We start from the raw sequence: 237799 nt of genomic DNA on the forward strand, positions 1-237799 counted from the left end.
GACCTCTCTCCCACGTTTTGCTAGCTTTGGCTTTATGTTCCTTAATATATGCAGAGATGAGAAGAGATTGCCTATGCATTTAGCAGGCCACTTGCTTCATTGTACCTTCCTTTGGAATGGAGGAAAAGATTCTGCCCTTCTGTTCAGAAGCCAGAGGCCCCATGCCTCCTTCAGGGCACAAATGTCAACACGATGTGGTTTTATACCCTGCTTTCAGAAACAACCTATTTGTGCATAATGAGTTGTATCTTGGTTGTGGACAAATAAGAACGTTTCTGATCAGGAACTCCAGAACATAACTTCCATTTCTGGCCACCGAGTTCAAATCTATTAGAGCCAAAGGAAAACCAGGTGCAGAATCCCCTTCTTTCACACCCGTCTGCTTTAACAAGGCAGGAAAGTCTTAGAAAGCAGGAAGAAAGCTGAGAACCTGTGGTCACTGTAGATGTTTGTGCACTGTGGCAGCCACTGTTCCTGCAGTAACAGTACACCACTCTTGGAGTGCTTCCTTACTGCACCTCACATTTGTGCCAGCTCTGTTCTGTGACAGAACTCGCGATGGCACTTCCATGTTCAGCTGACAAACTCCAGACTGAGATTCTCTAGAAACATACAGTTACAGCATAGTTTTTGTAAGCGCTGTTTCCAATGAATCTACCAGAATCCAAGCCCCTGACTACTTTTATTTAGCAAAACCATATGGTAACGAGGAATTCTAGTGCTATTTCTGCAACAGGAATTTTACATTTCAATTGCACACCCTTCAGCAAGTGGCTGCTGGGACACCACCCTAAACCATAAGCATTAGCAGTCAGATAGCCTGTTTTGGTAACAGGGAAGTGTTTGATCATACTGCTTTCCTGATCATAGAACAACAAGGGACACGATCAAAGTGCCTTGGGGAACACACGTGAAGAAATTTGCACTAAACATGTTCAAAGTAAGAAAACTCATTCTAATTTCCTTCTTGAAAGACACAAACCAACACAACTGCATTTTTCTTTTCCTAAAAGGGTGTTATTTCAAAGCTTCTATCTTATACTTAAACCTTAAAAAAGGAATATTTAACTGAAACTCACCTGCACAGCCAGTGATTGTATGAACTGCCACTTTCACATCATCTACATGGATTTAGTTGATCTTTTAGAAGAATCCTGAATGGAGTGAGATAGTCTAAAATCAACCCAATGGGAGCACTGCAGACCTGCAAGCAAACCTCTGCTCTGTTGGCTTCACTTGTATGAATCAGACTGAAAACTGCAAGAGGATGCTCAGTATTATCAAAACAGAAGTGTGTAAATACTACATAGAAGACCAGACCTTGCTGGGATAACATCTGGATTTATGGAGCCTTTTACATTGAAAGAATACTCATCTTTGCCAAAGTGATCCTCCCCCCACACTGAATCAACCCCTGTTGCTAAGGGAGGAGTTACTTTTCCCTGTCTGCAGTGTCTTCAACTACTGATGCTACAGTATTTATCACTTTAAATATTTGAGACTGGCCCTTTGCAGCTTCTGTCTCAAAGGGGAAGGCTCTCAAAGGAAAGTGCCTATAAAGATTAAGGAGAAGTATGTGCTGCTGTGACTGTATCTCAGAAGATGGGATTGATCTTTTCTGAATCTAAATCTGGATATCCCACATCCCACTGGCTTCAGCAGAGCACAGCTGCAAGAAGCAGACTGTCACACCAGAAGAGATACAAGATTCATGAACCACTCAATGCATCCTTAATGATACACAGAGCTGAAATTCAGATGAATGAAGCTGATTTTTTAAGTGCTTGAAAGGACATTAAAACCATTGCAAGGTTTTTTCCTTTATAAAGTCTTTTCTTGTACAAGTTCTAAAATGCAATGTTCTGATTCATACCTTCTTGATGTTTTTCAATGTTGACTTATTGAATACTGTTCTCCCTGTTTCTGATTGTTTTATCAAGAGATGCCCATTGTCTCAACAGCACATTAAGTACAAAAGGAAACCATAAGTTGCAGGAAAATAACTGATTTGGAACAAATAAGCTGAAAATAGTCAGATAACTCTTGGGCTATGAGTGCGATTTATGCCACACAGCCTGGTAGTGTTGCATGCTTTGCTGTTAGCTGTGTTAAATACTGTTTTGGTTGTTGTAATCCATGTCATGCAAAGTTTCACATTGTTCTTTGAATAAACTGAAAACACAATAAACAGACAAAATGCTACAAAAAAAAGGCTTAAATCTCCTTAGACACTGCAGAAGTTGCATAACCAGCCTTATGGGAGGATGTTGGTGCAGGGACAGCAAGAATAGTGAACCACAGCATTCTGTCACCTTCCTTTTATTGTCTTAGTATCTCCATCCAGCCCCCTTGAGTACAGGGGAGGAATAGAAAGCATCTGCTTGCAAAGCCACATATTCCAAAGAAAATACTCCATTTCAGAAAACTAGTGGCAGGAGACTTCATACAAGTGTAGGATAATAAGGCAGAGCTCCAATCTTTTTCCTGCACAGCACCATTTAGTTAAGAAAATCCATGGAATCACTAAGGAATTTCTACTGTATCAAGTATTGCAAAGGTTTCTGGAAAGGTACAGCAAAAGTAGGCAGAAGATGCAGATTACAAACAACTCACAGAGAACAGAGGAGAGTTTATTACAGTGTCTTACAAGAGCTCTTCTTCCTCTCCCTTACTCGTAACTGTGGGAAGCTTGGGTTTGAAGGGAACATGAAGTGGAACAGCTTTGTACACTACACCGCTCTCCATGAAGAGATGGAACCTCTTCCCTACACTCTAGTTCTCAATAGTTGCTTCCACAGCAGTCTGTTACCAGCTTAAGAGGAGCTAGGGAAGCACCAGCCACTCTTGAAACAATCCACTTTTCCAGCCTTGTGCTTAGGGAAGAGTGTTGTCATCTCCCTTCTAGTTTTGTGAGTTGACTTCCAAAAGATAGGAAGAGCAAGTAAATGGGTTTGCAAGATCTAAGTGATTAGTACCAGCTTTCCAATCTGCTGGCCTGTCACCTTTCAACAGAGCTGCTCTAAGTCAGATCCAATGTCCTTGTGAAAGCTGCAAGATGCATCTTTATTCTGATACACCTTCAAGCAGATCCAGTGCCCAGGTCCTTCACATGTGAACAGGATTGATCATGGTGTGCAAATACTAAACAGGACCTTAAATAATAATTAGCTGTAACCACTGAAAACAGTCAGTTTACTACCCATAGCTACTGAAACAGCGATTTAAACAGCCTCCATTCCTATCTCCTAGATCTCTCCACAGCTAACAGTCTGCTTGTCCAACAGTTTCTCCAGCAGCTCCCACTCCACACGAACACACAAACTCCTATGGCAACAGGCACAGATGAAAACTTAAAAATAATCAAGATGAACAGAAACACATCTCACTTGAAGCAGCTTTATAATGCAGGAGTCTGATAAAAGTGGAGATAGTAAAACAGGCAGCAAGACCAAGATGTGACAGTTTACCTCTGCTCACATGACTGCATCGAAGGCACACCGATGACCATTGAGCCAGTTCAGAAGCTGTCCTTTATCTGTGAAAGTTCAAGTCAGTTGTGCTTTGAATAAATACTTCTCTGTAGTTACACTTGAACTGCTGCATTATATACTAGAAATACAGAAAGTGTCCATGCACAGCCCTGAAGCACTGTGAGTATAGCCCTTGCCAGGTTAACTCATGGTTCACAGAGGTTGTAGGCATCACCAGCACACACAGATGGCAGAGACATCCCCACAGAGAAACAGCATCCCGAGAGCAAACTGGCCAGACACAGATTCCCAACAGAAGAAGGATGGAAAGCAAAACTTGCTTGTAGGAGTTCAGCATTCGAGGTTACTGCTGCAGAACCCCAACCAAGCCAATGTAGTAAGTGGCAGGAGTCTCTGCTAGGACAAGCTCATGGGTGGATGCTAACAGGACTCAAAGGAATACTTCAGCCAGCAGCTGAGCTAGTGATTAGTCACCTGCCTTGATATTCATTTATGGTTGTCCCTTTGTTCATGCTTAAAACTCCCTCCCTTAAGCTTTAACAGAAAAAGGAAAAATCCAGTGCTCAAGACAGAGACAAGCAACTGAATTTTGTAAGGCTTTGGGCTGACTCTCACTGGAGCACAGCACTGCTTCTCACCAATGGGCTTCCTAGTGCCATTGGCAGCACGCTCAGTACAACAGAAGCTGTACAGATCACAGCAACCCTGAGGTAATAAAAGGATAAAGGAAGAGATGGAATAAACATGAGATACGTGTAATAATCTTGCCACCTAGAAGAGATTCTGAGAAAGACACTCTTGCTAATTACACACCAGGAGCAGCAGTGGAAAAAAATAATAGTCAGTATATTTCAGTTTATCCTTTGTTTTACACACACACACACACACACACACACACACACACTCCCCTTCATGGTATCCGTGCAGGCTTCCCTGCAGAACCATCACTAGTGTTAAAAATCAGACCTTTACGCTTTCTTCCTATCTGTACAAAGTGCAGTTGGAATGGATTTTGATCTCCCCAACTGGTTGCAGAAAGGACAAAGTCTTCCTCTCCCTTCTGCCTCGGTCACCCCATCCTCGTATCCCTCCCTCCTAAGGAGCTTAGAGAAATTAAAGCCCTAATGAAGCGTGATCAGCTTGAGATTAAGTTTTGTCCTCTTCTTCCAAAAAGAAAAACCCAACTGAAAAAGGCAAAACCAGAACACGCAGTCAAGGCCTCACCCGCCCCAGAAACAAAAGTTCCATTTAAAAAAATAAATAAATAGTGTGTATATTTCATGCTGGAAAAAAAAAAAAAGAAAAAAAAGGAAAAAGCTAAAAAAAAAAAAAAAAGGTCACAGAAAGGATTCATTTTTGGTTTTCCCTCCCCAAACATGACACCAGGCGTTTTCTCCCCCCTTTGCCCCTGACGTAGACATGATGTTACATTCCAACCGGCAATGTGCATCTGTGTTGAAAATGAGTTTCTACTCCTGCACGGTCCCACATGCATCAGGGAGCATCCAGCTAGCTGCTAAAGCAGAGCAAAGGCTTTCAGGTTTCGGGTATGGTCCCTGCCTGTTCCTTTGGTCCGTCTGTTAAAAGGCTCCTTGCTGCTCCCAGGTCTCTGCTCTTGTCTGTCTCCGTTAAAATGCGCTCTCTGGTCCCCACGCTTTGAGTCACTGCAGCTTCGTACCCAGCTTGCGCTGTCTGTTTCTGCAACAGCAACACAGAGGGAAGGGTGAGAGGTGGCCCAAGCCCCATTGCTGGGTGCCGGGGCAGTGGGCAAAAGAGGGGAGAATTCAAGTAAGGCTCTGCTTAACCCCACGCAAAAATAAAGCTGCCCCAATCTCCACAAGGAGCTGAGTCCTTCCTGTTCTTTACAGACCTAGAACATTCACCAGGTCTTAAGTGCCCACAAGCTCACATGTGGGTGCATGGTTATAAACAACTGCTTCCAAAAACCACAAGTTAGGAAGCTGAAATACTACTGAAATGAAGCACTCTTTCATCTCACACACCCCAACAGACTCCCAGGTGCAGTAGCTAACCCACAACTTGCTAGTCCTTTACTCTGCACTATTCTACCCACAGCAGCTACCTACATATAGGAGAATAAATTACTAACTCCAGCTGACAAGTCAAACCAGCTACAGCTCCTCCACCCCCCAGTAAAACTTACCTTGCTTCTGCTCTCGTGACTGTGTATTCAAACCACAGGATGTTAGGAATGAGGCTGGTATCTCGGATTAAAAAGAACTCTGAAATTGGCCTGAAAATGGACAAGGTGGGGGGAAATAGAGAAATAATGAGTCTTTTCCTCCATCACTCTTTTAACAAGAAACAAAGGGGAAAAAAACCCTGCTCCAGACTTAACACCACTATTCCATTACTCTTTAGGCTGGGAAGAGCACTCCTTGTTCAATTTAATCACAAAGCTCCCCTCCTTTTTAATTCCTTACACAACGTTTCCAGACTACATCACATTTAAAGGGCTTTTGCAATTTTATGAGGTCATTAGACATTCATTAAGAACTGTCTGTCCTGTTTGAAAGGCTTCTCCAGCTCTCTGCCACACCTCAGCACTTGAGTAGGGCTTTACACATGGAACAGTTGCTTGAACTTCCTCTCCTCCACCCATATCAGGTACAGATACAGGATCGTTTGTGTATGCATGCACAAGAAGACATGGAGGAACGAGTAGGTTACACAACACTCAGTATGGAAAACTGGAACAGAACCCAGGAATTCTCTCTTCTAACATCTTAGGTGGTTCACAGAAGTCTGAGCAGCCCATTTCTAGTCAGGGCTTGCACAGCTGCAACTAAAGGCTTGGAGCCTGAAGTATCTTTATGTTTGTTCTGCATCACATGCAAGGTACATCTTTGTCACTGGTTGATTAGGAAACATCTCTTTTGCCAGGTAATTCTCCTACACCTGTGTTACAACTCGTTGCAAGAGACTCATTCAATGAGCAAACCAGCAGTGCACAGAATGCAGCCTTGCAGGAATAGAACCTCCACAGAATAAAGAGACTTACCAGGCAGCTATCCTTGGGAAGAGAGGAGTTAATATCTCTTGTGTGAAGGCAAACCAGGCTACAGCCATAATGCTTCCTGCCACACCTCCATACAAGACTTGGCTCCAGGTGTGGTAAAGCAAATAAACCCTGCAGTAGAAGAGAAGAGTCAAAGATAAAGCTTTAAAACAAGAGGAGGCAGGACTCAAGGGCTGATGTTTCACTGGACCCTCAGACCAAGTTATGCTCCTGATGTTAAAAGTGGAGATCTTCTTTTTCTCATTAAAAAGCTGACAAAAAAAGGGGGGGAAACAATGGGAAAAACTGTCTGCCCTGTTACAGCACTTTCAGCTCAGAGGGCTTTAGTTTGAGCTTAACTTACTAACCCTCCACATTCTTCTTCATGCACCTCTGGATTAGTTGCAGAACTATTACCACTGGCTCCTATAAGAGACTTCTTCAAAGCCAGCAACAGGACAAGTCCCATCCAGGCCACCAAAGCTGCACCTTAAAGGTATTCTTCAGAACACAGACAGCATTTTTGTTATGATTTTGCTGCTTTCAAATGTGACAGCACAAAGGCTGCAGCCAAACAGAAACCTGTATTAATAGCAGCCTGTGTGCATGGACATGAATCACATTCAGAACTCTTTTCACCCATATATCAAAGCCATTAAGCTCATTCTCTCTGACCCTCTGCCTAGCACAGGCCACTGTATTTCCTCTGATTAATTTCTATTTGAATTAGACCATATATCTCTTATGAAACTGTCCTGTCAGAACTTTAAAGATAACCAGGAATAAGGAATCAGCTGTAATGTAGAGTCAAGAACACCAAAAGGTAATTACTTTTCTGTGGAAAACATGGCCTGAATGTGTCTGGTCTTTAGTCACTGGAGTTCATTTTATATATGTGTGTGTGTATATATATTTTTAATCTACCACAGGGAAAAATAAGTATCAAATGTTCATTTTCTGTATTCTTCATACAACTAAACCCTGCAAGTCAAACAGCTACACGTTTTCATTAACTACCACTCAAGCAAAACAATCACACTGATCAACTGTAGCAACACACATGCTGCAGATGCTGGTGTGCCAAGGCATGGTGCAATGCTCTCATGATTAGTGCTGGCAAGAGGGCAAGTCAGTGAGGCCGCAGCATGGCCATGGAGCCCATGAAGACTTGGTACAAGCTCAGCTGATCTGGGCTTTTATAAACGCTTCTGAAGCATCACACATGTAGCACCTTTGCTCATCCAAAGGGTCTCACAGCAACACAGCAACCTCACAAAGCTCTGATTTGTACAATGCAGTCAAGAATCACATCAGAAAGGCAGGACAAGGGATGACAGGGCTGCTGGCTGTTAAAGGCCACAGGACTGTATGAGAGCATAAGACAAACAGTTGCTCCATACCTACTATATGAGACTAGCAAAGCCACTGTGACGAGGCAGATGGACAGCACATGTCGCCATAGTAAATCCAGAAACCTCGCATTGTTTGTTTGGTGCATTCTGAAAGAGATGGAGAGCCATTAGCACAGTGGCAGGGAGCTCAGCACCCCTTAGCTCCTCACTACCTCTGAAACCCTAGGAAAGCTCTACTCCAGTGGGGTCACGGGCAGCTCGACACCATCCCAGCAGCAATCTGTCCCACTGGCAGCAGTCACAGCGAAGCCAGAAAGCCACACTTCTCCCTCTCCAGCTGTTAACAGGGATCGCTGTGATGGAAGGCAGAATGCTCACAAGTACTGCAGCTGATGGGAAAGGCACATGCTGAGCATATGCAACAGGGAGCCAAGATGTCAAGAGTCCCTCCATCATCCACAAAGCTAGGAGGCACTGAGAGTTTTGTCTTCCTCCACATTGTAGCCACAAGACAGAGCCATGCCCCAGCAGGAATTTCAGAGCAACACAGCGCAGCATGTACAACTGGTATTTGGGAAACGAGCTGAACTAAAGTCATGCAAGTGGGCAACAGATACTACCTAAAAGAGTACAGATAACCCCACTGACAAAACTGAGTAGACACATGAGAAAGCAGCTCTTCTTTCCTCCTCCCTATTTCCCCCCCTCTTCCCTCACACTGGTGGATCATCGCAGTTTAGAAAAGGCAGATCAGGAGACCTGTACCCAGACAGGCGTGGGAAGCCCACCCATACCCTTCAATCCTGACTTCAGATGGAGATAGACATGCTTCATCCACCCTAGCCACAGTAAATTGTGCAGTTCCTTAGATTTCATCCCATATGCCACTGAAGTGGCAAACAGCAAGGGAGCCATCTGGTTCAGGTGTTTCAACATAGTAACAGCCAAAACCTGACACTGAATTTTTACCTTAAATAAAGGAACAGAAAGGAATAGACAGAGAAAAACCACATGAATTGGGAGTGGCTGGACGGCATCCCATATTTTGTGGTCACTGTTGAATGGGCTTCTGGGAAGAGAAGAAGAAAGAATATGGTCAAGGTCTACTCTGTCCGTAGCAGCTGGAACGCTCTGGATGCGAAGCCAGCCCATCCTGCTGCAGTACACACACATGAGCTCACAGGACACGGCTCTGCTTAGATGGCTCTGCCAGCCCTCTTGCACCCAAACATCCAAAGCCAACATGAGGCAAATGGAAAACACCCCCTAACCCCAACCCCCCCCCCAGTTAGCATTCCAAAACTCAACACCAGGACACCACTGGGTCATTCCATACCTTCGCAGGGCCGAGGCTCCCGGATTACATGTTTTATTAACCAGTTCACTCCCTCGTTGAATGCCAGCCCTCCCAAGAAAGAGATCTGTGAAGGCAAGACAACCGTGTTATCCTATCTAGAAGATCCACCCACTTACCAGGCTCTCTCTGTTGAGAAAAGCCCAAACCATATGTTTCTTTTTTGACTACGAGAGTTAAAACCAATGGCTTCAAAGTTCTCTACCTGAGGAAGAAAAGCTTTTCTTTTTCAGCCCACTCTGTATATTTGGCAACACATTGTGTATATGCAGCTGTTCAGATGATACACAGAAAGAGATTGTTATCACTGTGTATATGCAGCTTTTCAGATGATACACAGAAAGAGGTGGTTATGAGGCTGGGTAACAATTTTGTTAGCACCCTTTCACCAGCAAGTGAAACAGGGCAGGTTTTAAGGGACTGCCTTTCCCAATCAACCAACAGGGGGAGTGCACGCACTGTTATTTGGGTAAATAGCCTCAAAAAGGTGACTTTGAGGCTTTCTGGCTTTTCCCTCTCTGAGTACGTTCATCTGGAAGTTGCCGTCTTCAGCCTACAATGCAGTCCCATTCTGAACTCCATCAGACTGACAGCAGTTATTTTTACTCTTTAATTCCACACTCCACACACCTCCCCTGAGTCAGTCCTGCTGCTGTGATCAAATTCCCAGCTGCTGATGATACTCTGCCTCCTTAACACTCGGTCCCATTCCAGATGATGAAGCAGCTTCTCACTCTGTGTCCTGAGCTACGGCTCAGGCTGCTGCAGGCCAGCTCGCATCCCTCTCCAGCTCAATGGTGATTTCCCACATACAGAACTGGAAACCAACCTCAATGCTTCTCTCCCTACCAACACCTTACAAGCCCTTGTATTCAAACCCCCATGGGTTCATGCACCAGTTGCTCTAGCTTAGTCTCTCTTTTGGGTCAACAAGAAACCTCTGAGCTGCCAAAACTTAACAGCTGCCTCTCCTAGCTAGAATCGGCTTAACCTCCTTGTCCCATTCCAAGTCCCTGGAGCCACTGGTTCCCATGACACCATGGCCCTATATTAGAAATCTGCTGCCAAAACTCTTTCACTGGCCCCTATTTATCTGTTTACTTCAGGGCAAATTTCACAAGAGGTTTATACCTCCTAAAGGGAATCTACCCATGACGCTGGTTCCCAGCTACCTGTCAGAGCAGGGAGAAAGCATCATGTCTTATGTATGACAAGAGTCCCTTGTTGGTCATTTGGGCAGAAGCAAGCCTCTTCTTCTCAGCTCTGAGTCAAACACCAGGGACAGCTGACCTCACAGACAGATCCATTCCCTCGGGAATCTAAGTTTTATTTGGTAACCCCTTTTCTGCCTCAGTAGTTGAAATAAAGCACATCCTACTGAGTTACAGACATCATCTCCTGCATATGCTGCCCATCTTGCAGGAACCTACTAGTGCTATCTACGATCCTACTGGATCTACGCTGCAACAGCACTCAAGCTCCTTGGACATCTCCCTTGATGATTTTGGACAAATAATACCCAAAACATACCACACAGTAACACACCTTAGCAAAGGCTAAGCAGTCTTTTGAGCTGGTACAAGTGATAAGTGTCTCCTGCTGTTCTTTGGCAGGAAGATCACCCTACCTAAGCTTGCTCTTTACAGAGGGGAAAAGAAGTGTGAATACAGGAACACCAGGTGACAAAGGAAAAAACTTTTGCCATAAGGAGAAGTTGGGAAGGGCGAGAAGGACTCACCGTGTGAAGCTCTCTCTTGAATATGATGAGTGTTACAAAGCCAACAATAATGAATATTGGACCAAGACTCAAATAAGCTAAAAGCTGACCAGAGAAATCACCTAGGGAAACAAACAAGAGAAACAAATCAGTGTGAACTTCACAGGTACTTGCCTGCCACCAGAGCATGGGTCGCTTTGTGTCCTGAATCACTAAGAGCAGAGGGGCAAGCTCAGCACTGCAGCAAGTCTGTGCTCTGCAGACTGCCTACTGCTGCTCCAGCCCAAGAGGAGCCCAGGCAAGGACAGCAGTGCTTGCATGTGTCTTCAAAAGCAGGGATGAGAGGAGCTTGGCATCACTCAGCAGAGATTCCTGCCAGCCAGTTTACAACAATGGCCATGGGTGTGGAACCAGAGTCACTTGAATTCAAGGTAAGGAGGCAGCATCTTTCCCTCCCCATCATTGATTGTTGCCTCTAACCAGCGAACACTCCCCAAACAAATCCTTTCCCACTCCCTTTCTAAAATGGGTTAGTTTTCAGCTGGATCAGCTCCCTAATCTGTCTCACCATGTGTCTGCATGAACACTAGCATTAGCAAAATGGGGAGGAAATAAAGAGCTAAACATAGCAGGAGATACAGGGAGAAAACTCACTGCTTTTTAACAAGTAGCCCACAGGTATCACATTGAAATGACTTCAGGCTTCCACCCCTATAGCTAAGAGTGTAGTTACCCTCAGAGAGAACTGGGGAGCCCCAACAGGACCTCACAAGAGGTCATAAGGTACCTCAAAACCTTTATCCTGAGCTATCACAGACACAGAAGTAAGCAAGCAGCAGTAAAGAGCAGCTAAGCTTCTCTTGCCTATGTTCTATGGAAAAGGACACATACAACAGTATTTGGAGAGAAGATGTCAGCATAAATTCCAAGGAAACAAAAAATTATCACAAGTAATTTTGCTAAAAGACCAGCCATTCCCATCAGGAGAATGGGAACTCCCTGCCAGAGAGAAAAGACAGTAGTTGCTACAAAATGCAGAATGAACCTACTGAGCACCATAAGAGAGATGGTACTTTCTGTATTGATTCTTAGATCTTCTCCATCCCATCACCGAACACAAAAGGCTCAGCCCCCACATACATTTACCCTTCCTCCCTCCTCCCAGAAGGAAACAGGATGCCTTTGCAAGGCTGAGCATTGGACTCATTCCTAGATCAATTCCACTGCAAGAGCCTGAGTCTCCCCAGCCCACGCACCCACATTTTAAACAGCACTTGGCAAAATGGACTTTAACCTCAACCTCCAAATACTGGAGCTGATTAAAAAAGTTATTGCACTGCTACAAAGTTCACGCTGCTGATGTGATTGCAGCATAACTGTGGTTTCACCAGGTACAGCACTCAGATCCCTCCTCAATTCCAGGCTCTGGGTTAAGTCTGGGCACCAGCAACATCAGCAGCAGGAGGTTTAGTTTGCAACACCAGTGAAATTAGGGAGACTTGGAGGACAAAACCCCCAAGAACACTGGGGTTTCACTCAAGAGAGAGGATCTGGTTTGGTTTTAACCTGAAAAGCATTAGAAGACACTGAAATGGGTTTTTTTTTCTTGCATGATAAGGCAGGTTTTCCTTGCATCAGGTGGGTTCCAAGTGTTCCCAAAGCAAAACAGCAATGTATTATGGTAATGCAAAGTGGATGTGACAGTACCAGTTACCTGACAACAGAGAATCAAGCCCCTTATGGTTTCACACAAATCACAAACTCTCAACAAAATTAATTCTTCAATTAAGTCTCAACTGATGAGGGAATTCACAAGACAAACCACCAGACAATCAAAGCTACCCCAAAAGCCTTAGGAATGCTTTCCAAGGGTCCCAGCTCTAGTGTTACCAGCTGAAGATGGCTCATCACTGAGAAATCACCACGCTCCAGATCCTTCACTGTTAATCCCTGGTATATAAAGGCTTAGCACTTCAAGACTGTAAGCCATAATTTTGTCACATAGAAACCAAACCAGATTATTTATCTTCTCAGAGGGGTTCTATTTCTTGTGCAGATGGTGGAAGAATACTTCAGGAGGTAGTCTTTCACTTTAAATAGCATCAGCAGTACCAAATTCAATATGTATAATAATATACCCAATAAATCAAGCCACTTGGACTTCACTGGCACACAACCCACACTTGAAACTGAAGAGAACCAGAAACTATCACTCCCAGATACTGCCTTCAGGCAGAGAACCAAATCCTTCCCTCAGACAATCTTAACACAATAGTTCCCCAAACGTATCAACTGTCCATTTAAAATAGAACAGAGATAGCATTAGTAATACTTCATATTACTGTGACTAATAGCAATCAAACAGAAATCACATTGTGAAGCCACTCTTCTAGGGGAGGAGGCAAATAAATAGCTGTGCACTAACAGAAGGCAGCACTTGTGCTATGCCCTGGGAGATGAACTCAGTAACACCATCCCAAACATACTCACTGGATTAGCAGTTCAAGGCAGAGCTGCACTAACCCAGCTCCAAAATGACTGGAAATCCCCCCATGAAGAAGGCAAAGCAAGCTTGGAGAGAAAGGTCAGTGCTGGTCTCAGGGCCCTGGAGTGTGATTGCTGTGTTGCTCCTACCCACACTCACACTCCAGCGTGCTCAGAGACCTACTGCCAGGGAAAGGGGATGTGCAGGAGAGCTGACTGCCTGCAGTCCAGTCAGACCCAGCAAGCAGGTTCCCACACACATCTTTTTATAACAATTCATTTTCCTTCCTTTTACAAACATAGGAATTTAAAGCAATTCCTCCAACCAGTGAGAAGAGAGACAAAGACTCTTACAAAATGCAAAAGGACAATCTGTTTAATATACAGCTTGGGGGTTGGTTTAAATTCTCCCTTTTTTAAGTGCAGCCTTCTCTGGACATCATTTGTAGCTCAAGAGGCAAAAATCCCCACCTACCTCATTTTGGGGCACCCAAGAACTAAATAGGTGAAACATTACACATAGCTCAGAAGCACGCTGGACTTCTTCAGCCTTCATTCAGCATCTACTTCTGCTCCAATTCAACACTTCACCCAGCTCTCTTTCTGTGGAAATATCCAAGCTTTACCACATTAGCTTAACCTGTATATAATGTGAAAATATGAATCAACAGCACTAACCACATCCTACCACAAGATCTAGCTTCACCATCACCACTTCCTATTGAAGCATCTATTTGTGGCACTGCTGCTGGTCGTGCGTGTGCTTGACTAAATGCTTGTGTGCAAACTGCACAGATAACACAGGGTATGTGTGTCACATGCATTTACACAAGCAAATGTTCATGGTGGATCATAATTTCCTTTACTTGGGCATATCCTTATACATATCATGAGCTGGAGGACATAAAAATATCTACAGGAGGCTTTAGATTATGGCATAAAAAGGTATCAGAAATGAAAATTCTGCAGGAAAATTAAATGTAAACCCCCACGTTAAAGAACCCAAACAACTGAGTGGTACCTGCTTCTTTCAACAGCTATTACTTAGCTACAAACTGAGCCCTGCCTGCTGAGCTACACCCTGAGCAGGAATCACATCAAGGGTTATCAGAACAAACATTCCTATAGGAGCAACACGTGCTGATCCTGAATAGCAACAAGACCTGCTGAGCCAAAGCACACACACAGCACGAGCACCTTGGCTCTGATGGGTTGATTCTGCACGCTTGCCCCTCCAAATCTGCAACTCAGAAAGCAGGAAGATTCTCTGGCATTCCGCAGAGAAAGGGTTTGGCAGGTTTCTCTCCTTAAAGAATGTGTCTGATGATTCTATGGGAGCAGAGGAGGTCCAGACAGTGCCAGAGCTTTAGGAATCCCAGCTGCACTGAAGAGAGGAAGTTGTTGTTCTTTTCTCCAAATAATAATCAAAACCCCAAACAAAACAGGAACTCTGTGTTTCTCCAGTGAAACTCACCCTGCAGACAGGAAGTCCCTGAAGATGAGTTTTAAGCCTGCCAACAGTCTCATCCCATGCAAAGCACTGCATGCGAGAAAAAACAACCTTGAGTATATGCACACGACAGGATCTAGTTTATCATCAAACAATATCCCTCAGGCTTCAAGTGAGCCAATATGTTCAGAATCGTATCCAATGCTCTGCAGCAATCAAAAAGGCAAGAAAGGCATTTTTAAGAGCAAAACATACGTTAGTATTACAGCACTACAAAGTTATTATGCTATTGTGGTGTCACTACCTAAACAGGGATAGTAAACACAGAAAGGCTGATAGAAAGGGGACAGAGATAACAAGTGTGCAGCAGCCATTCAGAAAATGGCTCAGATTTTTAGCTGAAAAAGGAAAAACAGGATAAAACCTTTCCATAAATCATGAATGATACAGAGAAGCAGACAGCAAATGTTTATTACCTCTCAGTGCACATGAGAAAGAGAGGGTTTGATGAAATTACTGAGCAGTGGACTTAAAAGCAGAAAAGAAACAACCACATTAAGTGAAAGCCAAAGATATTGCGATATCCAGAGCGGAAATGGGTTCAAAGAGCAATTAGGCATTTTCAGAGTATAGCTTTTATATATCCATCAAAGGACTTAACAATCCTGATGCAATCACCAGCTGATTACTGGAAAGATATACAGAAGAAGGATTATTCCTGCCTACCTGCCAGCAACCCAGCACTGCCAGAGCACTTCTTCATCTCAAAGTAGTTGCTGATATAAAAAACACCAGGACCAAACATTTCTCAAAGCGATGTCAGTATGATATTTCTTAAGCATCCTCTCAGCAGTGCGCTTTAACACACTGTCAACTAACACTGGCATTATTGGCTGCTTCTCCCTGTGTTTGGATCTTCATTACTATGGGTAATATTTCAGACAGGCCCCCAAGATCACATTACTTCGACCAGTTTGGAGTTGACTAGCACAGCGTTCATCCACTGTTTCTCATTTGTTCTTGCTCAAAGCTGACACGGCAGGAGAACTGAGCAGCCACACGATGTGTGTTTGGCATTTCCCACTATATCACTACTGATAAGGAAACATGAGATAAAGACAGGGAGCACGAGCACCCTTCTGGAGACACCTCTCCCCTTCACGTTTACAAGCAGAAGCCAAAAATGGGCTGACAGATCAGCAGTGGCTGCTTTCCACCTGGTCACAGTGAGAGGGACCATCCCTCCTGGCAGATGAAAGCTGGGATGACAGCAGTTCTGCACTGGAAGTCTTTAAAGACAGGAGATGTGTTTCAGAGCTGGTTGCCACAGCAGCTCAGCACGCTGCTTTCCAGGCCAGCAGCCTCTGGGATGAGCCAAAGCAGAATGTGTTTGCCACGCAGCGATGTATGACATGCCAAGACAGCTTAATTATTTATGTTGGTAAAAGCAGGATCTTATTTCTTATTCTGACCCCTCTCTATCAGGACAAGCCTACATTAACTCCATTGTGTGGAGCACACTAGCAGCATCACTATTTTATAAACATACATTAGCTACTAGCTTTAATGGACCTGGACTTGAGCTGTATACAGACTGTAAACAGCCTTCTAAATACAGTTAGAACACTTCCCCAAATCCAGGTAACAGTATCAGACCTACCATCTTACTGCAACTCATTTGTCCAGACCAAAACGTTGTTCAGCTATACTTTAAAAAGCCTTTGACACAGCTTCCTACAGCATTCTCCTGCAGAAACTGGCTGCTCATGACATGGATGGGTGTCTTCTCTGCTGGATAAAACACAGGCTGGGTGGCAGAGTCCAAAGAATGGTGGTGACTGGAGTTAAATCCTACTGGTGACTGGTCACAACTGGTGCACCCCAGGGCTCAGTGCTGATCCAGTTCTGTTTAATATGCTCTGGACGTGGGGATCAAAGGCATGCTCAGTAAGTCTGCAGATGACACCAGATTTGGTGGCAATGTTGATCTGCTGTAGGACAGGAAGCTCTGCAGAGGGATCTGGACAGGCTGGATCATTGGGTTGAGGCCAATTCTATGAGGTTCAACAAGGCAAAGTGCTGGGTCCTGCACTTGGGCCACAAGAACCCCATGTAGGCTTGGGGAAGAGTGGCTGGAAAGCTGCTCATGGAAAACGACCTGGGGGTGCTGACTGACAGAGGTGAACACGAGCAGCTTGTGCCCAGACAGCCAAGAAGCCAACAGCATCCTGGCCTGTATCATCATGGCCAGGACAGTGATCAGCCCCCTGCACTGGCCAATGGTGAGGCCACACCTTGAATCCTGTGTTCAGTTCTGGGCCCCCCCACTACAAGACATGCACTGAGATTTCTGTCGTAAAGGTCTTTTCCAATCTAAATGATTCTATGAAAATAAATTAAACCATTTCTGTACCTCCAGCTATTTTAATGTTTTAGTCCTTTGCCTCCACTTTATAGCCTTCCATAATTATGTTTTGTCCAAACCATAGTGTTCATCTCAATACATAACCTTAATCTCGGCGATTTAGCCCCTCCACACAATCATCTTCTCCATTTACCCATGTAAAAGCACTCAATGCAGAAAGAAAACGATCATGTTATGTCACTTTCTTTAAGATGTGACAGATAACACTCGTGCTGCAATATGAACCATCGACATTTCCCAAAGCAATCCAACAAATAACGCACAGGTCGCTCTGTGTGTGCTGCCAGGTTCAGATAAGGAGATGAGATTCAAAGATGAATATATCAGTACTAGTGGAAAGATTATGCCTCCATCTCCCCCCAAACTATCACATTAATATATCTGAGAAGGTGGATGGCAGAACATAAAGGGTGAGGGAAAATGCAACACAGGAAAGGAAATGCCAATCTTTCACATAAAGCATCGCAGAAAACCACAAACCAGCCATACGAGGAAGATGAAACACAATGATGACAAGAAATAATACATTCCCACTGTTAGACTTTTTCAGTGTTATCACCTTTAAAGTCTCCTGGCTAAATGTGTACTTCCAACCCAAAAGAACCCCAGGCACTTCAGAAGCTTTAGGTATTGCACTACTGAGGAGCTTTCACCAGGAACCAAAACCCAGCAGGACATACAGCAACACTCTATGACCTGGGAGGAGAACCAGCAATGTTGAGAACACAGTTACCACCAGATTTGAGTTTGACCAGACTATCGATACTAATACTCTGACACTTCATACTCTGATTTTTCTGCTCTCTTTGATCCCAACAAACAGCCAAGAACTGTTCTTTTCAATCTCACCCAAAATCAGCACAAATCACCTAAAGAGGAGCTCCTAAAGAGCAGTTACTAATAGACACTGCTTAGACAGCTGCTATCCGTACACAGACCCATTTGCTCTTGCACACGGATGGATCAGGGATTCTCCCTACCACAACAAGGGGCAGGCAGGCTGCTGGCATGCAGTGCCGTGGTGCCGGAGCTCAGTGGATCACACCACTGCCGCAGCTGGAACAGCACATCCTGCACGACAGCACCCGCTGCTTCTCAACACTGGCTGTACCCAAACTCACCTTGCCAGGAGCTGACCTGAGTGGAGCCCTGTGCCTGCCGTGCTCCCTGCATTAACCCCAGCGCTGCCTGCTCCCAGCATAGCCAAAGAATCAGAGTCGTTTGGGTTGGAAAGGACCTTAAGATCATCCAGTTCCAACCCCTTCCACTGGAGCAGCTTGCTCCAAGCCCCTGTGTCCAACCTGGCCTTGAGCACTGCCAGGGATGGGGCAGCCACAGCTTCTCTGGGCACCCTGTGCCAGCGCCTCAGCACCCTCACAGGGAAGAGCTCCTGCCTAAGAGCTAACCTAGATCTCTCCTGCTTAAGTTTAGACCCAGCACCCCTTGTCCTACCACTACAGTGCCTGATGAAGAGCCCCTCCTCAGGCACTGGAAGCTGTTCTGAGGTCTCCACGCAGCTTCTCTTCTTCAGCCCCAGTGTTCTCAGCCTGCCTCCATACAGGAGCTGCTCCAGCCCCTCATCACCCTCATGGCCTCCTCTAGACTCACTCCAACAGACCCTGCCCGGCAGCCAGGCCCACCTCAGAGGCAGAGACCCCACCATACCATAGGGACACACCGGAGCCAGCCTGCCTGCTATCACACCACCTCAAACCTCCACCATCACTCACACACACCCCACAGCGGGGCGAGGAGGGGGACACCCGCCCCACCATGCTGCTGTGGGGTGCGGGATGACCCAGATGGGACTCACATCTCGAAGCCTCGGGGCAGCCTCCCACGTCCAGAGGGGCTGCGGAGGGGGTGAAGCCGTGGTGTGAGGAGTGGAGGGCGGCATGGGGGGGGTCCCCACGGCTCCGGGACAGGGCCGCTCCCCCCCGGGCCCCTTCCCCAGATGGGGGCTCGGTACCCTCCGAGCCCGGCGCATGCGCAGCGCCCAGTCCCGTCCCGTTCCCCCCCATCCCCAAACCGCGGCTCACTATGTGGCAGCGCGCCCCGGCGCACGCGCGCCCCGTCGCCTCCGGCCGGCCGCTCAATGGCTCACTATTTCGCAGCTGCCATCCCGGCCCTCAGGGGTGCCGTGGAGCGGCGGGAGGGGCCCCGCCGCCGGCAGCGGAGCGGCGGGGAGCGGGGTTGGGGTGAAGCGGAGCTTTACCTGCGGGATACTCGACGTGAGTGAGGGAGACCGGCCGCCACGGAGCGGGCAGCGAGCACTCACCGACTGCGGCCATCTTACCCGGATACCGGGCCGGGCCACCGCGACCAATCAGAACGTACTTAAGGGGCGGTGAGACCAATGGGCGGGAGCGCGGAAAGCGGCGGCCCAATGACGCTGCGCGGCAGGTGAGGCGCCGGCCAACCCATAGCCACCCAATTAAAAACCCAGCCCGGGGAGCGGCAAAACCAATAAGCCACTAACATCGGTGTCCAATAGGAGGAGGGCGCAGGGGGCGGAAAAGCCAATCGGAAGAAAGGCGGGTGTCACTGCCTTAAATCATTGGCGAAAGGAGTGATGCAGATCAGCCAATGAACAGCTTCCCTTGCCGCCAGTTCTCGGCCAGTCAGCTGCGCCGCCGCGGTGGCTGAGGCAGGGGTTTGGTGAGGGGGTCCAATGGCGCCCGGTGTCCCCACAGCTCCGGCGAGCCCAGCTCCGGGCCGGGCCCACGGCAGCAGCACCCGTGACGAGCCCTCCTCACCCGGCTGCTGCCGTGCGGTGCCTGCCATGGGAGGGCCGTGTGGGGCTGGCGCTGGAGGAGCTGCTTCATCCCCCTCACCCGCTGTCAGTGAAATAAAATGCCCTTGTGTCCTGTCACCCTTTAAAGGGTGGTGGTTGAAGAGATTCCTTCATTTTATAAACGGTGGTACCACAGCATAGGATTCTTGCACAGCTTAAGCCCATTTCTTAGCTCAACACACAGGTGATGATTTTCAATTTATAACCTCTCCAAAAATGAAAATGCCCTTTTTTATCCTTTTTTTAATAGCCACATCTCCTTTATAGCTCTATGAAGGACCAGCAGACGTGCATATGTGAAAATCCTCAAGTAAAGCCCTGGCAGAAAATAAAGTCCACCCTTCAAAAGGCATTACAAAGACCAGGCACCACCTGGTCTAAAGGTAATAACCTTTCACCCCCTCTCCAACTAACTTTGAGCACTGCAATCAGCCACTTTGGAGACCAAATTGAAATCAATGTGACCCCAGAGGGTAACACTTACCTGAGGAGCCCAAACCCCCAGAACACAAACTGCAGCACTCCACAAGCGGGACCCAGGAGCAGCATCGCACAGGGAAGGCTGCAGAAGGCAAAGTCACCTTTACATGAGCACCCCAAATTGTTTTATAAAGTAAAACTTATGGGGTTTTCCTGTCAGAATAATATGCAAGAGCAGCACAAGTGATAAACATAGGCAAGGGGTGCCTTTCATTTGTATATATGTTGGGAAAGGGTTTCTATCCCCCACCACGTTCACCTAAACGGGGAGAAAACTCCTTTTCCTGCAGTTGTGAAATACCTTATTTTAGATAGCAATGATGATCATGTCCCATTAATTCCAACAGGTTCTTCAAAGCTGACACGTTTCCCCCCATTGCAGGAATTAAAACAGCAATAAAGGCTTATTATTTGGAGAGAAAGAGCAAATATTTACTGCAGAAGTCGAGCTCGTTGCAGAAGGCTGCTGCGAGGTAGCATGAGTGATTTGCTGCTTTCATAGTCGAGTTAAATAAATCTCCTCCTTCCCAAGCTATTGAATATAGAGTTATGCTGGCAGAGTGGATTACATTTGATCTATGTACCATGACAAGTACTGAAAATTGTGGGCTTCATTGCTATATTCACCCACTCCTTCCTGAAGAGAAGAAGAAAGTGTCAATACACAGCGCAGCCTTTGCTCTGTTCCTTCAGCATAAGAAAGCACAAAGCTGCTGTAGGAGATGGAATGAATATACAGTCTGACACCATGGAAACCGAGACAAACTCCTTTTAACTCTTCCAACCAACGTTCAGGGTGTGGCACGAGACAGAAACCTTCCTATTCATGAAGGTTTTATTTGCATATATCCCAGTTCATGACAGACTTGCATTAACGCTAACCGGGGCTGGCTTGTATTAAGTGTATGGATGGAATCTTAATCACTGTGGAAGCAAGGAGCCTGCCTGCTTCAGTCTGCTTTCTGCACCATTCGAAAAGGAAAGTATTTAAACACACTATGATTGAGATGAGTTTCCTGCGTTGCTTAGCAGATGGGCACCTCTGATACCAACCCACAGGCTTTAGCTGGGTTTCTTTCACACCGTTTAGGAGGCTGGTAAGAATGCTACAAGAACTTGGAGGAGATTCTGCTCCTCACTGGGATTTCTGTTATCACTTTATCAGAGCCTGCTGGCCTGCCCACATCACACCCAAACACAACCGAACCGCCATAGAGCCAGAAACAGCTCAGAAATGAAAGCCTAGCTTTCAGCCACTGCTCAACATGTAATGAATTGTCTTGGTTTAGAACCTGCTTCATCCACAGACTTGCTAGAAGCAGCAAGAGTCCCCATGCAAACAAACCCCACAGACCAAGAAAACCTACTTTTAGCACTCTGACTCCAGGAAAAGCGAGCCTTGTTTCATACCATCACTAACACCAGAAATGCCACACAACTGTCACCTACATCAGCAACCAGAGACTGAGTTTCCAGCAAGTTTTGCCAGGGAATTTAGAAACAAAGGCCACACTCATGAAGGAAAATTTTATTTGACATGGAATGCCCACAGCCTAAGATTAAAAGTATTAAAAAAAAATAGCTGCAAAGAAAAAAGAAAGAAGCAAAACAACAGATTTGTACACCTTTAGGAAATCAAGCAAAAATAGGCACGAGTTTACATTCATTAGTTTCAGATACAGCAAAGGAATGTTCTACTGAAGAGGGATGACATCCTGCTTTCCACCTCCTTCTATGACACAGCACAAGTCCTGCTCTTCAAAGCCATTTTAGTCCTGTAGATAACAAGGCAGATTTTTCCTCTTATTTATTAATGTATTTGTGCTTTAAGGATCATAAAGACCCTCCTCTAGCCATTTGGTGAAGTCTCTACATACACGCTAAAGCACCGAGGATGTACTTTAACCACTGGTGAAGCTTGTTACAACCCCCACATAAAAACCCAAAATCATGCATATCTGAAGGTCTGTTGAAGCATCAGAAACTACTGAAGGATTTTATTTCATAGCTGCAAAGCCACTTCAAATCCCCATCAGTGTTAAAATCGTGCAAGTGTCAGCCCAGCATGATTTAACTCCTTGAGAATAAGGGTTCATTATAAAAAAGGTAAATGCTTATCTCTAGAGATTCTACCTGAATGCCTATCTCATCTGCTGAATGAATTGCCTTTGCTAAACAGAATATGCTGGGGAGAAGAGGATTTCCTTGTGATCTCTTACAAAGCCAGGGGGCAGGAGGTCACCACCTTCTACTCTGCCCTGCAAACCCGAGTATGTGGTTGCCATTTGGACCAAGCCCTGCTCTTGCTGGGATCAGTGGAAGCAGCCCAAGTCTCTGCTCAGGATTGCATCCAAAGGAGCTGAAGGCAGCAGGTCACTGATCACCACCCCTCAGGTCAGGGAGAGCCTCTTCCACAGGAGCAGCTCGTCTGACTACACTGATCTCAACAGCATCCTTCAGGAGGCTGCAAACACCTTTCCTCTCAGGCTACAAAGGGATTAAGAAGGGAGAAAGAGCAGCAATGAAACAGCAGGAACAGGGCAGGGCATGCAGAGTTTAACAGAGTAAAGAGAAAATCAGTTTGTCTCTGCAGACATACACTCAAGAAGCTGCAGAGGTTCTCAGGAAAAACTCCTCTTTACCTTCGCTGGGAGGGCAGTGTACCCTATTTTCAATAAGAGCTAAGGAAAAGCATAAAGCTGTAAAAAAACCACTGTCTTTCTTCCATTTAATTGATTGGGAATTTACAATTTCTTAGCTTAAAGAGCTGCAGTGCAAGTTAGTGCTGCTTCATGGGACACTGTTTCATTGCCCTTTTCCCACCACAATGTGAAAAGACCAAAGACCACAGCCAGTGTTGTTCTCTGTACACAACATGCTGCCTCATGCACTGAGGCCAAAAGACACTCAAAGTAGCAAATAAATACACATAAAACAATTCTAAAAATGAGAAATTAACAGCATTGATTCATTAGAATTACAATCCGTATTATTACATTAACCTTCACATTTTAGCATCTTTTTAACCATTATACAAAGCTGCTGAAGTTACTCGTTCTTCTAAACCAGCCACATAAGAACACAAAGTACTATAAACTCCCCCACCCCAAAGTAACTTGCTTTCAGAACGTAACATTTCAGAATCACATTTACACAGAGGAGGTGTGTCATGCTAATACAACATCCACTGTTCCTTCTCTCACATCATGCTGCCAGTAGCAAAACACCTCAGAGACCTTTCCCAGATTCAATTGCTGCCTCTTAAATCCTCCTCATAATAGCTTATTTCATGCAGCCTCACTTGGGTCAGCTGCTCCTCACCTCTGCCTCAGCACTATCTTGTTTACAGCATTAATCTGGTCTTCAGGACAAGCCACATCAGTCTGGTGTGCTTATAAAGCAACAGATGTTATGTACTCTACACTTACCCTCTTGAAAGCATCTCAGGAGCATTTATCTACTCTTTTGACATCCTCCTATTTACTTTTTCCCTCCTTACTTCCTTCCTGCTTTTACCAGCAGAATCCACATTAGATATCCTAGAAGGAAGAAAGAAGACATTTGTGTTCTCCAAGCCCACGCACTGACTTTCTACTCACATGGAATCTCCAGATTCTTACATTTTTTGGTCCCACTTACAAAGACATGGCTAGATAACACTTACACCTTTTACCTAGAACAGACAGAAGGGATAACTAATCAGGTCTGGAGAACAAACAGTGAAGCCCATGTTTTTGTGAAAGTCCTCATTCTCTTCTCCCTGAATACCTCCTTGTTCTGAGGCTGGGACTTGGAGCTGTCTGTGGATTAAACCAGGAGAAAGCACAGGCTGGACCTTCGACCTCCATCCACAGTACCGCATTCAGAGAGGACTCAGTAAATCACCACAAAACTCACACAAGCCAGGACTCTGCAAGTCCAGCACGCAACACTGGGGCTATCCTATGCTAGCATCCAACTCAGCAGATGTCCCAGAGCAGCAAGATTTCAGGTGCTGGCTTATGCAGTCAGGATCACATCATTTGAGAAGAGCCTGTCCCAGCATTACAAGGACACACATACACATGTGTGATCTATACCCAAAACCAATGCCATGTTTCTTAGGACTGACAGACTATCATGAGTCATTTCCTCTGAACCAGCTTAATCCCAGCTCTCCAGCTGCCTGCACACATAACCCCTTTCGTACATCACATCCACCATCTACACCTCTTACTACGTTGTGCATGAAGGAATAAGCAGCACAGTACATTGGTTCCCTCTGCTTGTGTACACCCCACACCTCCTACCTAGCAAAACCTGCTAATGGCTCATTCTGAAATGCAGCAAGGCACTCTGATGGACATTAAAGACTTTGTGCATGCACAGGCAGGATGCAAATCCACCCCTTCCTCACAATATCTTGCCTTAGGGGCAAACATAGACCTCAGCAATCTCCTAAGGGTGGATGACCACAGCACAGAGCCTGTCACCTGGCCCGCAAACAGCAGCAACATCGAGGGAACAGACCAACTTCCTTAGAGCTTCAGACTGGTTACAGAAGTCTGCATTTTACTTCAGTGCTTTAGAGAAGTATTTCTTCCTCCTTGGGAAAGAAACCTTTGCTAGTCACATTGCATGTATTAAAACACCTAAAGGTAAAAAACAGCAGTAATGTCTGTAGCAACACAGCAGAGAAGAACGATAATTAAAACCCCAAAGCAAACAAAGCCTCTTTGAGAAGCTAATGGTCAAGTGCAGAATTTACCAATGATGTTCCTGCTCCCACACGCAACCGTAAACATCAGGGATTACCTCCCAGAGAACACACAAGGTGAATGGGTGTGTGTATGTTGTCCCTAGCCAAGGGAATTGTGCAAAAATCTGGGCCCAGGCAGTTCATGGTTCATATGACACATTAAAAATAGCAAGAACAGAAAGGTGGAACAAACAAGAAATTCAAACCATAAGCTGGCAAGTGGTCCTGGATCCATCCCAGCAAACACTACCGGCTACACAAAGCAGAAGGTCCCACCAGGTTGCTGTGTGTGAAGTCTCGCTGCCACCACAGCACATTGCAGGTAGTTTTATCCATCTCTGGAAGGAGAAAGGTCCTTGTACAAAACTGTTTTCCTCCCGACTGAGATCAGATGAGCTCCTTCAGCGGCTCATTTTCACCAGGAAGCATGCCGTTCATCGCTGGGGAAGTCTCAGTGCCCAGATATCCCAAGAGGATCTCACTGCGCCGCCGCGAGAGCTGCAGAATGTCTTCTGCCAGCGACTGCACTGTTGTGTATCTCACGTTGTCCAAATCAAACATGTCCTTTAGGTATTGTACTATCTGGTGCTGCAAAGGCAAAGGAAGGTTTACAGTAAGATCTCTCCCCATCTGCCAACACAAGCTCTGGGGCACCCAGCATAAGAAGGGCATGGACCTGTTAGACCAAGTCCAGAGGAGGCCATGAAGATGCTCAGAGGTGTGCAGCACCTCTCCTATGGAGAACAGGCTGAGAGAGCTGGGGTTGTTCAGCCTGGAGAAGACTCAGGGAGACCATAAAGCAGTCTTCCAATACCTAAACAGTGCCTACAAGAAATCTGGAGAGGAACTTTCGACAGTTTTGAAGAGGTAGGACAAGGGGGAATGGCTTTAAGATGAAAGAGAGGAGCTTTAGATTAGGTATTAGGCAGAAGCTCTTCACTGCGAGGGTGCTGAGGCACTGGCACAGGGTGCCCAGAGAAGCTGTGGCTGCCCCATCCCTGGCAGTGTTCAAGGCCAGGTTGGAAGGGCCTTGGAGCAAGCTGCTCTAGTGGAAGGTGTCCCTGTCCATGGCAGGGGTTGGAACTGGATCAGCTTTGAAGGCTCTTTCCAACTAAAACCAATCTGTGATTCTATAACCTCACATTTTTTGCTATCAGTTATGGTAAATTGTGCTGTGGGATTCTTACCAATCCAAATGTAGTGATCTGCATCTCAAAAAAGTGATTTCTAGAAGGCTTTTGTACAGAGCAAAGTTTCTCTAATGCCAAATCAGTCACCAAAAGCATACATCTGCAGCCTTAGGACAGGAGACAGCAGAGTCCCACACAAAATTAGGTACAAAAAAGCCACCTTACCTTGAAGAAACTGCAGACTTCAGATAGCTGCTGCTTGGGCCCCAGAAAACCAAAGGCTAGAACAGGACTGACATGCTCCGATACGGAGTAGAAATGAGAGATAAAACCATCTGGTACCTGTCACAAGGAAAGGAAGAATTCTTCATGCTCAGAATTAGCAGCTTATTCCATATCAGCTACCAAATTCCCTGCCAGAAAGCACCACGCTGCAATAACTGAAGTTAAGAGCTACTTAAGAACATCTCTTCCTGCAGGATTACATTCATCTTTCAGATCCCTTGAACGATGACTAGAGCTTTCTGTCTTCATGTTGCTAAACTACTATTACAGGAGGAAAACAAACAGAAGAAAATCTGGACCAAGCCAGGAAAGGGCATGCAAATATCCAAGACAGAGCTACTGCATGGCAGCAGCAATACAACTCTCAACGCTCTCATTTCAGTTTGTACCAGCTCATCAGGAAAACCTCCTTGTACCAGCTGGCTGTGGGATAGGAGCTGAAAACTTGCCAGAGGCCACAGACCCTGTGGCAGAACTGAGGTTGTGAAGTTGCAGCTTCCTGTTCCACAGGTCCATGAACTCATCTGCTGTGAAACTTCAGAAAGCCACGGATTTAAGGGAAATATATCAAGTAATAGCTACTCAGCAATCAGTGCTGAGAAGCAGAGATGTGCAGGAGTCATTCATTCCAGCACAGAAACTACAATTCAGGAGCAGTCCCTTGTTGCTTGGAGCCTGTGACCATTCCTATGGTATTGTGAGCAGGGAGAGGGAATACCAGACAGGAAATGTTGTCTTTTGAATCCTCACATTAAGAAAAAGGGAGAATGAACTCTGGCTGATTCAGTAAAATACTGGCATGGCAATACTGGAGGAATGACAGCAGGACCCCAGCGCTCTAAAGCATCACAAAGAATGTGATTCAGTCTTACACCCCTTCAGTTTTGTATTTTGTCAAGAGTTGGGTGTTTTCAGCTTCAAATACATTTGATTTTTCCCCTTTTAGTTTTACTTACCATCAGAAGCCTCCTTTTTGCTTTCAGAACTGACCAGCAGGCAGTTGCTAGAGCCTACGATTAACCGAGAGAGACCATCTCAACCAAGCAGATTTAACCACTCCAGATCCCTTCCAGAAAAGCCAAAGTATGACCTGATCTGGTTACCAAACCCCCCCAGCATGCAGACCGGAAGCAGACAGCTGTTGAAAGGTGCCTACCAAGCACTCTATGAAACTAATCAGTCTAAAATACCCAGCTAGGGGCCAAGACTAGTGGAAAGCACTGCCACTGGAGCCAAAGGAGCTGCTGAGGTACCACCAGAATGAATGGTTAAGTGCACAGAACCACACACAGTTTTCCCTAAATTCTGATCTTCTCATTTTCATTCATGAAAACATGCATTGTCATCATTTAGCATCACTGATAAGGGCCATTAGAGAAGTAAATCTATTGGAGCTTTCAAAATAGGGAAAGCTTTCCTGCAAACAGTTTACCTGTACTAGAAGATTGTTGTTTAGAGCTTCAGGAAAGCCTGGTATTTCTAAAGAGAGAATTCAGCTCAGCCAGGACAGCTGAGGTGCTACCCTTTCCCAGCCTTGGCCCTGTAATCTCACACTCAGCACAGGTTTAACTCCCTGTTTACTCACTGTCTCCTTGAAGCTGTCAGAGAGCCATCGGTTGCGCAGCACAGCCAGCACGGAGGAGGGCGGGTTCTCCAGATCCTCAAAAGCATCCATGAGGATGAAGTCCAGCACAATATCAAAGAAACTCATGCATACCACCTGCCAAAGAGCAGAACAGTCTGTAAAGGCAACAGGGTTAAAGAAAAGAGATGGACTTTACTCTTTTGGTTTGAAGTAACAAAATGCAGTGAGCTGAAGTACACAATGTAATAGTATTTCAGCAGCGGTTCTTTCACTCCTGGACTGCTCCTACATACTCATTATCTTCCAACTCCTCTGCAGGTTTGTAGAGATAATGTCTTTTACCAACCCCTCTTCCCTCCAGCTCCAGCTGAGTGGTCGGCCAGGTCTCCTGCTTCAGTGCGTAATGCAGCATCTCCTCATAGCTTTCCAGAAAAGCTTTGGGATTCTGGGAGAGCAGAGAAACAAAACACTTCAGAAGGTACAACAGCTACATAGGCACCAAAGTTTGTCTACTCTGAGCTTACATCAACATAAATGCATGTGACTTCATAAAGCTTTTAGCCAAAACACTCTTTATGCAGAAAGAGATCATTTATTTCTAGGAGGTGTGGATGGCGCCAGGCTCAGCTGTGGCTCAAAGCACCTACACACCTACATTGCTCCACTTTCTAGTAGCTAAAAACCCATCATCTATATGCAAACTGAGCCACTAAGGGACTAATGCTACTAATGCCATGCAAGTAACAAATCTCCCTGTTCAGGGGGTGACCAAGTGACTAAGACAGCAATCTGAACTCCTACATCACTGATGTAAAGGCTTTATTATCTCTTTCCTTTCCAATATCGCTTGAGATGATGCCATTGCTGATGCACACACCGTACCCTCTCCAGTGAGGCACAGTATCAAATTCTGGATAGGAGATGCACAGAACAGCTCTTTCCAGAGAATTTGGTTAAACAAGATTAAAAGCACAGGTATTTATCACTAGTCACCAGCATACAGATCGAGGTTTCCTTCTTCCAACACACTGTTCAAACTCTGGTTGGGATGAAGGAACAAGTGTCTCTGTGCTCACAACACAGCTTAGTTATTATACAAACTTCTTACCTTCTCAGCTTTTGTCATCAGTCCTATCACCATTTGTTTCCCAACCTCCCCAAAAAACAACTGATTGCTTTCATCCTCCAGCAGCTCCTGCAAAGGGAACATAAGAAGGCTCCTGTGAGCACATACACCTACATGAATTCTGAGCTGGGATCAAAAAAGGACACGACACGAAGCAGTGAATGCTGCTGACACCATATCATCAACCTTTAATAAGCTGGAGTGTAGAAAACAAAACTGCTCTCTCCAGGAAGCGAGTTAAAAATCAGGCTGAAAGACTGGAAGAGGCAAAAAGGGAGGCACAGGGGCCACAGCCTGGCAGTTGGGCCAGGGTTCAAAAGCTGCTCTTCAGACTCTAAGCATACATTACCAGGAAAAGGATTCTGGTAAGGAGAAAGAAACCATCCTCCCCCACCTCAGAGGTTTGACTGCAGCCCAAGTGAAAATCTCTTAAGTGAGAGCACCAGCTTCTGGGCAGCTCTGAAATTCCTAAATCTTTGATTCCCAGAACTAAATCAGCATCAGCAGCTACATAACCACCGCTCTCCAAATCAAACTGCTCAGGGTGGGATTGCTTAATTCCCTTGCAGAATTAGGCAAGGGAAGCTAGGTTGCTGCTTTGATTTGCTTTAGCGAGGCAAAGCCTTCACCCCTGTGCTGGTGGAGGAGCACACACTGCTGACAGCAGCATGCTGCAGGAACCCAGGAGCCATTCTCACCTGGAAGGCCTGCCTGACGCAATGCAGCTTTGCCAGGAAGTCCTGGTCACTGTAGCAGCCAAGGAGCTCTGTCCTAGAGGAAAAGGGGAAGGACTGCATAAATTCCAGCTCTCCTGATGGCTGTGTTCATACCAACTACAGTCCCCAGAACAAAAAGTAAACCGCCAGTCTGTGCCTAGGAGAAAGTAACAACATTCCCTTTGTACAGCTCCCTGGGGGACCACAGCACCTCTGCAAAGGCTGTTACAGCACAGGACTCTGCCTACCAGCCTCCCACAACAGTTCCATCTCCCATTACTAATTTCCTGGGACAATTGCCCTTTCTTAACTTGTGTCCAAAAATCTGGGGCTACTTCCCTGAGAAGTCTGAATGAGCAGGAAGGATGCTCAGAGTTTCTGACCACACAGGGTTATTCTGGTTAAAGGGCTGCTCAGAGGCAGTGATGTATCCACACTACTCAAAGCAGCCTCGACACAAACACCCACAACTCCAGCTGTGTTCACCTCAGTGTCCGGCACGCAACTTTCCCTTCTTTCACTAACTGCAAAGCTTCTTCATATGCTGCTACTGGCTTAGAGAGGTGGAATGGCATTTCCTCAAAGTGGAGAGAATCAAAGAGCTGTAGAGGTGGCAAGAGACATGGGAAGAACAAAACGATCTCATTAATGTTTGCACATACTCAGAGACCACACATAAGCACAATGTGCCTTCCTTCCTGATGCAAGCTTGCATCACTGGCAATTATTTCATGCTAAGATACTTCTTTTCCCACCAGTTTCGAAGCTGTCCCAGCTTTGACAGCTCAATATCCCCTAAAATTTAGGTAACCAAGCCACGTTACATTACATTTACAGTACTTCCCTGACTGTTATGGCAGGCTTTCTACAATAGACATCTACAAATGCCAATTGGAAAGGGCTGCACTATGCCCCCAACTAAAAGAGGCTTTTCCTAACATCCATCAAGAGCCTCACAGCTTGGGGCTGTCGCTCCATGTCTGCTCATTTTCCTCTACCAAGATGTGTTTGGCTCCTTCGTGGCTCGCCTGCAAGTAGCTGGGCTGTGACACAGCTGAAACTTAAGTCACCTCTGCTGCAGAGAAGAAGGAGTCCTCCGAGGTTGAGCTGTCTTCATCATCCGTCCGCAGCCGCAGTGACCCATCCGTCAATGGAAGCATTAAAGTCTTCTCTGGAGGAAAGGAAGAAGCTGCATGTGTTGGAGGTTATGAATTACCCTTCCTCTTAGCTCCTGTGCTGTCCCTCTCCCCCACCCCACAAACAGCCCTTTGCCTAGCTTACAGAAAAGCCATACATCCAGATGGAAACTGCCCCTTCCATGCATTTCCAGCTCAGCTCCCATACCCAGGTCCAGCAGCATGCTGTCTGATGGAAGTGAAGACCCAAACTCTTCCTGGAGGTGGTAGGCCCGGTGCAAGAGGGACTCCAGCTTCTCGGCAAACTCCCTTTTCTGGGACTCCTCCTTGAACACACATAAAAGCCACCCTTAGTTAGCCAGGGCAGAGACAAACAGCACAGACATGGGAAGAAGTTTTCCAGAAAATGGGATTTGCAGTTTGCAGATCAAATGATTGTAAAAACAAAGAAAGAAACAAGAGAGAGGACTCCTTAATCCTACAGTGCAGCTAATAACGCAAGCAGAGGGAAGTTTCTACACAGCCTCTTCAAGCCATCTGGCTTTTTAGCTTTGCAATTCTATTTTCCTGTTAAAAAAAGGAAGAAAGAACTTAAGAACTTTAACCTGCCATCCAGAATAACAGGTATTTTAACAAGTTATGTATCACTGAGCTCCCATGATTTGTGATTTTAGCCTAATTTCAAGAGGGAATTGCGCCAGAAAAGCTGTGTCGAATACAAGAGAGGATCCAGGACTAGATAACTGACTAAGAGTCCTCGGATTAAGATGCTGGGCATAAGCAAACTTGGCTGTAAGCAGCACAGGAGGATAAAGAAGAAAAAGGAGAAAAATAAGACTTGCCTTCATGGCCCTGTGTCTGCATGAGTATCGCACCCAGATGACAGAAGCATTAACAAGAAATGAAATCTATAACAAGCATGAAATCTATTTTGATAATGAACCAACTGGTTTTAAATCAGCTTTAGAAATACTATATAGGACTCTTCAAAGAGAAACAACAACAAGAGAATCCAGATTTGACTTAGATAAATATTATCCAGGACAGAAGACAAATATCTCACATGCTTCCTGCACCAGGAACTCTTTTTGCCAGTAAGAACTCCTGGAGAGTTGGGAGTTTAACTCCTTTCACAGTCCTGAGCTACAGCTGCTCTTTTGAGCTTCATGGTTGTCACTAAGCCATTCTAGTTTGGATCTCCTCTTATCAGAGGTCTTCCCTGCATAGAAGGTGCTGTCCTAAAATACTGGGGTTCATAGCTGTAGCTGAACAAGTTACACATCTCCCTACCCCTCTTGCTTACCTAAATCCTTCTGAGTTCCCACTCTGCCTTACTCATGCAGCCAGCTAGCCTCTTACTCTCCACCCAGCTCCCTAGCAAGTGATAGCTACCATCATGATCTCCACTTTCAAATGCATTCAGAAGCTGCAGACACAACACTGTCACACAAAAGCTATTCCCTCCTCTCAGATGCTCTGTAGTTACAGCCTTTTCCTACCGCAGCCTCTGCTGCTGGAGGACTTGCCTGACAGTGACTGACACCATGCTGGAGGGTGGGTAGAAAAGCTGGGGAATGAGGGGGCGAGACTTATTAAAAATAAAAAGACATTAAAAACACCCACTCCCGTTGCATAAAGAAGCTGCAGCTACAGACAGGTCTTAAACAGAGTCTGGCCCAGCTCTGCCCTTAATTTGCTCTTCTTTAACCTCCTACTAACTTATTGCTTCCAGCACAGAGGCTGCCATTCAGCATGCTCCCCAGCAAGGGAAAAGGGGGGACCTACCTCTGAGATGTTCTCAGATATGCTCTCTTGCTGTTTCTTGCTGTCCCAGGGCACGGGAGTGCTGGTACTAACACTGTCCCTCTGCCTGATGGTCAGTGCCTGTTCCCACTTCTGCAGGGCCTCCTCAAATAGCTCCATGCCTGGCAATGCAACCAAAAACAAGCTGTATGAGCCTTAGGCCACTTGAGGCCAAAGCGATACAGCATGAGTGTTTGCTCATTCAGACAATACAGTGAAGAGGGAAGTTCTCCCCAGCTGATAAGAAAGAATAAATGTACTCTATTTCTTTCCCTTTTAACTGCTAATCCAAATTAAACTGTATTTAAGAACATCCCCAAACCGGTTAAAACATCAGCCATGTTACTTTTAAAGTACTGTTCTCTGCACAAGGTGATCCTGTTGCTCAAGAACAGTATTTTGGAAGTAAATTATTCCGTGAGAAAAGAGAAATGTTTCTTTAAGAGAAGACAGCATTTTTGTAACTAACAAGTGATGGAGTTTAATCTCAGAATAGGATAGAGCTTCCTATCAGAGAGCTGCTGATGCTCTGTGTCAATTTGCACTCTTTTTGAATGACAGTGATAAACATCCCTCCCCAGAGTAATGCTATCCTTGTGCCTGTTTACCTTGAATGTAGAGGCTTTCTGCACTGGAATCACCAATGGCTCCAGCATCTCCCATTGCCTGGGCCTCCCACATCCCTGCTGATGCTGGTATTGGACTTGAGGAATTGACTGCTACCATCTGCAGGAAGGGAGCAGAGAGCAGCAAACACCTTCTGAATTCTCTCCAGGGGTAGCAACGTTCAGACCACACAAACACCACCACCAGTTAGTCATTCCCTTCCCTGAGTTTGTCCTTGTGCTCCCCTGTGCCAGTTCTCCTTGCCCTGGGAAGGGGAAGGTATCGAGGGCTACCAGCCCCTTCCCGCCTGGGTTCACACTACACTGTCAGCTGTGACAGCCCCACCATGCTAAGAGTGGAGGCAAGGTGAAAAGTTCTCGCCTTCTCCACCCAGCACCACAGGGGGGGGTCTTGGGAAGCCCAGGAAGTTGTGTGGGAATTACCTTCCCAAGCAATTTACACTGAAGCTTCATTAGGAAACCAGGTACAATGGGCAGCGCTAGCAGGAGAGAACTGATGGAGGTGACAGCCCTAGAAAGCTCCAAAGCAATCACTACAAAGGCACAAGGATTTTGATAGAAAGTTCATGGCAGCTCCAGGTATCCATACACAAAACACTGGAAGTGGGAGGGAAGAGACCACAATCCAAACAATGGAACAGATTACCAGCAGAAATACAGCTGAGAGCTTTGGCCAGGGGGATCCTCACCCTTCTCTTTGTAACCAAAGCTTCTCCTGGGACAGCCAAGCACTAAGAGCTACACAGCAAACTGTCACCTTTCTCCAGTTTCATACTAGCTCATAAATGTCTTTTAAAGTCCCACCCAATAAAGTGCTGGGTTCAGACACCATCAATGACCAGTGTTTTCATATGGCTCAGAAAAAGGTGTCCAAATGGGAGTCTGATTGCAGCAAAAACCCTCCCGTAATAATCTGACCGATGATTTCTTGTCCTGCCTCTGCTGGTTGATCTCTGCAGTGTTAATACATCACCTCGAGACCCAGAACTGCAAATCACCAGTTCACTGCTGCTGACGTACTTATTAGATAGCAAAGAAGAACCCCAGGAAGCAGATGAGAGAAGAGACAGAAGCTGCAGCTGTGCGAAGGATGAGCTGTTTCTCCACCAACTAACATGAAAGCAGTGAGTACAGTGTCACAGACACTCAGTCCCACACCACGGAGGGAATATGGGAACAGATCCCTCTCTGTGGATATCCCCATCCATGCACCAGCAGCAAAAAAGGTATTTAGGTAGCTTTTTATCTAAAGAGAAACTGACTTCACTGGAGAAGAGAAGGCTGCGGGGAGATCTCATAGCAGCCTTCCAGTATCTGAAGGGGGCCTATAGGGATGCTGGGGATGGACTCTTCATTAGGGACTATAGTGATAGGACAAGGGGTAATGGGTTAAAACTTAAACAGGGGAAGTTTAGATTGGATATAAGGAGGAAATTCTTTCCTGTTAGGGTGGTGAGGCACTGGAATGGGTTGCCCAGGGAGGTTGTGAATGCTCCATCCCTGGCAGTGTTCAAGGCCAGGCTGGACGAGGCCTTGGGTGACATGGTTTAGTGTGAGATGTCCCTGCCCATGGCAGGGGGTTGGAACTGGATGATCTTAAGGTCCTTTCCAACCCAAACTATTCTATGATTCTATGATTCTAAATCCTGGACAGCATCTGTGGGAAGGGAGCAGCCGCAGGGGAATTAAATGGATGTGAGAGTTCCCAAAGGGAGAGGGAAGCCAGAGCAGGACACAGCTTGGTGCTTACTGACACGTCCCATCATGTCCCAGTTAATTCCATGAGAATTCCAGTGCACACTCATCGCTGGGCCGACACTGCCGCCTGCTGGAGACACACTGTGCCCAGCACAGAGTTTTGGCAGCTTTCTGCTGCTTTAAAATGCAGAGAACAAGCTAAAACCCAGCAATGCCTGGGGGTGCTGGTGGCCAGAGCTCCCTTCGAGGGGGTGATTTGCCCCTCTCCTTGCTCCAGCATTGCTGACCAGCCACCGAGCCCAGGCAGGCGATGCCAAGGGGCTGGACTGCAATAAGTCACAGTGCACAAAGCTGCAGAGGTTCACTTGGGCTGCCTGATGATCGAACAGCAGCACACAAGGCTTTGGGCAATGGAGACAGATATAAAACAGGTCTTAAAGCCACAAATGGTTCCCAGCAATTCTGTGTCTGGTCTCACAAGAGGTGGATATAAGCAGTGATGGCTTCTCCTGCCTGGTTATGCCTGAATTACCTGTATTTATAGGCTGCTTTTGGCTTTGGAGGAGGTAGAAACAACTGGGCTGTGCTCTCAACCTGCACTGTTTCCTGAACAGAGCTATCAGATTTTGGCAGTTACCTCTGTTTTAATAACCAAGCAACCTGTGAGCAGTCCCAGCACAGGAGGGGAAAATGCTGTTCTGATTTCATGCAGGCAATCCCAGACAATCACTGCAAAGTTAATATCAGAACTCACCCTACAATTAGGCTGTAACCTGTCCTGCTCCAAGAGCCTTAGCATTACCCATGGGCCAGCCCAAGCCCAAGGACTTGGTGCCCTTGTTACAGGTAGGTGAACGCACATCTCCCATCTTACCGAGGTGAGGCTGTGGGAAGAACTGGAATGTTTGCTAGGCTCAATGGAGGAAATCCCGCTGAGTGTGTCATTGCTCTTGCTGCCAGGACTTTGCACTCTCTTGCTGGAGTATCCTGCAAGGAAAGGCCACATAAAACCAGGATTTTAAGGCTCAGTTCACTGCAGCTGTGAACAGCAAGGGGAACACTGCCCTGAGAAGTGTGATGGTGAATGGGCAAAGCAGCATCCAGTACCTAGAAATAAGTCACAGATATCCTGCATGCTCTATTTTGCCCTGAGACACTAATAAAGCTGGTATCAGTGGGGCTCCACGGCTGGGGAATTAATGTTTATTCACTACTCATGGACAGCAGGAGGCAAGTGGGAAGCACCAAGAAGGAACTCTTCCAGCCTCCCTCAGGCCAGGCAGAGCACAGATGGCCCTCCTTTGGTTATTATTAAAACTATTCAGGGATTTTCACGTTTCACAAAAGAAATACTTAATCCCTCGAGTGCTTTGCTGAGGACTTGGGTCAGTCTTACCCCCAAAATCAATACAATCAGGTGCAGGAGCTGCCTCAGAGCCGGACAAACATTCACAACTCCCCAGCCAGCCCCAGGCCAACTTCCCTTCTACCATCCCAACCTCACCAACGCGGCTGCATGAGGGACCCCTGGGTCAGGCCTCATGTTGGCATCACCAAGATCAATACATAACCAGGTCACTGTGTGCCCTGGGCTGTTACTGTCAGGGGCACATAGCATAACAGGTCCACGGTCTTCCTGTAGGAAGGGGGATAGAAACTGCAAACCTTGGTGAAAACCTCAGTGCCACTTTTGTGTTGCTTCTTTCAAAGCAAGGGCTTTGAACTCAGGGTCTCTCCTTTTCCTGCACTAACCCTGTGTTCATGGCACTGTGCTTTAGGCTTCCAATTACATTCTGCATTGATGGACTACACAAATGGGTTCACTTTCCTCTCCCCCAACACCCCCTGTGCACCCTCTCTGCCCCCTCACAAAAGGCTTTTGGGGGCATTTCCCTTTTTGCAAGGCCAACCTTTCTTCACAGAGGAGACCCTTCTGGTTGGCAAGATGGGCACCGTGATCCCGCCAGGCTTAAAGCCACACTTCTCTGGAGCAATCTGCTTCTTCCGACGCCGACGCCGCTTCAGCTGATGAGCTGCAAGAGCCAACGCAACCGTCCCGAGAGCTGTAGCAAACAGCACCTTACGCAGGCCTGGGGAGAGCCGCAGCTGAGAGAAGACAGACTTTAAACACAAAAGATATGAAAGAGCAACAATGAAAAACCAATTCCACCACCCTTGGTTTATTTTTAAAGCAGTTTTAAACAGAAACACCTTTGGCATTCCCCCTCCCGCCTGCAAAACACAGCCCCTGCTACAAAACTAAGACTTAGAAGCAGAGAAACTGTGGAGCATCACTTCGACAGAGCCTGGAGAACTTGGTCTCAATCTTCACTGCCAAAACACACTGCATATTTACACACATCCTGTAAGAGATGCAGTCCAGGCTATCCAAATTCAGTTCTGAAACCCTGGTATGGAGCTCAGCTTTATGCCTCCAAGTGTTGGGTTACAACAAGTGGGAAATACATTTCTCTAAAACAGAAGTCTTTTTCTAGCACCTTTGATGAAGAGAAGGGTTGAATCCATGCATTCTTCCAGGGAGGGATGTGGGAAACCCTTTTATCCCCTCTCCAAGCCCACCACCAGCAGATCTCCCACTACCCCAAACTCACCATGCGATTCGTACCAACCCTCAAACCACCCAAGTACCCCAGCATCACCCTGTCAGGCCTCTGTCCCTCACAACTACCACAAAGAAAACCCAAGGAATGAGACAGAAAAACCTTTCCCACTATTGTACCTGCCCAAACGTGGTGTAAACAAACACAGGGATCTCTGCCACAGTCATGGCCAAGGCCTGGATGATGGACATTCCCTCTGTCCTTCTAAATGCCATGTCTGCACAAGGATGCTGGCACCTCCAGGAGCCAGCAAGGGGAAGGGTACTTGTTGTGGATGCTGCGTGAGCTGCTCACAAAGAAATCCAACTTTCCTCTGACACCTGGCTCAGAGTCCTGGGCTCAGCCTTCATCCAGCAGTGCTCCTCCTGCAGGAAGAGGGGAAAATCGGGTGAGTGAAGAGAACACACAGTCTGCACCTCATAGAATCATAGAGTAGTTTGGGTTGGAAAGGACCTTAAAATCATCCAGTTCCAAACCCCCTGCCATGGGCAGGGACACCTCGCACTAACCCATGTCACTCAAGGCCTCTTCCAACCTGGCCTTGAACACTGACAGGGATGGAGCATTCACAACCTCCCTGGGCAACCCATTCCAGTGCCTCACCACCCTAACCGGAAAGAATTTCCTCCTTATATCCAATCTAAACTTCCCCTGTTTAAGTTTTAACCCATTACCCCTTGTCCTACCACTACAGTCCCTAATGAAGAGTCCATCCCCAGCATCCCTATAGGCCCCCTTCAGATACTGGACTGCTGCTATGAGGTCTCCATACAGTTTCTCTTCTCCAGGCTGAACAGCCCCAACTTTCTCATCCTATCTCCATACAGGAGGTGCTCCAGCCACTGATCATCCTCGTGGCCTCCTCTGGACTTGTTCCAACAGTTCCATGTCTTTTTTATGTTGAGGATACCAGACCCGCACACAGTACTCCAGGTGTACTCCTTGTACTTTAATTCACAAACCACACTGTAACAGCAGTGCCACTAAAGCCAAGCAGATCCAAAGCATCTTCTCACCACCACCACCAGCAGCAGCAGCAATTGCTTTGCTTGCCCTACCAGCCACAGGGGCAGGTCCCTACATTGCTCTACAGCAGCAGCAGCCTCGGACTTGACGGCTGCCAGAGGTTTCTACTTGCACCAGAAGTGGTAGCTTGTGGTTGGAAGGATTTTGTTCACAGCACCATTATAAAAGAATACATATATAGAGATTACAAATAACCACGGGTCTGTTTTCATTGTCAAAAATCTGCTTTTGTAGTTTTCTGTGCACCACAGACCCGCGGAAGGGCCACCACCAAAGGTGCTTGCCCCAGAGATTTCAACACCGAGTTTACTCAGTGTTTACTCCATGCAGCTGGGGAAAAGGCACATGCTTCACATCAAGGACAGAGCTACAGCAACTGAAACCTCATCTTCTAAACACCACGATGTCACAAACCCTTTGGCCCTGCTCTCTGCCAGGCCACACTGCTCTTACCTCATGTGCAGCCACACCGGGCTCTGGTATCCCCCTGCACCCACAGGCTAAACCCCCCCGTGGTGTTCCAGCTGCATGAGGACCCCCTGCTCCTGCCTGCCCTCACCTCACCGCCCGCAGCCAGGTCACCCATCTGGGAGACGCTAGGAAATGGTCTCAAGGTGGCAGGAGCCGCAGGGCCCACACACGAGTGATGCGTTCTCCTCACAAGGTTAAACGCAACGCTCTGGCCAGCGCAGAGATGAAGGCAGCGAGGTGCAGTTGGCTCGGGTACAGGAACACCCCGGGGGTTGTTATGCCTGCCTGGGGAGCCCAACGCTGCACGGACCCGCGGAAACGCCTCTGCTTGGGGCTCTCCGCACCGGGGGCTCTCATGCCGAGACACCGGGGGAGCGTTGAACCCCCCGCCGAGGCAAGCCGTGCCATGTGAACCGGAGTCCTCTGGCCCTTCGCACCCCCGGAGCGCCCCGCACATGTGCCGCCCGCGGGTTCCTGTACCCTTTGCACCTCAGCGCGCCCCCAGGCCCGACTTCCACTCCAGGGGTCCCCGTCTCCTCTTCTTCTCCCCCCCACTTCCCCAGCGATAGGTGCGGCCCTATGGGCCCCAGCAAGCGAGCGAGCGCGGCCGGCACCACTCACCGTGGCGGGGGGGAGAGGCGCACGGCCCCGCTCGGCGCCCTCTCCCCGCGCTGCGCGCCATGGCCGCGGAAGGGCAACGTCTCCTTCCCCCGCTCCGCAGCCTACCCTGGGAGGGGGCAGCACCGCCCACCGGCACCCTTTCAGCCAATAAAAGCGGGGAACTGCCTGCCGGCTCACCAATCAGAATGCATCCCAGGGACTAGCTCGAGGATGAGGGCGGCTGAGCAGAGAGGGGAAGGGGCGGGGAGGCGGAGCCAGCGCCCATTGGTCAGCGGATGACAGCTCCCCCCGCCGCCGCGGCTCGGCTTAAAGGGGCCTCGTCCCCAGCCCGCTCACCCCCACCCCGCTAAGGCGCTCCCAGGGGAAGCCGGGCACCGGCCGGACCGCTCCGGTTCGCTCTCCCGTCCAGTCGCGGTGCCGCCCGCCCGGCTGGATCAGCGCCGGGAGACCCCCTCGTCTCCGGTGACGCGCAGCCCTTTTAAGAGTCCGCGGGGCGGCTCGAGGAGGGCATCGATCGGGGCTATAAAGGGCGGAGGCGCGGCGGCCGCGGTGACAGCGGGGGCGCGGCGAAGGCGGCAGCGGGTCGCGGTGCCGCCATGGACTTCAACGTGAAGAAGCTGGCGTCGGACGCGGGGGTCTTCTTCTCCCGAGCCATGCAGGTGAGCGGGCTGGGCCGCAGCGCGTCGCCATGGCAACGGCGCCATGGGCCCCGGGGCTCCGGGCCTGCCCCAGCCGCACCCGGGAGAGGCTGGGGAATGAGTAGGTCTGAGCCACAGCATCAGCAACAGCCACCATGAGCGGTGCTGCGTGATCGTGGGGCTGCTGCTGCGGTAAAGGTGGATGAGGAGAGCCCCAGAGAGGCTTCTGACCTGCGGGGTGTGGAGGGGACGGTGCTTTCTTAACGGTTGTTGTGCTTATGGTAAAGCTTATCTTGTAAAGAGCTGTTGTTGGCTGTGCCCGGGCCCATGGGGGACTGTTCCCTTTTGTAAGGGCATGTGGCAAAGGTGGCCTTGAAGGGGGTCTGCACCGCAGCCCCTCAGTCAGCGGCTCCCAAGCCCTGCGCTAACACAGAGCTGTAAAGTGGTAGGAAGGAGCTGCTGAGGCTGAGCAAGCAGTGTCTCAGTAGGGTAATGGGGCATCAGGCCTGGCCCTCACAAACAAGATCAGGAGCTCCTGGGGGACGCAGAGACCCCCTGGAGCTGTGGAGTGAAGAGATAGGGCTATCCATGAGGAGCAAAGCAGAAGGTGATGAGATGTGGTGACCGAGTCTGCTTCTTGGGCACAACTGGAAAACCGCTTCTGGCTGGGCAGGAGAGGAGAGAGATCAGTGAGAACTGGTTGGGATCCTGCCTGCAAAGTGAACTCCCCCCGGTGACTCTGGGACTGGGCTGTTCCTATGTGTTGTAGAAGACAAGGCTCTTGTGTGGGGGTTGATAAACAGAGCAGCGTTGTCTTGTTCCAAACCTCCTGCGCGGCGGAGTCATTCCGGCTCTTTTAGGAACCGATCTTCTGTAAACAGATATCACCTCCTGCGACCGTGCCAGTGAGTCATATGTGATGAAAAAGAGAGCCATTAACTACAGGTGCAAAAGAAGGAGCAGATGGGAAGCTTTAAGATGCTGTTCTCATGCAAATGACCCTGGTTGCAGGAGAAAGAAACGCTGGGAAGAAATCTTATGTTAAGCCTTATTGTAAATCTCTCCTAAGTGGTTTTCAGCTTCAAGGCGTAGGAAGGAGACAGGCATGAGAACAGTGTCTGCACGCAGTGATTCCAGAGAAAGGAGGCGTTTATAAATAGTGGCTTCTGCCTGCGACACCTACTCCACATAATCTCGTATATGAATATTCATATGTCTCATTACAGTAGTAATTCCTTGGAACAAAATGGGCCCTGGGACTTGTGGACAGCGTTCAGGTGTTTGTGTGAAGAGGGGAGACTGCAAGGAAATGGTTACTGAGGCTGAAAAACACCTTCTGAAATGTAATTGCTGGGGGGATTTGGCCTGTTTGGGCTGTCCCCATGGAGTCCTGGTGTGGGTGAGCGCTGCTCTGTCTCCACCAAAGAGCCACAAGTGACAGTTGGGGTCTGTGGTTCGCAGTAAGGACTGGGTTTGTAGCACTTTTCAGCACAGCAGATCCTCCAGGAGGTGAGTAAGTCCTGCCCAGAATAAGCTCCCTTTTCTGTAGCGTTGGAGATGCTTTCTTCAGCTCCAGGCATTTAACAAAGTGATGTTTTACTGGAACCGCAGCGACTGGGAGATAAATGGACTGGCCATTATGTGCTGTGCTGCTCAGACAGCATTAGCTCCTGCTGTCTGCCTGAGATGTCTGACCAACACACAAGAGCTGAACTCAGACTGAAGAAGGGCTTTCTCATTGCTCAGCCAGGGGGAAGGGATGGTCAGCACACCACTTCTGGGGTGGCTTCCCAAAGGCTGAGAGCAGGAGCAGTCCTGGTTTGAAACAAATACAACCTAATGTAGATTCCAGACAAAGTATTTTGGGCTAGGCTTGACCTCTCTCATGTCAAAACAATAACTCAGAAACCCACTGCTGCCTTTACATGGCTCTTCCTAGCTCAAGCAGCAGTTAGCAGGACACCTGCCTGAGAAGAAGCTGGGCAGCTTCCTGCGTGGGCAATCCTGTCCTCATCTCCAGCAGGAGCACGACAGAGGTAGCTGTGGCAAAAGCTGTGTGGTGTCTCCCCAAAGCTGTATAAGCACTATCTTAGCAGGACTGTGTATACAGCTCTCTGAGCAGATAGTGCTCTGTGGGTATCATGGCATCTCTTAAAATCTCCTTCAGAAAAGCAAAGCAGGGAGTAGGAGCTGGGGTGGGAAGGTGGTGGTCAGCTTTGCTACCCTGGGAGTAAGGAACAAGCTTAACAAGCTTCCAGGCTTGGGCAGCTGCAAGGATATAGAGCTTTTGTAGGGTTCAGCATCTCCCTTGAGGTTGTAACTATACTGATACACCACCAGTCACAGCCATCAGATGCATCCTCAGATGGGATGCACCACCTGCAGACACACTTCAAACAGGTCATTCTTCCCATCTTCACTGAAGAGGAATAAGGCCTTTCTGTTTGACCAGATGCACCTTCCAGTTATCAGTAAGTGGTCTGATCAGAAACCTCTGCAGGGGAAGCTGTGCCAACAGCTCCAGCTTCCCTACAGAGCTGGCATCCCTCTTTCCAAAGGTAACACACTGGATGTCTCTGTTCTAGACAGGCTGCAAGCCAGGCTCTCTCAGGGATGTCTGGAAATAATCGTAGATGTCTGTCTTTTGTCGTTTCTGATACAAACTGGCTCTGGGTGAAATTGCCCAAGCGTGAGTACAGCTTTTGGGTGCTTCTCCCACTGCTAATGTAATTACTACCAGCAGCTAGAGGTTGACTTATTCCATCTTGAAGCTCCTGCAGACAGACTCCCACATCTCCCTGAACTCTGGTGATAAAACAGACTTTAATATCTATAACAGATAAAATAGGCTCTGTTTGCTGACCTTACTGCGTTGATACCTTGGTTGCTGGAAACGTTAAGAGAGAACAGGTGACTTAAGTAGAGGGGTTTTAAGGCAAGAGGTACAAGACAGAGCATGTTTCCACTTGAAACACACCTATGAATCTGGGAGGGTAGTTGTAATGGGTCTGGCTGAGATGGAGTTAACTTCCCCATAGCAGCTCTGTGTTGGTAGCTAGAAGGGTGTTGATAACAGCAGTGTTTTGGCTACAGCTGAGGAGCAAGGCAGCCTCTCCAACATTCCCCTTCACCAATAGCCTGGGGTAGATAAGATCCTGGGGAAGGGTATAGCCAGGACAGCAGACCCCAGCTAAGCAAAGGGATTTTCCATACCATATGATGTCTGCTCAGCAATCAAAGCTAAGAGGAAAGAGGAGCACTGGTTATTTATGATGTCTGTCTTCTGGAGCAATTACCCTATGTCCCAGGAAGTGGCCAGACATGGTCTGTTGGTGGGAAGTAGATGATCAGATCTTTTGTTTTCCTTTGCTCCTGCACATGACCTTTGCTTTTGCTTTATCAAACTCCCTTTTATCTTGATATATGAGGGATTTTCCCATCTTCTTTTCTTCCTCCCTGCCTTGCTGAGGTGAGTGACAGAGCAGCATGGTGGACACCTGGAATCCAGAGAAAGTAAACCCACCACAGCAGTATCTTTTTCCTCTCCTAAATGTCTTGCTCATGAGTTAAAGCAATCTGGCCTGTTTACAGCTTCCTTCTGTCCTCTAGCACAGTTTCACTTGGCTCACAGCCTAGCTCTCCTGACTCCTGGTGACCAAAGACTTGAAGCATGCCCTGTATCCTGGCCAGAGCTGCTGAAATTCAGGTAGTTTTTAGATGCTGACTGAGCGGCTGTGGCTTCTGTACAAGGTGGGAGGTAGATTTGCCTCAACTAATTCTGTCGTGCCTCTGATCACCCAGAGAACAAATGTTACCACAGCCTGGGTGTTTTGAACTGTCTGGGGGCTTCAGAAAATCCAACAGCCCAAATCTACTGGCAGATGAAGGAAACGCATCCTGGTTTAAGACTCCTGGTCCTGGTTTGATCTTTGTGATGTAAGGTGGAAAAATCATAAGTAATGTCCTTCTGGAACATGACTGAGGACACTGCATCACAAGGGCCTGAACTCTGCCACCAGATCCTCTGCAAGGGGGCTGCAGCTACCCTGGCAGAGGTCACATACAGCCTGAGCCAGCTGGAGGGGACAGGGATGCAAAAATCACACAAGCTTGGAAGAGACATGAGCCAGTTTGTGCTGCATTGTGCAAAGCAGCTGTGGTGTTGGCATAGCTCAGTGGGAGCACTGGGGTTTTATTGCACTCCCTTTTATGGGGGTTTTAGCAAAGAAAACAATTCATGTGTTGTTCTACAGCCTAACCTTGATGGCTATAAGTCACTAGGGCTATAGGCAGAGCTTTTTTGATTATGTAGCTACAGAGGGACCCATCCTGCTCAGCTCTACTTGCTGACCCTCCTGATGTGCCACTAGTGTCTCTACCAACTCTCTTAGGGAAAGGGGAGTTGTGAATGCAGGCAGCTGCCCTAACTTCAGCCCAGCACAGTCTTGTTTCTCTTGGGGCTGTCACCCAAGTGCTGCTTGCCCTCATGGGCCTTGATAATGGGTCCAGTATTCCTGCTGGCCAGCCAGGCCTCCCAGAGGAAACCCAACCTTTGGCTGAATTATTGATGCCTTGGAATGCAGCACTCCTCTTCCTGGAGAGCCAGAGTGGCACTTGACAAAAGGCTGCTCTGCATTATTAATCATGTCACCAGCTTCCCTGCAGAGGCGCGGGGCTGGTGCTCAGCTGGGTCAGCTGCAGGGATGCTTCCTGCAGGGCAGGATCACTGGAGCCTCTGGGCACTGGCATGTGATCCCAGGATGCAGATCCTGGAACCAGTTCAGGGCAGGGCTGGGGATCTATCAGGGTCTGGAAAACAAATGCTACAGCAGGATGGAGGAGCTCAGTGTTCTCCCCAGACGTTGCAGTTGGATACGCTCTGCCTGCCTCTCTCCCAGGTGGATATGCACCAAGTCAACTGGATAAAACCAAATAACACCCCCATTTGTAGCAGTCTGGAGTATTCAGTGCTGCAAAAGACAGCAATGCCTTTAGGAAAACACTTTTAATCTGTCTTTCTACAGTCAGGAGGGTGAGTAGGTGTGAGATCAGTTCATCTGTTCTCCTGCACCTCTTGGCCTCACAGTGAAATCTTATGTCTGCTCAATGGGAAGGAAGAACAATGAAATCTCTGTGTTATGAAAACTAATTCCTGGGAATAAAAATCCTTCATGGGGGAGTTCTTCTGGAAGTGTTTGATTAGCCAGACTTCATAAACTGCTGCTGTTCTACCCTGCTTTGCACTGAGGACACTGACTTGGGCAGCCGGTTAAGAGGGGATCAGCAGCTGAGACCTGTTGCTATCTGAAAGCTCAGATCCCCACTTGCATCAGACAAGAACCAGCTCATAAGAAGGTGGTGTGACTTACCTGTCATCTCCTTTGCTGGCTGTGTTTTCATGAGACCTTTCATCTGTTCCCACTGCACACTGCTCCTGCAAAAGGTGGTCCTGCTCTCCCCTGCACCTGATGCTGTGTCCCCAGTAGTGCTGTGAAGTTGGGTGAGTTCTCTGGTCCGTCTAAAAGTCACATTTGAGGCCACGTTGAGCCGAGTCAGTGGCTTCCTGTGCACAGAGAAGAAGGCAGAAGTGTGCTGCAGGGGAGGAATAGAGCACCCTCTAAAGCAGCCTGCAGTGAGAGGTGCCAACTGCCCCAGGCTGTGCAGGACTCTGCAGCACAGCTGATTCCTGGGCAGGGGTCATGGGGAGACACCAAGGGAATTAAGTGTAAATGGAGTAACAGCCTCCCATGCCCTTGCACCCACTTCATGACATTCATGCCCTGCTTTCCTCCAGCTGAGAGAAAGCCTGAATAAGAGACTGTTTTCTGGTCTGACCCTTTGGAGCCACAGCCTGTGGCTGAGACTCTGCCCATCCTCCCCTTCTGGCATAGCCCCCAGGCTTGCAGTGATTGTGGTGCATGTCCTCAGCATTGCAAGACAAACACAGTTATTGCCTATCTTGAGATAAGAACTGAGTTTGACTCCTGGCTGCTCCCTGGCCAAGTGCTGTGCGAGTTGTTCCACTGCACTGGCTGAAGGGGTAGGTTACACAAAAGAGCTGCAAAGGACATTGGTGCTTGGAGGTGCTGCTTGTGAATAGAGCAAAGGACCCCAGAGTTGGAGTGATTCAGGAGGCTGGCAGTAGCACTGGGGATGCTGGGGGGTTTCAGCAGTGATCTGACTGCAGCAATGCTGTAAGAAGCTGACTAAATTCAGCTGATAAGAAACTAGGTTTAGGCTTGACAGCTCCAGGGTAGATGCTGGTGCAGGATGATGCTGAACTGCAGGAAGAAGAGCTGGACTTGAAAGTGAGATGAGATCTGAAAAAGCTGCCTGGGAAAGGGGGGCAAGAGAGACTGTTATGCTTGCATCAAAGAGTTATAGCTCTTAAACAGATGACTCGAGAATTGATGCCAAATACCTGGGAAGCCCCAGTTTGCTGCATGGCAGTGACTCAGCCCAGCCTGGCAGAGTCGGAAAACAGCCCTGGGCTTCCAACAGCGACAGAGGAAGAGAGCCCCAGCCGCTCGTACATGTCTGATAGCTCTCAAAGACAATCACAGACATTTGGTACAATGCAGCACAAACACCCTCTCACCTTCAATCTGCTTTTAGCCATGTCCAGCGATAGGCAGGGGGGTAAGACTGAGCTGAAATTAAGTGCTAGTAACCAAGGGCTACTGATGCTGAGGAGGCGAGCAGTAAAGCGATGCCTGATCATGCATGGCTGCGACTCCTCCATCCCCGTTGGGATGCAGGAGGGAGTGTGACTGTCCTTGCACTTCACTGTGTGTCACCACAGACATCTGACAAAGCAGTTCACTGGCTCTAGCTGGAATCTCACCCAAACAGGTCACTGTGTAAACATACCTGCAGGGTTTGTCTATCTCTGACATCTAGGAACATTTGCACAGGGCTGGTAACAGGACTCCTAAGGGCTGGTTGCCTGCCTCCCGTGCTGGTTCTGGGCTTGCTCCTTATCTCACTTTGTTCCCAGCATTGTACTGGATGTGAACTGGGCTGTTGGGCAGCCAGAGCTTGGCAGAAAGCCATTCAGGAGAGGCAGCAGGCACCAGACTGAAACCCGGTGAAAAGGGCATCTCCTCTGAGTGGGGATAAGGGAGGGGAGAGAAGGTACAAGTGGAAGCTCAGACAGGAGTTTTATTTCATCTATGTTCCTCTTGGCACCCAAGTGTACCAGGTATTTTATAGTACCACATCCTGGTAACTCAACAGTGGTACCAGAAGCCAGCAATAAGGGCTAAAAGGACAACTGCAACTTCAGCTGTCCGAAGGGATCTTCTGGTATGATCCAACAAGATGCTGGTTCTGTCAAAACCAGGAATTACGCTTAGAAACACACTGAGGTTGGCAACTTCACTAAAAGGAGCAAGTGGAAAGTGGGGCTGGGATGAGAGGGAACAGGCGCTTCTCTCAAACATCCCCCAAGGAAGCAATTGGGGGTGTCCAGGCTGTCTGATGCTGCACCTCCACACTGACCAACCTGCCTGTGTCAGATGTCACTGCCCAGGATGAGAACACTGAAGCCTTGCACAGCCTGCTTCTCCCTGCTGTTGAATTCAAACTCAAAAGGAATCACAGAGGGAGGGAGGAAGAATCCATTGCCAGTATGAATCCAAGTGCTGAGAGAAGCCAGACACTGTTCTATTCCTCTCGGTACCCTGCTCCAGAGCATGTCCTAGAGGAAGAGTCACTTGCTAGAAGTATCATCTAAATCCTGAATTTGAGCCTCTTTAAAGGTTGGATGCTGAGGTGCCAGCTCACTGCCAGCAAGGCAGGAGGAGAGCTGGGATGCAGTGCTCAGACCCTCTCAGTGTGATGGCTCTTAGAAGGCACTCACAAGCCCTGTAACAAAACCAGGGCTTGTCCAATAAGATGAGAAGAAAGCTCAACTCCCAAGGTGGTAGTGGCATCCCCGATCCTGTTGGGTTTGCAGGACATAGAGCTGGTTAGGAGGAGGTGAAGGGAGATGGCACCTTCCCTTACAGGAAGGATGTCTGTTGCTCTCCTGCATGCGGTTCTTCTCATTTAAATGGATTCCTCACAACTAGAGTATTTTTATACCAGAGCTTATTAAAAGTTACTGATTCTGGAACACCTCAAACCTGCACTCTGTTTTTAGCTCAGTCCTTGTTCCACTCTTGGGCAAAATTTGTTCTCTTCCCATGAAAGAGGCCTAGGAACAAAGAATGACACCTTGAAGGCCTTTTAGCTCTACTCTAAGATAAATGCATGAGACACAAGAAGCTTCAGTGTCTCTTAATAGTCCTGGAGCACACTGCTATTTTGCTTTAGTAGAACAGACCTTCTAACAACTGCCTCCTTCTTGCAGTTTACTGAAGAAAAGCTGGGTCAGGCTGAGAAGACTGAACTAGATGCCCACTTTGAAAACCTTATGGCCAGGGCAGACTGCACAAAGAACTGGACAGAGAAGATCTTGCGTCAGACTGAAGTCCTGCTACAGCCAAACCTTAGTAAGTTTAGCTTCTTTTACTGCTTGAAGGACAACTACCACTTGCAGGTGTTAAAGACATGCCCTCTGGCAGAGAGCCCTGTTGCACTGAGTTTGGATGGGTTGGAAGGGACACCTTCTCCTGGTGCTTGCTATCCAGTGCATTACTGAGGCTTGCATGGGGTGGGCTACCCTGAATGCCAGCTCCAGGGGTCCCTTCTTCATCCTCCATCCTGTAACCACCAGTGCTATCCTCATTGCAGGTGCCAGAGTAGAGGAATTCCTCTATGAGAAGCTTGACCGGAAGGTGCCTTCCCGGGTCACCAACGGGGAGCTGCTGGCACAATACATGACAGAAGCAGCTAATGACTTTGGGCCAGGGACACCTTATGGTAAGTCAGCCCTGGGAATCCATCCCTTCCTCAGGGAGCATCCCCTTAACTGTTTGGGGTTAAGACACCTGCAGCATGTCTCTTGAAGGGGGCACAGTGGCCTGCTCCCACCTGGGGCAACCTGCCTGTTACTGTCAAAGCTGAAGCCAGAGAAGGGTCTTCTCTAGCACAGAAGCAAACAGCCCATCTGGAGTAGGAAGTCAAGACTTACTCCATGGCAAAGCATGCTCCATGCTGTGTGGGGAAAGAGATCTCCCCATTCTCAATACTCAGGTCTAGCAGAGCTATCAAAGAAATAGACACATGGATCCAGGGTAGGTAAGGGAACTGCTTACAGAACACAAACTATTCTGTGCTATTTCTGTGGCTTTCTAAACCAGCCTGGACAGAGAATTGCAGTGAATGGCTTTAGCTTTGAGCAGTTTAAGCGTATCTTAATGTAAGGAGGTACCTAGTTGCAGAGTTTCTATAGGCTCTGAACGGGAGAACCAGCCTTTAACTCTGTCCTGCAAATGGAGCATGGAAATCTTTCTCCAGCAGAAAGAAAACAGGAAAACAGACTTGAAAAGGTTGGTGCTTGTCTACAAGGCTCAACAAGCCCCTTCCTGACCACACAGAGCATCTTTCTGCTCTTAAATCCTAACAGTTGCCCCTTTCTGGAGGCATTTGGTACTTCTTTGAGCAACAGACATGCACAGAAGGCCTTAACTGCCGTCTGTCCTTGCCTCTGCCATGAGCTTTGTTGCTGCTGTCCAAATCAATAGCTGTTCAATAGCCAGTCCTGTTGCAGGCAGACCAGCTGTAACTGCACCTACGGCCAGCACTGCCTCATCAACTCATTCTTTCTGCTCTGGTGCTTTTTAATTTGCTGCTTTGTTCCTGGGCCTCTTTTATGAGGCAAACAGCATTCATTCTGTGCAAGCAGGTGGAGCAGTAAAAGGACCAGTGGAGTAAGTGCCTCAGCAGATAGATAACATCAAAGCTGCCTTGCAAGCAGCTGGGAGGAGGCCTCAAGCTAAAAGCAGACTGTAGAAAGGGCTGAAGGTGGTGTGGTACAGGCATGGTCACCTTGCCTAGGCAGGATACACTGTGCCTTCGACCCCCAACACTGGAACCTGGTGGCTTTGGATGAGTTGGCTGAAGCCAACACAGTGTGAATGGATTCTCATGGAGCTGAGGTCTCCTGTTGTTGCAGGGAAGACTTTGATAAAAGTTGGAGAGACTCAAAGGCGCTTAGGTGCAGCAGAACGGGACTTCATCCAGTCTGCATCCATCAACTTCCTGACCCCGCTGCGCAACTTCCTGGAAGGGGACTGGCGAACCATAACTGTGAGTGTGGCAGCAGGGAAGGTTTCACCTTGCTGGACATGAGAAGGGTGGGAGGAGAATTTTCTTTCCCTATAAGAAAGGACTTTCCCCTGAAAGAATGCAGGGATGGGGAACACCAGTGCTGGATCTCCTCAGGGTTCCCTCTGTGGCAGGGAAGGATTGCCAGTTGTGTGCATGAGGAAGGTAATTCCTTTCCTGACTCCTGCACCTTAGTGGGCACCACCTACCCATAGGCTGCCCTATTCCCAGAAGGCAAGCCAGGCTCAGAACCCCTGCTAATGAGATGAACATAGGGGATGCTTCTTTCTCTCTAGCATTTTTTAGAAGGAACCAGGTCTGATTCCTAGATGTTACCTTGTCCCCTTCCTTCCCCAAAAGCTCCTGAGTCTGCTCTTACCCATTTTCTATGCCTTCCAGAAAGAGAGGAGGACCCTGCAGAACTGCCGCCTGGATCTGGATGCCTGCAAGGCCAGGTTGAAGAAAGCCAAAGCCGCCGAGGCCAAAGCAGCGGTAACTGTCTCCCTCCTTCCCCTCTCTGTCCTTCTGGCCCAGGGCTTGGCTCACATGGACAAAATTAGGCTGCTCCATCATGTCCTGGCTCTACAGGCATGGGGGGCAAGGAATTCCTTGTCTAGTGCACAAGGGAATTGCGAGCAGGAGCCACGGACCTGTCCATGAGATGTCCTCCCTTGGGGGAGCTGCTGAAACAAATAGTTGGGAGCTTCCAGAGTCTGGAAACTTCTACCTGACACAGGTTTCTGCCTCCTGACTGATAGTGGTTGCTGGATGATTTGTGCTAGTAACTAAGGGCTGCATCTTCTGAGGACTACGTTTCCCTGGGGATCTTAAAGCAAGCCAAGGGAGTGCTGAGCTGGGAAGTGTGCAAGGGAAACCCCTGCTGAGGCTCTGCAGCAGCCCCAGGCTTTCACACACTGGCCACCAAGAGGTCCTTCCCTCAGCCTCTGCATTCAGTTCATTGTGCTGTTGGGTTCCAGGCTAGTCCTGTCCTCTCTCTTTGGGGAGACCATGGCGAGTAAACTACCAAAGGTCCCAGGTCAGAGCAGTGCAGAAGGGGCTGGTAAATCAGTCAGTGCCACTGTCTGCAGGCCTGAGCAATGGGGGCAAGCACTGCCACCACCTCAGGGTGTTCCTGGGCCTAAAGCATCTCCTAAGCTTAGCTCTTCCTGGGCAGGGGCGGTGTAGAGGAGGCAGAGAGGATGTAGCTGGGCACTGCTGGGTTCCCTGGAGGACCCTGTTGAAGCAGATTGCCATCCCATAGTGCTCTGGCTGTTGGCACAAGGACATGCCAAGTTCTGCTTCTAGCCTGGGGCCAGGAGCTCAGCTACCAAACATGCAATCAGAGTAGGCAGGAATCCTTGTCTGGGATAGCAGCCTAGGAGCCCTGCCATGAACCTGTTTTGTAGCCATCTGCTCAGCTGGGCCTCTGGTCTTGCAGCTCCCTGCATGACCAATTCCCAGGTGTTTTCCCCTTTCTCCAGCTCTAACTGCATACGTGCCATATGGGGAAGCTGTGCTAAGCTCAGCAGCCTCCCTGAGCAGGCCTAACAGAGTGCTTAGGCCTGTGTGGGGAAAACCCAGAAGAAAGCTTTGGCTGAATAAAAGTCATAGCTGCCCTTTTAAAAGAAGAAAAGCTTCCTCTGATCAGTCAGGTCACTCAGATACATTGAAGGTAACTTCAGGGATCACAGATTCCCATCTGAAGTGCCCCCAGTCTCAGTGGGAAGTGGTGGCCATTGCTTTATCTTAAGCTCAAATCAGAGCAGGAATTCAGATACCTCCTGTGCTTCCTCCGTTTTCACCCTCTTTGCTTCCTACATGAAGTGATCCCAAGGCCTCTCACCTGCACCCAAACCCCTGGGGAAAGGACTTCTCTGGAAAAGAAAAGCCTGGTTTCCCACTGGACCTGCAGGGTTGGGGTGCCCCAAGCAGGATCAGAGTCACTCCAGGCTTTCCAAGGTGTTTCAGCCACTCTACTTTGAAACAGAGATCACACAACAGAAGATAACCTCAGCTGCTGTTGTGGGCACCCATCTCCTACCCAGCCTAGCTTAAATGCGGGGTCCCTGGCTGCTTCACTTAACTGCTAGAGGACAAGGCACAGGTAGAAGCTCCCAACACAGCAGGGGAGAACTGCTGCCTCTGCTCCAGGCACAGTAACTCATCATTAGAGCACAACAGTTTCCAGTGCCCCACCTCTCCATCCAAGCTGGCCTCAAGTAGGGCACCTCTCCCAGCTCAGCACTCCCTTGCTGCTCTTCCCCTCTGCAGTGCAGACTTGTGTTCCTACAGCTTCTGTGTCGTGACTGACCCTCCACGTGTGCCGCTGCCCAGGCCTGTGAGATGCTGCTTGGGTGTCTGGGCTTGTGCATTTCCCTTGGACTTTGTGCTTTGTCCTTCCTGTTGATGCTGTTTTGTTCACTAACCTTTTTGTTTTGTTTCTTTGTGATTTGCTCAGTGTGAGGGAGATGTGAGTATTGACTGTGCTAACAGTGCTGTGATGGGTTGGTTTTTCTTTGCCACCTCTCATTGTCTCTTTCCTATTTTAAATGAAAATTCCTATCTCCCTTGTCTCACTGGGACTGGCCCTGGAGCATGTACTGAGTGTGGTCAGGGCTGTGGCTGCCTGGGGAGGATGCTCCAGAAAGATGGGAGCATCCGTCAGCTGCTTGCAGCCCCTCTGGAGCATGCACTGGTTCCATCACCACTGCTTGCAAGCAATGCTCAGGAGAGGAAGAGGCTCCCATAAAGACCCACTCAGGCTCCTCTGGCTGCAAGCAGAGGAGGTTGGGTTGGGTTGGGTGGCAAGTCCCTTTCCTGGAAGGGAGGCAGCCAGAGACAATGACAGGCAGGTTGAACTGGTTGTGGTGCTGTTCTGTCCTCCTGGCTCTAGGGCTCTGCCCGTTTTCCCCATTACAAGAGTGAAAGGGGGAGGGAGGTGGGTCCCTTTTGACCACTGCTTGCAAATACAACTTCTCCATGCACAGGCGTACAAGAGCAGCTTGCCTCCTTCATCCCATGTGCTGTGACTAGTTGTGGGACTCCCTGGAGACCAGGGAATGGGAGGAGATGGCTCTTAACCTTCAAAGATAAAGCCTAAGAAGCTATTCCTGTGAAAGATCTCTTCTCCCCACAGGGAGGAGTCAAGCCTAGTTGCTGTGCTGGCCTCAGATCTCACTGGTACATTTTTCTCCCTGTATTCGGGTTTGCCTTGTAACAGGAATCCTCCTTATTCCTTCCTCCAGCCATCCCCAAACCTTCTAGATGGTTTACAAAAGCTCTCTTCTTATGGGGACTGCCTGAGTGCTCTGCCACCCACTGCTCACTCATCCCAGCAAGCTGCTTGGGGCCCAGCAAACCGGGTCAGCGGGTAGAAGTAGATGTGGGTGAGCTGCAAAGAGATTAACCTGGGAGAGGAAACGTGGGGCCTGAGAGGATTAAAACATAGCTGAGTTACAGCTGGATTGTGTGCCAGCCTCGCAGCCCAGCCACTGCAGGTAAAGGCTGCCCAAGGAAGATACCCTGATCCATAGAACCAGTGCGATGGTCCTGACATAAGCTAGCTCAATGGCTTATCTTTTTGGGTAATGCTACAGCCAAAGGCCATCCTAGGTGGAGGCCTAGCCTTAGCTTAGCTGAATAGAGACCATGTTATGTGCTGGTCAGTGAGCCCACCTACATGCAGGTGGACTGGATCCCTTACATTCCCAATGAGAAGAACTTCCAGAGTGCTTAAGTATCCTTGCCCTAGGGCAAGGGTTTAGCTATGGAGAAGGTGGCTTGAAGGTTTTCTGACCCCCAAGATGAAAACTCTTACGCTACCTTTGGCAACAGCAAGGCTTTGGCCTAGATCTGCTTTGCTAAGCCATGCCCCTTACTAAGAACAGCAGATCTGTTAGGAGTAAACACACCCAGAGGCTTGGGGAGAGTAAGAACAGGATGTTTGTTTAACAGGCACTGTGGAAAGGATGCTCTGGTGCTAGTCAACATGCTCACCTTAAGGATAAGGCCCTGCACAGGGACACTTCGAGATCAGGGGGTGGGAAGCATGGGGAAGGAAGGTCCTGCCCACTGGACTGAGCCAGCATGACACGAGCAGCCTGCTGGCTGCAAGCGAAAGGGAAACACATTGAGATTGTGCTAATGTCCACTCCAACTGGCTGCTGTACAAGCAGATAGCTCTAAGTGCAGGGAGAGTTTTAACAGTAGAAATACCCGCTGGTTGAGTGACTGCATGAACCAGTCCACCTCCTCTTGCACAAGCCTGGCTTCCACACACCACTGCCCAGACTGCTGGGAGACCTCCCTCCTCCATCCATAAGAATTTCAACTAAACTCCCAGCACAGACAGGAGAAAGATGCTGGTCCCTTCTGTCATCCGTTGCCCAAGTGACTCCTGTGACTTGTACATGAAACTCTATTCCCCCACTAGGCTGTGCCTGACTTTCAGGAGACTAGACCTCGTAATTACGTTCTCTCCGCCAGCGCCTCAGCGGTAAGATTGCCTCCCCATAGATGTTGCCTCTCCAACCTCTTCCTGCCCCTCTCTCCTCCTGACTTACAAATCAGACCCAGTGCTCTGCTGTTTTCAACATTTTAATGTGACATGGGCTGCCCAGGCTTCCTCTGACTCCACCTGAAGGATGCACATCACCCCCAGAGGGGTGCATGGTCAGGGCCTGGCACTTTCGTTCCTTGGTTTGCTTTCCAGTTTCTCTGCCAATCCTTTCCTATGTTTCTGGTGGGGATATTCTGACTTTTGTTTTTTATTGCTAGTAGAGAAATTGAAAGGAAAAAACTCAAAAGTGAGCCTTTCTGGGTGGCTCCAGCTGTACACAGGCAATGTACATGCTTGACATCCTGATCAGTACTCGGAGGCTTTGTATCTGGTCAAGAGAAGTAAAGGTGGAGGAATCTCTCTGCCACCCATCACGTCAGAAACCCAGTCTGACAGCTTGGACTTGCCTATTCTGCATAGAGAGGTCATTTTTTTCCTTTCATCTTGGGGCCTGTCTGTTGGTGGCTGTTCTGCAGGCAGATGCCCTGAGGGTGGGGGAACAGCCCATTGCATCTCTACTGTGTTGCACTGAGTGGTTGTGGTCAAGCAATTGACTTTCCGTGCTGTGTTCATGGCTCCCCATTGCACAATGTCACATTGCTCCTTAAAATGTTGAAAACTGATCATCTTGCTTCCTAAATAACATTCATAACTACACTGATGCCTGGTCATAGAGTAATCTGGGAGTGGAAGGGCTGGGAAGTGGGATCTATAGGGAAAAGAAGGATAGCCCAGCCTTCTGCAAACAAAAACACCGTGGAAACAAGTTGGGTTTGGTTAATGGGAAACTCTTCCCATTTGAAGAAAGAGGTAGGTCTGAGCTGATAGCATCAGTGTTAGTTCCCAGGGGGATCTGACCTGACCTTCTTGGAGAGTGATGCTGGGATCAGAAATAGCTTTGCACTGTAGCTAGAAAACTATTTCCATAGTAACAGGCCCGGTGATGGGATTCCTTAGGAAGAAGCTGGTACTGGCGATGCTGTAGTAATTGCTCAGCTTTTATCTACTACAGCAACTAGCAGTGAGGCTGCGGTGCTGGCTTCCCCCTTGGAAAGGCCTGTTCCAAGGACAGCACAATAATGGACTAAAACTGATCTCCAGGAGAACTGGAGGAGAGAAACTGGGCTTTCCTGCCTCTGAATAGCTCTGATTGGAACAGGGGATCCTGATCATTCCCAGAGGCTTTCTAAAGCAGACCTGGAGGCAGGCATTTGCATAATACGACTCAGCATCTTGCAGAGCAGCCAGATGCTCAGCTGAACATGTCTATCCCTCACCACACTGAGAGCTGCTCTGCTTCTGCTGTGTTGCAAAGCTGTTCTGGGGAGCAGATGCCAAGTACAGTAGCACAACAGAAGTAGATTGTGTGAGGGTTCTTAGCTCATAGGTGTCTACCCTGCCACATCTGTTCAGTGGTCCCCCTTCAGAGATCTGCTAGAGAAGCTCTGACAGCATCAATGATGATACAGAGCAGATAGAGGTGCAGGAGACAGGCTTGCTCTAGGTGAGCAGCCAGCACTGACCTTCATCACAGTTGATAGTTGTAGAGCAAAGCCTCACACCAGGAAATGTGCTGTGGTCCTTGTGGCTTCCATACCATCTGTTTCAGAGGTTGCAGTTCGTGGTTAAATGCCACCTGAACTCCAGCCTGGAATAACAATTGGCATCTCTAGTTAGCAAACACATGCTGAGCCCAGGCTGCTCCCCAGCTCCATGCAGGCAGCACTGCTGTGCAAGCAGCTCTCTCATCCCAGCACTCACCCCGAGGGGTCAGGCACCATGAAGGTAGGAGCTCTTCATACTCTTGCTCTGCTTCTCTTCCAGGCCAGAGTCCTTGTGCTGCTTTAGTCTCGGTGTGTACTGGCTGTATAGAGCAGTGGTTGCTGCTCAGCTTGCTGCTGAGCTCTGCTCCTTTCTGGAGGAAGGGATGGCTTCCTATGCCCAGGTAACAACTTCATCTCAGAGGAGCAGATAGGTCAGCTCTCTCCTGGACCATAAACCCTCTGCAGGGCTTTGTTTGGCATTCTAAAGTGATGTTTGGTTTTGGAGAGCTGGATAACGTGGTGCTTTGGCTTCTTCCCCTTCCATAACAGGAGGGATTAGATGGAATTAGATCCATCTACAGACAAGCACCTCCCTTGTTTGTATGTGTTGGAGGCTGAGGAGCCATTTCTCCTCTCTCCCACACTGACCTGTTGATTTTGTGTATGGTTTACATGGGCAGCATGAGCCTCAATATCCCTTTCTCTCAGAGCCTGCCACTTGCCATGTGCTGTGCTCCTAGGAACGATTCCAAGAGCAACACATTGAGTACCTTAAAGAGGGTTCCTCTGGCTTGAGCTGGGGTGGAGGAAGAGGGGTGCAGATCATGGCCTTTTCTGCTCGGGCCACACAGTGCCTTAGTCCAGGGACAGAGCTGGGCAAAGCTACCACAGAGCAGCACAGGAGCAGGGCTGGAGATCAGACAGCAAGGCCAATAGAAGAGAAGCAAATCAAGCTACAAAGTCAATGGTTACTGCAGGGATTAAATGGGCCTGAAATGGCCTCAGTACCATCCTCAGCCTCTAAGTAGGCAGACCTGTGGCTGGAGTGGATGGTTCCCATTGCCCCTATAGCAAACCTTGCTCCAAAAACACAAGGATGTGCCTGCAGAGGCCTTGTGCCAGAGCAGCACTTCAAGCTAGGACCTGCCTACAGGCATCTCCCCACCATCTGTCTTCCAGAGCCCTTAACCTGAGAAGGGGACAGAGTTTGTGTCCCCAGGGCTGGGATTGCCCAGGCACTATTTAAACCAGCTCCCAGTTTGCAGTAACAAACCATGCTCCTAAAGCTCAGAGCAAACACCCAGCCTCAGAGCACCGAGTGCTCCACAGAGACACCCTGGCATCACAAGGGGACCAGCCAAAAGAATTCTACTCTGGGAAGAGGAGATGCCACTCAGGGTACATACCATGAACAGGAGCTAACAGCAAGCTGATGAGCACAGTGTAACATCTTCCTCCTTCAGCAGCACAGGCAGCTCCTGCAGCATCTCCTTATATTGGCTGGTGAAGTCATCTTGCCCACCTGAGGCAGCTGATGGTGACCAAACCTCTACAGGGTTCAGCTGGGAGACCTTGGTTTTACACAGATCATGTTCCCCCTCTGACACCACAGCATCCAGTGCAAGGCTCCCACGTGTCTGCAGTGCGTTTCAGCCATGCCCTGGTGAACATCCCTGATGTGCAAAGGTGATGTTAGGGGGTGAAGCTGAGCTCCTCGGAGGCCATCACCCCCGGCCTCACTGATGCAGGTGCTGCTGCTGTGCTCCCAGTTGATCCAGGGTGAGGGTGTAGTTGTCTGTGAGGAAAGGCCAAGCCGAGGACCTCTGGCAAGGATCAATGTGTTCTTCTACCTCTTCTCTCCCTTTCCCATTGTGGCTTTTGTTGTCGATTGTTTCATGCCCTGGAGCCAGATCCCAGCAAGCAGCTGGCAGTGTTGTGCTGCCCCAGTGGGTAAGGAGGGGAGGAGGGAGTAGTGTGATGTTGTGCCTGTCTCAAAGGCAGCATCCTGCTGCTGCTTCCTCCTTGCTATACCTAAACACGCCTGTTAGTAACACAGACAAGGCTGGATTGTGATCCCATTAACCTCAGCTCTCTGGACCAGTGGGTGAGGAACGCTGGCCTCTGCCTGCCTTGAGCTCATGGCATCTCCCAGGTCCTATCTGTGAGCCCAAGCAGCTCACTTGCCTCTCACAATCCTAAAGGAAGGGCTGTCCTCACCACCAGCCCCTGCAGGCTGCAGCAGAATTGCTCTTCAGAGGACTCTGCTGCTTGATGCTCCTGGAGCCCTCTGGGAGCAGCTGCTGTAACAGCCCTGGCAGGGAGCATCATGCACTGGCTCTGGGGGTGTGGGCTTGCTCCCCCATCATAAAACTGAGCTCAGGGATGCAGGAGTGAGGGGAAGGGGCATCAATGTGGCAGCTGCTGCTGGGTGAAGGGCGAGCTTGTCCTGGAGTCGGCCTCCTGTGTCCACCGAGCATCCTTCCCCATTGGTGTTAATGCCGAGCGCTTCCCGACGTCTCCAACACTGATCTCCTTTCCTGTTGCTCTGTGGCCCCTACAGCTTTGGAGCGACGAGGTGGAAAAAGTAAGTACCCAGCTGAAGGTGTGCTCAAAGCTTCCGGGGGTGATGCTGGTGTTCAGGGGTGGGGGTGCTGTGGGCTCCTTCCCTGCGTGCAGGCAGGGAGGGGTCAGTGGGGTGTTCCTGTCATCAGCCCCATCCTGGTCCTGCAGCTCTATGGTTTGGAGCAGCAGTGACTTGGGATTAGCCTGCCCTGTGGGCTGGTGGCTGTGCCCAGTGTGAGAGGCAGGCTGGGTGTGTGTCTGTGTGTGAGAAAAGGCAGCTCTGAGGAGCCTGCACCGGTGTCCCAGTGCAGAGGTGCTGTGCTCTGCTCTGCTGTGACTCAGCTCTGCTCTGCTCTGGTGCCAAAGGCCCTGCCTGCTCCAGTTTTGCATGTGCCATGCATCAGCCTCTCGTAGCCCCTTGCCTGCTTGTTCTGGGGTCTGAGCAGGAGCTCTGGGCAGAGCTGAAGCAAGGACAGAGGGTTCCCATGGCCAGCCCCAGCTGCCAAAGGGAGCAGTACTGTGGGGTGGGCAGGGGGCAGGTTTGGAGCCTGTTGTGGGTTGTTTCTGCCTGCACAAGCTGTGCTTACCCTTCTGAGCGGGGCTCTTGTGTTCTGGGCTCTGCATGGGCAGTGAGACTGGGCCATGAAGGTGGATGGAGGGCTGCTAGTGCACTGGAGACCAGGGTGAGCTCCGTGTGCAGCTCCAGCATGGTGGGGAGCTTCCAGAGCCACCTTCTGGGATCCCATTGCCTTTCATACCTCAAACACCCCCAGCTGATGGTAGCCTGAAGCCTGAAATGGTAGATGGCACGTTCCTGCATGCTGTGCGTGACAGCAACCCCAGCTCATCTGTACTTTGAATCCTTCAGTCCCTCAAACAAGCTGACTGCAGTCAGCTCTAAGCATGAAGGCTCTGTTCCTCCCTCTGTCCTGGCTGGATAGACCAATGTCGGTAGGCTTCAGTGTTCTCCATGAGAAGCACAAGGCTGTGACCTCCCAGGCCACAGAGCACTGCTGGCTATATAGGAACCTACCTCCTGCAGCTGCTCAGAGCTGGCAGGGACAGGGTCACATCCAGGCAGTGCCAAGTGGAGCTGGGTCTGCCTGACACAAGTTTCAAATAGCTCTGCTGCCACTGAAGTCAGGAATGTCTTGGTGCTTAGGAAGGCATTGCGCTGGTATTGCCCCAGTACATTCCCCCTTCTCCTTTAAATGATCCCTCTCATACAGAGGATGCAAGAAAATAGATCAGTTGTAGCTTAAAATAGGCAAATCTGATTAAAAAGCAGTGAAAGCATTTCTTTGTTCTCACTTAGCTGTACACTGATAGCGCTGCTGACAGATGAGGGATGCAGTGGGCAGCAGCAGCATCTCCTCCAGCTTGCCCTGCTGAGAAGGCTGGGTCTCCTCTGGGGTGCCCAGTGATGGGGCCACTGCTCTGAGAGCACAGGCCTGGCTGCATTAGCTCTCTCTGGGGTCCATTCCAGCCTAGCTGCTTCTTCCAGTAAGCTGTGGCTGAGTGACCATCATTCTGTGCTTGGGTCACTGCACAGACTGAGGGGGACCTGGCCTGTTCCACTGGGTGTTAAGGAGCGATGCATGCTAGAGAGAACACTGCCTGCGTGTCAGCCCTTGCCCTCTGGCAGCAGGAGGAGAGAGCAGGCACCAGAGCTCCTGATGGCTCCAGGACTTCTGGAGCTCTTCTCTTGGCAAGGCTTCACCTGGGTGTTCTGGCACTGCAGAGCTGCCCTAGGGTAAATACGCTGTTTGGTGATGGGGGACAGGCTCCAGGATCAATCTGTCTTTGAATTCCCAATGTCTGCTGCATAGCTGCCTTCTGTTAACCATTGGTCAGTTCCTCCTAGCTTCAAAGGAGAGCCTTGGGCAGTGGTTGGATTGGGAAGCTCATCTCCATTGCAGAGAGATCTAGTAACAGCAGTTTGGTAAATGCTCCCTGGCCTCAGCCCCTGCTCTGTGGTGATCAAGAGGATACCAGCAAAAGCTGCGCCTTCCTGTGCCTGTAGGCTTAGAAAGAGGGGCTTAAAAGCAGAGGTCCTGGCATGGGACCAAAGCATTATCAAAGCCCCTCCATCTTCACGTTCTACTCTTGTGGGAGTAGGAGCAGTCTTGAGCTGCACTGATCCAGTGCAGGATGAAGCAGGAATCAAAGCACAGCCAGAGGCCCCTGGGATCCTCACCCAGGTCATGATGCTCAGTGCCAGAGGTGCAGGTGGGCCCTGCTGAGCCAGCAGCACGCTTGTCTCAGTGCAAAGGGGGGTTGGAGGAGGAGGAGGAGGCTGCTCCCCTCTGGAGGAGGCCGAACAGGGCCCTTGCCCTGTGCTGTCCTGAGCACCCTGTCCTGTTTTGCAGGCTGAGCACGAGCTGAGGCTCACACAGACCGAGTTTGATCGTCAGGCAGAGGTGACGCGGCTGCTGCTGGAGGGGATCAGCAGCACACACGTGAGTAACTGGGGGGTGATGGGGACAACAGGGACTCTTGGCTCCTTGCTAGAAGGATGCCAAGAGGATCATGGAGCCCTGCACTGGGAGCAGAGGTAGAAGAGGTCCTAAGTTGGGATGCTACCTCCTCATAAGAATGCTTGAACTAGAAACACAATGAAGCAGGCACAGGCAGTGCCTCTGTGGCTTCTGCCGTTCTCTGGTCCTCAAAATGCTTCCAAGCTAGAAAAACCTTGCTGTTACATCTCTAGAGCTATGAATGAGGCACAGGGACATGGCTGGAATGCCAGGAGCATCCTCCTCTCCGAGGTCACCCCCGTGCCTATGCAACATTCCCAAGCCTAACAGATGAGTGTATTCAAGCAAACCAAGCCACTCTTTTAATACTGGCCTGCATGAGTCTGCTTCCCTTGGGGTAGGCAGTAGCTGCAGGAAGAGAGTCCCTGTGCCTGGCAACCAGACTCACAGCCCAAACTCCTTCTCCCTGCAGGTGAATCATCTTCGCTGTCTCCATGAGTTTGTGGAGTCTCAGACCAACTACTATGCTCAGTGCTACCAGTACATGCTGGACCTGCAGAAGCAACTGGGCAGGTGAGACAAGAAATGGCTTTTACTTCTCTGAGGGTTACCCCTGGCTCTGGCCTCCTTCCCCATCTCACATCACACAAGTTACAAACCCCCTCCAAGCTCTCCCAGAGCTGCTGAGCACACAGACTGGAGGCCAATCCTGACAGCGCTGCATCTAGAGCAGACTCTGCCATTGGATTCATCTGGGGTTTGTACATTCATCCCTCATGGTGGCCATGAGAGTTTGAACATCCTTCCTCTAAATGAGTTAGCTCACATGGGAGCAGATTCCTGTTGCCAAGCAGCAGGCTTGAGCATGCTCAGCTGCGGCAGGAACCAGCTCTGTGCTGCTGGCTGCACATCCCATGGGCACAGCAGGGATGTTTTGTCTGTTACCTGTCTCATCAGCCTGACCCAGGAGGGGCTGTTGTTGCCTCTGTGTGAACACTCACTACTCCTGTTCCATTCTTTTCCATGCTGGCAGCTCCAAAGGAGAAATGTAAGTAAGATGTTGCACACAGAGACCCCTAAGAGCTCTCCACCGCAGCCTTCACCTTACTGCAAAGGCCAGAGCTGCATTCCCTTAGTGCAGAGTGGGTAAATGAGATCAGTGAGACCGAGCTCCATCACTGACTCTGGAGAGCCCAGAAAGCCTGGAGCTTCCAGCTGTGGCATCCAGTTTAACAGCAACAGTGACTGTCCCTTTCCTGAAGGACAAGCAGAGTAAACAGATAACACAGAGCAGGGCAAGGACACAGCACCATGGAGCCAGTAAAACAGCCACAGAGCCCAGACCCTGCTTTAGGGTCACGCTTCAGTCTCATACTCTGCAAGTCGAGTGCCAGGCCTCTAAGAGGACACTGGCATCAACATAAGCAAATGCATTATCTGTTGCATGGCCTCAGCACCTGAGAAGTGCATTTCCCCACTCGAAGGGCAGCACGGATACACTGCAGGTGCTGGGGGGAGCTCTTGAGCATCACCTCTGCACTGTAAGCCCCGAAAGCAGCTCTGTCTTGGCTCCTCATCCTGAGCCTCACTGAACTCTCTTCTCCTGTGTAAGGTTTTCAGGCACGTTCGTAGGCAACGCAGAATCCACCTCTCCTCCCGCAGCCGCTGCCTCTCCTCCGGCTGCTGCTGCTGCTGCCACCCTCCCTGCTGTGCCTACCATCCCCGTGGTGCCCACCATTGTCGGGGTGCCCAGTGCCGTGGCAGAGGGGGTGCTGAACCCAAATGAAGTCAAGCCTCCGGCCAGCGGCACACGGAAAGCCAGAGTCCTCTATGACTATGAAGCAGCCGACAGCACCGAGCTGGCGCTCCTTGCAGATGAGGTGGGTAACTTCCCTTTGGGTTCAGTGTTTAACAGCCCCTTTGTGTGCTCAGCGTGGTCTTGGTTACTTTTCCTGCCCCTAAGCCCCATTTTCACAGTATCACAGTATCACAGTATGTTAGAGATTGGAAGGGACCTCAAAAGATCATCTAGTCCAATCCCCCTGCCGGAGCAGGAACACCTAGATAAGGTTACACAGGAACGTGTCCAGGCGGGTTTTGAATGTCTCCAGAGAAGGAGACTCCACAACCTCCCTGGGCAGCCTGTTCCAGTGTTCTGTCACCCTCACTGAGAAGAAGTTTAAGTGGAACCTCTTGTGTTCCAGTTTGTACCCATTGCCCCTTGTCCTATCATTGCCACTGAGAAGAGCCTGGCTCCATCCTCGTGACACTCCCCCTTTATATATTTATATACACTAATAAGGTCACCCCTCAGTCTCCTCTTCTCCAAACTATAGAGACCCAGCTCCCTCAGTCTTTCCTCATAAGGGAGATGCTCCACTCCCTTCATCATCTTAGTTGCCCTGCGCTGGACTCTCTCCAGCGGGTCCCTGTCCTTCTTAAACTGAGGGGCCCAGAACTGGACACAATATTCCAGATGAGGGGATTATTTATGGGACTATTAATAGTCTTGATCCACTGAGTTGCAGTGAGCTTGTGCTCATGGCTGTCTGCTGTTGAAGAACATCACCTCAATAACTCCTTTATTCTATTGGAGTCCAGCTGCAGACAGCTAACCAAATACCCCAATACTTCATATCTTGTCAGCCTCAAATGCAGGTTCCTTACCTGAGAGCTGCCAATAGCTCCAGGGAAAGGGGCACTGGTGCCTGCTGAATGAGCTTTGGGAATTACTCTTTCAGCATCCACCTGGCTGAACTGAGCTCTCGCAGCAGGGTCAGGTCCTGTGTTAACGCTGTCTTCTCTCCCCAGATGATCACTGTGTACAGCCTGCCGGGCATGGATCCAGACTGGCTCATAGGGGAAAGAGGGAACCAGAAAGGGAAAGTTCCTGTCACTTACTTGGAACTGTTAAGTTAAATGTTTCCAGGAAGAAGAATGTACAAGCAGAACGCACCCCTCATCTCCTGGCACTCCTAATGCGGACTTCTTCATCCGAGACCATTGCTCTCTTCAGGGTCGATGCTCCATTGCTAGTATGGGAATTGTGGGAAAGGAGTGGTAGAACTGTTACAGGAAGGTTTTGGGAAGGGGCTGGTGGCACCCAGGACTGGATTCATTCACTCCCAGTGCAGCTGCTTTGGGGTTAGTCTTGATGGTGCAAGATTCCTTGATCACTTGTTTCTTTCCCTGCCCTATCCCAGTGTCATTTATCATAGTGGCTTTCCCAGGGCGAGCAAGCTGTGCCCCTCAGCTCATGGAGTTTAAGTTACACTTCCCTTGTGCCTGGTGTGGGTTTAGTGCCTGTCTGCCCCTCCTGTCCTCCCCCAAGTCAACCCATCAAGCATTCCAGTGGGAAGTGTCCCACACCAACCCCCCAATGGTCCTAGCTCTTAAGGCAAGGAAGCTGAATTTAAGAGCCCATTAAACCCATCCACCTTGCTCATGAGTGGGAGAACAGGAGCACGAGGCTCTCCAAGAGCTGTGCTTGCTGTCATGGTGCCTGATGGCTTCCATCTAGAACTGCCCAATGAAGCTGGGAGTTTCTTTGTGAAGACCAAGCTAATAACATAGGGCCTGTATGTCAGGCATCAAACCTCAGTGCAAGGGACCGTGCATCTTGCTTGCATTTCCTCTGAGAAGCTGCTCACAGATTGCAAAGAGTTTACAAGCCTTTTTACAAGCTTTGCTCCCCGTGCTGATTGTCCAGGCTTTTCTTTCAGTGCATCTGGTCCAGGCATGTTTTAGCCTGACTTTATTTCCCCCTGGATCACTGGGTTCAGTAACGCTTTCCCTCCCATCACAGCTGTGAACAGGCTTGGTGCATCCTAGGACAGAAAGGGACAGTCCCAGTCGCTGTTATCTCCAACCACGAGCTACTCTTGGCCATACACACACTAACCAAGCCAGTGGTGGTTTAGCTCCAAGGGAGTGCTCAGGTGTGTATGCCCTTTAATCCTATAACGAGCTTCTGTGCTAGAGCTCACCTCTGGTTTTCCACTCAAGCTGGCTGGAATTGAATCTCACCTGCACCAAGCTCTCTGTTCACAGCCCTCCCCTCGGTGTGACAGAACTCACTTTGCTTGTTTATTGACTTTTGCACTTTCCCCAATGGTATCGTGACCACTCCGATGTAACAGGGCACTGAGCACCTCTTGGGGGGGGGGGGCTTATGGGTTTCAGCACTTATTTGCCAATAAACAACCTGCCTGAGCTCCTGCCTCAGTGTCTGCTGCGGGGTCAGGCCTGGCCCTGCTCTCCAAGCAAAGGGATGCAGGGGTGGGAGCAGTGCCCTTCTGCCTTGGGAGCTGCTCATCCTTCCTGTCCCAGCTGGAGCCTCAGCATTGCTCATGCCTTGTAGTTCCCTTCCCACATGACTCAGCTCTGGAGCAGCAGCTCCTCCTTAACCTGAAGCAAAACCAGAGCAGCAGCACAGCTTTATGTGCTCTGAGACTGGAAATGCTGTTCTACATCGAAACCAGCTCAGACATCCTAAAGCCTTGTCCCTAGCACCCAGCTTGGAAAGAGCTCCTGGGAAAAGCAGCAGTTGAAGGGCTCTGCAGTGCAGCAATGGTGTTCAGGCTTTCCAGGTAAGCTCAGGTGGAAGGAAGTTTCATTTACGTGTCATTTCATTTACAGTTCACACTTAGACTGTACAACTTTGTTAGTTTTACCCTTGCCCTGATTACAGCTGCCACAGTTCTGCCCTTTTAGAGCTCTGCCCCTGCCTGTTCCCCTTCCAGCTCCCAGTGTCTGTGCCTTTCCCTTAGCCCAGTGACATCCCCCTTTCCCTGTTACTCATCTCCTTGGGTTGTTAAAGAGGAGGAACGGTTAAAACCAGCTTCAGCTCAATGATGCAGGAAATGGTGTCTCTTCCCTCAGAACAGCCATCAGGAATGCTGCTCCGGGCACCAGCACTCCCTTCCCTCTCCATTAGCAAAGAGCACATCTGCTCCACTCCTGACTGGTTCTCTACAACGAGCTTACTCTCATGCTGCTCATTGCAGTTCAGGGTGAGCCACCCTTGGCCAAAGGCTGTTCCATGCCCCTCTGTGGCTGCGGGGCAGTAAAGGTACAACTCAGGGCTGAACTGCTGCTGTCTGAAGTGAAGCTACAGCTCTAAAACACATCTGTACCCAACAGCTCTTTGCCATCTGGCACCAAGGAACTCTCACTCTAGTGCATGAGAAGTAGCTAAAAGAATGTAGCACTTGTCCCTAAACTCTCATTCTATCTGTTCTTGTTGCACACTAAGATCAGCACACTCTTAACTTCAAAAGCTGTAACAAAGGGAAGATGCCTACCACAGCTGTAACAGCCCTAAGCAACACTGATGTGTTGCTTACGTGTCCTGGATTCCAGCTTTACCTCCACTCCCCAGAGCCTGGCACCAGTTTGCCACCTCCTCTGCTCTGTTCTTCACCTTCCAACCTCCACGTTCACACTGGGAGCTCCCCTGTGGCAGAAATGTGTTCTGGGTTACAGGTAACCCCGGCAGGCTCAGCCCTGCAGCACCGCCTCCCTCACTGGCCCTGCGGGTGTTGGAAGATAATCAACCCCCTCTCCTGCTTTGAGACCACTTTGCTCCAGCCACCTCGTTCAACGCCTGCAGGGCAAGGGAAAGCAGCTCAAACACATGCACCAGAACACTGCCATTGCTTTAGCTCACAACAGATACCAAACTCAGAGCAAAGTAAGCTCATTTGCTTCCTCTGGTCTCTTAAAACCACTGAGATTAAGAGGTTGTGACTGGTGAAGCAACTGAGTGTCTCTTTAGGAGAGAGCTGGTAGCTCACCGGCTCACAGCTACATGGAAATGGGATTTCTTACCTTAGAAAAGCCTGTCTAGATTTCAGGCTTTAAGCAATAATCCCTGACCTCCTATTACTGCCTCCACCACATGCTGAGCCTTAGAACCTTGAAGAGTTTGTTATCTACTGAGAGCTACAACAGGACGATTCAGCTCCACCGTGGACAGTGTCTTCTAGCTTGAACTTGTGCCTTCCCCTGCTGCTGCAACAGGCACAGCAGCACCTTGGACCTGACCACTGAGTGATCTCTGTGCATGGGCAACCCCACTGTGTGCAGGAGGAGTATTTTATAGTGATGCTCATTTAAAACCTCCCCAATGTGAGAGTAAGAGAAGGGAATGGGTATGGGAAAGCCAAGGGAATCAACCTTTGATTATAAATGGCTTCAAGAGGTACCTAGATTGTCACTCCCAAGCCCCAGATTGTCACTCCCAAGCAAACTGCTGCACAGAAGATGCAGAACTGGTCCATGCAGAACTGGTCCAACTGAAAGCCATGAATCCAGCTGCTGTCTATAAACGTTTTAATATCAGTATAAATAGGGCACAGTTACAAAAAACTGCAAGACTGGAGCAATGGAATTGTGCCTTAAAAACTTTGAGTGAGGCCTTGCTCTTCAGAAACACACACAACACACAGCCTGCAGGGGGAAGGGAAGGCATGAGCACACATACACCATCCTGCCTGAACCACTCAGTACAAAAATAGCAGTAGAAAGATGGTCTCTGAATTGCTGGCTGATCCCTTGGCTGTGCCTCAGCCGGGCCCTGGTTGGGAGAGGCAGGCTGCACCTTGTGTTGAGAGCAGAGCTAATGCCCAGCAGAGTTTGCCTCCTCTCCCCATCCAGCCCCAACCTTCCCAGCTGAGGTACAAGCTATAAAAATAAAGGTTTTGACTGCTCAGCCCTTGCCCCCAGCTCAGCAGCTGGAGCGGGCAGGCTGTGCACATCCTGACCCCCCCCCCAGAGCTCTTGGCTTTCCTTACATTCACTCTGCTGCTGGGTCGCAAGAGCTCGATGGGATCTCGCTGTGATGGTACAGCTGTTTGCAGCCCTGCCCACACCAGGCCTCCCTCCCTCACCCAGTCCTTGTTCCGAGCTCTCTGCCAAAGGTGCCGTCGTCTGTGGTGGATGGGAATCGTTCTGCTGCAAGTCCTGAGGAGGGAGGCGGGGGCAGGATCGCATCTATCTCTGCACGTGCCGGACGAAGGCCTGCACGAGCTGAATCAAAGGCTCCTGCCCTTCAGGGCCCAGCTTGGAGGAGGATTTCCCTTGGGGAGAAGGTAGGACCCCGCTGGCAGGGGAGGAGGGACCACCCCGGCGGAAGTAACGGGACAGGCTGGAGAGCAGAGTACTCTGAAAGCAGAAGCACACAACAAATGAGCCTCCATCAGACACAGGCCCCCTCCCTCCCCAGGATGCCCCAAGCCTTTAAATGGGTAGCACAGAGACAAAGGACCTGCTCCCACCGATCCCATTGACACTGAACAGGGAGCAAGCTGCTCTCACCAGCTCAGAGCTGAGCTCCTGTTTCATGCGCTGCTTATCACGGGGATGCACCGCTGGGTCTCTCAAGTACCGAACAGCCTGGGAGATGAGCAGGTAGAAACAGTTCTCCATTGTAAACATGAGCAGAGACCTGTGCAAAGAAACACACCAGCAAGGAACCCAAAAAGTCAGCACACTCTGGTTGCGTGGTGAAACACTCTTCAGTCTTCATAGGCTGGGTACGTATGAGGGAACAGTTCCTGTTCACTCCTCTCAAACACTGCCCATCAGGGAAGGCTGACTAAAAACTGCTGGTAAATAAGCATCAACCAACTCTTTATCTGCATGTTCAGTGGCTGACTGAGGATGGGATGTGTGGCTTCACACACCCTCCCCCCCAAAATACCCTACTTGCTTTGGGGAGCTTCTGATGGGCTATCAAACTGCTTGGATTCAGAGTGAGAAGCTCTGAAGCTACACAGATGCCTCTAAACCTCAGTTCTGACCAAGGATCATTAAGTTTTGTTTCTTGGCCACAACTAAATCAAAGAGCTAAAAACTTACTTGAGGGTTTTGGTTCCCTCTTGCATATTCAGCCCTGCAGCCTGAGGGAAAGGTTCCTTCTTCTTATCCAGCTTGGAGGGAAAAGAAGACAGGCGTTAGGAGATATGAAAGAAGGAATACTCCCACCCTTCAAAGCTCAATGAGCACTCTGAGATCACTGCAACCTCTGTGCTCTCTCAGAGAGAGAAAGGGCCAGTACCTCTCCGAGCATGTTAAGGGCCACATTGACTGTGGCAAGGAGGGTCCCAAAGGAAGGTGCAACATCGGAATCAAAGGCTGGTGTGGTGAAACTCAAAACGAAGAGCACGTTGTATTCAGCAAGGTCCAGCGACTGTGGAGAAAGGAAAGAGGAGGGAGTGACCTTTAAGGTCCTAAGTATGCTCTTGTCAAGGTATTGTCATGGTAACAGGGATACCCAGTCCCTGCATCCTGCTTTTTGTATGGAGAACTAGCAGCACTGAGATCATTTCCCAGATCTCAGGTAAAGAGCAGCAGAGTGTGCTGTACAGCAGTGCACAATCAGACTGTATGGCTCCCCTCACACAGATGAACCTTCTCCAGGTCCCAAGCCGTACAGTAATGACTGTTTCCAGATTGTTTCCAAACACCAGGCATATGTGCCTACAAGCACAGGAAAAGGAAGTTAACTGCCTGTTAGCAAACAGAATCAAGGCTTAAACCTTCCTTTTCTGTACTTGGAGAGCAGGCACTGGGTCACACTGACACAGGAGGATAACAGGAGGATGTCTTCTGAGTGGCACACTGAGGGTACAAGTTATTAGCCTGGGTTATCAGTCTGCAAGGTCACACAAACACAGCATCGTGCAGACCACACAAAAGCTCAGCCAAGCCTTCCTTCCACACTGATTCCTAAGGAAAATACCCTGTGTCCTGCTTTGTGCAGCAGAACGGATGGATGTCTGCTGGGCTCATTCTCCCAAGCAGGACAGGCTGTGCCTCACTACACACACACACAACATCACCTGAACTGCTGGAAACTGCCCCCTTCAGGGAACAGCTCCTCTGCTCTTTCCCTACCTGGTCAAGGAGGATCTGGCAGACATCAGGGGTGAAATGGCGCAGGGCAGCAAGACACTTGCTGAGGATCTTCAAGAGGCTGTACTGCACTGTAAGCAGTGCTTTCTGCTCTGCTGCCTCTGACTCAGGGCTCGGGTGTTTGGAGGGGGCTTGGGGGTTTCGCTGCACTCGTGGGGTCACGCTTGCTGGAAGGGAATCACCATTTTTTGTCTGTGGAGAGAAAAAAAACCCCAAAGTCTTCAGAATCCTGACTACAAAAATGCTGATTTTGCACTAAGATAAATAATTGGAGGGGAAAAAAGTGCTGTGAACAAAAGGAATGTGGGAATAAGGCACCCGAGGTTCTGTCGCTTGCTGGAAGCACAAGAATCTACACTTAGTGTGTGCTGGGGGAGGCTCTGCATTGCAGGGAGGCAGCTGCAGAGGCTATTTAGATTCCATGTCCTGGAAAAAGCATTTCTAATCAACACAGCAATTTCAGCAATGCTGAAATAACACATTATGAGTAGCAATGCATCCTCTCCACCCCGTGAATCTAAGGATTCCCCAAGAATAAGAGCTCTTTCTCTTGAACAAATTAAATCAGATCAAGGACACCAGCTCAACAGTACCTTAATTAATGGCACTACAGAGTACTACAGCAATGCACCCTTCTTGCTGCAGGGCAGGCAGCTCTAAGATGTCAACAGCACCATTCAAACACTGGCTGCTGTTTCCCCAGGACTGGTTTTATACACAGCCCAGTGTTTTTCAAGTCCAGACTGCTCTTTGCACATGAGAAATGCAAATCCTCACTACTGATGATTGTCAATAATCACCACTGGGATTACTGACAGTCAATTCAATATCCAAGAGCCTGGATACTGAATAGTATTTGCCTTTCAACCAGGAGCATGAGCATACAACACCCCTGATGTACAGGTTGGGTCATGGTCCCCATCCTCACCTGCAGGTAGTGCTGGAGCATTTTGCGGCTGTGCAGGAGGGAGGTACAGGCTTGGCACAGGTAACACAGATTCACCTGGAATAAATAAGGGAGAAAGCTCTTAAAAACCCAAAGCCCATCTACTCACTGCCATTGATGGAAGCTAGAAAATCCACTTAAACAGAACACTGTGACCATAAAGGATCAATGCAGCATCTTGATTTCCTGACACTGAGGACTGAGAGTAAGCCATTGAATTCCCCAAGCTATCATTTCCCTGGCCCCCCCAGTCATCATTCCTCACTCAATTCAGACATGGTACTGACAGCACAGACATCTAAATAACCTCAGCAACAGTTCCTGTTAAGAGCAGTAGCAAAAAGGTGACAAAGGGCCATTTTCTCTTAACACATCCAAATCTCTGCACCCCAAGGCAATGTATGATCTACAGCAATATCCTCATTCCCACCTGCATGTCCTTCATAAGCTGTGGCAGGTGGAAATGCCATTCCTTTGTGAAATTTGAGAGCTGAAGAATGAAGCCAACAGTGTGATCAGCCTCTTCCAGACAGGCCAAGCTCTGTACTGTTCGCACTGCATTGAGGCACTGAAGAGGAGAGAGAAGGAAATCAGGGCAATGAGAGTTAAATCACAAACCTCCCATTCCTTCCTCTATAAGAAAAAGCTGAAGATGCAGAGGATCTGCCCACAGGGACAGAGAATGCATTCATGAAAGTGGATGCACAGCACATGGATCAGAATCAGATAACTTTATATTCTGAGAGGTCAATGCACTTCACACTCTGTGAAATGAGGAGAGAGCTGCTTCTCTAGGGAGCACGTTTATAAACGGGACTCTTCAGCACATCTGCACTGACACAATCCACTATCTGCTGACTCAAAGGGTGACTGAACCTTGACCACAGCATTCTCGTTATCTGAGCAAGGCTGAGCTGAAGCCACCTCCAAGAACAGCTCCCACACCTTTCTCTTCAGAACAGCCAGGCACAAGGTGAGATCCCATCAAACTCCCACGTCTGTTACTGTGTTGAGCGGGCCTATTAAACACCTGTAGCAAAGTTCATCTCAACAGGATGAACAGATGGTGCCTGCCCATAACAATCACCCCTGCCTGAACGCACGGCCTGGATATTCCATCCTCCTCCCACTACTGAACTATTTCCACTGTAAACCTTTCTGAGGCAGGAGCCTCTTTTCAATGCTTCTGCACTTTCTGACACGTTCCCGCTGCTGTTGCAGCACAGAAGCCAAGTGAACCACCACAGAGGAAGGACGTGATGTACCTGAAGAATCCTCTCTTGATGGACACCAACAAAGTCCAGTGCTTCCGTCAGGAAGTTGTATCTGAGTGTTTTAAGGAGGCGTTCCATCAGTGACATGGAGAGACGATAGACCCCAGGCCAGGAGGGGGCATCCAGAGACTTGCGTGATGAAGCAGATGTCTGAACAGAGCACATACAAAGGTGACTGACTGACACTCCTGCCCAGGGTGGCACTTGCCACACACCCTCCACACCACCTTAGCAGTCTCCAGTCTCTAGGGGTGGCTGCTCCAACCAGCAAGGCAGGGCATGGCAAGCTCTGCTGGCACATCCCCACACAAACAGAGAGAGCACCCACCTGAATGGCTCCATTAGTGCTGAGCTGGTACACGCTAAGCAGGGGCAGGCAGACACTCTGTGTGACACCAGCTCCAGCCACAGCTGCTGCTCCCTGCAAGGCACAGAACCAAGCCCTGTTAAAATGTGCCCGTACCTCTGCTCTCTGAGACTAAAGAGACTTATTTTGCATGAGGCATTTCTGTCCCCTGCAGTGTCACTGCCCTTGCAGACAACTTCCATCTACACACACTCCTGTGTTGGTAACAATTCAGCATCCAGGGAAGCAACGCTGTTCTTCCAGTAAAATCTAACCTGCACAACTGGACTGTGAATTCCACTTCCGTATCACTTGGTTTGGTACATACATAATCTTTGAAAAGGGCTGGCTCTGGAATGCCCTGCCTTTTACCTAAAGCTGCATTTGTAACAGAAAAATAAGGCTTTATTGCAACTAATGAGAAAGCAGGTTCCAGTACTTACTGCTGCTTTAACCAGAGGGGGATAATCTGCACTGTGAAGAATACATTCAGTGAAAGCTGCTCTAAATTACAGGTCTTCCATCCAGGACATCCCATTCTCAAGAGCAAGGCTAACTAAGCAGACATACATACAGGAACTACTGCTTGCAGCCTGTAAAAAGCCCCTTTATCTACACATCATTATTCAGCTGAATTGCAAACAGAACAATGAGCTATACGGTTCCTATTAAAAATGTATGGCTATATGCCCTCATTTTCACTGCATCTCTCACCTGTTGAGTCCTTGCTAAGGCCAGCAGTAAATGTAATGAGGCCTCTGTGAAGTGCAGGTTTTGTTTAACTCTCAGGCTGATCTCCAATGCGGCAAAGATAGTGGGAAGCACAGGGACTTTCCTAGTAATCTGCAGCCAGTAGTCTCCATCTTCATCAACCTCACAGAGCTCTTTAGCCAGATGCAGACCCAGCACACACACCTGCTGTGACAAGGAAAGGAGAAGGAGGTATAGGCTTGAAATGGGTACCAAGAAAATCTTGAAAGCATTTACTAAAGCAACCTAAAGTTCAATCATATTCAGAATCATAAGTTAAGGGACCTGATATCCCTCACAGGCAGCAGGCTGCAAGGGAAAGTTATTCCAAACATTGAGCTTTTGTCTGGAGAGAAGAAACACGATTGCAAAGCAGCTGAAAGCTCCTTTACCCCATCTCGCTGGTCTTTGTGTTTAACTCGAGAAGAGTCATCTGTTTCCATGCTGTCCTTGTCATCTGTGGCATCTCCCAAGGTCAGGCTGTGTCGAGTCTGGTCGAAGAGCGCAACGACCTCATCTTGGAGTGTTTCACACACACTCAGCACCAGCTGGGAGTACTGTGGGATCTCGTTCACTGTGACACACAGAGAATAGACCATAGTTAACACACAATCCTGGTTCTCAGGGCTCCAGTTTAACTGGTAACATCATCAGGCCACATTTTTGGGCGTTACTATTTATCCTGTTTTCACTTTAAAACCTACAAAACAGAATGCGAGGAGCTGTGACTAAGTTAAATGATTAAGTCTAGGAGTATGTACTAAGGGGTTAGATGCTCATCTGGCTAACAAGAACATGTGGTTTTACCAAGAAGTCATATAAACTCATGACATCTCAAAGCACAAATCAAGCACTCCCATGGACAGACTACTCCATAACTCCTCACTACAGTATTTCCTACCCACTTCTCCAGATTGCTGGTACTGGTCCACGCAGTGTATACTCATTGTGTCCATATAAATACCACATTCTTATCAAAACCATTATAATAAATAGCACCACACTTTACCAGCATGACTGGAAACCCAAATTCAACAAAGAAAGGCATTTAGAAAGAACCCAACCCTCCAGTTTCTATTCACTATCTAAAACGTGGGCTTGCAGGCCCCAAGCAGTGGGTCGAGGAATACATAGGAAGGTGAACTGATACATTCTCAACACCACAGTTGCCTTTGTATGGCTTCAAATTATAAATCTCATCTCTTGCTAAAATGAGTTAAGTAAGTCAAAGCAGGGACGTCCCACAGGTTGGTGACTGTATCCAGCATCCTTTACTACTACTAACCCCATGTATGTCTTTATTGTAGAAACATGACAGTGCTAGGGTTTATTCGGCCATGGCAGCCCTAGTCTTGACACTTGTACACACACCACCTCACCTTTCATCTCCTTCATTTGCAGAACAGTGATCAGAGCTGAGAACACTTTGGCTTTGGTTTTCTCCATCATCTGCTGATCTGCCTGGAGCACCCCCTCCAGAATCTGCGTCAAGGAGTTTATGATTTTATCCACAGATCCCAGCTCGCTGACAACAAAAAGGGAGAGCTCTTTAGATCAGACAAGATCCCTCAGTAAATTTATCACTTGACTGAGCTGTGTGGATCACAGCTGATACGATCCACAGAAATAAAAGCAGTTCTTCCAGGTTTAAGTCACCACCTGGATCTCACTAAAGACATTCCACAGCACAGTGACAATGCAGGACTATCTAAAAGGCTTTTCTGATGTACTTTTCCCCAGCAAACAAAAGCCAAACCATAAATGTATTGCTACAAGAGATTTCAGCAAAAACCCACAGACATGAGCCATCCCAAGAGAATTCTATGATAAGGCTTCAGTTTCCTCCCCAGTCACCAAAGGAATCTCTCTAGAGCAAAACCCTTAAACATCATCTCCCAGGTTTTTATATTGAGCAGTGACAAATAACTAGAAACAAAACACCTACCTCTTCCACTGTTTGAGCAGGATCAGAAGGAGGGTACATAGCATAGACCCCAGCTGCAGACAGGAACTAGACATGGGAACTAGGAGCTAAGAAGAAATACTACAAGAGTTACAGTCACAGTAGTCACATATAAGAATGCTTCAGAAAACCTCAGCCCATGCCGCACCACCAAATGACCACGTTTGGTCTTCAGCAGCTACCAGCACTGAAGGAAGCAGAGTCAGGGCCCTCTGTGGGGTCACTCAGTGATGACAAGAATGGCCCAAATAAAAGATGTGTAATTTATAAGATTTACAAGAAGCTCATCAATTCGGAGCCTTTGTTTCAGCCCAATTTCACAAGATCTAAAATAACCCCACGATGGCAAGCAGCTGCAGAAGCGGAATTCCTCATGGTACAGAGAAGATGAGCAATTGGGAAATTAAAGAACTGACAGGAAGTGCCACCTACCAAAACTCTGGTGCCATTTAGCACATCCAGAAACAATTGCTGATGAACTGCAGAATCAGTCAGGTGCATTATATCTGCCTAAAACCCACAGAAACAGAGATCAGTCAAGCACAACAAAAGATGCAACTTGTCAGCAGTCTAACATCAGGCTGCTGGTTTCATTTGTTACTTTAAAAAGGCACTGAATTTATAGCTGCTGAACGATCCAGTGTTACAGAACTCACTGAAGTACAACATTAACAGCTGACAAGAAGTCAGCAATGACTGATTTCCCTAATGGTGCATCCCCACCCCACTTAGATCAGCAAAATCTCTTTGGGATTCCAGAATTACTTAGCATTGCTACTCAAATTATTTACTACCTCCTTTCTCTGCTCAGAAAGACAACATGCTTGTTTTGAGCATACAGCAAAACACCACCTACTTTAACCTCTTGTATCATGATTATGCCAACTTGTGTTGTAAACATATATACAACAAAATTGAAAGAGAAACCATGAGTTCTTCATTCGGGTTCAGCTGGCCCTAAGAAGTTGATATTATCTAATTCAAAAAGTTAATTTCAGTTTATAATGGAGAGATAAAAGGTAGCTCTTACGTGGCTCGTGGAGATGATGAGCAGCATCCGCCAGGCTGAGATGAGCATCTGATACTCTGTTATGAAGGCACAGCCGCTGCCCTCTGTCTCTGCCACATGATCTGCCAGTAACTTCACATACTCTGACCAGTAGGCAAAGCGCTTTTTGGTGGAGAAGTTCTTCAGTGTGTCCTTCAGGGACTGATCCAGTGAGCCCCTGATCAAAACCAAAGCAAGAGGAGAAGTTACCTTCACTTATTCTTTGGTCAGAAAATACACTTCTGAGATTCACATAGGAAAGCCAAGGACACAGCCTGCAAGTGAGGGTTATTCCACATATTAGACCTGCGCAGGGAATCCCACTTTTTGTATTAAATGTGAAGGAAAAACACGATCCCTGAAGAAAATCTGTAATTTAATTTTCTTTTCAGTAGAGATTTTAGGCAATCCTGACTTTGCAACATTTTAAAGGGCAGTTCTGTTCAGCAAAATGAGTGGGAAAAAACTACTAAAATGTTATTCAGCAATCACTGTGAGGTGTACTTAGCTTAGCTTACTGTTAGTTTTAAGAAACACTGTATATCCTCATCCCAGCATACAAGGAAAATACTAACACAAACATTCTCACCTACAGGCTGCAGAAAGACTGTAAGATCTCTTCTGCAATTGGCAGCTGCAAGAATCTCAAATGTATGTCTGCAATTTGCTTATACATCACTGTTTCTCCCACAGTTTTACAGGATTACATGTACTTTGTCCCTCAAAACCTCCATGGTCTATCGAGATTTAATATACACAGTTTAGGTAAAGTACAGGGATGAACAAGAGACTACCAAAGACTCACTTGACAACATAGTAGATCTCCAAACAGATGATTTTCATGATTAAGGCACAGGTATCCAAGACACTGAGCTACAAAGACAAAAAGAAAAGCAAAACATGAGCACCAAGCACTGTGCAAAGCCAGAAAGCCTTCACTTCCTCTCCTGCCTGTGTTTAAACCACTTGATCACACCTGCTGCTAGAAAACTGCAAGCAGAGCAAAAAGCCTCACATATCACTCAGAAACTTCTGAGAAGGACACAACTGCCTTCACTTTGTTTGGAGGTAACTCACCTCTGACGATTCTGAAGGCGGAGGGAGGGTCCCAAAGAGGGGATTAGTTAAATTTTCCCAAAACTTTGGCCTAAAAGATATATAGAGAAGGAACATCAGTTATCCCCTCCATGCCACGTGCTTAGCAGCATTCTGACTTCATAGAAAATATGCTTTGGTAAATATAAGTTTATATAGCTTTTTATAAAAGAAACAGAAACACATTTGCTCTTGAACACACACATAGGGGCTTCCTGAGGGACTAAGTTCAAAGCCCACACACTGCATAGCTTTACAGAGCACACAAAAACTAAGAGGTAAATGTCCCTGCAAAGTCTGATGAACCAAAGAAATGTGCTTTAGGAAAAAAGACAGGAAAATGCATGGTAGAAAACCAACTCACTTTGTCCTCAGCACTAGCATGGCGCTATCGCGACGGTCTTGCCACAGAGCATGCAGGAAGGCAATGGCAGCACGGTGCAAGAGGGGAGGGCACCAGTACCTCTCCTGTTGTTTGGTATCTATCAGCTGTAAAACTACTTGGAGGCAACTCCACTCCCCTAAGCTGAATTCCTAAAGCCAAAGGAAACACGAGAGGTTACATCACCACAGAACCACTATGTAGGCACCTATTAAAGCAGAATGTGCTTGATTCCACTTGAACAATACACTGAGAAATAAATCTTGCGTACATGATGCCATCATGTATTTTGTATATGACTATAAGGAATGTAATCATATATAGGGGAGTAAAAAATTAGCTAAGCTATGACTTTTTATGACCCAAGTGCCTTCAAAAGGTCCCAGCTCAAGAGGAACCTAAAAAACAAAGCACCAGAGTGGGTATTCTGGAAAACCAATACTGTCCATTGTACCCCAATCTTCAGCTTTCTCACTGACTGGCCACTGCCAGAGTGAAGAGAGTGGGCCACAGGGTTCTTTGGTCTGACCCAGTAGATGTCCTCATGTTAATTCAGTATCTGCCTTGAAATATTGAGGAAATCCTACCTTTGACCCATCACTGCCATCCTTCACTTCCAAGTTCAGGAAGAGCTCGATGAGCCCAGGTTGTGTCTCCACTGCAACTGTGAGGAACTCCAGTATCACGACCTTAATACGCATGTCCTCCATCTTGCTCTGAAGGTGCATGAGGAAGGCATCACGGATGGCAGCAGCATCACTACCAAGGCAGGCATAAACAGACATGGGAGCAACCTGCAAAAAGAAAGAAACATCAGAAATAACCAAACTCTCAGGATGCTTCTTGTCATTACCAAAGGTGATTTTCATTTCAAATTGGAGCTCCAAGATATATGGTATTAAATCTATGAACACAGGTGAGGGAACTCAAAACTAAGTTGTTGTTGTTGTTAAGCAGGAAGAAATCCACAGAGTGATCCAAATTGTACCCTTTGGCAATTCTGTTCTATCCCTCACCTATTCCTCCAGGGCTATGACAATACATAAAACATAAAGCATAAAACAAAGAGGAAAATAAGGTTTGGAATAATGTTTCCTGAAATAAATAAGCCCAGAGCTGGATCTGTATGCTCTAATAGAACTGCAGACACATGAGAAGAGAAAGTTAAGAGACAAAGCTGAAAGAACCCAATAAAAACTTAAATAGGATACTCTTCTTAGTAAGATGTTAAAGTTCCAGTTAAGAAGGTGCAGGAATTGTATTGAAGAGTGTGACTTGAGAATGTTGCTCAAAAAAGCGGAAAGAGATCAACTGGAAGTGCAAATTCTTTATAAAGAAAACGCCCCACTAATGTGAAATGATCTTGAAATAATTTCAGTGATGGGATCAGTCACTGAAAGGCACCAAAGTGCAAAGGAGCATCTGTGTGAGTCTCATCTTACCGTAGCCAGTCGTTTGAGCAGCTGGATGGCCAGGCGTGGAAGGGCAGGGTCATGCCTGTGGTAGATGTATTTGGCCAAGACCGCAATAAGATTGTTTCCATGAGCACCTGGAGAGAATGCAATTAAAATCAAGGAGAAGAAAACATAGCAGGATGTAACTATTTACCAAATCACGATCTCCACAGCAGAAAGTAAGAACTCAGTCAGTTTTCCAACATGACAAAGCAGCAAACAACAAGCCATATCTGCTTAATACTTTAGAAGCTGTCCCAGAGGAGAATGCCTTAGAGGAGGGAGAACAGGCTTTCTCCCATCACTATAAACCTCTTTTTGGAACCTTGAAATCTTAACTACTATTTGTAATGAGACACACACTGACTATATGGAAATTACACGGAAGCATAGCTGCCCAGGCTGCCCCCAGTGAGCAATACATACCGTGCTGAGTAAGAGCCTGTTCTAACGGAGATACCACGCTAGAGGGAGGTTTCAACCTGATGACATTATTGGTGACTGAGAACGCCAGTTTAACTGTTTGGATGAGCAGTTGACCATGGCCTTGTGACTCATCACTGTGTTCACAAAAAGAAACCAAAGTGAGCAACTGTTGACAACCAACATTTTGTTATCTGCACAACATTGGAAGAGGAAGGTCTATACTCTGTCAGTCAGGGTTGTGAGACGTTTTTACTCAGTCACATCATCACATACAAGCTACTGAAATACAAACCCTCACTATCCCCAAAAAATAGTGGCTACCCAGCGCCAAGTTTTCAGCACCAAAAATGACAAAGAGCCTGAGCCTGTTTATTGCCATGGGGTTTTTTTTTTTCCCTCTTTAGGATACAGAGATTTAAAATGTACAAGGAGGGAGGGAGAAACATTTACAGGAACAATTTCACAAAAATTATAGTGAACCAAAACTAGATGAAGAGATAAAACTGATGGGTTGGGCTCTTTTTCCCTATGATTTTCCTTATCAGCTCAATATTCTCAGGAGACACTGAAGCCAAGGCTTCTGAAATAGGTCTCAACTTTCTTCTCAGCAAGTCCGGACTCTTTCCAGACTTGTTTTGAAAGAGAAAACCAGCAGACTTCATCAGAAACAACATGCTAGCAAGTTTGACTGGCTATGTGTCAAGTAAAATTGGCCAGGAAAAGAGAAGAGGAAAGGAATGAGAATCAACCATAGCTAAAGCAGGCCAAGCCTTCAGAAAGCTACATAAGGAAGTGAAGGTGCTCAACACTAAAGGTATATTCAGTACTTCCAAAGTACTTCAAGGCACCTTCAGAACCATCCTGAATAGACTGCTCATCCCTAGCATTTCCAAATTACAGTTCAAGCTGTATTATGATTTATTCATGACCACAGCCTGATTTGAACTCTGGCGTTACCCAAAGACACAGAACTACTAATACTGGCTCTAATTCTCTTGCTTCTAATTCATCTTACAAACTTGAGTTCAAGTGAATTCTGTATTAAAAAGCTGTAACTGCATGCAAACCTTTAACAACTGCACACATTTACACCCACCAGCAGCTCCAAATGGCATGTAGAAATAGAAAACTACTGCATGAAACGGCGAGTGTACAGCAAAGAGTACATACAGACCTGGAACAAAGCTTGCTCCTCAGACCATACAAAGGCAGGCTGCAATGGCTAGCTGCTACACTGATCCCTTCTCAAACACACCAAGTCAAAGCTACATTTCAAATATGATTTGCTTCTTTCCTCACCCTACTGAACTGAAACACACAACTCACCTGTTACATTGGGAGGTCATTACCATATCGATAGTGTCCACACCAATTCCCATAATGTTAATGACAGCTTGCCCTGCTTCAGTGTTGGCCAGGCTGAAGATGCACAGGGACTGAAGGCTGGGGGCATTGCTGTGAGACACAAACAGCACAGGACATATCACTAGGAGCACTTGCAGTATTTTACCACACAGCACTTGGAAAACTACCACAAAGTAACCTCTTAATTTCTACACCCCCCTTGACTTTATTGTCCTTCCTATTCTCTTCAGAGAGCATACACCAAATAGGCAGTGGCCCAGGAAATCTATTTATTGTTTTCTCTCTCTTCATCAGGTATTCTAGAAACCAATGTGGCCTTCTCCGTCTTCAATCTTTTTCTACCCTTCTTGTATTTGGTAACACAGAAAAGAGCTGAAACCAGCATTGCACAACTGTTAACAGTTCACTCCTCAACATTTGCATTCAAAACCTGAAACAAAATGATGATGATTCCTGCACTGTAAGCCAGGCTAGCGCAGGTCTGAAATCCATCACTTGCCTTACCTACTGCGAGGATCCATTTCAGGGCACAAATTCAGAATAGCATGGATCAACTGCAGAATCAAACACCCTAAAACAGAGATGAAATGGACTACTGAGGTTTTGGCAAGATCTGTTGCCTAGTTCCTACTATTTTCAAGCACATCACAGCATCTAGCAATACTGTTAGATGTACAAAGCAAATCCCAAATGGCTGCTAAGAAAGGTATAATGAAAAAAGGAAGGAAAACTTCAGACATTCTGTCTGAGAAGGCAGGAGACCCTTTTTATCCCCTCCTCCTCCTTCTCCCCCCCTCAATATCCTCACCAATTTTCTCTCTCACTCCATGAGAGTTGTAACGCCATTTGTGGTAATTTGGTAACATCTCCTTCAGGACAAACACAATGCAGGGCACGAGTCCTTGGCTCTGGGTGCTACCAAGTTGTCCCTAGGAGAAACAGAAACGTTATTGTCCCATTTCTTGTTAAGAAGAAACCTTTTGCAGGAAGATATACCATATATCTTTAAAGTGTGAGAAATCAAGCATGGGGACATAGATTCACAAGTGACTTATATTATTTTGCAGATCAGATGAATCAAAACAGGCTTTTTGAAAGAATCAGACTGCAGAGAAAACCCATAGAGTAGCACCGAAGGAAGTGTCAACCAGTGATCCCTCACAGAGACCTGCTGAACAGGAGATGGATCTCAGGCACAGCTGTATTTCCCCTTCCTATTGTAACAGCTTACAAATGATTTCCCATGCAGGCCATTCCAGAAGCACTCACCCGGACAAGAGTTGTTATCAGGTTCAGGAAGGAGATGGTAACATTGTACTCGCCCTGAGGCTGCTCTATGCTCATCAGAAGGTTTCCATAGCCCCCAGCATTCATTCCCTCTGCACTGTGATATGAACAAGAGAGTAATGAATAGCAGGATTCTGAGTGAGACATGTCAGATACATACATTTCACACTGGCAGAAAGTTCTTATGACTTAGGAATAGGTTTGTACACCAAAAAGAGACAGGGGAAGGGGTGAGGAATACCTAATAACGTGATTCATACTGGACACTGGATTGGCAACAAATGGCAAGAAACCTGTATGGTGAAGGTCAGTCCAAACCTGCAAGAGTAAATACAGCTATTCCCTCTCATTCACATATATACATCTACTAGCTCTCAAACCCACAAACCCAAAAGGTCATTTCCTCACCTTGGCTGGCATCCGAGCAGCCAGTACTGTCAAACAATTGACACAAGAAGCAATAACATCCACAGGGGGAGAAATGACAGTTGTTAGCCTACAGAAGAGAAACAGTATCAATCAAATGCACTGTGGTCTAGCATACAGACTGTTTTGTTAACCAAAAAAGCTTCTCTCACGGAGGTACACATGTATAAAACCTAAGCAGGTAAATGCACCAGTCTGCACTTTCAGTCTAGACTTGCTGCCTCCCCCTCACACCTGAGTCAGACGAATTTACTGCCACAGACAAAGCTGGCAAGACAGCACTGTCACAGCAAACAGTAATTATGCAGCAGCACATCAATTCCCAGGCAGTTAACGCTAGAGGAGAGTTAGTAAGTACAACAGTTTTAACACCTGGAAGTTACTGCTCTAATGATATGTTTTATTCCCCTTTCATGTCAATATAGCTACTAATAAAAAATGCCTTTAAATGGACAAATTGCACAACATTCAGGAAAGAGTGCATCAAAGCATTAAACAGCGTGTAGCCACAACAGCCTTGAGAACTGAACACCAGTCTTGGGGAGCTCCAGCACTGAGACACTTCTTGCAAAGGTCTTGGCAAAATGAGCGATGAGCCATTCTTCCAGCTCACTGTATCTTCTCAGGTGTCAGCGACTTCATGCCACTTGGTGACTTACCTCTGCAGGAGCATGTAAATTCGTGACGTGATGGGCAGAAGGCAATCTGCTATTGATACATCTGTGCTGATGACTTTATGAACCAGGTCAATTATTGGCTTGACCCTCTGGCAATGCTGAATCACATCTGGGTAGAGAAAACTAACACTAGAATGCAAAATCATACTTAAGCAGTAATCAACTCTGGAACAATGCACATTAACCTCATCATACACCCCTATGAGCATTTCCCATGCCAAAACCCATTTATTTTATCTATCTCAACTTTCCCCTCACCTAACATTTATCTCATCTTGGCCTTTCACAATTAATTATACAGTATTGTAATAATAATTAAGAAGTCAGGTTTCTGGGCAAGTACTTCATGCTCTTTTGAAAGTATTCAGAGCTCTTCAATCCTACTATTAACCCCAAACTGACACCAATTAATAATTATTTCTTCTCTTTTATTCTCCCAACCTGTCTTACCTGCTGTCGATACAACATGAAGCAGCATCTCAATCTCACAGGTAAACAGTGTCCAGCTGCTGTAAGAATACTCCCATCGTACCATATAAGCCCTATCATCCAGCGCCACCTGGCCCACCGTTCCCTGAGGTATCCGCAGGTTGGTTTGACCTAGTCCTTAGGATTGAAGAAGCAGGTGAAATACAGTCACAAATTTATATTGGGATTATATCCCAATTTCCCCAAAGTATTTCCATAAGAAAAGGTTAAGTGCTTACCAAGAGGATAGAGGAGCTTTGGAGTCTGTCTGCGCCAAAGTGTGCCATCTTCATGAGAGATCACATCCGGAGGTTTATGCTTGTACTGTTCCATGTAGAAGGACATTTTATCCAGGAAACTGTATACCTGCGTGCAAAGAGAGCTCAAACAATACAGCCAAGGAGCCAGACCTTAAAAATTAACCAACCAGGCCATTTCCAGGACTAGGCAAGTTCTCTTGATGTGTACAATATCCTTCTAATACATAAATCATTACTAGACAGCCCACGTGTCCAGACATATCTTGTCTAGTGAACCAGGAACTTCTTATGAGTAAAGTACAACCTGAAAAATTAGGCAGCAACTTAATCTTCATAAGTAAAGTTTCCCAGGAGCCTGCAACAGCACAGAACTAAGTAATTCCTGTCCACCGTTCTTTGACAAAAGCTTAATGTCTGTTATCTAAAACAGCAGCTGAGATAAGCACATGTGATGGAAAGAATCACACAGCATTATCACACAGCATGGTATCCTTGTCCTGAAATAAATCATCTCCTGAACACCAAGAGAGATCCTATACCTTTTTTGCAGTAGATTTATCAGACACGAGGGCTTGGAGCAGCTGAAGGAGAGGAGTAAGCTGACTGGGAAACAATCCACACACACTGTCCAGGATAATACCCAGACCTGCAGTAGGTTCCTGGTGGTGAAAACAGAAAACAAATATTATATTACTAAAAAGAAATGCTAAAATGGTCTCAGTAGAGCATAAGGAAAGTTGTTTTTTAAGTTGCACATTTCACATTAATCATGCAACAAAAGTATCACTCCAGTCCTTGAACAGACTAAAGCATGAGGCAGTGTGCAAGTATAAGGCAGGAAGTAAGACTGTAACGCATTACATATCCTAATTCTGTGGCAACAGAAAAATAAGCATGATGTTTTTGCCAGCAGTTAGTTCAATCTTTGCAATTCCAGCCCTGGTTTCAACTATCACCTATATTAAAACTTGTTCCAGTATCCTTCAAGAGTAAAGCCAAGGCTGTACCTAAAAGGCAGGAAAGGGCAAAAGTAAATCAAAGACAGAAACAAATGAACACTAGCTCCTCAGGCCCTCCTAGAAACTAACTAAATACAATCAGTCTGATCCTTTCCTAAAGACAATCTTTTATTGAGCTTCACTCATAATAAAGGTAGGTCAAAGAAGCTGCCAACAAACTCACCGTCTTCCAGAATAGCTGAGGAATGCTGGTAACTGTCAGAACTTCACATGCAACATTAATTATATCCTTCAACAGAAGAGAGGATGGAGAAAATAAGTTACTTTACACAGGGGAATTTAATCCCTAAAGAGTTCAGCCACATCTTTGGAATTTAAGTTTCCATGTTTACCAGCCAAGATGTAACCACATCCTCTAGTCAAAACAAAAAGAAACACCCAACATATCCAAACCCAGAGCGCTCCCATCAGCCTAAAGCCATCCATCATGAGTGGACTGGCCAGGACAAATATGTCCACTATATCTGCAAAGGGCAGATGACATCTCCTCAAACTTGGAAATGGGAGTACAGATTATTTCCGTTGCCTTGGAAATAACATATCAACAATTAGTTTCAAACCCATAGGACTTCAAGTGCAATCAGCCAGTCTGCAGAGGTGTTTACTAGGTTTGCATTGTGCAAACACAGCAGGAAAACCAACAAATCACTCTTCTAGATCTAACTCACAACGTTTGCAGTCTCAAATGCAGGATTATGATTTAACAAAGGCAGTTAGCATTAGTTATGACAGGTTATTTTAAATTAGGTAACAGAGGCAATGAGCCTTGCATGCTTACCTGCTGATTGCCCAATGTATGCAATTCCAGTGATGTCAGGACAAAGGAAGTAAGTCCATAAATGCACAAGCAAGCAGTGCTGGTAGCGCACTGGAAAGAAAGAATACACACTCAGTGTTCATGGAAGTAAAAGGATTTGCTTTCACTGGTTTCTACCTATAAAACAGTTTTCTCTCATACATGGTATTGTCTACTGAAACCACATACAGAGAAAACAGTGCAGAGTTAAGTCTTCTAATACTCAAAATGCACAATGGTAGTACACTGGAGAGGCAAATCAACCAATGTGATGAAATGCAGTCTATTCTGCTCAAAAGAGATGTAGTTCCTCAACTTCCAGAAGCTTTTTCTTATTCTTTGGGCATAAAAATCTGTTTCATTTCAACTTGAGTTCTGATCTTAACTGAAAAAAGATGCTAAAACATGCTTTACTGCAGAGTCTGCTTCAAAACAGATTTAGTTAGAAAGAACATTGGTTCAAAATCACTCACTTCCCATCAGACCTTTACATCAGTAGCAGTTCAAAACCTTTAAGAGCTTATATATAGATTCTGAAAAACTCACATTCTTCCCCCCACTGTTCAGTGATCGCAGAAGCTTTGTCAGATACTGGAAAACATTCAGCTGGATGGCAGTGCTGCCCATTCTTCTGATAACGTTTGTTGACTCCTCTGGGTTTATAGTGTGACGGAGCAGAGCCCAGGCCAAAAGCACAGGGGCATGATGTGAGACATCCCCTAACTGCAGCAACTGATTGTCCATCTCCTGCACAGATAGGACAAAAGCAACAGAACTGAGATCTTCTGAAAGAAGTTCATACTTCACAAGAATACAGCTCATTGCATCTTCTTGCTAACTGTCACCATTCCCTTGCAGATAATTACTGTACACATGCAACTGACCAAATTATACACCTGCAGCCATGGTTTGTTTTCCTGGACAGTTTAATGCCTTACAGTTAGTCTAAACTTAACTGTTCTCTGTCCTAAAAGCATGGACACTGTAGATTTTTTGTTTCATTCCCATCTGGAAATTTCACAATGCTTATATTTTTGTACACATCTGTTTTTAGAGAAAGGTCCAGGATAACCAAGGAAGTATAAGGGGAGAGGAATTAATTTTGTTCTTATTTGCCCCAGAGTGTTATGCAGATGTTGGTTCCTACACTTGGTCAACAAACTGAAGGATCAGAAACTTACAGACAGACTCTTTACACAGCACTGCTTGGGTAATCACAGTACATTCTGTACTGTTGGGCCAGACAAGGGGTTACTCTGATAGTGCTTTACCTGGTGGATGCTCTTATTGGCTAATTTGTGCCTGTCAGTCCTGCCATCCAAAGCACGCTTATGGAGGGAGTCGATTTCCATGCCTTCCACCACAATAAGAGCACTGAAGTAGCTACAAACAGGAGAAGAATAAAAGCAAGGAGGTCAGAAACTTTATTGAAGAATTTTTATTTCTTTTTATTGATAAGTGGTCAAAACCCAACCTGTATTTTGCTTTTGTTCAGCTGTTCTTTAAAGCAATAAGAAATTACATGAAATTAACAGCAGGTAATCCAAATTTTGTCTTGAAATTCTAGTATGTGGCTGATTACAATCTTCAGAACTATCTTTTCATGTTGAAAAGACAAAGAAAAGGTCACTGAAACTTGAGGATAGCTTTTCCCCCTTTGTAACTCTCTGCCACCTGGCAGAGTCTTCATTCTTCCTGGCTACAGCTTGACTTCTGTTGCATGCAGCAAAAGGAAGACACTGCTGCCATTTGTAAGCAAATCCACCAGAGCTTGACCTGAGGCAACACAGTTCACAGCACAGGTCAGGGAGGGCTAGCTCCCATGTAGGTAGCAGCCAAAGTACTGCCTTCATTGCTATTCTTACAAGAGGCAAAAGTATATACTAGATTAAAGTGAGTATATGGACACCTCTGTACTCTGCAATCACACCTTCGTTTTGCCACAAGCCTCCAATCAATATGACCACAAAAGCTATTTTGCCTTCATAACAATAAGCTTAGCTTGAAATAGTGGTGATTTTAAGAGGCAGCAGCAAGAATTATAAATGCTTTTCCCCCCCCTGAGGAAAATAATTGTTTTCCTCTGTACTCACCCACAAATACACGATATTTACCCAATGCGATCCACCAGGGGATCCATGCTCTCATCTATCAAATGTCTGTTGGTTTGTCTAGTGCCAAATCCCTGTTCTTTGAACTTCTTTGCAAATGCCAGAAGATCATCAGGTGACATCTCAAAGTATGCATGGTAGAGGAAGATGACTTCCAGGAGCATGGCCTGTTCACGGAGGCATTGCACAAACCAACGAGAAACCTGGCGTTCTGTCTGCACAAGGAAAAGTTCTACCATCATACACTGAAGCTCACAGGTCAAAGCAGCTGGAAACTGAGAAGTGCTGAAGCATTTCAATGGCTTGTGTAGCCAGCAGTTAGTATCAGTGGCAAAGAAGGCCACTGTAAATACAGAGTGTGCTGATGCAGAGAGATTGTGGACAGCTACACATAAATGGATCTGTTAGCCTAGGGCTATCAATGGATTTATTACAAGGAACAGTATGTGCCATGCAACTGTTTCCGAGCAAAAGTGTGTTCTGTTAGAAAAATGTTAGGTTTCTTGGACCAAATGAAACATTCTTTTTAACTGCATCTGCACATACACACTTCCCAATACACTACATAGAAGACTTTATACGTTTGATAAATAATCATAGAATCATAGAATAGTTAGGGTAGGAAAGGACCTTAAAATCATCTAGTTCCAACCCCCCTCTTATGGGCATGGACACCTCACACTAAATCATATAATACCAATAACAGCAAGAAATAAAATACCATGAGATTTCCATGTGTTTCCCATGTAGGAGCTTCTGCTTTGTACAGTGCTTCAAACTGTTTCCAGTAATTAGGAACTAGTTCCTTGTCCAACTTTTCAACACACTGGAAGTATTGAGCCTTAAATAAACCAATAGATAAATTAGCTTCTCACATGCACAGTCAACTGTCTTTTACAATCCCAAGTGAACAAGGTTACTCTACTCACCATGTAAGGGTGCCTCTCGTCCTGAAAATAAGTGAGTAGTTGGAGGACACAGCGCAGAATGCAGATCCTCTCGTCATAGTAATAGTCAGCAAGCTGTGAATATACAGTGTCATCAATGGGTATCAACTTGGTATTGTGTCTAACACTTTCCTCCCCCATACACTGCTAAGGCCTTCATCACAAGAACACAGAGTGCCCAAACATTACTACAGGTGGAGTTTCAACTAAGCAGTTTTTAAGTTACTGGGGGGAAAATACTTAATCAGCTTTACATAACTCAATAAAACATGTCCATAGGGACATGGCTGTAACTACACTGCTAAGTGAGAAAACTTGCAAAAGAAAGGGAAAAAGACAGAGACAGGTGATGTCTCCTCCTCAACCCTATTATCCTCTGTCAGATATCATCAGTGGTCACCACTTCAGACAGTAAGATATAAACCTACACGCTTTGGAAAACATGGGAACATACATCTACCCAGCTAAATTCCTGATATTAAGTCTAAAATCTTCTTTCTGTAGCAACTATTAACACTGTTCAAATTGATCAAAGCGTTTTCTAAAACTTGGTCCTTATAGAAGGAATACTTCAATTATTCCAAGATTTTCTGGATGCACAGAAATGAAGTTGCTTCTCTGTCAACAGATCGTTTCAACAGATACAAATGGAAATGACTAACCTTCAGCATCAGAGCCTGACTCTGCCTTTCATCCTGAGAAACTGTCTGTAAGCAAAACACAAAAGAACAAAGAAAAATTTAAATACCTACTGACAAAACAGATACTCATAAAGAAAAAGGACTGAAATAAACAAAAGCCAATTTTCCTTTCACTTTCTTTTGGAAAGACAGATTCCAAAAGCACAAAGCCAAAACACTCATTTTTAACAACATATTTATGCTTCATCTTCACTCTTGTGCACAATCTGTAGCTTTCCTGTGTTCCTGTAATAGAGAGAGGAGCTGAGTTCCTGAAGAGAGATTCAGGCAGGTACTAGAAAAGTAAGTTCTGGATATCTCCTATGACATTTCCTTAGAGCAGCAGTGGAACATTGTAGGTCCAGAGAATAAAAGCTACAAAGCCATTTCCAAATCAGCACTCAGACTCACAAGTGCCCATGTGCATCAATAAACTACTGGCATTAAGGAAATATGTGGATTAAGTAGAACATAAATGGGAGCTACAGACCGGCAGGGAGTCCCTTGTTCCTCTATAATCTTCTTGGAGATAACACTGTAACAAACGCACACTCTGCTCTTCATCCAGACCCTGGAAAAACAGAAGGAAAATAGAGATGCTCTGAAATGGATAAAAGACAACTGAATTCATTCAAGATGAAGATTCTCTCCAAATATTCAGGCAGCATTTCTCTTCAAAACAAGTAATTTCCAAAACATGCCAAAAGACAATTTCTGAACCAGGCAAATAACTTTAGTCACACTTCTGCTTAAAGCAATATACGTAAGCTTTGATGTCACTTAGATGTAGCCACTTTAACTTCAGCAAAAGGAGCATAACTGCCATTTAAATAAAGGTACCACCTTTATTCAACATCAAGAGGCTGATTCAAATATCAGAATCCTACTAACAATGCATTCCAAATGCAGGGATAAAAAACATAACCAGGTAGCACCTTCACTCACCAAAAACTTGCTGGCTCTCAGGCCCAGCTCTTTCAACGGAGGATTTATGCTTTTATCAGCTTTTACTTTTTCTGCTGAAGATGTGCTAAAGAAAAAAAAAAAAAAAAGAAAGAAATTTTAGTCACTAAAAATGCAGCAATCCCAAGAAATGCTCCCAGTTTTACCAGTTCCCAGTTTAAACTGGATATTTGCTTTTTCCTGAATGGCCTTTCGCTATTTGATAAACAGTATTTTGTAACCTTCCCACCAGATAAAACTCAACACTGTTCACGATCTTATTACTATAATAAATGCAGGCTATATTAATTTCATCTTTTCCAATGAGGGACTCTGAATATCCTTTCGGAATGACTGAGTGTCAAGAGGAGTCACTTCTCCACAGGCTGCACACTTGCACATGATAGCAGCTCAGCAGGGGTAAGGGTTAAGAGCTGCCTAACAGGAATAACAACAGCAGAAACTTGCTGTTACTTCTTTCTGGTCTGTATTTCATGCCCCAAAATGTTATGGAGTTAAGTGCTTTCTCTTGCTACTCCTCTCCTGAAATCCCAAGTCAAGCGAGAGAGCAACAGTCTACTTTTATGTAATCAGAAAGAAATATTTCACATGTTCCTCTACTTTTTAAGAGGCCCCATTTTTTAGGTTAATTCCTAAAATCAGGCAATCACTATACCTTGGAGGCTTATAGTATGAAAGTCCCTCTGACAATTTCTGCAAGTGGTTGCTCAACTCTGATTCGATCTGTGCCTAAAAAAAGAGAGAACCAAATACTACTGAACAGCTTCCTCAATGTACATTATTGAGAATCAGGTCTGTTAAATTTAAGTGAAGCAAAGAAATTCCACCACCACAAAGAGACAGGAACAACACAAGACAAGCCTCTATGATTCAGACTGATTCAAGGTGCACAACTGCACCAGGCAGCTCACTGCCTTGTCTAATCACGGGAAGGGAGAGGAAATAGGAGGCAATTGACTGGATTCAGAAACGGATCTCCAACCTCTGGGCAAATTCTTCAAAGCACAGGCTCCATCCCTGAAAATAAAGAAGCAAGCTGTACCATTCATCAATAGCCCAGGCCAGCCAGGCTTGTGTCAGCTCCAGAAAGGGAACCGCTTTTTCACACGCACCCTTCCAGGTAGGTCATGAAACAGCTATAAACAAGGAGTGGAAGAACGAATAAGTAGCAAAGATTGAGGACAAAACTTGCACTGAGGAAGAGAGGGAAGCAGCAAAGAGCATTTCCACTAATATTCAAAGAGATGTACAAGTGACGTCTTTGGCCACAGAGTCTATTCAGGGATGGGCAAAGCTGCTTAGCAGGACAAGGACTTACTGGTTCTCTTAAAGATGATTTACCCAGAAGAACTCTCCATAATTGTCTGCTGCTCCTGCAAACAAAGACAGAAGTTGGAGTATTTTAACGATGAACACTGTTTCGGGCTTCCATTCATCTTACACCTTTTCAAACCTGCAATTACCTCAGAGCACATCACACTGCAAGGTAAGATACAAGAAAAATTATTTAAGGAACATTATTGTGAATGCCCCATCCGTGGCAGTGTTCAAAGCCAGTTTGGATGGTGTCTTGGGTGACATGGTTTAGTGTGTGGTGCTCCTGCCATGGCAGAGGGTTGGAACTGGATGATCTTAAGGTCCTTTCCAACCCAAGCTATTCTATGATTCTATGATTAGTTTTTACCTGACCAGTTTCAGATGCCCTGAGAAAACCCAGGAAAGATCCAAAGAAGGCAACAACTGATATAGCAAGACTTGCAATGTCATATCAAATCATATATGGTGCATAAAAGTTCAATTTGATTTTGTTAGTTGGACATTTTAGGTTAGTAAGAAGAAACTTAATGAAAGTACAGAGCAACATTTGATTCAGTTACATTCAATGCTTTCCTCCAAACAAACTCTTTCATAACACTTTCATCCTTCACTCTAAGCGCAACATAAAACTGGGTGAAGTGAAAGATTCCAACACCTTCACACAAGGTAGAATGATTTGCTACAGATCTTGATTTACCCTTGGCTCCTGTTTCTTCCTGAGCACCCCATAGGAAAGCCAATCTGCACTATGAGGTATTACAAACCAAACCCTGGCATACAAACCCAGACAACGGAGCCTCCCTACAACACCTCTAAAAGATGTTTGCCAAGAAAAATAACATTTCAGGCACCCAGACAAATGACTTGCTGGCAGCATACTGCGATCAGAGTTAAGCCCACAGCTCCGCATGCAGAGACTAAGAAAGCAAGATCACCCAGGAACTTTTAGAGCAGCATCATCAAACTAACTCACTGTGGCAGTGAAAGGCATGTGCAGCGTGTGACACATGGGGCCACCTAAATGCATGCCGAGACCTGTGGCTTCCAGGGCACCGATCAACATAACTTGTACCCGATTCCTCGACAGTCGGACGCACATCCGCATGCAGGAGCTGAATAACCTCTTCGGGCTTGGGCAGCCACCAGCCGCGGGTGCAGCCCCACAGCACCCAAACAGCACCCAAAAGCCACAGGGTTTTCCCAAGAGAAGAATCACCTCACAGACCTGAGCACCAGCCCTGCAAAGCCAGCCCTGGACTTGTCCTTCCCTCCTACCCTCTCCTGGGGATTAAACAGACTGCGATGTGCGGCCAGTTCACTTATAGCCTCCAGCCAAGGAACGAAAGCTCTTCATATGTGATCACATGTAACTGTGGTGTTCTTGTCCCCATTAAGGTTATAGATACTCATTTAATAAAAACCACAGCTCTAGGGATGCTACAATAACCATCCAAAAAGGGCTCAGGACAACTGAGGGCACTGAAAGTGACCAATGAACGCGGGATTCATTGCATCGCTTCCCTGTGCATCTCCCCCACCTCTATTTTGACTTTCAGACTTGCGAATAGCTGTCCGCAAGGTGAAAACCAACCCCTGAACGCTCTGCTCTTCAGGAGAGCAGCTCCGGGACGTGGCGGGTGGCCTGACCCCCACCTCCGACACCTGAGCCCACACCGGGACCTCAGCCTCACAGGGACAACAGCTGTTATAGCAGTTTTATTGACCGCCTTGCGCGGCACGGCACAAGGAGAAAGACCCAGGGACGACCGACGGGCCACTACTTACTGCTCCATTGAGCCGCCTCAGCGGGGTCCCCTCAGGCCCCCTCAGCGAGGGGCGGGGCCAGGACGGCGCGGGCCCCGCTGCCGTTAACCCCCCCCCTCGGCCCGCCCCGCCCCCGCCGCTCCCCGCCGGCCCCGCACGCAGCGAAGGCCGGGCCCCGCCCCCCGCCGCCCCCCCGCCACAGCGGCCGCGTCCCGCACCTCGCGCGCGGACCGCCCGCCGCCATCTTCGCTCCGCTCTCACGTGACTCCGCCGCGCGAAACCGCCGTCACCTCCTCCCTCCGCGGCGCCGCTCTGCCTCCCGCCCTCTTCCACGGCGGGTTGGGTCATGTGACAGGCGGCAGAGCCAAGATGGCTGCGTCCTATGAGGTGGGTGCGCTGTCGGACTCCCGGGCGGCGGTCGCGAGAGGCTGCAGCTCCTCGGCGGGGCCTAAGGCTCACCCGGGCAGCGGCTCCAACACCCTCTGGGGAGCGTTGCGTCCGCCGTCCCTGCTGTGCCCCGCCGCGGCTTCTTAGCGGCGAAGGCTGGGTTGCGGATGCTGCGGCTGGGGGGGAGAGGAGGAGGGCGGCGCGGAAGGACAGGGCAAAGGGAGATCGCGGCGCTGCGGCGGATACAGGGAGGAGAGGAAGGACATAGGGAAGAAAGGGAGGAGGCAAGTGCTGCAGCGAGGGGAGAGGCTGCTGGGCGTTTGGGATCACGTCAGTGCCCGTTGCAGCCAGGATGCGAATAACGGAACAGGCAGAAAACGCTTGATCCGGCTTGAAACTGGGGTAGTGAGTCCCATTCGATGTCTGAGCGTGGAAGTGCTGAGGAGCTTCATGCTACCTAAGGAGGGGGTGAAGGAGAGACCTGCAACAGGTAAATGAAATAATTCAGCAGTGAAATACATCGTGTTGCAAACTCGCAGGTCAGCAGCTTTTAAACCTGCTGCATTAGAAGAGGAGACCTGCGTTTTGTATAGTGAAATTCATCCTTGTCTTATAGCCGAGCTGGCAGGGTGCCTGCTGGGGGAAGCTGTCATGTATCATTATTGATGCAAGAGCTGGATTGCAACTTAAAGTTGCCAGACTGAGTGGGAGATCTTTGTCAGACTGGCTGGCATGTAGTATTTACCCTGCTTCTTCTCAAATAACCCTTAAGCTTCTCCCTCCCCTGGGCTCAGAAATGACAACTGGGACCCAAAATCCATTATTGGTTGTCAGTAGATATTGCCATAGCCTATTGCCATTAATTATATGATGAAATCTTCTCTCTTGCTGTTTAAAAATGAATTGTGATGGCAGAAAGATTACACTTGGCCTGATCTAGCTGCCTAGCAACAGTAAACATAATGAAGTCGTTTGGCAAGCAAGTATTTCAGGCTATACACATGAGGATGCCAGAAAGCCATCTATTAATAATTTAGAGTTTTCAGTACAAAGTCATAAATAACCAAACACTCCAGACCCACACTGTCTGACAGTGCAAACTTTAACAGTTACCCAGTAATAGTACTTCTAAAATCTCTCAGATCAGATTTATGAGCTGGTGACCCCATTCAACACTGAATGAAACCCACACAAGAACTTCAAATAAACTTCTAGCCTTCCATGAAGGAGCTAATCTCTGACTTCACTTATCTTGACAGTTCTGGTAACAGATCAAAGTTAGATAAAGTATGCCCTTTGACAATGATTTTTCTTTTCATGACTGTGATGTTTTCTTTTCTAACTTCTATTGTAAATACCATGCAGCATGATAAAACACCTGCTGCAGTAGTGGAATTGTTCAACCATAACACCAGTAGCAGAAGAAGAAGTACACAGGAGTTTTTGCACAGCAGTGGAAAGAGAAATACTTAATAAAAGGAAGAACATTCTGTAAAAGTACTGGCAAAAGTACATACAAAATTAGGTTCTAAAATTACCTTAATTTACTTTTAACTATATTTCAGATTCACACTGTCATAATGAAGCCTTCTGAGTATGGTTATGGCTTCACAGTGCAATTCAGAGACACTGCAACAGAAACATTTCAAACTATCTGAATAGCCCAGCATTCAGTGGTTCATTTCTGTCACTTTAGGCTGACTTCTCTGGGTTTGGGGGCAGATAACCAGTTCTGGTTGAGCCATTACCTCACTGGCTTTTTCTTTCTTCATCTGTGTTGACAGTTGACACAGCAGCTCAATTTAAATGGACAGCTAAGAACAAAACAGCTGTGCAAAAGCTTTTGTTTTTTCTAGTAATTTCTTCAATTGTGTGCTTTTTATTGTTGATAGGGATTGCAGTAACATGAAAAGGAATTCTTCCTAATGGACAACAACTGAACAGATCGGGACTCCTGAGGAAGATTTTGACAGCTTGAGCCACGTTGGACTGGAATCATGTTAAAGAAGCCAGTGCTGGTGGAATCCCTGATCGTGTTCGTCATTATTCTCTTTGTGCACGCAGTGGTGTGGGACCGGTATTCCTGGTGCGCCATCGCTCTCGCCATCCAGGCTTTTTATGTCCAGTTCAAATGGGACCGTCTGCTCCAGCTGGGTGGGGCTGTATTCCAGTTCCGTACGGCAGCAAACAGTGGCCTCCTACCAGCTAGCATGGTCATCCCCTTGCTGGGGATAGTGATGAAGGAGAGGTGCAAGGCTGCTGGCATTGTGTACTTCGAACGCTTTGGCATAGTCGTGGCTTCCACTGGCATGCTGGTTGCTCTCTTCCTGTCAGTAATAGCGGTTGGCATCACAAAACCTGTGCCAACCAACACTTGCATACTTACTGGTATTGCTGGCAGTATAATTATCTACACCATGAAGCACTCTTTGACTGTGTCAGAAGTGATAGAGGTCCTAGAAGTGCTGCTAATTTTTGTCTACCTCAGTATGATCTTGCTGTACTTGTTGCCTCGATGTTTTACACCTGGAGAAGCATTGCTAGTTCTTGGAGGTATAAGTTTTGTTCTCAATCAGCTCATTAAACGCTCACTGAATGTAGTCGAGGGCAGAGGTGATCCCATAGACTTTTTCCTTCTGGTAGCAGTTGTTGGAGTTGTTCTTCTTGGGCTTTTTTTCACTGTGCTCTTCATTTTCATGGATTCAGGTACATGGATCTCCTCCATGTTTTTCCACATGATGACAGCAGTGCTAGGCTTAGGGGTCATCATGCCTTGGCTGTACCGACTGATCCAGAGGAACCCTTTGTTCTGGCTACTCCAGTTTCTGTTTCAGACACAGACAAGAGTTTACCTTCTTGTATACTGGACCTTTTTGGCTGCTTCAGCATGTGGCATAGTTTTCTACCAGAATGCTAAGAGATCATCTGAATCTAAAAAACACCAGGCCTCGACTATAACCAGGAAATATTTCCATTTCATTGTTGTAGCTACTTATGTTCCTGGACTGATTTATGACCGCCAGCTTCTCTACGTTGCTGCAGTACTGTGTCTGGCAGTGTTTATCTTCTTAGAGTATATTCGGTACTTCAGGATCAAACCATTTGGCCAAACCCTTAGGCATCTGTTGTCTCTCTTCTTGGATGAAAGAGACAGTGGACCTCTGATCTTGACTCATATTTATCTCCTCCTTGGTATGTCCCTCCCAGTATGGTTGTTTCCCAGAGCTTGTGCTCCTAAAGGTACCTTGTCTGGGGCCGGAGCACTAGTCCCTTACTCTGGGGTGCTGGCAGTAGGGGTAGGAGACACTATTGCCTCTGTTTTTGGCAGTGCAATGGGGGAAATCAAATGGCCAGGAACAAAGAAGACCTTTGAAGGGACAATGACAGCTATTTTTGCTCAGATCATTGCTGTGGCTCTTATTCTGATCTTTGACAGTAATGTGAATCTGAACTCCAGCTATGCCTGGATTTTGGCATCTCTGAGCTTAGTTTCTCTTTTGGAAGCTTACACAACCCAAATTGATAATCTTCTGTTGCCTCTCTACCTCCAGATAATGTTTATGGCATAGAAGTGCTTCCAGGAACAGAGGCTTCTCCCTTTCTAAAGAAAAGTGGTAATAGAATATGCACTGTAATGAGAGCTCAAAGCTGATCTGAACACTGCTTCTGGTACAGCAGATAAAACTGTTAAAAACAGAAATGAGAAGACCAATTTTAAATAAAGACTTTGGTTTGATCTTGGTTTATTGCCTTTAAAACAGCATGAGCTGCTTTGTGTTCCCACTAGAACACAGACATGACTGACAAAAATAGCATCTGTGTTTAATAATCCAATGTAGGTTTCTTATGGATGTCCAGAGGAAAAGGAAGTAGAGGAAGAAGAGGTAAGTCAGTTAGAGGAACAAAAGAAATAAGGAATAAGCAAACCTCTCAGGTGCTGCCACCTCTGTACTGTGTCAGAATCAAAACGTTTTGCTGTACTGAGTCCTGCTGTCTTGTATTGCTGAATATGTTAATTCCTTCCTTCTGTCTGAGCATGATTTAAAGCATGTGTTATAATGAGGCTGGCCACACAGAGTGAGTACAACTGTCCCAATGTATCCAGTCACCATCAACAAGAGCCACACTAATACACTGCAACGCACGAACACAACTTCAGACTCAGTAGCTGTAATAGCTGAGTTTAGCCAGGGTGGGTGGGGAGGTTTGAGAATGCAAGTGACTGTTTATTCCAAGAAGTACTAACAAGAGGGTTGTAGTTTTAGCCCAGGCAGTTTACGCAACAAGAAGAATGTTTTATCTTTAGCAAGATTTTAATCTCTCAGTTCATTTGGAATAATACTCAATAGGGGGAGGAGAACTAAGCCAAGTCACAGATAAAACTGATCACACATTGATCACAAAAGCAGAAAACCTGTTAAAGTCAATAAACTTTTCTAATGCTATTGAAGTTTTCTACTTTGCACATTTTTTCAGCTAGGTGTTTCATCACGTCATTTATAAAAATGCTTCTATCAACAAATCGAGTAAAGCCATTTCATTAAAATTGTAACTCCCATTTTATGGCCAAAAAAAAGCCCATTCATTTTTATGTATTAAACACTTCTGTACTGACTATCTTCTCATCAGTTCACCAAGCATCCATTAGAACAGAATACAGAAGCACATGCCCTCCCTGCCTTCTTCCTTCCCCTGAGAAGGATCCAAGCAGAAGATTTGTATTCCAGGATTCTTGTTTGCAGGATGAAGTTAACTTCTGACACTTCTTTTATTTGCTTTTGGGAATGGTTCTGTGGGAGTCCAAGATACCTCACACAATAGTGTCCTGCAGTCCTAGCCCTGAGACTGTGTCTTGAGTGAGAATAAGACTGGGGTGCAGTGAAAGTAGTTTTCTGGGCCAGCAAAATATGCCCCAGGATCTCATACTGCATTTGTCCCTGCAACAAGCCAGGACTCAAACAGCTGAAAGGCAGCATTGACCAATTTATCACCTCAGTGCTTTTCCTGAGGATGTCAAAAGATTCTTCAGAGTTGTTTTTGGTTAATAACACATAATTTCAACATGATTCTTTTAAGAACTGTAGATTTTTTTAAATCAACACACCCAGAGATCAAACACTCAGCTACAGTTTACTAGAAATATTTAAAAGACTGATTATAGAAGCAGACTTCCTATTTCATTTTGCCCACAATAAGATTATTTTTAATCACTGTTATTCAAGTAATAGGACAAAGACCTAAGTCAGCTGTCTTTACGTGACAAATTCACCTGCATTGCTGGGATTGACACAGCAAAGGATTGCACTAGACAAGCTCTTGACCTCAGCAGAAAGGAATACAGTGTCTGCAAGAAGAAATACTTCTTAACTGGTCCCAGTCAAGGTGCAGTGGTCTTTAATGGTCTATTCTCAACACTGAAGAGGTTTCCTTACCAAAAGGACTGGGTGGCTATTCTTACAATAATAGGGCTCATACTGCAGTAGAAACTTGTCTAATGCAGGGGTATTTGGCTATGTCACGGGTCCTTGTTCTGAGAAGAGGATAAATTAATCTCAAGAGCTGACCTAGTGAAAGATGTATCTAAAGGGAATGAATGATCAGAAAGGAATATTGACCAGCTATTGTCTCCAAAAGCCAATCACTAGCTTCAAGTGTAGAGCGATGGAAAAGGCAGCTCGGGAGTCGGCTGGAGCCTGGGAAGTAAGGAAGAGGTAAAAACAAAACTTCAGAGATTGTTCCAGTTCTGTGGATGTGAAATCATCGCTGAGATACTGCCAACAGAAACTGTATGACATGCAAGACCACCAATAAGTTCATCCTGGCTGTTGCATTGATAAAGCTTTAGTTTTGTTAGCTGCTTGTTGGGATGGTGACCTTACCAGTTCTCTTTGCTCCAGCTGGTGTCTTTGGCTTCCATCACGTGGAAGGTGAATGCGTGGCGAGAAGACTCTGAGCTGTTGAGTTCACTCTTATGGACAACTTCGCCATGGATGAGAATGAGTCCTCCTGTTTGAAAGAAACATCTGTATTGCTCTTTTTCACATTGTGAGTCCTAGCTTTAAAACATAAGGGAAGTTGCAAATGTTAACATACATTTGTAGCTCTTGAGCTGTAAAGCAGTCATGTTTGGGGGTTGTTTGTACCTTTACTTATAGGCAGAGGTATGAACTGGTTGTCATCATAGGCCGGATCTGATCCTACAAACTCTACACATGTTGAGCTACCTGAAGCTGCACGGACCATTCTCCGGGTAATTCCTCCTGCAAATGCACAGAATAAGCAAACACACATAAAAATGAAACAGCTGGCTATATTCTGCACCGCAAGGAACACTAGCTGTGATTGCTCTTGGCAATGATAGATACATTATTACAGTATATTCAGTCTTTTCCTTAGTAATTTGGGAGGTTTTTTTCATCAAGCAAAGATATAGAATTTTCCAGTTGTGGCAGAAACCGATAAAACAACTGCCTTTTTGCCTTTCTAGCTCTTTCTGTACATTACAAAACAGCCCTTTGAGAACATAAATAGTTATACACTTCAGCAAAGCTAACCTTTTGTCCATTTCTCCTTTCTGTAACAGCATAAATAGCAATCAGAACGCAGCTGACTCCAGAATTTATGAGGGAGGAGTACCTTAAGATTAAGAGCACTATGATTACACTTACTGAGTAAATGCTTAGGTGAGCACCAGTTTAAAGCTCATTAGTGTGCCCTAGAGGCAGTGAAAAACAGAAAACTCTGCTTGTAATCCAATAGTGGTTACACACACACAGAGCAACAACCATCAGTCACAACCACCAGTACGGGATTCTGTGCTGTCTGGTTTTGTGTGTGTTCCCCTAGGACACTGTTCTCCAATGACTGGGATTGTGTCCAAGTGATCCTTGTATAGACTTGAAGGCTTTCCTTGTTCACTGAAATTCAGACCAGTATTTGACAGTTGTGTGTGTAAGAGCATTTTTATTCCCATTATATAGAGCTGTAAGAACTAAACAGTTTTGTAAGGGGGGATAGAGTGGAAAGAATGATTTCTCAGTGTAACCCTACTGTGGAAGGCAAAAGGAAGATTATTACCATTTGCAGTCCAGATCAAACTTGATGAACTACAATCAAAACTGAGGGCAGAGCACCAACATACTGCAATGACCTGTTTCACTACAGGGGAAAAGAGCCCAGTAGGTTAAGACCTTCTTTACATTAAAGTCTTAACATACAGTGGCCTGGTAGGTGAAAAGATACAGGAGCAGTTTTAATGGGCCTCATCTTTACCAATTCTGGCTTAAATAGACGATCAGGATGACTGTCCTTCCTTTCCCAGTGCCCTGGTTTCTTTGTTTCTAGGCTAGATATCAATTTAAAACTAAACATAGTGTCAGGCATGTGCAGCACCTTTTTTTGATTAAAAAAAGTATTGTTCTATTAGACTCATCTGGTGGACTAGCGGCCAAGAGCAAAGTGAAGCAGGTCATATCCTGCTGCAAAACGTGGCTGTAGATTTGGCAACAGCACAGGAGGAGATCTTTGTAATAAATAAAGTTGTTCTTTCAACAAACAAGGACATAATGTGCTTCTGCAGTCACTGTGCAATGCAGAGAACACAACACAGTCTGTGTCACCCTCCACTCTTCAGCAAGGAGATGGCATGTGTTTCACAGCACACACCAAACGCTACAACTCTTACTGGTGTGAGAGCCAGGAATGAACCACAGGCATCCATTCTCCTGCGTGGCATCCTCCAGGGCGATCCAGAACCCCAGGATCCTGCCCAGGGGCTCTGTGTACAGGAAGGTGGCATCCTGGTGTGGTGTCACTGCAACAAGAGACAGGCATTGGAGTCCTTTAATGCCTGAGGAATTCAGTGCCATTAGAAGGACAACAGGCTTGATCTCCCTGAATTCTTGACCTACCCTGCCCACCCATCTATCATACACATTAAGTCTGTCATAGAAATACCACTTTTCAGCCTGCTGGAAACATAAAAGTAGCTCTTTGTTCAAGTTGCATATGATGTGGAAACATTTCTGTAAAACAGGGATGCTTTTTAATCATTGTAAGAAGATTTGGACCACAAACCTCACAGGCTTAAGCCTGATTCTGAGCATTTTTCCTAGTGATTTTCCTTTCCTAAAGCAGTATTATCTTCAGTGTGATATAGAGACAATACAAGTCTTACCTTCACCACCAATGCCAGGTTGCTGCAAGGAAAGAAAGGTGATGTGTGAAGAGTTTCACAGCTCCCCACCTAACAGGGACTTATTTCTTGAGTGACAAGACAACTTGAATTACTGTACCTTGAAGATATACATGCTTTGCACAACTACTGGTCTCTCAAGGCCTAATTTTCTTCCCAATTCCTGCAAGAAAACTTTCCAAGATTTACATTTGCTGTTTCCTGCACACTTTAAAGCCTTCTTCTTTGAAGATACTTACATTTTCTTTCACAGACAACATTACTATCCTTGGGAGTCAAGAAAATTCACTGCTCCATAATTTATTCACACAGAGACCATTCTAGGAAACAGTAACAGCTCACCTGCACCTTGGAGGAGTGGGTGACTTGCTTGAAGACGGGATCATAAGCATGTAAAGCTGAGGGGAAATAAAAGGCTCAGACTGAAGATTTCATTAACTGAAGGGACTTGGCAGCTCACAGTGGAGGACTTGCAGGGCTGACAGCCAAGCGAGATAAAGTGCAGCCAGCAACTTTCATCCCTCCTAAGAATTGGTGTACATGGCTTATCACACCTAAGGTGGTATGACACTTGTAGAGTTCTACAATCTACTTTAAAGGCCAAAAACATCATCACTCACTGGCCACAAACTGCAGCCATGTAAGAATAGTATACAGCTGTGAATAAAACCTGAATGTTACGTGATTAAGCATTATATTATACAAATTCTAACATGACAATCAGTATATATGACCCTGAGGGTGAATTCGCCCTTTAAAAAACACAGTTCTTAAAACCTACCAAAGAAAGTCATTACTATAAAAAAAGAGCTAAGGCTCAGCTTTCATGCCCTTTAACCCTTGTAGCCCATAGGTCAGAGCTGTTTGCAACAGCTACAGGTGACAAAACCATAAAGCAAAAACTTGGGATCATGCCTCCACCTCATCCCGATTGCATTTGCCACAAGAACACACAAGTGGGTCCAGCAGGGGCTGCTCGTGAGCAAGGGATGAGGCCGGACTCAATCAAATGCAGTCATTACAGAAAATAAGTCTAGAGAAGCCTTTTGAATGGTTAAATTGCTGAGTCAGCAAGCATCTACAGTTGTTCCCAGTTCCCCTGGGGAAAAGCTGAAGTCTAAGAGAATGGCAGGGGCTGGGAAGGGAAGTGTTTTTTTCTGAGAAAACCAAAGAACCAAGAACTCTCAGTACTGAACTTCCAAGTTCAGTCACGTTTAATCTGAACAAAGTTCATGCATTAGGAGATGCGTGAATTCTACTCTCATTTTCCCTGTACTGTTTGAAAACAAAAAGGGATCAGAACACAAGTTCAGTAGTAGGGAGAGAGGAAACAGGTTAAACTGAAACCAGTAAGGGTGAAGGAAAGGTTCTGGTGACACCGAAGGAAGGAGGACAGCTTCAGCATTGACAACCCACTACTGCACAGGACATAGAAGACAGTTTGATCTGTACTGAATGTGACAGTCTTAGTAAATCTTTTAGAGCAATGTCTTACATAAAAGAGACAGGGGCTGAAGTCCAGACTTTCACGTGTCAGTGACCCTGAGCTATGCACAGCTGAAAAACCTCTTTAAAGAGTTCTGAAAAGGATCATAACTGGATATTTCTTTTGACAGCAGAGAGTGAGGGGCAACACAGAGAACTACAGAGATAGTGACAGAGTGATGTGAGGAAAAGCTGAGTGACGTGCAGAAATCACACTGGAGAATTTAACACAGAAACCCAGAGGAAACCAGCCCTGGGTTGCAAAGACAGGAGCTGCGTGGCCACAATGGCAAGAGGGAGGTGAGGTTTGTGGTGTTTGATGCAGTTGTTCCCAGGAGGCACAAAGCAACAGAAGAGGGAGGAAGTCACTTCCCTGCTCAGAAAGGTTTTAACTTAGATGGCCAGGGTTATTATTATGAAAGCCTTATACCTGAAAACCACTTCCCTCTTCCCTGTCCCTCTCAGAACCCCATCCTTTAAACATACCATGGCCAATCTTGCTGACAGATTTCTCCTTTGGAATCAGAAAGTTACCTATGAAACAAAAGTAGAATTTAACATTGTTTGCAGAGCAGAAATCATCCCTAGAGCTGGAAACAGGCCCCAAGCCCTCACTCCAACTTGTGTTCCCTCGCTGTGGCTAACAGAGCTTACCTCTCTCATCCAAAACACCTTTCTCAAAGAAGAATCTAATCTTGTCTCCACTGGTTAGGAAATAATCCGAGCTACCCTGCCAGGGATAAGAGCCCAGTAAAGATACTGTTCTTGTACAAACACATACGAGCCTTCGATCAAAGTGTTTATACTCACCTGCATCTTTATCCCATCAAGACGCAGCATAAACAAAGCACAGTCAATAAAACCACTCATAAAAAGGCTTACCACAATGCTAAATGTCTTGGCATTGATTAGGACTTTACATGAACCTCTCACATTGAGGCTACCCTTGTTTTTCTTTTGCTGGCTGCCTGGAAAAGAACCTATTTCCTGTCAGCAAAACAAGTACAAAGTGATCTGTGAGAGCTGCATGTGGCTACAGGGGCAGTAGTTGGGAGGGCTGGAAGCACACATCCTCCCCTCCTTTGCCATCCAGTAAGTTCACCACCAAATAGAAATCAGGAGAGCAAATGCCTCCCCCAGTGTTACATTCAGTTAGAAGAAGGAGTCCTGTTCCCCCAGAGTGAATCCTGAGCAGCAGTTTGCCTTTTCCCTTCTTTTTTTTTCCAGTGCTCCAATGGGGACTGCCCTGCCCTTCTTGGTACCTGTGCCTGGAGCTGCTCCTTTTCCTTGGTGGAGAACTCAGTGCGGCAGTGCGGTGGCACTTCCATCTCTGCTATGATTCTCTGAATCTGGCTCCTCATGCTGTCACACTCCTCTGCGGTGAAAAAACGCTCTAGGACAAGGAAGCCATCCTCATGGAACTGGAAGAGATGGGGTGACTACTTTCCTCCCGAGCATTCTGGAGGAGCAGCACAGAGCAAGAGAAAACAGTTCTGTCTCTTTGCTGTGCCTCAGCTCAGTGTGAAAACCAACCCAGCTTCAGCTCTGCAGCTGCACAACATACTTTTCAGTTTCAGGAGGGGTTTCTATTGTAAAAAAGATTGTTCATTACCAGGCTCAGATTCTATACAGTTAAGCACAACGTATCTTGGCTCCTCAGTTCACAGAGCAGGGAAGTTATCATGGCTAGAGCCATTGTGGTTTAAGATGTGCAGCCAGCAACTATTTAATTACAACACCTGCTAGCACGAACAGAGCAGTCATACCTGTATGCCAAATAAAAGAGAGATTCCTTTACAGGCTGGAAAGCATTGTTTTCTCTAAGGGAATAATCCCTGGGTAATTTCTCATGGTTGACTACACAGTGCCTTACAAATGAAGTGAACTCTGTTGGCACTACTGTTTCTTTATATAGAATACCCTAGAGATTATCCTTTGACAGGCAGATTTCGAGTTCACGGCTGAGAGCTGAGCAGCAGAGACAGCAGGGCACAAGAGAAATTCCTCCAAGACCTCTGTGGGACAAGCTGCCCTCTGGAAGAGTTTGTGTCCATGGCAGGGTCCTCACACACTCAAAATGGATGTAATGCAAGAAGCTGGGAAGAAAAGTGTTTGTAAAGCAGATCTTTGCTAGACCTGACCACAGGTTAACTAGTGGTGACCATTATCTTCCAAGTATTGTCACCTGTCTGCGCTACAGACACCCTCCTTCCCCAGGGTGCAGTTCCTTACCTTTTGGATCTGATGCTGGCTTACAAATGCCATCAGGGGCAGAGGCTCCCAGGATCCCACCAGCAGACCACAATACCACCAGGCTCTGCAGGGCTGACTCCCCGCCTCTTCACGTGATCCTTGTCCCAGCATGTGATAAAAGCAAGCACTGGGCAGCCAGGCTGTTGCGCAGCCAGCGGAGCTGCCTCTCAAGGAATTCTGTCCCATGTCCGACTGTTCCTGGTGGGGATGTTTGGGGCTGCAGTTTTGCTTTGGCTCTTGGTGCTGACACAAAGCACAAGCAAATTTTGCCCTGGTGCAATCACAAACTTGATTCACTTAACTCCAAAGGGGAATCATTTAAAAAACAGAGCAGTTACAATGGTAAATGCAGTGGTAAAATAACATAAGGGAGGTAAAATAAGATTCAAGTGGGACGAAAAGAGTTAAAGGTTTTAAACACGTTTAAAGTAGCAATTCAGGCTTCTTACAGAGTCCTTTTTTGCTCAGTCAGCGAGTCCTGCCTGCGCTTCAGCATGCTCACCTAAGAGGGATTCCAGCAAGCCAAGAGATGACAAGCGTCAGCCCGAAGGGTGTTAAAGCTAAAGAGCTCTGACTGAGGGTTTGGCAGCACTCACAGAGAATATCTCTGCTATCTTCACTCACAGCCACTCTTTGGCCATTTACACATTCACTTGCTCAGTTCATTCTCCTGCAGCTCCAAATGTGCATGTAAATCAGTAACCCCAAAGCCACAGCTCAAAGCAGAGAGAGAAAAGGCAGAAGTCAGGTTTAAAAAGCCAGCCCAGCGGTGGCGCTCCCCACCAACACATCCTTCCCATGGCACAGGAATCCATGGCGAAAGTTTTTCTCTCCAGAGAAAAGTATCTTTGGCTTTTGCAGGAAACCCAAAAAGCATCCTTTTAAGCGGCACTCCACAATAAAATAACATCATGGGGACAGTTTTAGGCATCACTCGCCTCGCCAGAAGAAAACCTGGCAAAATGGAGCACAAAATGCACATGGGAAGGTGTTTACTTCCAAATATATTTGCAAGCGACTGCAAATCCATCTTAGAGATGCTGCTTGAAAAAAATGAAGTTCTCTATTCTGTGAGGGTATCAACTCCAGATAAAAATGCCTCAATATCTTGGTCAAGTATTTTTCCTTCACACACACACCCCAGAAGGGGAATTCAGTGTTTTCACTGGAAAAGCTCTGGTTTTGAGCATTCACAGCTTGTTTCCAAGCTTTTCTCTGCACACAAGAGGGTATGAATTGGGTAGTTTAAAAGGCTACATTTTGCCAGGGACTTTGATCACTGGGCTACAAACGTGGAAAGGAAACAAACAGCTTCCAAAGCAGCAACACTCAAAAACATAATCAAGTAGTTCCTCCTTCCTGTTAACAGACTGCCACCAACTGATGGAGCCAAAATGGTTTTTAAGGAAGACATGTAACCAGTGGAAAAGAACCTTGCCTGTAAGTCAGTCTGGTGAGCACCCACCTCGCCCCACACTGGGATGTAGCAACCCTGGAGAAACATGCCTTCTACACACACTCCCATGCCACTCCTCAGTCCCTCTGCATTACCTTTGTCATTCATAACGTCATGTACTTCTCATGCCCTGGCATTTTTTGCAGCCATTTAGCATGTCATCTTCTCCACTCCCCAACTTACACACATGATGACTTCAGAAGCTGATTTAGCTCAAATGTGTGACAACCACAGCTTTCCTGTTCTACGGATTGCTTTGAGCAAGTCTAACAGCAGATTGCAGCACACAATGCAGCAAGTAGCAGAAAACAACCGACTACATACACCAGGAGAGGCAACCCATCTCAGCTAGAGAAGCACTCATCAGTGTTTGTCCTTAGGAGTCCTCCAGATCTTCACACCGCTCCAGACATGTTCCTATTTTGAGGCTCAGAATTACATTTTCAGCAAGAGGAAAACCACCCCCGCCATATAATGCCAAAAAAAAGTCAAAACGAAGCATGTCACCTTTGTAAATATCTTCTCTTCCAGTAAGTTTAAATAAGGAAGGTAGAAAATTCTTGGACAAAACTAGGAAATGGCCCCTTTTTCCTTCCCCTTGGAGAGCTCTTTTGCAGACTGGTTAAACATTTTCTCCTGCCAGCTCCACAAGAAAACTGCACTTCAAGCAAACTCCATTTGAGGCTGACAAAGCCCATCCCATGTCTATATGAAAGGTACAGGAGCCAGTGACACACGGAACATGGGCAACCCTGCAGCAAAGCCCAAGTGTTCCAAATGCCCTTTTAACTGGCACAATTACCTTAATTTCCTCCTCAATAAGTGTTCCTATTGACACCACTTGGAGCCAAGCCAGCTTGCCAGTTCAGGCAGCTCAGCACTCTCACTGAAACTGCTGCTGTTGGAGCTGCCAGGATTATAAGGTGAGAAGTTTCAGTTAAGTCTCTTCTCACCTCTCCTGAAGCCTTTGATACGATTGGCAACAAGGGGCAGAACACTAAATGAGAAACAAGGAGCACAGGATACTATGATTAGTATTTAATTGTGTTAAATAGCTTATCAGGATTTAAAATTGCGTAGATACTTGAATGCTTTTGTTTTCCCTGAAATGGCAGTCATTTCCTTCACGTTATCAGAAGCCTCAGAAATGCAGTAATTTTCCACCAAGAGAATTCTCACTTTCATCCACAGGTAAAACCAAGACAGCTACTTATAAAAGTCAGCAATGTAAAAAAAGCTTATGGTGAATAGGAATAGAGGGCTTTACCAGAACAAACCCAAATACAGTTCCAGCTGCCCCTATTGCATCTTTACTCTATGCTTTTTAGTAAGCTATATAGAAAATTTGGAATTACCAGGGTTAAAAGTCTTTTTGCAACAACAACAGATCAGTTTTTCACCCCTGTATTCCTTCCCCATCACTGTATTGAAGTCCTGCAAAAAAACCCCAGTTTTCTGTGATGATACCTTTCATTCTTTCCTTTTGCTCAGCTATTCAAAGAGGTGGTAAATCCTTTACCAAAAGGAGCTGAGGTCCAAATGAGCCTTAGATGACAAAGGGCATTTTGTCCTTTCATTTCTCGGTATAGTCCTGTCAAGCATTTCATTAAAACCCATCAGTGCTGATAAGCAGCATCACAGACCACCACCTTCTCACATCTCACAGCCTGCTCACATTTTCTGTCCCTCAAGAAGGGTCAGTGTCACTGTGGTCAAGCAGTCTCAGACAAAGGAAACAAGGGAAGCCAAAACACAAGAGACATACCTTTCCATACAGTCAATGAGCTGCACAGAAACTCACAACTGCCTTTGAAAGTTAAAGGCTGATTCTCTGTACCACATCAGGGACAGGCTCAATCAGGAAAGACGCTCTCTGCCAGCATTTTCAGTTGAAGTAGTGCGTGGGGGTAAGCAGACAGCTAGGAAACACTCTTAAGTAATTTGTTACCAGTAGCTGGCTGAAGACAGTTTTTATGGCAACAGGCAGTTTTCTCCATTGACTTCAATCCCTGTCCCTTTCCTAGGGAAGGGGAGCACAATATGCATTTTGAAAACCCAACTGAGCTTCTAAGGGACTTCAGATAACACTCAAAGTATCCTACATTAAGCAACATGAACTGTTTCAGCCATTTGTTAAAGTGATCGTGAAATATGTAAGGCAGTCCAGGCTTGTCCCTGAACAGGACCTCTTGCTGTGCATCTACTTTTTGCTGATTCATAAAGGAACATTACAATGGACAAAGACTCATGCAATGAGTAAAAAAACCCCAACAATTCTACACAATAGCTGGAATTATTAACATGTCTTCTGAAAGGCAAGATCATGGAAAACCAAGTGCCTTTGCATATAGAAAACTTAAAAGAAAGCAGACATAAAAGTAAAATGCAAATGAAAAAGTAAAACTTTTATTCTGTTAAAGTGTCCAGTCTTACAAGTCTTTCAGAGAACATAATAGCAGCCTTCAGTGCTTAAGGTGGAGGTGCTGTTGATCAGCTGCCTGAACAACCCCCCACACAAAGTGAATGTCATGATTCTGAAATGTTACATCAAATTGTGGGTCTCGGATGCCAAACCACAACCCTGCTCATGCATTTACAAAATGGGAGTGAACAATGTTTAAGCCATGAGTAGTGTCTTAAATGGACACATTTGTCAGCTACAAAAGATGACTCAGGCTCATTAGCCCCCTTCTCATTAAGTCTCCTCTAGAAACATTTCCCCTTTGTTCAATAAAATTCCTTTAAAGGAGACTGAGAGGGAAGAAGGGAAGGGCAAGCCCAGAAATCCTAAATTAAGCCTTTCTTTGTGTGAGTTCACCTTTGCTGCTGGGGGTCCAGCAATTCAAGTACAGCTACTTTTAAAACAGGATTTCAGAGCAGAGATACCTGGAGGACTTCATGCTGCTGAAGATTAACCTACCACTGCAGCTGGAGGGATGGAGGGAGATAGGTCTGAATCAAACCATACTCTCATGCAGACCCAGCTCTGCTTTCCACTCTGTAAGAATGCAGGTAGGACAGAAAACACTTTGCTTTGGCACATAACCAGTGAAACTACAGGATCCACTCTGTGGCCAAACAGTGGGGAAAGAAATCTCCTTCAAAATGCAAGGAGAAAAAAAGAAGTGAAGTTTAAGCACTAGTTGTACTAGTTACCATTCAAACAGCCTTACCTTAGGTTAACAGATGACTCTACTGTTTATGGAATGACTTCTTGTTAGGGAGAAGTCAGGCCAAAAGTTAAGAAATCTCTCCATGGTTGAGAGAAAAAGAATCAGAGGGAAGAGGTGGCTTCAGGCAGGGACTAGCCCAAATGTACTTGAAGGAGCCAGTGCCTCTGTGGAGAGGTTACATTGTTGTCTCTCTAGAGAAGGCACAGCTATTAATGAGGAAGAAAAGTTACACCTCCTCTGAAGGACGACTAAAATGTTAACCATCCAAAGAATTCAAGCCATGAGAGTCCCTTCCCAGAGCAGACAAAAGGTAAGGAAAGGAAACAATGTCACAGCTGCTGAATCAATAATAGCTGCAACTTCTTTCCATACACCTCATCTTCTGAAAAGGATGTGTTATTGTTCTCAGAATTCCTAGAATCATTGGTTAGAGAGGGGTAAAAAGTAAAGAGGACCTCAGTGTGGTTGAGCAACAGAAAGCCACTTAATACTATTTATGGTAATAAACACCAAAAACTTGAAAATGAAGTGGGCTAAATGGTGTATAAATGGTAGTTAAAATAAAAAATGAGGTAGGATATTACCAGGAAGTGACAATTAATATGAAAGAAACCACATCATGAAAGATACCTGTAACCATTCAGACTGCCAGAGAAAATTCATTCCAGCTGCTGACTTAACCGGGGACCACATAATAAAAGCAGAAAATAAGCTTAAACAAAGAACAACTTCAGCTAATATTTCAGTACATATTTCAGAGACTTAACACATTTACTAGGTTTGGTATTCTTTGTCTTTCAGCTAGTTCAAAATAATTAGTTGCAATTTATTACTTTTGGGGGTATTTAGCAGGAAGAATAGAATTCCATTTTACTAACCTTCAGTCCTAACATGGGATGAGCATGCTTGTGATCTACAGGGGCGCCAAGAACTCATTCAGAAGTGCTACTAAGGAAACAGTTGGTTTTAATTCAAGTTGTTGTCTGGTTTAGCAGCTAATAAATAATGTGGTTTGCTAGTACTAGAGTGCTTTGAAAAGCCTGTCAGAAGAACAAGACACTGACCAGACCATTGATTGTCTGCTAAAGTTGGAACATATTCTCTACACACAGATCAGTGTCAGAAATAAACCCCCTAAACTTCAGTTTGAGGGAAACTTAAAGAATAAAACATAATATACACTGATTGGATACTTGCAAGTGAGGAGGGATTGTCGATGTAAGCTCATCCCTCAAAGACTGAACAATCCAGATGTATGGGAAGTGGATGACTCACTCTGCTGTGGGTTGAGTTTTTCAACAGTCCTGAGCAGTAAACACATTCAGGACCTCACAGTTCAGACCCTATCCTTGAAGTTTTAAAGGTTCTTCCATCTTACCATATGAGACTGATATGCTGGAATCTGTATCTATTTGAGGGAAGACCAAGAAGAACGTATCAGGAGTAAATAATACATGCTGTCTTGCAGGTGGCCATGGATTTGTGTGCCACCCAATACAGGAAGTTATGAGCCTGCTCATCCCAATTTTGCCACACAGGAAGCTATCTCTAGCCATGACTGAAAAAACTGAGCTTGGAATATTGTAAAAGCAGCAAAAAGCTAGTGTTTTCATGCATGCTCAGTACTGGCCTGTCTTACAATTGCTTTGCAGACCTCAGGAGTAGGGCAATCTACACAGCAAGCAGCAGCAGTATAGCTCTGTTATTTGATCAGAAGAGATGGTCTCTCACTTCTAGCAGAATAGCCTATTGTTCACTTGTCCTACGAACATACGTGGCAGTTCAGGAGGCTTGCAAGCTTCTAAAAGCACTGCAGCAGACTTTCAGGAGCTGCTTATAGAAACTTCTAATCTAGCTGTGTAAAGTTTAGTTTGTATAACTAAGACCACACCTGGAATCAAGTCAATGCATTCATCTATTATCTAGATATACAGAAGAATGTCTGCTCCTGTAAGCTATGAATCCTGTAAAGTGCTTTGCCCTTTCAGTCCTGCCTAGTGTAAAACACATTTTGTAAACCAGTTACCCAGTTGCCTTGAATACAAGCCTCTATTCAGTAGCCATTACTCTCCAGCCCTATCTTTTGGCACAGAGAAAGGGGAGGAGGAAAGATGTTTCCTTCACCATCCAAACAGCCCCAACACCCACCAGAAGGAACTGACTGGAAAACAGTAGCACTGTAGTTAACCCTGATGCCATTCCTGGTTTAGTTCAGAAGCATTAAGCCCATCTAGCAATTTCTGTCCTCCCTGTTGATCCAAAATGCTCATGCAAATAGAACAGGTACAACCCAATAAGCATCAGCATCAATACTTCCCCATCCTTTCAGCAGTGGCCCCATCTCTAACACAATTTCAAGACGCTAACCCTGTTAGAAACAAAAAGAGCTTTTACAGTACCCTGCCTCCCAGATACAGAGATTCAATTATATTTTTCCTTGGCCTGTTTAAACTTCTCATAATGAATGGACTAAGGGAAGCAAAATTTACATCTTTCTTAAAAGCAGTTTATAAAACAGATCTCCTAAATTTTAATGTAGCTTTATTTAAGCATCTGAACACCAACAAATCCAGAGCCCAGTTAACATTGTTCATGATATCAGCATGTTTTGTATATATATATTTCATATCTTACATCTGATGAAGAAAGCCACAGTGTGCCTTATTGCCCCAACATCCAAGGGATCACCATAATTTGCCAAGCCAGGGCACTTGCTGGCAGCTGATCCAGGAACCACTCTGGAGATGGCTGCAGTTTCCCCCCTTCTGTACACACAGGAGGCCTCCAAACTTCTCATGCCTCAGCTTGCAGCACTCCACCTTGGAGCCAACCTGTTGTTCTGATGCAGAGTATTACAGCCAGGACCTGCAGGTCCATGAGCCTCCTCTTCCTTCTGATGGAAAAGAGCAGACTCAGGGTGTATTGTAGGCACACCTTAACCACTCCACCTTAAGGACATGATTATCAGTAGCTATTACAAGTTATCTACCTCTGCAAGTGCAGAAGCTTGTTTTTTTTTTTGGTCAGACAATACCAAACAGGTCAGACTTGTTTCAATAAAGATTGCTCTGTCCCAGGGATCTAGAAGAGCTCAGTCCACAGAGGATTCTCATACCACTCCTTAACACTTGAGGGAATGAAAAGGGGAAGAAATAGGAGGGCAGGTTTCTTTTCCAGCACCAGGTTCAATCAACATTAGCCTCTTATTTAGGCCAAGAGATGTCACAGGACCTGACAGCTGTTGAAGTGAGGAAGACAACAATAAAGAACAATCAAGCCGATCTGCAGACTGCATTCATGAAAAACACTGGCAAAGCCTCTAACAACTTAAGAGGAAGGGGGGGCAAGAGGTGCAGAGAAACCTGGATGTCCCTCTTTACTAACACCACCAACCCCAGCGGAGGCCCCAGCACACTGGCCAGTCCTATGTTCATATCTGATATGTGACAAAATACCAGGAATTTAAAAGTAGCTTAAAAACCTTAAAAGCCAGGTCCTGAAGCAACTCAGTGCTCTGGGGAGAACAGATCCGACAGTCCAACTGCTTTATATCCAGATCTTCTCCCACTTGCACTATAACCATCCACTTCAGAACAGGATAAAGCTCTGGAATTATGTCAGTTTAGTGCCTCCAGCACATCAGCTGAAGAATGAAGCCTGATCCACTCATCAGCACAAGTGATTTGAAAGTGTTAAAATAGTGCAATCTTACATTTAAGATGGAGTTTGGGGTGTCTGGTTCCTTCTCCAGAGGCAGAGGAGAAGGTGGGGAGTGCAAAGGGGAAAGATTTAGTTACAAAAGAAAAAAAAAAGAAAAATATCCTGCATTCAAGCTCATGTTCAAGAGAAACTTAGCCCCCAAATCCTAATGCCAGCATCAAGATCAAGTGAGCTGTCTGTATCCCATTCCACCCCACTGCAGGGCCTCACTGACTGAATCTTTGAGTCAGGGGACAGTACCAAGTGTCACAGAGATGGAGGTCCAAGAGGTTTCCTAGTCTCTTGATCTTTGCTTGCAACACACTGAACACTCAGTCCCTGACATGTATAAGCCCTATTTGGAGCAATGCAGCAATCCCCACATTTCATATTCTCCTCCATTCAAAGATCATTTCTTCTCAACAGCACCATCCACCTCATCCCACTTCCTGTCCAGAACAGCAACACCTCCTATTCCCACAGGCCTTTGCTCAGAGGCCAACTAATCTGTCTTGATCCTCATCCTGATCCCAAGCTTTCCCCATCCTGCATCTGAGGCAAGAAGCAGCCTCAGAGTCATGCTTATTCAGGGACTCCTCGGCTAGTCTGGTAGTGATCAGAGGGGAGAAAGGAAGGATCTGGGGAAAAGGGGAGTGGAATGGCCTTTTGTTTCCTTCTAGTTGGTCAGAGGCTTTTCCCTTTCTTTCAGGGGTTCAAGCTTGCTCTTTGTCTGCCCTCCACAGACGCTCTTTGACTTCCAAGGGCAGTGTGTTGAACAGGTCCTCCTCTACCACAAGCCCACTACGTTTCAGCAGAGGACATTCCCCCAGCTCCACAGGCAGGCACTCCAAGCGGTTCCCTCGTAGTTCTATCTGTGACAGGTTTGTCAGCTCTCCAACCCGGGATGGAAGTGACTGCAACACATTGTTTCCCAGGTTCAATGTTCTCAGCTTCCTGCACTGGAACAGCTCTGGTGGGAGACTCTCAATCTGGAAAAATCAAATCAATGAATCAATCATAGGCAAAGTCACCAGCAAAAGACATGCTCATGAAAGACCTAGAAGCCCATGCAATGCTTAAGGTTTACAGAGCACTTGGGTTTGATCATCCACTTATCCCTCAAGTGAGCTCCTGCTTTCAACCATCAGGACTATTCCCATAGTAAAAGTCACTACACCATGACTGTACTGATTCCTCTTTCAAACACTGCATTAGAGATCACCAGTGATGGTGGCTAAAGCAGAAGACATCACAAGGACAGAACTAGACAACCAGAAACCTGCTCACAGCTGGCTTGTACTGTCACATGCTCTTTCCATCCCAAACCCTTTATACTATTATTAGATCATAGCTCCTTTGCTTTAAACAGCCATAGTACATTATACTGAACACACTAAAGACTGCATTTAGTCAGGACTCTTAGTTTGGCTGTAATAAGAGCAAAGGCTACATGGGTACAATCTCCAGGCCCTGAGAACTGGGACTATTCTTCCATCATTTCTCTCGGGCTTTGAAACGTTGCAAAGCTCCAAAGGGGTCTTTTTAACAAAATGCAACAAAACCCCATGAGGGCACCACCACCTTCATGTATCCATGAGTCACTAATTTAGTAAGGCTTATTTCAGTAATGCAATCCTCCCAAAGAATTTATAGGAAAACAATATAGCTTAACCAACACCAGGCTAGAAAATACATGTAGCAATTCGGTATTCTTCCCTTAATTCCAAGTCTCAACTTGGAGGCTATCATTTGCCTTTAAATGCAACCATGTCCTTTTTAAAGACTTAAATTATGCATGATAATATCATTCAGGGCTAAGTTAAACTGTAACGAGTTCTGAATGAGATAGACTCCAAGGAAAAGCCAAAATGAAACCAGACCAATGAAAGACACTTCAATTCAGTCATTGTTACTGTTGAGTGTTTTGCAAACAGCAACATGCAATCAAACGATCACAGACTGTTGAAAATAATGGTGTTATTTAAGGGACAAGTATTGGTTTAGGAAGGAAGCAATGTGCTATAACACAGCCTGCTTCCCAGAATGGTACACACCAGTACCAGCCAAATACAGAAGTCTCTATTTGCTAAGACTGCTGATCCAGGAGAGGACATTGGCAATGCCAGTCCTACCAGTGCTTGTGTTTCATGCTGTCACTGTTTACTGTAAGCAACCAGGCTGTTAAAGCCACAGGGCAACTGGGGCACCTGCAGAGGCTGCAAGCAACTGTTTAACTGGGTCCTCACCCCCTTCTGCTTCAGAACAGACTGGAGAGAAGGCTGCTGCAGCCTTCCTGTTGCATTAGCATCTTTTTCAGAAATGGGTGGTGCCACACTATGCTGCAGAAAATGGAGCTGCCTCTAACTCCTTTCATCCAAGAGATGCTCCACCCCAAAACTGCAGAGGATACACTGCAGATTAACCCTCAGGAAGCTCTGCAATGAAGGTTGCCAGAAGATAAATGGTGCACAATTGCCTGCATTTTGAACAGTATCTTAAGAATATTTAAGACTCCCTCATCTTCAGTTAATGCCATCCTCAGAAACTGCCCCATCAGCCCCACTTGTCCCAAGAAAGTAGTCTGGTTTTTAATTTAATAGGAAATTATGCGTGCATACCAGGAAGTTTACCAGAGCTTCAGGCACCCATACAAACAGAGGCACAGTCATCCAGTCTGTTAGTGCTAGGAAAGCCAAGTGAGCAGTTATTAAACTGGGATAGCCAAACGGCTGCTGCTTGTCTGATGCTACTTTTCAGTGGCACAACACAGAACTGAACTTCCAGACACTAACTTCAAATGCTGGCTGGAGTTTTAGTAACTCTGTGTAACACTGAACTGCATTAGCAATTAAATCCCTGATCCGAGAGCATTTCCCCCGTGAAAAGCCAATTCATACTGCAGCTGCTCTGTCTGCTTCTTACAGGCAATTTGACAATGTTCAGTTATTAATACACCTTGCCAACACCACTAAGGATCTTGATATATGGCAGTGAAAATCAGGACTGCTCCAGGACAATTCAATTGCATGTTCCCAGAAGAACCCAAAAGCCACTAATTAGATCTGTCTGTAATTTGTAGTTATGTTACTGCCTTTTGCAACTCCAGGTGCTAATAAACTCCAAGAGAAAAAGAGCCTCCCAGGAATTTGCAGACAGAATGAATGAATGAAAGCTTTGACAAGCCAGTCAGCTCAGAACATCTGTGCTGTCGCAGACTGACCTCTGTGATATACATGGTAAATGAAGTCTCCTTAGTCCCAAACACAGACAAACATTCAGGAAAAAACATGGGTACAGTTTACTTTAAGCAAATAAACACCCTCCAACACAAGCCAAGAAACAACTTGTGATAATCACGCAGGATAGCACACTTGGTCATCCCCTCTAACCTGCCCTGTGCTTAGACAGACTTAAAACAGTTAAGGCTTAGACTTAACCTATGTGGGATTACACAAGAAAATCCACAGCCATCATGCTGAGGCACAGCAAGGTACCACTGTATTTCCTCCCTTCCCAAAAATCAAGGAATTGCCACAGTTCACACACATCCTGATAAACCTGGTTTAGCTCACTCTGCCTCAAGAAAGGACACTGCAGAAGACTGTTCTGCTCTCTCCAAAGTCACATTAAGCCACACACATACTGGGCTAGATGGCTGCTGCCACAGTGTATGTACATGGCTGAAGTACACTGGCTCAAGTGCCTATTCTAGATTAAGCCTACAGTTTCCCAGATCTCTATTTTAAACCCAAAACTGATGTCAGTCTAGAGACTACAAGCTTCCAACTGCACAGGAACAACTGACAGCCAGGATTTCCAAACAGTCTCCAAAAGACACTTAGAAGAAATGCTACAGAGCAAGGGCTTCTCAAAGACCCTGGAGTTATTTGCAATGTTTTGCCTTGGATAAACCCCTCAGAGAGAAACAAAAGCTTGGGAATTTAAAGAGAACAGCAGTGCCAGGAGGATTTCACACACCATAACAGCATGGTTCAAACACACAGGTAACAAGTGCCAGAGTTGCTTTAACTCACACAGGAGCTCAGCTCCTTGCTCACTCACCCTGTTGGCTGTCACAGCCAGATTCTGCAGGTTTTGAAGAAGTCCAACATCTGGTGGTATAAAAGTCAAGTTGTTGTGGCTGAGATCCAAATAGCGAAGTTTCCGGCAATAGAAGAGCTGGGTGGGGATCTTCTCTATCTTGTTACGATTCAGGTAAAGGCGTTCTAAGTTGGTTAAGTTGCCTATCTGCATGGGGATGTAGGCAATGTGGTTGTACCACAATTTAAGGCAAGTGAGACGATGTAAGTGCTGGAAGCTGATGATTTCCTCAATGGTCTTCAGGTTATTGTCCTTTAGGTCTATCTCCTGCAGATTGTGGAGGCTAAAGATAGAGTGAGGAATGCGTTCCAAGTCACAACGGATCAGCTCAAGCTCTGTCAAGTTGACCATTTTCTTAAGGCTGTTGAGAACAATAAGCTTGGTACCTTCATTGTTGATGGAAAGCTTCTGAAGATGTACACCAACATCTGTCACCACCTGCGGCAGCTTGGTGAGGTTACTCTTCAACCTCAACACCTTCAGCCTCTTCAGTTCCCTCAAGCCATCTATCACAATGTACCGGTTGTTTTCAGCACTCAAATTCCCTGTCAAATGAAGCTCCTCTAGTGTCTTCAGGCTATAAATCCAAAGAGGAATCTCCTTAATGTCTGTGAACTTGATGTGGAGAGATTTCAAATTCTCCCTTAAAAAGGCAAGTGCTGGAGCTTCAATTTTGGCAGCTGTGTGGTAGAGCCACAGTTCCTTAAGGCTGGTGAGCTGAGCAATGCTTGGAGGAATAGTGACATCAGGGATAAGCTCCAGCTTCAAGACCTCTAACTCAATGAGGTCAAAAACTGTGTCAGGGATGCCACTCAACATGAAAAGATGCAGTTCCAGCTTATCCTGGGAGTTCTTGGTGATCCTCTGGCGCAGCTTCTCCAAAGTCCACTCATTGTTGAGGTTCAGCTGCCGCAGTTTGTTCTCACTCACCTCTGACAGAAAGACAGCAAAGCGCTTGGAGTAGAGGGGGTCATACTGGTCAATCAGATGGAGCATAAAAGCAAAGTCATTTTTCACATCAGGGATGTCACTGTAACTGCTCTCCTCCCGGATGGACTCAAAGGAGTATTTCTTGAGTGATCGCCTCAACATCCACCAGAGTGTGTACATGCAGATCAAGCCATAGAATATCACCAGGCTGATGTAGAAAGAGGCTAGAATCTTGAAGAGAGTGGCCAAAGGATGAGCACAGCGGTACATCCTGTAGCCAGTCAAGCTCTCAATGTCCACTTTACAGTCAACATCAAAGGTTATGTTGTTAACATAGTAAACAGTATAGCAGATAATCAGAATGAACTTGATCACTTTGATGATGGTCTGTCTCATGTACAGGCGATAAACTATATCTCCCTCTTCCACGTGCGTGCGGAACTTCTTCACTTTCTCAAAGAGTGCTTTGGCCTGTTCACCCTCCTTCTTGTCCAAGACACCAGTCTCAGATCGGTCCACAATCCCTTGCTCAATTCGAGACTTTGTTCTCTGCAGCATGGGAACAGTGGCTTCCACATCCTCACTGACTGTGGAGGATTTCTTGTCCATTGAGCCATTCATTTTCCCAAATGCTGGCTTGGTATCACTCTCTTCCACCACTGTCTCAGATAATGCCCTTGTTGTCCACGGAGAGTCAAAACACTTAAGCAAAATAGACACAAAGTGCTCCAGCTTGGAGCTGGTCCTTGGGAATTTGAACCAGAAGTTGCTACATGCCAGAAAGATGAGAGTATGTAGCAGCACCAGGTAAGGAAAATACTTGGCAAACCAGTGAAGACGGTTCTCATAACACACTGCATCCACATAGTTATACTGGTGCCGGTCCAAATCGTATCGTATCCCTGTAGGTCCTATATCAGTAGAGGGAACAAGACTAGAGTTATAGTAGGTACGCTCTGGGGTTGCAGCTGTCCAACCTCTGACTGAGTCATTGCAAGTGTCTTTGGTAATCCATTTACAGGGCAGACAAATCATTTTGTCCTGGGTGACCTGAAGTGTCCCTCCAAACACTGCAATCATCAGCATCACTATGGAGATGTAGTCGGTGAAGACGTCCCACCATGGCTTCAGGATGCGATACGCGGGCTGAGTATCAGCAAAGTAGCGTAACTCAGTGACTGGAATCATGATTCACCTGAAAGGAAACCAGAACCAGCATTACAAGCTTGAACTGTTTTGTTCTGTTTTTCAAGAGAGCATCCGGAAAATCATGGTAAGTGCTGGCACAGCAAGACTGGAATTAGATGAGACCCAGTTTCAAGTCACTTGGAGACAAATAAATGAGGCTTCTTGCGAGCAATTTGTTACAGCCAAGGGTGGTTTGTTGCTGTCTTCCCTGACAGATGAATTGTCACAAAACATCAGAACTGGCAGTCTGTGAGGCAAGACATCCACACTTAAAGAAAAGCTCACAGGACAGATTTAAGCTACCTTGGCCAGACCAGTATTTGGTAGTTTACTAGTTTTATCTATGGATTTTGTTTCAGGGATGAAGGAGTTTGCCAACACTGCTAGAAGTGATAAAAGAGCTAGAAAATAAGTCTGTATTTGTGTGGTTCTCAAACTCCCGGGGCAAGAAAGAGGATTTACTTACAATAGTTGTATTTCCTAGAACCACTTCATTGATGCAACTCAACATGACACTGATAAAGCAAGCTGGAAAAGGGAACAAGGTTGCCTGATGACTTTTCCTTCCATGTAAGTCATTTTGGCTTTCCTCCTTTGCATTCTCCAAGGAAAGATTAGTTACATGTCCTCTGACAGATTCAGTACTGAAATCCTGACAGCTGCTCTTTGCCTTATTTACTTCAGAATTAGAGGAAAGGGGAGCTAGACTTAAAAGAATTTACTTCCCTGACCAACCACTCCCACCTTGAGCTCATCTCAGCTGGGATTTAAGTGTCAAAGGAAATCAAAAGGTTCTGGGAAGCAGAGGCCTTATGGCAGTGCTTGTTCTGTCCTTCAGCCTTTCAGATGTAACCAAGCACATTGTTCAGCAAGCCACAGAAAGCCCAGAAGCCAGACTGACCCATGGATAACTGAGCTCACAAAATTCCCATATCTGACAGGCAAAAAAAGCAAAGAACATGAATTCATCGTAACTTGTTCTAACGATGGTGAAAAAAGAGGTAGTAACACATCATACTCGCTAACAAAGTTCAGAAGTAGGACAACATTCAGTCATGTTTCCCCAACCCACAAGATATCATTCGTACAGACAGTGTCAACAAGTCCTGGGGATTCTGCAGGGTCGACAGCAGGTTTCTACATAGCACTGAATGGGAGAAAGCTTCCTCTAAGAAGTTCCTACACCACCTACTTTGGTAGAATTCAAGTTTGCACATAAAGTAAACTTCCAGCACAGAACTGCAAAGGAAGCCCTACCTAATATGAACTCAAAAAGCACCACATTCCCCAGAGACACTAAATACAGAACTGCAGTCCCTGGTTTGCTGCTTACAACAATAAGTGGTAAAATGCCAGTTTTGACCTAGTGTTACTTGCTAAGGCTGCAAGCAACTAGAGGTGGTAGACTGAAAGATGACAGTGATCTCTGAAGAAGTGTTTGCCCTTCTGCCCATCCAGTTCCAACACTACATTAGCCCAAAAGACAGACTGGGGTAACTGTACAAGTTATTATTTGGGGGGTTTTTGGAGTAACGAATTGAGAGGAGGAAAGGCATTATCTGTTCTAGAACCCCAGAAAAACAAGTAGACTAGCAAATCTACTGATTTATTAACCAGTGAACAACAAACAACAAACTTGGTACAGGATGCAGAAACAAGGGATGAAAATAGCCATATACAGCACTATCAAAAGAAACAACTGTCCTGGCTGCAGAGCACTAGTGAGGTGGCTGGCATGTCTCTGTAGAACAGATTGCATTGAGTAGATTAGGGCAGGAGGATTTACACATTCACAGGGAGAGGGAAGAACAGGCAAAACTTCTGAACAGCACCTGAGCAGTGAGAATAAGAGGGGCGACAAAGATGTCCAGAGCCCCCCTCCAAGTCCTGATGCTTGTTCGCTGCAGGGGCTTTCAGCCATGCCCCAGCTTCCTTCTCTGAATACCTCCACCTCAGGGAGAAGAGAATCTATTTGCAAGATACATTTGAGAAGAGCTGCCTGTGCATACTACAGAAATACTAATTCCAGGATAAACAGTACAGCCCCCTGCACTCCAGAACACTGCAAATGAAGGCAGCAGTTAAACAGCTTCATGAATTACAGTTCCTGGTGACATATGTCTCCTCAGTTTGTCTACATAGACAAGAAAATTCAAAGTCAGAACCCATTTCATATCTGTATTTTTTGCAGGAGAGTTCAAAGCTCTGACACATGCCTTTAATCAATACTGACAGCAGCTCTTCAGAGGCACCAAACCAGGGTATATATATGATTTCTTGTGTGTGCACTTTGTTTTGTTAGGACCCTATTACATCAGGCTAGGAAAACAAGACAATTCATAGAGAAACCAGGAAGTTCAGCTACTGGAAAGTTTCAGAGCCAGGGCAGGACCACTGACATAGTGCCGGACTACAGGGAAAAACAAACAAGACAAGAACAACTTGCCCTCTCTGTCACCCTCTGCATCCCTCCCACCATAACCAGACTGAGGGAGCAGAGTCCTGCACTTCTACAGTCCAAATAAGAGAAAGCCTGGAAAGCTTTGCAAAAAGGCTGCTGCAGTTATCTGCTGGAACAGTTAACTTTGACATGGTCTAGCTTCTGAAATCCAACTATGCTTGCAGGTCAGCACAGCTTCAGCTCTCCCAGACTCATAACCCAGGGGAGGCTTTGAGAGCAGAGGTCTTGCTATACAGGACCTTAAGGCTCCATGAGAGTCCAGCAGCAGTCTCTCAGCAAGTACATATCTTTCTTACACACTCTTGCCAGATGTGATGGAAAGCTTTTGTAGTGACTCCTTCTAAACTACATCCAAGAGGTAACAAATGCTTCCATACCATCCACTGCTCTCCATAAACACTGTGCAAGATCCTCTTTTCAGGAGCATGCAGTGAAAACACCAATGTTGTTTATAAAAACTGGTCTCTATGTAAACAACTCCTTACTCCTCCTACTCCACACTGACGGAGAAAATACACATATATTTATCTCTTTCCTCCTCCCTCCAGAGCTCCATCACTCTTGGCAGGGAAATTTCTGCAGGAATTGTCAAGGCCTTTCATAGTTACTCCTAGAAGTAACTGAAACAGAGAAGATCTCTTCAGGAACTGGGGTCTCTTGGCATTTGCAGACTTGAGCTCTAATGCTGGGTTGCTAGTTTTGTCCAATCCAGGAAATGCCTAATTTCTTCCCACAAGAAATCAACCTTGTGCTTAATTTGATTTGTATTTCAAGACAGCTAGGAAGGAAACCAGAAAGAAACCAGCACAGCATGCTCCCTAATTCTATTTACTAGTTACATGGGGTAGGAAATTTTCCTTTACATTGTGGACCTCCAAGACAGCTAAAAAAAGTCACCCAAGAGTCCCATGATGGTCTAGTACAGCTCAGTGTCAGCAATTAAACCCCAGTAGGGTGGAGCAGGAAATCTGCCTTCCACTAACAATGACAGGGTCACTGGCAGAAGAAAGGGATATTCACATCAAAGTCCCCACTCCTCCTGGTAACAGTGGAGACCCTGCTCAAGTCCTAAAAAAAGAACAATTAAACTCGGGCCACCTCTACAGAAGCTGGAATTTGCCATGTCTGCCCTAGTCCCAGAATCTGCAATTAAAAGGAAAACTGCCCACCAAAAACTTAAGAAGGCAGGTGGCAAAGTTGCATCCCTCCTCATCCAGATTTCCCATGCATGCAATTCATTTCTAGATCCTGAAAGACTGCTCTGCATCAAGATGCAAACGTCATCTTTATTTTGTGGACAGCATTTTGCAATCATTTTAGAATGTGATTCTTGTTGCAACACTCTCCCTTCTCGATTAGAGCAAGCAGTTTTGCTAATGGGGTTGATAACAACATCAGACTCACTGCAAGAAGTTAGATTCTCAGGTGCCATCTCTGTCACTTGACACTACCCTGATGGGATTCTTCCCACCAAGACCGTGATCCCAACCACTATACAGAAACCAAGCAGGTAGCTGGAACACAGACCCTTCCAAAAAGCACACAGGCAGCAGAACAGAACAATTTACATGGAAGATATTATTCTGGCATAAGACTAGGAATAAACCTTGAGTGAAGACAGTTACTTGCCTTGTGACCAAGACCAGACCAAGCTCCACAGGACCAGAAGGCATACTGCAGAGGATCCAAGCTTCTGCTTGAACTCAGGAGTTGAACTCCAGCATGCTTTGTCAGCAGGAAAGTGTTTACAGTGAAGAAGCTTCATTTGCTAAGATACTCTTGTCATGCAGCCTCACTAAAGGCGGAGCACAGAACACATGAACTGAGTGAAGGACCTTATGGACAGGAACAGACATAACTGTAAAAGAAGTACAGCACCAGAGCAGTCATGGTGAAGAAGGATCCAAGGTTCTCCTTGTACACCTCATTTTGCAAAACTTCTCAGTTGGAGCTCAGAAACAGGCAATTTGCTTATGATACAGTCAACTGTTGCATGGAAGGCATCAATACTTAGATTTTGAAAGAGTGCTTTGTTCGAGTTTAAAGGCAAGTTGATTTCACAAAATTTGCATAAGCTGACAGTTAGGAACATCTCTGCCTAACCTCCTGTCAACTTATTAGAAGCATAAGGAAGTTTTTTAAAGGTATAATTAAACAGGCAGACTTTAGGTATCACACAGAGCGGGAAAATAGTATTAAAGTGTTTGTCTCAGAGGTGTTTCAGCTTTTGCATTCCACAGTACTCTCCCAGCTACCACACAGTCCCTGAGCAGTCCCTCACCCCCAAGAAATGACTTGATCTTCAAGGGTTTCACCTACACCAAAGCAGCAGTAGTACAAGCACTATAATTCCTATCCAATATAAAATAGTGTAAAATAAACCTATCCTTTATAGCAGCAACATCTGAGATTGTACAGGGAAAGATCTGTATGTCAAAGCTTCATCATCATATAGCATGATCAATCCAGCCTAAATAAATATGCTTCTGAAATCTCTGCACATTGTATGTTTAGATACTAAATACCTCTTCAATCCCTGCAGGTTCACCTGGATCCAGGTCTACATCCCACCATAAACTCGCATTGCCTGATGACCATCCCTGCCTTAGCCTGCTAGGCACCTACCTACAATGTGCAGCTCAGCCTCACCATTAATGGTGAACAGGCTGATACAACAGAAGAAACAGCAGTTTCAGACTTACATAACCAGGCTGCCAAACCTACCCAGACTTCAGCCAACCATAAGCATCACCAAGTACTAATCTTATGTTTTACTAGACACACCTGGAGGAGAAAGATAATCACGCATGTTACAAGAACAGGGACATTCTGAGCACACCACACCTAAATAGCAAAGCCAGTCAGAAACGAGATTAAACGTAGCTGGCTGACAGAGGCATCATAAAGCAACATGTACCTTACTAGATAAAGGCTGAGAGAACTGAGAGTATGAATGCCTTCCACAAACCTCAGGACCCCTGTGGTATTTAACAAGTTTAAGGTATTAACAGAACAACTGCTGCAGGAGCAAACATCCTCCAATTTGGAGGATTCCCCTATATCCTAAACCATCCAACCTAAACAAGTGAAGATTGACTTCTTGACAGACATCCGGCTGAGTAGTGCTTGAAATTCCTGCCTGCAACAGCTGGCCAGCCTATCCAGCTAGGGGCAAAGTGAACAGAAACAACATTGCTGTTCTGATTCACTGGCTAGTTTGTCAGCTTGACTCATCACTTGCTGAATACTTTATCCAGCCTCCTTTCTGTTGGCCATTCTGTTACTAATGGAGCTACTGGCAAAATAGGACTAACATGCAAGATCTCGTGACATGCACAAGAATTTCAGTTTCCAGCCTTGCTTCCAGGACCTTCCCAAAAATCACGGAAGTCCTCCTCACCTTTAGAGGCATGCAGCTTTCAAGTGAGGCAGTCTTATAATACAGTGTTAGACAAGTAGACACGGATGCTGGAAGTAGAAACTTTGTGTTGGATCTTGCAACTCTTTAGCTTCCACTACACATACTCTTAATTTTCATTGGATTTCCTTCTAAGACTGGGGACTGCAAAGCAGAAGTCAAGCACTGCTGTGGTAATTTCTTACCTCTCAGAAGCTCAGAGAATTAGGGAGTTGTTCATGTACTGACAGCATCAGAGGTAGATAAGGGAAAGAAAAACCTTGATGCTGTTAAGGCTATAGCCCTGATTATTGACGAGCTACAACATGTTGCAGTAAGTTTTCAACAGAACAGAGCTTCCCTCCCCAACATGCTGCCACCTGAAACCCTAAAGAAGGGCAGGACACAGAGTTCTTTGTTCAAAAACCGGGAAATACAAGAGCTTTACTGGTCAGAAGCGGGACTGGGAATTTGTGTCTCCTCACCCATGTTTATTACACCCAGAATTAAAAGGAAAAAACATGAGGCTGAAACAGAACTGCTTTCAGGCACCCTCAGAAAACTTTCCAAGCACAAGGACAGCCACGTGATCAATTACAAAAGTCCAAGACATGAGGTGGGAAACCTCAAGTGATTTTGTCCTTTGCTGTTTAGAAATAAACAGCAGTGAAGCCAGATGCCAAATCCCTGAACAACCAACTGTTATCCCTACATCAGGCCCTTTCTGCACTAAAAATAATAAATCCCTTGTGGGACAACACATCTTCTGAGATAGAGAAGTGAAGATGTGAAGTTTAAAGGGTCATTTACCACTTAGACTAGTGGATAAAGTTGTGGAACAGCAGCTGCCAAGCTTACACTGTTCATTTGGTGGACCAACCAGTGAACTCAACACTGAGAGCCAGGGAAGATGGTTTGCACACAACCATCTAGCAGGTGTTGGCTCATTCAGCCCTTCCCAAGCCACAAGACACACAGGATGAAGCGAACCAACTGGGTCACATCTTTACTCATGAAAAAGAATAATCCACCTACACTATGGATAGCACTTTATCATCTTTAAGCCAGCTACCTATTACTTGACTTTTTCTGTCAGATTCAAGACAGACATTCTTAACAGCCTAGTGCAATAGCTTCTGTTTGCCATCACAGCAGCAAGCATGTCCTAACAGGCACAGGGAAGAACATCTGCACTATCAGAACAATCCACGCTGGAGACCTGGTGTGGCCTGCCACATTTTTTGACTTCTGACAGTATTTTGCCCCAGGTGCACAGAACTGGACATGGTCTGAATTTACCAGCATCACCGACAATCAAAGCAAGGGCTATATGTCAGTGTCATACAGCTATGTAAATTTAAGTGCTATCAGATGACTTTCAACAGTGACACAAAACAGAGGAAAATGCCTGTGTCAGCTGATAAATTATGAATGTACATGGTCACAGGCTTCCTATCCAAAATTCATTTTCTCTTTGCCATTAGAAAGATGCTTCAAGGACAGAGCTATGAAGCTTGTCTTGGAGAAGCACAACTGCCTTATTTCAACAGGACACTATGAAACACTCCCTTGCACTGACTAACAAGTGATTGAATTAATTTTATTAGTAACTACTTAAGATACAGACAGCAACAGCGTTAACTTGCAACAACCAGACCTCAGAGGCTGCAGGAGAGAGCTCTTGAGCATTTAATTCCAGCATTGAGAAGTCATACAAGAAAATGCAACCAACTATTTCCAGATAAAGACAGAAATGGTGGACAGAGCAGAGCTTTGATCTAACAACAGACTAAGAAATCAAGACACTAGATTCAAAGTGAGCTAAAACTTTTGAGGATCTCAATTGATGACAGACTGTCACAACATAAGCAAATCCATGGGTGTTACCACAGCTGTTTTCAAGCTCAAAGAAATGAGCCAGTTAAGATGAAAGAAGATGCAGATAAGAGCAAAGCAAGATAAACAAGACATCAGCTATCAGCACAGTAATATTTAGCCTCAATCTGAAGAAAGAAAAGGAATAAGCCCCTATTCACATATTCACCAGACCCTGTAAGCCTTGCCTTCAGGACCACAAGTTCCAAAACAGGGACTGTGACTCCCAGCTCAGAACATTTTCTGACGACATTAATTGATTAATAATGGACAGGCCATCTAACCTCTCATCACTAAGATCTTATAAAACCCCAGACTCTAAAGGAGAACCTATTAACTAACCCAATACACACCTTCACTGCGCACAAAGGCAGGCTGCAGCTAGAGAAGCAGCTTGCAAATATGTCACAAGAGAAGCTTTGTGAATAGCTATGGTAATTTCATAGTAAATATTAACAATGTGAAGTACAAAGGAGAAGGAAGCACTATTATATCAACAGGGAGGTCATGACTGAATAGCTTTTAGTTTCAAATGCAATTTCATAGCAGCAGGAGGGGCACCAGCTATGTCAACTGGATTTCAATCCCCAATACAAAATACATGTGCCACATCAACAGTTTAAGGAAAAAGCTGCTTGGAAGCATTCAAGATACACCCTTTAAAGCACAAAGACTGTTGAATGTCTATTCAGTATCAGTGTATACATCCTAAACTGAGGCTATTTCTGAAGACTGTTGAAAAAATGCTCAGAGGAAGCTCCCCACACTGCAGCTAAATACATTAATTTTTAACCATTACCAAAACAATAGCTCTGCACACACAAACCCCCATGAAGGAGCCTCACACCAAACTCCTAAACCCTTCTCCTCCGTGCTCCACCACTACTCACCTGACATTGCAGCTCCATTTTCCTAGACACTGGTTAGGCTCAAGTTAAAAGGAAATGAAACTCGCTTGTGCTGTTAACTACTGAACAAAATCTTTCTTTAGAATGGGAAGAATTACAGTGAAGGCCTCCAACAAGCCTGCTCTAATCCCAAAGCAATAACATCATATCCATTTGACCTCCACTGCTTATTTAAAAGCATTCAGTAAGTCATCACTGGAAGGTTTCAGCCACTCCACATTTCAAACATGGAAACACTAGCTTCCAACACATGGCTTCAAGTATACTTTAAGGAAATGTTTATGTATATCATCTTTGAGCTACATGAATAAAGCTAGGGCTTCCAAATACCATGAGAGGATTAGTGTGAAAAACAAATCTGTGAACTGCCCGAACACTAACCAGAGCATCAGACAAGTCTTAGGGATACTTGCATTCTAGAAGCAACATGCTGCAGAGCTAGCTGATCAGAACATGGCCAATCTGGAGAGCATTTCTTCTCTTGAAGATAAGCACAGAATTGTGCAATACTTTTCATCACCATCCTAGGGAAGGTGATGAAGGAAGAAGGGAGTTTCTTGTAACTAGTTTCTGTCATTGCCTAATTGACACTCACATGGGTGACTCTCCAGCACGCTCCTGAGAGGTCACTGTGAAAGACTGCCTAGGAAATGCCTATACAGCAACACAAACATCACCCTGCAGGAAACAGAAAAGCTCCTACACCAAACTGAGCAGTTCTTGCTACTTCTCAGCTACATTCCTTTTAGACAGCAGTCCCCAAACCATTTATTGGAGAGCCTTCAATTATTTACCATTTAGTCCCATAGTGTTTATGTAGGCAAGAGTTAGATGTATGGGTGAATATGTAACAGTTATATTTACTTTGGACAATGCTCAATTTCTTTGTCATTCTCAAGCTAAGAGCTCACAAAACTTAATTAGCACACCACCACTCTCCCCATATCACCCTCTGATCAACCACCTGTCCTCCTTGCTCCTTATCAGTCATCTCATCAGTGCCCTGTGCTTTGCAACTATGTTTAAGTAGTATCCTGGTCATTTTTTTGGCTTTACCACTCCAGAGCTGGCCTGTAGCCCTTACCCTGCAGCTGGGTTCTGCTATCTGCACTTCAGTTCTCTGTGCTGGACGTGGATGATATTCCTGCGTGCTGAATCCTGAGCGGGTGCTGAACCGCTGCATTCCCCACACGCCATGGGAACAGCTTCCCTGAAACGAAATGGAGATTGTCAGCAAAGAAGAGGGGATCAAGTTTACAGAGGGACCATGTCATGTAAAAGTTTGGTAAAGGCTATCTAAGAAGCAAGGAACAACTCAAGAGGGTCACCAGGAGACTCCCTGATACCTGACAGATGGCGAGAGCTCTAACAGCTAAGTAAAACTCATAGGAAGGAGTAAAAGATACCATTCCAAAACAAGTTACCAAAAAGCAGGTATTGCAGACCCAGCCAAAGCAGATGCTGAATATTAATAACTAAGACCTAACTAGTACAGATAAACTAAACTCCTGGAAGAACAATTCCTTTTAGATAGCAAAAAGGATGAATGGCTTTACTACTTCCTACTCTGAAAAGCCTGATTTTTTTTTAATGTTACCATCAGGAGTACTTGAAAATGTAGATCATGTTCCTAACCATTCTGGATTCAAGCAACCATCCCCTTTTCCTCTCAACACACATCCACCAACACATATCCTTTTCAAGTGGCAGCAGTTTAGCACCACCACCAAGAATTACAACAGCTTTTTTTTCCCCCTTCTTGTTTCCTGCATGTCAGCACAGGGCATGGGAAAACTGACAAGGGAGCAGCCCGGAGCTCTCAAGCATCCATCCCCCTATCTATGTAGGAGAGGACCTCAGAACATCAGAAAGTATTCTGTCAACAATGGAGAAATGAAAAGGAAGTAAATCACTGGGGAAAGAAACCCACCTCAATACTGGTGATGATGTTCAAGACGACATGCCTCCTGATCCCAGAGTTACCATTAGGGCTGACAGATTTTGAAGCAGCACTGTCATACTCAAAGCTATTCTGTTCTAGCTGTGACAGACTGCTGCAAAGGAAGCGTTTAAGGGAGAGGACTCTCTGACCTTCTCCCCCACCTCCTCTCAGGGCCTCAGCACCAGCCCGAAGCCCAAACAGCCCGGCACCACCCTCCAGCCCCACCACCTCAGGCTTCCAGAGGCGGAAAAGACATCCTCTGTAAGAGCCACATTAAAAACCAACCAGCTTCCCTCCCCGGCACCGCTCCCAGGCATAAATAAAGGACTTCTCCCCGTAGCCGGAGCCCCAAGGTGCCCTGAGGGGACACTCAGCACACGGGACGGCCCTGCCTCGCCCCACAGACTCGGAGGAACCCACCTGCCCCCAGCCCCGGCTTCGCCGCCAGCCGCCCCGCCGCCTGACAGGGCACGGAGGGAAGGAATGACTGCCCACTTAGTCAGCAAATCCTCCCCTCCGGCGCTGCGGGGAGCAGCGCTCAGACCCCTCCTGGCCGCTGCCATCCCCTCAGGGCTGCGCCCCCCGCCACCACCAGACCCCGGCCACAGCCCTGCTACGGCGGGGTCCGGTTCCCCTCACAGCAGTCCCACCGTGGGGGACTCGCCCTCACCGCCCCGTCTGCCCGCACCCGACCCGCAGTGCCCCGCCACCCGCTCGCACCCACCTGGCCGCCGCAGCCCCCACCCTCCCTCACGCCGGCTCCGGCTCCTTTTGTTCACCCCAAAACCGCACCGCGGCGGCCACACCCCGGAACTGACCTCACCCACCCGCCATGGCAGTATCTGCCCGTCCCGCTGCTGCGCTAGCGAGGAGGGAAGCAAGCCGCCACCATGTTGGGAGCGGGCGTGACGAGCGTGCGCTGCCATCTTTGTGCAGGGCGGCATTTATAGTGCCGGGATCGTAAGGGGAGACGGGGCGGGGAGGGGAAAGTGAGGGCGCGGCCGCCATCTTGGTGCAGGGCAGCGCCCAAGATGGTGGGCGTCTTAAAGGCGCCTCAGCGCCGGGCAGGCGAAGGGGGAGGTGGCATCTAGATTTGCAATCCAGAATTGATTATTTTTTTATAAAAAACTCCCACATTTACCTCATTATTAAAGTTTATGACCCACTTTAGTGAAGACACGTTTGGAGTACTGTGGCCAGCTCTGGGCTCCTCAGTACAGGACAGACAAGGAACTACTGGAGAGGGTCCAGTGGGCACTAAAAGGATGATCAGGGGTCTGGAGCATCTCTCTTATGTGGAGAGATTGCAGGAGCTGGGCCTGGTTAGTCTAGAGAAGACTGAGAGGGGATCTCATTAATGCATATAAATACCTCAAAGGCAGGTGCCAGGAGGAGGGTGCCAGACTCTTTTGTCGCAGTAGTGCCCAGTGACAGCATGAGTGGCAATGGCCATAAACTAAACCCCAGGAAGTTTCACCTCATCATGAGTAAGAACGTCAATACATTAGGGCACTGGAATAGGCTGCCCAGGGGGGTTGTGGAGTCTCCCTCTCTGGAGACATCCCAGACCTGCCTGGACACATCCCTGTGTAACCTGCTCTGAATGCCCCTACTCTGGCGGGGGGATTGGGCTAGATGATCTCCAGAGGTCCTTTCCAACCCTAACGATGCCATGATTCTGTGATTTAATGTCATGCCGTATACAGCAACACTGTTCGACAGTCTGTGTGCTGAGCCTCTTGTCCCTCAGGAAGAACACGGAGGAAAGCCAGGCCTGCTTTAGGCCCTGATTCAAGCTGTGTCACCACTGGGAAAACACAAGGGTTAAAAGCTATAGCTGCCATGCCCTGTGCAGGAGGAGGGATGATATAGATGTGTTCAGCCTGGAGAAGAGAAGGCCGCGGGGAGACCTCATAGCAGCCTTCCAGTATCTGAAGGGGGCCTAAAGGGATACTGGGGAGAGACTCTTCATTAGGGATTGTAGTGATAGGACAAGGGGTAATGGGTTAAAACTTAAACAGGGGAAGTTTAGATTGGATATAAAGAAGAAATTCTTTCCTGTTAGGGTGGTGAGGCACTGGAATGGGTTGCCCAGGGAGGTTGTGAATGCTCCATCCCTGTCAGTGTTCAAGACCAGATTGGACAAGGCCTTGGGTGAGATGCGTTAGTGTGAGGTGTCCCTGCCCATGGCAGGGGGATTGGAACTGGATGATCTTAAGGTCCTTTCCAACCCTAACTATTCTATGATTCTATATAGAGCCCAGGCTCAACCACCCGGTTCTCCTCTCACACACCCACAACAGCACAACACTCAGATGGACACCTGGTTCCCACTCTTCAAACCACCCAGCAATAACCAAGAACACAGAAATCACTCGTATTTAGAGGTGGGACAAACATGGCCCAGGTTGGTGGGGAAAATGTGGTAAACTTGTCACTGGGTACCTCAGAAAATAGCGGATACAACTAGTATCAACACGAAGGGTAGGTAACAATAAAAGAATGAAAATCATATCAATTGTAGCTCTTACCACTTGTTCCTCAAGGACCAGCCTATGTGGTGTTTCTGAAGTGGAATATTTTGAAAACCCTGTTCCATTGCTCTAACAACAGCTCACTGAACGAAGGCCACTGGGAAATACAGCACCAGGAATAGCAACAGCGGTGTGTTAGGAGGATATACCCAACAGCAGGTTTGTGGTGTCTGAAAAGAGCAGGCTGATTCACTGCTGCTTTTCTTCCTCTGGCTGACTCATTGGGAGATACTGGGCATAATTCATGAGGCAGTCCTGAGTGGTTTAAGTGCAGTGAATTGCAACTTGTGTCCAGCAGTGATCACTGTGACAGTAAAACAAGCACATCTCTGGCTTTCTAGGAATGTGATAGGTCTCAGCATCCTCCTGTAGCCATAGGCACAAGACCTGTAACAGAGGAGATATGATCCTACCTGCCAGGAGGCTGTTTCAGACACCAGTGCAATAATTAGATTTGAAAAAGAAAATATCATTAAGAAGAGTTGTTCATGTCTAGATGCAGTTGTTAAATTAAAATGCCCTGAAGAAAGAGAAGGCCCTATTTTTCCTTGCGCTTTACAACACAAACTCAAGAAGGTTGGATGTGTGTTTTCCCACAGTGGCCACTTGTGTATTATCCAGCAATTTCTGATGGATTAAGGTGAAATTACATGTTACAGATGAACCAATATAAAGGCCAACAACCAGGGAGGGTGCAAGGCTGGCAGGGGAAGGGGCAAAGAAAGCATAGCGAGGGCATCAGGAGGGAGAGGATACATGGCACTGAGCTGTTAGATGGCTCAGAATGTGCCGTGGACACTCTTACAGAAGCAAACACAAGTTTTCCTTCCATGTTTGTTTCACTGTTTGACTTGAACAGGAGTTTAGAAAACAAAAGAGTTCATATCTCAGACATTCCCTCCTGCTTAGTCACGGCAAGGATGCTGTAAATCCAGTGGCTGGACACGGGGTTAGGATTTGTGGACCTTTGGCACAGCGGATGTTAGCCACTTCCTTTCCCTGTGGCTCACTTTTTCCTACTGTGAAAGGGAGACAGCAATTACTCACTCAGGAGACCTACATGACCGGATTCATCACTGCATGTCACAAAAGGAAGAAGGAAGCTGAAAGAGGACGATTTGCTCTCTACACCTCACTGCAGCAATTACCACCTCTCATGACTGATGGGGAACTCAGCTCCTGCATCTGTGCGCTGTAATCCCGTTCTGAGGCTGCTGTCTGTCTCCCTGCTCACCCACAGGGGTTAGACAGTGCTGCAGCATCCTGCTTCAGGTTGTATCACGACAGTAGGTCATTATCCTCTGATGAACGTAACACTGATGCCTTCACCTTCTCTACTATGAGCCATTCTCTTCTCCAATAATATTAAGCCTGCAGGATGGAATTTTTGAGAGGCTTAACTGACTTTAAAATTCATTCTTCAAAACGACTGAAGGCTTCACTCAAAGGGAAATTCCCTGTCATTGCCATGCCAAAACAATTACAGCTATACCACAAAAATTATCCCACAATAATTACACCGGTATGCGCTTCCATCCGAACAATATGCTGGAATGTTTTCCCAAGCAGCCAAAATCCTCTGGCAGCTCTGGTTCCAAGCCTCCGGGAGGAGAGTATCTGCTCCCAAAAGCCCTTTTCTTCCTCACTCTGGTGACTCAGAGAACAACCCAAGATCTACTTTTCCCCGGTACGAGTTTTCCTATCGGAGCGTTGTAGCCCGACTGGTACCTTCCTGCAGCCTGTGCGACTCCTCCCAGGAAGTCCCAGCTACAGATGAAGCATTTCAGAGGCAGGGAGAGGGCAGCATGTGTGGAAAGGCAGCCTGGGCGGCTGTGTCAGACTTCCACAGCGTCAGGCAGCATGGTCCAGCTTGATTGATGTAAGTTGGCTTTACCCCCCCATCCCACCATCCCATCCCTCTGGGAGCTGCCTTGCACCTACATGTGTGTGCTTGCTGGCTATTGCTGCTGCGTTCACCATGTGTAGCACCCCATGGTGTGATGGGTTCAGGGGAACCCTTGTCCCCAAAGCCTTTTGGTTGCATCTGCAGGCAGCAGGGCTGGTTCAGCCCAGTGGAGGTGCTTGGGGAGCACCGTGACAGGGGAGACGGTTGGTGCCTGCGGGCTGGAGGGCGGGAGGTGGGGAGTGCCCAGTCCCTACGGTGACCTTTCAGCTGTCACCTCTGAAATCCTTAGTGTGCTCTGTCCTGGGCAGCCGCCAGGGCCGAGGTTCCCCAGATCCCTTGCAGGGAGTGTATGTACGGCACAGCCTGGAATGCCCAACCAGGTGAGTGGCTCTTTGAGCCTTTCCCAGGCTTTTTGTGTAGCTGACCCGCTCCAAAGCGTCTTCCACGCCTGGGGAGGAAAGGCAGAGTCCTCTGCCCTCAGCCTGCTCAGCTGCTCCCACTGGCAACAGCACCGTGACTCTGGTGCTGCCTCTAGCTCTTTGCAGGAGCCTTGAGCACAGCTCTTAACAGCAGCTTTGTAGTTTTATGTAGTCTGTTGAAGCCCTTTTTACTGCCATGCTTTCATTTTGTCACCTGCAGGGTTAGCCCCCTCATTTCGGTACTGTGCATCCCAAAGCAATGCCCCCCACATCTCAGTGCCCATCCCTGACATGCTACTGTCCTGCACACAGGGACAAGGTGGATATTTCGCAGTCATGCTGTGGCTTCTGATTTCCCATTAACTGTGCTGGACCTGCCTCATCCCGAGGTACACAGAGTGTTTGCTTTACCCCTGCAGCTGTGGAGTGCTTGCCTCACCCCTCTGCTTTGTGTCTGGGGGAAATGCAGGTCCGTGCCCTCAGGAGTGAGACAGCAGGAGCCGTGGCATGCTCAGGAGAGCGAGACCGTCCCTGCGTCACTTCTTGCTGGAGAGAAAGAGCAGCACTGGATATAGCTCCTACTTCAGCGAGGTATTGAATGCCCAGCAGCACTGTTTCTGGCTCACAGCCTGGTCCTTGGCTTGGGCTGCAGTGGTGTGGAGCCCAGGGGAGCTCATGTCCCAGGAGCTAGTCTTGGCAGTGATGGCAGATAGGGCACACCAGAAAAAGCCACACTGGTGCAATTTCTGTACCTGGTAGGCAGTTTAAAGGTAATACCTATAAGCAAGAGAATCTCCTTCATACAGAAGAAAGCTCATTATTTGTGGGGTTGCCTTGTCTCACAGTCTCTTCTACTAAAGCCCCTTGGGTTGCAAAGGGCTTGGGAAATAACAACATCCCTCTTGGAGATACAAATGTGCAGAGCCAGGAAAGCACATGTAGGAGGGAGTCAGTGGTGGAAGGTTGTGGCCCCTAAGTCTTCTACGTTTTCACTTGCCTATCCTGTCTGGCTGACAGGCAGATTGGAGCTGGAGAAACATATCGTTTGGTTTGGGGAGCAGAACAGGCTGAAAGAGATTTGGGGGCTGTGTGGTCCCAGGAATGTTGTTCTCTAGTCTGATGGGCAGCCACCCTTGGCAGCATCATGCAGGCTGGGGATAGGATGGGGAAGACATCAAAAGAAGAAAGTATTTGTCATTTCCTTTCCTGTAAGGGCTGGAGCAGACAAGGCCTTTCTTCAGAACTGGGAATTTCTAGGCTTAAAGCACCCTCTTTGCACTGACACCATCACACTTGCCAACGCTGTTCTCTGAACTGTGACCAGCAGCAGCCCCACCACAAGACAGCAGGGCTGGAGCTGTTAATATTTCACCTAAATGAAATTTAAGTTGGAAGTTTTACTTTCCGAGCCATGAATCCTTCTCCTCCCACCAGAATCAGCTCTGGCACTGGGTCTTACTGACCGTAGTATCCATGAGCTTGTGCAGATGAAGAGCAAAGCAGGGAACTGAGGGAGAGAAGTGGGGAGGCAGTGACTTCTTCTCACCCTTGGCTGCCTGCCTGGCACCACAGGGGAGCACAGAGTCCACCCAGTGCCCTCTGAAACACAGGCCTCCTCAGCAAGGTATTTGCAAAGATCCTTAGTGAAGGCTGACACTGTATAAAAGTCTAAAGACCTCAACACAAGACATTTTTGGGCCACTTCTCAAATTCTGGTGCAGCCCTCTGGGAACAGCAGAGGTGAGCAGGTAAGTGAAGAATTACTGCTACAGCCGAGCCTGGGGAGGGGGGTTGAGCTGGTATCCCCCCCACCACCTTGGCACAGCAGAGCATAGACCCTCTCCGCTCACATCTCAGCTGCTTTCACGTGGCCTCCTCATCCTTATTCAAATGTATTTTACTTGCCAGTGGTTATAATTGTTTTCTTGGCTCATTGCTTCGGAGGCATCCTCCTTGCATCCCCACGCTGGCTTTTCTTGGTGCATTGAGCATCATTTGTCTCTGATCTCCAGCCCCTTTGCTGTCTGGTTATCTTTTTCCTGCACTGTTGGGTTATTAAATTCTGCCTCTGCCTCTTTTCATCATCCTCACAATAAATTTCCCATCAAGCACATCTGACTTTCTCCCACTTCCAGCTTATCCAACTGAAAGAAGGATTTTGCTCTCAATGATTCCTACTGTCCTTCTTCTCACCCCCCCAGCCATGATGCATATGGAAATTAGGTACCAGTCGAGCGAATGGCACCTTGGTGTCTCTGTACATCAGACTAATCATGTGCTGTGCTCTCCTCTTGCCTGTACCCACTTGCTGCCTGGTTTTGCCATGAACTTTAGGTGCAAAAACCAGCACATCATTTAGGATCTGGAGCAGCTCCCTTCATCAAGCACTCCAGCAGAACAAGGAGTAAATACTTCTGCTACTCTGTAGAGCAATATGGAATAAAAGAAGTTTGCTCTTCTAGGAAAAGGGGATATTTTGTGACCTGTAGAGAATAAGACAAGAGACACTATGGAAAGCCTGAGGTCTGGGGTCATTGGCTTGGCAGTGACAATATGGCTGAGCTCATCTGATGCAAGTGAAAATGAGGTTTCAGGCATTGCCTGCTCCCCAGTGAGTGTACACACACTTCTTTTGTTCATCTGTGTTTTCAATTCTTGTTGGAACTTGTCAATGAAACCTCCTCCTCTGCCAGCTCTCGTCTGTTTGATCTTTCATAAAAAGTGTGTGAAGCTGTTTCCAGAAGCCACTGCAGCACCATTACTGCTCTAAGGTCAGTCAGAAGCACCCCATGAAGCAATACTAAAAGGGCACACCTTCTATTATGAAAAACCCACCTGGGGAGGCCATGTTCCCTTCACATGTGGCCCAATTGCCATTAGGAAAAAGCTTAAAACTTTTTTTGTCTCTCTTTGCAGGCAAAAATGTCAAGGCCAGTGCAATCTCGGAGGCTGGAGGGAGTGGATAAGAATATCTGGTGAGTTAAGAGACTGTCTGGTTTACCCTGATGGTAGATGTGGTTTTAGGCAGCTTAACAGCAGATAGAAACTGCCGCAGCCACACAACACAGAGCAGCAGTCTCCCTCAGCTGCTTTGCATTTGTTCAGGAAGCAAGTTTGTACCAGGCTCAGTTCTGTACCTTCTGTTCCCACTTTATGCCATATCAGGTGTTCTGCACCATCCTGCAGGAAGGCAGTTGGGAGCACCTTGCAGTGCACTGCACTCCATCCAGCCCATCTACCAAAATGATCCCAGCAGCACCAAATCTGAGCCAAGTGGTTGCAGCACACTGACTGCAGCCTGGCATCTGCTTCAAGCCCATCCTAGGGCACTGCAAGCAGACAGGCAAGTGGAGGGAAACGAAATGCTGTTCCCAGCCTGCCAGGCACAATTTGCCATTTGGAAAGCCATGTGCTTGAAGAATAGATTTAAATGATCTTTCCCCAAAGTCCAGCTGTGCCTGGTTTCAAACTGCACAGTGCCGGTGAGCTGGCTTCTTTTTGAGACTAGTGCTGAGTTCAGGCTGCCTTTCCCTCTGCAGAGGCCTTCGTGGTGTCTAGCTGCTAAATTTTGCCCAACTGGCATGAGCTTGAAAACCTCCAAGTCCTGTCCAGCGTGTGGTGTGCGGCTACAGCTGCAACCACACACCCAGACAGCACAATGGCTGTTTCCTTCAAGAACAAATGAAAACCACTCCTCATTGCAATAGCGTTTCATCCTCAGTTTAGTTGAAACAGGTCTGAAATGACCTGTGCTTGATCCTGTCCACCTGTGAGCAGCAGGGTGGCTCTGCAGGAGGGACACCAATCTCGCTCACTTCCAAAGGGATGCTGGCAAGCAGAGCTGGTGCCAGTGCGCTGCCCAGGCCCTCTGTAAACACTTGTCTTTCTCTCCCTTTTCCTCTCCAGGGTGGAGTTTGTAAAACTGGCTGCCACCTACTCCAGAGTGAACCTCGGCCAGGGCTTCCCTGACTTCCCCCCACCGGACTTTCTGAAGGAGGCATTAGTGACAGCCCTCAGCAGGGAGAACAACATGCTGCACCAGTACACCCGTGCCTTTGTGCGTGGACAGACCCCTTCCTCAGCAGTACCCCCTCAGTCCCTCTTGGCCTAGGCTGCTTCAGGGCTTCTCAGGCAGCAGTAACCAGGGCAAACCACATCAGGCAAAACATGCATCCAACCTCAGCCCAAGGCCCCTGCACCCAGGCCTGTACCACCCTGCTTTACCAGGGTGTTTCGAGCAGCCATGATGGAAGATGCCCTGCACACTCAGTCACCGGGTGCTTGGCCCCTTTCCATGGGCTCTTCCATGTTTCAGGAGGTTTCTGCAACTCAAGTCCCACCCATCTTCTCTCCCCACAGGGACACCCACCTCTGGTGAAGGTCCTAGCCCAGCTTTTTGAGAAGCTGCTTGGACAGGACCTGGATCCTATGACCAATGTGATGGTGACCGTCGGGGCATACCAGGCCCTTTTCTGCTGCTTCCAGGCTTTCGTTGATGAAGGCGATGAGGTAACCCAAGATTCTGGGCTTGTTGTACCAGCAATCTTCCCTCAGGAGAGCCCTTCTTGGCTTTGGGTCTGCCAGCAGCTGCAGACTGGTTTTCATTGTCCTTTTCCAAAGCAGAAATGGTTTTATCCCCATACTCCAGTATCTGAGCTTCTAAAGGAAAGAATTACCTACTGCATGGCACTGTCTCATTTCTGCATAAGGCAGAATAACCCTTGTTCCCTAAGTGGTGGTGCCCTTCCCTGACACTTGCCCACAGGCAATATGGATTCTCCGTTACAGCAATTCACTGATTAATATTTCCTGTACCCCCATTGCTCTGTGTACCCATCAGGGAAGGTCTGAGCAATGACATATCCCTTTCTTCCAGGTGATAATTATTGAGCCCTTCTTTGACTGCTATGAGCCGATGGTGACAATGGCTGGTGGGACACCAGTGTTTGTCCCACTGAGACCGGTGAGTGGGACGGAGCAAAGCTGAGGAGGGAAGAGTCACAGTAAAGTGAGCAAAGAGGTGAGAGGTAAGCAAAGCGCAGAGGTAGCAAAGCAAGCCAAGATTCCCCTCTGTTCTCTCTAGAAAGCTCCAGAAAATGGAAAAATGATGTCTAGTGCAGACTGGAAGCTGGACTCGGCTGAACTGGCTTCTAAATTCAATGAACGGACAAAAGCCATTGTCCTGAACTCACCCAACAACCCTCTGGGCAAGGTAATACCTCTGGCCTTGCTGTGCCTGGCCCTGAAAGCTGCTGGGTTGCAGTGTAGCAGTGGCTCAACCTTCCTTGACACAAGGGAAATGGGGGCTTTGGGAGCCCCACACTCTGCACTCCCTATTCTGGTGGTTTTAAGCCTGATCTCTTGTGCCAGCATGGCTTTGCCCTGTTAGACTGCTGCAGCCAGCTCCTGCCCACCCAGGCTTGGGAGAAGGCAGGGGCAGGCAGGGGCTCAGAAATTGTTCCTGCTTCATCCTTGCTCCATTCCCTGCCTGCTGCAGGTATTCAGCCAAGGGGAGCTGGAGCTCATTGCAGACCTGTGTGTGAAGCATGATGTCCTGTGCATCAGTGATGAGGTGTACGAGTGGCTGGTCTATGATGGGAAGGAGCACATCCGCATCGGTATGGAGAACAGCTTCACTGAGGCTGGCATCTTCTCTAGGTCTTTGGGGAAGGCTCTGGTGATATAGCTGGGGTCCCCTGGAGCTCACGGGCTGCCTGCATGTACAGCTGTGTTGGGCATGTATCCCCAGTAGAGGTATTTTGCTGCACTTCAGTCTCAGCCTCCCAACCAGGTCTAGTCCTGACTTTCAGAGTCAGTCAGATGAAACAGAGAGGTACCTTCACAGCACAGGATCTAGAGCAAAGAGCCCTTTGGCTCCAGTGAAACTGAAACTTTTCCTATAGTTTGTAAAAGCACATTTTTCTGAGTGTCTCTAGTTTTGGGACACCCATTTCAGCATGATTTCAGAGGCCTAACAGGCCTTCCTGTTTCAGTAACATCCAATCCCCTTGTTGCAGGGTGATGGTGCTTGGCGTCTTTGGGAACCCCTGGGCTGGGTACATGTGTGTGAACACACTTAATTACAAAGAGCTGCTCTTGAGAAGCCAGGCTGTCTGCTTGGGATGTGCTTTGAGGCTCGTCCTGGTGAAAGATGTGCTGTGACCAGAGGCTGTCATGGTTATGGTGGTTAAAGAGCCCTCACCGTGTCATTAATGCAGCCCAGAAGCGAGCACGCTCAGTGCTGCCATTGGGGTTTTTCTCTTCTTTCACTGCCAGCCAGCTTGCCAGGGATGTGGGATCGCACAGTGATCATTGGGAGTGCTGGGAAGACCTTCAGTGCCACTGGCTGGAAGGTGAGTTCCCTCATGCAGCACCTCCTTGTGTCCCCATCCCTGTCCCTTTGATGCAGGGCATGGGTCCCATTGCCATAGCATGGCACTGGGGACTCTGCTGCCACACACTCAGCTTTGAGCTTCAGAGTCTGAAAGCACTAAAGCTGCTTGATGATAACCCTGGTTGGAAAATACAGTGAAGCCAGTGCAGGCAAATAAAGGGGAGCCCAAGCAGGTACCCAGAGACTTAAAACCTTCCTCCTCCTCTCCTGGCTGCAGGTAGGCTGGACCGTGGGACCCAACAGGCTGCTGCAGCACATCCGTACCGTGCACCAAAACTCAGTGTACCACTGTGCCACAGCTGCCCAGGTAAGGCAGCTCCCTGCAATCCCCAAACCACTGAAGCTGTGGTGAGACAGGGTCCTTCTGCCCACAGCTGACCTGAAAGGCACATGGTGTATGGTGCCATGGAAAGGCTCCTTCCCCTCTCCCTGCAGTTGTCCCATGTCTGGCAGGAAGGGGAGGGCACAGCCCACCTGGGGTGTAGTCCTTATTTTGCACTGACAAATCAAAGGGGCCATTTGGAGGTGCTGGAGGCAGAGAGCTCCCTAATCACCTGCGAATTGCATTGGAACATAGACTCCCAAGCAAGTCTTGATCCTCTTCCCACTGATTACTGGCTCCTCTCTCCCTACAGGAGGCTGTGGCTCAGGGTTTCCAGAGGGAGCTCATGCTGTATGGGAAACCAGACAGCTACTTTGTCCAACTGCCCAAGGAGCTGCAGAAGAAGAGAGATTGGCTGGTCCAGAGCCTGGATGCTGCAGGGATGAAACCCATCATCCCCGAGGGCACCTACTTCTTGTTAGCAGACATCTCCAACTTCAGTGAGTCACCTGCAGTTTCACTGAGTGCAGGGTCCAGCCTGGGACAAGAACCTGCATAAACCACCACCAAAGCAGGGATGGACAACAGCACATTCCCCATCCAAGCTCCCAGAAGCTGTGGGTTTGGGGCTTGCCTGTGGCACCTGGCAGTAGCCCCAGCCTTTGTGCTGCTGTGCTTCTCCTACAGAATCTGATGTCCCTGATGTCCCTAATTCTGATGAGCCCTACGACTCCAGGTTTGCAAAGTGGATGGTCAAGAACAAGGTAAATGCTGTGTTTGTGCCCTCCTTGCTGGAAGCACAGCACAGCACCACTGCCGGGTCTGGCAGCTCATGGCAAGGGGTGTCTGCAGTGGATAAACTGGGGCATGGCAGGCTGCATGTCAGCCCACGAGGAGTAACCTCAGCTCCATGTTTCCCTTTCCTAGGGACTTGCTGCCATTCCACTCTCTGCTTTCTACTGTGGGGCCCACAAGAACAACTACAGCCATTTCATCCGGTTCTGCTTCGCAAAGGTGAGATGTGTGGTAGCATAAATGAAGGTGAGGTTAGGAGTAATAATCAGAGGTGGTTTAATGATGTAAATGCCAAGAAGAGGTGTAAAGTGCCTTGAGTATTAGAGCCTGAGTATAGCACCAAGGCTGGTCTGACCCCCTCCTGCAGACATGTGAGCCGAGCTGGGACAGCATCCCACATTTCTTGGTCAAGACAGTCTTCTGGGTGCCTGTTTATCTGCCCAGAGGCTGTGCCTGCCCCAGAGATGGATGTGTCCGTCTCATACTGAACATGCAGCATTTGCAATGTTCCAAAATGAGAAAGGGATTTTTATATGAATGATGACTGCAGTGATGGGAAAGGGGATTTGGCTGGAAACCACTGCCTGACCCTGTGGTATTTGTTTAGGAGGAAGCTACGCTGAAGGCAGCAAATGACATACTGCAAAAATGGAAACAGGAGAAAACCAGTCCCTGAATGCACTGAGAGAGAACCAGGCTCTCCTTGGTCCTCACCTGCCCCGGCTGCTCCTTCTTCCTCTTACTTTGCTTGGCTCCATACTTTGATATGTTCTTATTGTCCACATTTTCTGTCAGACAAATGGGCAGAGATTTGCCAGGCCCAGAGTCTGGGGGACACTTTCTGTCACTGGGAAATGATTGCACTGTTACTGTAAGAACCAAATCTTTGCATGCCCTGACAGTAAAACATCAAATGATGTTTGTCTTAAGTTTAAAGACTTTGCTAATCAGTTCTGGGATGCATCCAGCAAGATGCAAGGTAAGGATGGCTCCTGGGGGCTTTTCCACCACCAAATTCTGAAAAGGCATCTCAGGACCTACCTTTAAGGCCATGCTGGGGCCTTACCATGTACCCCAGGACACCATTTCCACCGGCACCATGTTCCCATGGGATCATGCAGTATCATCAGTAGGTTAATTCCTATGATCCTGAAAATTACAAAACCCAGTGAAATGCCATTTTCCAGAATTAACATTATTTAGTTTTCCCATCATTCTTTTCTGTGCATCTGTGGGAAAGCTGAGATGGGTCATTGGTTACTCCCAGGGAAACAGGCTTTCATGAATAGCCTGGCTACTGCCAAACCTTCCCTGTGCATCCCCCAAACTACTCCTGGCACTTTGTCAACGCTCAGCAGCATCATCCAGGCTGCAAAACAAAAACCTTCAGGCCACTGATGAATGCACACAGTGGCTGGGGAGGATGGGTACAGTGGCCTTGGGCTGCTCCTGTTGCTGGTGGCCCCCACAGCCTCCCACCCACCAGGCTGATGGGTGATGGGTGATGGGGTAATGTGAGCAGCATTTTGTAAGGTCATTCTTGCATCACTGTCGATTTCAACCTGCATAACAATGCAAACCAGCATCATCCATCACGCAACAGACTGTGCAATAAGTATTTGTAGCAGTTAAATTATTAAAGTGGAATTACTGCTATTACTGAAGAGTCAATGGCTCTGTAATGATCCCAGGGCTGACGCAGCCTTCCTGGAGAGCTGCCGTCACGCGTGCAACATCCACATTGCATCCGATAGCGGTGGCTGCTCATCCCTGTGGATAGCGGCTCCACAGGTTTTGTGGTGGGGTGCAGCTGGTGGCCCCGATCCCCTGGGAGCCAGAGCTGCAGGAGGGGGGCAAACACCCACCTGCCTTCACCAGCAGGAGGTGGGGTAACACATCCCATCCTGTCTGCACGGCCTGGATGGGTGAGGGTGCTGCTGAAGGCCCTTTTGCACCCATAGCCATGCCAAATGCTGAGAGCTACAATCCCTAAAACAGACGAACAACCGTGACATAAAGAGTAATTGCAACAACCCCGTACGCGTGGGCTCCTGCTCTAAGCCATGGCACACCCCGCAAGGGGCAGGGTCCATCTCCCCATCCTCCAACACGCACCCAGCGCTTGTGCAGACACCCAGATGAGGGTGTCCGGATGTCACAACCACCCTGGGTACCCCCGCACCGCCCCATGGTGTCCTTCGGGTACCCCCTTCCCCTGCCCGGCCAGTGGCTCACGTGATTCCGGGCTCCTCCCCGCAGTGGGCGGGCACCTGCGTCCTCCAACCAATCACCACCGCGGGAGGGGGCGTGGCCAGGGAGGGAGGCAGAAGATGGCGGACGGCAGCGGTGTGGGCAAGCGGCCCAAAGGCGTGCAGGTACGGAGCGGGGGGGCGGTGTTGGCCCGGTCACCGCGGGCGGCCCCCGAGGGGAGCCCGGCGGTGATGGTCGCGGCCGGTGTCCCGCAGGTTGCGGACCGGAAGGTGGACTGGCGGCGATGGAAGCAGGAGAGTAAGCCCGGCATCGCGTGGGGACTGCGGGCGGGGATCCCTCGGACCGGGAGGCCCTCGTGTCGGTCACGGCTGTTTGCTTGCAGCGAGGGGGTGATGTTTGTGCGTTCCAGGGAAAGCCGAGAAGAAGAAATGGAAGGAGATGAAGCTGCTGAAGAAGCTGGAAAAGCAGCGGATGCGGGAGCTGGAGGAGAAACGAGCCGAGAAGCGAGAGGAGCAGCAGGAAGACAGAGGTGATGCTGCTGTGACCCCATGGGGAGGCCCGGGTTGAAAGGGCTGAGAGAACTCAGTCAGCTTTAGAGATAGATCTGAACAGGCACAAACCCGATGCAGTGAGAAACCTTTATGAAGGGGAAACCCGTGATTAAACAATAGAGGTTGCTTCCCCCCCCACATAACTAAAACACTACATGGAGCTGTCAGGCCATGGCTCTCTGCTCTCCGCTCCCCAGGGCGGCACTACACTGTGAGCGTGGCCCTGCCGGGCTCCATCCTCAACAACGCCCAGTCGCTGGAGCTGCGGACGTACCTCGCAGGACAGATTGCCCGGGCCTGCACCATCTTCTGCGTGGACGAGATCGTGGTGTTCGATGAGCACGGAGAAGATGTAAAGTAAGATGTGTTGTGCAGGAAGAGCACAGAGACCAAAAGTGAAGGAGATACATGGCCTGCAAAGAGTTCCAAATGCGATCTGGTGACAGGCTCTGCCTCTGGAGCAGCCCTTTCACAAGGAGCTGGTTTCAGGCTTCGTCCTCTGCAGGCCTGCCCTGCCTCGTGCTGAGCTCACGAGCTGCTTCCTGTCACTTACAGGAGCGTGGAGGGGGACTTTGAAGGAATTGGAAGGAGAGGCAAGGCTTGTGTGCAGCTGGCTCGGATCCTGCAGTACTTGGAGTGCCCTCAGTAAGTCCCCCATGGCTGAACCGTGCATCAGAACCGACTGCTGTGGGTATCTCATGCAAGGGGCTATGGGAGCAGGAGGCAAATCCTGTTTATGTTGTCTAATGATGCAGAACACGGGAGCTCATTGCTTCACGTGTGTGGTTCAGGAGTTCAACTAAAAGAGCCGTGACTGCAGGGTAGAACCTGCATGAGAGAGGTTACATCTGGGACTTGAGGGAGCCAAACAAGCTTTTCTCTGTACTCAGCTCCTTTAAGTCAGAAAGGGCTAGAACTGAAGCTGAGACTCAATAAAAAGGCTGGGTTTACATTTCAACCTTCTCTGCCAAACAGGTACTTGAGGAAATCCTTTTTCCCAAAGCACGAGGATCTGCAGTTTGCAGGTAATGATTCAGCTGTGTCTGCCCCAGGCTCCCTCTTCCTGAGCTCTTGCTCACCTTACACATGGAACTGAGTAACTCTTCCCACGTCAGAGTGCAGACTGTGATGTGCTGGACCAGAGAGGGAGCGGGTAGCAGAGCAGTTGGACTTACACTTCTCTTTGCTTTCTCTGTGCTCTTTCAGGGCTGCTCAACCCCCTGGACAGCCCCCACCACATGCGGGTGGATGAGGACTCGGAGTACCGGGAAGGGGTAGTGTTGGACCGGCCAACCAAGGCGGGCAGAGGCTCCTTTGTTAACTGTGGGATGAAGAAGGTGCGCGTTACCCCCAGAACCATTTCCCCGTCTCTCTGGCAGACTTGAAGGAGGCAGGGTGGGTGCTGCGGGGTTTCTGAAGGCCATGGTGGACTCGCACTGGGTTTAATGCTCGTTGCCACCTTGTCCTTTGTGGCTCATCAGTGTTTGTAGCTTCCCAAGTTCTGGCAGGTTTGCCTCTTAACACTTAGTTGCTTCACTGCTGGAGCACTCTGAGCAGCAACACAAGCCTCAGACTGCTGACCAGAGCACCCTGAGCCTGCTCTGCACTGCATGAGCCACACAGGCCCTGACCACAGAGCTCATTGCAGCCCCAGGCCAGAGCAGACCTTCCTCAGAGGGCTCCCTTCCTTCCCCACCTTTCCCAGTACTTCCAGCAGTGCCTGATGCTGATTGTGACTGTCACTGCAGGAGGTGCAGATCGACAGAGAGCTGAACCCTGGCCTGCGAGTCACTGTGCGCCTGGAGGAACCCCAGAAGCCAGGTAATCCCCTGCTCCGTTAGCCCCTGTGAGCTTCAGTGCTGCAGGAGTTGGTCCCTTCCACATCACAGCTTCATATCACTGATACCCGAAGGTACAAACAGCTCTGCACGGTCCTTTGCTCCACACAGTTTTAACAACCCCCTTACCACACCTCCCTGGTGAACTGGAGCGAGCCATCAGCTCTTTGAGCAGTAATAAACAGCCCAAACATACTTGCAGATTGCACTCAACAGGGTGGCTCTTTGTTACACACCGAGTCAGTGCCCTGCTCTAGGAGAAACTGCTGTGTGTGCCTGCTCAGATCCAGCTCTCACTGCAGGTGTTGATCTCTTTGCTTCCCTTTCAGAAGCTAAAGTGCGGAAAGGCACCGTGGTGTCCTCCCAGCACCCTCGCACAGTCTCAGGCTTATACTGGGGTTACAGCGTCCGCCTTGCCTCCTGCCTGAGTGAGTATCTGCAGGCAGTCTCTGCTCTCAGTCCTGTCACATGTAACAGCTGAAGCTAGGGGCATGAATCACCCCAGTCACCCCCAGTCTGCCCTGTACCTCCACTCACCATTGCTCCAGATGTCCGCGTTGTATCAGTGGCACTCTCCATCTCCAGCCAGTGCGTCTGCATTTCCACAGTAACTGCCTCCCATTCATTCACATCAAAGCCAGCAGTGACATCTGAGCCTTGCAGAATCCTTTCCCTGTCTTCTGGTTGATGAGAGCTCCAAGGAAAACCATAAGCTGTTAGTGAGGGAATGGTTCCTGGCACCTGTTTGAGCCTTGAGGAAAGGTGCTGCAGCTGAGAACGGTGCCAGACACTCCTGCAGCAAGGGAACTGTCAGGAAGAGTCGTTCTCGCACTGAAAAGCAGTTCCTTCTGCTGCCACCACTCATCGTGGAGGGCTCCAGCCTGTCCAGAAGGCACAGAGCAAAGGCAAGAGCACCACACAAATAGCCCCATATTGTGTCTGTGTCCCAGGTGCTGTGTTTGCAGAGTGCCCGTTCAAGGAAGGCTACGATCTCTCCATTGGGACCTCAGAGCGGGGCAGCTCCGTGGATGAGGCCACTCTCCCTTCCTTCAGGTTTGTCTTGCTCTCTTGGCCCCACTCAAGCCTGCAGTGTATTGTGGCCTTGGTGTTCTCCAGGCAGGAATGCTCCTAGATTAGATTCACCTGCAGGCTGCTTCTGCTGTTCCCTTTTACACCAAGGCACGTTCCTTTGCATTGCATTGCTTTGCTTGGGGAAGTACCCAAGGATAAGGCCAATTCCTTTACTATTTCTCTAGAGTTGGTACAAGGGACTGTCACATTGGTGCAGTGCTTTTTTAGGCAGGCAGCTGCATTGGGAATCATCAGCAGGGACACAGTTCCCTGCTGCAGCAGCACAGGGGCTCAAACCCAGACCCACATACTTGAGCAGAAGGAATGAGTCTGTTTCTTGCAGATCAAGAGAACTGCTTGATGTGAAGCTAATTCTTAATCCACTCAAGGCATCTCCCTTGGTGCAGGGGTAAGAGCCAGTCTCCCCTCTCACCCTGCCCCTTCTGCTCTCCCCTAGGCATGCCCTTGTCGTGTTTGGAGGTCTGGAGGGCTTGGAAGCCGGGGTTGACGTGGACCCAAACCTGGAGGTCACTGACCCCAGCGTCCTGTTTGACTTCTACCTGAACACGTGTCCCAGCCAGGGCAGCAGAACCATCCGGACAGAGGTGGGCTCACAGAGCACTGACACACACAGCCCCTGTGCTGCTCCCCATGGTGGCCCCTCAGCTTGCCTGGTGTGTGCTCCTCAGGGAGCAGCGCTCCCGGCTGACCCCTGGCTCTGTTCTAGGAAGCTCTGCTCATCTCCCTGTCTGCACTGAGGCCCCACATCGAGGAGGCTGTGAAGACACCGGTGCCAGCGGAGGGCAGGGAGACCACAGACCCTGCTGGCAGCTGAGGACGGCCTGGGCAGAGGCTGTTCAGATGTGGGGTGCTGGGGACATCACTCCAAGAGCCTGCAGGGCCAAGGCACGGCGACTGAAGCTGGAGGTGCTGCTTCACTGAGCCCCTGGCTGCTGTTGGGAGCAGCAGGTCTGCATCCTCCTGCCTGTACGGTCCTGCCAAGGGCTGGTCACTGCCCCTGCACAGCTGAGAGGAGCCTGGCAGCAGGATCTCAGCCATTCAGACATCTGGGGGGGGAATAAAGCAATATGGAACCTCAGCTGCCTTGAAGTCCATGTGTGAGTGTCTTGGTGTAGAGGATGGCCCCAGGGCCCTCACACTTAAGGGAAGGCAAAATTTAACCCCTATGCCAAGAAGCTTTTCCTGTCTCAGCCTGACTTCCCCCCATCCTCCCTTCAGCTCAAGGCTTCATCTTTCCCAACAGCAGGAAGGGCTGGAGCTTCAGCTGGATCTCAGTGCTAAAGCATGTCAGCACAGCTCATTACAGTCTGTGAGGCCTTAAGCTCTGCCTACAGGGAGCTCAAACAGGAAAGCAGCTGGAAGAGTTGGCTGTGTCCTCCCCTCCTCCTGCTGAGATACTTGGACCTTTGGTGAGAGCAGATAAACAACCAATAGTGTGGGTGTTCAAAGCTTTACTGCTAAAAACATCTGACACAAAACAATCCTTTAGCCACAGAAAGGCAGGAACCTCTCCCTTCCCTGCATCCATCTTGCTCCAGTCCTTCCCTGCTTAAACAGCAGCTACTGAGGAACTTCCCTTTGTGCCTTAATGAGCCACACACAGGAGTCACCTCTGCACTGCAGCTTAGGGGCAAGCTCTAGAGCCCTGCTCTGCAGAGTGGCTGCGTGTGCACAGCTGCTACCTGGAAGGGTAAAGGGAACATTGGTTTGAGTCTCGTTTCCCACATTTAAAACTGCACAAGGAACTAGTATTCCTGTGTAGATGTGACTGCTGCCAGTCCCTTCCCCAGGAGTACCTGGATGGGGTTCAACGCTTGCTTCCAGCTGTGATGGCTTTCAAGTTACTGGTTCTCTTCAAGATGTTTGGGACAAAGAGGAGCCCTGAGGCTCGCTCAATGCTCTCAATGGGGACCAGGAACCGTTCCAGGGGGATTTTGTCATCCACGGGGCTGTTGGGCATCACATAGGAGCGCAGCTCAATCTCCCCACTCTCCTTTTCCAAGATGAGCACCTTGAAGAAGTGGGTGGGAACAGCCACGTTGTTCTTCCCAATCACCTGGTACTTGACGTACATCTTCCCGTCGGCCTCCATCCTGCATCGACAGCAACATCCCATGTTACCTCCTAGTCTGGTGCCACATCCACCCCCCTCAGCACCCCACCAACCCTCCAACGTGAGCCCCCACCCCGCAGCGGGGCACGGAGCATCCCTGCTGTGCAGTACAGCTGAAACAGTGAGGTGAGGCTGCGCTGCGTGAACACTGCTCTGCCCCAAACCCTTCCCTGCTGTCTCAGCCCTTCCAAGCTGCTTCCTGCCTCTAAAGAGATCTCAGCATGGGCCAGCTGCTCCTCAGCACTGCATGGAGATCTTTGCAAACAAAGTCATGCTTTTAACTGGAGAAATAGCCCAGAAAATAAAACCTTGGGGTTTTAACCTGCAGGGAACGGGGCTGCAGCCTCCTCTGTCAATACAATAACCTAGTACTTGGATTAGTAAGGACTGCAAACAGAAGGGACTTGGTGATGGTGTAGCTCATGGAATAATGAACTGCATGGGGAATACACAAACGGATCCCGAGAGCACCTCCTGAGCAGGGCCTTAGGGAGCAGCTGGGAGGCTGCACCTCTCCCTCAGCCTCCTGCCCTTGCCCAGCACGGCACATCCCAGCTCAGCCCTTGTGCTTACCTGGGCAGGAAGAGGGGTCCTGTGCAGACGTAGACGTTCTTGTTGCTCCTCGCCAAGCTCCTGCTGTACTTCTCAAGGTTATTCCAGGCATTCTGGTTCAAATGAGGATCCTGGAGACACAGCCAAGTGAGACAGGCAGCGGTCAGTGCTGGGGACCTTCCCCTCCGTTCAGGGTACTAACACCCGCTTTCCTGTGCACCCCAAGCACCTTCCGGGAGAGATCCCCATCATCACTTCCACTCGGGAAGCGGCACACAGCGAGGTCCTGGTTTGCACACACAGGAACAGCGCCCGCTTGCCTTAACCCATCCTTTTCCAAGCATCCTCCTGCCTGTTTAACCGAGCTCCTGGCCCCTGCGGGATCGCTGCTGCCGATACGCGGATTGAACAAGAACGTCTGAAGTATTAAGCTATGAATCTTATCTACTACAATTCTGCTTCACCATTCCAGCAACTTTAACTCCTACGGTTCTGCTTCACCAAGCAGAGCGACTGTTTAAGCAGCAGGCACAATGTTAACGCTTTATTTCCTGGTATTGGGAACACGGCAGCACCGAGAGACTTTGGCCCCTCCGGCCGCTGACACCCCCCGGACACCCCCTCTGCCTGCATAGGGAAGAGCGCCCGGAAGCGGCTCCCAGCCCGGAGCAGCGCCTGCCCTTGACCGCGGGCCGGGCCCTACCTGCGGGGCGATGTTGCTGAGGTAGAACGTGTCCCGCATGGCTTTCTGGCTCCACTTGTGGTTGGCGGCGGCCGCCAGGTGCCCGCGGTCGAAGCCGCTGCCGCGGTAGTCGGCGTTGGTGGCTCGGTGGTACTCGTGCACGGAGTCGTCCTCCTGGAAGTCGCAGGCGGCGCGCTCCGAGGCGCCGCTCAGGGTGTCCCGGTTGAGCTGCTCGATGACCCAGAGCGCGCTGCGGCTCCGCGGGTCGTAGCACAACACGTAGGACTCGCGGCTCCGCAGCTGCGCCAGCCCGGGCAGCCCGTACTTGGTCAGCTCCACCGGCGCCGAGCCCGGCAGCGCGGGCGGCCCGGCCGCCGCCACGGCGGGGACCACGGGCACCACGGGCAGGCGGCCCAGCAGCCCCTCCGCCGCATCGCCCCCGGCCCGGCGCCGGCTGAGGGTGGCCCCCAGCCCCGCGCCCAGGGCAAGCGCGGCCCCCGGCAGCAGCCACCGGCTCCGCAGCATGGCTGCCGCTGAGCAGCGGGACCCGCCCCTTAAAGGGGCCGCGGCTCTCCCGGTGACGGCATCGTGCCGCAAGGGGGCATCGCCCCTTTAAGGCGCTGCTCGTAGGGACACTGTGACCCGAGGCCTCGCCGGCGGCGATAGACGCGGCAGCGGTGAGCCGAGAAAGCGCTGTACCGGGGCAAAGGGAAGCGGCATCGAACCGGAGCTGGGAGCGGGGCTCCCCCCTGCAGCAGCGAGAACCCCGAGGTGTCCGCACAAAGCCGCCCGTTTGGGTAAAGGACGGATAGAAGACGGAGGGTTCGAGCGCTGCGGGAAGTGCTCTCCGCACCCTGCCCTGGCCATGCGCTCCAGACATGCTAAACCAGTAACGTGTTCTTGATCCTCTCTGACAGGGAAAGGGCAGTTTGGAAGCGCGCTCCAGGCAGCTGCAAGTCCCTGACGTTCATTCAGGGAAATGCTTTCCCAAACACCCAAAGCCACCCCAGGGCTTCATCCCACTCACTGCCGAAGTGTACGTAGGTCACTTAATGCCAACTCAAACCAGTGATCTGCAGGACCACCAGCAACAACAACAACATCTCCAGCATCCTCCTGGTCCGACCCTCCCTGGCAAATGAAATAAGGGGGCCCCAAAGCACCCCAGATTAACACCTCCCATCCCAAAGAACTGCTGCTTCAGGAAACCCCCTGCTCCTGCAGCTGATCAGGACTGAAATGAATCAGAAGTGGAAGCACCTCAAGGGTGGAGTAGTTGTTAGTTGGCCACAAAAGCAAAGAACCAGTAGATAAATACCCCCCCGACCTCAACAACAGCAAAACATCACCAGAAGCCTTTGAGGAATGAAGCCACGAGGAGATGCAAAAGCTCATAACAAGTTAAGACTTTGTTTTCTCCACTCAGAAAAAAGGCTTGGAATAAGGAACCAGATGTCCCAAGACATTGAAAAGTACAGCTCCTTTCAACAGGCTTACCACACAGGAGGGGACAAGGAGGATTATAAAACAGCTTTTCATGTAAGATCCAGCCACTCTGGGTGTATCAAAGTTGTTACAAGTGCTCCCCAAAGAAGTCCTTAATCAGTCCTCAATCAGTTGAATCCATAGTCTGGATAAAGGTAGAGAATTCATCCAGAAGAACCCTTCCTGTAGCCAAAGACTCCTTTTAAAAGCATTTCCCATCACCCCATAGCTCTTCAACACCTAGGAAGGGAGAAGACAGCACAATACCAGTACCCAGTCAGCCACTTACATCACCTCCCCAGTGTCTTCCTCTAGGTCAACCTCAGGGCCCAAACGCTGCTCTGAAAACACCAGAAGTTCATCTCCCAATAATGCTTTAATCCTGATTTGCCTGCAGCCTTCTCAGGTTATTTTAAGGAGACTTTCAGTTGTTCAGAGCAGGAACCCTCAAGGATGATCCTGTTAGTGAGAAAATACAGTGTAAGGGACCCCTGCACTTGCCAAGGGGACCTGAAATGGACAGGCCAAGTACTCAGGGAGGTGAGAGCAGAGCTTGTGTGTGCAAAACCACAATGTGAGATACAGAATGGGAGAAAGCAACAGTGCATTTAGGGCAGTTCTGAGGCAGAAGTGCTTGGAAGGGGTCAGATTTTGCCTAAGAGCTTGACTTTTTCAGTCTACATTTGTGCCTGTCACCTAGCTCTTTGGCCACATGAGGTCTGCCTGCTGGCCCCTCTAGTGCGGGGTACCTATGAGACCCCCTGGAATAGCTCAGCAATACAAGGCAGGAAGACCCATCCAGTGATTAGAGCAGGCAGGATGCTTCATCACACAGCTGTGCTGGCCTATTGGTTCTATATTTCTTGGAGGAAAACGCTACCCTCTAGAAAGGAGTGCAGCAGATAGGGATAGTGTTAGCCATAGGTATTAATTACAGATTGTTTTAAGTCTTCAGTTGCTTTTGCTCCACCACAGCAGCAACACTGGGCTGCCCCAGGGTTACTCGAGCATCTCCTCAACAGGCAGAGCTTGCTTACAGATTGCCAATAAGAACAGAGGTACATGCATCAACCTGTCCCCCAGCCTCCCCACACACCTCTGTGACAATTATAGGAGCCTGGAAAGAACTGGCCTTCAATGAAGGAAATAACACCAGGATAAAAGCTGCAGGCTGACAGCATCCCTCCTGCTAAGGCAATTGTAGGCCATCAGCAGCTTAAGCAGATCTTACAAAGACTGACCTTTAACAAATCAATACCCATAAATACCAAAACCTGCAGTGTCAAACAGCCACGCAGAGGTGAGGCAGCATAGCATGGAAAGGAAAGGGAAAGCACGCTGGATTAGTGTTCATTCAAGAGCTTCTGCTCCACCCAGGCACCCGGGTGCTGGCAGTTTCTCCCTCCGAGGATTAGGGTTTCTGATCAGCTCAACACTGCCACAGGTTAGCAGCTCTCTCCATGGTTTGTCTCAGTCGTTGTTCAGCTGCTCCACTGTACTGGAAATGCAGTAGTTTCCCCTCTCAAGAGGGACCAATGTCCAGCTCAGGACTGTGACTCCACCAGGACCTCGTGTGATGCCTGTATGTCTAATGGATTACACCAGGAAAGCACTCTTGCTTGTAGCTCAGACCTGTACCACGTCTCTTCCTGGCAAGGTGTACTGTGAGACAGTATCAAGGTCCCTGTGACCAGAGCTTCTTGCAGGGTAATATTATGCAAGCCACTGAGGCAGAAACAGCCCAGTGCCATGCCTGTATAAGCCTCTATATACATCTGTCTTCATTGCACATGTCTAGATGCCCATTTCTTGTGTTTCAGAATCCGGATTGTAGCTGGATATGCTCCAGTTCAGAGCCAGGAAAGCAGCATGAAGCCTCCCTGCAGCAACACGCTCCTGCTCTAAGGCTGTGCATAATAAGGCTGGAGTTCAAACTGCACTTATTGATTAAAACCACCAGTCTGGCTGTCAAGGAGACCGTGTTGATAAGGCGATTCTGGATTCAGGCAGTTTCAGTGCACAAAGCCACCAGCTGTAATTGTGTCCTCCCATCTTTGCTCATCAAGGTGCCTTTCCCAGGCAAAGGGGTCCAAACTGCAGGATGCCAGATGACAATCACCAAAACCCAATGTAATCTTCTTTACACACCCCAGGGATGGCCAAGCACAGACACGAGGGAGAAGAATCCAGAAGCTACTTGAATGGCAGGAGGTGTGACTTCATTGGAGTACATTCTATTCACAGGAGGAAGATCCTTCTATACTCACCCACCAAAACCCACTGGACCCTGCCTGTCCCTTCCCAATCAGGAGTTACTCCATGTGTCACTCCCGTGATACAGGAGTCCATCCCTTGAGGGATATGCAGACAGGTGGTTTCTTTCTCCTCAAAAGTCATTAAAAAGATACAAAGAACTGCTTTTGGCAGCACAGAAAAATATCTGAAGTGCAGGACCCAAGTAGGTGGGGAAGCAATCAGTCCTTGACCTAATAAATAGAGTAGGAGGAAGTCTTCAAGATGGCCAGTAGCCCAAACATGAAACCTGAAGTCCTGCAGAGACCACGAGGAGCTTTAATGCTCTGTGCTGCATGGGGGCATCTCCTGGGATCTGCTGCCACAGTTTCTATGACACCTTTTGTTAGGCTCATGGACTATTTGGAATCTTGAAGTTCTTTTGCCTTCTTCAAAATCAGATGAACATCAGAGATAGGATAATCCTGTGTCAAAGAAACAAAGTGATGTAAGTGACTGCCCAGCATTTCTGGTACATGTTGGTTCACTTAAGTAGGACAAACTTTGGCAAGAGCATTTTGGGCCTATTATAACATATAATGCCATGTTGTTACTCCCTTAACAGCTAATAGTTCCCTGTTTTGTAACTGATCAAGCCTCAATACTCTTCAAGGTTTTGTTTTCCTTTTAATTTGTCCTCCAAGGGTGCTGCAAGCTGGCCTGCTACAAGGGCTATCTTCATGCCAGAAAGCCTTATCAAAGCCAGTATCTTGCACAGCCCAAAGCAGGAACTGGCAGAAACAAAGATCTCCTACTGTGCAGTGCAGGTGTTCTCAACCTTGGCCTCTCACAGAGCTCAGAACTAAACAAAAGCCTCTGGCCAACAAATTTAACACTGTCACATAGAGTTTCACATCTTTGCTTCCATCTTCTGCAAACCAAAAGGAACCTCTAATCTATGACAATTTCTCTGTAGGACAGAATGGGCGCACAAGCAAAAGCTTAGCACTTCCAGCAATGAGCATGCTGTGAGATTCCTCAAGGTTTTTCTGCATGCAAACATCACAAATCTGTATTTGTTTTCAGCCAGGCACACCCTCCCTCACACCATCACCCTCTCACAGGGCTATTTTAAGACTCTTTACATTGACTCCTATGCCCACTATATTCAGTCCTTACCTGTAGCAGCCTCATGTTCAGAGTGAAGTCTCCTTCCAGCAACTGATCCCGGATTAGTCTGAAAGATGGAAATCATTCCAGCTACTTCGGACTCCACAAAGGAACTTTATGGACAGACCACACTGTGCCTTTATAGAGGCTTTTGAAAACACTTCTGCTACCATTATGAACAGTGACTATCATCTGTTCACTGGATGCTTTAACATACAGCTACAGAAGACTCCTGGATCCACAGACTGAGGTAAAGGAAGGGAAGAGCAGGAATGCTACCGATGTACTTACGTCAACATGGCACAACAGACGAGCAGAAGAAAGTCAAAGCGCTTGTCATCAGCAAAGAGGGAGTCCCAGATGCGGATGACGTCCGGCAGCAGGAACTCTTGGGACAGGAGCAGCGTCAGCCAGCGGAAGGCAAAGAACTGGGGTTTGATGTTCTGTTCTTGCTGTCAGACAGGCACCAGGCAAACAATGAGTATGTGCTCCCAGCCAGACCCCTACAAGTAAGAGATGCACCCCGTGTTTCCATCCCCATCTCCACCCTGGTATTGCTCTAAGCTGCCAACTCATCCCGCAACATCAGCAAACCCACTGCCTCCTTTGAAGGCTTTCACATTCAAGATAGAGAGAGGTTTTCAGTGTAGCCATGCTCCATGTCTACAGCCAAGCCAGACAATGCTCCTCTGACCACAACATGAAGCAGAGGAAGCTTTTCTTCCTCAAGGCACCAGTTGTGTTAGTTCCGTTAAACTTGCCAAGTAATTCCCATTTGAACAGCATTTTATCTGCAAAGCCACAACCCTCCCCCTGTAGCAGAGCACTGTTTTGTCAGGATTTCCTCTCCTTCCCAAAAGCCCTGTATGTAGCAAAAGGTTTACTATTCACGAAAAGAAACAAAGATGGAACAGAGTTCACACTGATGGTCACTAAAGCACAATGTAAACGCTTCCAGCCTGAAGCTTTCCTCTTTGCTGCTGTTAAATCCCAGGGACTGCAGGTTTAATGAAGATCAAGTAAGTTCAGGATCCTGCTGATATTCTTAAGGACCAGCTGCTGCACAGCCAAGGCCAGCTCCTGACAGCCAAATAGAAGGAGTTTGTATTTTCCTCACTGAATCAGTCAACATTGTGGATCATGTCACTGTGTTGACAAAGCATCTTTTGGACTGTAGAAGAAATATATCCTGGTTTTTCTACAGGCAGAAGAGATCAAAGTGTGTTCTAGTGAAGACTGGGGTAACAAGAACAGCTTTCCCTTCCAAATTCTCCTTGGGCTTTCACACCAAATGGGCAATATGACCTGAAGATGTTTTCAACAAAAGCTGCCTTCTACTTATCCCACACTAAGGCACTCAGGCACCACTGGATGAAGGAGAAAGATAGAATTAGGTGAGTGAGAGGGTCCAGCCTGCTGCATTTCACTTCTGGAATGAGCTCCATGCAGTCTAAGTTGGTGCTATCAGGGCAGTGTGTGCATGGACCGAGGGCTGGTTTTTGTTTGAACTCTACCACAAACCTCATGCTTTGTCTGTTCAGTAGAAGAGAGCAAAGACTCCACAACGCCTCAAGCCAGGTGACCAGGGATCACGGCCAAGTCACTTTGGACTCACACCTGGCAGCTCTGCAACAACCATTGTTTGCATTCAGTGAGGCAGGGGAGGAAAGCCCGGCTGTGTCAGCTCGCTCTAGGCTTATTCCAAGGAGAGGTTGTTTCGGCTCATAGATAAGGGTCTCTATGCCTTATAAGCAAAGCTCTTCCCACACTCTCTCAGCCTTTCTATTCAAGCACAGTAACAGTTTAACACAACTGGTTGATATTTAAATGCACCACTGAGCTCCACTTCCCACATTCCAACCAAGACTCAGAGAAACACTTAGCTCCTCACAAGTTTCAAATACAGCTCCACATCTTTTTCCTTCAGGGTGGAGTAGACCTTCTCCATTTTGTAGGTAATACCACACTGAGAATCATCCAGGCTCTTAATGAAGTTGTCCCGAATTTCAGCCATTAGATTGGTAAAGCAGAAAAATGTGTCTGCTTCAGCATGTTCTGGAAAAAGAATTGATTAAAAAACACATAGAATCCCAGGGGAATAAAGGAAGCAGCACTGACAAAGGCACACAGAAATATTCTTGCTCCATAACCTGGTTGCTGTTACTGGACTCAAGTAGCAGATCCCACAAGATCTTGGTTTACTTGGTTTGGGACAAGACAAGATACTTCTTTTTCCCCCCCCAGCTAGAAGTGCCTACAGAGCCACTGCCGATTCAGACCCTGTGTGTAACACAAGGTCTTCGTGACACTGGGTCACAAACCAGTTATCTATGCCCAAGAACATCATCTGCTCTCCCCACCATGAGCCCACACCCTCAGAGCAACTGTGAAGTGATGGGCAAAGTACTCCCATTCTATTCTTATCAGTTGTTTTAAGAGAGTCTCATTCCCAAAGCACTTCTTTATGGAGAGGGCACAGGGTAAAACAGCCATTAACTGAGCAAAGTCTCTCACCTTTCCATTCACTATTAGGGTCTGTAGCAAAGGTGTAGTAAAGAGGCCCCACAATTTCATTCATCCCTTGTACATATGCTATCCCAGGGTTCAGCTTGGCATAGATGAACAGGATTCGCTCCACCACTTCCCAGTGAGCTTCACAGCCGTTGGGCAGAACTTCATACTCACTCAGAGTATTAGGTGTTGTTTTAAGGGGGGAGCTCACCTGAAAGCAAGACAAGACTGGGGCTGACCCAGCATAACCAGCTGGCACAGATAGCTTTGTACATGTGACAAGCTTGGCTTTTAAGACACAGTGGCCCCCAAAAGATTTAGGCAGCTTATACCAAGCAGGGAGGTGTTCACATAAACCAAGACAAGCAACTTGGGAAGCACAAAAGCAGTGATGTCCTAGTGCTGGGTACCCCTGAAGAACAAAGCAGTCTGTGCAGCAACAGAGAGCTCCCCTCAGTCATTGCACCACCTGATCCCATGCAGCAAGAAGCCACAGCAGTTCCACTTCTTTGTTAGTAGAATGAGGAAAAGCATAGCTCAGTTATGGTAACAAGCCACCTTCCCCAACAGCATGTAGCAGTCGTGCTGTAAGGCTCAGGAAAGAGACAACACCTATTTCAGCAGATTCAACACCAGTAAATTCCCCCTCCAGTGTTTTGTTCCCATACAGAAAGGCACATGTCAAGCATAAAACACTCAAATTTGCCTGCAACTCCAACTTCCTCCAGGAGTCATTAAATACATTAAATACACCTATAATTCCTTACTGTCAGGCACATCAACTGGTTCTACAAAGCTGTCCAGCCACCAGAACACACAGTGCCTGCTGGGCTATTTGCGTCATTCCACTGCAAGAAAAACAGCAGAAAAGCCCAGGAAACAGCCTTCCCTTATCAGCTAAGATGCCTTGCTCCCTGGCTCCAGCCTCCCTCTATCTCACATTTGTGACCCCGCTGCGGTTCCGTGCCACTGTCTGGGACTTGAGCGTTGTCTGCTCCACCCGCTTGCGCAGCGTCTCAAACTCGTTCTGGGGGTCCAGGATTAAAAGGCAGGGGTAGTCTGTTGGGCGCTGGAAGAATGCCATGTCAGGGTACAGCCTCCTAGGATGGACACAGAAGGAAATCAGGCATAAGAAAAGGAAGTCTGAGCCCCATGGAGGCTGGGTTTAATATTAAACTTTGTTTTCAAAGTACATTGTGTTAACTGAAGCACTGGGGTTCAAAGACCTGAGTCATTGTTCCTCACACACCTGACATCTTTATCTATCTGCAGAAGCACTTCGTTATCCTTGAAGTAAGTATTCCATCGGCTGTCAGGATTTGGATTGAGGGGCTGAAGAAAGAAACAGAAACAGGACAAGCACGTTTCATATGTATCCAGAACCTCATTCCTGCTGTCCTTCTGTCATCCAGTACCAGCACACTCGTAGCACATCAGGTTTAATTTTTCACTAGCTGTGTTTAATGTTCTTCACACAGTTTGCAGGGAGTGGATTAGAGCTTGTGAAACAAGTGAGCATGCAGGCTCACTTACAGAGGCAGAAGCCAACATTTCCAATCCCATTTCACCTGTCTCTTAATGACTTTGTTCCAAAATCAGACTCCCTGTCCCATGTCAACAAGATTCCTGATGGCAGAAGATGGTCTTTGTAGTTAGGCTAAGAGTTACCCAGCCATTACTTGGGCATTGGGGTTAGTAGTTACAAATATTCCTCTACTTCAGTTCCAAGAAGGCTGATTAAACATCACCATCATGGCCAGGAGAAAGGAAATACATATTACTATGATCAACCTTCCCTGCACCTGACCAGTTTTGCAATACAAGAAGCACAGATAACAACTAGCCACGAAGATTCAAAGATTGCTGTCACCTGCCAGAGTTTTACAGGCATTAGTTTTACAGCACCAAGGCCTCCAGAGATCACAGCCACACAGATGTTAGCATGTTAGCAGAGAAGTTAATCTTCAAGAGTGGTCATGGAAGCACTTGTATCATTTTACAGTCTCTTCTGATTGGTTACCTCATTCCCTCCCCCATCACATACACTCTTCACAGTTTTCAGAGGAAGGAAAAGGCCAAGGGATGCAGGAGATGCTTCACTAAAATAAAAGCCAAGCAGCAGAAGTAGGAGTGAGTCTCCTGCCTTCCATGCCACAGCCCAGCTTACCTCTCCTATTCAGGTTAGCCTACTCTGAGGCCACCACGGACCCGACTTCCCAGGAGAGTGTTTCCTTGCCAGAGGTACCTCTTGCTAGCCTCTCCCTAGGAGACCCTGGAGCAGCTAGCCCCAGAGGAAGCTAGAAGGGACATGCATAGCTGAAAACAGCTCTCTTCAGAACTATTGGTGCTTTGCCAGTAATTCACACAGAAGGCTACTAAGACACAAGTGCCAGGCTGGTACTTAGGAACAGTCTCTCCTGTTTTTAGCAAGGCAAACCAGTTGAGAACAGAGCCAAAACCAGCCCAGGGGTCCATAATCCAAAACACTGAGCAGTTTTCTGCAGCACACTTTGTAACACTGGGCAGTTTTCTGCAGCACAAACACTTACATGATCTTCTAAGGTCACATCTTCCCTTGAAACACCCAGGTTGGCTTTGGCGATCCCAGGCTGGATAATCATTTCCTTGAGGAACTGGGAATACAGATCCCTTTAGGAGGAAAAGAGGAAGTTGCAATGAAGCAGCAGATTACGTCAGTGAAGCACCAGACTGAGGTCAAACAGATCTCTCTGTACCACTCTGCTCAGCCAGAGGGCATTTGATTTTCTCTTCAGTTGAGTTTAGCTGAAGAGGTCAATCCACCCATTAGTCTACAGAACAGTACATTCCACACGAGAACAATTCTTTCTGTGAAGGCATTTAATTATTTAAGGAACTATTCTTCTCTGTAGATATCTTTAGAAACAAAGGGGCAAGCAGCAATGTTCTCACCTCTGTTTCTTCAGCAAAGAGCTCCATAAGGCTTTCTCTAAAGGGAGGTAGTTCAGGAGTATCTGTACAGAAGACACAAGTATTTGGTGAGCCGTTATACCTGAAAGATGAGCAAACCAAACCCAGGGGCTACAACTGGCTCTTTGAAAACATTGTCAGCTGCCTCCAGAAAGCCCAGTACTTTGCCATGGAACAGCCAAGGAGATTCCAGGGACTGGTTTTCAACACAGACCCATCTGCAGGGTTGATCAAGAGCTAACCTGACCAAATGCACTCCTAGCTTAATACTGAGCGCGGTTCCCATTCAAAAGAGCCGACAGCCACTTTCTATGCTCTAAAGCGATGGCAGCCCTGTGTCAGTAAATGCTGCTGTGAGTGTGCCAGTGCTGAGCTCCACAAATTACTCCTGATTTTGAGTGGTTTTTCAGCTCTAATTGCTTTGCTCATGATCGCAAGTGCCAACAAAACGCTACGGGCACTTCAGGAACCCAAAGCCCCCCTCACAAGACACAGAAGCACCCCAAGCAAAACCCACCTTCCAGCACAGGCAGCGCAGCCCACCATCAAAGGGAATTCCTGTGGAATATCAGGCAAAGAAACAGCTCCGTTAAGCCCGGTCTCCTGGCGGCGGTTCGCTAATGCCACCACACTAACAGGCAAGGCAGCGCTTTCCCTTGCCGGGGGGCACAACTTCCCACAGGGACGCGATGGGGCTTTACACGGTGCCACAGTGCCGGGGCCTCCCACGGGGCTGGGAGGGCTCCTGCGGGGGTTGGGAGCAGAAAGATGGGGACGCGCAGGTGATGGCCAGAAGCGATAAAAGCCACAAGTACCTCAGCGAAGGGGAAGGAAGGGCTTGCCTGGAAGCCTGTGGCTGTGTTCAGAGGCCGGGTGGGGACCGCTGCGGCCTGACTGGAGCTTGGGCTTGAAAACACACCCGCCAGCCGCGGTTCGCAACCCCCGCCGCTTCACAGCGGCAATGGGAGCGCGTTAACACGGGGTAACTGAGCGCACCATCACCCGCCACATCTTCCGGGGCCTGACAACCGGTTCCGAGCGCCGCGGGGACGGCCCCAGCCCCGGGCCACCACCGGAGAGCCCCTCCCCAAGACTGAGGCCGTGCCCTCGCCCTCCTGCCCCGGCCGGGCCGCTCACCGCTGAAGCACAGGTCGCGGAGCTTGGCCAGCGCCACCGTGGGTTCGCCGAGCACCTCCTGGAAGTCCGCGATCCTGAGGGAAGCGGAGCCGCGGCCGCTATAACGCGTGTTACCGACACCCCCCCACACAGAGACACCCACCGGCCCCACAGCGCCCTCCCGCCGCAGCCCCGGCAGGGGCAGAGCCCCGGCACCGACCTGCTCCGGTGCAACCGTGACATGGCGGCCCCCGAGCCCCTACCCCGCGCGCCGCATAACCGCTCCGGCTGGAAACCCTGCCCGCGGGGGGGGGTGGGTGGGACCGGATCGCACCACGCCTCCGACCCCTCCCACCGCTCCACGGTGGTCCCGCCCATGTGGGGAGGGGGCGTGACCGTGAGCACTGAGCCCCGCCCCGCGGCGCGATCGTGCCCGGGGCTCCCGGTGCCCCGGGCGGTTCCGGTTCCCCCAGCGGGCAGTGGCTCTGCCGCGGGCTGTGCCCTCTCACAGGGCCCAGTGGGCAGGGCTGGGGTCCCCTCCCTGCGGTGTCAGCCCCAGAAACGACCCCGTGGGTAGGCGCTGAGGTACCGAGGTCAAAGCCCGGTGGCCGCGTCCCGGTTGGAGCCCGCGGAACCCCCGGGTGGCCTCAGCCAGAAGGGGCAGTGGGGACCGGGGAGCCCCGGGCCGCCGCCGCCCCGCGAACACCCGTGTGGTGACGCCCCCGCGCTCACGCCATGCAGCGGCGCGGTGATGCCACCGCAGTGCGTGCCGCTGCCGTGACGTCCTCATCGTCGCGCCCCGTGAGGTCACGGCGCGTGAGGGAGAGCCGGGGCTGCCCGGGCACCGGCGGGCACGGCCCGAGCGTTCCGGGCTGGCCGCGGTTTCCGGGAGGGGAAAGCGGCGGCGCTTCCGGTACGGGAGGTCCCGGCTGGCGGAAGTGACGCCGGGGTTTGTTGACAGCGGAGGCCGCGGCGGGGGGAGTGGGCCCCAGGAGGACGCGGACACCCCCGTGCCCGCCCCGGGGAGCGGCGCCGGGACGAGCCGCGGCTCCCGCCGCCCATCGGCCGCGCCGGGCGGGGGCCTGGCGCCAGGTGAGTGCCGGCGTCCCCCTCCCCAGCCCGACCCGCGGGGCTCGCCCTGCCCGGGGACACCGGGCCTGCACGGCGAGGCAGCGCCGCCCCACGCGGAACCGCCGCCCCCGGCAGCGCCGACCAGTGCCCCCCTGGAGAGACTCCCGACCTCTCCCCGGGACTGTGGGGGCAGCCGGGGCCTGGGCCTTGGCAGCCCGTCCGGGACGAGCCCCGGCGCTGCTGGGAGAGGTGACCTCCGAGCGCTCGGGAAGGGAAGGTCGCCCCGCGGAGCGGAATCGGGGAGCGAGGGAGGTTTGGGCTGGCGACCTGCCCGCGGGCTAGTCAAGGGGCTCACAGGACTGTCAGAGCCCATTGCACCCAGGGAGTGCAAACCCCAGGGGCTCCCGGGGTGTCCTCCTGGGCAGGTGACCTTTTGGAACGAGAACCCGTGGTATGATTCAGTGAGCCGAAGGAGCATCTTTACTGCAGGCAGGTACAAAGATCAACATGTTTCTCAGCTAGCACGGGTCGTCTCATTTACAGGGTCAGTCCTGGCAGGCTGACAGATTTGGGAATTGCAGGTTTTGCTGTGCCATGGAATAGTTCAGCCTACTCCTGCTTCAGTTTCGCTGCTGTAAGAAAGGGATGGTATTTCCGCACACAAACTGTGATGACCCATCAATTAATGAAATCTCAGTGATTTACAGCTGCGAGACGCCAGCTAAAATGACAGTGCGGTTTTCCTTCAAGGTGTAACCTGTGCCAAATTCTGCATTTACATTTTGTTTGTTATTCTAAAGTCATTGCCATCACTTCCCGTCAATGCATATTGTTTTCTCTCTCCTTGGACAAATCCCTGATGCTGGAAAAGTCGCTTTGCAATCATTTTTGTAGCAGCAGCACAAACGTTATGTTGTTGGCGTGCAGCCATGGTGAGTCAGGCTTGGCTTGGGCAGCTGCCTGGAGAGAGACTGGGAGAGAAGATAAGTCTGGAGTCCAAGGTAGAGGATACTGGCATGGGCAGCCCCAGGAGTGCCAGGAGCAGTCCCAAGGCTCTTGTGCCAGCACTGCCTGAAGTGCCATAACAATGAGGATGGAGCCTACCCATAGAGCAGTATTTGCCAGATTTGCAGGCTGGGCCTGGAAGGTTGGTGGTGGAAGAGAGTGAAGCTGCATGTGCTGTAGCTTCCTTTGGGTGTGTAAACGATGGGAGGGTGCTGATGCTCTGCAGTGAGGGCTAGTTGTGTCTATATGCCTTTGTATCTCCTGCATCTCCAGTGGGCTCAGTTCCTCAATGTGTTAAGATGGAGGCAAATCTATTGGAAAAATAAACGGGAAAAAATCCTGGCAGCTGTAGTTCTGGTCGCTTTTTGATTCTTGTGCTTGAATTTTCAGCATCTTTCACATGCAGTAGAAAGCTCATTGCTCATCGTTGAAAGTGCTGGTGACAGTGTGCTGGGCTGTTGCCTGGGGAAAAGCTGCCTGAGAATAACGATTAAGTAAATGTTAGTTTGTCAGCAGCTCTAGTTCATTTGCTTTTATCAACATGTTGAGCTTATAACCAGAGACACTATTGATCAGGGCAGCTATGGACACTTAACTTCCATCTCCCCCTGCCTATGTGTCGTGTCTTGAGTCTGACTGAGGAGGAAGAGGCTGGCTTGTACTGTGCCCCATACAAAAGGTCACAGCAGGAGCTCTGGGTAGTGCTTACATGTCCGTAATAAATCATGAGGATGAATGCATTTCTTTGGTGTTATTTTACGGGGATGCTTTAACCACTTTTCTTTATATCCACCTTCCACATGGGATTTTGTTGGTGGGTCACATGGAGCTCAGAAGTTAAAGGGCAGCTGATTTCTCCAGGGCTGGGATCAACCAGCTACATTGTGCTGGTCTCAGCAGAGAGGGAACAGAGGATTGTCAGAGCCACAGGAAGGCAATCCTTGCCCTTTAGTGCTCAAAGCTGCTTGGACAAGTCCCAAGCACTGGCTGTTTCCAGCTGCACGTGATAATAGACTGTCAATGGGAATCTGTTTTCGAGTTCTCTGGCCATCGGTAGTGAACAGTGGAAGAACAGTGGCTGCAGGGACCTCCTGTCTGATGGCACAAGGGGAACTGGTAGGGATAGCAGAACACGTTTCCCTACTGGTTCAGATCTTCCTGTTGATCTTGCCTTTCTGGAAAGATTCTCTCAAGCAAGCTTCAGGCAAAATCTGTGAGGGACTCGTTCTGGAGGTGAAGCAGATTCATCTCCAACACAGACACAGCAGAGAACACAGGACAAGTTCCTTCCACCTGCATTCCCATAGCCAGGACCTCACAGCCCATGAGACGATGCTCTGAACCCAGTGGCCCATTTCATCCTTGACTTCTCCCTGACTTAACTACAAAGGAGAGTGTGCTGGATTAGGGATTTCCTTCTTTTTCAAAGATGAAGACCAAAAACTTTCCTCATTTGTTTTGTTTCTACCACATGAATCTCAAAAGGTCTCCAAGCTATTAAGGCACCCTTGAGAAGTCAGTTTTACGTTATGGTGACCCCAGCTCAGGACTTTGACCCAGCAGAGCAGGATACACCCTTCAAACTGTCTATAATCTAGATGTTAAATACAGCTTTTGTGGTTGCTGGTTTCAGGGCCCAGCATCTGCTTTTGCTTTTCCCTCTTAAGCCAAAACAAGAAGAGAATCTGAGATCCACACTGGAAAGGCTGTTGTAAGCTGTAGGTCAGAACAAGTGGCTCAGAAGTAGTTTGGGATTGGAACATGAACCTGCCAGTTGCTGCAAATAGAGTTTCCAAAAATGCTTACAGGAAGAAGAAACTATAGATCAAATTCAGGTAAAGCCAAAAGACAATTCACGTTCAGCACCAGGCCTCTCTCCGTGCTGGGTTAATTCCTTGGCCAGATCTTTGCCCCTGACACTGAAGCACGCCCTCAGAAAAAGAATGAATGAAACTGAGTAGGAAGAAAGAAAAGAGCTTTGATATCCAACTTGTGCTGCCTCCATGTTTGCATGGAAATCCATTCTGCAGGGAGGGATTAGAAGGCTGGGAGCCTGGGCTGCCAGGCAGGCTCAGTCAGAGCTGTGTTCCTGTCACCCAGAGAGACCATTTGGTGCCTGAATTCCAAAGAGTACCTCATCTACAGCCTTGACTGATCCTTTTTTCAGGTGTCATCGCCAGGCAGAGCTGAACAGAGCATCTGAAAGTGAGGAGGGAAGGTGCCTCATCCACCCCGGGTGCCTCTGGGGATATGGACTAAGGTGAGAAAAAGGAATTCAACTCTTCTTTCTTGTACTGATACTGCAGGAATGAAGGAGAGAGCAAACAAGTGCAGGGACATAACAATTGAAAAGACACAGGTTTTACATTAAAAATAAACATTTTAACAGTTTTTGCATGTCCATAGAAATATATAGAAGAAGTCCCATTAGGGTTGTTTCTAATGTGATTTGACTCTTTGGTCTTCAGTCGTTTCTGCTAAACACCTCCAAGGCTCCAGCAAGCCCTTCTTCAGTGCCAGTGAGTGAGGCTTCCTATTTCAGATAGGAAGTGAGACAGGAATAGCCTCCCCCAGTTGTTTCCTTACCCATCCTTCTTCATCCTGTACTAAAAATGAAGGGCAAAAGTGTCTTTTCCAGGTTAGTCACTCATACCTTTTTGTGACAGATCTGGAACAGTTTGAGTGAGCGTGTCCCAGTTTGCTGGATGTGTAGATGTCCAACATCTGCATAAACCTGGCTTTACATTACAAAGAGAAGCCAAACCAGTCTGTGGGTTTTCCTTTGGCTTCTAATCCACTTCATAGTCTAGTTTAAGGACTTGCATGAAGCTTCTGGCTTGAGAGAAACACTCAGCTTGAATATGAAATTTGCCTTGGAATGGTGGCAAACAGTTGCAGGCGCAAGATATGGGGCCATACTTCTGTTGGCATCATCCCAACAGTAGATTTTCTTCTGGTTTATCCAACTCCCTCAGAAGGAAACCAAGCAGTGTGGTTTCTTCCACTTCCCTTTCAGAGGGCTTTGTCAGCCAGATAACCCTTGCAATAAGAAAACATTTTCTTGCTGTGTAGCCTCATTTCCAAACATGGTTTGTGTTAACTCATTCCCGCAGTGTCCCCTGGGGGTGGGGATACCAAGGAATTAAGGGCATACTGCCAGAGAGGCCAAAATGCAGCAGGTTCTTTTGAGGTCAGCGAGTGATGGGCTGTAAATACAACAATCAACATCCTGCTGGTACAACAGCTTTGCAGGACACCTGCCGATGGGCCTTTCTCAACGCATCTTTTTCTCCCCTCTGTTCATAGCTGTCCTGATGTCCCTGTAAATTCATCCTGGAACTTCATTTGAGGAAAGGATCTCCTGACTCAAAAGCTTCCTTCTGCTCTTCCCCTTCCCATAACTTCCCTCAAGATGGCATCCGATAGCCCCGAGTCACTGATGGCCCTGTGCACTGATTACTGCCTTCGCAACTTGGAGGGGACTCTCTGCTACCTGCTGGACAACGAAACTCTCCGGCTCCATCCTGACATCTTCTTGCCAAGCGAGATTTGTGACAAGCTTGTCAATGAGTACGTTTCAGGCCCCTTGGAGAAGCTGGTTTGGGAAGGAGCCCAAAGGGAAGGGGGAAGATCATTCTCTGAAAAGAATGATGGGAAAGGGTTACAAAATGGGGAAGAATTCATAGGGCTGGGATGGTTTCCAGTTGATGCTCATATTGGAAATAAGGAGCTGCATTGATTTGAGGAGGAAGTGTCCCGAAGGGTTATTGTACTGCTGTATATCATTCTAGTTTCTGTGGTAGTCACCATTTCCACATAAGTAAACCCAGAGTGAAACAGTTCCTGCTCCTTCCAAGAACATCAGTTAGTAACAAAGGAGCCTTCCCATTTCCCACCAACTGAAGCATTACAGCTCCCTCAAATCGAAGAAATAAGAGTGCAAAGTGCTAACAGATGTTAAATTTTAAGGCTGCTGCTCCCACAGCTTTACAAAGCAACCTATTTCCAGGGATTCATGTAATGTGGCTGTTGCAGTCTCTCCTGGCTGAACTCCTGTCCTCAAAGTCTGGCAGAGAACTTTGGCCATCTAATGTTCTGAATAATGAAAAAACACCAAATTACTATCATTAAACAGCTGTGGGGGAAAAACCCTGGAGTCTGGGCTTGCCAGAATCCGATCTGATCACTCACACATTTGAGCGTGCCTGAGATTTTCCTAAGGATCATTAGTTCTGTGCAAAAAGAAGTAACAGGCCAGCTCTCATTGCCCCAAAGGCTGAAAATCAGGAGGGAACTCTGCATGTGCTTATGCACTTGCTCATATTTTCTTGTAACCAGGAAAAGTGCTAGAGCTGAGACTGACTGAGCCTTTGTGTCATGCTACGCTAACATCATTGCCCAAATACAGGTACGTGGAGCTAGTGAAGACAGACAGCATCTTTGAACCCCATGAGAGCTTCTTCACCCTGTTCTCAGATCCCCGGAGCACCAGGCTAGCTCGGATCCACTTGCGGGAACAGATTGTGCAGGACCAGGACTTGGAGGCCATCAGGAAGCAGGTATTGCACTGACAGTTTCCAGCTATCACTTTGCATGGCAGCATTGCTGCAAGGGCACCAGCTAGAATACCAGGCACACAGAAATGCCCAAGACTGCATCCTTCACTGTCTAAATCTTACTTGGGAAACTCTCAGCTTCTCCCTTCTCATCTCCCAGAACCACTGTATGGGGTGGGGTAGGAATACTGGTCAAATTTGGTGATGTATGGTCTCAAGCTCTCCCAGTGGGAGGTGGTGTAGCAAATTATTTCTACCTGTGAAATAGTTCTAACTTTGATTTCCCATCTTCCAGGATCTCGTTGAGCTTTACCTGACTAACTGTGAGAAGCTGACAGCCAAGAGCCTACAAACCTTGGTGAGCTTCAGCCACACACTTATCTCCCTTAGCCTCTTTGGCTGCTGCAATATCTTCTATGAGGAGGAGAACCCTGGAGGCTGTGAAGATGACTGTTTGGTGAACCCAACTCGCCAGGTCTTGGTGAAGGACTTTACTTTTGAAGGCTTCAGCCGCTTGCGCTTCCTGAACCTGGGCCGCTTGATCGAGGGGGTAAATGTGGAGACGTTGCTTCGGCCTTTGGCCTCCCTTGCAGCTCTTGATCTCTCTGGGATCCAGCTGAACGATGTGGGATTTCTGACCCAGTGGAAGGACAGTCTGGTTTCCTTAGTGCTTTACAACATGGACCTTTCAGAGGAGCACATCCAAGTGATCGCACAGCTTCGCAAGCTCAGGTTAGCACATCCGTTCTTCCTTGTTTATCCTTTTCCCACTGATAGCAAAAGCTCATTTAGGTGCTAACAATTTAGAGAGCCACCCACTGCTGGTTTCAAGTTATAAACCCCCACGTGGACAGGCTTGCTCAGTGGCTCACTACATATATCTGACATGTCTAAAGCCAGCCTGCATTTTACTTGCAAAGGTTGTCACTTAGGAGAAATTCCCTCTTAGAAAACAAAAAACCAACACAAACCCCTCAAAAAAACCCTTACACAGCAAAGAAAGAATAAACTAAACCAGCCACCTCCCAGTCAAATAAAAAATGACAGCTGAATACCTGAGAGATGGCAAAAAAAATGACTGCTGGTGTGTAGATAAACTACTATAGCAATAATCACACTGGGAAACTCAGTCCTCCAAACCACTTGTCAAACAGGAATGTCTGAAATTTAAGCCTAATTCTGAGGTAAACCTAGGAAAAACTCTGAGCTCAGACTGTCTGCCCGCTGTGTCGTGTGGAAGCACACTGCCTGGATGGTGCAATCAGGGAACAAGCAGTGTAAATACACTCCTGACCCCACAGTGTTGGCAGTGAAAGGACTTCCTGAAACAGAGCCGAGACAATCGCTGCTCAGTTGCACAGTGGTGTTAAGAAAGCGAGCCAGGACTTTCCAAGCCAAAGAGAAGGGTCATAGTATTCACGAGAAGGATGCTCTGCAATGGCTTTAGTATCGTTTCTACTGAGTGCAGACACTAGGGGGTACCACATTAACACATGACCTGGAATCTCAGGGAGCAGCCTGGATAACATTTTATAAACCCAAGAACTTTAACTCTCAGTGACTTGCAATGAAACTTACTTTATAACAAGTAGAAAAGAGTTTTGTGAGTGGGATGTTGGCTCCTTAGAAAAAGTCTCTGTCAAGGGGCTTAGGTAGTGATTGGCAGACCCTGTTCTGTAAGTGACCCCACCTGCATATGATGGCTGGTCAGTCTGTCCCACCACTCCACATAGCATCAGGGTTTCCCCAGAGCTTAAGCATTTAAATAGCTGAATAAAATCAGGCCAGTGTAATAGCCTGGGGTGATAAAAATACAAGACTGGGGAAGCAGACAAAAACTGTGTGACAATTTGTGGGATGAGGCGACGTGTTTGGGGATGCAAAGATCTTCTGGTGCATTATAGTCACCAGGCAGAAATGCTCAGGTGGCTGCTGTGATGGAGTTTGGGAAAGGCAGCTCCTGAGCCTGGAGCAATTTCCCTTGTGATGTGTGGCTAGATAATTCATTGTGCTCTATTCTGAGTAGACCTCTACCAGATATCTGTGTGCTTCAGTTAGACATAGGGCCAGATCCTTTTGCCAGATCCCACACAGCCACATTCCTGTATCCTGTGAAGGAAATTATAGCAATAAAAGATAAATAAAAAATATAATACTCACATTTGGCTTGTCATCTTCCTCTGGCAGAGAGGCAGAAGCCACAGCCAATGCTTTCCAGGCTCTGAGATGCTCTCTGTCATTTGCAGGCACTTGGATATCTCCCGAGACCATCTGTCCAGTTACTACAAATTCAAGCTGACCCGGCGGGTTCTAAACCTGTTTGTGGAAAACTTGGTAAACCTCACATCGCTCGATATCTCAGGGCACACCATGCTGGAGAACTGCACTATCCCAAGCATGGAGGAGAAGATGGGCCAGACAAGGTAAAGAAACAGCAATTACTGAGGTCTGCTTGGGTAGATAGATCAGTCAAAGACAAATTGAATTAAGAACAGTTCCCTCTGGGTTTCCAGATTCTGGAGGTCTAGTTAATACTAAAAAGCAGGATATCTCTTGCTAAATTCCCCATAACAGTAAAGGCTGGTATGGGAAGCAGCTGTGATTCCTGTATGTGACACATGTAAGGACTTTAATAAAGAATTCATCCTGTCTTCCTGCCATGCATATCTGAGGAAGTGTTTCAGTTCTTTGCCACACACATTTTCCAGGGATCTGTTGCACTATTTTATACTTTTCCTGAAAGTAACCCAAAACCCTTAGTACACATTTTCCACACAAAACATTCTTACCCTCACTTGAAATTCCGACTTTTCTGAGACAAAACATTTATACACCGAGTTGTTACATCAGTGTTCATAGGAGGGCCGAGTGTTTTAGGAACACAGAATCTACAGGTATGTTTTCAGATTTGACCTGAATACTGAGCAGATCAACCGCTGAGGGTCCTGGTGCACCTCAGTAGAGGCATACACAGAGGTGTGGTCTTCCAGATCGGTCAAGAACTCTGCCTGCCTGTTCCCCAAGCACTTACTGAACAATGAGTGGGACAGTACTGGTTCCTTTCCGCCAGAGCTGGTGAAGAAATACTGGCTCTTGGTCAGTAAGGAACATGGTCCCTTCCAACCCAAACCAGTCTGTGACTGTGTAACATGCAATCCAGTTTGTAAATACCTTGGATTAGCAAAATCCACAGCCCTTTTCTAAGAGGAAACGTTCACCCCAGCTAGTGAATTTCCAGGACAGTTTCTACCTGGGAAAGCTGCATTCTGTCTGCATGAATTTTTACTGCTGTTTCTGTTCAACACATTTAGCCCTTCACTCAATCATCTAGAATGAATGTCTAGTGTTACGTTTAGGAGCAGCTGGCTTGTGTAGCTATTACCACTCTGGTTATGAAGCAGTACATTCAGAGTGACTGCAGAGCAGATAGGCAGGAAACACCTGAAGAAACGTGGTACCAACGTGAGTGATCTCTATTTTTTCCTGTCAGTATTGAGCCAGCAAAGAGCAGCATCGCTCCCTTCCGGGGTCTGAAACGACCGCTCCAGTTCTTGGGCCTTTTTGAAACATCTCTCTGCCGCCTGACGCATATTCCAGCCTACAAGGTAATGAGACCACACGAATACTGGCAGTAGGAGCTTGGTAGAAGTTGAAAGAACATAAAAATGGAGCTCTTCAGTTCTCATGTGCAACAACTGAGCTCTGGTCTTTCAGTAGGTTCTTAATAAAGCAAGACCTATAACCCATATGGTTTCTACAAGGGTTAAAAAACATGTCTCTTAAAAAAGAGCATGGAAGAATCATCCTGCCTGAAAAACCAGGATGTTTGTGACTACAGTAAAAGAATTTAAGACAAAAGGAGTCTTACTTGTGAATATCATCTTCCTGCTCCAAAGGTCCCATTTCTTTTTCACCTGGGCTGAGAAGTGATTCAGCCTCTTTGCTCTCATCCTGGGCCCAATCCTGTCAGCAGGACAAGGAAAATTGTACCCTTTGACCTTTCAGAGTTCCCTTCTCATGTTGGTTTTACTGCTTCATAAATGATGCTTTTTGTTCCTCCCAGGTGAGTGGAGACAAGAACGAAGAGCAAGTCCTGAATGCAATTGAGGCTTACACTGAACACCGGCCAGAAATCACATCCCGGGCCATCAACCTCCTTTTTGACATAGCACGTATCGAACGCTGCAGCCAACTGCTGCGAGCCCTTCAGGTAAGCTCCACGCTAGCATTTACCTCACCATAACAAGGGAAGTTTTGCAACCCTGGTCTTTTCTTGACCCTGAGACACCATATCAGGCCACTCTGGAGAAAGTTCCAGTCATGCAGTGGAACTGGCTGCCTTCAATTCACAAGCATGTTCCTGCAATGCCTGAGCCACACATTCCTTGCAAGCTTGTAACAGTCACTCCAAGACTCAGCAGCAAGTCAGTGGCACTGAAGCTTCGTGTTGCTTCTCTGCAGCTGGTGATCACAGCCCTCAAGTGCCACAAGGATGACAAGAACATCCAGGTGACAGGCAGCGCAGCACTGTTCTACTTGACCAACTCCGAGTATCGCATGGAGCAGAGCGTAAAGCTGCGGCGCCAGGTCATCCAGGTGGTGCTGAATGGCATGGAGTCCTACCAGGAAGTTACAGTAAGAGCAGTCCAGTCTCCTTCAGCTCCCATAGTCCCCTTTCCTGTATTAGGATCTGGGATTATTTTCTGGTGTTAGCATCTGGGTCTTCTAAGCCTCCAGGATGTGAACCAAGGCAGACACCAGAGAAGCTACTGCCCAGATCTGCTGCTTGCCTTCACTCGATGAGCATTACAGGCAGGGTGCTCCTTATTACAGATTCATAGAATGGTTTGGGTTGGAAGTGACCTTAAAGATCATCTAGTTCCAACCCCCTTGCCATGTAATCTCCAGAACAAGGGGAAGAAAGTGATGATAGCACGTCTCCTTCTTATCTGACGATAGAGGTGTTCAAAGGGTGTATATGACACACAGCATAGACATCCAGCACTGACTGTGGGGTGAAAAGGTTGCAGGCATTGGGGTTGTTGAGCCAACAGAAAGAAACATTATCCCAATACACTGTATCAGAAGCTGGCTGACATTATAATGCCACTGGGCTGCAGAATGGGGACTGCTGCATAGAGAGCTCACAGGCAGCAAGGAACTGGCTTGAAAGTGATGGGCATTGGGTGTTTGTATGGCCCTGTGAGACTAGGTTGTAGTCAAGCAAGAAGACGGCTTCAGTTCCAAGCAGCAAGGAAACCTGAGGTGATGGTGTCTGCGTTTTCATAGCCACTTGGCCCAGCATTTGCTTCCTTCTGACCCAGGTACAGCGGAACTGCTGCCTGACACTGTGCAACTTCAGCATTCCTGAGGAACTGGAGTTCCAGTATCGCCGGGTCAACGAGCTGCTGCTGAACATCCTCAACCAGAGCCGGCAGGATGAGTCCATCCAGCGCATCGCTGTGCACCTCTGTAATGCTCTGGTCTGCCAGGTGGACAATGATCATAAAGAAGCTGTGGGCAAGATGGGGTTTGTCATGGTTGGTATGGTCCCATGGTGTCTACTTATCCTTAACCCAGGCTACCACAATTCCCTTGCACCAGTCCACCAAATGCATGAGCCAGTGATCCAGCCTTGCAGTATCACAGGAGGAAATTAGTGTCCTACCAGTGATAACCTTTCCTGGCCTGTCCCTACTTGCTTACCAGCACTGGATGTGATCCACTCAGAGACAGGCAACCTATGAGAGCAGGAAGCAGTATAACCTTAGACCTGACCTCTTTATCATATCATTTCCAGAATGAAAATGATCCCTTCTGACTAGCTCCTTCTGCATCTCCCTGAGTTTGCATCAGCTTCCCAGCTCATGTCAACCCATCTCCCTCACACCTTTTCAAAGAGCTGCAGAGGCCACTGCTTTCGTGCAGTTATACCACATTCCAGACTTTGTAATACAGATCAAAACTAACTTGACTGCAAATTCAACAGCTCAGGGACTATGACACAGTTCAGCTCTGTAAATGCCTGTAACATTGAACATAACCCTGTCCCACCTGCTTAAAGAAAGAGATACCAAGTAGGTTCTCTACAAAGGATCAAAATGGCACATGCCTGCAGCCAGCCCTGCAGTACTACAGCAGTTAATTTTAGCTATGTGGCTCTGGAACTGTTTCTCACTCTTCCCCTTCCTCTGCCCACAGACAATGCTGAAGTTGATTCAGAAGAAGTTGGCTGATAAAACGGTGAGTGTTTCCCCCAAAGCATATCCATAGAGTATTTTCTCTCCAGTCTGACTTGGGAATGGAGATCAGCCCAAAGCACCAGCTCAGCTTCACTAACAAACACGAGACAACTGATGCTGCAGAATTTCCTGTCCCAGAGTGAGGGCAGGAGAATGTGACAAGGAGACAAGAAATATTAAAAACCCACTTGCTGATAAGTTGAAAAGGAATAACAAGGTTTTCTTACCTCTGGAGTCATCTAGGGTGATACCAGAGAGGAAACACAAGAAGTTAGTTTGCACTGGGCACCCACATCAGCAAAGCTCTGTTTCAGTTCCTTTTTCTTCTGCTCTGTAGTGTGATCAGGTGATGGAGTTCTCCTGGAGTGCCCTCTGGAACATCACTGATGAGACCCCCGATAACTGCGAGATGTTCCTTAACTACAGTGGCATGAAACTGTTCTTGGAGTGCTTGAAGGTGAGTACATCTGGTTGCTTCCAGAGGAATGCTGACATCAGCAGTAGAGATGCAGGTGCCTGGGCAGGATCCCTGGCTATGCTAATCTATAAGCAGTACTTCCTGTATTGCACAAACACAAAAGAAAAAGCTTGCATATTTTCTTTTTCTCACATCTATCCACCCAACCATAAGAAGAACAGAGAAACTTACACCCATCTTCCTCTTTCCTTGTGTGCAATCCCCCTTAAGTAGAGCAGCATTGAATCTCTCATTTCACATGTATCTCAAACACTAGAGATCCATTTGGGCATCTAGCTAAGAGCCATTGCTGACTCCCTAAAGGTACTCAGTCCTTTCAGGACATACTGTACCATCTTTCTCCCAGGTTGCATGTTCTCAGCACCGCTGTAACTCCACTTTGTATAATCCTTTTCTTTGCTTGCCTAGGAATTTCCAGAGAAGCAGGAGCTGCATCGCAACATGTTGGGCCTCCTGGGCAATGTAGCAGAGGTGAAGGAGCTCCGCCCACAGCTCATGACCTCCCAGTTCATCAGTGTGTTCAGGTGTGTCCCTGGCTAATGAACCGCTGGGCTCGAGTGAATGCTCTGGACCTCTTCTCCTGGGCCACCCAGAGACTTTTAAACCTTTGGTGTGTCAGCATCTGAGTAATCTCTTCTTCCTTGGCAGTAACTTGCTGGAAAGCAAAGCAGATGGGATTGAGGTATCCTATAATGCCTGTGGCGTGCTCTCCCATATCATGTTTGATGGTCCAGAGGCTTGGGGTATATGTGAGCCCCACCGAGAGGAAGTTGTAAAGAGGATGTGGGCCGCAATCCAAAGCTGGGATATCAACTCCAGGAGAAATATCAATTACAGGTGAGGAATAGCAAAGTTTGGCCTGCTCCCTTAGGAGCCAGGATTGTCACAGGAAGCAAACACCAACAGAGAGGAGGGAAGAGGTACAACCCAGCAGGGAGGCTCTATTTAGAATAAAGGAGAAAGAGCCTCAGGGACACACTCTGTAGTGAGGGTTTTACACCTTCCTTTGAAATGTGTTACATAGGCTGCTGAAATTAAGACACCTGGCCTAGCACTTCCTATGGGAGAACTGTGGGAGCCCAAAAGAGTTTCTCCTGCGTGTTTCTGGTGAAATTACATAGCCCAGGAAATGTGATCTGTTTGTCTGGGACTGCTTAAGCATTTTCTTGCTAGACTGTTGTCATTTTGCCTACTTAACTGAAAGTCACATGGATTGCTGTTAGCTTTCACTCTTCTCTGGGAGACACAGTTCCCAGAAATCCCTTCAAGGGTTAATACAACTGGTGGAATCCTCCAAAGTCCTTCCTATAAGAGGGTATCAGGTACTCTGTATTCCCTTTAGTGCCTGGCAGGGATCCAGAACAAATGGCATTCCAGTGCCTGCTCTACACTATCAACACATTATTGTGGTCAGAAAAAACACAGCAACTATTGCATGCAAGTAGTCCCTCTACAGATCAGTGCTGCTGGGCTTCAGCTGTTGTGAGGAGTAACTCACAGAGGATGGAAATCAGGTCTTGCATTCATTGCAGCTGTTTATCCAGGCAGCATGTTTATGCTGAAGCGGTAGGGCCTGTAAGCCAGCCAGTATTGCCATGTGACACAGACCTCATCTTCAATGCCAGAATCTTTGACATACCAGTGGATTTACTGCTATGGTATCTGTGAACACCCAAGTTTGTGTTGCTTGAAGTAGCAGAAGTGCTGAAAGAAGCTGCTCTTGGTATTTCTAACAACTGCAATATTTCTGTGCAGGTCTTTTGAACCAATCCTTCGACTTCTTCCACAAGGGATCTCCCCAGTCAGCCAGCACTGGGCTACCTGGGCACTGTATAACCTGGTCTCTGTCTACCGTAAGTTCCCTTTCTGAAATCACACCACTGCACTGGAAGAGCTGAGGGTGTGGATCTGACCTTGTTAGGAAAGGTCTTTCCACTTCAGTGACAGCAGTAGAGAGAACGGTCTTTGAATGATGCAGGAATGTCCAGGCAGGGCAAAGCCAAACAAGAAACAATGAGACTTAGTGTGTAGGAAATTCCTTCGATGTTTTGATCCTTGTGGCCATGCTTTTACATTCTCGGCCATTTTATAGGTGTTGTTTTGCACCTCTGGCAGGCTAACTCCATAATAAAGTTTTATACGTTCTTGGGCCACAGGTTTCCCCTTTGCCTCCTGCCACCTCTTTACCACTTTTGTGAAGGTTCACAATGACCTGTTTTATTCTTTTCTCTGCAGCTGACAAGTACTGCCCACTGCTCATCAAAGAAGGTGGGATCCCCCTTCTGAAGGACATGATTAAAATGGCCTCAGCACGGCAAGAGACCAAGGAAATGGCCCGGTAGGAAACCAGTGTGCTACCATCAGACATTCACTTTAGCTTTAGCTAGGTTTTTTTCTTCCACATCAAGTAAGGCTACCAAAGAATGGCCTATATTGATGTGTGCAAGGAGCAAGAAGTGAACAAAGGAGAAGAGTAGGGGAAAGAGGATAAAAACAGAAGACTAGAGAGGTGTTTGTAGGTGGGAAATACACACAGATTGTACCAGGCAAATTTGTTATAGAAGTGGCTTGTCAGACAGTGGAGCCCCACAGCTAATTGCATCTCTTACACCAATAGTCTCCAGCCATCACTACTCACCATACTTGTGTGGGCTCCCTGTATCCAGAATCATGCATGGATCTGGCCACTGAACTTCCACGGGGAGGAACTGGGAGCTCTGAGCTGCATTTGTGGAGTACACTGGGTTTGACACAGATGTTGGTTGATGTGTAGCTCAGAAGGGACTGCCTGCTGCAAATCATACATGTTACATACACGTTACATAGAGATGGAGCTGTGGGACAGCAGTGTAAGAACTGTCCCACGACTGTCATGCAATAAGTTTTAAACTAAACCCTCTCTCCTTGTCCTTGTTTTATCCATAGGAAAGTTATAGAGCACTGCAGTAACTTTAAGGAGGAGAACATGGACACTTCCAGATAGAGGCAGTCCTCTAACGCCTCATGCCAGCACTGTATCCAGCTTCTCTCTAATTCACTGTATATAGGGAGGACTCTTTCTTACCAACACACCTGTTGGAAGGAAACTTTATGTGTGTGTGTGAGACCCTCAGTAGATGAAGGTGAACAGGGGAGGGGGGGGAGGGACTTTTTGCACAACAAAATGCTTTCCTTAAATTAGTGGACTTTTTTTTGTTATGAAGTTTCAGGTTGAAGTTCTGTGTGTATGATTTCTGTATAAAAAGAAAACAAACAAAAAAAAGCAAAGACAACTACACTATGTATCTTTTAACCTTTTTATTTTAGACCACACAGAGCCTCAAATGACCATGAGCTTGAAGACCTACTTGTGTGATCACTAGTGTGACGTTTTTATTTCCCACTTTTTAGAAAATTCCCTTTTGCTGTATTGCATGAGGTCCTGTAATGTCTGCAAGAACACCAGTCCCGAATTGGCATTGGCTGCTAAGTGGGGCTGCAGGCAGCAATGGGTTACTTACTTGGTTAGAGATGTTGGGGGACACAATACCAGAGAATTATAGCAAAAGAACGGACCTTTTCAGTGTTAATTGTAAAGGGAGGAAATGAAGAAGATCTTTCAAGTTAATTCACTCCCTTAAGGGTTTTTATAGAAGACTCACATTAATGGAAGCATTGCTAACTGTATGTGGGTCATTCGGAAGCAAGACATTCCCATTAAAGTCAAGAGGCCTGGTTTGTCCCCTTTGGCAGTGCAGTGGGATCTGCCAGCCCAGGTAGCCTCAAGACCAAGAATGACCAGTAAAACCATTTAGACATTCTTGGCTACATAGAGCTTTTCTCTCTAAGGGAGCCTGTGCAACAAGGAACAAGGTTTGTTCACAAAGGGCTACACATCTTCATTCAGGTCCTTCACCACCTTTTTACTTGTGTTCTGTTTTATGGGAAAGGGCTACAAATGCCAGAGACAGTATTTCCGCTCTGCATGGTAAGATCTACCAGGCCCTGGTCCAGAGTGGTATGAACCACTTGTCCAAGTCCTAGTAAGGTACTGGAGCTGCTCTGCTCTTCCTCAGTCTGCAGCAGTGCAAGTAATCTCCCTTTATAGGAAGCTTACTGCAGCACAGAGGATGTAACTGGAGGTGCCAAACAACCCTCCAGAGACTGGAGAGTCTCCAGGCACCCTAAGGAAAGCAGTCACATGAAATAGCACCTCTTGTTGCACCCCAGCATATTTCCCCTCTTCTGGGAAGCAGAAGGCTCTATCCTTACCTGATTCTATCACTTACCAGTGCAGTCCCACTTGCATCAGCAGCATTACTCCAGCTGATACAGTGTAGGTGAGAGGAGAGTCCTGCTGAGGTGGTCTTCACCCGGCAGGCTCTGGATCTCTAAAGGCTCAAGATACCACAGGCTGAGGCTTGTCTTGCAGCTGGGCACTCAACAACACACTCAGCAAAGGGCAATCCTTTGACTAGAGCCCTCTGCTTGCCACAGTTCTCTCACGAATATTCCTACAGGAAGGATTCAGGAAAGAGTCCATGTCTGGCAGCAGTAAGAGGAGGCCACAGCCACATGTGTTCAGACATTTCAGGCCTCAGCACAGTAACCTTCGCTGCTCTCTTCCCTTGTATACATTGCTCTCAGATTTGACTCGCTGCTATGAGGTTCTTCTAATGCTCAGAGTTAATGTTGTCATTGCTGAGCACGTTATAGACAGATCCTAGATACACAAACTGACACTTTAAATGACACAACACAGCTGCCCTGGACAGGTTTACTTTTTCTGCCAATACGGTGTTATTCAATGTCTTTTTAACCATACGTCATTTGTTTTGGTATTGTGAGATCTGTACTTTTTTCTTTTAAGTATTTTTCAAACTTATATATATTTTTGTGTCACTTTGGAATTGTTTTCATATGGTTTGCAAAACTTGACAAATTATACTTTTTTTTTTTTGCAGTTGTTTGAATGAAATGTATTTTCCTCTCTGTCATTCCTGTTCCCCAAGGATTTGTGTCCCTATGAGCTTTGAGACAGGGAGGCTTATTTCAAGGTCTGTTTTCTGTGTAACATTTGCTAATCTTCCTTCTAGATGCACACCTAAGAGGGGAGTCAGGCTCATTTAATTCTCCATTTAGTGCTGCTGACCTTCTGAAGTTGCTTCCTGTGACAGTGCCACCCACTAAGGCTTCCTCCTTTCTAATACCCGTATAGTGAAAGCTCCTACCATTAAAGTCTTGAATCACTTGACATAACCCATGGAGATTAATGGAGTCAGGTCAGGCTGACAGAAAAGCTTAGCTTTCTGAAATCTGCCACTGAGCCCAGGGGAAGGGGGAGGTGTAACTGCTCTGTAATAGCCAGCTACACATAAGATTCTGAGTCAGGCCACCAGCAAAGTAAGTTCCCGAGATAGCATTTTAAATGAAATAGCATCCCTGTTAGAGTGATGTGAGCTTTGGCTACAAGCTTCCATGTCTTCAAGCCAAAGGACTTTGTGAGCTGAAAAATAACATTTCCATTTCAGTAAGGGGGAAAAGAGAGTAAAGTATCCTCTGAATAGCTGAGCAGAATCCATAAAGTCCTAGAATTGGACGTTTAAAACTAGTTTGTACCTCCATTTTCCTAACTGAAAGCACAGGAGCTGTTGCACCCTGGGCATAATGCAGGTACCATGATCCACAAGCACTTTTTGGAGGCAAAGAGGTGTTAATTACTCAGGACAGAACAGGGTAATTATCTGCAGCCATCACACCAATATTCTGTAAAGGAGGGGAGGGCAAAGTGGCTGATTTTTTATGAAGGTCTAGTGTAAAAGGGGAAGTTGCATACTCTGAAATGTTTGACTGTTAGAGAAGCCTCTCAGGCCTTCTGGCTTTGCTGGAGCAAACAAATGAACCTGGAGACTTCAACTCCATGCAGAATTATAGAGCCAAGAACCAACTCTGCCTAGAAAACTAGAACAAAATCTCTGTCAAATGAGAATTCAGCTGCAGAGAAGTTCATAGTGTGTAAAGATGTGGCAGAGGGGCTCTTCATGCTCTGTAGCTGTTGTTCTGTTCAACCTGTTCTTCACGTTCTCACTACTACATTTCCTTTAATATTCAGAAGCATGGCAAACAGAGCACAAACACAACTCAGTAGCTCTCTGCAGAGACTGTGCCATCAAAGGAACCCTCTACCTTGACTGTATGTAGTTTCTATCCTGGCTGGAAGGATGCCTTCATGGTTCAGTAGCCCAAGTCAATGACTTGGCCAAGTCAAAGTCCTCAACATGCAGAGTGTCAGGTGACTGCCATTTTCTGTGTGACAGATAAGAAAGCAAATTAGTGGGCAGCCTTTCACAAGTGCTTCCATTTTACAGGATCTGTGGGAGGAACTGCTTATAAGGATTGGCATCTACTTGTATGAAGTTAAGCGTTCAGCAGCACCAGACTTTCTTATTTAGTCCAAGCCGAAAAAGTTTAACAGTGATTCTTGTGGCAATTAGTAACATTGCAGATAATTCATCTGCCCCATCTGCGTGATGGCTGCTATCACCCTGCACCTGCTAGATGAAATGTTTGGTCTCTGTGAAAGATAAGGGGGAAGAAAAGTCTTAAGAGTTGTGAGCTTAGTCCCCTCTCATCACTTGAAGGCAATAATTACCCGCAGGAGAAGAGCTGTAGGGGCACTGCATTCAGGCATTGCTCCACAGAAATGACATTTTCTTGAGACTGTTTAGGGAGGAGCTGCCACAACTCAGGTGTTAGAGGGGAGCTTGTGCTAGAAAAAGAGAATTAAAAGCAGGGAAATAGCTGGTCTCCACAACAGCCATCTGTAAGAAGCACAGAGGGTAAGAGTAGTCAGGAATGGATGAAAAGCAACATGGGGGGCTGAATGAGAAGACAACACTTAAAAGGAATGAGGGAGATCTACTGACATGAAACACTTCTGCTTTAGCAGACTGTTTGATTTCATCGAATTGTCACTGATTCTCTCTGTAATTCTTTCCTTGTTTAAAAAAAAAGTTTTTAAGCTAACCAAATGTGTATTTCCTTGTTTTGCTTCAAGAAAGTAACCTCAGTTACAATGAGCAAGTGTCTGCTTTTACTCTGTCCACTCACCTGCCTAATGTTGAAAGGCCTGGTTCAAATGTTTGTACATGGTGAAACCAAGCAAAAAAATAATAATGCACAACTGTTGCTTCCTTACAATTCTGAATGAATTAACTTTTCTGTTGTATCCATTGGATACCCGCTGTGTATTAAACCTAGTGCTTAACAATGTCTTCTTCCTTTGGTCTATGAATGTGGTTCATTTAGGTACGTTACTGCTCCATTTGCTGTCATGTGTTTAATTGCAGATGAAAGGAACTGCCATGTGTTGATGATGCTGTTCAGTGGCTTTTCCTTTCATCACTCCAAAGGATACAATAACTGTTTGTCCATAGAAGAGAGGCATGGAGGAAGGGAGTATTGTTATGGAATTATGGGAGAGAAGGAAAAGAAATCAGAACAATATTTGCCTGTGCATATTGCCTCTGAACTCTGCAACGGATCTGTGGCTTATATTCCACAGCCCAAGCTTTGTAAGTGGGCAGAAACTGAGTACCTAAGACTGCGGCTTAAAACAATCAATCTGCTTTAAGGCTGGTGTGACTTTCTTATGACCCTGGTCCTGCAAGCGTTCAAGTACCAGTTAATTCAATGGTCAATGTAAACTCTAAAGGATCACACTCTGGCTGGCTGAAGGAGGAATCATGTGAAACAACTACCTCTGGGAAGCTGAAAATGTACTGTGTTGTAAGAGTACAAAGACATGCTCCCAGCTTCCAGGAGCATGAAATACCTAGCTGGAATACCACAAGAACCTAGCTTCTCCACTCAAACTGACTAGTAGAGACTTTTCTGGAGCTAAGCCTAATTTTAACCAGTCATTTAGGTTGAAACCCTTAAGGCAGAGATAAGCTCTGATCTCTGTAAGCCAGAAATATAACATGCACCAAATTGTTTTAATCACAGAGAGAGAGAATACATTTCTTAAGACAGACTTTTCTAGAACATAAGAACGTTTCTACTTTCAAGTGGGTAATATTGCTACTACGCAAATTGCCTTCACTAAGCTTTAAAATTTACACCTCTCTGCAAAGAACGGAAAGACACTACCCACCTTCTCTTTCTGTTTGTAGATAGAGCCTGATGGTGCTGTTCTGAGCTTCCTACTGTTCTGCAAGGCTTCCTTTGCAACTCAAGGAAGGGAAAGGTTTTCAGGATATTTAAAGCAGGCAGAGAGTAGCAGGGCCACCTCACATACAAAGTGAGGTTTGACAAGCCCTGATGCAGTCTATGAGGTGTCTGAGGGACAATTTTTGTATGGTTTGCATTTACCTAGAACAAAAAAGAAAGCAAAAGGATTTGAATGACTGTTGGAAATGTAAACTATGTTTTTCATTAACATTTCAACACAGCTGTCTCACGAAAACCATTTTAAGCCAGGTGCTTTCCTGGAATCAGCAGGTGGCCACTGACTCAAAGAGACCAAATCAAGAATACCCCCCTTGTGGTCAAACAATACCAAGGAATCTGATAGGTTTTAAGTTTAAATGTGCAAAGAATGTGATTTTCCTGTCAAAATTTTTACTGGGAAAGAAGGTAACAACCTCAGCAAGATACATCTGTGTTAAAACTGAAGAGTTTAAAGAGAAAAAAACCTGATTTCAGAACTTTTAGAGGCCTGTGATGAGATTCATTTCCCCTAAACCAACACTCAGAGTGTAAATGTGTACATTTAAGCTAGTCATCTTTGCTTTCCTTACTGTTAGCAAGAGATTAAAACCAACATATCTGGGGTGCAATTCAGCTGCTTTCAGATGAATGACCATTCTCTAGACTAGCTGGCTTCCCTCTGCTGCTGTCAGGGCAGTCTGCAGACATTGGAATTCAGCTCAGCTCCCACCCACCCCAGCAGTCTCCTGTTGAAAGTGTGTCAAACGTTTCACAAGCTAAATGTGTTCAGCCAGGCAGAACCTCTGCGCTTCTTCCTAGGGGACAGAAATCAACACGTGAAATAAAGTGGCACGACCGGAGTTCACCCAAACAGCACCTTGCCCCCTTCACCTTCGAGCAGCACACCTCTGCGAGACTCCTATTGCTCCTATCTACATTGAGCAGCATTCGCCTCGGGTTTAACTGTGAGGTGCAGGGGAGTTTAACCACCCCGTGCTCTGTGCTCCCCATGGTACTCACGGCCGGGGACAGAGGGGCCGCGTGGATCCCGGGGTTCAGGGAGGGAGGACAAGAGCGAAGGGAGCTGAAGGAGGTGGAGGGCCAGCATGCAGGACGGTGTGAGGGGATGAAAGGCGGCCGGCAGGCTGCAAGGGAGGGAGGGGGGAAACAGACCTCGGTTCCCACTCGGGGGAGCCGAGCCTGAGGTGCTGGCAACGGCCCAGGCCACCTCATAGCAGACCCGCGCTCCGAGGACGGCAACGGCCGCTCCTCAGCGGAGCCCCGGCCGCAGGCACCGCCCTCGGGAGCCGCCCGCCCTTCCGGGCCGGCGGGCGCCATGGGTGGCGGGCGGCTGTGGGTGAGGGTGGCACACACGGCCCTCAGCTGTGGGCTGGCGCTGGGGCTGTTCCTGCACCGCACAGGTGAGGCGGGGCCGCTGCGGGCCTCCCGGGCACGGGACCCTGCCTGACACGGGGAAGGGGCGGCCGAGGGCTGGGCCAGGCCCGCCCCTGAGCAGAGGAGGCTGCGGGCCGGGCTCCGGCTGCGCCATTGGGGAGCGCGGGTGTTCTCCGCCGTGCCTCGGCCTCTGGACCTGAGAGCAGAAGGGAACCATTACCGGGCTCTTCCATTGCTCCTCCCGTAGGGATGCGGGAGCCCTTTGTTAGGGGTAGAGAGAAAAGCCCTAAAGGCTTCACAAGGAAGCACTGCTCTCCTTTTCAGATCTGCAAAAGCAAGAGGAGCGCGGGGAGCTGCTGCAGCCGCTGATCTTCGTCTCGCTGGTTTTGTGCTCGATCCTGCTGTACTTCAGGGTGTGTCTCATGGACCCAGGTTTTGTTAAGGCTGAAGAGGAAGAGAAGGTATAGCACTTCATGAATGGAAGAAAGTGGTGAGGCTATAACTTCTATACGCTTTTCGTTTCTCCACTCTGTTAGATAACAACAACCTGCTTCTGTTGCACTTGGCATAAAGGAAACCTACATGGACCACTGGAGATCAGGATGGACAGTGTCCAAATCATATTCTGTGACAGCAGTAGGGTTCATAGACTTTAAGTGTGTCTTTTACACCACATCCCCCGTTCTAAATGCACTGTGCCATTTGAGCACAAGTCCTCTTTCTCACATCAGACTGCAGTACCCTATGGAATGTATACATGACCTGTTTTATGCTAACTACTGCTAAGTGGTACAAGTGCAAAAAACCAACTGGCAAGCTTGGAAAGAAAGCAGGCTCTGCAGCTCTATTGAACTGTGTATAGATTTGTTGTCCTCTCAGTGGACATGTACACATACAAGTTACAATGAAGTAAAAAAGATGCAAAGTTTCAGTAACAGAGATAGTCTGCTTCAGGTTAGCTGCCTACAGATTGTGTAGGACAAGGTTTAATCATCCATCATTGAAGTACATGTTGGCTGTGCTAAAAATAAGTAGCACTGCTTATACAGAAAAGATACCATTACTGTGTTTGGAAGCAAAGTCTAACCTTGTTTTTGTCCCAAAGCGTAGCCTCAGGATCAGTGTGGTATCTTGCCCACAGTTACTTCTGCCTCTGAAAACATGCTTTTGGTGGTTACAGTAGCCTGTTTTCTCTCGCTGTACATTAACTGTCTGCAGCTCCTGTAGGGATTTGAAGAAATTACTCTGCTTAACCTTCTTAATGACAGAGAGAACCAGCACTGCTTAACTATTAACTAAAGGATACAGACAGCTCAGTCATGGCACAGCAGCAGCACACAAAGCCTCCTTAGTTAGTCCCTTTCTCTTTTTTTGTAGGCAGAGAAGAGTGAAGAACAAAGTGTGGTCATACCTCTGGTTCCAAGTAATGTTAAGCTGCGGCGTTGTGGTTACTGCATGGTGAAGGTAGGTGTTCATGGGGAAAGTAGGCATTTGTAACACACTAGAAGAGGATGGCATGGGCAGTTCCCAAGCTTACATGTTTTGGCAACCTCTTTGTTCAGCAGCTGTTGCTTTTCTATCATTGCTGCTCACTGCTCAGGGGTTTGGAGGCATGGCAGATCTGATTGATTCTATCAAAGGGTCACCCTTCTGCTGAAAAACTCACAGAAAAAATAAACACAAGCAAATTGAATTCCGATACAGTTTTGAATTGAAGTGGTCCAAAGGAACTGTGTAGCTAAAGATGTAGTCATAGGCATTGGCATGTGAGCTGGTTTTCCGGGGCTGAAACCCCTGCTGGCTTACAGAAAGAAGGATCTTCTTTTACTTCTTACTGCCATGTCAGTCAGACCTTACAGTATTGTCAAAAAGGTTATTTTGAAGATACTGTGATAAGGCAGCCAAGCATGACATACAAAAACTTGCTATCTCTATCATTTGGAGGCCTAAACCCAGCAAAACATTAGTCTGAGTTGCAAAAGACAGCATGAAGGAAAAATTAGAGCAATTAGATTAGCTCTTAGAATAGTTTGCCTAAAGCCTAGAAAGGCCTGTTTTCACAGTGATGCTTATCAGTTTAATAAAATCAAGCATTATCCTAGCTTCCATGAATTCCTGAAGAGTGTCTACCAGAAGTGAGCTTATTACAAGAGGAAAAACTGGCAAGACATATATACATATGCCTTGGGGAACAAATCCTAGGGGGCACTACTTTTCTCAGCCAGATATTTCATATTCTCTGTTCCTAGCAATTGAGTCACTTTCCTGTGTCTGTGTGTTGTGTTTCCCCAGCAGCAAAGACATTTCCCTCCTCCATGCAGTCGCATAAGAACATCCCATCTCTGACCACTTTATTCAATAGTCGAGGTCCTAGCTTTCCACATCAATCGTGAATAGACTGACTGGCTCTAGCTCCCTCCCTTACACACTGAACTTCCTATAAGTAAGTAGTTTAAAAAATATAGCTAGAAGTAGTGCTGGAGAATAATTTAATTTGGAACTCATTCATTTGGATCTTTACCAGGTTGATCACGATCCCCTTTAGTTGTCTTAGCAGTGTATGTTGTGGTGTTCTCTCAAAAAAGAGTGTTTTTGGGACAGTACTGCTGTGGAGGAAGGGAGTTTTGCGTGATGTTCTCTTCTACCACACTAGCACAACCACAGTAAAAGGTTACTGCTAGTGGTTTTCTTCTCTTTTTGTTGGTTTGTGTTTTGCAGCAGCCGATGCGAGCCAGGCACTGCCAGCTGTGCCAGCACTGCGTGCGGCGCTACGACCATCACTGTCCCTGGATTGAGAACTGCATAGGAGAAAAGAATCACCCCTTCTTTATAGTCTACCTGAGCGTGCAGCTTGTTGTGCTGGTGTGGGGAGGTCAGGTTGCTTGGTAAGGCCTTGAGGCAGCACTCTGACCTCTGAGATGGCTAAATGTTCTGATGCTGCTAGAGTCCCACTGAAGGGGTTATGTAGAGCAAAGCAGTAATTGTAGGCTTTGGATCTTCACCATCTTTGCACCCTGGAGCCCCCTAATCTGCTGAGGGACAACATAGCTGAGCAGTAGTTGAACAGAATCTGATAATTTAGGTTTCATATTCATCATTAAGATTTAATTACCAGAATTCACAGCAGTACAAAAGCTGATTTTGCTTCAATTACTCTAATAAGACCTGGGTTTACAAATCCAAGTACTGGAAACACCAACGGGGTTTCAGCCTGTTCAGGATGAATTAACTGAAGGTGATTGTCTCAGCTGTCAGGGGAACCAGTATCTTTTCAACTTCTTAGATACTAAGTCGCTATTGGTGCAGTCTCTTAAGAGTTTATTAACTCTTAAGTAACAGTATATTAACAGTATAACTCTGTAGAACATGATTATCAGAAGTTCAGTAGTTATGTACCAATTTACATGTTCCATCAAGGTCACTTGGCTTTTGGAATTAGCTCAGCATTTTTAACCATGGATTTATTGCTCTTTGAATTGACAGGTCAGGCCTCTACTTTGAACTGTCCTGGGAGTGGCTGAATCACAACATTTTCCTCCTCACATCCTTTCTCCTGATAGTTATATTCACCATTGTTGTTGTGCTGCTGCTCATTTCACACCTCTATCTGATCTCATGCAACACCACCACCTGGGAATTCATGTCACATCATCGCATCTCCTACCTGCGACACTCTGAGTTGGAGAATCCCTTTGACCAAGGGGTCATCCTCAATCTCTGGAGATTCTTCTGTTCATGCCACCTGACTGCATGGGAGAAAATCTATTTTCACAGGAACAATGAGCCTGTCTAGTCACAGCAGCACCTACCTGGTAGAGTGCCAACACATCTGCTGCGTAAAGCTTTGCTAATGCAATTGCTGCTCTTGCCTTAGATGGAACTTCAGTACATCATGAACTATGCAGCTTATTCCACAACCTGTTCATCCTGCAGATTACACTTCAAGGATAAGTCAGGGTTATTTTTTTTACATATGAATAACACTGTTAAACACTGGGTCTGGGAAGGGCAGCAGAGCCGAGTTCTGGATGGAGCAAAGGTCCAAATTTACTTCCTTTTGCAACTGCATCCATATCTCCCCAGAAGAGACAAACGAACAGTGTGATCATCCACGTTCACTTCCCCAAAGCTTCCCTCTCTTTCTGCTGCCAAGGAACAGCAATTACAGACAAAATCAGCCAGAATCAATATAATTCCTGTGGCCTTTCTTCAACCTAGTTCTCACTGTGAGAACTGCAGTGCCTTTTGTCAGTAGTGTTAGGCACGTAATAGAAATACTTGAGTCAATATTTGGATAGTCAAAGGCAAATTTCATTTTGACCACATGCCTCAACTTAGTGCTTTTTTACCAAGATCTGAGGCTTTAATAGTGTTAATGTGCATGAGAAACAGCTGTAAAACAGTACATTCAGATTATGAGATAATTAGCCTGTACTTTTTTATGCCCTGACCAGCTTCCTGAGGGTTTTTTCTCTAAGCTGATGGTGCTGTTAACAATTCACAGACTATTTTTGAATCAACTCAGCAAATAATGATACCAACATACTTACGTACAGAATTATTTCTGCAGATAACTTCATGCTCAGGCCTTTACTGTAGCTTGTGGGGAGAGAACCAGTAGCAGAGGTGGGTACTTCTTGCCTAGCCCCAGTAACACTATTGGCAATATTACTACCTCAACTAATAAAAGTTTATAAAAGAATACCAAGTTTCAGTGCACGAGGAAAGATTGTAGGTCCTATGTGTTCAACTGAGATGAAGGAGTGCTGACTGACAGCCTTCTAGGATAGCAGCAAGCTTACTTGTGTTCCAGTGGAATAAAAGGTCACACTTCCATAATGAACTAAAGAAAGTATGGGATGACCAATTTTAACTTTAAAAGTAGAAAAGGCTGTGGTGTGAAGTTTAGTCCTGAGCCTTTTCTGTAAGAAAACCCCCAACAAACCAAAATCAACAACAAAAACAAACAAGCAGCAAAATAAAATTTAACATTAAAATGATTTTGTGCCTTAATTGCCTTGGCTCAGGAAATGCTCCAGCTCAAGAGCACATCTGGTGAGCTGGTAGAATGCACTCAGGATTTAAAGCTGATGAGCACTCATGGAAGGACAGTGTAGTCATTAACACAGCATGATAGTCCAAAAGCAGAAGAGCATCCCTTTTTTTACCAACTCCAGTGCTTGTGATCTGTTTCCAGTCTGGTTAGTTCAGGGTAGAAACTCCTATCAGAGGGAAATCAGAATGCTAAGAATTATTTTCATAACAATGGCATATCATCCAGAGAAGATTCTGCAGTTTGTGTCAGTGTGGCTCATTGGCCACATCACGATCTCTGGTTCTTCAGGTATCAGTCAAACAAAAGCTCCTCAGCAGATACTACAACTCAGAACACACAGTTTTGCTCTGCTTGGTAATTCTTTTTAGAATGCACCAGGATGGTAATTTACTGTCTTTTCTACTGGATTAAAAGATTAAATATGCCTTTTTTTGGTTATGCCTCCTTATTTGAACCCAAGTTCTAGATTTCACTGTGCTAACAATCCACTATACACAGGCTTTGACCTTAAGAAAAGTCACAAAACACACTGTAGGAGCCAACAGCAAGCCAGGCAGTACTGTTCAAACAAAGGGCAGGAAAATGCACATCCTGCTTTAAAAGGGTCATTAGACTGCAAGGCAGAGCAGGAGGATGAAGGATATTTGAAAACAGGGATTTCAGATGCAGTTATAATTGGCTCTGAAAAGATTAAATCTGGATTCAGTGTGAATTACCTGTTTTGCACAAACATAGCTCTTACCTCTCTGAATTCTTGACCAGCCTTGATGTAACAGTGACAACTCATTACCTGCACTGAGCCTTATCTCCATATACAGCACGATTGCACTGCTTCAACTTCTGTCTACCTCTGTTGGAGACAAACTGAAAGAGTAATAGCTGTGGGTTCCCTATTTGTGATCAGTATGATGCTTCATTTCTAGATACTCTTGCACTTTTTTTTTTTGCCCAACAAGCTAATATTATGAATTTAAGAGAAAAAATGTATCTTACCAAGTATAATTACAACACATGTTACCAGGCAAAGGAAATCACCTTTAACTTACTGATTTTCCAGTGTTAACACTGTAATTATTTGACTATCCCAACAAAAGGTACAGGATATTGATAACATCTGTGGAGAGACAATTTGACTACAGTCATTTGTCTGTGACAGTGGATGATACCATGCAAGGTGTACACAGACAACTTCACTGAGAGAGAGGGAGGGAGGAAGGAAGGCAGGAAGGAAATGCTACTATTAACATTTACAGAGAAAAATAAAAATTTGCCTGTTGGACAGAATATGGTTAGCCCTGACCTGAAACACTCAGCTAACACAAAGGAGATGAAAAGCTGAGATTTCATTATAAGAAATGGTTTCTTTATTTTCAATAATAGAATGTGCAAAGCTGTGGCTTCTTCATATCATTAAAAACAATATTTGAGATTTAGCATCCTCAAAGAAGTAGAAAGAGACTCATTTTCCTCAAGATAAATCACTCAGATCATTGTCAAAACCAAGTTATCATTGTCAAACCCAAGTTATCATTGTCTTGGTTGTGTTAAAATCTAGTCCTTCTCTGGCATACACATAATTATGAGTGGGAATGAGCTTAAAAATCATTACAAAGAGGGAATGCTGTATGTATCTCTTTTAGACAACAGCTGAGAAGTGGCCATTCCCTCTAATACTATGCAACTTTAAAAAGCTGTGCTACTTACTTAGGCTTTTTGCAAAGAGTAACCTGGGTTGCAGAGATTATTTGATTTCATTAAATTAAGTCCATCTTAAATTCCACACTTCCATCTATATGTAATGGCAGCAGAAGATAAATCCAGTCAAACTAATTGCTCCTTAAAAACAACTGACATCCAGTATCCCTCCAGCAAAGGAGGCTGAAAAAAAAACCCACAGGAGGTTAACTCAGCTTGTGGGGCACTCTCATCCCAGGGTCATCAGCACTACTACCAGATCTGGTAGATCTTTTGACTTTTCCATTGCTCACGCCAAGTCCTCTGTTCGCTCTCTCAAGGTGGTAACAATCTGGTCATGTTTTTTATAGCTCGAGTCAAACATCTAAAAGGTGCCTGGAAACAAAGTCAAAGTCCTTGAAGACATTCTGCTCCTTACGGGTTAGGAGAGCAACCTCCTCAGGAGGAGTAAGGATGGGCTTTTGTGATGTAAACTCTTCATCGAAGTTGCTAATGTCAGTTGGGTCTCTTAGAGTGGGCACAAAAGGGGGCTTCAGAGTCCTGGCCAACAAGGCATCCCAATCAATTCCCTGTAAGAGAAGGAAGTGAACAGACCAAATTGACGTTAAGATTATTTATGAAATGAGATGTTTATGGCTCACAAGGTAGGTGCACTTGTACCTAGAAGCAGCACAATCAGAAATAAACCAGTTCTGGGAGCTTATAGATCCCAGAATACACTCTTGGGAGATGTCATTTCAAACATGAAATACATTCTGGAATAGAGCACTGAAGTGCAATAGAAGCTACCACTAAAATCTCACTGATGACTAATAGGAAACATGCCTCCATATCAACAGAAAGTATATCACTCTCAGCTCAAGCACAAGAGATGAGGAGGAGGGATAAAGTGAGTTCCTACCTTAAAAAAGGCCTGGATTTTAATCTCTTCTGCATCTTTTTCCCCTGCTCCCAGTCTACGCTCTGGACATTTCCGAAGAAGCTGCAGGAAATATCAGGTCAGAATTAAACACTGGGAACAAAGGTGGACAGAAATCATATTCCAGAGGGGGAAAAAAAAAAAAAAGGAAAAAGAAAGGAGATGGACTGACCCCTTGGTATCTTCTCATTCTCATTTTGCAGCAAGGTCATAAATCTGCTAGTAATAGCTCAGACCTAGCTCCTTGTAAATAACTTGCCCGCATCAATGAGACACCTGCTATAAACTGCATGAAGCATCTCATCTTAATTGTGAACCACTGACTGCTGGGTTACATTTAAAAACTGAATGACTCTGACATTCCTGCCCTTGAATCAACACTTTTCCATGTCAGACTTGGCAGAAACAGCCCTCAGTAAGAAGTCTGCTTAGTCATCCTTAGAAGAATAACATTTATGTAAAGGGAAGGAAAGGAAAAATATGTGTAAATGTTAAATGTTTCCTTAGTCTGCGCAGGCAGCTCCAGATTACACACACAAATGTTATCCAGTCCTAATAGAGTCCCTCTGGATCCACTTCCACAATAAATGCAAATTCCTCAGGCTCTCAGCAACCCATCAAGCCCATTACCTTCCGGATTATGGTAAGTGCCTCAGATGAAAGGAATCGTGGATACCGGACTTCATCATTGACAATGCTGTCAAAGACTTCCTCCTCATCGTCTCCAGGGAATGGTGACTGCAATTGGGACATCTGATTATTCAATCTACATAGCACCCATTCCTCACTATTAAATAGGATGAAAATAGTATACAACTGTATGAATTAGTGTTTGGCAAGCACTATGAGTGAGTAAAATGTAATTTAAGTACTAATAGTTGACTGCATTCAGCAAAGTGTTATCTTACGTGGTTGGGTGCTATTGCCACAAGCCCGTTTAGGGAAGTCCTCTTAAAGAAAGGTCTTACCTCGCCAACAAGCATCTCATAAATGAGTACACCCAATCCCCACCAGTCTACTGCCCGAGTGTATGAGATGTCCGTCAGGACTTCTGGAGCCAGAAATTCAGGGGTGCCACAGAAGGTGTTTGTGCGGTCTCCAAAACCTATTCCTGTAGCAAAAAGAACACTTGTAAAACCCAGCACACATTACTAAATGGACCACATGCAGCCTCACCTTCTGGAAGCCACAGCTTATCACTGATAATCTAATGTTGTTAACCAGGCAAGGGTTCTCTTTAATGTCTGTAAACAGCAATAGCAGGTATGAAAACTGAGGCCCTTGACAACTCCAAATAATATACAGACAATGCTTACAGAAACAGAAAAAACAAGGCAATTCCCTGCAGATTCCATTGCTCATTTACTCAAGTACACATTTTTGTAGCATCCTCTATTCTGCCTCCTTTGAACAAACAAACATATTATAAACTCTTTTGTGAGCTTCCTGAAGATGAAAGGACAAAGTTCTCTTTCCAAGTTCATCATGGCCAGACAAGTGAGGGTGTTTTGTTGTTTGGTTTGTTGGGGTTTTTTGGTCTTGGTGGGTTTTATTTTGTTTTTAAGATGGGGATCAATGTAAGTTACATAGGACCACCTCAGTATCTGAAGCCCAGACCCTAAACTGGTTCTGATGGTTTAACTTCAGCTTCAACAGAGTCACTCACCTTCCTTACACAATCCAAAATCTGCAATCTTCACAAATCCTTCAGCATCTAAAAGCAGATTATCCAATTTCAGGTCCCTGAAGGTAAAGGAGAAGAAAGAAAATGGTGGATGAAGTCCTAGGATTGCCATCCAACATTTTTTTTTGCACAAGAGGTGGAAGCTAAATGTTAATAAAATCAAATTTAAATCAAGCAAAGTCTGCATTTGTTTTAAATTATGTATTATTTGAAAGATTTCCCTTATGTTATTGATGTTTTCCTCTTAATGAAAGTCTCACAAAGCAGCCTGGAGCTGAGTGGGGCTTATTCATCTGGAAAAGAGCACCCCACAACAGCATGACACATTACTTGACTATGACAGTAGAAAAGAAAGCAGTGACATACAGGTGCCCCCCAGAACGTACTGACATGTCAGAGAGGACTAATCACCTGCAACATGTCAGGTGAATAGCTTCTAGATGACTTTCTTTACTTTAAACACGATGAACATGCTGATAGCAGCAGGCGATGGGGAAAATAAAGACAGGCAGAAAGATTAGAGACCCTAGCAAGATAGTGAGCTCCAGATAGGAAAAATCAACTTTCAAGTTGCTGGACTGCCTTATTTGTGAATTTTTGCTTCTTTACCTATAAACAATTTTCTTCGCATGCAAGAACTGGAGCCCCAAGACTACGCAGGCTGTGTAAAACCTAAAAGAGAGGAACAGTTATCAGGAAATATATATGAGAATCAAGTTCAAAATGTTTAGTGCCTGGAAATTAGACTAATTCTAACTCACTGTGCCACATGCTCTGGAAAGACATCTTCATGGATGCGCATCATAAGATCACCACCTGGAGTATATTCCATCACAAAACAAGCATGATGAGGTGTCTGGAAACATGCAAACATGTTCACCAGGAATGGATGACCAGAAGAATTGACCACTTCAAATATTCGCTTCTCACAGTTCAAGCTGCCAGGATTCAAAGAAAGAAAATGTCAGTGTTAAAACCTGGCAGAAAAGCCTGTTCTGAGAAAGAGAGGATGAAGAAGAAAATCGTTACAGCTTAAATTAGAGAAATAAAAAGTGAGGGCTAATACAACATTTCCTTCCAAATCTTCAGTCTTACAATGTTCTTCAGGTGTTATTCCACCAGAAGGCAGAAAGCAGCACTGTTATTAGTTTCCTTACTTGTGATTTTACTTACTCAAGCCCTAAGGTCATATTTAACTTTAACAGTGCCACGACTAGTACACATAAAACCTACTAACATTTGATTACAGGTGTGTAAATGTACCCTCTGGCAATAGTACCATCTCTAAACCAAGCTCACCTATCAATTTCATCTCTCCTAATAATATCTTTTTTCTTCAGGGCTTTGATAGCATACAGCTTCCCAGTTGCCTTGTATTGAGCCAGCAGTACCTGAAAGACAACAGAAAAGCTCTACTTCAAACAAATCTGTTCTTTTCGTACTGGATCACTTTGACTTGTCTGGAGTGGATAGAAACAGTTTGTGTCAGTGGGAGTCATTCTCAACACCAAGCTCAAGTAACTCCAAAAAATTTAGAGCTTTTTTCCTGCTCCTTGTACTGAAGCAGTCTAGAAGGATGTTGATGTAAGTTATATTCTTTCCACAAACAGTAGTATCACAGCTTCGTGATACAGAGCTCTCACCCCAAGCAACTATGCATACAGATTTTGGGAATGGAGCTATTCCATTCCTGACTACCATGAAAAAGAAAGGAATGGTAATGGTGTGCTTTATGAAATGACCCTCCGGATAGTTTTCTTCAGGCTTTGAAGCCACAAGTCTTCAGGAATTTTGACTGTTAACAAGTTATCAGCTGCTTGTGTGGTTGGGCTGGGTTTGTTTTGTACATCTGTGTTACAATAAATCTCCTCTGTACTGCAACATTTCTATTTGGACTCTGAGGCAAAGGCCAATCTTCAGAGCCACAGTCCCTCTGCCCTCTTTCACAAAGTATACACTTCTGTATTACCTTCCCAAAGTGACCACGTCCCAACATAGCAATACAGTGAAAATCCTCAAGCTGAACTGTCTTTTTCCTGCAGACAAACACAGAATTGCTGAGAATACCCAAAACACGCACAGATAACTAAAGAGTACATATTGCTGTTAGGTGAAGAAGCTCTGTATAGCAAAACAGAAAGCAAACAGGTGCATCAACCACTCCTTGTCTAAGATGAAATCCTGAAAATTTAGGCTTGCTGCTCTTCTGCCACTGAAAAAAGTAGCAGGCAACCACAAGGAAACTGCTCTTGGTGGCAGCAGTCTGACTTGAATCTCTGCTGGCAACAGGAGCAACAATTCTGACTCTCCAAAGTTTCCTTTCTCTGTTACTTTCCCTAACAGGATTAGTTCCCCTCTATCCCCATCCTTGAGGAAGTAAAATTCAATTTTGCCTTCACTTCTTTCAGCAGGCTCAACAGCAATTGTGTTAATCGGACATGAGCATGTATATCAAGTGCTGGTAGGATAAGGGCATAAGAAAAAAAGTTCTCTCTCAAGAACTGGAAATGAAACATGGTGAGGCAACAGACATAAGATGTTGCTGGAAAAAACATAGCTGAATAAAGAGATGCTGTGTCAGCCACAAGGTGTTACCAGGGAAACTCAGGCTGCAGAACTGCTTGGAAATAATAAAAAAATCCTCAACAAACAACCCACATCCTAAACACCTGAGTCCAGGATCATCTTTAAATGGCAGCAGATACCCAGGACACTTCCAGTCAGTGAAACAAAGAGCAAGGTATCTACCCATGAAGGACTCAAATCCCTCCTGAGCCTTCTCAGAGGGAAAGTAGGCAGGTGCCTGACAGTTATGAAGATGGAACCCCTCAAAAGTGATGATGAAATTATGAAGATAATTCTATGATCTGAACTATAAGATCAGCTTTAATAAGATTTTGCTATTTGTGGATTTTTGGTCAGTATTTGTTCAACAATAGTAATATGTTTTTACTTGTCCCGTTTTTGGTATATTTACTGCTGTGTGTTGTTGTTACATACAAATCGTGTATATATAGCTGCCATAGGCTATAAGCAACTAAATGGTTCATGCCTCCCTATGTAATGAAATACAGTGTATCTTGCATATCAATAGAAACAGAAGTGTGAGAGATAGCAAAAGTGGTTCTGAAATGTATTACTTAGAACGCAGACACATTTAAATATACCACACCATAAAACTTCAAAGAAGGAAGCACCTGAAGACAGGTAAGTGGCTTTACCTTCTACTCAAATAATCTATTACACTGTAGTGTACAGTCTATCACTAGGCTAAGTGCTGGGGTTAAAAAACAGATGAGTCACATTTGGACAAGTTCAGAGCAAACTTTTCATGGTACTGTCTATACTCAGCACTAAAAGGCTGCTGCTGAGAAATCAAAGCAGACCTTGAGCTGAATTTTAGTCTGCATGCTCAAACATTTCAGCCCAATACCTCTTTATTCCATGACCCAAGACAGCCCATGCTGTCCACAGTTACCTTGGAGATGCTGGGACTGTTACAGCAGAGCTGCAGGACTTCTCTTCAACATGCAGCCTCTTCAGACGCTAGGAACAGAAAGAAAAGGACAGAATCTGGAATCATCAAGTCAGACCTGAACATCCACATCCAAGTTATCTCCTTTGACATGAATCAGCATAACCACAGACAAGTTCTCGCAGTAGGTCATCCCCTCTGGTCAGAGGGAAGCAGCATGAAAAACAGATTGTCACTAGTCACATGTAACATGTATGATTTTATTATTTTTTTATAGGCTCAAACCCTTTCAAGTAAATGTTTTTTTAAGTCTGGGATAAAACATTTCCTTTCTAGGAAAAAAAGACACTTCCTGTCCCAGGAAGAGTCACAACGATCAAAGAATGCAGCTTCCTCTATCACCAAAGGCAAATAAGAAAGGGTAAGATGTGGTAGAACACGGGTCATTAACCATTATACTACTCAAAACAATTTTTCTGCTCCTTCCTGTCAGAAAAATAGAGCTCTTCTTGGGTTTGCCCAGTTTCTTTAACGACAAAGAACATCATCTTGTCATAGAAGCCTGCCTACCTTCCTTCCCCACCTTCTCTCTGCACTCTTGCCCTGAACTCCCAATTTAATTTTGGTAAAGATTCCATGCCAAAACAGCTCACTGGATTCTGAATCCCTGGAGATCAGCCAGCTAATGAGGAGATGCCTGTCTCTAGTTGATTTCTCCAGTAAGAAACAAATAAGAAGAACTGGGCCTTGAAAGAATAACAACCAATAAAAGGTCTCTCTGTTAGCCCTGATGATTACCGGAGAATCTGCAGGAGATGGGGTTGATTCTTTGGAGTTGGCCATCTGGAACAGGCGTGGAGGTTTGGGTGGTGCTTCATCAGCAAAAGTGAGCTTAGCTGCAGGAAAGTCACTGCATTTGTAAGACAAAATTGAAGGAGATTGCCTTAGAACAGAACATCATACAGACACATCTTTTCTATATTAATTCAGCCCAACACACTGGACAACAGAACTCCCTGATTCACATTGCAAGGCTGTGAGGTATCAAGAGTTATGCTCTCCTAAGTAAATGAAAAGAAGCTATTAAGCTGGTGATGGTTAAACTCACATCCAACAACAGCTCTCTGATGCTATAAAAATCAATTAAACAAAGGTACATAGAAATAAGTCACTATGATCAGGAATTTAAAGGAAGCCTTGATTTTAACAGCAACACAGTAGTTGATTTTTCTTCTTTTTAGCTTTTCCATGTTTTGTGAATCAGCAGGAATAGTGTCTTTCAGATACGATGTACCTTCTATGTGATGTACCCTCTGAGTGCTCCATTATGCTAGTGGTTGGGGTATACTTAGCCTCATGAAAGAGTGCATTTTTACTACAACAATCACATTGTGACCTTGCCTGGAGTTCAGTTACTATACTGGTAAAGACACTTTATAAGTGGAATTTCTTTCCTTTATAGCACAAAATCAATACACCTTTCTTTGTATATAAAGTAACTTCTGAAATTTGCTTTTGGTTAGGTTTGGGATTTGGGGTTTTTTCCCCCCTTTTCTGTTTTGTTTTTTTTTTTGCTGTTTTTGTTTTGTTGTTTTTTGTGTTTGTTTTGGGTGTTTTATTTTGTAGTATCACAGTGTTTACTTATCACCACTTGCCCACAGCTCTCACTGCAGAGGAAAAGAAAGCTGCTGAAGTCCCACTGGCTCTGGAACACACTGCTTGTTAGGAGAGCAATTCTGGAAACCAGACCAAGTGCTAACAATAAGGCAGAGCTACCCACGATGTACTGAACACCCCACTAAAATGACATAATTTCAGGCAGCACTTAAAATCCTGAATTAAGATCCTCAAATACATTTTTCTGATCAAACTCTTCCCCCACCTTAGTAAGATGCAACCAAATTTTAAGCTTTATCCTACACCTGTGTTTCCGAGTGTCATCCAGCAACACTCAGAACATGACTTACCTACTCAATTTGGGCATTGGATCAGCATGACTTTGTGGGGGAACTGGAGAGAAGTCTGTGTGAATGGGATCATGGAGTGGGGGACTCAGAGTGCCCATGGAACTACATGGAGGGAGGAAACTCATCATCAGGCGACCCCAAGCAGCAACATTTATGTTCATTTGAGGAGCTCGGAGAAATTCTTTCCCTGGAGGAGTCAGAGTCAAAACACCAGTGGTTTAACAACACACAAATTACAATCTCACGTACCGTTAAATTACTGTTTTCACCCAAACACCCGTGGGTTATTCAAAAAGGGATCCCACCTCGGGGAGAACGGGCTTCCCCCCCCACCCCGGAAGAAAGATTAGTAATGATGATGATACAGATCTACTGTTTCACTTAAGTTCAGTTCCATAGAATATCGCAACAATCAAGTAGAAATTGCATAAAACATTAAAAACCTTATTTTAAGTCGGATTTTCTTCTATTTCAACACTGTATTTTAATCAGGCAGCTTGCTAACAGAAAGTTTCTGAAAATGCCTTAAAAAGAGTAAAACATTTGGCATGTTTTTGTTACTTTTACTACTTCCTGAATAATATAAAATCTCATTTATCCCCACTGCGAGGAGTTCTCAGTATGTAGTCTTACCTTATTCAGCTTCACAAGAAAGAATTTGCAGACAAAGAAGAAAGTATGCAAATTATTCCAGTCCCTAAATTATTAATCTGAGATGCCAGCTCTAAAGACTTGACAATCAGTAGCCTGTTCATGACACAGTCTTCTCTAATTCAGAGTTTTCCTGAAAACCTTCCAAACTCTGTTCATCAGTAACAGCATTACTGGTTAAATTAGCACAGCTTGAGTCTCTGATCTTGCTAAGGAAGCTGTTAAGTAACTAATAATTATATCTTCCTCAAAATGTTAATTATGAGTAGAAACACCACAACAATTATCACATTACACAGCCAGGCTGCCTACATGCTTTGTGATTGAACAAACTTTGCCATTCTAGTAAGCCTACTTACACACAGGAATTAGCAAGCATTCTAGTGCCTTACAAACTCAGTGGGATAGGAGGGTACACCAGCCTGCTTGTGCAAACCCCTGCCCTCACCTACACACCCTACATAGTAAGCAGTCAGCTCTCCAGCAGCTTACCTTTCTGTTTGGGGAAGATGCGCTTCTGTCGCTGCAGTTTTGGCTTTCTCTCAATGACAGGATTACAGAACATCACCTGGCAGAGAAGCAAAGGGGATTTGTCAGGATTTTTCGTTTACACTGTGAACACAGACCTTCACACGTGCCTGCCATCTCATCAAGTTCTCCATTTGTATCTGTTTGATAAGTTAGGAGTCAATTACATAGGCTCCAGACTCTGTTATTCTAGCTTCACCCTCTAAACATCCGTTACTTTAGCAATGGTTTTAGACGTTGGAATTTGCTGCTACCTGAAAGCAGAAAAAAACCCAAATTCATATCGCAACCATCATTAATCTGATTTGTAAAGCCATGCATAAAGAACACATCCATTTGTAGGATAAAGAAAAGTATTAGTCCATGGCAGAGAAGTAAAAACCAAAACACCAAAACCAATCCCCACAAAACCACAAAACCCAAACTTGCCTCCTCTCCTGCTTTCTTTGGTACATGAGGTCAAGATCCTGCTTTTGGAGAGATAACCACAGGAACTTTCATCACAACACAAAGGAGAAAGTACTGTGGTTTCTATGGGATTACCTGCATAATCTCTTCATTGATGGTACTTGAAACTATTAACCTCAGAAAGATGATAAAATAAGCATACCCAGAGGGAATGTGGATCTCTGATTCTACAGTCTCTGTGATTCAATTCTGACCATTAAGCCATATGTTTAATTAAAGTGTCACCAATGACTCACAATGAAAGCAAATAAAACCCAACAGATTTCACAGCACACACACATATAATTACAGTGGAGCAGTTGAGGAGTCACTCCAGGCTATGGCATATACACATCTATTATATCATGTTGCTCCTTATTCTTACACAGAAAAGGATTTCAGGTGTCATTCTACCCTTCTAGATTATTGCTCCTTCCATCCCTTGTATCCTGGGTTGAACAACTGCTTTCAGGGCAAGCACCCTAACCAGAGTTCTCTTAAAAAGAAACAAAGCTTATACCTCTGCAAAGAGCATTCCTTGGGGTTCCAGCGGGAGGCACATCCCATGACGTTCGTTATCTAGAAAATCATCCAAACGTAAAAACTTCACTGCACAAAGTTCTCTCCAGTCTCTCCAGTAAATGGCAACTTCTAGCTCACGAGACTGGTGGGATGGATGAGTGGTAAGGGAGAGAAAAAAAAGGCAGGAGAGAGTTACATACTACCCCATGCTCTGGCAATGGCATACACATGCTGCTGTTAAAAGTAAATAAAAGAAATAAAATCAGTAAACTAAACAGCATGAGTAAGAATCTTCTTTAATACTTGTTTTCTACTTTCTCTGTTGTTTTCACATCTTAATTATAGACCCTCTGAAGATGGTTGTCTTGGCTCCCAATTTCAGAAATCCCTGTGAGAGCCACTTCGCTGATAAGGGAAATAAAACTGCTCAGATAAGGAGAGGACAACAGATGCTGTTCAGGCTGAACCTCTGCCAGAGATGCACTGCCTTCAGGGGAAGGCTAAGATAACTGGCGCAGAAAAGGACAAGGGGACAGCAGCAATGCAAAGTTCACTCAACTGGAATGGCAGCTAAACAAGCAAATCAGGTAAGGTGAAATGGAAAAACAAATACCACAAGGAATCTAGGGCAGACTTACCCGGTCCAGTTCAATGACAAAGCTCTGGTCCCATGCCTGGTTATTAACTGGTCCCCAGGTTGTTTGGCCAACTACTTTATTATCCACCTTGAGAACAGCAAGGACCTCATCTAAACAAAGGAGAAAACATGGATTATAATATTTTAGCACAGAAAATTTCCCATGCTGAAGGCAAATATCCCAAACAACTGTAACTTCTAGAAGAGTACAGGGAGGACCAGGTATAATGCAATTAAATCTTAGCTTTGCAGAAAACAGGTATCTTGTAGTTACACTCACATAAGGCTAACCAACACCATGATGAGAAGACCCCATACGCCACTCAGTTCAGGAGGGAACCCCATACTCACTACATGGCTCTTCATTCCGCAGGTACTTCCCTGCAACACTACGGCCATGGATACCCAGGCCAACTCGTGTTCGGGAAAGGGATCTCAAATCACTTGGGCTGCCACAGATGGGAGACGAACTAGTCATTCGGGAACGTCCTGGAACGTTTTCCAATAGATCCTGACACCCCATTAGTCTCACTTCCAATGTTCCTGAGGAATTTTAGGAGAATAAAGAATATTATTACTAAATCTTCACATTCATCCCATTTTTGTGTAATGTAAAAGATAAAGTGATTCCAGTCAGCCTTGTCCTCACAAGGGTCTGAGAATTTCTCAGATTCATGATTTAATAGCTCGAATCTACCACAAATTAATGGACTGCAAATCCATATGATTAAAACGCTCTGCCTGGCCTAGAAGACATAAATCCAGACCCTAGAAAACCAAATCCCCATGTAGCAAAAGGCAGTACAATAATGAAAATAAATGCAATTAAATTTTCTCCTCTATCCTCCTCACAAACAACATGCCACACAGGACTTACGTACCTGTAAGGGCTGTAGGTTTGACAACTGAAGTTGGTTGGATGCTGCCATGTTGAGCTCCCAGGGAGGAAGTATTTACTAGTTCCTGCTTGATGAGTGCTCTTTTTGGATGATCAGGAGAAAGCTCACTAAGCTGACGTTCCAAGGACAAGCGCAGCAGGTCAATCTTCTGAGAGGACTCTTGCAAACGACCCTGAGCCTGGCAATATGAAGTAGAACAGAAAACATGCATTGTACAGCTCCAGTCCAGGTACTTTAATCCTTTCTGAACTACTAAAGCAAGCTTCCAAACCAGACCAGATAACACCTTACTAATAAAGGAAAAAGACTAAACATTTTCCCACAGATCCTGATCACACCCATCAGTGTCACTTCTGAAGGAATGTTATTCCTAGAAGGGAAAGTGATCCCAGTTTGTTCTCAGAGAGACAGGAATACCAGATTAATAACTCCCGGTTAGCTCTACTCATTCATGCTAAATCACTGATGTTGAAGCATCTTGAAATCACCCTCTCAAGAAAGACTGAGTAAGTGCTTACCTCAGCCAAGAACTTGCGGTCCTGTACCCGACTTCCTCCCAGGATCTTCAGCACATTTTTGGCCCCCTCAGCTACAGCAGCTTCAATGCGCAGGTGATGTCTCAGCTCCTCAATACGCAGCTCCAAAGCACTGATGGTGCTCCCCATCCTCACTGGCCATTTGGGAGATAAAATATGGCAAAGATGAGAACTGACTGAGCACTGTGGATCTCAAGGCTTTGGCTGCATCTGTTCTGGGCTGTTATCAGTTACTTAAAACACCCTACCTGCTGGATCCGCTGGATCTTCCATCCCTCCTGCTGACTGAGATACTTTCCCAATGTGCATGCGGATTATCTCAATCTTTGTCTTGCTGTCCTGAAGCATCTGCTGAGCTGTAGCCAGCAGCTTCCGCTCCTGCCAAAAAAGAAAGCATAGGCAGAGAGGGACCCCTGCTCATTAAGAATGGATTGCAGTGAGGTGTTCACACATGATGATGAGGTGGTACCTGCAAAAAGGGTCATAAATGATTCTGAAATAGCATACATAAGTAGTTACGTAAAGGAGACACCTCTGAGGATCAAGGACTTTGAGACTGCTATCTCCATTTTTAGAGGGAAAGGACAGGTCAAGGTGATGTCTAGTTATAACACCAAATCTTGCAGTCACTGAGACTAGTGATTCACTGGTTAACTGTGCTTACACTGTTTTGTGAACAGAGGTTTTTAACAAATAAGAGTATCACACCCTCTACACTGCTGGTCTGGATAAATTAAGCTTCATAATAAGCTTGGTATTTATTGGGTTTTTTAATGTGTCTTGTAAATATCTTAATTTGTCTTTTACATAGGGTTATACCAAACTCAAACATCCAGTAATTACAGGTTGGATTAAGTCCTTGGCAAATGAAACATGCATCATTCACTCCCTTTTTGATTCTTGCTAAATTCTTGAAATCTGTACCATGTTGCAGGAAGCCTAATACACAGTTACAGTATTGGTTGTCCTGTGCTGTAATGTGATATGCTGTCACTATGCTGAGAACCAAAATGCAGAGATAGGATTCAGCCAAGCAAGCTTTACAAATTAATTTCTTCCACACACTGATTATCAGAGAGAGTTTTTATGTATGGATTTTAAACACATCTCAATCTAAAAATCCATATTCTCAAATGGTTGCTTATTCCTGTTTACCTTGGATGTTGAATACATTTGGATCATGTTTTCAGCTCCTTGTTTCACTTTCATTTCAACATGCAGCTGCTTTTTCAGAGCTTCAATCTTCCTTGCCATGGGGTCTCGGTTTCTTTCCCAGAGGCAAGGATCTGGAGACACCGATCCATCTGTACAAACAATACAGTCAATACTATTAGTTATCTTATCTTGTGTCATTTCACTGGTTATTGATGGGTGACTCCATAAAATAAGGTTAGGCTATAAAAGAAAGTACAAAAAGGTCTTGTCTGGAAAACTGACTGCAAAACACTCTTTCAAATGAAAATCAGTATTTCTTAGTTTATCAATGAACCCATTCTAACAAGCACTCTTTGAACCTCTTGTACTCACTCATCCTGTCAGATACTTGGCTGATGAACTGCCCAGAAACTCTGTTCAAATCTCTTCAATTCCACCTACAGCCTATGCCTGAATATTACCTGTATCCAGCACTCAGCTGGTCTTCTCCCCGTATCGATCTCTCATGTTGTCTTCTTTCACTTTTATTGCCCCATACTCAACTTTTTACTGCACAAATTATTTCATCAGCTAAATACCAACAGAAGAAACTCTTACTACTTTTGAGCCCTCAACAGAAAAATACATCAATTCAATATATAAGCATATGAAGCACTATAAGAGAATTTTCCTGTCAAATCATAACCCAAGCCCTACCTGTCTTATTCTCCTCTTTGTCTGTTATTACAATCCTTGCATTAAGCTCCTGAAGTTCCCAATGCAGTTGCTCCAGTTTTCGGTTGGAAGATTTCAGCACATGCTCTATATGAACAAGATTCTTTCTGTCTGTTGTCGCTTTGCGCAGGTTTTCTGCTCCCTCTTTAATCTTCAGTTCTTTCTGTATAGCACGGCGAAGCAATTCCTTCTCACCCTCCAGTTTTTGCTGGAAGCCTGGATCCATTAAGTTCACACCATTGCTCTGCTGCAAGAGACAGCTGCCCTGTAATCAAGCCAATAGAATTTCAGAGATAACACAGTTCAACCATTTTTATGGTATAGCAATACCCTTATAACATTCCACTCCTTCATTTCATTAGAAACTGGTTCAAACAAATTCTTAAGCCAAACTTTTCAGCAAATTTCCAACAAGACCAGACCTACATTTAAATTGCAGAGGACAGAACACAACATTGATCTTAACATGCTTTAATCTCATTTTAAACCATGCTGGAGAAAAACCTTCACATTGTCTCCTTGTTACTTAATGTCCACACACATCTTTGCTGTTCAAGTATCAAAGCCCAGCCAATATTTGCTCCTGTTCTGATCACCATTCACTTTTACTACTATGATGTAATAGATACAGATTTTTATGTGGATGTGTCTTGATGCTGACTGCTCAAAGACACATCCCAACTAACCCATTAGAGCTTTGTAGGCACATCACAAGCATGCATTAATTCTCAACTGTTAGGCATGAAGAAAGAAAATATAAAACCTGTTTTGACAAATGGACAAGCAACACAGTAGGCTTAACTTTCTGCTGTCTCTGCAAAGGTGAGCCAATTGTTGTCTCAGTCTCTATTCTCTGATTTACAGGTGGTAAAGCCACTTAGAAACACGGACTATTTTTGACTTGCATTAGTAGCATTCAAGCTTGTTCTATATCATTTTCAACACTGCTTGTTCTAGTGATATACCATCAGCTCTGGATGGAGATGCTCTGTCTGCAGGCTCTGGACATACACAGGACAGGCAGTTGCAGCAGATGTGTAACCCACTGACCACATAAACGCTGGACTCAGACCAGAGCTGTGAAAGCTTTATCCATGAGGATGCTACTTAAAATTAACAGATCCAAGCAAGACACTGTTTCTCTCTTCAACAGGAAGAGTGCCTTTAAGGCATTCAAAGCAATACATATATTAATAACCTAACCTTAATGATTCAGCATACTCCCTGCTCAAATGCAAAAGCTATGGTTGTCAAGCTCTACTACACTGATTTAATGCCACACAGCACGTCAGTGACTGAAGACAGAACTCAGGAATTCCAACTTGCTTTCACACTCCTTAGCTGGTTGACCACATTTCCAACAATAAACCACACTGGTTTTGTATTACTCGGGTACAATACTGCACTTCAGGAGTGTGCCGTGCATTCAAAGCTGAAGCCACTCACACAGAAACAATTATTTAATCAAAGACCCAACCAAACATCCTCCATCAGTTTTTGCTGATTTCAGTCTGACAGCAAAATAGTTAAAGAAGAAGGAAAAAACCAACATCTATTTGAAAACTGGCTTAGAACCAAGTTGGGTCTGCAGGAGATACACAATAGCCAAAACAGGAGTTGTTGGGATTGGTAACAAAAAGGTTCAGATTAACATCCTGATTCCAGGAAGTTCTCGCCCAATTAGTAAAGCCAGGAACTATAAGCCAGAGCTTTGATAAACATCCAAAGTTTTGTGAGGAAGAACTTGAATCACGGAGTTCCTGAGTCACAGGCAACCTTTACCAGCTCTAAGTTGAAAAATCAGTAAGCTCTTTATCCACTCTGTAGCAAGTGACTAAAAGGAGTCTGCTTGGCTGCAATTCTCATTTAAACCATTAGAAAAAACATACAGATCTCTTTTCTAGACAAACTATGCAAATGGGTGTAAGCAATCCACCCCCTGGATCTTCTCAGAGCAACAGAATGAGCAGCAGTGCAAGTGTAATACCAACGAAGGGAGCTGAATACAGAGACCTGTGTATTGATTCAGAGAACAGGTATAGTCTGTGCAGTTTTGGGGTCCATTTTCCTCCACTCTCTGCCAGAAGCTAGTATGAATACTGGTTAATGCAACGTGCTATTTTTTCTAAATATATTTAAAATGTAAGCATGATATGTTTTCATAGAATCATGGATTGGAAATGACCTTAAACTCATCATCTAATTCCAACCCCCCTGCCATGGGCAGGAGGATGGAAAAGCTGAATTTGCATTTGGATTGATCCATTTTGCATTCTGACTCAGGAATTTCAGTGCGGTTTCAGGAGACTGCCCCAGCCCATGCTGCAGCTGTTCTTGGGCTCCCCACAAAGCTCACTCCTTCGGGATAAGTCTCCAACACAATCCCAAAACGCATTTACAACTTGCAGAGAAATACCCAAGCAGGCTTAAATAAACTCGCTTTTGGTACTTGTATTAGGGCTGCCACAACTCACCCAGGGCTTCTGCTAGGCTCCTTGCACTGAAGTGTCTACACTGCTTCCTAACTGGCAGAAATACCAGCAGTATAAAGTCCTTGGGATTGCAGCCTGGGAAGATCCTATCCCCTCCGTGGTTATGCCCAGTTTGGCAATAAACTTCGCCTGCACAAAGCCCAGGGCAGACCTGGCTCTTACAGTTTCACCACTAACACAGAAACTGATTAACAGTTTGATTAAATGAGCTGAACAACTACCCAAAAACTATCCAAATGAGAAAGCTCACATGTGTTCACCAGGGCGTTGAAAATCACATCCTTCGGGGCAACTTTGTGCTGTAGGGAAAAGGCCTGTGTCGGGCACACACACGCTAACCACATTACTCTTCACAAGAAAAAAGCCACTTGCAATGCTGTCTGGAGCCATTCAGCCCCCTCCCCAACTCCAATCTCTGCAAGGGTGGAGAGCAGCGAGAGGGGGAGAACTAAGTCATTTGTGCCGCTCTCTCCATCCCATTTTTCCCTGATTAGGCTTGAAACGTCTCAAGGGAAGAGGGCAGGGCACCTCGGCCACTGCCCCGAGCTTATTCCACAACTGGATGTTTTTCGGAGCATGGAGGCTGGCGGCCCTCCCAGCGCCGGCAGCTCCCCGCTGACCCCACACCTCCTCAGTGCCGAGACAGGGATTCCTCCAGCGGGCACCAACCCTGCCCGAGCCCCACTCCCCTGAGGCGGGGAGGGACATTTTTAGGGGATCCCACCCGCTCCGCAAGGCCTCTCCCTCCTCCCGCCACCGCGACCGGCTGAGGAGACAGCGGGAAGCCCGCTCCCTCCCTGTCTGCCCGGGGCCGGGGGGCTTCCGGCGGGGCAGGGAAGATGGAGGAGACCCCCCGAAAGGTAGAAGGGACCCCAGAAGGATGGAGGCGGCCCCCCCTTTACACCTCAGCCCACCCGCCATGGGTCGCGGCGCTCACCTGCGGGGTCCCCGCCGCCATTGCTCCGTGCGGCACCGCCGGCAACCGGCACTTTTCAAACTCCGGCCTTCCCGGGGAGCGGCGCGCCGCCGGCCAGCGCCCTCTCGCGGGGTGCGGACCAGGGAGAGCTGCCCGCGGCCGGCCCGCAGGGAGCCGGGAGCCTCCCTTCCCCACACGCCTCCCTGGCAGGAGGTCGTCCCGTTGCCTGCGCCCGCCCTGAGGGGAAATGCGCAGCCGGGACCTGGCGCGGGATGGCGGCGGGAAGGAGAGAGGCGCGACAGGCCGGACGCTGAGGAGACTGAGGTACTTCCCGCTGCCTGGCGTGGACATCAACCCCTCCGCGTCGCGCTGCTGGGGAAAGAGAGGATTTAGGGGGTCAGAGTTCTGTGTAGGCACAGAAATGGTGGGTTCGCGATGGACGGGCAGTAGAGGGACATACACAGTGGCAGATATCCTTATCCAGGTATTGGGCTTTGATCCCCTGTAGACACCTCTGGGTGCTGTGAGGAAACATTCCTGTGGCTGGGCCCAGCGTGCTGTGCTGAGGATATCGGGTGGTTTTCAATTAGAGTTCTCCACATTGACTCGTAACTCGTGTCTGTTGGTAGAGGAGCAAGCAAACTGCAGCTCTTCTCTAGACAGGATGCTCCCTTGGAACGGGGCATTCCCTGTTGCCACTGCCCTGACTGCCCCTTTACGTGTAGTATCTGGTGTTTCAGCTGAATACTAGAGTGAAAAAAGCACCCAAATCCATTGGCAAGGCTGCCAGTAATCCCCCAGCTATCACAAATGAAAAACCCACTATCCTGTCTTGCAGAACTGATTTACAGTGTGTCATAATGCTTAAAACAAGTCACAAATGCTTACTGCTTTCAGGTGGTAAAGACCACCACTTGTAAGATCCTTCCTCAGCAGTTTTACGTAATGTTGTTATTACACCAAAATGCTTGGTTTTGGTCCTGGAGCAATGCACAGCTTTGAGTCAGAAGGCATCTGGAGGTTACAGCATTCCCACAGTGAAGTTTAGAAAGCTATTAATAAACAGAAATGGTTTCCTTTTATTTAATTAGAATGTTTTTTTCTAGCATAAGTGTTTTGTAAATGATCTGCAAGTGAATAATTAGGAAATCGGCAGAAATTTAAATCTATCTTGACTGAGTTGAATTAATAAAGCCTTAAACTTCTGTAAAACCTTTGATCATGCTCTTGTTGTTAATAAAGCAAGTGCATTAGATTAATATAAGCCCTCTGGAACCTATTGCTGTTTGTAACATGGCCCAGGGTCAGTTTAGTGTTTAAGGAATTATTATTAGACTGTATATTCATTGAAAGTACTGGAAAGGGGAAAGTAAACGCTTGTAGGTGTGGATTGAAGCTCAGGACAGGGACACGACCATCCGTCCAGCAGGCTGGGTCTGTCCCAGCAGCCAGGATTCAGGTTGTATTTGTCTTGTGTTGAAAGAGAGGTTTGGGGTCTTGGCTACAGAGGCCATTCTGCTGCTTTTGGGGTTCATGCGAGGGCTTCCCCCTCATTCCTTCAGGTCTTGTGTCCCCCAGGTGAGGCAGGGGAGCCCTGCCCTCCGCCAAACCATCCAGAGGAGATGGGACATATGCGGCACCAGCTTGTAGATGAGTTGCATTTGGTATGCATTAAAATGCGGAAGTGCTGGGAAAGGATGCCCTCTCTTCCCAAAGCCCTTTGCCTTTCACCTTTGCCAAGTCTCCCAGTTTATGCTCCTTCCCGGCCAGGAAATACTCCTTCTACAGCCCGTGTCAGATGCTGGAGAAACCCACCCACCCTCCCTCCCCATATGAGCTTGGGGAATGAAGGAGTCCCACTAGATGAGGACCCAGGGGAGCAGGAGTTAGGTCTTACAGGGCTCCCTCCACCAGAGTACATTCACTCAGAGAAGGTGATGATAAAAAGTCTTGAAGTTTCCATTTCTAATGCAGCAGAGGGAGAACAAGAGATTAAGCATAAATGTGATCCCCAGAGGAAGCAAGCATTATGTTCAAGTCACTTGTGACCTCCGGTCACTCTTATCACACTGGGCATCTGGTATCTTTAAAGCAATTGATATCAGGCTGACCTGTGAAAGATGATGCTGAGTGTAGGACTAGTAACTGATTCTTTTGAAAAAGACTCTTGGAAATGGTAACATCAAGTAACAGTTGAATGTACTTTAATTCCTTCAAACAGAAGGATATCTTAAAGGTACATCAGAGAAATTATTTCATTGATTTCAGTCTTTTCAAAGAAAAAAAAAATCATGGCTTCAAAATTCAGGAACAATATCCAATAAACAAAGTACTATGGTTGTGCACCTGGTTTAGTGTGGTACAAAGAGAAGCTTACAGATTCAAATGATGGCATAAATGACTGAGCAATCCATTCAGATAATGCTTGTTTACAGGGACAAAAACTATCTTGACAAGTATGAATAAGCACACAGATCTTCTGTTTAAAAAAACCCCAAACCGTTCTAACTGTATTTACACACACATGGATGTATTTGCTTTCCTGTGACACTAGAAATTACAGACAAAAGATTCCAGTTTATAGCAATTAAACTTCAAACAAAAATAGTCTTTCAAGTCATTCAAGTCATACAGCCCCCGAACAGTAGTTTCATTCTTTTTAAACTGCTGCCAACTCTATATTCTAACTCTGGAAATTCAGGCCAGAAAGGCCAAATTCAGCTTCCACCTGTGACAGATTTCAATTGGCAGCATTAACTGGATGTGAGGAGCTCAAAGAGCAGTGGGGAATTAATGAGATATAGACATGTAATAAGAATGAATCTCCCACTCTTATCCAACGTGAAAGGCTTTAAATGCTCATTATATGCATATACAAATTAAATGAAGTAAAAATGGACACCCATTACACATTCATCCAATTTAGACATTAAGTGAACAGTCAAGAGCACATGATGGCCATCTGTAGTATTTCTTCAGCATTGCAGAGAAATGTGCTAATCCCTATTCATGTTTTCCATTGCTAGGAAAAAAATTACACTAATGGTTTATTCTTTTAGCACATTAGTTTACTCTTTAGCCATTGTCAGGAGTAAAACCTTAAGATTCTCAAGCAATTCAGTATTATCAGTACAGTAGCAAGTGTTTTGGCAACCTCTGAATCCTAAAGATTTAGACAATCTGAGAAGAAAAACCTCAGAAGTAGTATTTCATCATCTAGATTTCTCATTTCTTGTTTATGGATTGGAATTTACAGAATCTGAAGCTTTGATTACTTTCAAAACAGGTTTTTAGAGGTTTTCTGCTAGTAACCAACAGGGGTGTAACAATGGTACAGTATTTTTCCTAAAGCATGAAAAAGACCTGGAAAAGATGATTTTCCTTGAAAAGCTGCAGTTAGGACTACATAACAAGTAACAAGGCATCATGGCAAGAAATAGCACATCGACCCTCTATCACAACAGCAAATGGTTTCCAATCTCACAACAAAAAAAAGAATCAAATAAAAAGAAAACTGAAGAGACTTTGTAGGTTTGGTTCCTTCTCTCTCTAGATGCTAAGAAACCATTCCCGATTAACATCATCTTTACCCTGCAAGGAGGATCAGGGCAGAAGCTTTTGTTGAGATGGACTAAAGTAAATGGTTGCCTTATTTTTGCATTGCTCACATGCAGACTGGATGTTTTATTGTCTCTGATAACTGGATTAAATTCAAGCTGGACCAGACACTTACAGAATGTTTCCCCCACATGTTATTTGGGCATGTCTTAAACAGAGATTGATTTTGTTCTAAGTGTATTCTTAAGCATCAAAAATGCCAAATTTAACGATAACAAATTCTGTGAGGAAAAGGAATCAGAGAATATAACAGCAAGTCTTCCCAGAAGACAGTCTTTTCTACACATCCAAAGAGAACTAGCTGTTTGAATTTTAGATTAGCTGATACAACATTTTCTTTTAAATATTTCAAAAGCACAGCATGTTAAAACAACTTTCATTACACTTAGTGGAATATCAGTACCAACAACCTCTATGTGAAATTGTTACAAGCTACTCAAATGCAGTCTCTTAACATGAGGAAGAGTACAGTAGATCTAAAGCATATATACATGCTGCTACCAAGGAAAGAAAGCAGTCGAGTAGCAACTTTTTGTACACAAGCTTTGCTAAGAATCTTGCTTTTTGAAATAGCCCCAAAATTAGTTTGCACTTAAGATTTTCAACTGAAAAGATTTACAAAACCACCCGAATCTCATTATAAGACCCCTTGATCTTTTTATTCTGAGCTTGCATGGTACCTTTATGCAAACTGATTTATCGGAAATACAATGCTGCAAGATACTACTTCAGATAGTTAATAATCAAGTGGTTTTTCCTCTTGCAAAACACAGATATAAACCTCTGTCTTCACACAAGGCATATGCACCCACAGCCCTGTCTTACAAAGTCTGGCAATTCAAGAACTGCAGTGTGCAGCAGTTAACTATCAAACGCAACATTTCACAAGTATTCAAATAGTGGCAACTCAATGAACTGCTCATCAGTCCACACAACCACAAGGTTGCGTCAATCTGCATCAATACTGACCAAATGCCCCCCAAAATGCCAAGAAACTACAAAACAAGTTCAAAACAGGTTATTAAAACTGTTTCTTTCAGTGAAGACCAACCAGTCCCTTTGTGTACACATTTAGTTTTATTGTAACAAAGCAACTTGTACACTTTAACGTTTAAAACTGAGCATCTTTCTTTCCTTTCCAGTGAAACAAAAAAAAAAAAAGAGAACAAAAAAAAAAAAAAGAATTTAAAAATAAACAAGAACAAAATTACAATAGAGAAATGTCAATTTCAAATAAGATCCTACAGGTTCTGCTGATTCTCCATCAAGTGGCAGGGCTCAAAGTCATCATTAGGAGAAGATTTTATTTTAAAAGTGTCATCTTAAACTGCAAGGATGTTTGTTAAACATCACAATTAAACATGCCAAAGGAGAAGAAGCCATGTTGTCAAAATGCCCACATAACCCACCCCAACATCTGAAACCCACCCAGCTCACCTTCTAGAACCCCGGTTTTTTATTTTATTTATTTATTTTTTTTAGCTTTTTCTTTTTTTTTTTAAACAAGAGAAAGTAGACAGATACATGTTGGTAAATGCTAACTGTCCATATTCACATAGAGACACAGTGTAATCTCTGAGCCCAATATACAGAGAAAGAAGGAAAAAAGCTAGATTCTATGCACTACTACACAGGGGCCTAGCACTCTTCAGCTTCCAGCAGAGTGAAGGGAGCAGAAGGTTTTCTTTTTTCCCACAGAACATGGTGTGTTGATTCCATAAACAGTTTTTTGTTTTGAGACAGAAAGGGATAAAAATGAACTTGGAACAGAAACTGGTAGATTCTTTTCCACTGTATTCTGCTCAAGGTATTTCCCCCAAAAATAAAGTGTGAACCATGGTGTAGAGGAGAGAAAAAGAGACCTCAAGAGAACAAGGCGACTGAGCACAAGAAAAAAAAGACAGCAACTTGCTCCCAGGGACTGGATTAAAATTAAAAAGGTAAAAAGGGGGTTTGGAATCCATCAGTGTTCAATTAGTCATCTTCTCCTTCATCCTCCTGTTGAAAGATAAGCAACAATTAAACAAATCTAGTCACTAAACTTCATAGAGCACGAACTTTCAAATGCAGTAACCACAACTGTTTCACTACCCTACAGACTACAGTCCTACAATGTTACTCATAGCATGCTGTCTGATGATCACTCCTTCAGTCTTCACTAAGGAGTAGTAACACTTGCCATGAGCACCCACCTACACAGAAATAAGTAAATAACTGGATGTCCCAGTGAAAGAAACACTAGGTCTGGAAAACTGTGACTTACAATCACTCCAAACACATAGGTTTAATATTTACAAAGTGAAGGGGTCTTTTTTTCTCCACCCGTAAACTCTGAAGAGTAATATATTTCAAATATATTAGTGCTAAATTTCAGGCTGAATTCAGCACTTCCAGATGCTAAATTCTAGGTTAAGTAATAACACTCTGGTACCCACAACAACCCTTCTGTCCCAATGTGAATAGTTTTTTAGCTGCTGAAGCTCAGAGACACTACACCTAAATATAAGAAACAGACATTCTAAACTTGAAGTTATCAACTCCCTGAATGCTGTCCCTCGAATACCACTTGCTACTAAAGGAAATTTTTAATTCCTGAGCCCAACAGAGAACCTTACCTAAACTGCCCATAAGCAGAAATAAACCAAAGGTGGGAGGATGACAGAACTGGATGCACCAACAAAAGCTATTTACAAGTAAAGCCTTGCTAGAATGTACACCAAGAATTTTGTTACGCTCACATCCTAATTCTTCTGAAGCACCTCCCTTACAAATTTACTAAAACTACTTGTTTTCACTGTCATACGCACAAGCATAAGTACACTGAAATCATTCCACAAATTAAGGTAGTAAATATGCCTGGATTCTCCCCTCCAAACTCCTTGTCAGCAATTGTACAAAAAAAATAACTGAGTATTCTGGCAAGATCCCTCTTAAGCTTCTTTATATTCCCAAACACCAGAGCTAGACAGTGTTAAGGGGTAATATTACTCACCTCTCCTTCCTCTCCCTCATCATCATCTTCATCTTCCTCCCCCTCATCTTCATCTCCTTCTTCATCAATATCCTCTAAGCCTTCTTCCTCTTCATCATCATCATCATCCTCTTCTCCCTCCCCTTCCTCATCATCCATATCGGGAACCTTATAGACACATATATACCATTAACTACAGTGATCAAATTCGCTTACATAGTGCTATTACGGTTATGGATCAACAGCTCCGTGCTGTACTTACCAAGTAGTACTGCAATGGATTTGGCCAGATGTCATCCTTGATGACTTCTCCTAGCTCATCAGCCCCCGCATCAGAGTGGTCAGTGAACCAGGTGAAAAAGCTTTCTGGCTCTTCATGCTGCCTCTTCCTACTGGCTTTGTTCTGTGTCTGGCTTGACCGTTTTGTCAGATCCTGAAAAGAAAGTTAAGAAGTTCCATTAAAAAGTGCTCTTTACATGGCTTCTCTTTTTTCCAAATAAGCACCATTCAGAAACGTACTTATGTTAACAGCCACAAGGCATTTATTACTCCCTCTTTCAGGAATAAGTCTTTAAGAAACATCTGGAACCCAAGCAACTCACAGAAAAAGACACTGTATTTCTCATGAACATGAAAAAACAGCAAAACCACCTCATCCTTCCAATGACCTCCACAGAACTACTGAAAATTCACAAGATCTTGCATTTGATTTATGTTCCTCTTTCATAGGGAAGCACAAATCTGACAAGGGTTTAATGACATACTGAACTTAAAAGATCTCACAATGGCTAAACACTATGACTACTACATGATTTAAGAAACACTCGGTCTCCACACCTCTATCTCAACTTAAAGGCAGAGCTTAAATTACTGCCCAGCCTTCTTATCCTAAGATTTCCTGCTTTGAAGTCTTCAGGCCATTCTTTGTAGTAAGTGAAGAGACAAGAAAGCCCACACAAACCGCTAAAACATGGTCAGAAGAACATACATGCGTCCTGTATCCACCCAAGTTTCGTAAGTCTGCAACAATCTTTTTGTGGAGATTGAAGAGAAAATTATGATGTGCTATTTAAATCCAATCTTTGATCATATAACTCCAAACTTCTAGTATTTGTTTTCTTGATAGAATCACAACATTTACAGGTTTAAACTGTTTAATGAGGAAGGATACCAGAATTTACACTGATCTTGTAGTATGTTGTAAAGATCACTCAGCTAGTCTGTACTGGGCTGTAACTTCCTGTACAAGAGGCACAGTTCTCAATTAAAGGTTAAGTTTTCATCTCAGTCTGAGGGTGACAAAATAAGCAGTAACTGCAACCCTCAGTTCTGCTTTTAAAGACTCAGTTCACAGTCTTCAGAATAACATGAAAGTGTTCACAACTGTTACAGAAACTAACTACAGCAAATTAATCGCATTTGAATAGTGGATGGATGAAAGGCATGGTCTCATTATTGTGTGGCTGCAACTTCTACAAAGATGCAGTGTCTAGAAATGGAGGAAATAAAGAGAATAAAATCAAATCATATACCACTGTCTGACCCCCCATAATCCTACTAGTTTTGGAATTCCTTATTTAACAGTTATCTTAAGCAAACAACAAAACACATCTAGATTCATGCCAGAGGGACAAGCTAATGCAGTTGTAATCTCTCCACCTGGTCATACTTGTACTTTCACTGCTCAGCTGAGCAAGAGAATTCACAACAGACCTCACGTCAATGGGGTATTTCAAACCCTGCAAGATAGGCATGCACTATGTATGTTCAGAAGTGGCAATGGATTGACAGAGGAATAAAGGAAGGACAAGGCATCTTCCAATTCAAAACTAGTCACGGGAACATACTTAAAGTGATGGCATCACACAGAGGAGCAATCCTCTCTCCCAGATGCATACCTTCCCAGATTTCCATTTGATCTCAGTTGATTTTGAAGAAGGGTCTCCACTTTCGTTGAGGTGAAACTCTTTGGAGAGAACTTTATTTTCAAAGTATGGATTCTCATCAAAATACTGCGGAGTTGAAAGCAAAGAGTTAGAACCCACATCATGTAAACGCATATGCCAAGCCCTAGGACTTAGCACAACCTGATACTAACTGGTAACTAAAGAGATTAAGTTATAAACTACAACCCAATATGCAAGTATGTAAAAACCAGCAGAAAAATCACAAATGAAGGAATTCTTTGAAGTACTTACAAAATCTATTCTGTAACCTGATTTGATGTCTTCAAATTCTGTCACCTCAACTCTGGTCAAATAATGCAGTGCTTCCTCATCTTCTTCTCCCAGCAGTGCAGATACTAAGGACAGAATTAGGAATCGAGCATTAACAAAGCTATGAAGGGTGTATCATGGGGATTCTGCAGGTGAAATACAGGGAACTGACAGCAAGAAAGATTTAAAACGCAGCACATCTGTCCAAGCCAACTTCTTGCAGCCCACTCTTTGCAAATTACCAGCCAACAGCCTATTGGCATTTATGTGATTTATATTTGCTGAGGTCAAACCATGATATTTGCTTGTTGTAGTTCAATTTTAAGAAGCAAGAAAAGCTCTACATGCATCTACACTTCTCTCAAATATTTTCACACGTGTCATTCACCAACCTACAAGCAGTCTACCAACACGTTTTGTAGAAAGTCAGTTTATTGTCAGGAGCTCACCTCCAATTTAAAAATTAGCAAACCCACTAAAACTAGAATATTATTTTTTTTTTTAGTTCTTTTTCTTAAGGGCCCAACTAACTGGGAAAAAAAAAAAAAGCAGGAAACTTATCATTTGAAATGCAGAAAGAAAACCACCACAGGATTTCAGTGACCAAGATGCTCCTTTGAGCAACAAGTGTAAGAAATAAAAAGCTTTTGAAGTGCACTCTAGGACAAAGGAGGAAGTGTTTGCATATGGAACAGGCTTCTGTTTAAACATATGTCCAGCAACAATTCTAGAAAACCCTGAAGAGCCACAAGACACATCACCAGCAAGAACACACTGAAAAAGAGGGCTTTTAAGAATATACCTTGTGGGTGGTTGACAAATGTTGTTACCCAGAAGTTTGGGATTTTGGCGATCAATTCTGACCTCTTCTGGAAGAATGGCTGGCGGAGTTTGTTGTATTTCTGTTCTACTTTCAAAATTTCCTCACTGGCTTGTTCATTCAGTCTGTAAAGAGAAAGAGCCACATTAAACCACAAGAGTGAGAACTGAATTTTAAAGCGACATCAGCCAAAAAACTGACCAGGTTTGATTAGACTAGTCTGCCATATTCAACAGATGAGGCATCTAAAACAAAAACCAGAAGCCCTAAGCCCATAATGACTATTCAGAAACACACTACCAGATGCAGTTTCACTGATCTTAATGAAACATTCCTAATACATCCTTGTGTTCTGCAGCATTACTTAAGGGACAGACCCTTATCTGTGCGAAGCAAAGTAGTTTTTACCTCTTAAACATTTTGATTGCAGACAACACATAACACTATCACCTGCTCTTTTTAAGCTTTGGGCAAGCAAGCTCCAGGAAAAGCACTGACACAAGTAACATCTGAAGGTGCAACATCTAATTGGGTTTTGCTCCAAAAAAGAGCCTCGATAATGCAACAGCTTCCCATGGCCAGAGCCTCAGTGGTCACCTGCAGTCTTTGTAGGACAGTGTCCACCAAGCTACAATCCAGGCAAATAGCAACATTGAACCCATAGAGTTTTGGCACATAGAACTTATGATTCAATGATGCTTTCTAAGCAAATGAATATGTAAGTTTTTAAATGTACAATAAAACCTAACTTTTCAACAATTTTTTTGTTCCACTTACACACCTAAAAACACTTTTGCAAAACAGCATACACAAGAACTTGAAAGCCCAATAGAAAATAAATTTCTAGTATCAAAAATATCACAATAAATTTTAAGCTTTAAGCTCAAGGTCTACCTTTTAAAATACCTGAAATAAAACAAGACCCCAGGATACTTCTTCAATTCCTTTATCACATACAAACACCTCTTATATCTAATCAAGTCACCACAAAAGCGTGTCTTGGCAGGATTTAAACACAGTGAGAACTACCACCGAGTAGGTTTCTTTACTAAATATTTTGACTTTTGAAAGTTAAACTTCAATTTCTACTAAAACATTCATTGTAAAAGCTTGCTCATCGTTACCTGTCTATTTCATTCTGTACTTCATCAATGTGTTCGATTGCTTCCTGTTGCTCTTTTTCTGAAAAAAAAAAAAAAAAAACCAAAACAAACAAAAATGCATCAAAATCCCTTCACTCAAGCCTGACAAATCACCCGGGGTTTTGCGTAAGCCCTTTTCTAGTAACATACTTCTGAATTACACGGATATTTCTACTAAATGTCAGAAGTATTACAAGGACTTAAAGCTTCAGCTACTTCCAGGGCGCGCTACAGCTGAAGCACAGAAAAGTTTAACGAAACAGCAGCCCAGAGAGTTCACCCTTGGAAATCCCAGTTCACATTTCCCTACACGGCTTTACAACTCCAATGAGAAGTCGATCATGACGCATAAACAACAATTTCATTAAAAAGCTTTAAGCCGTATCTGCTAAGACAAACCCATTTGAACGAACGTTAAATAATTTAGAGAGACCAGAAAAAAAATCAATAGAATGGGTATACGCCGCCTTCTAAAAAAATGACAAGAACGCTCGACAGGACGGTTACAAGCGAAAAACCCTTCAAAGCCGCCGTTTACCGGGATTTTCTCACCGGAACGTCCCCTCCACAGAGCCTGGCTGAGCTCTGCTTTTCAGGAGCCCTGTTTACCTATCGCGCTGGAGATGAATGACCGGCCGCGGGAAGTCGCGGGAGCGGTGCAGCACACTCATTCCTCCCCTGTTAAGTATCCCGCGCGGCTCAGCCCGCCTTAGGGGACAGCTCTCCCGGTGGACGCTCTGCTTTCCCCTCCCCACGGCGGAGAAGCGGCGGCGGATGGAAAGCACGTGTGTGACCGGCGCTGGCAGCGGGCGCCGCACCGCAGGGAGCAACGGCAGGTTTGATGGAAGGAGGAAGGAGAGCGCTGCGCCTTTCCCGCGGTGGCGGCCGCCGGGAGGAAAACCACGGCGCGGCGACCTTTAAAAATCCCTGAGCTGCCGCGAATCGCACGTGGGGCCGGCGCGGGCGGCTCCATCGCCGCCCAAGCACCGCGTGGCTCCCCGAGCGGGCAGGCCCCGCTCCATCCCCGTGCGGCGGGGCAACACCACGCGGCCGCGGCGGCGCGGGGACCAGGAGGCGGCGAAGCATCATGGCGGCGGCGGCGGAGCACAATGAGGCTCCGCGGATGCTGCTCCGGGAGGGGGGGTGGGGGGGTCCCGCTGCTCCGCCAAGGCCGCAGCGCCCCCCGCCCGGCCCCGCCTGCGCCCGTGGGGAAGGAGGCCGGGCCGGGGAGCGGAGACAAAAGGGCGCTAACATGGCCTCCTCCTGCCGCTGCTGGGGCCTGCACATCCGCCCGGCCGACCCCGCGCTCTTCCCGCCTCCGGCCCGGCCGCGGCCCGTGTGGCTGGGGAAAATGGCGGTCGGTGCGGCGCGGTGCGAGGCGGAGGCCGCGGCGGCTGCCGCCATTCCCTTCCCGCCCCCGGCGCGGCCTCACCTGAGGTCTCGTCGGCCCCATCGTGGTTGGAGTTCAGCTCCTTCTTACTGACTTTGGCCGCCGGCGCCGACATGTTGGTGGCTGCGGAGCGGAGCGCGGAGGGAGGGGGGCTGTAACGGGACTGAGCAGGGGGGAGGGGAGGGGGGCCGGGCACAGACTCCTCCTGCTGCTGCTGCCACCGCCGCTCTGGCTCCCTCCGCCGCCGCCGGGGCGCTCCGGCCTCCTCCGCCCGGACCTGGGGCTCCCAGAGAGCAGGGGGCGGCAGCGGCACGCGCTCTGCCTCACGCTCTCCACAGCCAGCACCACCGCCGCCTCCTCCTGCTGCTGCTGGCGAGGGGCGGGCAGCGCGGCGCGCATGCGCAAGAACTCCCTCCTTCAGGGCACTGGGGGGGGTACGGCGGCCGCAACGCGCAGGCGCACCAAGCCCCCCTCCGGGGCACTAGGCAGCGGGCGGTAAGACGCGCAGGCGCGCTGCGCTCCCCTCCAAGAGAGAGGCCGAGAGCGTTACTCCGCGCAGGCGTGGACACCACCTCCTCGCCGCGGCCGGCCGGTGCGCAGCCGCAGAAGCTCCGCTCGTTGGCCCCGCCCCTGCCGACCACCCCATGCTGGGCTCCCATTGGCTGCGCCGGGCGGCCTCGGAGGGAGCCGGTAGGGCGGGGCTCGGCACGGAGACACAGAGGACGGCGGGAGAAGGGCGGGGGCGCGCGCAGGTGTGCATGGCGCGCGGGGACGAGGGGAGCGCGAGGCGCATGCGCGCCGCGCTCTGTGCCCGCGCGCGTCTCGTCAGGGCCGCCCAGTGAGGAGAGGAGGACGGGGACGGGAAACGAGGCGGGGGGGAAAAAGGGGCGTTGGGGACCAGCGGTCTCCAAATGGGAGATCCCGAAATGGCTGCTGAGGGCAGCAGTTGCGCTGCCTGAGGTGGCTTCAGCACCAGCCCCAACGCCTCGAGAGGCAACGTGAGGTGAGGTCGTGTGCCCACAGGGACATGGCGATCCCCCGTCCTCCCTGAGCCGGAGCAGGGCTTCAGACGTTACGTTTTAAGAGCACAGAGGCCCTGTCAGTCACATGCGGCTATTGTGGGAGCACAGCTCTAGAAGGTCATAGAGCTCAGCCGCCTGCCAGCACACCTGCCACTGCACCAAGAGCAAGCAGACTTTAAATAACCCTTTTTGTCCCTTTCTTGTCCACCTGTCATGGAAGGGCTCATTGCAGCTTCACAGCTACAGATAGCTCTGCTTTGCTCTTAAAGTAACAGCTGAGCCACTCTTTTCCATAAAAATACACAATATATCAATCACAGATGAGTATTATGACGCAGACCAGGCTTAGAAACAAGTAAAACTTTGATGGAATAGGAACTTGCCCTTTGTGTCTGCTTTCCAGTCACACAAGACTTACAATATTCTCCCTGCTTCCTTTTTTGTCCCTTCAAGTTGCCCCTTCCAATGGACTTACTCAACAAGGCTGGGATTAGTTTCTGCTTCTTCAAAGGTCTTAAGGTCTTCTGATGCCCACTACCACCTGCTGCTTCCAAATCCCAATTGCTTTCAAATCCCAATGGCTTTTTCTTTTGTATTCCCAGCTGTCACTTCCTACCAGCTATGTCCTTGCTTCCACTGCCACCTACAACGGCTGCTGCACGTCGACAATTTGAATTGAGCTTCCCCGTGCACACAGCAGGGCAGGAGCTGCCATCCTCTGCTTTCCATACCACAATGAACTCTCAACTGCTGGGCACAAAGGCAAACAAAGCATCATAACTTTATAAATGCAAGATTATAAAATCCTTCCCAAGAAGGATGTCCCAAGGCCTCCCCAAAGCCCATCACAGTGAGAGAACATCTCATACTCTGTCTGCATCTCCCAAGATCAATTAATATGGGTATCTTCACATTCAGATCAGGTAAGCTCATGTGTGTGGCCTGTTTTTTCTTCCTTCTTTTTCCCCCTGAGTCTCTACTATGCAGTTGTATCTGTGTGATTTTGTCTTTTTTCACCTGTAGTTTACTGTTATATTGTATTGCTCTACATTAGCCTTTGAAGGTCTATAATTTGAAAGTATGGGCCATAAGTTTGAAAGTTCCAAGCAGGCACATGATGCAAGCAGCACCTGACTGCGCCCTACTAGAATCCCTTGTTTAGTCTATGAAACACTAAGTATTCCTCAAGTATGGTATTGAGGTGATCCAGTAAAGTGAAATAATCATTAATTCTCATTTCTGTACTGTTAAAAACATTTCCATGATCTGTTTATTGTACCCTAAAAGTATCTATTAGCAAGAGTAGATATTAGTTATATATAAAAAAATATTAAAATAAAAACTTTCAAGAGAGATTTAAATTTGAGACACAAAATACAAACTTATGCTTCCCTAGGAAAAGAGAAACTAGAGTTTGATTTTTTGGAGGAAGTAGTGTTCCTTCACATAGTTACATTCCTTTTTGCTTGGTTTATTCCTTCAGTGCTGGAGATGTGCTGGTCCCAGCTTCCTAATAAACCTTTTGTCCTAACTCCTCTTAGAAAAGCTACGTCAACATCAACACATCTTCTCTGATTGTACATCCTTTCGCTCCAGCTGAGCAGGTGCTATTGCTTTAACAGCCTGTCCTTTCTGCCTGTCAGAAGAGAGCCTCACTTAGACTGTTGCACTGCAGCCTAACTTCTGGGTACGTGTAGTAAAAGGTCTCAAAACAACAGGTGCTTCGATGCTTCTGGGGCTTGGCTCGAGGAATGAGACAACAATTCATAGAATGATGACCTCTCTGTGCTCTCCTTGCTTTATAGAACAGTGAAGTAAAACTGAGCAATTGAGTTAGAGTTGTTGAGCCTGAGGAGGGATAGAGGAGAGATGAAGTGATTTACTGTTTGTTCTTGCTGTGTTGTTAACATGTACACTCAGGAGGAATAGAGCTGAAATGTCTGTGAAGAAAACAGCTCTCAACTCAGTCTCAAACTGTTCCTCTGTGTAGGTATCCCAAGCCCCATGTGGTTTCATTACAAGGAAAGTGTTATCTGGATGGTATAAAGTCTTGTTGTGACATGAGTTACCTGCTGTTAAACAAGATTTTCAGAAATTACATATGATGCTTAGACCTAATATATAACTGTGTTTAATATCCCTGGTACTATAAAAAAAAACAACTTAGAGGTTTAATTGATAAATATTCAGTTATTTCCCTCCAGTTCTTTCTAATGTTTTTCATTATCTGTAGCTAACTTCTAAGGCAGTTTTAGTCCTTGAATAATGGTTAAAATGTACAGTTATAATCCCATGATACAGGGGGGATGTGAATGTATTTAGAGAAGATGATGTCTTTTCCTTCTTGCAAGACCTTTCTCAGCTTTGATTAGATCAGATATAATAGAAGAGTAACATTTTCTTCTGGACTATACTATCCAAGTAGCTATGCTGCCTATATCAGAAATAGCTTTTTTTCCCTCTGTACTACACAGTTAGCATTCCTGCTTTGGTTTGCACTTCAGGTTGCACAGTTCAAGTTACAAAACCATACTGTATGTGGCATCTTTCAAACTCAGCATGAGTACTCTGGCATTGACACATAAGAGTGTTTGATCTTTGCAGCCACCTGATGGCAATGACTTTGTCAGGCAAATGAAAATGTACATTAGTTTTCCTTTATATATACTTGGGATATGTGGGGCATTTGGCAGCAGCTGATAATGATTAGTGGCCTTACAGTTTACATACAGTGTAGCAGTAACTGCACGTTTTTCTCAAGAATTGAATAAACAGAGCTGCTTTGTAAAGATCATCTCTTATTTACTCCTTGATCTAAAAGTTCAGTTTCCCCAAGACTTCTTTCCTTTCTTAGGTATGTTACTACAAGACAGAGATATAATTGGCAATAATCCTTAGTTTCTGGAATGTCAAGCTGGCTGTATATTTTAAACATATCCCCCCCAATTCAGCAGCTAAAATCAGAAAATGTGCTAAATCCTCTCAAATACAGTGCAGTGATGCGTGAAAAAGAAAGGGAGTACATTTCCTTCTAAGTATTTCTGCACTGCAGAATGGGCATACATCAAATCATGCAAGTCAATCTAATTAATGGCAACTTCCATTTTTATAGCCTTCCATCCCAATGAATCTTATAGCCTTTACAGAAATTATTGTACAGAAATATAAACCAAGGATCATTTTACCACTGCTGAAATGCAACAAACCGCTTAACAATTGTACATCTACACTGGGAGCTTGCTCTTCCACAGAGAATGCAGCCTTAGGCTCTGTATTAGGAACAAAGATTCCCCCTTGGAGTGCAAGAGCAAATTTTTTAGCCTGTATGAAAGCTTTTAAATGACGGAGTACACCTGTGAGCTGAAGGCTGCACAACATCTCGAGCACACATAAGCTTGTACTTGATAGTAAAGTCTGACTGGCATATCAGAGCTTACCCTAAGCAGCAGGCAGAGCTGCTTTGCTGCGTGTAATCAGTTTGACAGCCCCCAGGAATTGCTGAGTCTCCATGACCCTCGAAAGACAGTTTGGCACATATATTAAACAGACAAATACCTCCCCTCCAGCTGTTTATCCATCTCCACTGGCTACAGACCTTCCCAGTTGAGCACTCACATTGGAACTGAGTGGTTAGATAATGACAGAATAATCTTCCACGTGTCCTCACAGTTGTTGCAGTTTAAACCCTCGGCTGAAAATATTTCTGGGCAACTAACTGCCTTTGAAGCAGGATGGTGGTTCAGTAACACAAACAACAGGCAGTGACTAATGGAGCTGAAGAAATCCAGTGATTCTGTTTGGATTTGTTCTTTTCTTCCTTTGGTAAAGTTCCCATTAGACACAGTTGCTAAACTGGATTTATACTTTTTCTTATACCAACATTTTTAACTTACCAGAGCACTTGCTTGTCATCTGCGACGAACTGGATGGTCATGTAATGCCTGTGCTCGTTCCCAGATACTAGAGACAAAGATGCAGTCAGAAGATTCTTAAAGCTCTTAAATTCAATGAAATCCAAGACACCTGAACGTGAGACACGAGCTTTTCAGATAGGTGGGTACTTAAGAATGTTTCTCTTCTATTTTTCACCTAAGGTGTAGAATTGTAAATTTTGTGGGGAACCAAACTGATCTGTGCCTTCAGAAAATAGGGGAAGTTATTTATTGGAAAATTAATTTACATTCAGCATTATGGAATTAAGAGTCCCTGCCCAAAGAGACAGTGGACTGGAGGAGTTTTCTGCCCTCTTTGACTTTCACTCGGATTTTATTTCTCGGACATTGATGTCCTGTTACTTGGCTTAGCTGGAGCCCTGTGGCTGTTAACTACTGATCAACTGTGCCAACAGACACATGTATAGCTGCTGTTACAAATCCAGAATGCTGGAATTGTATTTTGTAAAAGAAAAACTGTTTAAATATCATCTTGTCCAGGTGTGCTGCTGCCACTTCCAGATGTGAATATCTCCTCTTGCCTGAGGAGTTCACAATCCAAAGACAGGATCTGAAATGCACAGCAGCTTTGTTTGAAAACATGTATTGGCACATGCAAACGTGTCTCTTCACTATCTGCAACACCTGCAGGGTGTTACAAGAGCAGATATTTAGATTTTCATGGTGCATTCACAGGAGTGGATGTTCAACAGCTATCCATACAGATACAAATTCATTAGTTTTGCAAGTCAGTATTAAAGCCTGCATTGAACCAAGTTTAATACAGCTACAGCCTCACAGAAACTGTCTGAAAAACAAGATAATTATTTGAAATCATCTGGTCATTAAATGAGGTATGGTAGTGTTTATGTTTGAGGTTTCATTTTACTACATACCTGCATAATGAAAGCTCTAACCAGAAGTTCGTGGGAAAACTGACTAATTACAAGAAGTATTCCTAGGTAGAAAGATAAATCACAAATAAAGACGCTTTCAAACTGGAATACTACAGTATTTATACTTGGAGTTACTCTGGAATAGCTCTGCCAATGATTTATGTAGAAGGCCCTGAAATAATTCACAGGGGAAGTAGCTACTGTCTATTGAGTGCTGCTCTGTCTAAAGAAAGGCTGTAATTTCCTCACAGCTAGGGCAGAAGCTCTGGTGCTAGACAGTCTTTCTAGTGAGACAAGAGATATGGATAGAAATTCAGGACAGTTACAGTGTTATACTTTTAAATGAATGCTGAATTGAAGTTTTAGGATAAACATTGGGTGTAGAGCACTGCTGAGGACTAGGAAAAACTGTGCTTCTGTGGGTTCTCCTGCAAGGCAACTTCCAGATGATCCTCTCCCTCTTCACTCATGGGAGCAGCATTTTTACAAGATTTATAAACGTTTGCTTTCCAGGATTTTAACTCTGGCCAGTTCCCAAAACTCTTACTTCTCATCTCCTCAGGAGTTCTCCAGCAGGAAAACTCTTGCTGAATCCTAAACAAAGTTGAGTAACACTTGAAGATTTGGTCCCTCAGGAATAGCAGTAGAGTTTTACACTATGTGTATTCCATCCATTGTCTTGTTACCAAGTGGCAGCTGGTTTTGTGGGAATCATTAAAAACTTCCCTTCTTATGTAGAGCACCATTGATACTTGAACTCAGGGAGAACAACCTGTTTCTATACAGGAAATATTAGATGAAACTAAACAGTGAAGAGCTAGTATGTTATTTGCAGTTCTGTAGTTTCAAGTTGGCATTTTTCAAACATTTGCAGTGTGTCTTGAGTAGGAGTATAGTGACAGAAAAGGTAAAACAAAAAGGAGGAAAATATGTAGGGAACTGTTATATACAGGTTTTGCTATAATAATACATTTACACATTATTCCTTTCATCTGAGAATGTCAAAGCTCATTAAAAAATCCAGTTGATTATTAAAAGCTCTGTGAGGAAAGCAATTATTTTATTGGTAGGTTAACCAAATGTCAGTCATTCAGACTTATTCCTCATTAGAGCCTAAACAGAACTCAAGAATAGATTTAGTCTCCAACTTCAGCTACAGAAAATGCTGCGCGAGTTGCCAACAATGAAGATCTGCAAGTGGAATTTGGTTAATTGTGTCAGTCTGTAGGAACACTTATTATTTTTTTGGTATTATAATAGGTCTGGGAATCCCGAGAGTTCTGAGAGTGTGATCCCTTTGTGCAAGGTACTGCCTGAACACAAAGGTGGTTCTGGTTTGGAGGAATGTAAAGTCTAGTCTTTTAGGGCATAGTTTGACAAACTATGTTTCAGTGGAAGTTCCTACTTATACATTCCCCAGCACACATTCCTTCCCTCACTGTCCCTGAATTGTGCCAGTGCAGGGTTGAGGTTTTTTTGTAGCCTCCTGTTAAATCGAATCAGGAAACTGATTTCAATTAGAAGTAGTCCCCATAAACCCCATTTATTTTTAACTCAGACTAGTGCTCAGATCTGCTGCTCTGGTGCAGATGCACGAACAATGACACAAAGAAAGAGGGTCCCCTGAAGGCAAGAATGAACAAGGAAAGGGTAAGGAACATGTTTAAGTCTTGCTCACTTAGAAGAGGTATTTGTCAAACTGCACCCTTACCATGACATGGCTGCAGTTGTAACTGGTGTGAGACACAGCAAATCCATTGTTTTCTTGGTAAGTTTTGTTTAAATTAACACAAGCAAGTGAAATATATCAATACACAAACAGCAGCTCTGCCATCAGGTGACACAGTGTAAACTTTTTCAGACTAGGATTTGAGATCATTGGCAAAAAGTCATCCTTCCCCTTTAGGATTCAAAAATGACATCTCTCAGAAGTACACAAAGGAAATAACCTTTAAATTCCGTGTTTGTTTTCACAGTGGTATGGCTGGAAAATAATTTCATCTGCCTTTGCAAAGGGGGTTGGAGATGGTATAAAACAAAGTAGAGACCATTTCACTCCCACCGCAGTTGTACATCCATTATCTGACTCACCACTTGTGGGACTCCTTCTGGCAGCACCGCTTTTATTGAAAATTCAAGCATGTGAAAATATTGTCTATTTTCAGGTTACTTTGTTCACTGTTTCGTTCAGGTCACTATTTCCTTCCTTTAGAGGTTTGGAACTGAACATTCAGTATGTGCTGGATATTGCTGTTCTTAAGCCTTGTGAGAAGGACCAGCACAGTGGAAAGGAAGGGGGGAGGGAAGGGAAGGGAGAAATGAAAGGGTAGGAGAGTCCATATCTGAAGAGAGACTCCAGACTAGAGAAATTTTACTGACATCCATTCAGTTTCCAGCAGGGTCTCCTTCAAGGGCTTTTACTGAGATCCAAAAGCCCTTGCAATTCACAGAGGCATTTACATGCAACATTGCCCTCTGGGAGCTAAGGTATAACTGTACTCCTGGATAATAATAACAAAGAATACTACCAGACTCCTATTGAAATGTCAACCAGGCACTACTGTTGTAGAGGGTAACAAAGAGATGCTAATATAATTAATTATGAAGCCTCAGTACCCTCATTAACACATCTTTAGTGCCTGGATCTTTGAAAATCAGCTGTGTAAAGTGACTGTCAGAGTTAATTCCTTATAAATTGCCTCTTGTCACATCCCAGCACTACAGCAAGTTCTCTCAGGCCTTATTGATGCTAAGAAATCTGTTAGGGCTTTTTTTCCCCCCCAGCACCAATGCAGTTATAGTGGTGTTATTGAAGTTATAAGTTGTTGCATAAGCAGGAGTGAGGCCAGAATAGAGCAGAATAAAAATGCCTTTACTCAATCCAGCTTCCACAATTGGTAGCATAAATAGGAAAAAGCTTCTATCAATTACACGGAAAACTAAGGACAAAAGAAAAACAGGAATGAAAGGTGTCACATCATTTGGCATTAAAATGTTTCCTGACCCTATTTTTTCAATTGAGGATCTTAGCCAGTTTGCAGCTCTCCCTCCTCCTCCTGCCTTTACCACAGCATTTCAGCTCCAGGCCTCATTCCAGTGCATCCTCCCTCCCTCCCCACCACTCCCGCTTACAAATATATATTTCAATAGACTTAGGCTACATGGAGTTCCAAAACCAGCATGTAATTGGTGCAATTGTCTTTTACACTTCTCCACAGAGAGCCACATTCATGCCTTCTTAAGCCCTGTTTTGTCATGTTTTCCCTCCTCCTTTTTTTTGTTTAAGTCAGACTGGCATCCGTACTTGTGTTGGAAACCCTACATACACACAAGGAAGGAGTTACACAAGCTGGCTGCATTGGTGGTTCATTCTCTTATTTCTGAGTACCAGACTACTACTGGTAGTAGTAGTAGTACACTGGGAAAGATAAAGGTGCCACCTTACTGAGGCAATAAAAAGTGATCATTACAAATCACTTGGCATTTTCTGCAGCAGTCGAAACACTCACAATGACATATCTAATTTGTCTATACAAGAGATTCTGCTTCCCTTAATCTTCGTGTGGTTTGGAGAAGATGATAATCTTTCTGCACTGCATAATTTTATGAAGTTATCTCTATGTGTGTTTGTATAATGTGCTCCAGGATCCTTTGGGTTCCATGTTATAGTTGGGATAAGAGACCAATCAAAATGGGACAGTTTGATTTGCCATTTCAGAAGTGGCTTTCATACCAAGTATAAGATGTTTTTGCTGGTCTGGCTACACAGCAATATGCAAACCCTAAATGGAAGGGAATAAAAGGAGTCCTTGCAGATTTCTCTTTCTTACTGTGTTAGCTAATATGGTAGGAACACTATTTTATTCTCCAGTCTTCAATCACACATCCAGACCCCAGTAAAGCTGTGATGTATGTACTGATCATTCACAGAAATGATGTAGAAGTTAAAGTAGCATGATTGAAATGAAATACACAGATTTCTGAAAAGCCACCAAGAACTATCATGCGCATTTTGCTTGTTTGACGTAACTACAAGCCTGATGGTACTGAGTGGAATGGAGCTACTTATTTCTCAATGTCCTATTTTGGACACTTCTGCAGAGGATAACCAGTTCTACTGAGATGAGTAATACCTGTCCAATGCTTTTTGAGACAGCCAACTGCTTTATACATGTCAATTAAAATTCCAGCAACTGTTTGAGGTACTGATGTACAGAACAGATAAGTAATTTTTAGCCATACATAGTTACTGAATATGGGATTAATTTAAGGGATCTCATAGTTTTCTTCCATGTTGTCAGCAATGCAAAGAGGCAGCTACCTTTTAAGAGTGGCATGCCAGACTGTACTTTCATTTCTGAGATTAGATGGTGTGCATGCTGGTATCAACTCAGCAGGAACTAGAGGCTGCTGGAGAGAGAGAGACACTGCCAGTCACCTTACTGACAGCATCAAGGCTCTGTCCAAGGCAGAGGCTCCCAGCTGCCACTGACTTCAGAGCACCACAACAGCTAGGAATTGGGATCCAGAGCCTTTCACAGATGCTTCCTCTGATATGCCACAGCACTTGGTCCTGTGCCAGCTCTTGCTTGCCATTCAAAAGCCACCAGCACGGTGTCTTTGCACCCCTGTGGTGGTAGCCTGCTGCCACCTGCCACAAAGCAAGCTTTCCCTGGGCTCCTTCCCATTTGAGTTACCCTTAACTAAAATCTTTGCCTTATTATTAATAAATATGGAATAGGCAATACCTGTATAGTGCAAGAAATCATACCTGTGATATTTAAGTAAGGACCCCCTCACTCTTAATTCTACAAAGCATAATAGATCTGTGACTTTAATGGAGATGGATTCTTTTTATAATGTATCATGTCTCTAAGTATATCAGAACTTCAGAAATGAGGCAACATGTTTTCTGCCTTAATTGAAAGTAGTTTTCAAAGCAAATAGGGCACAGCATTTGGAGGGACTTCTGGGACTGGGGACAGGGAAAAGGAGGTCAGAAATTAGAGAAAGTGCACAAGCCCTTTACAAATGGCACTTGAGGATTCACACGGAGTCCACACAAGGACCTGAACCTTCATAAAGCTACTCAGCATCTAGTAGGCTACATAGACACTGTGTCCTCGACACTGAACAGCTACAGTGACCTTTCTTCCCTTCATTTTAGTGAATGTGGAAGTACCTGATGGTTAAAAATCACAAATCTCTGACAAAAAGAAACAGCACGTATCCATTAACAGTGTGTCCACAAAATACGTGTCAGATACGGCTGAAATACCACACTGCAATTTAGGAACTTGAGTCCTGTTCATTTTTCTGCCATACATTCCCAGCATGATTCAGCAAGTCATCTAACCCTTCCAACTGGAGTTTTCCCTGTCAGAAAGGGTTTTCCCTTCTCCACCTTGCAGAGCACTGGCAAGGGTAAAATAAACAGGTGGTATATTCCAAATATGAGATGAGGAGCATCACAGGTAATGCTGCAGATAAACAGACTCCAGTCAATTCATTACTTCTTGCTCTTGCTTTTGAACTCCAAAATTACAACCTACGGTCGTGCAGTGTGGTGCTACTGTCACTAAAAGATTTCAAGAATGAGCTATAGCAGACTATTTATGAAACTAGAGGTGTCCTTTTAAATAATGCTGCAGATGGTAGGGGTTTCCCAGTTATTTTCCTTTTGGGTAGCATCTCAATTTTTTTTTTCTTTAGGGATATTTCCATTTAATGCAGACCTCCATTCCTCAATGAGACCTCCTTCTACATTGTTAGAGCAAAGAAAACTCAAGCAAATGACACTCAACATCTAGTTCAAAACTAAACAGTATGGGAGTAACCAGTCAGGTATTATGTAAACCCGAATAACAAGCACAAAATGTCAGCATAAAGCAGTTCAAACTCTACATTGCATACCTGGGTTAATTCAAAGGCAGTGCAGCTATCTACCCAGACCTCAGCCAAACCCCATTTGTCATGCTAGGCAGTACAGCAGTGCACAGGTTTGAAATGAACTGGGGAAACCTAATTGGATCTTGCTGGTTATACTAATCTTATACTAGTTGGGGAGACAAGTAGGTTCTTTGATACAAACCTGTTTTAGTTTTTGAAGAGTTTTGTTGATTGGCTATTTTGTTATTAATAAAGGAGAATATGTGAAAAGTGCTCTCCCTCTGAAGAGAGCCATCAATCTGATCCCATTTCAAGCCCCACACTGCCAAACTAAACCCCCAAGAGCTCTTTCTCACGGCCAGACTCTCCGTCTGTGTTTGAACCGTGTATGTCGTTTTCTTCATCCTTACTTGCACTTACTGGGGTGGGAGGAATGAAAGGGAAGGTGTAAAAGGGGAAGGCTCAGTTATGTCTCTCTGTTTTAGAGTAGAGACTGCTGCTTCGGCTGTCTGGAGCCTCCACAGAGCTCGGTTGTTTCATTTCTCACAAACAGAGGGCAGCTGCTGCACCCACTAGTGGGTGAATTTTTACTGAGCTGCAGCTTAGACTATTTTGCTCCAAGTCCTAGAAATCAGAGCCTCAGTCGGTGTGTGCAGGGCTGTATCTGTCCTGTTTCTGGTACTTTCTCCCCAGTGCTTCTTCCCACACTGCTTTCTCTTTACCTCTGTCTTCTCTTGTTCTAGTTTGTTTTCTGATGCTGATTTGCACCATTATGTGAAAGTGAAAACTGATTAATACTTTGTCTCAGGAAGCACAAAGAAGAAAAGGCACAGATCAGCACTGCAGTAACAGCCGCTTTAGAGGGACTTAATAGCTTCAGGCTAGTAACAACCTTCCCTGATTAGCCCTCGTTTTACCTTGTTTCCAATGTAGTGTTACTATGACAAAACAAAGACCTCTACTTATCTTATACTGCCATGACAGAAAGAAAAAGAAAGATATAATTTATTGAATTACTGTTGATATACCCCAAAAAATCAGGAGATACTGGAATAAAGAAAGATTAAAATGCAGTTACTTAGAACAGTCATTTTTTTTGGAGCAGTTTGCTTATTTCTTAGAGCTCTTTGCTCCTCTCTCATCCCCAGGGAAGGAAAAGTCCAGACATGCACCACATTATAGGGAACTTGCACTACATTTGCAGTAACTTTGCATATTACTGCTGAAGAATATATTTAGTTTTGGTCTGTTTCACATATTCAGTTCCAGTTTTCTTATCTCTTTGCCATCTCAAAACCCCACCAACATTCTCCTTAAATTCCCTCTGTCAAGTTATTTAAAGTTTTTCAATTGCTGTTTGTGCTTAGCATTTTTATGATGCAGACTGTATATAAATTCACACTTGCAATATTTACCCTCCTGCCAAACAGTAATATTCCTTGGCAGTTCTAATCATACCAATTAATTTAGTGATGACTTAAAATCATCTATTTATAGATGATAAATCTTAAACATTAAGATCCTCTTGAAAAA

General features: G+C 46.4%; 15 protein-coding genes and 1 long non-coding RNA gene across 40 annotated transcripts; 7 read left to right on the forward strand and 9 right to left on the reverse strand.

Moving 5' to 3' along the window:
* Window positions 1-2303: 2303 nt before the first annotated feature.
* DOLPP1 (dolichyldiphosphatase 1) lies at window positions 2304-19702 on the reverse strand. The gene is made up of 8 exons (XM_061352800.1): window positions 19508-19702; window positions 10955-11055; window positions 9199-9283; window positions 8832-8931; window positions 7911-8009; window positions 6514-6642; window positions 5656-5745; window positions 2304-5189 (listed from the first exon to the last, which is right to left on the reverse strand). The coding sequence occupies exons 1-8, from the start codon at window positions 19581-19583 to the stop codon at window positions 5153-5155; spliced, it is 717 nt and encodes a 238-aa protein (XP_061208784.1). The 5' UTR covers window positions 19584-19702; the 3' UTR covers window positions 2304-5152.
* A 3811-nt stretch (window positions 19703-23513) lies between these two features.
* Window positions 23514-40216, reverse strand: MIGA2 (mitoguardin 2). Of its 5 annotated transcripts, none has more exons than XM_061352804.1 (16): window positions 40149-40216; window positions 38150-38392; window positions 37320-37515; window positions 36284-36396; window positions 33694-33811; window positions 33068-33207; window positions 31428-31608; window positions 31217-31335; window positions 30633-30748; window positions 30129-30201; window positions 29413-29499; window positions 28651-28749; window positions 28305-28439; window positions 27676-27729; window positions 26660-26776; window positions 23514-25892 (listed from the first exon to the last, which is right to left on the reverse strand). In XM_061352804.1, the coding sequence occupies exons 2-16, from the start codon at window positions 38243-38245 to the stop codon at window positions 25692-25694; spliced, it is 1845 nt and encodes a 614-aa protein (XP_061208788.1). In that variant the 5' UTR covers window positions 38246-38392; window positions 40149-40216; the 3' UTR covers window positions 23514-25691. The 5 variants fall into 5 exon arrangements, with proteins under 5 accessions (XP_061208788.1, XP_061208787.1, XP_061208790.1 ...); XM_061352803.1 differs by having other exon boundaries at window positions 31428-31605; window positions 37320-37530; XM_061352806.1 differs by having other exon boundaries at window positions 31217-31317; window positions 31491-31605; window positions 37320-37530; window positions 40149-40215.
* Window positions 40217-40537: 321 nt separating this feature from the next.
* SH3GLB2 (SH3 domain containing GRB2 like, endophilin B2) lies at window positions 40538-65336 on the forward strand. Of its 6 annotated transcripts, none has more exons than XM_061352807.1 (12): window positions 40538-40807; window positions 49140-49281; window positions 49523-49651; window positions 50847-50980; window positions 51398-51490; window positions 55431-55493; window positions 59661-59684; window positions 62032-62121; window positions 62612-62712; window positions 63173-63187; window positions 63752-64019; window positions 64951-65336. In XM_061352807.1, exons 1-12 carry the CDS (start codon window positions 40745-40747, stop codon window positions 65056-65058), a joined length of 1230 nt encoding a protein of 409 aa, XP_061208791.1. In that variant the 5' UTR covers window positions 40538-40744; the 3' UTR covers window positions 65059-65336. The 6 variants fall into 6 exon arrangements, with proteins under 6 accessions (XP_061208791.1, XP_061208792.1, XP_061208793.1 ...); XM_061352813.1 differs by lacking the exon at window positions 40538-40807 and adding an exon at window positions 40911-40984; XM_061352808.1 differs by lacking the exon at window positions 63173-63187.
* Window positions 65337-68455: 3119 nt separating this feature from the next.
* Window positions 68456-95116, reverse strand: NUP188 (nucleoporin 188). 5 transcript variants are annotated; one of them, XM_061352817.1, is made up of 44 exons: window positions 95038-95116; window positions 93057-93111; window positions 92394-92467; window positions 91721-91805; window positions 91266-91346; window positions 90758-90802; window positions 90078-90170; window positions 89870-89989; window positions 89152-89363; window positions 88309-88420; window positions 87584-87784; window positions 87020-87109; window positions 86405-86470; window positions 85762-85881; window positions 85202-85328; window positions 84945-85100; window positions 84477-84603; window positions 83800-83887; window positions 83633-83709; window positions 83374-83488; window positions 82913-83033; window positions 82609-82675; window positions 82066-82194; window positions 80740-80873; window positions 80302-80408; window positions 79447-79653; window positions 78842-79011; window positions 78460-78529; window positions 78188-78255; window positions 77365-77560; window positions 76767-76844; window positions 76317-76402; window positions 75751-75896; window positions 74764-74945; window positions 74336-74536; window positions 73604-73696; window positions 73267-73425; window positions 72432-72569; window positions 71984-72058; window positions 71038-71247; window positions 70199-70330; window positions 70000-70070; window positions 69457-69586; window positions 68456-69303 (listed from the first exon to the last, which is right to left on the reverse strand). In XM_061352817.1, exons 1-44 carry the CDS (start codon window positions 95061-95063, stop codon window positions 69133-69135), a joined length of 5211 nt encoding a protein of 1736 aa, XP_061208801.1. In that variant the 5' UTR covers window positions 95064-95116; the 3' UTR covers window positions 68456-69132. The 5 variants fall into 5 exon arrangements, with proteins under 5 accessions (XP_061208801.1, XP_061208800.1, XP_061208802.1 ...); XM_061352816.1 differs by having other exon boundaries at window positions 74336-74539; XM_061352818.1 differs by lacking the exon at window positions 95038-95116 and adding an exon at window positions 94841-94916 and having other exon boundaries at window positions 74336-74539.
* Window positions 95117-95124: 8 nt separating this feature from the next.
* Window positions 95125-98942, forward strand: DOLK (dolichol kinase). Its single transcript, XM_061352823.1, has 2 exons — window positions 95125-95206; window positions 97099-98942. The coding sequence occupies exon 2, from the start codon at window positions 97204-97206 to the stop codon at window positions 98773-98775; it is 1572 nt and encodes a 523-aa protein (XP_061208807.1). The 5' UTR covers window positions 95125-95206; window positions 97099-97203; the 3' UTR covers window positions 98776-98942.
* A 1375-nt stretch (window positions 98943-100317) lies between these two features.
* PHYHD1 (phytanoyl-CoA dioxygenase domain containing 1) lies at window positions 100318-107831 on the reverse strand. Of its 2 annotated transcripts, XM_061352824.1 has the most exons (11): window positions 107118-107813; window positions 106148-106306; window positions 105540-105615; window positions 105372-105419; window positions 103743-103798; window positions 103501-103563; window positions 103383-103404; window positions 102891-103019; window positions 101350-101466; window positions 101086-101212; window positions 100318-100899 (listed from the first exon to the last, which is right to left on the reverse strand). In XM_061352824.1, exons 1-11 carry the CDS (start codon window positions 107322-107324, stop codon window positions 100854-100856), a joined length of 1050 nt encoding a protein of 349 aa, XP_061208808.1. In that variant the 5' UTR covers window positions 107325-107813; the 3' UTR covers window positions 100318-100853. The 2 variants fall into 2 exon arrangements, with proteins under 2 accessions (XP_061208808.1, XP_061208809.1); XM_061352825.1 differs by lacking the exon at window positions 106148-106306 and having other exon boundaries at window positions 107118-107831.
* Window positions 107832-110978: 3147 nt separating this feature from the next.
* LRRC8A (leucine rich repeat containing 8 VRAC subunit A) lies at window positions 110979-133219 on the reverse strand. 2 transcript variants are annotated; one of them, XM_061352820.1, is made up of 4 exons: window positions 133083-133219; window positions 131411-131531; window positions 119529-121692; window positions 110979-116455 (listed from the first exon to the last, which is right to left on the reverse strand). In XM_061352820.1, exons 3-4 carry the CDS (start codon window positions 121683-121685, stop codon window positions 116180-116182), a joined length of 2433 nt encoding a protein of 810 aa, XP_061208804.1. In that variant the 5' UTR covers window positions 121686-121692; window positions 131411-131531; window positions 133083-133219; the 3' UTR covers window positions 110979-116179. The 2 variants fall into 2 exon arrangements, with proteins under 2 accessions (XP_061208804.1, XP_061208803.1); XM_061352819.1 differs by having other exon boundaries at window positions 131411-131536; window positions 133096-133182.
* Window positions 133220-136482: 3263 nt separating this feature from the next.
* KYAT1 (kynurenine aminotransferase 1) lies at window positions 136483-146297 on the forward strand. 6 transcript variants are annotated; one of them, XM_061352833.1, is made up of 14 exons: window positions 136483-136681; window positions 137547-137718; window positions 140044-140102; window positions 141034-141184; window positions 141487-141636; window positions 142004-142090; window positions 142211-142339; window positions 142625-142745; window positions 143404-143480; window positions 143739-143828; window positions 144157-144343; window positions 144531-144607; window positions 144771-144857; window positions 145246-146297. In XM_061352833.1, exons 2-14 carry the CDS (start codon window positions 137635-137637, stop codon window positions 145312-145314), a joined length of 1368 nt encoding a protein of 455 aa, XP_061208817.1. In that variant the 5' UTR covers window positions 136483-136681; window positions 137547-137634; the 3' UTR covers window positions 145315-146297. The 6 variants fall into 6 exon arrangements, with proteins under 6 accessions (XP_061208817.1, XP_061208816.1, XP_061208819.1 ...); XM_061352832.1 differs by having other exon boundaries at window positions 137597-137718; XM_061352835.1 differs by lacking the exons at window positions 136483-136681; window positions 137547-137718 and adding an exon at window positions 138703-138867.
* A 665-nt stretch (window positions 146298-146962) lies between these two features.
* On the forward strand, window positions 146963-151408 carry SPOUT1 (SPOUT domain containing methyltransferase 1). Its single transcript, XM_061352840.1, has 12 exons — window positions 146963-147013; window positions 147104-147146; window positions 147259-147378; window positions 147598-147757; window positions 147956-148045; window positions 148376-148425; window positions 148607-148737; window positions 149149-149221; window positions 149568-149666; window positions 150189-150291; window positions 150767-150914; window positions 151037-151408. Exons 1-12 carry the CDS (start codon window positions 146969-146971, stop codon window positions 151142-151144), a joined length of 1170 nt encoding a protein of 389 aa, XP_061208824.1. The 5' UTR covers window positions 146963-146968; the 3' UTR covers window positions 151145-151408.
* Window positions 151409-152020: 612 nt separating this feature from the next.
* On the reverse strand, window positions 152021-154217 carry ENDOG (endonuclease G). The gene is made up of 3 exons (XM_061352309.1): window positions 153699-154217; window positions 153017-153126; window positions 152021-152423 (listed from the first exon to the last, which is right to left on the reverse strand). The coding sequence occupies exons 1-3, from the start codon at window positions 154200-154202 to the stop codon at window positions 152138-152140; spliced, it is 900 nt and encodes a 299-aa protein (XP_061208293.1). The 5' UTR covers window positions 154203-154217; the 3' UTR covers window positions 152021-152137.
* Window positions 154218-156071: 1854 nt separating this feature from the next.
* On the reverse strand, window positions 156072-173961 carry TBC1D13 (TBC1 domain family member 13). 2 transcript variants are annotated; one of them, XM_061352838.1, is made up of 12 exons: window positions 173933-173961; window positions 165162-165235; window positions 164542-164582; window positions 164007-164068; window positions 163625-163724; window positions 162325-162407; window positions 162016-162175; window positions 161079-161286; window positions 160456-160619; window positions 158856-159016; window positions 158574-158631; window positions 156072-157879 (listed from the first exon to the last, which is right to left on the reverse strand). In XM_061352838.1, the coding sequence occupies exons 1-12, from the start codon at window positions 173944-173946 to the stop codon at window positions 157814-157816; spliced, it is 1191 nt and encodes a 396-aa protein (XP_061208822.1). In that variant the 5' UTR covers window positions 173947-173961; the 3' UTR covers window positions 156072-157813. The 2 variants fall into 2 exon arrangements, with proteins under 2 accessions (XP_061208822.1, XP_061208823.1); XM_061352839.1 differs by lacking the exon at window positions 173933-173961 and adding an exon at window positions 165361-165417.
* On the forward strand, window positions 165961-183507 carry ZER1 (zyg-11 related cell cycle regulator). Of its 3 annotated transcripts, XM_061352829.1 has the most exons (17): window positions 166182-166232; window positions 169397-169476; window positions 170523-170786; window positions 171625-171775; window positions 172068-172504; window positions 174019-174195; window positions 175263-175377; window positions 175836-175982; window positions 176165-176407; window positions 177097-177312; window positions 177974-178015; window positions 178352-178471; window positions 178901-179016; window positions 179141-179329; window positions 180248-180345; window positions 180728-180830; window positions 181418-183507. In XM_061352829.1, exons 3-17 carry the CDS (start codon window positions 170629-170631, stop codon window positions 181473-181475), a joined length of 2370 nt encoding a protein of 789 aa, XP_061208813.1. In that variant the 5' UTR covers window positions 166182-166232; window positions 169397-169476; window positions 170523-170628; the 3' UTR covers window positions 181476-183507. The 3 variants fall into 3 exon arrangements, with proteins under 3 accessions (XP_061208812.1, XP_061208814.1, XP_061208813.1); XM_061352828.1 differs by lacking the exon at window positions 169397-169476 and having other exon boundaries at window positions 165961-166232; XM_061352830.1 differs by lacking the exon at window positions 169397-169476 and having other exon boundaries at window positions 165965-166232; window positions 176234-176407.
* A 4463-nt stretch (window positions 183508-187970) lies between these two features.
* ZDHHC12 (zinc finger DHHC-type palmitoyltransferase 12) lies at window positions 187971-193075 on the forward strand. Of its 2 annotated transcripts, none has more exons than XM_061352841.1 (5): window positions 187971-188103; window positions 188402-188538; window positions 189455-189541; window positions 190796-190962; window positions 191561-193075. In XM_061352841.1, exons 1-5 carry the CDS (start codon window positions 188019-188021, stop codon window positions 191868-191870), a joined length of 786 nt encoding a protein of 261 aa, XP_061208825.1. In that variant the 5' UTR covers window positions 187971-188018; the 3' UTR covers window positions 191871-193075. The 2 variants fall into 2 exon arrangements, with proteins under 2 accessions (XP_061208825.1, XP_061208826.1); XM_061352842.1 differs by having other exon boundaries at window positions 190799-190962.
* A 1590-nt stretch (window positions 193076-194665) lies between these two features.
* On the reverse strand, window positions 194666-212736 carry PKN3 (protein kinase N3). The gene is made up of 22 exons (XM_061352827.1): window positions 212392-212736; window positions 208945-209227; window positions 208249-208397; window positions 207342-207471; window positions 207076-207227; window positions 206540-206735; window positions 206010-206201; window positions 205660-205769; window positions 205020-205163; window positions 204017-204092; window positions 202874-203060; window positions 201705-201816; window positions 200910-200977; window positions 199401-199467; window positions 198731-198822; window positions 198193-198369; window positions 198041-198103; window positions 197414-197490; window positions 196716-196858; window positions 196378-196485; window positions 195730-195810; window positions 194666-195397 (listed from the first exon to the last, which is right to left on the reverse strand). Exons 1-22 carry the CDS (start codon window positions 212719-212721, stop codon window positions 195185-195187), a joined length of 3150 nt encoding a protein of 1049 aa, XP_061208811.1. The 5' UTR covers window positions 212722-212736; the 3' UTR covers window positions 194666-195184.
* Window positions 212519-213445, forward strand: LOC133211953 (uncharacterized). Its single transcript, XR_009725335.1, has 2 exons — window positions 212519-212694; window positions 213000-213445. It is a non-coding gene; the product is annotated as an uncharacterized LOC133211953 (long non-coding RNA).
* Window positions 213446-214552: 1107 nt separating this feature from the next.
* SET (SET nuclear proto-oncogene) lies at window positions 214553-224918 on the reverse strand. Its single transcript, XM_061352843.1, has 8 exons — window positions 224570-224918; window positions 223120-223177; window positions 221978-222120; window positions 221158-221261; window positions 220858-220971; window positions 219222-219392; window positions 218981-219127; window positions 214553-217986 (listed from the first exon to the last, which is right to left on the reverse strand). The coding sequence occupies exons 1-8, from the start codon at window positions 224640-224642 to the stop codon at window positions 217963-217965; spliced, it is 834 nt and encodes a 277-aa protein (XP_061208827.1). The 5' UTR covers window positions 224643-224918; the 3' UTR covers window positions 214553-217962.
* Window positions 224919-237799: the final 12881 nt, after the last annotated feature.

Source organism: Neopsephotus bourkii, unplaced genomic scaffold (assembly GCF_033783945.1).
Source record: "Neopsephotus bourkii isolate Nb327-2 ecotype Australia unplaced genomic scaffold, CSIRO-AGI_Nbou_v1 NB_659, whole genome shotgun sequence".
Lineage (NCBI taxonomy): Eukaryota > Metazoa > Chordata > Aves > Psittaciformes > Psittacidae > Neopsephotus > Neopsephotus bourkii.

Coding starts and splice junctions, on each gene's coding strand:
- DOLPP1 (XM_061352800.1), bottom strand. CDS start 19,583: ATGGCCGCAGTCGGTGAGTGCTCGCTGCCCGCTCCGTGGCGGCCGGTC. Junction 11,056..19,507: donor TCACGTCGAGTATCCCGCAG/GTAAAGCTCCGC, acceptor TTGTTTCCCTAG/GTGATTTCTCTGGTCAGCTT. Junction 8,932..9,198: donor GGAGCCTCGGCCCTGCGAAG/GTATGGAATGAC, acceptor TTCTCTTCCCAG/AAGCCCATTCAACAGTGACC.
- MIGA2 (XM_061352802.1), bottom strand. CDS start 38,245: ATGGCATTTAGAAGGACAGAGGGAATGTCCATCATCCAGGCCTTGGCC. Junction 37,531..38,149: donor TTTACACCACGTTTGGGCAG/GTACAATAGTGG, acceptor TTGTGTTTAAAG/TCTGTCTTCTCTCAGCTGCG. Junction 25,893..26,659: donor AAGTCTGCAGTTTCTTCAAG/GTAAGGTGGCTT, acceptor TTGCCTTTGCAG/CACCAGATAGTACAATACCT.
- SH3GLB2 (XM_061352807.1), top strand. CDS start 40,745: ATGGACTTCAACGTGAAGAAGCTGGCGTCGGACGCGGGGGTCTTCTTC. Junction 49,282..49,522: donor CCTGCTACAGCCAAACCTTA/GTAAGTTTAGCT, acceptor TCCTCATTGCAG/GTGCCAGAGTAGAGGAATTC. Junction 55,494..59,660: donor TCTCCGCCAGCGCCTCAGCG/GTAAGATTGCCT, acceptor TGGCCCCTACAG/CTTTGGAGCGACGAGGTGGA.
- NUP188 (XM_061352814.1), bottom strand. CDS start 93,505: ATGACATTGCAAGTCTTGCTATATCAGTTGTTGCCTTCTTTGGATCTT. Junction 76,845..77,364: donor TCATCATCTCCACGAGCCAC/GTAAGAGCTACC, acceptor TGTGGGTTTTAG/GCAGATATAATGCACCTGAC. Junction 76,403..76,766: donor TAAATGGCACCAGAGTTTTG/GTAGGTGGCACT, acceptor ATTTCTTCTTAG/CTCCTAGTTCCCATGTCTAG.
- DOLK (XM_061352823.1), top strand. CDS start 97,204: ATGTTAAAGAAGCCAGTGCTGGTGGAATCCCTGATCGTGTTCGTCATT.
- PHYHD1 (XM_061352824.1), bottom strand. CDS start 107,324: ATGGGACAGAATTCCTTGAGAGGCAGCTCCGCTGGCTGCGCAACAGCC. Junction 105,616..106,147: donor AGGAGCAGCTCCAGGCACAG/GTACCAAGAAGG, acceptor TATCCCTGGCAG/GGTAGCTCGGATTATTTCCT. Junction 101,467..102,890: donor CATTCCTGGCTCTCACACCA/GTAAGAGTTGTA, acceptor GTGCATTTGCAG/GAGGAATTACCCGGAGAATG.
- LRRC8A (XM_061352820.1), bottom strand. CDS start 121,685: ATGATTCCAGTCACTGAGTTACGCTACTTTGCTGATACTCAGCCCGCG. Junction 116,456..119,528: donor TGGCTGTGACAGCCAACAGG/GTGAGTGAGCAA, acceptor TGATTTTTCCAG/ATTGAGAGTCTCCCACCAGA.
- KYAT1 (XM_061352831.1), top strand. CDS start 139,637: ATGGAAAGCCTGAGGTCTGGGGTCATTGGCTTGGCAGTGACAATATGG. Junction 140,103..141,033: donor GGAGTGGATAAGAATATCTG/GTGAGTTAAGAG, acceptor TTTCCTCTCCAG/GGTGGAGTTTGTAAAACTGG. Junction 144,858..145,245: donor TCCGGTTCTGCTTCGCAAAG/GTGAGATGTGTG, acceptor GTATTTGTTTAG/GAGGAAGCTACGCTGAAGGC.
- SPOUT1 (XM_061352840.1), top strand. CDS start 146,969: ATGGCGGACGGCAGCGGTGTGGGCAAGCGGCCCAAAGGCGTGCAG. Junction 147,014..147,103: donor AGCGGCCCAAAGGCGTGCAG/GTACGGAGCGGG, acceptor GGTGTCCCGCAG/GTTGCGGACCGGAAGGTGGA. Junction 147,379..147,597: donor GGAGCAGCAGGAAGACAGAG/GTGATGCTGCTG, acceptor TCCGCTCCCCAG/GGCGGCACTACACTGTGAGC.
- ENDOG (XM_061352309.1), bottom strand. CDS start 154,202: ATGCTGCGGAGCCGGTGGCTGCTGCCGGGGGCCGCGCTTGCCCTGGGC. Junction 153,127..153,698: donor TCAGCAACATCGCCCCGCAG/GTAGGGCCCGGC, acceptor CTGTGTCTCCAG/GATCCTCATTTGAACCAGAA. Junction 152,424..153,016: donor GGACCCCTCTTCCTGCCCAG/GTAAGCACAAGG, acceptor CTGTCGATGCAG/GATGGAGGCCGACGGGAAGA.
- TBC1D13 (XM_061352839.1), bottom strand. CDS start 165,383: ATGTCACGGTTGCACCGGAGCAG. Junction 163,725..164,006: donor TCTTTGCTGAAGAAACAGAG/GTGAGAACATTG, acceptor TTCCTCCTAAAG/GGATCTGTATTCCCAGTTCC. Junction 159,017..160,455: donor TGGAGCTGTATTTGAAACTT/GTGAGGAGCTAA, acceptor CCTGTCTGACAG/CAAGAACAGAACATCAAACC.
- ZER1 (XM_061352828.1), top strand. CDS start 170,629: ATGGCATCCGATAGCCCCGAGTCACTGATGGCCCTGTGCACTGATTAC. Junction 175,378..175,835: donor CGCATATTCCAGCCTACAAG/GTAATGAGACCA, acceptor TGTTCCTCCCAG/GTGAGTGGAGACAAGAACGA. Junction 176,408..177,096: donor AGTCCTACCAGGAAGTTACA/GTAAGAGCAGTC, acceptor CTTCTGACCCAG/GTACAGCGGAACTGCTGCCT.
- ZDHHC12 (XM_061352841.1), top strand. CDS start 188,019: ATGGGTGGCGGGCGGCTGTGGGTGAGGGTGGCACACACGGCCCTCAGC. Junction 188,104..188,401: donor GCTGTTCCTGCACCGCACAG/GTGAGGCGGGGC, acceptor TCTCCTTTTCAG/ATCTGCAAAAGCAAGAGGAG. Junction 189,542..190,795: donor GTGGTTACTGCATGGTGAAG/GTAGGTGTTCAT, acceptor TGTGTTTTGCAG/CAGCCGATGCGAGCCAGGCA.
- PKN3 (XM_061352827.1), bottom strand. CDS start 212,721: ATGTCCACGCCAGGCAGCGGGAAGTACCTCAGTCTCCTCAGCGTCCGG. Junction 205,164..205,659: donor TTGTCATTGAACTGGACCGG/GTAAGTCTGCCC, acceptor CCATCCCACCAG/TCTCGTGAGCTAGAAGTTGC. Junction 201,817..202,873: donor CCAATGCCCAAATTGAGTAG/GTAAGTCATGTT, acceptor TTACAAATGCAG/TGACTTTCCTGCAGCTAAGC.
- SET (XM_061352843.1), bottom strand. CDS start 224,642: ATGTCGGCGCCGGCGGCCAAAGTCAGTAAGAAGGAGCTGAACTCCAAC. Junction 223,178..224,569: donor TGGGGCCGACGAGACCTCAG/GTGAGGCCGCGC, acceptor TTTTTTTTTCAG/AAAAAGAGCAACAGGAAGCA. Junction 217,987..218,980: donor ATGAGGGAGAGGAAGGAGAG/GTGAGTAATATT, acceptor ATCTTTCAACAG/GAGGATGAAGGAGAAGATGA.